Source organism: Carcharodon carcharias, chromosome 10 (genome assembly GCF_017639515.1).
Source record: "Carcharodon carcharias isolate sCarCar2 chromosome 10, sCarCar2.pri, whole genome shotgun sequence".
Lineage (NCBI taxonomy): Eukaryota > Metazoa > Chordata > Chondrichthyes > Lamniformes > Lamnidae > Carcharodon > Carcharodon carcharias.
The window spans coordinates 135,489,866-135,778,223 of NC_054476.1; the positions used below are offsets into that span (position 1 = coordinate 135,489,866).

Consider the following 288,358-nt stretch of genomic DNA (forward strand, 5'->3'; position numbering starts at 1 on the left):
ACCCCACCGCTCTGTCCATTGATCACCTAACATGCCCTGATTGGGGTGCACTGCCTTTTCCCATCAATCGGAAAATGAACAATCTTCATTACCCAATTGGGTGATTCACGACTCAGTTAAATAGTCTTTGTTCCCCAGTCCCAATATTTTTGTAACTAAACAACAGAATTGCTCAAAGACTTTTTTTAAAAAAAGAAAGACAACATTTAATCCCCCTGTGATTTTTCTCCTGGGTTACTCATAACAGTGTCTTGGAGATTAATCTAGAATTTCTGGATTCTCCAGGACAACTCTGAGGGATTGGCAACCCAGTGCAGGTACAAATGGTCCCATCTCACCAAGACGAATGGAAATAGGACCAATTTGTGGATCTAGGCTAAATCAGGGGCAATTTTGATCTTATTGTTTAAATCTCCCCTTTGTTAGGTGACTATGTGGAGGTGGAAAAGGCAGACGTTCTTCAGGGGTGCTTGGGTGTGAATTGAAGTTCCACCCCTCTCACCCCGCCCGCCCCCCACCCACCCCAGGTAAACCAATATTCTCTGATAATTTCAGGGCTTTCAGTGGATGGATGTAGCATCAAAATGTCACAAAAGGTCTGATCTAGCAGGCCCCTACACTACACAGGCCCCTGAAATCTTTAGTGGGGGTCAGCTGTAAAGCTCCACATAAGGCACAATCCCAATTCAACTAATGGGATTGCACCCCGTGAATTCTCTGGGCTACACAAAAGGACCCAGTTTCTATTCTCATTCTATCCAGCTTTCCCTGAAGTGAAGTGCACATGTAGATAGATATTGGATGAGGGCAGAATTAAATCTGTCATTGTCAAAAAACAAACTCTTGGTTCATTGGTTATTTGGGCAGTACGGAAGGTAGTATACCATCAACTTTCATGGGGACAGGATGGGAAAGAAGGATAAAGACAGACCATTATTTATAGAGTCTAGCCTCGTTTACATGACCTTTTAAAGCACTGTTTGCTTTTCCCCTTTGACTTTTCATGTCCACTTGCTCCACCTAGCAGTCTGGTTTAGAGCTAATGAAGCTTCAAGTTACACATCTTCCCAGGATCACACCTGAGAAAATGGGATTAGCACCTACCTATGCTTTGGATCAGTTAATCCAGTTTATATTTTGCCCTGCATTTCCTGTGCACAGAAATGGATCACATTCCAATTGTGCTACTGGTGGAACATTTCTTCCATGTCTTTTTGCTGCTTTGTTTTAGTTCATTACACTGTTAAGAGCTATTGCTGAATTATCAGCATCAGCAAAGCAAACTGCAGGGCTGGGGTTTTCCACTCCATCCGCCTGTTGACTTCTATCCTGTAAAACGAATGAGCAAGAAATCAAGCTGGTGAGCAGCATAGAATTGGAAAATCCCAACCCAGGGCTTGGCCATGATCCCACCCTGTCCTTATCCTGGTCTATCCCACCAGGAGAGGGAAGGAAGACAGGAATGCTTTATGTAGCACCTTACACTACCTCAGGACATCACAAAGCACTTTACAGCCAATGATGTAGTGCAGTCACTCTTGTAATGTAGAAAATCTGGCAGCCAATTTGCACACAAGTGGCTCCCAGAGAGATAATAACTAGATAATCCATTTTTATGATTTCAGTTGAGGGATTAATGTTGGATAACTCTCTTGCTCTTCTTTCAAATAGGGAACCTCTTATATCCACCTGAGGCTAGATGGGACAACGATTTAATCCGAAAGACAGCACCTCTGCCAGTGTGGCACCACCTCAGTATTGCATGGGAGTGACAGCCTAGATTTTGTGCTCACTTTCCTGGAGTGGGGCTTGAGCCACAGCCTCTGGTTCAGGGGAGAGAGCATTACTACTTAGCCACTGCTGACACTTTGCAGCAACAACTTTCTGCTCTGCACGTGACATGTTTTAAATTGCTAACACTGTAGTGAGAAGGCAACAGGTCACTTCTGAGAAGATGCTGGTCAATAGTGTGCTGATGGACTGTGAGCTCACTGACTCAGGTCTAGAGAAGAAGCAGATTTAGAGGTGATCAATGGTTAATTTAATGCTGTATTTTAGCACAGAATCAGTATTTACAAAAGAAAGATTGTGAAATACTCTACAGCATTGACAGTAACAGGTCAGCATATTTATATGAATACAGCAGGTAGTCAGCGTGCCAGGAGTGTCAATCAATGAGGGAAGATATTTAAAAAAATATGCACAAGAAGACAGAATAAGTGTGTCAGTTCAAAGCAGACAGCCAGTAAGAACGTCTACCCTATGGAATCTCAGACCAGGCCTTATCGAATGGGATGTCTTTTTTTATATACTCATTCATGGGATGTGGGCAGTGATGGCTAGGGAAGCATTTATTGCCCATCCCTAATTGCCCTTGTTCATAGGGCATTTAAGAGTCAACCACCTTCCTGTGGGTCTGGAGTCACATGTAGGTCAGACCAGGTAAGGCAACAGGACATTAGTGGCCAGATAGGTTTTTACAACAATCAGCAATGGTTTCATCATCAGACTTTTAATTCCAGATTTTTATTGAATTCAAATTTGCCGTGGTTGGATTTGAACCCGTGTCCCCAGAGCATTACCCTGGGTCTCTGGAATACTAGTTCAGTAACAATGCCACTATGCCACCATGTGTGTAGTTTGCTCTTTGTCCAATCAACTGAAGTCTGGAGACAACCCGTGAGAATCACAGTGAAGGTGAATTGCAGGCCTTTATCATGAAGTGAAGTTTCTGCATCATTATTCATATAAAATGTCCTCTTCCTATCCTGTGCAAGAAATTACATCATTTTTTAAACTTTAATTTTAATACATTTTAATTTTTAAAAAATGATTACAGATTCCACTTTGTGGCTGTTGCAAGAATCGCACACTATGAGATCACTTCAAGTTTGGAGCTTAAGCCACTGTTAGCCCCTTAGCAGTAGAATGGGGAGTATACATCTCCAGTGCCCGACCTGATATCTAACAATTGACCCAGCATTGGGTCAGTTTCCCAAGCATTGGGATTTAAGTCTGTTTCCTTTCAATTCCAATGTGGGAAGCACATTCAATACTCAGCCACACAGGCTAACATAATTAATTAAATGTATTTACACTTCAATTATACAGAAGCGACAGTATTAGGCAGGGACTGCAAATTTCAGGATAATATTGCTATGTCCATGTAGCCTCAAGGGATCATGCTGCACCTGAATAGAATATATTGTAGATTATATGGTTATTGTTCTTTAATCACAATCATATTGGCTGGCATCATTAATGTAGCTGAATCCCCAACTAAAGGAGAGCTGGTCTGTTCAGCATTCCAGGTCACCCACTCCCAAGGAGAGAAAGGCTGAGTGCTCAAAAGTAGCTGGAGAGCACTGCATGTCAACAGCACCCTTTAGTGCACATGGGCTCAAGGTTGTTTTGATTGCCTTATAATGTGCCAGGAGAAGACCGCCCAACAATTCCCTCTGGCAAGACTATGGACACAGTATGCAGGCTATAAAATGTAACCTTACACTGGTGATATATATAAATGCAACTTGTTTGTTGTTGCTGCATGAAGGCAACCATGCATTTACTGTTTAATCTACTACAACACCGTACCTTTTACAGTTGCATGTCGCATCCAGACCTCAAGGTCTTTAAAGCTGTGGCCTGAAAACAATAATTTTAATAAAACCTAACTGCACGGTGCATTGCTGTCACACCTGGATACATGAGGGTCACCACTATATAGGTTCTTGAGATTTCCAACATCTGAATGCTACCTCTCACAGGCCATTTGCTCATAACAAGGAGGGAGGCTGACTCTTCTGCAGCCACAACAGAAAGAATGGGCACTAGATAAGGACAATTGGCAGCCATGGAACTGTTCCCAGTCTTCAAAAGGTGAGGGGAGGTAATGGCCTCATCTTCATCAAACTTTTCTTTATGCAATCATTGTAATAGAAACATTTAAACACAGCTCCACATTTACAGAAGGTCCAGCCAGGCTTTATTAGTTGCTGCCAAGATCACCAGCAGGGTGTTGAGAAGAAGCAGCTTGGTTGCTCAGTGTTCCATAGGAAGTGATGTCAAACTCTGTGCTTATTTTGGTAGGCTGAAGGCAAAAAGAAAACACACAAGATTAGGGTTTGAATCGGCTAGAAGACGGGGTCGGATACGGTTAGGAGACGGGGTCGGATACGGTTAGGAGACGAGGTCGGATACGTTTAGGAGACGGGGTCGGTAACGGTTAGGAGACGGGGTCGGATACGGTTAGGAGACGGGGTCGGATACGGTTAGGAGACGGGGTCGGATACGGTTAGGAGACGGGGTCGGATACGGTTAGGAGACGGGGTTGGTAACGGTTAGGAGACGGGGTCGGATACGGTTAGGAGACGGGGTCGGTAACGGTTAGGAGACGGGGTCAGATACGGTTAGGAGACTGGGTCGGTAACGGTTAGGAGACGGGATCGGATACGGTTAGGAGACGGGGTCGGTAACGGTTAGGAGACGGGGTCGGTAACGGTTAGGAGACGGGGTCGGATACGGTTAGGAGACTGGGTTGGTAACGGTTAGGAGACGGGGTCGGATACGGTTAGGAGACGGGGTCGGATACGGTTAGGAGACGGGGTCGGATACGGTTAGGAGATGGAGGTGAGAGAAGGGGATTGACAGTAGATCATGGAGAAGGGACATACTGGGTCCACACATGGAGAATTACTACTCTGCTGCAGTGAAGAACCTCCTTCCCCACAGGGAAAGATGGAAGGTGCTGGGCAGCGGCAACCCAAGGCCACACAAGTGATAGCGAGGGAAGGTGGGTGCCCAGACCATGCTATTATCAGGAGCAAGCAATAATTCCCTCAACTGTGGTTACACTATTAGGGAATCATCAGTCCCTCAGGCATATCTTTGTTTCAGAGGAGTTGTTACCTGCCCTAAGAGCATTGTAGTATCAGTAGCCCAGTGCCCTCTAGTCATTTCTCCTTATTATAAATACAAGCCTACAAAACAAAGTGATCATTACAGCCCATGTCCAGATTAGATGAATAGGAGATAAAACTGGAGGGAATAAAATGGCAGTTGTTTTGGCACTATAGAAACAGAGGTAGATCTTACAAATCTGCATGGTTGGTACTGAGCGTCACTATAGAGCAGGAATGGAGGCTCTAAACTCTGCAACACCTGCTTTAGAGTCCCTGTCCCACAGCATCTTCTGTAGAACAAACATGCCTTTTAAAAGACAGCAACAGCGTTTAAATGAATTTCAGAAAACACTTCCTGCCCATGAAACTGCTCAGTGAAGAGAACAATACTTAAGGGGCGATCCTATCTCTCACATAATGCCCCAGCTCCCAATTTTTTGCTTAAATCTAGATGCCCCAGCTAATGGCAAAGGCCCACAGTATGGGGTGAAAAGGGGGACTGATGACAGTAAGTTGAATGGTATTTATTAGTGATTTTCCCAACTTGTGTTTCAATATAAAATAACAATAGAAAATGCGTCTGTGGAGAGAGACACAGAGTTAAAGTTTCAAGTCTGTATGACTCTTCCTCAGACCAGACAAGAGGTCGTAATATATGGGTTTTATGTGAGAACAGGTCACAGACTGGCCCTTGGGGTAGGCGTGGGGGGGGGGGGAGGGGAGAACAGGTTACAGACTAGCCCCGTGGGTGGGCTGGAGGGGGGGAGAACAGGTTACAGAATGGCCCTGGGGGTGGGCGCGGGGGGGGGAGAACAGGTTACAGACTGGCCCTGGGAGTGGGTGGGGGGGGGGAGAGAACAGATTACAGACTGGCCCTGGGGGTGGGTGGGTGGGGGGGGAAAGAGTGAGAACAGGTTACAGACTGGCCCTGGGGGTGGGCGGGGGAAGAACAGGTTACAGACTGGCCTTGGGGGGGGGGGGGGAGGGGAGAACAGGTTACAGACTGGCCCTGGGGGTGTGTGTGTGTGTGTGTGTGGGGGGGGGGGGGGGGGGGGGGGAGAGAAAAACAGGTTACAGACTGGCCTTGGGGGGGGGGGGGGGAGGGGAGAACAGGTTACAGACTGGCCCTGGGGGTGTGTGTGTGTGTGTGTGTGTGTGGGGGGGGGGGGGGAGAGAAAAACAGGTTACAGACTGGCCCTTGGAAGTACTTGTAAAAAGGAGTAATGACAGAGAAATGAGGAGCACTATAGTTTCTGGTTGTGGGAAAGGAAGAGTGTGACCAAGAGAGTAAGAAAAAGAGAGGGACAGAGAGAAGACAATATAATATGTCTTGTGGGCCAATCTTGCAAGCTGCTGGCTCAGAGTCGGAATGAGAGCACACTTTTGACTTTCCATACACCAAGCACTGCCCACCCACCTGCCGAGATGATTTCAGTATAGTTGCACTGCGCTTCCCGGAATGCGGACCCACTCCTTCTGTCCTGTGCTGGAGCAGGATGCGAATGTTGGGAACGTAACTCCACGAGCGTCCTAGAGCTGGCTTCACACCCCCACCAGTGTCCTGGACGACACAGTTTGTCACCTGACAAGTGAGAACAGTCAATGTAAGCAGTCAATGAAAACAGATTACCCAGTCATTATCTCATTGCTGTTATGGGAGCTTGCTGTGTGAAAATTGGCTGCCATATTTCCTACAACAGTAACCACACTTCATTGGCTGTGAGACACTTTGTCCAGAGATCCTGAAAGGCACTATACAAATTAAAGTCTTTTTTCTCTTTAACAGCAACCCAGCAAAAACCACTGCCTTAGGAAGGGAAGGAAGCTTAACAAATGCACAAATGAGCAGAGATGGCCAAAAATCGTAATCATAGAACACAACACAACATTAATACATTTATACAGTGTCTTTAACATGAAAAACATCCCTAGCACTTCACAGGCACAGTATAAAACAAAATATGACACCCAGTTACATATGGAGATGTTAGGGCAGATGCCCAAATGCTTGGTCAAAGAGGTAGGTTTTAAGGAGTATCTTAAAGGAGAAAAGCGAGGTAGAGAGGTGGAGGGAAGGAATTCCAGAGTTTAGGGCCTCAGCAGCTGAAGGCACTGCCCAGTGGTGGAGCGATTAAAATTGGGGTTGCTCACAATGTCAGAATTAGATGAGTGCAGATGTCTGGAAGTGTTCTGGAGCTGGAGAAGTTAACAGAGCTGAGGAGGGGCAAGGTCATGGAGGGATTTGAAAACAAGGATGAGAATTTTAAAATCAAGATGTTGCTCGACTGAGAACCAATGTAGATCAGTGAGCGCAGGGGTGATAGGGGAGCGGGATTTGGCGCAAGTTAAGACACAGGCAGGAGAGTTTGGATGGCCTCAAGTTTACAGGGCATAGAATGTGGAAAACTGGCCAGGAAAACTTTGAAATGGGCAAGTCTAGAGGCAAAAATGGCATGAATTAGGGTTTCAGCAGCAGATAAGCTGAGACAAGGGTGCAGTCAGGTGATGTTACCGAGGTGGAAATATATGGTCTTATTGATGGTGTGAATATATTGTCAGATGCTCATCTCAGGGTCAAATATGACACCAATGCTGTGAATAGACTGGTTTAGTTTCAGGCAGGGAGAGGGATGGAGTTGGTAGCTAGGCAACAGAGTTTGGAGTGGGACCAAAAACAATAGCTTCAGTCATCTCAATATTTAATTGCAGAAACTTTCTGCCCATCCAATACTGGATGTCGGATATGCAACCTGACAATGTAGCACAGAAGGAGGCCATTCAGTCCATTGTACCAGTCCCAGCTCTTTGAAAGAGCTATCCAGTTAATCTCACTCCCCTACTCTTCCCCCATAGCCCTGCCAATTTTCTTTTACAGCTATTTATTCACTTGAAAATTAGTATAGATCTGCTTCCATCATCCATTCCAGATCATCATAATTCACTGCATAAGATCAATTCTCATCTCACCTCTGGTTCTTTTGCCAATTTTTCTAAATCCTTGTCCTTTGATCACTGACCCATCTTCCTGTGAAAACTGTTTCTCCTCGTTTACTCCATCAAAGCCCTTCATGATTTTGGTCACCTCCAATAAATCCCTTCATAACGTTCTCTACTTTAAGTAGAACAATCCCATCTCCTCCAATGTCTCCAAATAAATGAAGTCCCTCAACCTTGGTACGATTCTGGTAAATCCTCTTTGCACCACAATAATCAAAGTTTTGGATAATGCTTTTTCACTGTTACATCAAAATCCCACTCAACCATTTATTTTGAAGTAAACAGGTCATAGTGTACTCACTATTACAGCGACACCCAGCTCTCTGGCCATAGTCTTCAATTCCCTCGCAAGCTGCATCATGAGAGACATGCCTAAAAAATAAAACCCAAAGACACAAGGAGCAAAGAGTTTGACCACTCTAAACTTCAGCTTCAGTGTTGGGAGTCAAAGCCAGCAGTGTAGGGCATGCAAAATGGAGTTTGGTGTTTATCTCTTCATCTGGTTACCTCTATAAAACATTTTACTCCCAAAAAGTCCGGATAAAGGAAGCTCTGTGCAAGATTCCTTAAGCACTGGTGGGTACTTGCCCACTGGGAGAGTGGCTGAATCTGAGATCTAGGGGGCATGGGGGCTCAGTCCTCAACCCAGGAAGATGAATTTCAGGCTTTTTGGATCCCACTATAAGGGGGGCTTATTAATTATAGTTGAGGTTCCTTAGATTTCTTTCCCTGAAGGACATTGGTGCAATTCAATTTATTCAAGTCATTTTCCTGGCGTCAGCCACGGATTACCATGCTTAATGAATTCAATTTTCCAAATGGCCTCAGTGAGAGTTAACTCATGAGCTCTAGGTTGCTAATCTAATTATCTGCATTGGGCTTTGCCATCTTATTGAACTTCAGGCTCTTCCTGGACTGGCACCTTTGGTTAACCCATTACCTCTGCTTGGCTTGACTATTCCCCTCCACCTGGATCTTCTCCAGCTTAGCCAACCAGGGTATGCAGGAAGTGTGTGGTCCCTGTGCTCAGCATTCCTCAGCTTGAGCAGCACAAACATCTGAGGCTTCAGTCCTCCTCAACACTTTGTAAATCCCCAACAACTCATATCTAGAGTTGCCAACACTGGTTGGATTATCACATGGCCTCAAGCCACACTCTCACCATTGGTCTCCCAACAGGTGCAACCTGGTACTGCATTGCCACACCGCAACAAGCACATAAATAGACTCATCATCCGATTGGATGATTCTTTACTGTTAATTGGATAGCCTTTCCCTTCCCCCACCCCATCTGCAATATTTTATAAACTAAGAAAAGAATAACAGCACAATTTATTTAATGTTCCCATGATTTCTCACCAGGATTGCTCACAGGACTGACCTGGAAATTAATCTTCAATTCCTGGAGGTTTGGTAACCCTTCCCACATCATGCATGGTTGACACCCCTACCACAGATCTAGCTCCTCATCCCATTGCCTGTACACTCCCAGCTGCCTGCTGTTGCTCACAGGAACTCATGTCTCACTTATTCCCTTTGTCTTGCAAATCAGAGGCCTCTCCAGCTTGGGAGAAAACAAGTAGAAGCTCATCAATTTGATCAGTTCCTGGCAGCTGAAGTTGCTGCTATAGTGTCCCTATCCTGCATCCCTGTGTTCTGCCCGCCATCTCTATAGGGAGAGATTCGTGGCCGATCTCCTCCCAGGTCAATGTTGCACTTAACATATATACCTAGGAATAGGACTAGGGACCTAGCCCCTTGAGTCTTTTCAGCAACTATTCAATTAGATCTAAGCTGATTTTTCTCTTAATTCCAGTTACCTGCCTTGGTTTCATATCTTTGATACTCCCAACTAACAAAAATCTGTCTCAGTTTGGAAATTTCAATTAACCTGGGTCAACAGCAATATGGGGGAGAGTTTTCCAGATTTCTACTGCCCTTTGTGTGAAGAAATGCTTCCTCACATCAGCCCTGCACAGCCTGGCTCTAATTTTAAGCTTATGCCACTTTGTTCTGGACTCTCACCAGAGAAAATAATTGCTCTCTCTCTCTCTACCTTATTGATTCTTTTAATCATCTTAAACACCTCAATCAGATCTTCCCTTAATCTTCTATGCTCAAGAGAATACAAGCCAAGTCCATGCAACCTATTCTTTTCACCTTTTTAGTCCTGGTACACAAGGAGCTGGGTCTCTCCATGCATTCACAAAGACAGGTGGAAGGTCAGAAGATTGGAAAGAGTATAAAGAACAGCAAAGAATGACAAAAAAATTAATGAGGGAAAAATTAGAGTGTGAGAGAAAGCTAGCTAGTAATGTTAAGACAGATAGTAAGAGATTCTATGGATATTGAAATAAGAGCTAACAATGTGAGCATTGGTCCTATAGACAGTGTGTCTGGGGAATTGATAATGGAGAGTAGGGAGATGGCGGATGAATTAAACATTCAGTCTTCACTATACAGGACACAGGTAACATCCTGGAAATAGTTGTAAATCAGGAAACGGAAGGGAGAGAGGAACTCGGGAAAATTACAATCACCAGGGAAGTGGTATTGAGCAAATTGTTGGAGCTGCGGGCTGACAAATCCCCAGGTCCGGATGGACTTCGTCCTACGGTCTTGAAAGTGGCAAGTGAGTTAGTCGATGCACTGGTTTTAATTTTCCAAAATTCCCTAGATTCAGGGAAGGTTCCATTATATTGGACAATAGCAAATGTATTCTTTATTCAAAAAGGAAGGGAGACAGAAAGCAAGAAACAATAGGCCAGTTAGCCTAACATTTGTCATAGGGAAAATGTTAGAAGCTATTATTAAATATATTATAGCAGGGCACCTAGAAAAATTCAATGCAATTGGGCAGAGTCAACATGGCTTTGTAAAAGGGAAATCATGCTTAACCAATTTATTGGAGTTCTCTGAAGGAGTCACACATGCTGTGGATAAAGAGGAACCGATGGATACTGTACTTAGATTTCCAGAAGGCAGGATGAAGGGCTACATCAAAGGTTATTGCGGAAAATAAAAGTTCATGGTTTAGGGGGTATTGGCATGGATAGAAGATTGGCTAGCTAACAGGAAGCAGAGAGTAAGCATAAATGGGTCTTCTGTTTGGCAGGATGTGACGAGTGGTGTGCCACAGGAATCAGTGCTGGGGCCTCAACTTTTTACAATTTATATAAATGACTTGGATGAAGGGACCGAAGGAATGGTTGCTAAATTTGCTGATGACACAAAGATAGGTAGGAAAGTAAATTGTGAAGAGGGCGTAAGGAAGCTACAAAGTGACATAAATAGGTTAAGTGAGTGGGCAAAGATCTAGCAAATGGAGTATAATGTGGGCAAATGTGAAATCGTTCATTTTGGCAGGAAGAATAAAAAAGAAACATATTATCTAAATGGTGAGAGATTGCAGAGCTCTGAGAGTCAGAGGGATCTGGGTGTCCTTGTGTATGAATCACAAAAGGTTAATATGCAGGTAAGGCAAGTAATTAGGAAAGCTAAAAGAGTGTTATCATTTATTGTGAGGGGAATTGATTACAAAAGTAGGAAGGTTATGCTTAAGTTGTATAGCACACAGGTGAGACCACAACTGGAGTATTGTGTACAGTACTGGTCTCCTCATTTAAAGAAGGGTAATGTGTTAGAAGCAGTTCAGAGAAGGTTTATGAGACTAACACCAGGAATGGGCAAGTGGTCTTATGAGGAAAGGCTGGGCAGGTTAGGCTAGTAACCACTGGAATTTAGAAGAGTAAGAGGCGACTTAATTGAAACCTTTAAGATCCTAAAGGGGTCTTGACAGGATGGATCTGAAGAGTATTTTTCCTCTTGTGGGAGAATTCAGAACTAGGGGTCACTATTTAAAAATAAGAGGTTTCTCATTTAAGACAGAGATGAGGAGAAATATTTTCTCTCAGAGGGTAGAGTGTCTTTGGAACTCTCTTCCTCAAAAGACGGTGAAGCAGAGTCTTTGAATAGTTTTAAGGCAGAGCTAGGTACTTCTTGATTAACAAGGGGGTGAAAGGCTATTGGGGATAGGCAGGAATGCAGGGTTGAGGTTACATTCAGATCAGCCATGATTTAATTGAATGACGGAGCAGGCTCGAGGCCGAATGGCCTACTCCTAATTCTTATGTTCGTATATCCTGCCCTCTAGTGGCGCAACCGAGACAGTCACTTCACTATAGGAGGGGAGCTGCAGAGACAGATCTGCAACCTGGTTTCCCAGCACAGTGGCCCCTCATTTAATCCAATGAAGCTGTATAGAACCAGCCCACATGAAGGGAGCCTTTCACACAATATCTCACCTTCCAGCTGGTGACCGCCCAAAATGGAGGAGAGTACAGCGGAGACAGAATCGATCACAACAGCTTTTACTGAACTGCGAGCGCCCGACACCTGTGGAAACAGTAAAACCTGTCAGCAATAAAATCATCATCACACAACGGAAAGGCATCATTGAGGTGGGAGGCATGGAATCTCAAGTGGAACCATCATATTCGGGTGAATGGGGTGGGGAACAGGCCTCGTGTAAGAGACTAGGGAAGGTGACGAATAGGTGTGTGTACTTCAGTACTCTGATATTCCTAATCTGCACCCTCCCCTCACTCCCTCTCCCTACCCCCGTCTGACACTTCCTACCTGGCGTGTGAAACTCATCCTGAGGTCCTGCAGTATGTCCAGCAATCGGTACACTTCAAACACACGCACCACCTCTATCCTCTGGAGAGCTTCACTCTGCAAAATATAGCAGGGGGGAAAGAGATAAAGAGGGAATGTGATTGAGAGAGGGTAGCAAGGAGGAAAGAGAAAACAAAGAGAGCTTTGCATTTATCTAGTACCTATCATGTCTCTGGATGAACCTCAAAGTTTTAAGCAGTCAAATTTTAAACCATCATTTTTTTTTTGAAGATAAGGGAACATAGAGGTAAACGAGAGAGTAATAGAGTGCGAGCTGAACCTACTCGTACCTGTCCTTCCACGCCGTCAACCTGGTTTTGAATCAGATGCAGGAGACGAGAGGCAGTCAGTCCCCCAGTCGAATCAATGTAGAGGACTTTCTGCTTCAGCTCACACGATATGTTCACTGCTAAACTGAGGCACACCTTTAACAAGAAGGAATAAGAGAGGTTAAACTATATAGATCCACATGAACTTTTGCTTCTAGCCCCTGGATCTTCCCGAGTACATCTTGGAAAACTGAGGTGTATTTTTGTAGTTGTTCAGGTAGCCCACTGGCTCAGCTGGAAGATCTGAGCCCAATCCATTTTAATTTTTTTCAGCCAGTTTTGTCCAAGGAGGCTTGGCCCCTCACCTGCTACCACCATCAAGGGTAATTTTACTGATTGACTTCCGTACTGTACAATAACCCTGCTTATACCCTTGATTTTGATGTCTTCTTCCGTGTAAGTTATCAATTTGGCATCTGTTTTTTCCAAATCTAATTTACATTTTCCATAATTCGGGTATTTGTAGGTGTGCTCACCTATCACTGTAGTGGAAGCTCCTCTGTCCATTCTGATACATCTACCATTCACTCTCACTGTTACATTGACTGGTTCAGTTCTTCCTACCTTTAAACTATACAACGAATAAATATCTGAATCTGTAACTTCAGGCTCTTCTACATTATGTATCTCACGGGTTTTTTCTTTTGATTGAAAGTCTGCCTGATTCTATCCTTGCAATGCCTCATGAGGTGTCCATTTTGATGACAGTAAAAACAATTGAATTTTTTAAACTTTCATTCATTACAAGTTGTCTGCTTCCACCTCTGTTACCATTATTTTATGTTTTCGCTGCTAAGTCATTTCTGTTTATTTGTCTGCAAGTGGTAGCTGCTTCCTGCTTCTCATCAGAGCTGTGCATTTTCGCGCCCTTTTTGGCTGGGGCTCCCTGCCCAATGTGGAGGATGGTGCCATTTTGCACTCCCTCTATGGCTTTCGTGTCCCTCACTGTGCTTTCCATGGTCAGTGCTATCTCTAGCGCCTTCTGAAAATCCAAATTTGTTGCAGACAGCAATCTCTTTTGAATCATACCTACATTTATACTGCACACCAAATGATCTCTAAGCATATCATTTATAGATGTACTAAACTCACAATATTCAGCTAAGTGTTTCAGACTTGTCACATAACAAGCAACTGTCTCCCCAGGGGCTCGATTTCTTGTGTTAAATTTGAACCGTTGCATCGTTACTAAGGACTTGGGAAGGTAATGACTCTTCACAAGGTTCACTAAGTCATTAAAACTTTTCCAATCCGGGGCACTGGGTGCCGTCAAACTTCGAATCAATCCGTAGGTCTCACTCCCACATGTGGATAAGAGCTCACCTCTTCTCCCCAACAATTGTTGGTAGCTTGGAAAAAGAATGGGAGGTGTTCAACATAATGAGACCAATCGTCCACGGTTGGGTCAAAAGAGTCAACTCTTCCAAAACGTGGCACGCTTCGAGGGGACTGCTGCGACGATCAGGACGGAAATTCTACTTGAAATTACCGTGTGAGGTACGGTCCGATTCCGGTTCACTTGATTTCCTTCCTCGCTTTTTCCTCGTCGCCAGTTTGTTGGATTCTGGCCACTAGCTTATTCGGATTAACGGATCCGAGTTGCACGCTTGGGATGGCTGATTTGGTACCACAGACAGAGAAGGTCAGCAGACAGTTCTTATGTAGAACACACTATTACAAAGGAACTCAGCAGCTACACTCATGTGCTTACAATTCAAACCCTGTCTCTACATTACAGACTCTAACTCTAAACTACTGACTACTAAGATAGCCCGCACTACTCTGCTATTGGATACTAAGATCATGTGATCTTCCATCATAACATTCTTCTTAAAGGTATATTACACATCAGATTACCACACCATGGAAACACACACTCACTCCCTGCCCATTGATGTAGGTACGATGAAACTCAGGAGAACTTTAGATTGCGCCAGGGGACCCTACAGAGCTCGGTGTAAGTTTCAGGACAACTTCATCCCCCTCTCCGGTGGGTTGCCCCACAGCCATTTAACGTTCAGTAGGGTGTCAACTGGGTCAGGCGACACTTCCATCCCCTTCTGGGGAGGAAGTCCCGCCTCTGAGAGCTGCTGGCCAATTAAATGGCTGGCAGCTCTTTGATCCCAGAAGCACTATTGAGAGTGGCGGCCACAGCTGGGGCTGCAGCCAGTCCCTGACAGCGATCTTCAATAAAGCTGGATGGGGAGTCAAATTAAACCCGGTGGGGGGGGATTCAATGGGCCTGGTAAGGGGGTTGGAACAGCAGGGTTGGCAGGCTGGGCAAATGGGGAGGATAGAAGTCCGTTGGGAGGGTGGGGTTGGTCTCTGATGGGCCTAGAGTCCCTGAAAGGAGGTACCCCTCCCCTTGCCCATCAGCAGCCCGAGCAGTGAGAGTTGCTGAGCTTCCCATTTGGTGTTGACCTCCAACCAACACGGCGGGGGTGGGGTGGGGAAGAGGCCCTTGAGTGGCCAATAATTGGTAATATTCATGTCATATTGCAGCAGGGGTGGGGGATAGGCACCAGGAACAGTATTTGTGGCATTATGCCCAATTCTATAAACCTTGCCTACCTTCACACCCACCCCTGTCAGAGTGTGAATTTCTGCCCCAAATCTGAGGATGAGCACATCACCGAGGCTTCGGTCAAAGGGAGAGGAAGCCATTCAACCCCTTCCTGCTTCTAGCTGGTATGGTTGTATAATATTTGTGAGGCAGAGCTAGATAGATTCTTGATTACCAAGGGGGTGAATTATCAGGGATAGGCAGGGGGTTACAATCAGTTCAGCCATGGTCTTACTGAACGGTGGAGCGGGCTTGAAGGGCCGAGTGGCCGACTCCTGCTTACTGTTCGTATGTTCCTTGAGCCTGCTCCACTTTTCAATGAGTTCACGGCTGATCTATACTTCAACTCCTTATCCCAAGATAATTTTCCCAATAAAAATCTACTGATCTTAGTCTTGAAAGCTTCAATTGTTCCAGCATCTACAGCCTTATGGGCAAAGGAAGATCTGGATTTCCACTACCCTTTGCGTGAAAAAGTGTTTCTTGGTTTCGGTCCTGAATGGCTGAACTCAGAATTAATTCTAAGATTACCTAAGATTATCTTCCCTTTTCCTCTGATTCTCCCATCAGAGGGAATAGTTTCTCTGCATCTCCCATCAGAGGGAATAGTTTCTCTTCATCTATCCTTGGTTTAAACATTTTAATCACCTCAATCAGATCATCCTTCTATAATAAAGGTAATACAAGCCAAGTCTATGGGACATGCCCTCATAATTTAATCCTCTAATCCTGGTATCATTCTAGTGAATCTCTACTACATGCACTCACAGGCCGATGTATCCTTCCTGAGGTGTGTTGCCCATATTCTTGGTAACTGAGCAACCAAGGCTCCAAGTGTAGGGGTCGGCCAAGGTTAAGTATTGTAGGAGAGGATGAGCCAACTAATGATGGGTGGTATCAGGTTTGGATTTTAAAAGTCTGTAGCTTGAAAGTGTAAACAGAGACTGAGGGAGGTGAATCATAATGCAGTTTTGAAGTTCTGGGAAAGAATGAATGCTTAATTCTTTACTCCCTCGCTGGATATTGGCGTCACTGACTCGGCCAGCATTAGTTGCCCATCCCTAATTGCCCCTGAGAAGGTGGTGTGGAGCTGCTTTCTTGAAGCGCTGCAGTCCATGTAGGAATTGTGGTATTGGCATTTATGCCAATGGTTCCTCAATGCCAGTCATGGGAAGCCTTGGCTAAATGCAAAATGTGTGTGACTCACTAAGGTCAGCAATCCAGAAGACCTGTTTCTGGCAATCAGTCCATGAACACAGTGAGGAAGGGGTGTGAGGAATGAAATTGTTAATGGATAAGTACAATTTTAACCCAGGTAATCTGTAAGGACAGTAAAATATCAGTTGCATTTAAAACATCTTTGCTGTCAATGGTTGAATGGTTCTCACCTGTGTCTTTCCAGTGCCTGGCGCTCCAACAAACTCTGTCAGCTCTCCAGTGTAAAGGCCCGAGTCCAGCAACGAGTCCAATCTGCAGACACCACAGGAATCAAAGCCACAATAGCATTTAAAAAACTGGAAGCCACGGTCAGAGGGAGTCCAAGCCCAAACTCCTCAAGGCTTCAGCAATAGAAAGTAATAGAGTAAAAACATCAAGATCAATGGGCAGAATGGTCTCCCTCAACTTAATAAAATTTATTACCTACTTCTAGATTGGCACTGGGACAGGAAACAGGAGACCAGTAGCTGTAATCCAGTTCCCTGTACCATCTGCTAAATCCAGCTCCCCTGTTCACTCTGCTAAATCCAGCTCCCCCATTCGCACTGCTAAACCCAGCTCCCCCGTTCACGCTGCTAAACCCAGCTCCCCCGTTCGCTCTGCTAAACCCAGTTCCCCCGTTTGCAATGCTAAATCCAGCCCCGTTCACACTGCTAAATAAAGCCCCCCCGTTCGCTCTGCTAAATCCAGCCCCCCCGTTCGCTCTGCTAAATCCAGCTCCCCCGTTCGCACTGCTAAATCCAGCTCCCCTGTTCACACTGCTAAATCCAGCTCCCCCGTTCACGCTGCTAAACCCAGCTCCCCCGTTCGCTCTGCTAAACCCAGCTCCCCCGTTCGCTCTGCTAAACCCAGCTCCCCCGTTCGCTCTGCTAAACCCAGCTCCCCCGTTCGCTCTGCTAAATCCAGCTCCGCCGTTCGCTCTGCTAAATCCAGCTCCCCCGTTCACACTGCTAAATCCAGCTCCCCTGTGCAGACTGCTAAACCCAGCTCCCCTGTGCAGACTGCTAAACCCAGCTCCCCCGTTCGCTCTGCTAAACCCAGCTCCCCCGTTCGCTCTGCTAAACCCAGCTCCCCCGTTCGCTCTGCTAAACCCAGCTCCCCCGTTCACACTGCTAAATCCAGCTCCCCCGTTCGCACTGCTAAACCCAGCTCCCCGTTCACACAGCTAAATCCAGCTCCCCTGTGCAGACTGCTAAACCCAGCTCCCCGTTCACGCTGCTAAACCCAGCTCCCCCGTTCGCACTGCTAAATCCAGCTCCCCCATTCGCACTGCTAAACCCAGCTCCCCTGTTCACACCGCTAAATCCAGCTGCCCCGTTCACTCTGCTAAATCCAGCTGCCCCGTTCACACAGCTAAATCCAGCTGCCCCGTTCACACTGCTAAATCCAGCTCCCCCGTTCGCACAGCTAAACCCAGCTCCCCGTTCACACTGCTAAATCCAGCTCCCCTGTTCACACTGCTAAATCCAGCTGCCCCGTTCACTCTGCTAAATCCAGCTGCCCCGTTCACACAGCTAAATCCAGCTGCCCCGTTCACACTGCTAAATCCAGCTGCCCCGTTCACACCGCTAAATCCAGCTCCCCTGTTCACACTGCTAAATCCAGCTCCCCCGTTCACACTGCTAAATCCAGCTCCCCTGTTCACACTGCTAAATCCAGCGCCCCCGTTCACTCTGCTAAATCCAGCGTCCCCGTTCACACTGCTAAATCCAGCTCCCCTGTTCACACTGCTAAATCCAGCTGCCCCGTTCACTCTGCTAAATCCAGCTGCCCCGTTCACACTGCTAAATCCAGCTCCCCCGTTCGCTCTGCTAAATCCAGCTCCCCCGTTCGCTCTGCTAAACCCAGCTGCCCCGTTCGCTCTGCTAAATCCAGCTGCCCCGTTCGCACTGCTAAATCCAGCTCCCCCGTTCGCTCTGCTAAATCCAGCTCCCCCGTTCACGCTGCTAAATCCAGCTCCCCGTTCACGCTGCTAAACCCAGCTCCCCCGTTCGCTCTGCTAAATCCAGCTGCCCCGTTCACTCTGCTAAATCCAGCTGCCCCGTTCACTCTGCTAAATCCAGCTCCCCTGTTCACACTGCTAAATCCAGCTGCCCCGTTCACTCTGCTAAACCCAGCTCCCCCGTTCGCTCTGCTAAATCCAGCTCCCCCGTTCGCTCTGCTAAATCCAGCTCCCCCGTTCGCTCTGCTAAATCCAGCTCCCCCGTTCGCTCTGCTAAATCCAGCTCCCCCGTTCGCTCTGCTAAATCCAGCTCCCCCGTTCGCTCTGCTAAATCCAGCTGCCCCGTTCACTCTGCTAAATCCAGCTCCCCCGTTCGCTCTGCTAAATCCAGCTGCCCCGTTCACTCTGCTAAATCCAGCTCCCCGTTCACGCTGCTAAACCCAGCTCCCCCGTTCACTCTGCTAAATCCAGCTGCCCCGTTCACGCTGCTAAATCCAGCTCCCCTGTGCAGACTGCTAAACCCAGCTCCCCCGTTCACGCTGCTAAACCCAGCTCCCCGTTCACGCTGCTAAACCCAGCTCCCCTGTGCAGACTGCTAAACCCAGCTCCCCCGTTCGCTCTGCTAAACCCAGCTCCCCGTTCACGCTGCTAAACCCAGCTCCCCCGTTCGCTCTGCTAAATCCAGCTCCCCGTTCGCTCTGCTAAACCCAGCTCCCCGTTCACGCTGCTAAACCCAGCTCCCCCGTTCGCTCTGCTAAATCCAGCTCCCCGTTCGCTCTGCTAAACCCAGCTCCCCGTTCACGCTGCTAAACCCAGCTCCCCCGTTCGCTCTGCTAAACCCAGCTCCCCTGTTCGCTCTGCTAAACCCAGCTCCCCCGTTCGCTCTGCTAAACCCAGCTCCCCCGTTCGCTCTGCTAAATCCAGCTCCCCGTTCACGCTGCTAAACCCAGCTCCCCTGTTCGCTCTGCTAAACCCAGCTCCCCCGTTCACTCTGCTAAATCCAGCTGCCCCGTTCACTCTGCTAAATCCAGCTCCCCTGTTCACACTGCTAAATCCAGCTGCCCCGTTCACTCTGCTAAATCCAGCTGCCCCGTTCACTCTGCTAAATCCAGCTCCCCTGTTCACACTGCTAAATCCAGCTGCCCCGTTCACTCTGCTAAACCCAGCTCCCCCGTTCGCTCTGCTAAATCCAGCTCCCCCGTTCGCTCTGCTAAATCCAGCTCCCCCGTTCGCTCTGCTAAACCCAGCTCCCCCGTTCGCTCTGCTAAATCCAGCTCCCCCGTTCGCTCTGCTAAATCCAGCTCCCCCGTTCGCTCTGCTAAACCCAGCTGCCCCGTTCGCTCTGCTAAATCCAGCTGCCCCGTTCACGCTGCTAAATCCAGCTCCCCGTTCACGCTGCTAAACCCAGCTCCCCCGTTCGCTCTGCTAAATCCAGCTGCCCCGTTCACTCTGCTAAATCCAGCTGCCCCGTTCACTCTGCTAAATCCAGCTCCCCTGTTCACACTGCTAAATCCAGCTGCCCCGTTCACTCTGCTAAACCCAGCTCCCCCGTTCGCTCTGCTAAATCCAGCTCCCCCGTTCGCTCTGCTAAATCCAGCTCCCCCGTTCGCTCTGCTAAATCCAGCTCCCCCGTTCGCTCTGCTAAACCCAGCTCCCCCGTTCGCTCTGCTAAACCCAGCTCCCCCATTCGCACTGCTAAATCCAGCTCCCCCGTTCGCACTGCTAAACCCAGCTCCCCCGTTCGCTCTGCTAAACCCAGCTCCCCCGTTCGCTCTGCTAAACCCAGCTCCCCCGTTCGCTCTGCTAAACCCAGCTCCCCCGTTCGCTCTGCTAAACCCAGCTCCCCCATTCGCACTGCTAAACCCAGCTCCCCCGTTCACGCTGCTAAATCCAGCTCCCCCGTTCACACTGCTAAACCCAGCTCCCCTGTGCAGACTGCTAAACCCAGCTCCCCCGTTCGCTCTGCTAAACCCAGCTCCCCGTTCACGCTGCTAAACCCAGCTCCCCCGTTCGCTCTGCTAAATCCAGCTCCCCGTTCGCTCTGCTAAACCCAGCTCCCCGTTCACGCTGCTAAACCCAGCTCCCCCGTTCGCTCTGCTAAACCCAGCTCCCCTGTTCGCTCTGCTAAACCCAGCTCCCCCGTTCGCTCTGCTAAATCCAGCTCCCCGTTCACGCTGCTAAACCCAGCTCCCCCGTTCGCTCTGCTAAACCCAGCTCCCCCGTTCGCTCTGCTAAATCCAGCTCCCCGTTCACGCTGCTAAACCCAGCTCCCCTGTTCGCTCTGCTAAACCCAGCTCCCCCGTTCGCTCTGCTAAACCCAGCTGCCCCGTTCACTCTGCTAAATCCAGCTGCCCCGTTCACACTGCTAAATCCAGCTCCCCGTTCACGCTGCTAAACCCAGCTCCCCCGTTCGCTCTGCTAAATCCAGCTCCCCCGTTCGCTCTGCTAAATCCAGCTCCCCTGTGCAGACTGCTAAACCCAGCTCCCCCGTTCACGCTGCTAAACCCAGCTCCCCCGTTCGCTCTGCTAAATCCAGCTCCCCGTTCACGCTGCTAAACCCAGCTCCCCCGTTCGCTCTGCTAAATCCAGCTCCCCGTTCACGCTGCTAAACCCAGCTCCCCCGTTCACGCTGCTAAACCCAGCTCCCCCGTTCGCTCTGCTAAATCCAGCTGCCCCGTTCACTCTGCTAAATCCAGCTGCCCCGTTCACTCTGCTAAATCCAGCTCCCCCGTTCACTCTGCTAAACCCAGCTCCCCTGTTCACACAGCTAAATCCAGCTCCCCTGTTCACTCTGCTAAACCCAGCTCCCCTGTTCACACAGCTAAATCCAGCTCCCCTGTTCACTCTGCTAAACCCAGCTCCCCCGTTCGCTCTGCTAAATCCAGCTCCCCTGTTCACTCTGCTAAACCCAGCTCCCCTGTTCACACAGCTAAATCCAGCTCCCCTGTTCACTCTGCTAAACCCAGCTCCCCCGTTCGCTCTGCTAAATCCAGCTCCCCCGTTCGCACTGCTAAATCCAGCTCCCCCGTTCACGCTGCTAAATCCAGCTCCCCTGTGCAGACTGCTAAACCCAGCTCCCCCGTTCACGCTGCTAAACCCAGCTCCCCCGTTCGCTCTGCTAAATCCAGCTCCCCCGTTCGCTCTGCTAAATCCAGCTCCCCCGTTCACGCTGCTAAATCCAGCTCCCCGTTCACGCTGCTAAACCCAGCTCCCCCGTTCGCTCTGCTAAATCCAGCTGCCCCGTTCACTCTGCTAAATCCAGCTGCCCCGTTCACTCTGCTAAATCCAGCTCCCCTGTTCACACTGCTAAATCCAGCTGCCCCGTTCACTCTGCTAAACCCAGCTCCCCCGTTCGCTCTGCTAAATCCAGCTCCCCCGTTCGCTCTGCTAAATCCAGCTCCCCCGTTCGCTCTGCTAAATCCAGCTCCCCCGTTCGCTCTGCTAAATCCAGCTCCCCCGTTCGCTCTGCTAAATCCAGCTCCCCCGTTCGCTCTGCTAAATCCAGCTCCCCCGTTCGCTCTGCTAAACCCAGCTCCCCCGTTCGCACTGCTAAACCCAGCTCCCCCATTCGCACTGCTAAATCCAGTTCCCCCGTTCGCACTGCTAAATCCAGCTCCCCCATTCGCACTGCTAAACCCAGCTGCCCCGTTCACGCTGCTAAACCCAGCTCCCCCGTTCACGCTGCTAAATCCAGCTCCCCTGTGCAGACTGCTAAATCCAGCTCCCCCGTTCGCTCTGCTAAATCCAGCTCCCCCGTTCACGCTGCTAAACCCAGCTCCCCCGTTCACGCTGCTAAATCCAGCTCCCCCGTTCGCTCTGCTAAACCCAGCTCCCCCGTTCGCTCTGCTAAATCCAGCTCCCCCATTCACGCTGCTAAACCCAGCTCCCCCGTTCGCTCTGCTAAACCCAGCTCCCCCGTTCGCTCTGCTAAATCCAGCTCCCCCGTTCACACTGCTAAACCCAGCTCCCCCGTTCGCTCTGCTAAACCCAGCTCCCCCCGTTCACACTGCTAAACCCAGCTCCCCCGTTCGCTCTGCTAAATCCAGCTCCCCCGTTCGCTCTGCTAAACCCAGCTCCCCCGTTCGCTCTGCTAAATCCAGCTGCCCCGTTCACACTGCTAAACCCAGCTGCCCCGTTCACTCTGCTAAACCCAGCTCCCCCCGTTCACACTGCTAAATCCAGCTGCCCCGTTCACACTGCTAAATCCAGCTCCCCCGTTCGCTCTGCTAAACCCAGCTCCCCCCGTTCACACTGCTAAATCCAGCTGCCCCGTTCACACTGCTAAATCCAGCTCCCCTGTTCACACAGCTAAATCCAGCTCCCCCGTTCACACTGCTAAATCCAGCTGCCCCGTTCACACTGCTAAATCCAGCTCCCCCGTTCACACTGCTAAACCCAGCTCCCCCCGTTCACGCTGCTAAATAAAGCCCCCCCGTTCGCACTGCTAAATCCAGCTCCCCTGTGCAGACTGCTAAACCCAGCTCCCCCGTTCACGCTGCTAAACCCAGCTCCCCCGTTCACGCTGCTAAACCCAGCTCCCCCGTTCACGCTGCTAAACCCAGCTCCCCCGTTCGCTCTGCTAAACCCAGCTCCCCTGTGCAGACTGCTAAACCCAGCTCCCCCGTTCACGCTGCTAAACCCAGCTCCCCCGTTCGCTCTGCTAAACCCAGCTCCCCCGTTCGCTCTGCTAAACCCAGCTGCCCCGTTCACGCTGCTAAATCCAGCTGCCCCGTTCACACTGCTAAATCCAGCTCCCCCGTTCGCTCTGCTAAATCCAGCTCCCCCGTTCACGCTGCTAAACCCAGCTCCCCCGTTCGCTCTGCTAAATCCAGCTGCCCCGTTCACACTGCTAAACCCAGCTCCCCCGTTCACGCTGCTAAACCCAGCTCCCCCGTTCGCTCTGCTAAATCCAGATGCCCCGTTCACACTGCTAAATCCAGCTCCCCCGTTCGCTCTGCTAAATCCAGCTCCCCCGTTCACACTGCTAAATCCAGCTCCCCCGTTCACACTGCTAAATCCAGCTCCCCCGTTCGCTCTGCTAAATCCAGCTCCCCCGTTCACACTGCTAAATCCAGCTCCCCCATTCACACAGCTAAATCCAGCTGCCCCGTCCACACAGCTAAATCCAGCTCCCCCGTTCACTCTGCTAAATCCAGATGCCCTGTTCACTCTGCTAAATCCAGCTGCCCCGTCCACACTGCTAAATCCAGATGCCCTGTTCACTCTGCTAAATCCAGCTGCCCCATTCACAGAGATAAATCCAGCTCCCCCGTTCACACCGCTAAATCCAGCTGCCCCGTTCACACTGCTAAATCCAGCTCCCCCGTTCACACTGCTAAATCCAGCTCCCCCGTTCACACTGCTAAATCCAGCTGCCCCGTTCACACTGCTAAATCCAGCTCCCCCGTTCACACTGCTAAATCCAGCTGCCCCGTTCACACTGCTAAATCCAGCTGCCCTGTTCACACTGCTAAATCCAGCTCCCCCGTTCACACAGCTAAATCCAGCTGCCCCGTTCACACTGCTAAATCCAGCTGCCCCGTTCACACTGCTAAATCCAGCTGCCCTGTTCACACTGCTAAATCCAGCTCCCCCGTTCACGCTGCTAAACCCAGCTCCCCCCGTTCACGCTGCTAAATAAAGCCCCCCCGTTCACACTGCTAAACCCAGCTCCCCCGTTCGCTCTGCTAAATCCAGCTCCCCCGTTCACGCTGCTAAACCCAGCTCCCCTGTTCACACTGCTAAACCCAGCTCCCCTGTTCACACTGCTAAACCCAGCTCCCCCGTTCACGCTGCTAAACCCAGCTCCCCTGTTCACACAGCTAAACCCAGCTCCCCTGTTCACACTGCTAAACCCAGCTGCCCCGTTCACTCTGCTAAACCCAGCTCCCCCGTTCGCTCTGCTAAATCCAGCTGCCCCGTTCACTCTGCTAAACCCAGCTCCCCCGTTCGCTCTGCTAAATCCAGCTCCCCCGTTCGCTCTGCTAAATCCAGCTGCCCCGTTCACTCTGCTAAATCCAGCTGCCCTGTTCACTCTGCTAAATCCAGCTCCCCCGTTCGCTCTGCTAAATCCAGCTGCCCCGTTCACACTGCTAAATCCAGCTCCCCCGTTCACACTGCTAAATCCAGCTCCCCCATTCACACAGCTAAATCCAGCTGCCCCGTTCACACTGCTAAATCCAGATGCCCTGTTCACTCTGCTAAATCCAGCTCCCCGTTCACTCTGCTAAATCCAGATCTGTTCACTCTGCTAAATCCAGCTGCCCCGTCCACTCTGCTAAATCCAGATCTGTTCACACTGCTAAATCCAGCTGCCCTGTTCACACTGCTAAATCCAGCTGCCCCGTTCACACTGCTAAATCCAGCTCCCCTGTTCACTCTGCTAAATCCAGCTGCCCCGTTCACTCTGCTAAATCCAGCTGCCCCGTTCACACTGCTAAATCCAGCTGCCCCGTTCACTCTGCTAAATCCAGCTGCCCCGTTCACTCTGCTAAATCCAGCTGCCCCGTTCACACTGCTAAATCCAGCTGCCCTGTTCACACTGCTAAATCCAGCTCCCCTGTTCACACTGCTAAACCCAGCTGCCCCGTTCACACTGCTAAATCCAGCTCCCCTGTTCACACTGCTAAACCCAGCTGCCCCGTTCACACTGCTAAATCCAGCTCCCCTGTTCACACTGCTAAACCCAGCTGCCCCGTTCACACTGCTAAATCCAGCTCCCCTGTTCACTCTGCTAAATCCAGCTGCCCCGTTCACACTGCTAAATCCAGCTGCCCCGTTCACACTGCTAAATCCAGCTCCCCTGTGCACACTGCTAAATCCAGCTCCCCTGTTCACTCTGCTAAATCCAGCTCCCCCGTTCACACTGCTAAATCCAGCTCCCCTGTGCACACTGCTAAATCCAGCTCCCCTGTTCACTCTGCTAAATCCAGCTGCCCCGTTCACTCTGCTAAATCCAGCTGCCCCGTTCACTCTGCTAAATCCAGCTGCCCCGTTCACACTGCTAAATCCAGCTGCCCTGTTCACACTGCTAAATCCAGCTCCCCCGTGCACACTTCTAAATCCAGCTTCCTCGTGCACACTGCTAAATCCAGCTGCCCCGTTCACACTGCTAAATCCAGCTCCCCCGTGCACACTTCTAAATCCAGCTTCCTCGTTCGCACCGCTAAATCCAGCTGCCCCGTTCACACTGCTAAATCCAGCTCCCCTGTTCACACTGCTAAATCCAGCTCCCCTGTTCACACTGCTAAATCCAGCTCCCCTGTTCACACTGCTAAATCCAGCTCCCCGTTCACTCTGCTAAATCCAGCTCCCCCGTTCACACTGCTAAATCCAGCTCCCCCGTTCGCACTGCTAAATCCAGCTCCCCCGTTCACACTGCTAAATCCAGCTGCCCCGTTCACTCTGCTAAATCCAGCTCCCCCGTTCACACTGCTAAATCCAGCTGCCCCGTTCACTCTGCTAAATCCAGCTGCCCCGTTCACTCTGCTAAATCCAGATGCCCCGTTCACACTGCTAAATCCAGCTCCCCGTTCACTCTGCTAAATCCAGCTCCCCCGTTCACACTGCTAAATCCAGCTGCCCCGTTCACACTGCTAAATCCAGCTCCCCCGTTCGCACCGCTAAATCCAGCTGCCCCGTTCACTCTGCTAAATCCAGCTGCCCCGTTCACTCTGCTAAATCCAGCTGCCCCGTTCACAGTGCTAAATCCAGCTCCCCTGTTCACACTGCTAAATCCAGCTCCCCCGTGCACACTTCTAAATCCAGCTTCCTCGTTCGCACCGCTAAATCCAGCTGCCCCGTTCACACTGCTAAATCCAGCTCCCCTGTTCACACTGCTAAATCCAGCTCCCCTGTTCACACTGCTAAATCCAGCTGCCCCGTGCACACTGCTAAATCCAGCTCCCCTGTTCACACTGCTAAATCCAGCTCCCCTGTTCACACTGCTAAATCCAGCTCCCCTGTTCACACTGCTAAATCCAGCTCCCCTGTTCACACTGCTAAATCCAGCTCCCCCGTTCACACTGCTAAATCCAGCTCCCCTGTTCACTCTGCTAAATCCAGCTCCCCTGTTCACACTGCTAAATCCAGCTGCCCCGTTCACACTGCTAAATCCAGCTCCCCTGTTCACACTGCTAAATCCAGCTGCCCTGTTCACACTGCTAAATCCAGCTCCCCTGTTCACACTGCTAAATCCAGCTCCCCCGTTCACTCTGCTAAATCCAGCTCCCCCGTTCACACAGCTAAATCCAGCTCCCCCGTGCACACTTCTAAATCCAGCTTCCTCGTGCACACTGCTAAATCCAGCTACCCCGTTCACACTGCTAAATCCAGCTCCCCTGTTCACACTGCTAAATCCAGCTGCCCTGTTCACACTGCTAAATCCAGCTCCCCTGTTCACACTGCTAAATCCAGCTGCCCTGTTCACACTGCTAAATCCAGCTCCCCTGTTCACACTGCTAAATCCAGCTCCCCCGTTCACTCTGCTAAATCCAGCTGCCCCGTGCACACTTCTAAATCCAGCTTCCTCGTGCACACTGCTAAATCCAGCTACCCCGTTCACACTGCTAAATCCAGCTCCCCTGTTCACACTGCTAAATCCAGCTCCCCCGTTCACTCTGCTAAATCCAGCTGCCCCGTGCACACTTCTAAATCCAGCTTCCTCGTGCACACTGCTAAATCCAGCTACCCCCTTCACTCTGCTAAATCCAGCTCCTCCCGTTCACTCTGCTAAATCCAGATCTGCTGTTCACTCTGCTAAATCCAGCTCCCCTGTTCACTCTGCTAAATCCAGCTCCCCTGTTCACACAGCTAAATCCAGCTCCCCTGTTCACACAGCTAAATCCAGCTCCTCTGTTCACACAGCTAAATCCAGCTGCCCCGTTCACACTGCTAAATCCAGCTCCCCCGTGCACACTGCTAAATCCAGCTGCCCCGTCCACACTGCTAAATCCAGCTCCCCCGTTCACGCTGCTAAATCCAGATGCCCTGTTCACTCTGCTAAATCCAGCTGCCCCGTTCACACTGCTAAATCCAGCTGCCCCGTTCACACTGCTAAATCCAGCTCCCCTGTTCACACTGCTAAATCCAGCTGCCCCGTTCACGCTGCTAAATCCAGCTCCCCTGTTCACTCTGCTAAATCCAGCTCCCCTGTTCACTCTGCTAAATCCAGGTCCACTGTTCACTCTGCTAAATCCAGCTGCCCCGTTCACGCAGCTAAATCCAGCTGCCCCGTCCACAGAGATAAATCCAGCTGCCCCATCCACAGAGATAAATCCAGCTGCCCCGTTCACACAGCTAAATCCAGCTCCCCCGTGCACACTTCTAAATCCAGCTCCCCCGTGCACACTTCTAAATCCAGCTTCCTCGTTCGCACCGCTAAATCCAGCTGCCCCATTCACTCTGCTAAATCCAGCTGCCCCGTTCACTCTGCTAAATCCAGCTGCCCCGTTCACACTGCTAAATCCAGCTCCCCCGTTCACACTGCTAAATCCAGCTCCCCTGTTCACACTGCTAAATCCAGCTCCCCTGTTTCACACTGCTAAATCCAGCTCCCCTGTTTCACACAGCTAAATCCAGCTCCCCCGTTCACACTGCTAAATCCAGCTGCCCCGTTCACACTGCTAAATCCAGCTCCCCGTTCACTCTGCTAAATCCAGCTGCCCCGTTCACACTGCTAAATCCAGCTCCCCTGTTCACACTGCTAAACCCAGCTCCCCCGTTCACACTGCTAAATCCAGCTGCCCCGTGCACACTTCTAAATCCAGCTACCCCCTTCACTCTGCTAAATCCAGCTCCCCCGTTCACACTGCTAAATCCAGCTGCCCCGTGCACACTTCTAAATCCAGCTTCCTCGTTCACACTGCTAAATCCAGCTCCCCTGTTCACACTGCTAAATCCAGCTCCCCTGTTCACACTGCTAAATCCAGCTCCCCTGTTCACACTGCTAAATCCAGCTCCCCTGTTCACACTGCTAAATCCAGCTGCCCTGTTCACTCTGCTAAGTCCAGCTGCCCCGTTCACACCGCTAAATCCAGCTGCCCCGTTCACACTGCTAAATCCAGCTGCCCCGTTCACTCTGCTAAATCCAGCTGCCCTGTTCACTCTGCTAAGTCCAGCTGCCCCGTTCACTCTGCTAAACCCAGCTCCCCTGTTCACACTGCTAAATCCAGCTGCCCCGTTCACACTGCTAAATCCAGCTGCCCCGTTCACACTGCTAAATCCAGCTGCCCCGTTCACACTGCTAAATCCAGCTGCCCCGTTCACTCTGCTAAATCCAGCTCCCCTGTTCACACTGCTAAATCCAGCTGCCCCGTTCACTCTGCTAAATCCAGCTGCCCCGTTCACTCTGCTAAGTCCAGCTGCCCCGTTCACACCGCTAAATCCAGCTGCCCCGTTCACTCTGCTAAATCCAGCTCCCCTGTTCACACTGCTAAATCCAGCTGCCCTGTTCACTCTGCTAAGTCCAGCTGCCCCGTTCACACCGCTAAATCCAGCTGCCCCGTTCACTCTGCTAAATCCAGCTCCCCTGTTCACACTGCTAAATCCAGCTCCCCCGTTCACACTGCTAAATCCAGCTCCCCTGTTCACACTGCTAAATCCAGCTGCCCTGTTCACTCTGCTAAGTCCAGCTGCCCCGTTCACACCGCTAAATCCAGCTCCCCTGTTCACACTGCTAAATCCAGCTGCCCCGTTCACTCTGCTAAATCCAGCTCCCCTGTTCACACTGCTAAATCCAGCTCCCCCGTTCACACTGCTAAATCCAGCTCCCCTGTTCACACTGCTAAATCCAGCTGCCCTGTTCACTCTGCTAAGTCCAGCTGCCCCGTTCACACCGCTAAATCCAGCTCCCCTGTTCACACTGCTAAATCCAGCTCCCCTGTTCACACTGCTAAATCCAGCTCCCCTGTTCACACTGCTAAATCCAGCTCCCCTGTTCACACTGCTAAATCCAGCTCCCCTGTTCGCTCTGCTAAATCCAGCTCCCCTGTTCACACAGCTAAATCCAGCTCCCCTGTTCACACAGCTAAATCCAGCTGCCCCGTTCACACTGCTAAATCCAGCTCCCCCGTGCACACTGCTAAATCCAGCTGCCCCGTCCACACTGCTAAATCCAGCTCCCCCGTTCACGCTGCTAAATCCAGATGCCCTGTTCACTCTGCTAAATCCAGCTGCCCCGTTCACACTGCTAAATCCAGCTGCCCCGTTCACACTGCTAAATCCAGCTCCCCTGTTCACACTGCTAAATCCAGCTGCCCCGTTCACGCTGCTAAATCCAGCTCCCCTGTTCACTCTGCTAAATCCAGCTCCCCTGTTCACTCTGCTAAATCCAGGTCCACTGTTCACTCTGCTAAATCCAGCTGCCCCGTTCACGCAGCTAAATCCAGCTGCCCCGTCCACAGAGATAAATCCAGCTGCCCCATCCACAGAGATAAATCCAGCTGCCCCGTTCACACAGCTAAATCCAGCTCCCCCGTGCACACTTCTAAATCCAGCTCCCCCGTGCACACTTCTAAATCCAGCTTCCTCGTTCGCACCGCTAAATCCAGCTGCCCCATTCACTCTGCTAAATCCAGCTGCCCCGTTCACTCTGCTAAATCCAGCTGCCCCGTTCACACTGCTAAATCCAGCTCCCCCGTTCACACTGCTAAATCCAGCTTCCTCGTTCGCACCGCTAAATCCAGCTGCCCCATTCACTCTGCTAAATCCAGCTCCCCCGTTCACACTGCTAAATCCAGCTCCCCGTTCACACTGCTAAATCCAGCTCCCCCGTTCACACTGCTAAATCCAGCTCCCCTGTTCACACTGCTAAATCCAGCTCCCCTGTTTCACACTGCTAAATCCAGCTCCCCCGTTCACACTGCTAAATCCAGCTGCCCCGTTCACACTGCTAAATCCAGCTCCCCTGTTCACTCTGCTAAATCCAGCTGCCCCGTTCACACTGCTAAATCCAGCTCCCCCGTTCACTCTGCTAAATCCAGCTGCCCCGTTCACACTGCTAAACCCAGCTCCCCCGTTCACACTGCTAAACCCAGCTCCCCTGTTCACTCTGCTAAATCCAGCTGCCCCGTGCACACTTCTAAATCCAGCTACCCCCTTCACTCTGCTAAATCCAGCTCCCCCGTTCACACTGCTAAATCCAGCTGCCCCGTGCACACTTCTAAATCCAGCTTCCTCGTTCACACTGCTAAATCCAGCTCCCCTGTTCACACTGCTAAATCCAGCTCCCCTGTTCACACTGCTAAATCCAGCTCCCCTGTTCACACTGCTAAATCCAGCTCCCCTGTTCACACTGCTAAATCCAGCTGCCCTGTTCACTCTGCTAAGTCCAGCTGCCCCGTTCACACCGCTAAATCCAGCTGCCCCGTTCACACTGCTAAATCCAGCTGCCCCGTTCACTCTGCTAAATCCAGCTGCCCAGTTCACTCTGCTAAGTCCAGCTGCCCCGTTCACTCTGCTAAACCCAGCTCCCCTGTTCACACTGCTAAATCCAGCTGCCCCGTTCACACTGCTAAATCCAGCTGCCCCGTTCACACTGCTAAATCCAGCTGCCCCGTTCACTCTGCTAAATCCAGCTGCCCTGTTCACTCTGCTAAGTCCAGCTGCCCCGTTCACTCTGCTAAACCCAGCTCCCCTGTTCACACTGCTAAATCCAGCTCCCCGTTCACACTGCTAAGTCCAGCTGCCCCGTTCACACTGCTAAATCCAGCTGCCCCGTTCACACTGCTAAGTCCAGCTGCCCCGTTCACACTGCTAAATCCAGCTGCCCCGTTCACGCTGCTAAATCCAGCTGCCCTGTTCACTCTGCTAAGTCCAGCTGCCCCGTTCACACCGCTAAATCCAGCTGCCCCGTTCACTCTGCTAAATCCAGCTCCCCTGTTCACACTGCTAAATCCAGCTGCCCCGTTCACTCTGCTAAATCCAGCTCCCCTGTTCACACTGCTAAATCCAGCTCCCCCGTTCACACTGCTAAATCCAGCTCCCCTGTTCACACTGCTAAATCCAGCTGCCCTGTTCACTCTGCTAAGTCCAGCTGCCCCGTTCACACCGCTAAATCCAGCTCCCCTGTTCACACTGCTAAATCCAGCTGCCCTGTTCACTCTGCTAAATCCAGCTGCCCCGTTCACACTGCTAAATCCAGCTGCCCCGTTCACACCGCTAAATCCAGCTCCCCTGTTCACACTGCTAAATCCAGCTCCCCTGTTCACACTGCTAAATCCAGCTGCCCCGTTCACTCTGCTAAATCCAGCTCCCCTGTTCACACTGCTAAATCCAGCTCCCCCGTTCACACTGCTAAATCCAGCTCCCCTGTTCACACTGCTAAATCCAGCTCCCCTGTTCACACTGCTAAATCCAGCTCCCCTGTTCACACTGCTAAATCCAGCTGCCCCGTTCACTCTGCTAAATCCAGCTCCCCTGTTCACACTGCTAAATCCAGCTCCCCCGTTCACACTGCTAAATCCAGCTCCCCTGTTCACACTGCTAAATCCAGCTGCCCTGTTCACTCTGCTAAGTCCAGCTGCCCCGTTCACACCGCTAAATCCAGCTCCCCTGTTCACACTGCTAAATCCAGCTCCCCTGTTCACACTGCTAAATCCAGCTCCCCTGTTCACACTGCTAAATCCAGCTCCCCTGTTCACACTGCTAAATCCAGCTCCCCTGTTCGCTCTGCTAAATCCAGCTCCCCTGTTCACACTGCTAAATCCAGCTGCCCCGTTCACGCTGCTAAATCCAGCTCCCCTGTTCACTCTGCTAAATCCAGCTCCCCTGTTCACTCTGCTAAATCCAGGTCCACTGTTCACTCTGCTAAATCCAGCTGCCCCGTTCACGCAGCTAAATCCAGCTGCCCCGTCCACAGAGATAAATCCAGCTGCCCCATCCACAGAGATAAATCCAGCTGCCCCGTTCACACAGCTAAATCCAGCTCCCCCGTGCACACTTCTAAATCCAGCTCCCCCGTGCACACTTCTAAATCCAGCTTCCTCGTTCGCACCGCTAAATCCAGCTGCCCCATTCACTCTGCTAAATCCAGCTGCCCCGTTCACTCTGCTAAATCCAGCTGCCCCGTTCACACTGCTAAATCCAGCTCCCCCGTTCACACTGCTAAATCCAGCTTCCTCGTTCGCACCGCTAAATCCAGCTGCCCCGTGCACACTGCTAAATCCAGCTGCCCCGTCCACACTGCTAAATCCAGCTCCCCCGTTCACGCTGCTAAATCCAGATGCCCTGTTCACTCTGCTAAATCCAGCTCCCCCGTTCACACTGCTAAATCCAGCTCCCCCGTTCACGCTGCTAAATCCAGCTCCCCCGTTCACACTGCTAAATCCAGCTCCCCTGTTCACACTGCTAAATCCAGCTCCCCTGTTTCACACTGCTAAATCCAGCTGCCCCGTTCACACAGCTAAATCCAGCTGCCCCGTTCACGCTGCTAAATCCAGCTCCCCCGTTCACACTGCTAAATCCAGCTGCCCTGTTCACACTGCTAAATCCAGCTCCCCCGTTCACACTGCTAAATCCAGCTGCCCCGTTCACACTGCTAAATCCAGCTCCCCGTTCACTCTGCTAAATCCAGCTGCCCCGTTCACACTGCTAAACCCAGCTCCCCCGTTCACACTGCTAAATCCAGCTGCCCCGTGCACACTTCTAAATCCAGCTACCCCCTTCACTCTGCTAAATCCAGCTCCCCCGTTCACACTGCTAAATCCAGCTGCCCCGTGCACACTTCTAAATCCAGCTTCCTCGTTCACACTGCTAAATCCAGCTCCCCTGTTCACACTGCTAAATCCAGCTCCCCTGTTCACACTGCTAAATCCAGCTCCCCTGTTCACACTGCTAAATCCAGCTCCCCTGTTCACACTGCTAAATCCAGCTGCCCTGTTCACTCTGCTAAGTCCAGCTGCCCCGTTCACACCGCTAAATCCAGCTGCCCCGTTCACACTGCTAAATCCAGCTGCCCCGTTCACTCTGCTAAATCCAGCTGCCCTGTTCACTCTGCTAAGTCCAGCTGCCCCGTTCACTCTGCTAAACCCAGCTCCCCTGTTCACACTGCTAAATCCAGCTCCCCGTTCACACTGCTAAATCCAGCTGCCCCGTTCACACTGCTAAATCCAGCTGCCCCGTTCACACTGCTAAATCCAGCTGCCCCGTTCACTCTGCTAAATCCAGCTGCCCTGTTCACTCTGCTAAGTCCAGCTGCCCCGTTCACTCTGCTAAACCCAGCTCCCCTGTTCACACTGCTAAATCCAGCTCCCCGTTCACACTGCTAAGTCCAGCTGCCCCGTTCACACTGCTAAATCCAGCTGCCCCGTTCACACTGCTAAATCCAGCTGCCCTGTTCACTCTGCTAAGTCCAGCTGCCCCGTTCACACCGCTAAATCCAGCTGCCCCGTTCACTCTGCTAAATCCAGCTCCCCTGTTCACACTGCTAAATCCAGCTGCCCCGTTCACTCTGCTAAATCCAGCTCCCCCGTTCACACTGCTAAATCCAGCTCCCCTGTTCACACTGCTAAATCCAGCTGCCCTGTTCACTCTGCTAAGTCCAGCTGCCCCGTTCACACCGCTAAATCCAGCTCCCCTGTTCACACTGCTAAATCCAGCTGCCCTGTTCACTCTGCTAAATCCAGCTGCCCCGTTCACACTGCTAAATCCAGCTGCCCCGTTCACACCGCTAAATCCAGCTCCCCTGTTCACACTGCTAAATCCAGCTCCCCTGTTCACACTGCTAAATCCAGCTCCCCTGTTCACACTGCTAAATCCAGCTCCCCTGTTCACACTGCTAAATCCAGCTCCCCTGTTCGCTCTGCTAAATCCAGCTCCCCCCTTCACTCTGCTAAATCCAGCTCCCCGTTCACACTGCTAAATCCAGCTGCCCCGTTCACTCTGCTAAATCCAGCTCCCCCGTTCACTCTGCTAAATCCAGCTCCCCCGTTCACTCTGCTAAATCCAGCTCCCCTGTTCACTCTGCTAAATCCAGCTCCCCCGTTCACTCTGCTAAATCCAGCTCCCCCGTTCACTCTGCTAAATCCAGCTCCCCCCTTCACTCTGCTAAATCCAGCTCCCCGTTCACACTGCTAAATCCAGCTCCCCCGTTCACTCTGCTAAATCCAGCTCCCCCCTTCACTCTGCTAAATCCAGCTCCCCCGTTCACTCTGCTAAATCCAGCTCCCCCGTTCACTCTGCTAAATCCAGCTCCCCCGTTCACTCTGCTAAATCCAGCTCCCTGTTCACTCTGCTAAATCCAGCTGCCCCGTTCACACTGCTAAATCCAGCTCCCCCGTGCACACTTCTAAATCCAGCTTCCTCGTGCACACTGCTAAATCCAGCTGCCCCGTTCACACTGCTAAATCCAGCGTCCCCGTTCACACTGCTAAATCCAGCTGCCCCGTTCACTCTGCTAAATCCAGCTTCCTCGTGCACACTGCTAAATCCAGCTGCCCCGTTCACACTGCTAAATCCAGCGTCCCCGTTCACACTGCTAAATCCAGCTGCCCCGTTCACGCTGCTAAATCCAGCTACCCCGTTCACACTGCTAAATCCAGCTCCCCTGTTCACACTGCTAAATCCAGCTCCCCTGTTCACACTGCTAAATCCAGCTCCCCCGTTCACTCTGCTAAATCCAGCTGCCCCGTTCACACTGCTAAATCCAGCTTCCTCGTTCGCACCGCTAAATCCAGCTCCCCCGTTCACTCTGCTAAATCCAGCTGCCCCGTGCACACTTCTAAATCCAGCTTCCTCGTGCACACTGCTAAATCCAGCTACCCCGTTCACACTGCTAAATCCAGCTTCCTCGTTCGCACCGCTAAATCCAGCTGCCCCGTTCACTCTGCTAAATCCAGCTGCCCCGTTCACACTGCTAAATCCAGCTCCCCGGTTCACACAGCTAAATCCAGCTCCCCCGTTCACACTGCTAAATCCAGCTCCCCTGTTCACACTGCTAAATCCAGCTGCCTCGTGCACACTGCTAAATCCAGCTCCCCTGTTTCACACTGCTAAATCCAGCTGCCCCGTTCACACTGCTAAATCCAGCTCCCCGTTCACTCTGCTAAATCCAGCTCCCCGTTCACTCTGCTAAATCCAGCTGCCCCGTTCACACTGCTAAATCCAGCTGCCCCGTTCACACTGCTAAATCCAGCTCCCCCGTTCACGCTGCTAAATCCAGCTCCCCGTTCACTCTGCTAAATCCAGCTGCCCCGTTCACACTGCTAAATCCAGCTCCCCTGTTCACACTGCTAAATCCAGCTGCCCCGTGCACACTTCTAAATCCAGCTACCCCCTTCACTCTGCTAAATCCAGCTCCCCCGTTCACACTGCTAAATCCAGCTGCCCCGTGCACACTTCTAAATCCAGCTTCCTCGTTCGCACCGCTAAATCCAGCTGCCCCGTTCACACTGCTAAATCCAGCTCCCCTGTTCACACTGCTAAATCCAGCTCCCCTGTTCACACTGCTAAATCCAGCTCCCCTGTTCACACTGCTAAATCCAGCTCCCCTGTTCACACTGCTAAATCCAGCTGCCCCGTTCACTCTGCTAAATCCAGCTGCCCTGTTCACTCTGCTAAGTCCAGCTGCCCCGTTCACACTGCTAAATCCAGCTGCCCTGTTCACACTGCTAAATCCAGCTGCCCCGTTCACTCTGCTAAGTCCAGCTGCCCCGTTCACACAGCTAAATCCAGCTGCCCCGTTCACTCTGCTAAATCCAGCTCCCCTGTTCACACTGCTAAATCCAGCTCCCCTGTTCACACAGCTAAATCCAGCTCCCCTGTTCACACTGCTAAATCCAGCTCCCCCGTTCACACTGCTAAATCCAGCTCCCCCGTTCACACTGCTAAATCCAGCTGCCCCGTGCACACTGCTAAATCCAGCTCCCCTGTTCACACTGCTAAATCCAGCTCCCCTGTTCACACTGCTAAATCCAGCTCCCCCGTTCGCACTGCTAAATCCAGCTCCCCTGTTCACACTGCTAAATCCAGCTGCCCCGTTCACACTGCTAAATCCAGCTCCCCTGTTCACACTGCTAAATCCAGCTGCCCTGTTCACTCTGCTAAGTCCAGCTGCCCCGTTCACACAGCTAAATCCAGCTCCCCCGTTCACACAGCTAAATCCAGCCCCCCCGTTCACACTGCTAAATCCAGCTCCCCTGTTCACACAGCTAAATCCAGCTGCCCCGTTCACACTGCTAAATCCAGCTCCCCCGTTCGCTCTGCTAAATCCAGCTCCCCTGTTCACTCTGCTAAATCCAGCTGCCCCGTTCGCTCTGCTAAATCCAGCTCCCCTGTTCACTCTGCTAAATCCAGCTCCCCCGTTCACTCTGCTAAATCCAGCTCCCCTGTTCACACTGCTAAATCCAGCGCCCCCGTTCACACTGCTAAATCCAGCTCCCCCGTTCACACTGCTAAATCCAGCTGCCCCGTTCACACAGCTAAATCCAGCGCCCCCGTTCGCTCTGCTAAATCCAGCTCCCCCCTTCACTCTGCTAAATCCAGCTCCCCGTTCACACTGCTAAATCCAGCTGCCCCGTTCACACTGCTAAATCCAGCTCCCCCGTTCACTCTGCTAAATCCAGCTCCCCCGTTCACTCTGCTAAATCCAGCTCCCTGTTCACTCTGCTAAATCCAGCTGCCCCGTTCACTCTGCTAAATCCAGCTCCCTGTTCACTCTGCTAAATCCAGCTGCCCCGTTCACTCTGCTAAATCCAGCTCCCTGTTCACTCTGCTAAATCCAGCTCCCCCGTTCACTCTGCTAAATCCAGCTCCCTGTTCACTCTGCTAAATCCAGCTGCCCCGTTCACTCTGCTAAATCCAGCTGCCCCGTTCACTCTGCTAAATCCAGCTGCCCCGTTCACTCTGCTAAATCCAGCTCCCTGTTCACTCTGCTAAATCCAGCTGCCCCGTTCACTCTGCTAAATCCAGCTCCCTGTTCACTCTGCTAAATCCAGCTGCCCCGTTCACACTGCTAAATCCAGCTGCCCCGTTCACTCTGCTAAATCCAGCTCCCCCTTCACACTGCTAAATCCAGCTGCCCCGTTCACACTGCTAAATCCAGCTCCCCCGTGCACACTTCTAAATCCAGCTTCCTCGTGCACACTGCTAAATCCAGCTACCCCGTTCACACTGCTAAATCCAGCTCCCCTGTTCACACCGCTAAATCCAGCTCCCCCGTTCACACTGCTAAATCCAGCTGCCCTGTTCACTCTGCTAAATCCAGCTGCCCCGTGCACACTTCTAAATCCAGCTTCCTCGTGCACACTGCTAAATCCAGCTACCCCGTTCACACTGCTAAATCCAGCTCCCCTGTTCACACTGCTAAATCCAGCTCCCCCGTTCACTCTGCTAAATCCAGCTGCCCCGTGCACACTTCTAAATCCAGCTTCCTCGTGCACACTGCTAAATCCAGCTACCCCGTTCACTCTGCTAAATCCAGCTGCCCCGTGCACACTTCTAAATCCAGCTTCCTCGTGCACACTGCTAAATCCAGCTCCCCCCTTCACTCTGCTAAATCCAGCTCCTCCCGTTCACTCTGCTAAATCCAGATCTGCTGTTCACTCTGCTAAATCCAGCTCCCCTGTTCACTCTGCTAAATCCAGCTCCCCTGTTCACACAGCTAAATCCAGCTCCCCTGTTCACACAGCTAAATCCAGCTCCTCTGTTCACACAGCTAAATCCAGCTCCCCTGTTCACACAGCTAAATCCAGCTCCCCCGTTCACACAGCTAAATCCAGCTACCCCGTTCACACTGCTAAATCCAGCTCCCCTGTTCACACTGCTAAATCCAGCTCCCCCGTTCACTCTGCTAAATCCAGCTGCCCCGTGCACACTTCTAAATCCAGCTTCCTCGTGCACACTGCTAAATCCAGCTACCCCGTTCACACTGCTAAATCCAGCTTCCTCGTTCGCACCGCTAAATCCAGCTCCCCCGTTCACTCTGCTAAATCCAGCTGCCCCGTGCACACTTCTAAATCCAGCTTCCTCGTGCACACTGCTAAATCCAGCTACCCCGTTCACACTGCTAAATCCAGCTTCCTCGTTCGCACCGCTAAATCCAGCTGCCCCGTTCACTCTGCTAAATCCAGCTCCCCCGTTCACACAGCTAAATCCAGCTCCCCCGTTCACACAGCTAAATCCAGCTCCCCGGTTCACACAGCTAAATCCAGCTGCCCCGTTCACACTGCTAAATCCAGCTCCCCCGTTCACACTGCTAAATCCAGCTCCCCTGTTCACACTGCTAAATCCAGCTCCCCTGTTCACACTGCTAAATCCAGCTCCCCTGTTTCACACTGCTAAATCCAGCTCCCCCGTTCACACTGCTAAATCCAGCTGCCCCGGTCACTCTGCTAAATCCAGCTGCCCCGTTCACACTGCTAAATCCAGCTGCCCCGTTCACACAGCTAAATCCAGCTCCCCTGTTCACACAGCTAAATCCAGCTCCCCTGTTCACACTGCTAAATCCAGCTGCCCCGTTCACACTGCTAAATCCAGCTCCCCGTTCACTCTGCTAAATCCAGCTCCCCGTTCACGCTGCTAAATCCAGATGCCCTGTTCACTCTGCTAAATCCAGCTGCCCCGTTCACTCTGCTAAATCCAGCTGCCCCGTTCACACTGCTAAATCCAGCTCCCCTGTTCACACTGCTAAATCCAGCTGCCCCGTGCACACTTCTAAATCCAGCTACCCCCTTCACTCTGCTAAATCCAGCTCCCCCGTTCACACTGCTAAATCCAGCTGCCCCGTGCACACTTCTAAATCCAGCTTCCTCGTTCGCACCGCTAAATCCAGCTGCCCCGTTCACACAGCTAAATCCAGCTCCCCTGTTCACTCTGCTAAATCCAGCTCCCCTGTTCACTCTGCTAAATCCAGCTCCCCTGTTCACACTGCTAAATCCAGCTCCCCTGTTCACGCTGCTAAATCCAGCTCCCCTGTTCACTCTGCTAAACCCAGCTGCCCCGTTCACTCTGCTAAATCCAGCTGCCCTGTTCACTCTGCTAAGTCCAGCTGCCCCGTTCACACTGCTAAATCCAGCTGCCCTGTTCACACTGCTAAATCCAGCTGCCCCGTTCACTCTGCTAAATCCAGCTGCCCTGTTCACTCTGCTAAATCCAGCTGCCCCGTTCACTCTGCTAAATCCAGCTGCCCCGTTCACTCTGCTAAATCCAGCTCCCCCGTTCACTCTGCTAAGTCCAGCTGCCCCCTTCACTCTGCTAAATCCAGCTGCCCTGTTCACTCTGCTAAGTCCAGCTGCCCCGTTCGCACTGCTAAATCCAGCTGCCCCGTTCACTCTGCTAAGTCCAGCTGCCCCGTTCACACTGCTAAATCCAGCTCCCCTGTTCACACTGCTAAATCCAGCTGCCCCGTTCACTCTGCTAAATCCAGCTCCCCTGTTCACACAGCTAAATCCAGCTCCCCTGTTCACACAGCTAAATCCAGCTCCCCTGTTCACTCTGCTAAATCCAGCTCCCCTGTTCACACTGCTAAATCCAGCTCCCCTGTTCACACTGCTAAATCCAGCTGCCCCGTTCACACCGCTAAATCCAGCTCCCCCGTTCACACTGCTAAATCCAGCTGCCCCGTTCACACCGCTAAATCCAGCTCCCCCGTTCACACCGCTAAATCCAGCTCCCCTGTTCACACTGCTAAATCCAGCTCCCCCGTTCACACTGCTAAATCCAGCTCCCCCGTTCACACCGCTAAATCCAGCTCCCCTGTTCACACTGCTAAATCCAGCTGCCCCGTTCACACTGCTAAATCCAGCTCCCCTGTTCACACTGCTAAATCCAGCTCCCCTGTTCACACTGCTAAATCCAGCTCCCCTGTTCACACAGCTAAATCCAGCTGCCCTGTTCACACAGCTAAATCCAGCTCCCCCGTTCGCACAGCTAAATCCAGCTCCCCCGTTCACACTGCTAAATCCAGCTCCCCTGTTCACACTGCTAAATCCAGCTGCCCTGTTCACTCTGCTAAGTCCAGCTGCCCCGTTCACACAGCTAAATCCAGCTGCCCCGTTCACACAGCTAAATCCAGCTCCCCCGTTCACACTGCTAAATCCAGCTCCCCCGTTCGCTCTGCTAAATCCAGCTCCCCGTTCACTCTGCTAAGTCCAGCTGACCCGTTCACTCTGCTAAGTCCAGCTGACCCGTTCACTCTGCTAAATCCAGCTCCCCCGTTCACTCTGCTAAGTCCAGCTGACCCGTTCACTCTGCTAAATCCAGCTCCCCTGTTCACACTGCTAAATCCAGCGCCCCCGTTCGCTCTGCTAAATCCAGCTCCCCCCTTCACTCTGCTAAATCCAGCTCCCCGTTCACACTGCTAAATCCAGCTGCCCCGTTCACACTGCTAAATCCAGCTCCCCCGTTCACTCTGCTAAATCCAGCTCCCCCGTTCACTCTGCTAAATCCAGCTCCCTGTTCACTCTGCTAAATCCAGCTGCCCCGTTCACACTGCTAAATCCAGCTCCCCTGTTCACACAGCTAAATCCAGCTGCCCCGTTCACTCTGCTAAATCCAGCTCCCTGTTCACTCTGCTAAATCCAGCTGCCCCGTTCACTCTGCTAAATCCAGCTCCCTGTTCACTCTGCTAAATCCAGCTGCCCCGTTCACTCTGCTAAATCCAGCTCCCTGTTCACTCTGCTAAATCCAGCTGCCCCGTTCACTCTGCTAAATCCAGCTCCCTGTTCACTCTGCTAAATCCAGCTGCCCCGTTCACTCTGCTAAATCCAGCTGCCCCGTTCACTCTGCTAAATCCAGCTCCCCCTTCACACTGCTAAATCCAGCTGCCCCGTTCACACTGCTAAATCCAGCTCCCCCGTGCACACTTCTAAATCCAGCTTCCTCGTGCACACTGCTAAATCCAGCTACCCCGTTCACACTGCTAAATCCAGCTCCCCTGTTCACACTGCTAAATCCAGCTCCCCCGTTCACTCTGCTAAATCCAGCTGCCCCGTGCACACTTCTAAATCCAGCTTCCTCGTGCACACTGCTAAATCCAGCTACCCCGTTCACACTGCTAAATCCAGCTCCCCTGTTCACACTGCTAAATCCAGCTCCCCCGTTCACTCTGCTAAATCCAGCTGCCCCGTGCACACTTCTAAATCCAGCTTCCTCGTGCACACTGCTAAATCCAGCTACCCCCTTCACTCTGCTAAATCCAGCTCCTCCCGTTCACTCTGCTAAATCCAGATCTGCTGTTCACTCTGCTAAATCCAGCTCCCCTGTTCACTCTGCTAAATCCAGCTCCCCTGTTCACACAGCTAAATCCAGCTCCCCTGTTCACACAGCTAAATCCAGCTCCTCTGTTCACACAGCTAAATCCAGCTCCCCTGTTCACACAGCTAAATCCAGCTCCCCCGTGCACACTGCTAAATCCAGCTGCCCCGTCCACACTGCTAAATCCAGCTCCCCCGTTCACGCTGCTAAATCCAGATGCCCTGTTCACTCTGCTAAATCCAGCTGCCCCGTTCACACTGCTAAATCCAGCTGCCCCGTTCACACTGCTAAATCCAGCTCCCCTGTTCACACTGCTAAATCCAGCTGCCCCGTTCACGCTGCTAAATCCAGCTCCCCTGTTCACACAGCTAAATCCAGCTCCCCTGTTCACTCTGCTAAATCCAGCTCCCCTGTTCACTCTGCTAAATCCAGGTCCACTGTTCACTCTGCTAAATCCAGCTGCCCCGTTCACGCAGCTAAATCCAGCTGCCCCGTCCACAGAGATAAATCCAGCTGCCTCGTCCACAGAGATAAATCCAGCTGCCCCGTCCACACTGCTAAATCCAGCTGCCCCGTTCACTCTGCTAAATCCAGCTGCCCCGTTCACTCTGCTAAATCCAGATGCCCCGTTCACTCTGCTAAATCCAGCTCCCCCGTTCACACTGCTAAATCCAGCTCCCCTGTTCACACTGCTAAATCCAGCTCCCCCGTTCACACTGCTAAATCCAGCTCCCCTGTTCACACTGCTAAATCCAGATGCCCCGTTCACACTGCTAAATCCAGCTCCCCCGTTCACACTGCTAAATCCAGCGCCCCCGTTCGCACTGCTAAATCCAGCTGCCCCGTTCACACTGCTAAATCCAGCTGCCCCGTTCACACTGCTAAATCCAGCTGCCCCGTTCACACTGCTAAATCCAGCTGCCCCCTTCACACCGCAAAATCCAGCTCCCCCGTTCACACTGCTAAATCCAGCTGCCCCGTTCACACTGCTAAATCCAGCTCCCCCGTTCACACTGCTAAATCCAGCTGCCCCGTTCACACTGCTAAATCCAGCTGCCCCGTTCACTCTGCTAAATCCAGCTGCCCCGGTTCACACAGCTAAATCCAGCTGCCCCGTTCACACTGCTAAATCCAGCTCCCCCGTTCACACTGCTAAATCCAGCTCCCCTGTTCACACTGCTAAATCCAGCTGCCTCGTGCACACTGCTAAATCCAGCTCCCCTGTTTCACACTGCTAAATCCAGCTCCCCCGTTCACACTGCTAAATCCAGCTGCCCCGGTCACTCTGCTAAATCCAGCTGCCCCGTTCACACTGCTAAATCCAGCTGCCCCGTTCACACAGCTAAATCCAGCTCCCCTGTTCACACAGCTAAATCCAGCTCCCCTGTTCACACTGCTAAATCCAGCTGCCCCGTTCACACTGCTAAATCCAGCTCCCCGTTCACTCTGCTAAATCCAGCTCCCCGTTCACGCTGCTAAATCCAGATGCCCTGTTCACTCTGCTAAATCCAGCTGCCCCGTTCACTCTGCTAAATCCAGCTGCCCCGTTCACACTGCTAAATCCAGCTCCCCTGTTCACACTGCTAAATCCAGCTGCCCCGTGCACACTTCTAAATCCAGCTACCCCCTTCACTCTGCTAAATCCAGCTCCCCCGTTCACACTGCTAAATCCAGCTGCCCCGTGCACACTTCTAAATCCAGCTTCCTCGTTCGCACCGCTAAATCCAGCTGCCCCGTTCACACAGCTAAATCCAGCTCCCCTGTTCACTCTGCTAAATCCAGCTCCCCTGTTCACTCTGCTAAATCCAGCTCCCCTGTTCACACTGCTAAATCCAGCTCCCCTGTTCACGCTGCTAAATCCAGCTCCCCTGTTCACTCTGCTAAACCCAGCTGCCCCGTTCACTCTGCTAAATCCAGCTGCCCTGTTCACTCTGCTAAGTCCAGCTGCCCCGTTCACACTGCTAAATCCAGCTGCCCTGTTCACACTGCTAAATCCAGCTGCCCCGTTCACTCTGCTAAATCCAGCTGCCCTGTTCACTCTGCTAAATCCAGCTGCCCCGTTCACTCTGCTAAATCCAGCTGCCCCGTTCACTCTGCTAAATCCAGCTCCCCGTTCACTCTGCTAAGTCCAGCTGCCCCGTTCACACTGCTAAATCCAGCTGCCCCGTTCACTCTGCTAAGTCCAGCTCCCCCGTTCACACTGCTAAATCCAGCTGCCCCGTTCACTCTGCTAAGTCCAGCTGACCCGTTCACACTGCTAAATCCAGCTCCCCTGTTCACACTGCTAAATCCAGCTGCCCCGTTCACTCTGCTAAATCCAGCTCCCCTGTTCACACAGCTAAATCCAGCTCCCCTGTTCACACAGCTAAATCCAGCTCCCCTGTTCACTCTGCTAAATCCAGCTCCCCTGTTCACACTGCTAAATCCAGCTCCCCTGTTCACACTGCTAAATCCAGCTGCCCCGTTCACACCGCTAAATCCAGCTCCCCCGTTCACACTGCTAAATCCAGCTGCCCCGTTCACACCGCTAAATCCAGCTCCCCCGTTCACACTGCTAAATCCAGCTCCCCCGTTCACACTGCTAAATCCAGCTGCCCCGTTCACACCGCTAAATCCAGCTCCCCTGTTCACACTGCTAAATCCAGCTCCCCCGTTCACACTGCTAAATCCAGCTCCCCTGTTCACACTGCTAAATCCAGCTCCCCTGTTCACACTGCTAAATCCAGCTCCCCTGTTCACACAGCTAAATCCAGCTGCCCTGTTCACACAGCTAAATCCAGCTCCCCCGTTCGCACAGCTAAATCCAGCTCCCCCGTTCACACTGCTAAATCCAGCTCCCCTGTTCACACTGCTAAATCCAGCTGCCCTGTTCACTCTGCTAAGTCCAGCTGCCCCGTTCACACAGCTAAATCCAGCTGCCCCGTTCACACAGCTAAATCCAGCTCCCCCGTTCACACTGCTAAATCCAGCTCCCCCGTTCGCTCTGCTAAATCCAGCTCCCCGTTCACTCTGCTAAGTCCAGCTGACCCGTTCACTCTGCTAAGTCCAGCTGACCCGTTCACTCTGCTAAATCCAGCTCCCCCGTTCACTCTGCTAAGTCCAGCTGCCCCGTTCACTCTGCTAAATCCAGCTCCCCTGTTCACACTGCTAAATCCAGCGCCCCCGTTCGCTCTGCTAAATCCAGCTCCCCCCTTCACTCTGCTAAATCCAGCTCCCCGTTCACACTGCTAAATCCAGCTGCCCCGTTCACACTGCTAAATCCAGCTCCCCCGTTCACTCTGCTAAATCCAGCTCCCCCGTTCACTCTGCTAAATCCAGCTCCCTGTTCACTCTGCTAAATCCAGCTGCCCCGTTCACACTGCTAAATCCAGCTCCCCTGTTCACACAGCTAAATCCAGCTGCCCCGTTCACTCTGCTAAATCCAGCTCCCTGTTCACTCTGCTAAATCCAGCTGCCCCGTTCACTCTGCTAAATCCAGCTCCCTGTTCACTCTGCTAAATCCAGCTGCCCCGTTCACTCTGCTAAATCCAGCTCCCTGTTCACTCTGCTAAATCCAGCTGCCCCGTTCACTCTGCTAAATCCAGCTCCCTGTTCACTCTGCTAAATCCAGCTGCCCCGTTCACACTGCTAAATCCAGCTGCCCCGTTCACTCTGCTAAATCCAGCTCCCCCTTCACACTGCTAAATCCAGCTGCCCCGTTCACACTGCTAAATCCAGCTCCCCCGTGCACACTTCTAAATCCAGCTTCCTCGTGCACACTGCTAAATCCAGCTACCCCGTTCACACTGCTAAATCCAGCTCCCCTGTTCACACTGCTAAATCCAGCTCCCCCGTTCACTCTGCTAAATCCAGCTGCCCCGTGCACACTTCTAAATCCAGCTTCCTCGTGCACACTGCTAAATCCAGCTACCCCGTTCACACTGCTAAATCCAGCTCCCCTGTTCACACTGCTAAATCCAGCTCCCCCGTTCACTCTGCTAAATCCAGCTGCCCCGTGCACACTTCTAAATCCAGCTTCCTCGTGCACACTGCTAAATCCAGCTACCCCCTTCACTCTGCTAAATCCAGCTCCTCCCGTTCACTCTGCTAAATCCAGATCTGCTGTTCACTCTGCTAAATCCAGCTCCCCTGTTCACTCTGCTAAATCCAGCTCCCCTGTTCACACAGCTAAATCCAGCTCCCCTGTTCACACAGCTAAATCCAGCTCCTCTGTTCACACAGCTAAATCCAGCTCCCCTGTTCACACAGCTAAATCCAGCTCCCCCGTGCACACTGCTAAATCCAGCTGCCCCGTCCACACTGCTAAATCCAGCTCCCCCGTTCACGCTGCTAAATCCAGATGCCCTGTTCACTCTGCTAAATCCAGCTGCCCCGTTCACACAGCTAAATCCAGCTCCCCTGTTCACACTGCTAAATCCAGCTGCCCCGTTCACGCTGCTAAATCCAGCTCCCCTGTTCACACAGCTAAATCCAGCTCCCCTGTTCACTCTGCTAAATCCAGCTCCCCTGTTCACTCTGCTAAATCCAGGTCCACTGTTCACTCTGCTAAATCCAGCTGCCCCGTTCACGCAGCTAAATCCAGCTGCCCCGTCCACAGAGATAAATCCAGCTGCCTCGTCCACAGAGATAAATCCAGCTGCCCCGTCCACACTGCTAAATCCAGCTGCCCCGTTCACTCTGCTAAATCCAGCTGCCCCGTTCACTCTGCTAAATCCAGATGCCCCGTTCACTCTGCTAAATCCAGCTCCCCCGTTCACACTGCTAAATCCAGCTCCCCTGTTCACACTGCTAAATCCAGCTCCCCCGTTCACACTGCTAAATCCAGCTCCCCTGTTCACACTGCTAAATCCAGATGCCCCGTTCACACTGCTAAATCCAGCTCCCCCGTTCACACTGCTAAATCCAGCGCCCCCGTTCGCACTGCTAAATCCAGCTGCCCCGTTCACACTGCTAAATCCAGCTGCCCCGTTCACACTGCTAAATCCAGCTGCCCCGTTCACACTGCTAAATCCAGCTGCCCCCTTCACACCGCAAAATCCAGCTCCCCCGTTCACACTGCTAAATCCAGCTGCCCCGTTCACACTGCTAAATCCAGCTCCCCCGTTCACACTGCTAAATCCAGCTGCCCCGTTCACACTGCTAAATCCAGCTGCCCCGTTCACTCTGCTAAATCCAGCTGCCCCGTTCACACTGCTAAATCCAGCTGCCCCGTTCACTCTGCTAAATCCAGCTCCCCTGTTCACACTGCTAAATCCAGCTCCCCTGTTTCACACTGCTAAATCCAGCTGCCCCGTTCACACTGCTAAATCCAGCTCCCCCGTGCAGACTGCTAAATCCAGATGCCCCGTTCACACTGCTAAATCCAGCGTCCCCGTTCACACTGCTAAATCCAGCGCCCCCGTTCGCACTGCTAAATCCAGCTGCCCCGTCCACACTGCTAAATCCAGATGCCCCGTTCACACTGCTAAATCCAGCTCCCCCGTTCACTCTGCTAAATCCAGCTGCCCCGTTCACACTGCTAAATCCAGCTCCCCTGTTCACTCTGCTAAATCCAGCTGCCCCGTTCACTCTGCTAAATCCAGCTGCCCCGTTCACACTGCTAAATCCAGCTGCCCCGTTCACACTGCTAAATCCAGCTCCCCTGTTTCACACTGCTAAATCCAGCTGCCCCGTTCACACTGCTAAATCCAGCTCCCCTGTTCACACTGCTAAATCCAGCTCCCCTGTTCACACTGCTAAATCCAGCTACCCCGTTCACACTGCTAAATCCAGCTGCCCCGTGCACACTGCTAAATCCAGCTACCCCCTTCACTCTGCTAAATCCAGCTCCCCCGTTCACTCTGCTAAGTCCAGCTGACCCGTTCACTCTGCTAAGTCCAGCTGCCCCGTAAACACTGCTAAATCCAGCTGCCCCGTTCACACTGCTAAATTCAGCTGCCCCGTAAACACTGCTAAATCCAGCTGCCCCGTTCACACTGCAAAATCCAGCTGCCCCCTTCACACCGCAAAATCCAGCTCCCCTGTTCACTCTGCTAAATCCAGCTCCCCCATTCACACTGCTAAATCCAGCTGCCCCATTCACACTGCTAAATCCAGCTGCCCTGTGCACACTGCTAAATCCAGCTCCCCCATTCACACAGCTAAATCCAGCTGCCCCGTTCACACTGCTAAATCCAGCTCCCCCGTTCACACTGCTAAATCCAGCTGCCCCGTTCACACTGCTAAATCCAGCTGCCCCATTCACACTGCTAAATCCAGCTGCCCGTGCACACTGCTAAATCCAGCTGCCCCATTCACACTGCTAAATCCAGCTGCCCCGTGCACACTGCTAAATCCAGCTACCCCCTTCACTCTGCTAAATCCAGCTCCCCCGTTCACTCTGCTAAGTCCAGCTGACCCGTTCACTCTGCTAAGTCCAGCTGCCCCGTTCACTCTGCTAAGTCCAGCTGCCCCGTTCACACTGCTAAATCCAGCTGCCCCGTTCACACTGCTAAATCCAGCTGCCCCGTTCACACTGCTAAATCCAGCTGCCCCGTTCACTCTGCTAAATCCAGCTGCCCCGTTCACACTGCTAAATCCAGCTCCCCCGTTCACACTGCTAAATCCAGCTCCCCTGTTCACACTGCTAAATCCAGCTGCCCCGTTCACACTGCTAAATCCAGCTGCCCCGTTCACACTGCTAAATCCAGCTGCCCCATTCACACAGCTAAATCCAGCTCCCCCGTTCACACTGCTAAATCCAGCTCCCCCGTTCGCTCTGCTAAATCCAGCTCCCCCGTTCACACTGCTAAATCCAGCTGCCCCGTTCACACTGCTAAATCCAGCTGCCCCGTTCACACTGCTAAATCCAGCTGCCCCATTCACACAGCTAAATCCAGCTCCCACATTCAGCCTGCTAAGTCCAGCTGCCCCGGTCACTCTGCTAAATCCAGCTCCCCTGTTCACTCTGCTAAATCTAGCACCCCTGTTCATACTGCTAAATCCAGCTCCCCGGTTCACACCGCTAAATCCAGCTGCCCATTTCACACTGCTAAATCCAGCTGCCCCATTCACACTGCTAAATCCAGCTCCCCGGTTCACACCGCTAAATCCAGCTGCCCATTTCACACTGCTAAATCCAGCTGCCCCATTCACACTGCTAAATCCAGCTGCCCCGTTCACACTGCTAAATCCAGCTGCCCCACTCACACTGCTAAATCCAGCTGCCCCGTTCACACTGCTAAATCCAGCTGCCCCATTCACACAGCTAAATCCAGCTCCCCTGTTCACTCTGCTAAATCTAGCACCCCTGTTCATACTGCTAAATCCAGCTCCCCGGTTCACACCGCTAAATCCAGCTGCCCATTTCACACTGCTAAATCCAGCTGCCCCATTCACACTGCTAAATCCAGCTGCCCCGTTCACACTGCTAAATCCAGCTGCCCCATTCACACTGCTAAATCCAGCTGCCCCGTTCACACTGCTAAATCCAGCTGCCCCATTCACACAGCTAAATCCAGCTGCCCCGTTCACACAGCTAAATCCAGCTCCCACATTCAGCCTGCTAAGTCCAGCTGCCCCGGTCACTCTGCTAAATCCAGCTCCCCTGTTCACTCTGCTAAATCTAGCACCCCTGTTCATACTGCTAAATCCAGCTCCCCGGTTCACACCGCTAAATCCAGCTGCCCATTTCACACTGCTAAATCCAGCTGCCCCGTTCACACTGCTAAATCCAGCTGCCCCGTTCACACTGCTAAATCCAGCTGCCCTGTTCACTCTGCTAAATCCAGCTGCCCCATTCACACTGCTAAATCCAGCTCCCCGTTCACTCTGCTAAATCCAGCTGCCCCGTTCACACTGCTAAATCCAGCTGCCCCGTTCACACTGCTAAATCCAGCTCCCCGGTTCACACTGCTAAATCCAGCTCCCCCGTTCACACTGCTAAATCCAGCTCCCCTGTTTCACACTGCTAAATCCAGCTGCCCCGTTCACACTGCTAAATCCAGCTGCCCCGTTCACTCTGCTAAATCCAGCTGCCCCGTTCACACTGCTAAATCCAGCTCCCCCGTTCACACTGCTAAATCCAGCTCCCCTGTTTCACACTGCTAAATCCAGCTGCCCCGTTCACACTGCTAAATCCAGCTGCCCCGTTCACTCTGCTAAATCCAGCTGCCCCGTTCACTCTGCTAAACCCAGCTGCCCCGTTCACACTGCTAAATCCAGCTGCCCCGTTCACTCTGCTAAATCCAGCTCCCCTGTTCACTCTGCTAAGTCCAGCTCCCCCGTGCACACTGCTAAATCCAGCTCCCCCGTTCACACTGCTAAATCCAGCTGCCCCGTTCACACTGCTAAATCCAGCTGCCCCGTTCACTCTGCTAAATCCAGCTCCCCTGTTCACACTGCTAAATCCAGCTCCCCTGTTCACACTGCTAAATCCAGCTGACCCGTTCACACTGCTAAGTCCAGCTGACCCGTTCACACTGCTAAATCCAGCTCCCCTGTTTCACACTGCTAAATCCAGCTCCCCGTTCACACTGCTAAATCCAGCGTCCCCGTTCACACTGCTAAATCCAGCTCCCCCGTTCACACAGCTAAATCCAGCTCCCCTGTTCACACAGCTAAATCCAGCTCCCCCGTTCACACAGCTAAATCCAGATCTGCTGTTCTTATTTGTGCTCCAATTAGACAGGCATTTTTGGTGCCATCTGATGAGGGCTATTTTAGGAATCTGGCTCAGTGAATCCGTCTTCCAAGATTCAAACCAAGTAAACCCGAAAAGAGCTGCACAGGGCACACTGTTCCTGCTGTCCACTCCTGGTCTCTTTCCAATGTCATCTATAGATCACATTGATTGAAACAAAACAGCATAAATATACAAATCATATGAAAATGTAAACAAACCATCTAGGCTTCACATCACATAGTTGAAACAAAATTAAAAGGCAGATCCACAGAAGGAGTTGCAAATAGATAATGCATTTATATCTGCAGAGACAGATAGTGAAACCTTAAGGAGCAAGTAGGTAAGATAGTAGAATGTTATTATTTATTGCGAGGGGAATTGAATACAAAAGTAGGGAGGTTTGCTTCAGTTATACTGGGCAATAGTGAGACCACATCTAGAGTACACTGTACAATATTGCTCTTATTTAAAGAAGGATGTAAATGTGTTAGAAGCAGTTCAGGGAAGGTTTACCAGACTAACATCTGGAATGGGAGAGATGCCTTATGAGGAAAGGTTGGACAGGCTAGGTTTGCATCAGTTGGAGTTTAGAGGAGTAAGAGGCGACTTGATTGAAACATATGAGATCCTGAGGGGTCTTGACGGGGTGGATGTGCAGAGGATGGTTCTTGTTGTAGGAGAATCAAGAACTAGGGGTCACTGTTTAAAATTAATGGGTTGCCCAATTAAAACCAAGATGAGGCGAAATGTTTTTTCTCAGAGGGTTGAGAGTCTTTGGAACTGTCTTCCTGAAAAGGCGGAGGAAGCAGAGTATTTTTAAGGCACAGGTGGTTCCCCTTGGTAAGCAAGGGGATGATAGGTTATTGGGGGTAGACGGGATTCAGATTTGAAGTTACTATCAGATCAGCCATGAACTTATTAAATGGTGGAGAAGGCTCAAGGGGCTGAATGGCCTACTCCTGTTCCTTGTTCATATGTTCATGAATCAAGTCAGTGTTTACTCCAGTTACCATAATGTACCGAACCAGGTAGGAGAGGCACTCTGTTAATGGGAAATGAATATAGGGCACAAGTAGTCTGTTATTAGGGAATGAATATAGGGCACAAGTAGCCTGTTATTGGGGGATGAATATAGGGCACCAGCAGCCTGTTATTGTGGGATGAAAGAGGGCACAAGCAGCCTGTTAACGGGAATGAATACAGGACACAAGTAGCTTGTTATTAGGGAATGAATACAGGGCACAAGCAGCCTGTTATTGGGGGATGAATATAGTGCAAAGCAGCCTGTTAATGGCAATGAATACAGGACACACAGGATGGTAAAGAATAAACAGAGAACACTAAATAACTTGTTACTGGGTTTTGGTGAGCCTGCATTCTACACCAATACCTGCTGGCCTCAGATCCATTGGCCCAGTTATACTTCTACATAAGCTAAAAGGTTTTTTTTTGTCATCTAAAACCTATTAGTTGGTTTTCATCGTTTCATGATATCCTTAAAAAATCCAGGAAAGCTACAAGCGGTGCAAGAAGGCCACAGGGCACTTGCGTATTAGTAAGGTAAACCTCAGAATGTGTGTGTGTTAATTATTCTCAGTTCCTCCTGAAATGTCCTGCCTGTGTGTGAATGAGAACCAGGAAAAACAGGAAAGGGCATGGCACAGGTTCACCAGAGTGAAACTGGGTCTTAAGGGGTTAAATTATGATGACAGGTTGCATAAACTTAGCCAATATCCCCTGAATTTAGAAGGGGTTGGTGACATAACTGAGCTGTTTAACATAATTAAGAGTTTGATGGGATATTTGCAGGAGAGAGGTTGCTTCTAGTGGTGGAATCCAGAAAAGAAGCACATAATTTTAAAATTGGATTTAGGTGATGCAGGAGCAAAATTGGGATGATTTATTCCCAGAGCGAGAGATTCTTGGGACAATTGAAAATTTCACGACTGAGACTGATAGTCCTTGGTTACGCAAGGATGTCAAGGGGTATGGAGCAAAGGCAAGTAAATGGAGTTGATTGACAGAACAGGCTCGAGGAGCTGAATGGCCTGCTCCTGTTTCTAACAGACACCTTAAAGGAAAGCTGAGCTGTGTATCAGGCAGTACCTACTTCTGGTTTCCTGTTGACAAGATGGCCGTGGAACCTAGAAGTTCCTCGTAGAGATCAGCACCGTTGGAAGGGAATGGGGAATACTGGGCAAGTAGCACACGCCTCACAGCGACCAGTGTCTGAGGAAAGATACTAGCGTTAACCACCAGATATTCAGATGCTGCACTGAAACCCGGCAACCTAATAATCCAGATTCAAATTCCCAGCTTGGCAGTTTGAGAATTTGACTTCAGTTTAAGCCTGGTGTCTGTAAAAGTGACCACGGGGCTGCGAGATTGTTAAAAACCTAACTATTACAATAACAACTTATACTTATACCAGCCCACCAGCCTCCACATGCGAATGATCATCCTCCACCATTTGCACCAACTCCAGCATGATGCCACCTCCAGCATCCGCAGTATTGTGCTTTTAACTTATATTTACATGGTGCCTTTAACATAATGAAATGTCCCAAGGCGCTTCACAGGAGCATTATAAAACAGAATGTGACACTGAGCCACTGGCATCCTTTAGGGAAGGAAACCTGCTGCCCACACCCTATACGTGACTCCAATCCCACACCAATGTGGATGACTCTGAACTGGTCTTAAATCCATACAGTTGTATCAAGTCAACGAAGGGTAACTAATGGCGGGGGATAAATGCTGGCCTTGCCAGAAATACCCACTGTCAGAGAAAACATTTTTAAAAAACGGCAGCTTGAAACAGGGCTGCTCCAAACTGACTGCACCATTTGTTAACTCTGGCTGATAATTCCTTTTGATCCTCAGCAACAACAGTTTAACACAAGATCTTGAACATTAAATGGAATGTCTTTAGAGTGACTGCTGAAGAGCTGGTACCCTCATTACCTTGTAGGAAACAGAACATTTCTGTGCCAGGTCTTCAACATCTGCAGACACCAAGTGCATCACTGAAAAAGATTGAAGAGTGCATGAAATTGGATTAGACAGTACCACATCCTTAACCCCAAACTGGGAAGCCCTGGTGTGACACCTTCATTTAGCTAACCCGCCATTCTTGCCAGCTATCAGCATGAGCACTACCCACTTGTGTGGTACCAGGGGCAGTGATGCAATCCCACAGGCCCATGTCCAATACAACCGAGATTGACATTCTTAAAACTCAGCTCGAGTCCTTGGAACTAGCAGAGAGGGGAGCCTTTTTACACCAGGATTGGAAACCAAATCCCAGATGTAAACAGTGCTAACATTTATATTGTATCTTTAGTCCAAGAGACTTGCTACTTGGGGGTCAACCAGCAGATGAATATTACAACGTTAACCATTGAGAGGTAGCTTGCCAACTCTGTGGGGGAGAGGGGGGGGGGGGGTAGGCATATTCCTGGAGGTTTTCATTACATCCTGGTTTCAAGCACCCCACCTCATATCAAATAGCCTTTCCTCACAAAGAAACAAGTACTGAAAGAGAAATAAATAATGCCTCCATGATTTTTCTCCTGGGTTGCTGCCCTAGTGATATCCAGGAAATAGGGAAAAAAACTGGGAGCTATAGTCCAATCGCATGATAGTTACTGTCATCACCAATTGAATTGCAGCAAACTTAAGGCTGGCGAGATTCAGCTTGCATGGGAAGTTACTTTTGCTGGGAAAAAGTTGTGTGGTGACAGGCCTTCTGTTTAAAAGAAAGACTGCGTGCAGCATTCACCAGTGACTACACTTAAACGAGCCGGAAAGAGGCAGTATATACATGTAAGTCTTCCTTTGTGAGTATACCCATCAGGGAGAGGGGTAACATGTGGGGTCGCTCCCTCCATACCTGTTACTACATTCTGGTCTTTTAAAGCCTGGATGAGCTGGGCGGTGGCTCCGGGACATATCCCCTCCCGGAGGAACACCATGGCAGGGTGAGGGGCATGAATAGGCTTCTATATACACAGTGTTTGCGGCCAGCTCAGCCCCAAGTCCCAGCAGTCAGGCTGACATTGCCCCACTGGGACACTTGCTTCCTCCTCTCTTTCTGATGGTAACTCCTCCGCTCGCTACATTTTCCCGCCAGAAACGGACACAATCGAATTTACAGTCACAGCGTTCCAGAACCTCGTGATGTCATCGAGCTTGGTGAAAGAAAAATTGGACCAACCCGTAAATACTCGTATAATCCGGACTTTCAAAAAGATTCTCCGACCGTAAATAATCAAATAAGTTGGAAATGAATATAGGCGCTAACTGACTACAGTAATTGATTTCCCTCTCTGACTCCCTGCTTCATAAAGTCACTCTCACAACTTTTGTAAATCCTTATTTCTGCTTTTGTCAACAATTCAGTTACTGTCTTTTCTAGAACGTTGACATTTTTTAAACGCGTATTGCCTTTTGGATAAAAACAAAAAAACTGCGGATGCTGGAAATCCAAAACAAAAACAGAATTACCTGGAAAAACTCAGCAGGTCTGGCAGCATGGACTCTTGTTTCCACATTAAAAATCCGCCCCAATAATCCATTCTAGCACTATGAAGGGGGTCAATTTTTAATGCTGTCAGATCTTCCATCCTACAGATTCTAATGAGTTGCTTGTTCTGATTGTATCCTACCTGTAATCTTCATACTATGCACCCAAATATGTCCATCTCCTGCGCTATCCCATGAGTCTCTGCTGATTCCCAGTCATCATTTGGAAAATTTGTTCACATTCATCATATTCCTTAAAAAACTGATGACTCTTACCCTATCAAATACTGGCCTATTACACTTACAGTTAGACTTTCTGATTGAAGCTGCCATTCACACAAATCATTGAAAATCCTGATTAACCATCATGGGCATTCATGGCTATTCCACTGCTGGACTTACTACTTATATCCCCTACTCGTGACATCTTAGCGATTTATTTCATCATTAAATCTCCAAGGCGTTTGACATTGTTTGGAACCATGCAGTCAGAACCAAATTAACATCACCGTCATGTTGTTGTTGTGGATGATGTTGTATTCTATGACTTTTTACCCCCATCAGCTGATTCCAAAGCTCTGTTCTCCCATCTAGTCTGATCCATTTTTATATGGATCAAGTCTTTCATGCTTTACCCAAACTCATGCATGTCTTTTTTTGATGGTTACGTTTACATTAATCAATTTAATCTTGATTGTATCCCTCGGCAGTTAATAAGGTCCAGAATGTCATCATTCAGCTGGGGACCAAGTACATCATCCTTCAGAGAATCACAGAATTGTTACAGTGCAGGAGGGCATTCAGTACCTGCACCAGCTCTCCGAATGAGCAATTCATTAGTGCCATTCTCCTGTCTTCTCCCTGCAACCCTGCATATTCTCCCTGTTCAGATAACGGTCTAATTCCCTTTTGGATGCTTCGATTGAACCTGCATCCACCCTTTCTCAGGCAGTGCATTCCAGACCTTAGTCGCTCGCTCTGTGAAAAAGCTTTTTCTTATATTGCTTTTGCTTCTCTTGCCATTTGCTTTAAATCTGTGCCTTCTTGTACTCCACCTTTTCACGAGTGGGAACAATTTCTCCCTATCAACTCTGCCCTAGTTTGCCTGTTGGCATTCCTGGCCCCGCTATCTCCCCACACTCAGTTGGCACTCCCACAATTATTCACTGCTGGTGCTGCCTCCAAGAACTTGGTTTCCTCTTTTGTGCCCAAAGCTTCTTTTCTCAAAAATGGATTTAGGAGCATGTTTTCCATTTGTTCACAGGATGTGGGTGTCGCTGTCTAGGCCCAGTATTTATTGCGCATCCCTAAATGCCCTTGGGAAGGTGGTGGTGAGCTGCCTTTATGAACCACTGCAGTCCCTGTGGTGTAGGTACACCCAGAGCGCTGTTAGGAAGAGAATTCCAGGGCATTAGGATTAGCCCAATAATCTTGGAACAAGATTAGCCCCTCAAGCTTGTTCTGCCATTCATGTCTGAGCTATGACCCAACCCCAGATACCAGCGTTTGCCCTATATCTCTGAATAACATTAATTAAAAGAAATCTATCAATCTCAGATTTAAAACGAACAATCGATCTGGAATCAATCGCCATTTGTGAAAGAAAGTTTCAGATTTCTAACACACTTTGTGTGTAAATTGTTTCTTAATTGTACTCCTGGAATGTCTGGCTCTAACTTCTAGGCTATGATATCTAGTCCCAGACTCTCCAACCAGGGGAATTAGATTCCCTCAATCCACACTATTGGTTCCCCCTATTATGTTGAAAACTTTGATAAAATCAACCCTTTGCCATCTAACTTCAAGTGAACACAACCCTTAGCTTAAAAATGGGGCCTAATTGAGAAAGAAGATTGAGCATTATGGAGATCAGTAACAGAGGGTTATAGAGATATTAATATTGAGGGGTACATATATTATTAACGCGGAGGGTTATGCTGATATATGGAGGTGGTAACATTGGGTTAAAAAGGCATTAAATGTACTGAGGGTTACAGAGATGTTAATAACAGCGTTGGATTATTTTGCTCGAGACAAGGTAGGGAAGGAATTTAGAATTTTGTGCTTGGCACTCTTGGCACAAAGCTTCACACAACAAGAATGCATTGTTGGGAATTATACCAGCAGGGCCTGTGAGAAATAGGTTTGGTTAATCTCAGTGTCATTGCTAAGAGGAGCAAGATTCAGGGCTGAATTACCCATAAACCAGCACTGAGAACTGACTTGAGTTGGTCCAAGTCGAGTGGAATGCCTGAGGTGGCAGCTGTGGCGAAGGGCGGTGTGTCTTGCAAGGTGTAGAAACTCACCAAGAAGCCGCCTAAGAAGCGGAGAAAATCTCACAAGCAGAGCTATTCCACTTAAGTGTGCAGGGGGCTGACCCAGGCCCAGCCTTCCACCAGGATCTCGTCCAAGGCCACAAGTGTTATGAATTTCTTCGTTGTCAACATTTTCGAGTGCATCACCTCCATGGCTTCACACCTCATTCACTATAACAAGCGCCGCACCATCTCGGCCAGAGAGATCCAGAGCGCTGTCCGCGTCATGCTGTCAGGGGAACTGGCTAAACATGGCGTCTCCGAAGGCACCAAAGCAGTCACCAAACATGCCAGCTCCATTTTGGTGGATCGTTCTAAAGATTATAAACCAGCACTAACTGGCCACTAATTTCTGGGCCCATAGGGAACTGAACTGAAACTGGACAAAGTCTTCTCACCCAGGACGATACAGCTAGCAGAGTGAGGAGACACTTGAACCATCATCCTGGGATGCATTTGATCTCTAGTCCCAGAGGGGATCCACCTTTAACCTAATCCTTGGATAAACTGCTGCCTTAGGGCCGTAATACTGTATATGGGCACATGGGTGCCAGCAGCCTTCCGGTATCTCCTATTTAAAATGAATGAGCTTCACTTGCAAACTGAGTGTTGGCAGATGTTCAATTATGGAGGGGATCACAGCCAAGCCTGACATCTTTCAGGTAAGACATTAAACCAGAGCCCCATCTGCCCTCTGGGGTGGATGTAAAAGATCCCATGGCACTATTTTGAAGAAGAGCAGGGAGTTAACCCCAGTGTCCTGGTCAATAGTTATCCTGCAGTCAGCATTGCAAAAATAGATTATCTGGCCATTATCACAGGGCTATTTGTGGGACCTTGCTTTGCACAAATTGGCTCCTGCGTTTCCTGCAACACAACAGAGACTACAGTTCAAAAGTACTTGATTTGGGACATCCTGTGGTCATGAAAGGTGCTGCATAAGTAAATGTCAGCCTTTCTTTCTTCAACGATACTGTCACTTAATGTCAGTTTGCTTATACTTTCCAGCAGGGGTCACTGGTTAGTGATTAGGACTAAGAACTTGCCTGATTTCTTCTCCCTAGTCTGGGGGACATAGAGGTCAATTAAATACCATGTTTCAGAATAATTGTTTACGATGAAAGGTTTTGCTTTGGAAGGCATGTGTTACTCTTTGTGATTAAAATGTCATACTTCCACATTGCTGCTGTCAAAAACCACACAATTTAACTCTTTCCTCAACATGACCAGCCTTTTCCTTGCAGGGTGCTTTCTGTGGCAGATTGAGAGCAGCAACGCTTTAACCAGATTCAAGCTTCCGCCTTTGTGTGACATTCATTTCCTGTCCCAGCTGCTTCCCCAATGAATAATCCATAAACCCGGCTGGCATAGAAACAACAGGCAGCTGGAGAAGGCAGCGCCCTCCCCCCTATCACTTTTCCTTTTGTTCATTTATTCAGCAGAGCTGGGAGTCAATCACAGCTTTCAGTGCATTGCGAGCCCTCTCGTTTGAAGCACACTGGATTATTCGGAGCCCAGGCTCTTGTGCTGTTTGTCCAGGGTTAAGGACATTTCAGCTCCAGGAGCGGTGGAAGCTCATTAGGCCAATGGTGGCTTGTGCCTGCTTTGTGTAAACGCTGGTTTTATTTTTGCAGAAACCTTCTTTGGACAGCTCCCGGATTCTGAACCCTGAATGATTGGCAAACGTGCTGTGCTTCGTTCCTCCAATCCTCACTGGAGTGAAGAGGACGCAAGAGTGTCTGTGCAGTTCCATGTGACTGGGTGCTGTCAGCTTTTCTCAGTTTCGCTGCATCCTACCCAAGCAGCCAAAGGGAGAGGCAGGAGAGCTGCAGTAGGACTTCAGCCCAGGGGCGGGTGTCAGTGAAAGCCCCAACAATCCCTGTAAAACAAGGAGCTGGATGAGAGGAAAGAGACAGTAAGGATGCTGCTGGAACTACAATAGTGATTTTAAAAAAAAAAAGGCTCTCTCAAAACTAAAGCTGCTCATTGGAGATTGGGTGGGTTTCTGTTGTCTCTTGCTGTTCAGACGGTCGGGTTGGTTAAGGCTGTGATGCATTGTTTTTTCCCTTTTCAGATTAACAATTCAGTCCTGTAAGGATGGGAGGAAGGGTAAACCGGAGAGATGTGTGAGGTGGCCAGTGCTAATCCCCAGCCCTCCTAAAGAAAGAGTATTGTCTACTGGAGAGAGACCCAGGCGTTAGGGAAATGAGCCTGCTGAAACCAAGTGGGCTGAAAGCCCCAGGCCGGGTCAACAAGCATTCCAGTCCAATGGGTCGAGGCTCTGCAGCGATAGCCGGGCCTAAAGAAGGTAAGAGAACAGACTGTGAGCATGATCTTTGCGGGTCTGTTATCCTGTTAGAAATCGATGGTATCAGCAACATGATTTTCAGATTAATACAATGATTGTGTTTTCTTTGATCAGATGAAGAGCTACATGAGACATTTTCACACACATTCTTTGTTTTGCTGCTTTTCCTTTTACACCTGTCTAAATGGATGACATCAGATTTTGCATCTGCAAATGCACAATTCACGTGGAGCACTATTGTGTGAGGCAATATTAAACAGTGATGGAATTGTATCTGTCACTGGAGCCTTCCAAGCTGCATATTAAGATTCATTTACCTGCCCTAACATAGCCTTATGTGGCTCAGTGTCAAATTTTGTTTGATAATATTCCTGTGAAGAGGCTTGAGATGTTTTACTATGTCAAAGGTTCTATATAAATGCAAGTTAACATGAACTAAACAGTCTAGTAGTCCTCAACCTAAACATTCAGGGACAATCTGTCAATATCCAAATAGAATTTGTTTTTTAAAGTTTCTTTGAGAATGTGACAGAAAACTGTCCTTGCCCTGAAAATTGACCTTTCTTCCTGTTCCCAGAATTGGCTGGATCGCACTGGGTGACAGACACACTTTTCCTTTCGGGAGGTTCAGCCACTTTGACAGGTCTCCTTCTCCACTCCTTTTCCTAGGTTCCCCCGCCCCTCCCCAACACATGTACACTCCCAAAATTAGGATCCTGCATCAGGACTAATTGTGATGCAGCAAATTAGCAGAATGATACGGATTATTAATCTTTGGGTAAGGCAGGGAAATGCATTTATTTCTTGCGAGACTCACTTGGGCTGTTCAATGTGTCACACCTTCCCAAATTTGTGCTCATCTTTCGTGAAGCTCCGTTTTTGAATCCCTCCAATCTGGTTTCACAATACCAAATCAGCTTTGCTCAAAGAAATTAGTAACATTTTATGTGACTGTGACCAAGGTAACCTATCTCTCCTAATCCTTCTCAGCCTGTTAGCAGTCTTTGACCACACCATTTTCCTCTAACACCTCTCCACGGTCATCCAGATGGGTGAACAGCAGTTGTTTGGTCCCAGTATTATCTCTCTATTTATGAATGATAATGACCTACAATAGCTCCTTTTCCCACTGCTTCACCATAACCTCTGGAATCTCCCAAGGATCTATCCTTGGCTCCCCTCCCCTTTTTCATCTGTATACCGCTCCTTGGTGACACCATCCAAAAACACAGCATCAGCTTACATGTTTTTTTTAATTCATTCTTGGGATGTGGGCATCACTGGCTATGCCAGCATTTATTGCCCATCCTAATTGCCCTTGAACCGCATTCCAGGATTTTGACCCAGTGACAGTAAAGGAATGGTGATATATTTCCAAGTCAGGATGGTGAGTGGCTTGGAGGGCGTGCTGTCGACACCCAGCTCTGTCTCGCCATTATCCTCTCAACTCCTCCGCTGTTGCTAAGTACTATATGAGCAGAAACTTTCTCCAGCTAAATATTGGGAGGATCAAAGCCATTGTTTTTGGTCCCTGCTCTAAACTCTTCCCTAGCTATCGACTCCATCCCTTCCCCTGGCAATTGTCCAAGGCTGAACTAGACTGTTCACTAGACTGATTCCTGGGATGAAGGGGTTGTCTTATGAGAAAAGATTGAGTAGGTTTGGCCGAGGCGCATTGGAATCTAGAAGATTGAGAGGTGATCTCATTGAAACATATAAAATTCTGAGGGGGCTTGACAAGGCAAGGTAGATGCTGAGAGGATGTTTGCCCTTATGGAAGAATCTAGAATTAGGGGGCACAGTTTTAAAATAAGGGGTCTCCCATTTAAGAAGGAGATGAGGAAGAATTCTTCTGTCAGAGAATTGTTAATCTTTGGAATTCTCTTCCACAGAAAGCAGGGGAGATTGGGTCATTTAATATATTCAAGGCTGAGTTAGAGAGATTTTTGATTGACGAGCGTTATGGAAGCAGGCAGGAAAGTGGAGTTAAGGCCATGATCAGATAAGCCACAATCAATTGAATGGTGGAACAGGCTCAATGGACCAAAGGGTCTACTCCTTAGCCAGCCCTACAGATGGTCCCTTAGGTGCCTTAGGTGGTGCCATTATAGAGATCAGAAGCATGGTTGAGGTGGGAAATGAAAAATGCCCACTGGTATAGTATGAAGTAGTTGTGCCAATCTGGGGCAAAACTGAAGGGCTTTAATCTATGGAGCCCAATCCTATATCTGCCTCTCCCTCCACTTCCTGTTGAAACCTTTAGAATCAGCTGTATAATGTTCTTATAGATTTCAAGGCTGTCCTAAGTAGCTGTCCTTCTTTGTCCTCTTACATTTAACACAGTCAATTATTTCATCTTCCTCGACAGCAACTCCTGGGTGCTGCGCCTTTATGGCACTGCCCTCTTCTGGCTTCATTCCTCTTTGCCCTAATGTGGTCAGTTTACCTCCTTTACTAGTTCTGTCCTCCCAATCTCCAAAGCCCCCTTCAAAGTACCCAAGACGTCATACCTATATGTTACCAGTTAACATCATCAATATTCATAGGATTCATTTCCTTGTGTACACTGCAGCCATACAGCTCTACCTTTGGTCTGAACCCTTATTTGATTATGGTCTGACTGAGATCAAGTTCTGGATGATTTAGATCCTTTTGTTGATCACCAAGACTAAAGGCATCTTTTTCAGCTTTTTCAAAAAATATCACGATTGAAGCCACACCTTCTTCCCCAGATGCTCGGTCATGCTGAACCTGCAGATGTGCGTGCTATGCTGAGCTTTGAAGCCCAAATCCTATTTTGTTCATTTATTCATCTGTGGGATGTTGGTGTCGCTGACAACGTCATTATTTATTGCCCATCCCTAATTGCTCTTGAGAAGGTGGTGGTGGTGAGCTGCCTTCTTGAACCGCTGCAGTCCATGTGGTGGAGGTACACCCACTGCTGTTAGGAAGGAAATTCCAGGATTTTGACCCAGTGACAGTGATGGAATGGCAATATATTCCCAAGTCAGAATAAAGAGTGACTTGGAGGGGAACTTCCAGGTGATGGTGTTCCCATTTGTCTGCTGCCCTTGTCCTTCTAGGTGGTAGTGGTTGTGGGTTTGGAAGGTGCTGTTGAAGGGGCTTTTGCAAGTTTTTGCAGTGCATCTTGGATCTGGCACATACATAGTCATGGTACACTGGTGGTGGAGGGAATGAATGTTTGTGGATGTGGTGTCAATCAAACTGGCTGCTTTGTCCTGGATGGTCTCGAGCTTCTTGAGTGTTGTTGGAGCTGCACTCCAACAAGTGGAGAGTATTCCATCACACTCCTGACCTGTGCCTTTATAGATGATAATCAGGCTCTGGGGAGCCAGGATGTTGAGTTGCTCTCCGTAGGATTCCCAGCCTCTGACCTGCTCTTGTAGCCACAATATTTATATGGCTGGTCCAGTTCAGTTTCTGGTCAATAGTAACCCCCAAGATGTTGATAGTGAGGGATTCAAGGGTGGTTTTTGAATGTCAAGGGGAGATGGCTGTTGCCTGGCACTCATGTAGTACAAATTTTGCTCACCACATATCCGCCCAAGTCTGGATCACCAGGTTGTTTAATCTCTACTCCTGAAATATCAACTGTCCATTCTCAGACCCACATTCATCAACTGAAAAATTGTTTTCTTCAATGCTCTCCTGACCAGCCTTCCAAAGTCACCCTATAAACACACCTACTCCTCAATCTGCAGCCTATATCTATTCCATACTAACCCCTGCTAACTGCTTGCCATTTACTCTTAACAACTGTTGTGGAATATACACTCCAATGTTTCTCTTCACCAGCAAGGCTCTCCATTGCTCTTCCCATTTCTATGTCCTTCTCCAATCATACAAGTCAGCTCTCAATCTCTGCTCATCTCACATCACCTTCTACACCCTTATCTTGATCCTCCACCTTCAAAAAACCTCATAATTTGTATTTGGGTGTCAACCATGGGCTCAATGGTAGCACCATAGCTTGTGAGTTGAAAGGTTGTGGGTTCAAGTCTCATTACAGAGACCTGAGCACAAAATCCAGTACTAAGGAAATGCTGTACTGTCAGAGGTGCTTACTTTCAAATGAGGTTAAACCGACACCCTGTCCATTCTCTCAAATCAATGCAAAAGATGCTAATGGCACTCTTCGAAGAGTGGCACAGGATACCCTGGCCAATATTTATGCCACAACCAACATCACTGAAACAGTTTATCTGGTAATTAAGACATTGCTGTTTGCGGGAACTTGCTGTGTGGAAATTGGCTGCCACATTTCCTACAAGAGCAAGCTCACTTCAAAAAGTACTGAATTGGCTATGAAGTGCTTTGGGATGGCATGATCATGAAAATGTAATTGGCTATGAAGTGCTTTGGGATGGCATGATCATGAAAATGTAATATAAATGTACATCTTTCCTTCTTTCAAGTTTAATGTGTGACTAAAGCTAATAATCATCTGATACCAATCGAAAACTGTTTTCACTAAAATTTGCAATAGCAGCCTGATGGAGCGAAAGTCCTTAAAAGTGCTTTTTGTATTAAGGGGATAATGTGTGTGAAACAAATTAAGCAACTACCTCAATCGATAACATTTTACTCGTCAGGAGGGAGTGTGTCTTTAGTGTTCTCCTGAAATGTCCCTGTCCCTGCTCGGGAATGTCAACATAGTCCAGGGTTGTTTTGTGTGTACATGATGGTGCTCTCAACCAGTCTGAGTAAACCAGAGGCTCCCTTGTATATAGATTGAAGTGTGTTTGACCTGCTTCATTTAGTACACACCTAAATCTGCTGTGTGGTGCATGTCTCCCATTACAAGCAAGGTGGGATATTGTGCCACTATGTAATATTTTGATTCCTTTGTGCATGGATTGATGTTGTGAGGTTGGTTGCAGAGATGTACAGGCTACAGCATTCGCGATGTTGCCTAACAACAAGACACTGACTCAGTAAAGTTTCATTTGAGAGAGATGACATGAATTGTAGAGCCTTTTGCTGTTCCTTATGGGGCCTTGCATACCAAATTTCCCTTTGCTTTACCAGCTATTCTCCCTTCCCTTCCATAGGTAGTGATGCGTGCTGAGCTATTGAGGATATTGTTACTTTGTTATTCATCAGCTAACAGAATCTGACGATATACTGACAGGATTTGATGAAGTAAGGTGGGAGAGGCTTGTGTGGAGTATAAATGTCAGCATTGACCAGTTGGGCCAAATGGCCTCTTTCTGTGTTGTAAATCCTATGTGCCAATAAGCCATTTAACCATGGGGTCTATCACAACTTGGGCCTTCCATCTTTACCCAATGTCTGTGAGTGTAAGCTTTCCAGCAAACAAAGCTGGATAGCCATTGGAAGAGGCACCTGGCTGGAATTCCCCTTCCTAACACAGGACCATTGGGTCCATTCATACCCTTCCTCTACTCTGGTCAAGATTTAACCTTGAGCAGCTATATTCTACACAACAAGTTGCATTTATCCAGTGATGCACTGGGGGAGTATTCATGGCGTTCTCAAATAGGTTCCATTGAAGAAGCTGTGGGCATGAGGTAAATTTTACTTGGTAGTTGAGGGTTTCTGGTGACTAGAAGGAATTGGATGGCTCCTGTTTGTGGAAAGTTATGCAGGATGCATTGTGCATGACCATTTGTGCTTGATAGAAAATAATGTGGGGCAACTACCCTTTGTACCTAGTTTCCAAATGCGCACTTCTATAACGCAAACCTCTGCACTGCAGGTGCTAATGCAGGAATGCTACCCCTGGTGTCTGTATCCATTTGTACCCAGATATGGGGTAGAATTTAACGTAGCAATAGGGATCTCCCCCATGAGCCGGAGAGCTGGTGAGAGCACTATGTCACCTTTTGTCGGGAAGGACTGTCACATTGAGTGCCAATTAGGCACTTAACTGGGCAGTGGCAGGTCTTCCCTAGGATCAAGGACCCTGAAGGCAGAAGCCCCGCCCGCTGAGAGCTGCTGGCCAATTGCCTGTTCCTTGCTTGGCACAGCCACCCTGCGGGCTCTGAGTACCTTTGTACAAGGATTCCCCCCCACCCCCACCCTGGAGGCTAGCAAGCAAACCTGATAGGGTTTGTTTTCCAGGCATCCCACAGAGTGAACTCCCCTACCTGCTGCTTGGTGAATACCAGCAAACAGCAGGGTAGGAAGGCCATCCATAAGCCATTTGGCTATAGACTTAATCGGAGTAGAGACAGGAAGGCAGCAGGATCCTCACTCACCACCGTCCCACCTGATTAAATGCCCCTGCCACCAAACTTGCCATGGGGAGGGCATTAACTTCTGCCCACAGACAGGATTCAGATGAGTGATTGAAACAATATAGTCATTATTGTAGACCGTGTCGCTGTTTCAGAGTAGAGGAGGGCATGGTGATGGGCATTGCTGCGCTCCACTTAGCCCTGTGTTATCAGTAATGTGCACGGCAGTATTTGAAGGCCAGCAACAGAGCTTAAAATGGAGAGTACAACTTTTGGTAGGAGGGACATGGATTCCGATTAGGTTTGTATCATATGACAGTTACACACAGACTACACAAACTGTATATGTGATTTTGAAGTGTCAGATAAAACTGTTTTCCAGCTTGCTTTGATGTGTCTATATTTGGGAAGATTTTGATTTTCTGGAACAGCATGTGGCAAAATTGTCCAAGACACAATCTTGCCACTTTGAAAAGCAAATGGTTGCATTCGCCCAGCAACTCCTGATCCTTAATGAGTTTTTAAATTTATTTTTTCACAAGATATGGATGTTGCTGGCTGGGCAGCACATATTACCCATCCCTAGGTACACCCACAGTGCTGTTAGGAAGGAAGTTCCAGGATTTTGACCCAGCGACAGTGAAGGAGCGGCAATATATTTCCAAGTCAGGATGGTGAGTGACTTGGGGGGGGAGCTTCCAGGTGGTGATGTTCCCATGTGTCTGCTGCCCTTGTCCTTCTAGATGGTAGTGCTTGTGGGTTTGGAAGGTGCTGAGTAAGGACCTTGCTGAGTTCCTGCAGTGCATCTTGTAGATGTTACGCACTGCTGCCGCTGTGTGTTGGTGGAGGAAGTGAATGTTGAAGGTGGTGGAGGGGGTGCCACTCAAGCGGGCTGCTTTGCCCTGCATTATGTCGAGCTTCTTGAGTGTTGTTGGAGCTACATTCACCCAGACAAGTGGGGAGTTTTCCATCTCCTGACTCGTGTCTTGTGGATAGTGAACTGGCTTTGGGGAGTCAGAAGGTGAGTCATTTGCTGCAGATTTCCCAGCCTCTGACCTGCTCTTGTAGCCGCAATATTTATATGGCTGGTCCAATTCAGTTTCTGACCAATGGTGACCCTGTGGATGTTGGTAGTAGAGGATTCAGTAATGGGAATGCCATTGAATGTCAGGGGAGATGATTAGATTCTCTCTTGTTGGGGATGGTCAATGTCTGGCACTTGCGTGAAACGAATGTTTCTTGCCACTTATCAGCCCAAGCCTGGATATTGTTCACGTCTTGCTGCATTTGGACATGGATCCTTCATCACATCCTTCAGTATCTGAGGAGTCGAGAATGGTGCTGAACATTGTGTTATCATCAGTGAACATCCCCACTTCTGACCTTATGATGGAAGGAGGGTTATTGATGAAGCAACTGAAGATGGTTGGGCCAAAGACACTACCCAGGATGTCCTGCAACTGAGATGACTGACCTCCAACTACCACAGCCATCTTCCTTTGTGCTAGCTATGACTGCAACCAGTGGAGAGTTTTCGCCCTGATTTACATTGACTCCAATTTTGCGAGGGCTCCTTGCTTCCACATTTGGTCAAATGCTGTCTTGACATCAAGGGCAGCCACTCTTGCCTCAGCTCCTTGAGCTTAGCTCTTCTGCCCATGTTTGGACCAAGGCTGTAATGAAGTCAGGTGCTGAGTGGCCCTGGTAGAACCCAAACTGAGCATCAGTGAGCAGGTTACTGCTGAGTAAGGGCTGCTTGATCGCACTGTCGACGACACTTTCCATCACTTTGCTGATCTTTACCCAGCCATCAACTATTGGCTGTTTTATACAAGCATTATCCACAAATGGACATTCCATATTAAACAAAGGGCAGGATTGTCCGACCACGCCCACTGGTAGGATCTTCAGGTCCTTCCGAAGTCAATGGACTTCTTTGGCTGGCTTGTCCGCTCTGCCTCAGCACGACCCACTGCGCTGGGTCCAGAATATCCCAATCAAAGGCAGTCCAGAAATTATTGCACATGCTCCCAATTTTCCTTCTTTAGAACGGCTGTGGTGAGAAGAGTCAGGGAGTTATTATAATCACCTAATGTGCTTTTCCTTTCCATCTCGGTCTTCCGTCACATTTCCAAGTGAGACACTCAACATCACACTTTGAAGAAAAATATAAAGAGCCATAACAACTTATTTATTTAGCATCTTTGATGTAGTAAAAAACTGCCCAAGGTGCAACACAGGCATTACAAAGCAAAATTTAACACTGAGCTACTGAAGACAACATTAGAACATTGGCTTTTTGACCTGTCTCCTCAACTCAACCCATCAAGCTTCATAATACAGAAAAAAAACACCCCTCTCATTTATGAAACCTATTCAAAGATTTTTAAATCTCAAGTGGTCAGAATAAAAACAAATAAACTTCTATTCAATAATACATTAAAGACAGCTAAACTTTTAATAGCCTCTTAAAACTGTCAATCAAAATGTGAACTCAGTCCCCTTGCTGAGCTAAGTGGTTTTGGACACCTGGAAACTCAGCCAATCATTCGTAATGGGTTCAGCTGTAATAATGTTACCAATGAAGTTTCTTGAATCTGCAGGAATAGATGGTGGTGTTTTCTTTCTAAGCTATGCCAGGTAGTCTGTCAATGAATGTGCTCTGACAGGGTGTGTTTTTTTTTCATGTGTTTTTTCATGCTTGGTTTTAAAGTGCTGGGAATTTAAATAACTTCATATCATGACACTTAAACAAACTTTATCCAACCTTTAAGAGCATGTCCTCTGTAAGTATGTGATTCTCAGAAACTGTGGGTTAAGGCATTTGGAGTCAGAGGTTTAATTTTTTTTCATCGCCACGTGGCTCCTAAGGTCTACCCATAATGGGTACTGGGTGAGTGAATTCGGTGGGTACGAGATGGCGTGGAGGTAACATAGGATGCAGCATGGACATGGGTGAGGGGTGAAGGCTAGAGGGCCTAACAGCTTTTTATAAAACTGGGCCAAAGTCTCAGACAACGAAGGCAGACCTTCTAATCAGCCCTGCTCAGCACTCACCTGCCTTCATGGCTGCTTCTGAACAGCCTCAGGAGGTGACAGGCCTGATTCTACGACATCCCCACCTTCCCAGTGCAAAAATTGCATGTGACAGGGCTCTTAATATTGAGGCGGGTCTGCAGAGTGTTGGAAAATTTCCCGAATTGAGCTACCTATTTCACTAGCGAAAATCTAGCCCCTTGTCTTCCAACTATGCATGAGCAAGCCTACCCTGGCATTGTTCATAGACCTGAAGCACGGTGTCCTTGCCCAATCCCTATCACCCCTGTGCTCGCTGACTGACACTGGCCCCTGGTTAACCAATGTCTCAATTTTAAAATTCCTTTTGAAATTACCAGGGCCTCGCTCTGCCCCATCTTCGTAATCTCCTGTAGCCTTATAATCCTCCAAGATATCTGCACTCCTCCAATTCTGCATTCTTAAGCCTTCCTGATTTTTAATTGCTCCATCATTGGTGGCTATGCCTTCAACTGCCTGGGTCCTAAGATCTGGAATTCTCTCCTTAAACCTCTCTACTTCCCTTTCTTCCTTTTAAGATGGTTCTTAAAACCTACCTCTACGACCAAGCTTTTAGCCCTCTGCTCTAATTTGGAACAGCAAAAATGAGGTCTGTTTAAGCTCCGCACTGTTTTCAAACAGCCCAACAGATTTGTGTTTCGCGCTTGTGTGATTCATGCCCGATACCCTTTCTGTATCAGCCAGAAATGAGAGGGACTTCTGCATCTAGGTCCCACCTGCCATTTTTTAAATGTCTCCCCAGTCATCCCAACTATGCAAAATTCTGGACCAAGAATGCTGAAGTCTTCCCAGTTCATTTATTTGCTTCACAATGTCAGGGCCAGGACGATTACATTGAATTTTGTAGAATTTTACAGCACAGAAATGGCCATTTGACCCAACTGGTCTATGCCGATTGTTTATGCTCCACATTAGCTTCCTCCCATCTTACTTCATCTTGCTGTATCTATAGTTCCTTCAATTCCTTTCTCTCTCGTGTACTTAGCTAACTTCCCTTTAGATTCATTTGCACTAATCGTCTCAATCATTTAATGTGGCAGTGAGTTTCACATTCTCAGTTGAATATTGAAGGGTGATCTAATTAAGTTGTTTAAAATGTTAAAAGCATTCAATTGGATAAATGCAGACAAACTATTTCCTCTGGGGAAAATTAGATGGCTGTAATCTTAAATTCTAGCTAGGCCATTCAGCAGAGATAGGAAGCACTTTTTTTTACACAAATGGCCTGCACCTGTTAGTATTTTCCTAAAAACATAGAATGAGATTGGCTTTTTGACTTGTCTCCTCAACTCAAGCTTCATGCAAAAAAGTTATTAAAACGTTATTATTGGCACCTTGACTCCAAAAGTAATTCAAAACTCCGGAACACCAAGCTACCCTTAGCCTACATTGTTCATTTGGTCAGTGTGAAGTCCAAGAAATCTTGACTGGTGCCTCCTTTGGTATGGCATTCCCAGGATCCCCAAACTCGAGAACAATTATGTTCCATGCTGCATCAAATTGTTTCTTTGTTTTTCAAACTCTTGTGATAAATTGAGAGTTATCCAGCTCCTATTAAAGCTTTTGAACATATCACAAAGAGGATTGAGCTGAGGGTCTGTTGTATAGATTCAGCACTCCTCCTCGGCGAGGAAAGATCCTCTCATTTCAAGTCTTGTTTATCAGTTGCTAACTCTCCAACATCAGCCCTCCTGGATCACTTGAATGATCCCACCACCGTTAACCATTTTACTCAGCATATAAACTTGACCATGTCCCCTTCTGCCAGCAAGAACAAATTGGCTCTGCAGACCACATAGTACAACTTCCTGTCTCAGAACCTCCAGGTTGTTCCTCTTTAAACCCTTCCCAATGCATCAAGTCCTGCTGAATCCCCAGTAATGTCATTAGTGCTCATTTTTTGAAAGAGACACACTGCAGCTCCACATTAGAGGTGATCTATAAATCAGTCAAGTTGAACAATTTTTTTTTAACATTTTGATATTTAAAAGGTGTTTATGTAATGAAATTTAAAAGGTGTTTATGCAGTGAAACTTAAGAGCAATGTCTCCCTGGGGAAAAAAAAATTCGACAAAATGGTGTTTGTTAGAAGAGCCATACGTGACAAATTAGTCACACCATTGTTTACAGAAAATATATTATGAAGATGGTGGTCCTTTTGAAAATGTCTATGCGCAAGCCTCCCTGTGTAGTCGAGTACCTCATGATAAGACACTTTTTGAAATGGAGTCAGTATGATGAGGCTCCTTTTTTAAAGGGGGTAAAGATGGTAAAACTCCCTCTTTATTTTTCCATAATTGAATTGTCTGACCTTTTATTTGTGCTACTTTGGCATGAAACCTTTTCCAACACTTCAGCCAGAAGTGCCGAGTAGATGATTCATCTCATCTTCTTTTTGAGGACCACAGCATGACAGATGCCAGTCTTCAGTCAATTTGATTCACTCCACCTGATAGTGGGAGATAGCTAAAAGCAGTGTTACGGCAAAGGCTATGGCCCCTGACAACATCGTGCCTGCAATATTGAACATTCATGTTCCAGTACAGCTACAGCATAGGCATCTATCTGACAATATGGAAAATTGCCCAAGGATGTCCTGTCTACAAAAAGCAGGGCAAATCTAATCTGGCCAATTACTGCTCCATCAGTCTACTCTCAATTATCAGTAAAGTGGTGAAAGGTGTCATAGGCAGTACTATCAAGCAGCACTTACTCAGCAATAACCTGCTTACCTATGCTCAGTTTGGGTTTTGCCTGGGCCACTTGACTCCTGACCTTATTACAGCGTTGATCCAAACATGGATAGAAGAGCTGAATTCCAGAGGTGAGGTAACCTGACTTGGAAATATATCACCGTTCCTTCACTGTCGCCGGGTCGAAACCTTGGAGCTCCCTCCCTAACAGCACTGTGGGTGTACGTCCAACCCATGGACTGCAGCGGTTCAAAAAGGCAGCTCACCACCACCTTCTCGGAGGCAATTAGGGATGGGCAATAAATTTTTTAAAAAGAATGATTGCCTTTGACATAAAAGCAGCATTTGACCGAGTGTGGCATCAAGGAGCCCAAGCAAAATTGAAGTTAATGGGATCAGGGGGAAAACTCTTCACTGGTTGGAGTCATACCTAGCACAAAGGAAGATGGTTGTGATTGTTGGGAGGTCAGTCATCTCAGCTCCAGGACATCACTGCAGGAGTTCCTCAGGGCAGTATCCTAGGCCCAACCATCTTCTGCTGCTTCATCAATTACCTTCCTTCCATCGTAAGGTGAGAAGTAGGGATGTCGTGGATGATTGCACAATGTTCACCATTTGTGACTCCTCAGATATTGAAGCAATCTGTGTCCATATGCAGCAAGGTCTGGACAATATTCTGGCTTCGACTAATAATTGGTAAGTATTGTTCTTGCCACACAAGTGCCAAGAAATGACTATCTCCAACAAGAGCAAATCTAACCATCTTCCTTCACATCCAATGGTATTACCATCACTGAATCCCCACTATCAACATCCTGGGGGTTACCATTGACCAGAACCTGAACTGAACCAGCCATATAAATACTTTGGCTACAAGAACAGGTCAGAGGCTGGGAATTCTGCAACAAGTAACTCACCTCCTGACTCCCCAAAGCCTGTCCACCACCTACAAGGCACAAGTCAGGAGTGTGACGGAATACTCTCCACTTGCCTGGATGAGTGCAATCCCAACAACACTCAAGAAGCTCCACACCATCCAGGACAAAGCAGACTGCTTGAATGGCACCCAATCCACCACCTTAGACATCCACTTCCTTCACCACCAATGCAGAGTAGCAGCAGTGTGTTCACAAGATGCACTGCGGCAACCCACGAAGGGTCCTTTGACAGCACCCCTCAAACTAATTACCTCCAGAACTTAGAAGGACAAGGGCAGCAGACGCATGGGAACACTGCCACCTGCAAGTTCCCTTCACACACCATCCTAGCTTGGAACTATATCACTGTTCCTTCACTGTCGCGGAGTCAAAATCCTGGTACTCCCTCCCTAACAGCTCTGGGTGTAGCTAGAGCTACAAGGCTCACCACCATCTTCTCAAAGGCAACTAGGGATGGGTGACAAATGCTGGCCTGGCTAGCGACGCCCACATCCTTTTAAAGAATATAAAAAGGGTTGTGGCATCTTCAATTATCTTGAATCCACAACTCCTCATTTGATTGTATCATTTCATCAACATTAGCAAAAGCCAGAAATATTGCCCCTGCAAGCAACTCTTTCAAAGGTCAGATCCCAGCAATGCTAGTTACTCTTCCCCTTAGCAGACTGGGCTCTAGACACTTTTGGGCCTTTAAGACCCATGCATATTGATGAGATTGCTCTTCCACCTTATCTACAGCAGCTGTTAATTCTGGTTTAAGACTGGATGTGCAGCTGTTCTGAATTGTAATGGAGAACCAGTAAGTTTGCGACTAAACCAATCCAGACCAACAAAAAATACAGTAGCTGTGCCCTCTGAGTTCAAAATAGTGTCAGAAATAGTTGGTATGATATCACAGTTCAGGTATCCGGTGGAGGCAGTTTTTTTCTTTGCCCAGTTTAATTTTATCACCAATCATAAAGTAAATGGATTAAAGCCTCCATTCAAAAGACAGAGAAAGGGCTTTGCTCGGAGTGCACTCTTTTGTACGAGACTGTCACTAGCAGTCATTTCTGCTGCACTTCTTTCTGAATTCATTTTCCAGGCTGTAGCATCACATGTTTCTAGGTCTTGGAATGAATCACCGAACAGACGCTCCACACCCTTGCCATGCAACAGTAAATCAACTGAAAACAAATCCATCTTATTCTCATGTTTAAACCTCGATTATTGTATGTTTTGTTTAACTCCACATCAGTTAGCAGACAACAAACAATACTTCTAAAATGCATCAATGGAGCTTTACTTATCCAGCACCAGAGACGAACCTTTTTCAAAAAAAAATATGGAATAGCAGAGTAATAAAAAAAAATCTTAATTACTGTATACACTTGAGTGACAGTCGATCTTGTGTAAAAGTTGACCCCTGACTTTTGGCCAAAAAATCCTTAACTTTTTTATGTATCTTGTATAGAAGTCGACCCTAGTGTTTGAGGGATAATTGAATCCCATTGGGTGGGATTTTCTGGCCCCGCCCACCGCCTAAATTGTCCAGTCCCCCCAGAAAGCTACCACATCCCCTGCAGTGGGTCCCCGATACTGCGGGAATGGAAAATCCCAGCCAATGTTTTTTTTTTTCATTTTTTTGTTTGATGTACCACAATACACCAAAATAGCGTAAACACTAATTTACTACCGGTAATTATAATTTCCTGATGTTATAGTCATTCTACCAACACTATTAGATTACCTACACTTTAATGACAATATTCTCCTAGTACCACACACCATATAATGTCTTGGGGGCAGCGTTGGTGGGAACAGTCTCTAATCTGTGATCAGCTGACGTACCACTGTAAACAGTTAGGTGGTGAGACAACAGGAAGGATGGCACTACAATTAATGAAAATTAAAGTGTGAGAGTGTGAGGTGAATCTTTATTTGTAGATTTAAAGTGGAATATGGCAGTTGTGTGTGAATTTTGCCCTCATCATACCCAAGAAGAAATCTAGGCCATGGCTATCGTTGCTCAGCCTACAGAAAGTATGGCATAATTTTACCAATAATTGGTAAATATTTTTTGTGTTTATGTTAACAGTTGTCCCTCCAACACGCATGGATTTGAACCCCTCAAATATTACTCCTATATAAGTCGATCCCCTACTTTTTGCCGAAAATTTGGCCTGAAGAAACTTGCCTTTTACACAAGTATATACAGTATTGTAACTGTCAGAGGGCTTTATAATGGAAGAATATTGACATAATTTACTTAAATGTCTGCTAACTCTCAGGTTTGCAGTTTGACAATGGTAAGTAAAGCCATTCTTGGGATGTCAATGCTGGGCAATGGCATCCTAGCAACAAGCAGACTCTGGATGAATTTAGCCTGGCCCTTCTACTCTATCTCAAGTGCTTTAATACTTGCAGAAAAATAGCAGATGTGAGAATTTACTATAGGTGCATCCAAGTGATTGTGAAGTTTTCCATTTGAGAACCTTTATCCTCACAACTGTCATACAACAATTTGTGTTTGGATAGCACATTTAATGCAGTAAAACATCCCAAGATGCTTTACAGGTGTATTTTCAAACTAAAGCTCTAGTTTAGTGACACAAAATGAGATATCAGTGGAGATGATCAAAAAGTGGGGATGTTTTAAGGAGTGCCTTTGAGAAAGAGAAAGAGGCAGAGAGATGGAAGGTGGGAATTAGAGTATAGGGCTGAATGCACAGATGCCAATTAAAATCAGGGATGAGCGAGAGGCCAGAATTAGCAGAGCTGGGGCATGTTTAGCAATGGTTTTCATGCCATCTTTATACACATTGATTTAAAAAGTGTGTGCGAATCTCGATTAGAATCTGTTTTATTTTACTGCTTATTTTTTGCATTTATCAATATAAAGAATTTACATGCTAGAACACAGAGGACTTTCCACTATTACATCCAAAGACTGATTTTCTGAGTATGTGACCAGAATCTTGTGGAGGCGACTGGGGTCTCGGCCGTTGGCTGGAGAACCAACAAGAACCTAATGTCGCCTCTTTACAGGAAGGCCAGCTGCATTTTGTTAACCCGGGCAATTGTCAGGCCAGCAGTGGGCCTTCCCCTGCGATCGAGGACCTCTGGGAGGAGCAGGTCGGGGATGTGGTAGAAGTCACGCCCACTGAAAGCTGCTAGCCAATCAGAGGCAGTGCCACCGAGGAGGTGGTGGCTGCTGCTAGTATGACACCCACCTGAGGCCTAGGATCGTTGCTGGATCCCAGGTCCCAGGTGATTATGGTGGGTGGGGAGATCATGGGGTGTGGGTTGTGAGGTCAGCAGCAAGGGTAGAGGGGTGGCTTTCAGTGGCTGCCCCTCTTCCTTATACTGGGTCCTTCGATCAGGCACTTAATGCCTTTGAATGAGGGGATCCCCTGGGAGCCTGCAAGCAACCGTGCATGGGTTTGCTTCTCAATGTCCCTGCGTGCTAAGCTCCCCCCCACCCACCACTGGGTCAATACCAGCAGCAGTGGGATGAAGCCCTTAAGTAGGCATCAGTTGGCCACTGAAAGGCCTCAGTTGGCGGTGGGATGGGAAGGCTGTCCAAAGGCCTTCTGCCATGGGCTTAATTGGAGTGGATGCGGGAAGGTGGCAGAGTCCACACCCGTCAGATTAATGCTCCTCCTGCCACCAAACCCCCAGGAAAGAGGGCACAAGATCCTGCACTGTTTCCAGTCAAAGCCTTGGTTAGCCATATGTAGCACGAATTAGGTTTCCAGTTGGCGTCAGGCACTGCCGTTTCAGACACAGCATGGGTCAAATAAAGGGTAACGACCCTGAATCTTGCTCGGATAAAGCACCCTGCTCATAACTTTGTTAGATTATCCTTTACTTCATTGGTGCAATTACTACAACACTTCTCCCCACTCGCCAACTTTGTGATCTTTCAGTAAATCACTGACCATCCTGTTGTTTCTGAGTGAGGCTGTTAATCTAATACCAGTTTGTCATTAATTATAGGCAATTTCCTTCGATGGGCCCACATCCTTTAAACTTATTTCATCTATGACACCTATATGCATTTGAGACAATCCTTGCATCTGTCTGACCTGGGATCAAACCCGGCACACACAGTATTGCTGACCAATAAGTGGGCTGGAATGTTTTGGAATGTTGTTTGCTTCTTGGCAGGGTGACAAAAGAACATGAGCTGGCTGAGGATTTCACTTTCTCAGCTCTTTGCACACGCACTGTGAACATCATTGGATTACATAGAGTTTCTAGCACAGAAACAGGCCATTCCCATTCAGTCTAACTGCTCCATACCAGTGTTTGTGCTCCACATGAGCCTCCTCCCACTATATGTCAGTTGGCATTCAGATCTGCAGCATTGGACATGGTATTGCGGGTAACAGTTTATACCCAATTTGCACAGTGTCAGCCAGGGTGGGCTGGAACATTTACTGTCGGGCCTCCATTTTCATAATTGCCGTCGAGAAACTGTGTTAGCATTAATGAAATCAATTCATCAAGGTCTGCAAGTTCCAAACAACCTTGAACCTGTGTGCTGTTCTCAGGAATGTTCCAAACCCATGAACACAGAGGTGTGGGAGAAGGGAATCAGTGACCATAACTTCTCGTACTGCAGCCTCCTGTTCTTAAACATGCCAAGGGGAGACCTGCCACCTTTTCACAGTAAGATTAGGATAAACCTATGTTACCAACAACCAAGTGTTGTCCTTATATCGAAATGGGTCAGGGCTGAGATGGATATGGAGGGGGAGGTGGAAGTTGCACCCATTAGAACCCTGCTCTGAAGCACAGAATGTGGTTTGTCTGTGTTGTTTGTTTGCTCCCTGCAACCCCCCACTGCTCCCACCCCCCACCCTTCAACCGCCACCTCGAGGTAAAGTAGCTTGTCACATAACGATCAATGGATGATACCTGATACTCCATTAAATCTGTGCTACATTCATTGCAGGCTTCAGGGGAAGAGAAAACTGGGGAATAAAAGACCTCCTGTTAGCGTCCTTTTGGTCTTTCATAACAGTTCACCCCCATCTTTCCTGTTGGTACAAAGATCAGCTTGAGAGGGTGGGGCAGCTATCAGGAGAAAGTTGTCTGGGTTGTTGGTGTGTTAAAAGGGCTTCACTCATCCAGTTGGTGGAACTGCAAAGCAGGAAGTTCCAATGCAGGAACAGCACTCAGCAGCTGTGTATTCTGCCAGTTGTGTTTTTTTTCCTCTCTCTCTCTCTAAGAGCGTTTAATACGATAACAATGGTTGAGCACATCAAGCACAACAAAGCCAGACAGCGTTCACTTCCAGTTATACAGCCTCACTTCGAGTTGACCTGGGGGAAGAAAATACAGTGAGGAAGAAAGAAAAAATACTGAAATGGAATAGAGAAAGAGGAGACTGCATGGAAGAAGTGAAGGAGGGGCAGAACAAAGCAACAACGTAAAGGAGGGGAGAAAGTGAGAAGGGAAAGGAGGAAAATGAAGGAGAAAGAATGAGAAGAGGTGGGATGTAAAAAGAAAAGGAAGGAGGGTAGAATAAAAAGAGACAGAATACTAAACAAACGGAGAGAGAGGAGGAAAGAGAAAAGGAAAGTTCAGAATGTGAGTTCTCAGTTGCAGAGTTTCTATGGCAGAATTTTTCACTCCTATTTGCTTTATGTTAGCTTTCTATGAATAATGAAAACGTGAGCTGATTTAGGATTGCATGTCAGTGTGACTTTTTTGGAGAATGATTACATCTTCATTTTTAACCTTGAGTGGTTTTCCAGCTCTCTGTCTCTCCACCCCAATGTTTGCTGTCTTAAGTGAAGGATACGCAGGGATTCAAATAAGGAGTAATGACGTTGGCACATCGTACTGCAGTTACTACTCTTGGAAACCGCTTCCTTTTAATACTGCATAGGTCAAAACAAATATAAACCACAGCTCCACAGAGCACAGTGATCATACCAAACCAAAATTAGCAGGCTACAGAATGGTAATGTTAGCCATAGGTTTTCATATCTTGTGCAATAGAGAAAATAGTGTAGACAGATTCAGGGATGTGCTCCAATATTTAAAGCTCTTCCAGCAGCAGAAGTTTTGCATCTCAGTCATTGAACAAAGGATTTGTGTAGAAATTCAGGCCTTCGCCTTGTCATCAATGTTTGTCTCCTAGACTGATGCCATCATTTTAATGAGTGGCCAGGAGTGGCCAGTGCTCCAAACCACGCGCATGGGGCAGAACTTTTCCTGTGTCGGTTGGGATCGGCGGGAGTGGTCAGAAACCTGACCGCCGCCCGCAATCGGGTGTGTACCGCCATTTTACAGTGGCGGCGTCATACGTGAGCGGTAGCACTATCTGTGCGGCCGAGGGGGGGAGGAAGAAGAGTCGGAGCTGGCACTCTTTCGCTCATGTGCACGGAGCTGCCTCGGAGATTGAAGCGCTTTTGAAAATGATAAATAAAATCAATAAAAATGTAATGAAACATGTCCCCTCATGAGATAGCACGTGTTTTAGTTTCACAGAAACTTTTTATTTCGTTCACAAAAGCTGTAGGAAACTTCATCCCACTCATGGATGAAGTTTTCTAAGAAATGTAAAGGCCGCTTGGCCTTTTCGCTTGCCCACAAACCATAAAGTTGGACGGGCAGAGTTAACTAGACATTAATTAATTCGTTAATGACCTTAATAGGCCTATCAATTATCGATGGGAGCGCAGCCGACTCTAGTGCACCTGCCGCCAAACGAAACATGGAGAGACAGACACGCAATGACGTCATCACGCTATGTGCCGACGTCATCACGCTATGTGCCGACGTCATCACGCTATGTTCCGGGCCTGACCCCCGCACATCGACTGAAAAATCCTGGCCATGGTGGGTCATTCTGACTTTGTGCAATAAGATGGGCCATAGCAAATTGACTTCAACAGAAATAACATCAGAAGAGATGTAAACTCGGCTGCTGACCTCCTGCAGTGTTTTCCACTGTCACACCAAGTCAAAGCCAACTCTACGGAATTTGTAGCAGAGATTTATTGTTGATGGTTTGGGGCCTAGAGAATGTTTTTTGAAATGATTCAACAACGTTCCATGTGCCTCCAGCTCACTCTAAACCCATCCACATGGAGGCTATTTTATATTTCACTGACAAGATCAAGTATTCTCTCTTTGGTTCATTCCCAGATATCAATGAAACCAGACCAAGCTGATTTTCTACTAAAAATAATTTGAACAGTTCAAGGGTATCGGTCTGAAGATCCGACTCCATGCAATCACTGAGCAGCCTGCATTCCCAGCAGCTTTGCTAGCAGCCACTCTGTCTTTGTCAATAGGAGCTACTGATAAATGAGGACTAGCTGATGATGCAGGGCTTTTTAAAGTGAGATGGAAGTAGGATGGTGTTCATATGGGAATTGTGTCTTGGCTCAAACTTTGTCCTGAGTTGATTATCTCATTGTGTTCTATGTCAGGTATTTATGGGGCAATTTTAACCCTCCTTACCTGGTGGAATGGACAATTAAAATCGCTCCGGGCACTTAATCACTGATATCTCACTCTTTTCACAACATCATTGATTTTAACCAGCTTTTCTAAGCAGGCAGGAAGGACCCCTGCCAAAAACCCACAAGGTCCTTTTCGAATATGTAGATTGGGCTCTGATGGTGTCACCCGGGCCTGATTGCTACTTTAACCGTAGGCCTGAGTGAAGAATCCATCAGCCCAGTGGGAAGAAGAGCTGGGAGGCAGAAGAGGCCTCCTTCAGGTCCCACATGGATGGCCAATCATGAGTCCCTCCTGAGAACTCCTTCATGATTCATTTTGTGTTATCAGATGTTGCCTCCTGCCTGCCTGCCAGCATAGCTGTAACTAGCTGGTGGTATACAGATGAAGTCCAGCTGTGAAGTCCATCCTTGTTTTCACACTTTCAAGGCGGTTGACCTGCTACCTACCTTGAGCCTTGCCTTGCCCCATCTGATTTGTGGCTTGAGTTAAAATCTCAGCTTTAGTGTTTGGTGCAACAGCCTGATAGTAAATGTCACTGTAATTCCTCAAATAATTGGAAGAAAGCCCAGAGAATGGGGTGCAGTTCAAAGGTCCAGTCAATCTCTTCAAATGTTTTTATTTGATTCGGTGCACTGTAATTGAATGTACAAAAAAGCACAGTATGATTCCCCCAGAGGGTAGCTGCAATGCCCCAGTGAGCCACTTGAGTCAGGAAGGTTTGACCTCCAGTCCTTGTGGATTTAGCTGGCTTCAGCCACAGTGGAGACACCCGAGTTGGCCAAACCCCAAGGTAAAAGAAAGGAGACAGGTAGTCAGGGTTCCTCTAGCTTGATTACATACGTGACTTAGCCAGAAAGTGCATGGTTGAATACTGAGTGAGAACGCAGCTGTGTTCAGTAATTTTTTTAAAATCCCTTCATGGGATGTGGGCATTCCTGACTAGGATGTTTATGGTGGGAAATTCAGTGATATAATGCTGTTGAATGTCAAGGAGAGATGGTGAGATGATCATTGCCTAGCACTTGTGCAGCACAAATGTTATTTGCCACTAATCAGCCCAAGCCTGAATGTTATCTTGTTACATCCAGGCATGGACTGCTTCAGTATCTGAGGAGTTACAAATGGTATTGAACACTGTAACTCATCAGTGAATATTCCCATTCCTGACCTCATCATGGAGGGAAGGTCATTGACGAAGCAGCTGAAGATGATTGGGCCTAAGACACTGCTCTGAGGAACTCCTGCAGTGATGTCCTGTGGTTGAAGTGATTAGCCTTCTACAACCACAACCATTTTTTGTGCTAGGTATGACTCCATCCAGTGTATCTTGACTTGGTAAGATAGCCTGCTAGCATTTCCTACCTAATCTAGATTCGTGCAGGAGGAATGGGCCCTTGGTTGAGGCACTTATATCATAGCATGGATCTTTATGTTCAGAAGAGGAGAGAAAATGGATTTTTTTTTTTGAAAGGGCAGAGTTCACACATCTTTTGAGTGGCTCAGAGATTGAGTATCTTATCGACTCTCTTCGATCAATAGCTCAGTGCAAAGGAAGGTACCTGAGTTTTAAAAGTGGGGTTTATTTGATTAATACCACAATTTAGAGATTGCCTCACTGACTTTGATACTTCTGATATCGAGCTGTCAGGGTGATTGTTATATTGCAATTTCACAGCTGGAGCTTGTTGGGAATCAATAAGGAATGTACTAAAGAACCTGCGGAACTTGCAGTTTACCACTGTTCCATTTCTCATCTTTAATCAGACCTTCTTGGCTTCTGTGTTCTTAAGTATTCTTGTATGTGACCCACAGATCCCTAGATCCTCAGAGTATTTTTACTTGCCAAGAAATAGCTTTGTAAAATTCGTAGGCTGCTCACAGATCAAGCAATAAATTCTTTTTTTAGATGATTTCAGCTACTGGTTTATTCTCGGACCTTCAAAAGAGCTTCCTTGCCTTCAGAATAACACTTCACTGAATATTATTTGAGGCTTTAGCTGCAAATGTTTATTAAATAATTATAAAAAGAGTAGCAGTGACACAGTATACATGCGTGTATCATGTCTTTAGGTTGCCTGAACACAAAATTATATAATATTTTAAATATTAAATTTAAATTACATGGACTGTATTACTGTAAGGATTTAATGCAGGAGCCAGTTTTTGTCTTTGGAGCTCCTGTCATACAACCCAGCTCTAGGATTAGAAATTCGAGAGCTTTGGGATGGGAACACTGAGGATCAAAATGCGGCCCATGGGTGCCATCACTGAGAAACAATGGGGGAGAATTTCCACTTCCGCATTCTTGGCACATGCTGGAAGTCCATCTCAGGATATTACACATTCTCAATCTGATTTACAGCCTGATCCCTTCCCGAAAAGAAATCCTTCCCTAATAGTACAGCTGGCTCACAGGAATGTAGAACCCAGAGTGACATTGTGTTGGTTTCCAGCGGAAAGATGAGCTAATCATGTGCATTATATAAGATATATCTGATCAAACATGACCATATTTTGAGGGGTCGGTCCTCCACTGGAGCCCCTGTCGATTGTCTGATACTACCTTGGTGGAATATCTGCAGACAGCCAGGAGAAAGAGTGTAAATGTGCTTTTCTGCCATGCTGCCAGCATTTCCATAGATCTTAAACTGAAGTTAATGCAGACACTCAGGAGACTGCTCAGATATTTCTGACTATCCCAGTTTTGCCCAGATTGCCTAAGGATTAAATAGTTGAAATTCCCCTCTCATCAGTAATCCAACTGAGATGTTAACTCTTTACGAATGATGTGCAACTGCTTTTATTAAAATAGTGACAAGGGTACTTTTGCACATTGATGTAAAGCAACAGTAATTTTTAGCCTTTGCAGCATCCCTGTCACTTGACTCTAAACCTGGTCTCCATTCATTCATTGTTTAATACCTATCCATTCGTGAAAGATAAAAGATTAGAGATTGGCTCACTATATATTGGTTTATATCTTTCCTCTCAATTAGTCCTTGATTTTTTTTTGAATCATGTCTACTTTATGCCAGTTTTGTTCCCGCCTCTCTTGAAAATGTTCACTTGGGGGACACTTTTTTTAAAATTTATTTGTTCCCGGGATGTGGGCATCACTGGCTAGGCTAGCATTTGTTGCCCACCCCTAATTGTCCTTGAGCCACCTCCTTTAACTGCTGTAGTCCATGTGGTATACATACACAAACAGTGCTGTTAGGGAGGGAGTTCCAGGATTTTGACCCAGCAACAGTGAAGGAATGGCGATATATTTCCAAGTCAAGATGGTGAGTGACTTGGAGGGGAACTTGCAGGTGGTGGTGTTCCCATCTATCTGCTGCCCTTGTCCTTAGAGGTGGAAGGGACCGCAGGTTTGGAACGTGCTGTCTGAGGAGCCTTGGTGAGTTGCTGCCATGCATCTTGTAGATGGTACACACATTGCTGCTACTGTGCGTCGGTTGTGGAGAGAATGAATGTTGAAGATAGTGGCTGGGATGCCATTCAAACGGACTGCTTTGTCCTGGATTGTGTTGAGCTTCTTGAGTGTTGTTGGGGTTGCACTCATCCAGGCAAGTGGAGTGTATTCCGTCACACTCCTGACTTGTGCCTTGTAGATGGTGAACAGGCTTTAGAGAGTCAGGAGGCAAGTTACTCGCCGCAGGATTCCCAATCTTTGACCTGTTCTTGTAGCCATAGGGGAGAATCTTTGGCTTGGCGAGTGGAGGTGGGGCTCGCTCGCCAAGGCATAAAATGACGCAGGGTGACGTTGGGCGTGCGTCCCCACATCAGCGCACGTCATTTAGATTTTCAATTCAACGGGTGCGCAGCCGAGTCGGCTGCATGCCTACCGAACTGTCAAAGACCTAATTAAGGCCATTTAACTAACAAATTAAAATAATTAATGGAGCTACCCATCCAGGCGGGATGGTCTGTGCCTCAGGGAGATTTCTGTGCTCTTTCGTGCGCGCGCGAGAAAGAGCGCACTCCCGACTTGGAATTCTCTCCCCCCCCCCCCCCCCCCCCCCCCGCCCGCACAGGGAGCGCTCAGCGCTTCTGGGCGCGCGTCACGCTGAGTGGGCCTTAATTGGCCCGCCCACGTAAAATGGCGGCGCAGACTTGATCGGGTCCATGCCTGCCCCTGCACAAACCCCCCCGATGGATGGATAATTCCACTCATACTGTTTATATGGCTAGTCCAGTTCAGTTTCGCGCCAATGGTACCCCCCAAGATATTGATAGTGGGTGATTCGGGGATGGTAATGCTTTTTAATATCTATGGGAGATGGTTGGATTTTGTCTTGTTGGAGATGGTCGTTGTCTGGCATTTGTGTGACACAAACGTTACTTGCCTCTTATGAGCCCGGATATTGCCTGGATATTGTCCAGGTCTTGCTGCTATTGGACATGGAATGCTTCAGTATCCGAATGGTGCAATCATCAACAAACATCCCTACTTCTGACCTGATGATGGAAGGAAGGTCATTGATGAAGCAGCTGAAGATAGTTGGGCTGAGGACATTAACCTGAGGAGCTCTTGCAGCGATGTCCTGGGACTGAGATGATTGACCTCCAATAACCACAGTCATTTTTTTTTGTGCTAGGTATGGCTACAACCAGTGGAGAGTTTTCCCCCCATTGACTCCAGTTTGGATAGGGTTCCTTTGAAGCCACAAATGGTCAAATGCTGCCTTGATGTCAAGAGTGGTTACTCTCACCTCACCTCACCTCAGTTCAGCTCTTTTGTCCATGTTTGAACCAAGGCTGTAATGAGGTCAGGAGCTGAGTGGCCCTGGCGAAACCCAAACTGAGCGTCAGTGAACAGGTTATTGCTGAGCAAGTGCCACTTGATAGCACCGTCGACAACCCCTTCGTCACTTTGTCGTTGATGAAGAGTGGACTGATGGGGCAGTAATTGGCCGGGTTGGATTTGTGATGCTTTTTGTTGACAGGGCATACCCGGGCAATTTTCCACATTTGACAGGTAGATGTTGTAGCTGTACTGGAACAGCTTGGCTGGGGGTGCAGCAAGTTCTGGAGCACAAGTCTTCAGTACTATTGCCAGAATGTTGTCAAGGTCCAAAGCCTTTAGTATCCACTCCTGTTGCTTGATATCACATGGAGTGAATCGAATTGGCTGAAGGCTGACGTTTGTGATGCTGGGGACCTTAGGAGGAGGCCGGGATGGATCATCCACTGGGACGTCTGGCTGAAGATTGTTGCAAATGCTTCAGTCTTGTCTTTTGTACTGATGTGCTGGGCTCCCCCATAATTGAGGATGGGGATATTTGTGGAGGCTCCTCCTCCAGTGAGTTGTTTAATTGTCCACCACAATTCACAACTGGATGTGGCAGGACTGCAGAGCTTAGATCTGATCCGTTAGTTGTGGGATCGCTGAGCTCTGTCTATCATTTGCTGCTTCCACTTTTTGACACGCAAGTAGCCCTGTGTTATAGCTTCACCAGGTTGACACCTCATTTTTAGGTACGCCTGATGCTACTCCTGGCACGCTCTCCTGCACTCTTCATTGAACTAGGGTTGATCCCCGGCTTCTTGGTAATGGCAAAGTGGAGGATATGCCGGGCCATGAGGTTACAGATTGTGTGCTTGTATACAATTCTGCTGCTGCTGTTGGCCCACAGTGCCTCACTTTTGAGTTGTTAGACCAGTTCAAAATCTATCCCTTGGAGCATGGTGATAGTGCCACACAACATGGAGGATTTCCTCAATGTGAAGACAGGATTTGGTCTCCACAATTTCTGTGTGGTGGTCACTCCTACCGATACTGTCATGGACAGATGCATCTGTGACAGATAGATTGGTGAGGATGACTTTAAGTAGATTTTTCCTTGTTGGTTCCTTCACCACCTGCTGCAGACCCAGCCTAGCAGCTATGTCATCTAGGACTCGGCTAGCTCAGTCAGTAGTTGTGCTACCGAGTCACTCTTGGTGATGGACATTGAAGTCTCCCACCAAGAGCACTTCCTGCACCCTTGCCACCCTCCGTGTTTCCTCCAAGTGGTGTTCAACATGGAGAAGCTCTGATTCATCAGCTGGGGTGGGAGAAAGGGGTTAAGCGGTACATGGTAATTAGCAGGAGGTTTCATTGCCCATGTTTGACCTGATGCTATGAAACTTCTTGGGTCTGGAGTTGATGTTGAGGACTTCCAGGGCAACTCCCTCCCAGCTGTATACCTCTGTGCTGCCATCTCTGCTCAGTCTGTCCTGCCGATTGAACAAGATATACCCAGGGATGGTGATGATGGTGTCTGGGACACATACTCACAAAATCATACCTTTACAGACAATGTCAGGCTGCTGCTTGTGGGACAGTTCTCCCAATTTTGACATATGCTGCCACATGTTAGTAAGGGGAACTTTGCAGTGCTGACAGAGCTGGATGTGCTGTTGTTGTTTCCAGTATCTAGGTCAATGGTGGGTGGTCTGCTCTGTTTAATTCCATTTTGACTTTTCTGTCGTGGTTTAATACAACTGAGTGCCTTGCTAGGCCAGTTCAGAGGGCATTTAAGGGTCAACCACATTGATGTGGGTCTGGGGCCATGTGTAGGCCAGACCAGGTAAGGACGACAGATTTCCTCCCCCAAAGGATATTAATGAAATACATGTGTTTTTACAGCCATCAACAATGGTTTCATGGTCACCATTAGAGACTAGCTTTTAATTCCAGATTTATTAATTGAATTTAAATTCCACCAGCTGCCTGTGTTCCCAGAGCATTAGCCTGGGTCTCTGGATTACTAGTGCAGTGACATTACCACTAAACTATCATCTCCCCCTGTTCCATAGACACCAACAGGCCCTCCCTCCATACGTCAACCAGTACAAAGTCTTGGCATGAGCCTAGGTGGTGAGTATTGACTGTAGCAAGCAAATGAATGGCTGAACCTAATTTGGTTTTGAATTCCCAGAAGGAGCCACCCATTGGTGATCGCGGTGTGGGGATGGGAGAGGTGTGGCTCAAAGCCAGGGGCGAGGGCAGATGCTGGCACTGAGGCAAATTGCGGCATACCAACTGTCTCCTAGGCTACCAACTAACTCATCATAGACCAAGGATCAAAGCTGGGATTTTCCTGGCTGGTGTGGATCCATGCACAACAGACGATGGCTCTATTAATTATTCTTATTGTTCCCAACATCCTATCATCCTGACATTGATAAACATCGCAGAGGGACCTACCAGTGGCTTTACCCTAAATCTGTCTCAGGAAGCCAATATTAAATCTGAAAAAATACCAATAAAATCTGTTTCAATGTCAATACTGTTAGCGAATTAAATGGAGCCAGACATAAATCCCTCATCATTCCTGTACACCATTTGGCCTCCTTCATAGTAGATGGATCCAGACATTCCTGATGATTTGAAATGAAACCTTTTGCTGTTAATCTTGTTTTATAAAATATCACACTCGGTAGGTTTAGAGGTCAGTGGGTTGGATCTAAGTGTAGTTTATCTGCCCAGAGAAGAGCAATGGAGCTTCCAGCCTTTTTGAATATGACCTGAACCCCCTCACACTCAGCATCTTCCCTGAGGGTTTACTCCATCCATTATCAGTAAAAAAAACCAATCATGATCAATACTACGAAGAGGGAGGCAATTTATTATTTTCAATTTATTATTCATCGTGGTTTGAAAGGTTTGAAATTTGGTGTTTTTCAAACTGCGGGATATTAGTGCTGACAATACATTTAAGAAGCTAAGAATAAAAGAAATAGGAGTTGGCCATTTGGCCCTTTGAGACTGGCTGATCTTCCATCTGAGCTCCACCTTCCCACCATATCCATATAAACTTTACCCTAATCAGTGTCAGCACTTGGGAAGTCAGAGCGAAGCATGATGGGATTTTCAGCATGCTTTATATAGCTAGTTATCCAAATCCTTTCCCACAGGGCTCACTGTCCTTCAAGCTTGAGATGCCAGGATCGAACACTCAGTGCCCTGGGGTCTCAGGACAGCTCCTCAGAGTGGCGTTCATGGTCATGTTCCCTGTTGTATGTCCAAGTTCAGGGAAAGGGAGGGATGATGGGACTGGGACAGAGCGAATTAGAACTTAAAACTGACACAACTGGTGGAGAAGGGAGGACTGGATTAGGTTAAAGATTGTACGGTGCCTCGATCTGTTATCTCTAGACTTGACTATTCCAACTCACTACTGGCTGACTGTCTGTAGTCTTGGGCTCATCCAGAACTCTGCTGCCTGTACCCTAACTCCTGTTCATTCATGCGCTCACTGACCCGCGTGGGTTCCCAATTAAGTCACACCTTGGTTTTAAATAAAAGCAAAATGCTGTGGAAACTAGAAACCCGAAATAAAAATGTTAAATACAGAAAAAACTCAGCAGGTCTGGCAGCATCTGTGAAGAGAGAAACAGATTTGACGTTTCGAGTCCTGTTCGTTCTGAAGAAGAGTCATACGGACTCAAAACGTTATCTCTGTTTCTCTCTCAGTAGATACTGCCAGACCTTCGAAGTTTGTCCAGCACTTCCTTGTTTTTATTTTGTATTATGTATTATATATTTATATGTCCTGATTTTTAAAACTCTCATCCTTATTTTCATATCCTTTCATGGCCTCACCCTCCCTATCTTTTTGTAAATTTCTCCAATTCTGCAACCTTCCAAGATCTCTGTGCTCTTCTTATTCTGAACTCTTGAGCATCCCCCATTTTAATCGCTCCATTATTGATGGCCTTCAGCTGCTATAACCTGAAACTCTGGAATTCACTTCCTAAATCTCCCCATCTCTCTACCTCCCTCCCCTCCTTAAAACCCTTCTTTCTGACCAAGCTTTTGACCAGCTGTTCTAATGTCTCCTTACATGGTTTGGTGTCAAAATTCCCCCCCTTTTTTTTTTGGTCAAATGCACCCCATTCCGGTTTGGCAAAATCCCTGTGTTCGGCATGCCCACACAACACATCTCAACCTTGAACTCAGGAGTGTGATCGTTACTTCAGGGACCGGTACAAAAGGTGCAGCACACCCACAAGAATGCAAGAAACTGAAGAATTAGGAAAGGTGGGCTCTTCAGCCCTTGGATGCTGCTCTGCTGTTTGATAAGATATGGCTGCTCTGATTGTGGCCTCAACTCCACATTCCTGCTTTCCACCCACCCCTTCTCAGGGGATGGATTTTGACTGGGAATAGTGGGGCAAGGGTCAATGCCCCACTGATGACAAATTGAGGCCATGGCTCTTTTACCTCCGGAGTCTTGTATCTCACTGGCCAGCTGCCTGCCCGAAGTGGACAGAGAGGACAACTGGCCAGTTATTGGCAGTGGACTGTTTGTCAGCTCGGAGGCAGGCAGGTGAGCTGCAGGGGTGGTCTTTTGCAGGGTCCTATGGATTGGGGGTTGTGAGGAAAGCTGGAGCAGGAAATGCCCAAACTATATTTTTGTGGATCGAAGCAGGCCAGATTAGGGGGTCAAAGATAACTGGATCCAGGGCAAGCTGAGGCAATTCAACCCCCAGTTTGCAGTCATGGAGTCTGCCATCTTTTATTTAAAACTTCAATTTAAGTATATTTATTGAAGTTCCAAGCCTTGAAGCTACCTTTTTTCTATTGGTGCATTTCAATACTTTCCCATTTTTTCTGGATTAAACTACCTGGCCAAGCAGGTACACATTCTGGAGTTAAACATGGGCTAGTGGTCAGAAAGATCTAAATGGGATTGGTTAAATTGACAGGTGTTTTTTTTTCTCTTAAATAATAAGATTATATCAGTACAAAGGTCCCAGATGAGATGAGCTCTACAACCTCAGCAGTAAAGCTTTTGGCAAATATCACTCGGACCCATTAATTCATTCACAGATCCGTCAGTCAAAGGGAGTTTCCCCGTGACAGGAATCTCTCTGGTATGGAGACAAAATGCATTTCTGTCGCTGGATGTTTCAGAGGGACTGAGTTCAGAAGTTGGGCCCAGAGAATTTAATCAGTTGGGTGTTTGTGAGGGACTGAACTCTGTGCCTGGATATAAGCAGTCACTGTTCTGCTGAGTCCAGGTTTTTGTCTGAATCCGTACTGTTGCTGAATGGAGATTGTGTGCTGAATTCTACAATCTCCTTTCTCTGTCACCATGGTAACCTGGCAGGGGCACTGACAGTAAAAGCGCTTTCAGCTGTGGTTTTATTCTTCTCCTTCCAATCAGTCTACTTTCATACTTCTGCAGTGAGAACATTGCAACTCAGGCTGCAACAGAAGGGATTACATCGACCAGTAAAACAGCTTCATTTGGCTGGGATGTTCTGTCCATCGATCGTGTTGTTACTAATGATTTGAGGCCTATTTTTAGCAACTCATTGTTCTTGTGTAGCATAGTCTATTGTTGAACTGCAGCAAGAGTAATAGCTTATAGACAAAGCTTTAGATTCCAAAACAACTTGCATTTAATAAATAGGAAAGTGGACTCTGAACCCAACCTGACCCTAATTAAACCTTGTGTATTCTTCCTATATATAGTGTGCATTCCTTCTTTGGGTGTCATCCTTGTGTCACGTTTCCTTGGTAGTATCAAATCATAGAGCAGTAACAACACAGAAGGAGGCCATTCGGCCTGTTGCATCTGTACCAGCTCCCTGTATGAGCGACTCAGCGAGTCCCATTCCCCTGCTTTTCCTTTGTAGCCCAACATGTTTTTTTCTGTTCAGATAGTTATCCAATTCCCATTTGAATGCTTCAATCCAGCCTGCCACCATCACACTGTCAGGCAGTGCATTCCAGATCCTAACACTGGCTGCAGGAAAAAAGTTTTTCCTCATGTTTCCTCTTTTTCTTTGCCAATCACCTCTTACATCCGTGTTCCCTGGCTCTCAACCCTTCCAACGACAGGAACAATCTTTCCCTATCTACCCTGCCTAGACCCCTTATGCTATGAAGTTACCTAGCGCTAGGTGACACTTCATAAGCTGCAGATGCATTGATACGCTTGTCGTGTTCTTATGAAGGCATCAGTCACTTATAAGGGATTGGGTAAACATGTTGTGAGTTCATTTAGATACGTGGGAACATTTATACAAAGGTAGAAAGCTTGAAGACGTCAGCAGCAGAGCGCTGTGTGTGTGTGCTTTGCTCAAATGCAAAAGTGAAACTAAGACTGGATTGTATGACACACTTCCCTTTGAGTGATGTCACACATATATCCCTTACAGGCATATTGCAACAACACTGTGGGAAATTTACTTTGTTTTAACTCTCTATGGAAAAAGGCATGGGAGCTTGTGGGGGCAAAAGAAATTGGGGATGTGTGAGACACCAGAATTGGAGGAGTACAGAGATCTCTGAGTGCTGGAGGAGGTTACAAATATAGGGAATGGAGAGCTCATGGATAAATTTGAGAAGAAGGATGAGAATTATAAAAACAAGGTATTGCCAGACCCAGGGGCCAATGTGGTTCAGCAAGCACAGGGGTGATGTATTAATGGAACAGGATCTGAATTAGGATACAGGCAGCAGAGTTATGGATGACCGGAGGTTTATGGAAGGTGGAAGGTTCTTGACTGGCTAGGTCAGCATTGGAATAGTCAAATCACCCATTGCAAGTTTTGCATCTACCATAAGGCCTCTGTGTTCTGTAATATACTCACCAATAGCCAACACGTCCATCTTCTGAGTGCCATTTATTTTTGACATTGCTGAGGTAATTTTTCTAAATATATTTATTCACGGGATCTGGGCTTCACTGGCTGGGCCAGCATTTATTGTCCATTCCTAATTGCCCCCAAGTTGGTGGTGAGCTGCCTTCTTGAACCGCTGCGGTCCATGTGGTGTAGGTACATCCACAGTGCTGTTAGGGAGGGATTTCCAAGAATTTGACCCGGTGACAGTGAAGGAAAAGCGATATATTTCCAAATCAGGATGGTGAGTGGCTTGGAGGGAACTTCCAGGTGGTGCTATTCCCATCTGTCTGCTACCTTTGTGCACTAGTGGTAGTGGTCATGGGTTTGGAAGGTGCTGTTGAAGGACCCCTGGTGAATTCCTGCAGTGCATCTTGTAGGTGGTACACACTGCTGCCAAAGTGTGTCAGTGGTGGAGTGAGTGTTGTTTGTGGATGTGGTGCCAATCAAGTGGGCTGCTTTGTGCTGGACGGTGTCAAGTTTCTTGACTGTTGTTGAGGTTGCACTCATCCAGGCAAGTAGGGAGTATTCCATTACACTCCTGACTTTTGCCTTGTAGATGGTGGACAAGCTTTGGGGAGTCAGGAGGTGTTACTTGTTGCAGAATTTCTAGCCTGTGACCTGGTCTTGTAGCCACAGTATTTATATGGCTAGTCTAGTTCAGTTTCTGGTCAATGGTAACCCCCAGGATATTGATAGTGAGGGATTCACTATCCTGCTGCCAGGGTATACAGAGCGCAAAGCACCTACCTCAATATGTCTGAGGTGCAGTGCTGAAGGAGGCTCTGACTGTCAAGGGAGATAGTCAACACCTATATGTCAGATGATTGGTCCAGAGATCTCAGCTAATTGTGTGGGTGAACACCCCATACCCGTCTTTCTAAAGGTCACAGCTGCCCTCAGCTCCTATGCCTCCGGGCTCTTTCTAGGGCTCGGTGGGTGATCTTTGCTGTGTCTCCCAATCGGCTGTCCACACTTGTGTCAAGCAGGTTACCGACGCTCTGCTCAGGCATGCACTGACCTTCATCCACTTCCACTGCGACTAGGCAAGTCAGGCACAGCAAGCAGAGGCTTCGCGGCCATTGCTGGCTTCCCCCGTGTCCAGGGTACAATAGACTGCACACGTGTGGACATCAAGACGCTAGCAGGTGAGCCCGTTCCTTCGTCAACAGGAAGGGCTTCCACTCCATGAACGTGCAGAAAGTGTGTGATCACAGGATGCTGATTCTACAAGTCTGTGCAAGATACCCAGGCAGCTCCCATGATGCCTACATCCTCAGACACTCCCAGGTGCCAGGGCTCTTCAGTGCTCCAGCCCGGCTGGATGGATGGCTGCTGGGTGACAAGGGCTATCCCCTCAGAAGGTGGCTCATGCCGCCTCTCCGCCGTCCAAGAACAGAAGCTGAGCAGTGGTACAATAGGAGCCACACCTCCACAAGGGCTGTGGTGGAGAGAGCCATTGGTCTTCTCAAAATGCACTTCAGATGCCTGGACTGTTCCTGGGGTGCACTCCAATACCCCCCAGATCGAGTGTCGCTGATAGTGATTGCATGCTGTGTGTGCTCTGCACAATATAGCTCTGCAAAGGGGGGATGCCAGCTCCACAGCTGGCTTCTCCCCAGTTGTCTCAGCCTCACTGGGTGCTTCAGTCACTGGCAGAGGGACGGAGGGGCTGTTGCCCTCATCTGGAGCACCCCGAGAGGCACCAGCAGTGATGACAGGCAGCTGCTGCGCCGATGTGAGGTCCGTTCGGCCCTCCCTGCTCACCGCAGATGGATGGGCATCGAGGTGGGATATCTGGTGCCCAAACCACCACCCACACGGGCACTGACTAGACGAGGTCAATGCTGCTGTGAGGGCTTGCAGGTCCGAGCGGAACCCCTGGAACCCCTGATCCTGTCCCTGGAGCTGTCTCTCCATGAGAGTTGCCAATCTGTCCATGGAGGAAGCTTGGCACTCATCCGTGAGGCTCAATGCTTTGGCTATGGTCCACATAGAGTCATCCACCACTGACACCAAGCCAAGCACAGCCTCGTACCTCCATCAGATGTTCCTGAACACCCGGCCGCACGTCAGCACTTGGCTGAATCGCCCATGACTCCAGAGGCTTATCATCTGCCATGAACTGAGCATGTGCCTGGGCCCCTTCAGTCCTCTGACTGCAGGCACCATCAGCACACTCTGTCTCAGCCAGCTTTTCCAGCGACTGTGAAGTGCCCTGACCACAGTGCCCCGGTACACTAGCCAAAGATATGATGCCCACCGAGGTGCCAGTATCTGCGCTGGTGTCTGCCTGGCAGCGATAGTGTGACACTTCTAATGGTGCAACTTCATGCCCCTCAGGTGTCAGAGGGGCCCCTGCGGCTCCGGGTCCCAGCCCTGCACCGCTGAAAGGAAGAGTAAGGAAACTCGATCAGTCAGCGTGCGGGCAGTGTCAATGTACATGCCTGTCCCCCAGATCATCATGCGCTCATCATTCCACACGCACTGGACAAGCCATGTTGGTTACGTCACTCACTCAACAATCAGCACTGCCATGGATGTTGGGAGACCACTGGTGATGTGAGTGTTGGTCATACATACTGCCCGTGGAACTCCAGCCTCTCCGGCTCCAGTGGACCTGGGCACATGCCGCTTCTCCAGGTCGATGGCCTCCCGCTCATAGCGGCTGAGCATCAGTATCTGGGCTGGCCCACCACCAATCCTCAGCCGCTCAGTGCTGTTATGAGAATTCTTCTCCTGCAAATGAAAAAATTGCATTAATAAGTGATACCTATACCACCAATCTCCTCGCAGCCGGCCCACCCCAATCCCAGTTGGCCACTGCAGGTCTGAGTGCATCCTTCCCGTGCTGGTGGCTGGCACTCACACTAATATGCCTGGTGTGTCCTTTCCCATGCTGCTGCCCCCCCCGCCCCGCCCACATGCTGCCTTCATCACGGTTGGGAACACACAGTTGTACCAGCCATTGCAAGGAGGCACAATGACATGGATTGCAGAGGGCAGCGCATCCATATGTGCCACAGCACCTTGAAGATCCCCTCCTGCCATGTCAATACCCTGACTTCGACATGTCCTGAAGTTCGAGCACTGCGCCTGGGTGCAGATCTTCCAGGTTGCCCCCACCACACCCATGTGGGTCTCAGTCCACCACATGCTGCGGGTGCAGAACCCATCTCATCTCAACCCCCTCATGCTGATGAACGCCCAGCTAAGGACACATGCCGTCGATGATTCATTGCATTCTGGCCAGTCAGACATGGGTGGTGCGCTGGCGGGGAGAAGATTACATGATGGGTGAAGTGAACGATGCCAACACCCTTCCCGTGCGCAACGCTTGCGGCACTTCGTCCATGAGCACCGCACCATGTCATGGGAGCTCACGACCTCCGCAACCTTCTCCCATGTTTGCTTGGTCAAGTGGGGTGGCCTCCTCCTCCTGTCCTCTGGGACAAATACATCCCACCTCCTCGAGGAGAGCGGCAAGGCACTCATCAGAAAACCTGCGCGCACACTGGCCACCCGCCCTACCCTCCTGCATGTCTCTTTCTGATTTGCCTTGTCTCCAGCCTCTGGCCATGTACAGCAGCCTTGGTGTGGCTGCAGCTTGTCCTTTAATCAGGCCACCGGGTCACCACTGAACCTGGAGGCAATTGCCAATCCGTCTGCGCCCGCCCATTCCCGCCGTCCCCAGGAGTCGTCAAACACGCTGGGCGGGCCTTAATTGGCCCACCTGCACAAAATGGCAGCGTGGACCCGATTGCTGCCAGCGATCAGGACTGTGCCCACTCCCACACTCGCTGTGTGATATGGGGAAAACTATCCCCATTGTTTCAGGCTGATGACCATTTGTTAGAACCGTAAAAGGTTAAAGATGTAATAGGTTTGCAGCCAGTACAGGGAAAGGGGAGCTGAAAAGAACAAAAAGGAAGGTCTGTGATAGAGTGGAAGATAGGACTGTCTTGATAAAAAGGATGATGGTGCAAGGCAAAAAGGAATGGCAAAGGGACAAGTAAAGAAACAAAAGATGTGTCTAGATGAGGTGTGAATGCCAATAGCAGAATCATCAGCAACAGGTGAAGTGCTTCTCTTCACACACCATTACCTCTGGTGTTTCTCAAGAATCTATCCTTGACTCTCTTCCATTTCTCATCAACAGCACGTGCTGCACTTAGACAACATAATCCGAAGACGTGGGGTTGGATTTTACAGACTCCACATCGTGCACCTTTTCAGCAGGAGGCATGTGAAATACGACGAGTGGGTAGCCCACTGCCTTCCCACCATCCCTGACCCAGTGTCCAAAATAAGGAGGCGGGTAAGGTGCCCTCTAGCCTACCTGTCCTTAGGGCTTTTGAGGCCCTTAAGTGGGCAATGGAAGGCGGGCGAGAGTGGGAAGGCGGTTTCTTCTCTAAAGTTGTTGAAAGGGCAGGAATGAAGATGGAGCATATATCCTTGTTATGGGGGTGCTCTTTGTGCATCGGGGCAGGTCCACCCCCTCCTCCCATCAAGATCGTACTCTCGCTTGTGCCTCCCTGCCTAGGTTCCAAAACCCGCCCCCATCCCCAACCCCCTTCCCTAGGGTGACAGTCCCTCCCTGCCCAAAAAGCCTGGGACTCACCTGGGTCTGGTGTCCATGAAACTTCATGGGAATGCTTGAAGTTCTGGCAGTGCCCACTACTGAGTTCTGGTATGCTGGGACTGCAAGAGCTGCCAGCCGATCTGATTGGCTGCCAGCTCGAAGATAGGACTTTCTTCCAGTGAGGAGGGGAAGTCCTACTCTCAGCTTGTTAAGGTCATCCCTAGGGTAATATCGCTGTGGAGCGGCCTTTTTTAAAGTTGGTCGGTTTGTGAACAATTTTTCTAATGGGGGGCATGAGCGATATGACCCCCACCCCTGTAAAATTCAGCCCATCATTTCAGGCTTGATGTGTGTGCTAATGACACAGAGTTTTACCTCAACACCTTTTTATTACTCTTTCATGGATGTGGGTGTCACTGGCACAGCCAGCATTTGTTGCTCATCCCTAATTGCCCTCGAACTGAGTAGCTTGCTAGGCCATTTCAAAGGGCAGTTAAGAGGCAACCATATTGCTGTGGGTCTGGGGTCACATGTAGAACAGACCAGGTAAGGTCGGCAGATTTCCTTCCCAAAGTGCACTCGTGAACCAAATGGGTTTTTACAACAATCAATGATAATTTCCTGAGACTAGCTTTATATTCCAGATTTATTAATTGAAATTAAATTCCACCAGCTGCTGTGGTGGGATTAGATCCCATGTCCCCAGATCATTAGCCTGGGCTTCTAGATTACTAGTCCAATGTGACTATCACTATGCCACTATCTTCCCATAATTTCCCTCGATGCCTCCCTCTGTCTCTGTTAAAAGCAAAATACTGCGGACACTGGAAATCTGAAACAAAAACAAAAATAGCTGGAAAAACTCAGCAGATCTGACGGCATCTGCAGAGAGGAACACAGTTAACGCATCGAGTCCGTATGACTCTTCATCAGAACTAAAGAAAAATAGAAATGAGGTGAAATATAAGCTGGTAGAGGAGGGTGGGACAGGTAGAGCTGGATAGAGAGCCAGTGATAGGTGGAGGCAAAGACGAGATTGCCAAAGATGTCATAGACAAAAGGACAAAGGGGTGTTGATGTTGGTGATATTAGCTGAGGAATGTGCTAATGGTGACATTGGTGGGGTGACTGTGTTTTCCGACCTTCAGCTTTGGATGCAGTTAAAACTTCCTCCAACCAAAAACTCAATTCCTGGACTATTGATTCCGCCCCCTTGCCTGACTGTGTTATCAGCCTGAACCAAACTTATTGAAACTTCAACCTCCCATTTGACCCTGGGAGGTAAGCACCCAACCACATTTCCTCTCCATCATGAAAGCTTTTCCAATGGGCAGCAAATGGGGTGGGGGTGTTGAGGGTTGAAGATCAATTTGAAGAAGGCCTGATGAGGGAGAATCTTACCCAGCATGCACTCTGGAAGAGAGCCACACCCACTGTGGCACATATTGCAAGTTTGGGCTTGCATTCCCACAATTTTAAAATAATTCATTTTAAATTTCCATACGCATCCTGGGCAGGCAAGGTTTCCTACTGGGAATTTGTAATCGTAAAATGACACCGAGTATCTGTAAACCTAACACTTGCCCCGTGATTCATGTCAGTAGTAGAAGCAGAATGGAAGATGCTAGAGTACATATTAATAAGATCACTGGGTGAACTACACCTAGGATCGAGCCTCTTTGTAAAATAAATGTCTATAGTTTTGTCATGAGAAAAACCATTTGAAATAAGCACTCTTTAGACCCTTTAGTCTTGTTTTGAATTAATATAAGGGGGAAGCACAGAGCCTTAAATGGCAGCACTTTGTTACCATGCTGACTACACGCAACACTACAGCTCAATGGCTTCTGGTCTTATGCATTGTTTTATCATTGAATGAAAGGGACTCAGGCTTTTGGTCACTGGGCTAAAATTGAAGCTTTGATATGTATTAGCGCTCACTGTGTAATGTGCAGCTGTTTAAGGTTTTCCTGTTTAATTGCATGTGGCTGGGAGCTGCTATTAGATGCAGATTAGTAGATTGTACAGTCAACTGCTCTCCTTTTAAAAAACTGGGCTGATGATGAATTGATGTTAGGTTGTTCAATAGGGCTGCTGCTCGATTCACTGCTCCTAATGGGAACACAACACTATTGCTGCAGTACTACACATTACTGTCATATCACAACGCTCTCCTAACAATGGCCTTTCCTAATTGATAGTTTGATCCAATGACATTGAAAGAGAATGGGAAGGATTATCTGTGATGAAATCTTTATGAACACAGCAGGAAATGTCACTCATATAATCATGCCACTATTTTGGCAAATTAGAATAAAAATCATTTGGAGGAAGGTCAATAGTGTGGAACAGCGCCAGGGAGAGGAGAGAAAGAACAAAGTCAAAATAAAAAGATGCAATTGTGAGATGACACCAAGCTTTTGTTTAAAGACAGGAGCAGGGCAAAGACTAATGGAGATAAGAGGTGATGATGCAGTTAGTTGGAACACTTGCCCATTCATTTAAAGAATTAAGTTGCATCTAATATGGTGGGAGTCTTATCTCTCTTCCAGCAAGTAGGCTGATAATTCAAGAGGTGTTGTTGGTGCAGGGCGTGGTGCGTTCTGCCGTTGCGGGGCGCGGTGCGTTCTGCCGGTGTGGGGCGCCGTGCCGTGCGTTCTGCCGGTGTGGGGCGCCGTGCCGTGCGTTCTGCCGGTGCGGGGCGCCATGCCGTGCGTTCTGCCGGTGCGGGGTGTGGTGCCGTGCGTTCTGCTGGTGCAGGGCGCCGTGCTGTGCGTTCTGCTGGTGCAGGGCGCCATGCCGTGCGTTCTGCTGGTGCGGGGTGCCATGTTGTGCCATCTGTTGGAGGGAGTGGCTTTAGAGTAGATTTTCATCTAGGCCCAAGCTCAGAGGCCCAAGCACAGACCAAAGGATTGCCAGGAATCGGTCTGCTGATCTTATCGGCATTTTTGGAGTGAACAGGTTGTGCCCACAAGCAGCTCACTAAGTGAGAAAAGCCACTTTTGGGTGGTCTTATCTCCTGGATAGCGGCTCCCTGGTATTAGAATCAGATCTCTCAAGACTGAAGTTTTCTTTTACAGAATGGAAGGACCTGGCATGATCTGATCATATGGATGCTAACCTGGGATTTTTTTTTTAAAAGGCCATAAGTTCAGCTTGGAACTGTCAACAAGCAGGCCTCTTCCAAGAATCACCTGACCTATATGGTACTTGAGAAGGAGTTGTCTGTTTGTGCTGAACTGCAAAGCACTTTAATTAATGAAAAGCTGGGAGACAAAAAAACAATCACATGGCAGAGGGCAAAGTTGTGAACCTGCTTGTTTGGAAGGCAGTCTTGTTGGAGAATAAGCTGAGGAAAGAAGGCTGCCTTGACTGGCTCCTCCTCCCTACCTTGCCTAAAACTGTGTGTGGCTATCAACCTGTAGCCAGAGAAGCCTCATCTGAGTGTAACTAGCCTGCACTTGGACCTGCAAAGCTGAGACAGTGGTGAGAATGTCCAGGCATACGCCGGGAGTAGCGGCCCGTCTTCACACGAGAGAACTCCAGGTCGACAATGTTGAGACCTTGCAGACTTCATCCTTTATTTTATAACGCCCAGCCTCCAAAGCCCATCGCTGCAGACTCTATCTGTTTGTCCTTAGTTTGTCTGTGTCTGTGTGTGCGCTGGGGGAATTATTTAGGAAGAGGTAGATAGTTTGACTTCCTGATTACAACTGTGTGTTAACCAGTACTTGCAACTTATTAAAAGAAGTTTTGTTTTAAAATAAATTATTCATCCAGACTTTTTGAAAGAAGCTTGGCCAGAGTCTCTTTTCTTCATTGGTAACTCATTTTGTCTAGCAGGTCTTCAGCATGTGTTATGTTGCCAATTAACAAATGCAAGGGGCCTAACCTTTATGTAGTTGACTGGGCCGTCTAAAAAATGGATCTGACGAATTTAGCAGTGGACCCAAGACCTGTGCAGTTGGGGTGCAGGGTGTCTTGCTGCTAAATTGGTCTGCTGTGCACATATTTTACATCTAAAATGGGTACAGTGCACATCTTTTACCCAAAGACCTACTGTACGGTGAACCAACCACTGGGTCACAACCTCTTGGGTATTCATTGGCTCCGCTACAAGGATACCTGCAAAATATGAAGATGGTGGACACTGAAAACTGGAAGACAGTCCCCGACAGCAGTGAACTCTAGATGCTGACTGTTTGGAGGGGCATTGGACAAGGTGAACAGAAACAAAAGTCTCAGCTGGCTGCGAAGGGAGCCAGAGAAAACAGAGGCCGGTGAATTGTGCACCTTTTCAGCCCACTGCCTTCCTTTACGGCAAATGAGGCAGAAACTACCAGGCTAGAGTGAGGCTCCTGAGCCACACCAGGTGATGCTTAACACAGAGTTGACCACAAGGGCATAAACCATTGTTGTACAAGGTGGAAGGCTGCAAATTCACAAACCTGTTTATGTCCTAAAGTCACTTGGAGCCCTCTTTATGGTCAACCGTACTTTCTATTTTGTGTGGGCTGCATGTCTTGATTATGGGTCCCACACGCTCCAGTCATTGAGAATCACAAAACATGAATCTGCACTGTTCACGTTCTCAGGATTTTTTAAAAATTCAGTTATAGGCCAGCATTTATTGCCCATCCCTAATTTTTTTTTATTCATTCACGGGATGTAGGCCTTGAAAAGGTGGTGGTGAGCTGCCTTCTTGAACCGCTGCAGTCCATGTGGTGTAGGTACACCCACAGTGCTGTTAGGGAGGGAGTTCTAGGATTTTGACCCAGTGACAGTGAAGGAACAGCGATATATTTCCCAGTCAAGATGGTGAGTGGCTTAGAGGAGAACTTCCAGGTGGTGGTGTTCCCATGTGTCTGCTGTCCTTGTCCTTCTGGATGGGAGTGGTCGTGTGTTTGGAAGGTGCTGCCTAAGGAGCCTTGGTGAGCTTCTGCAGTGCATCTTGTGCACGTTGTTGCCACTGTGTGTCGGTGGTGGAGGGAGTGAATGCCTGTGGAAGAGGCTGCTTTGTCCTGGATGGTGTCAAGCTTGAGTGTTGTAGGAGGCAAGTGGGGAGTATTCCCACTCCTGACTTATGCCTTGTAGATGGTGGACAGGCTTTGGGGAGGTGAGTTACTCGTCATAGGATTCCTTGCTCTTGTAGCCACAGTATTTATTGGCTAGTTCAGTTCAGTTTCTGGTCAGTGGTAACCTCCAGGATGTTGATAGTGGGGCATTCAGCGATGGTAATGCCATCGAATGTCAGGGGCGATTGTTAGATTCTCTCTTGTTGGAGATGGTCATTGCCCAGCACTTGTGTGGCTTGAATGTTACTTGCCACTTGTCACCCCAAGCCTGGATATTGTCCAGGTCTTGCTGTATTTGGACATGGACTGCTTTGGTATCTGAGGAGTCGTGGATGGTGCTGATTGTGTAATCATCAGCGAACATCCCCACTTCTGACCTTGTGATGGAAGGAAGGTTATTGATGAAGCAGCTGAAAATGACTGGGCCTAGGACACTACTCTGAGGAACTCCTGCAACAATGTCCTGGAATTGAGATGATTGACCTCCAGCAACCCCTGCCATCTTCCTTTGTGCTAGGTATGACTCTAAACAGTGGAGGATTTTCCCTCAATTCCCATTGACTCCTGTTTTGCTAGGGCTCCTTGATTTCACATTCGGTCAAATGCTGCCTTGATGTCAAGGGCTGTCACTCTTGCCTCACCTCTGGAGTTCAGCTCTTTTGTCCATGTTTGAACCAAGTCTCTAATGAGGTCAGAAGCTGGTTGGCCCTGGCGGAACCCAAACTAGGTGTCAGTGAACAGGTTATTGCTAAACAAGTACCACTTGATTGCACTGTTGTTGACCCCCTTCCATTTCTTTACCGATAATCGAGAGTAGGGGTTGTAATTGACCGGGTTGGATTTGTCCTGCTTTTTGTGTACAGTACATACCTGGGCAATTTTCCACATAGCTAGGTGGATGCCAGTGTTGTAGCTGTACTGAAACAGCTTGGCTAGGGGCGCAGGAAGTTCTGGAGCACAAGTCTTCAGTGCCATTGCTGGAATATTGTCAGGATCCATAGCTTTTGCAGTATCCACTGCTTTCAGCCGTTTCTTGATATCACGTAGAGTGAATCAAGTTGGCTGAAGACTGACATCTGTGATGCTGGGGACCTCCAGAGGAGGCCAAGATGGATCATCTGCTCAGCACTTCTGGCTAAAGGTTGTTGCAAATGCTTCAGCCTTATATTTTGCACTGATGTGCTGGGCTTCCCCATCACTAAGGATAGGGATATTTGTGGAGCCTCCTCCTCCGGTGAGTTGTTTAATTGTCCACCACCATTCATGACTGGATGTGGCAGGACTGCAGAGCTTAGATCTGATCCGTTGGTTGTGGGATCACTTAGTCCTGTCTATCACTTGCTGCTTATGCTCCTTGGCACACAAGTAGTCCTGTGTCGTAGCTTCACCTGGTTGGCACCTCATTTTTAGGCATGCCTGCTGCTGCTCCTGGCATGCCCTCCTGCACTCTTCATTGAACCAGGGTTGATCTCCTGGCTTGGTGGTGATGGTAGAGTGGGGGATATGCTGGGCCATGAGGTTATAGATTGTGGTTGAATAAAATTCTGCTGCTGCTGATGGCCCACAGTGCCTCATGGATGTCTTGAGTTGCTAGATCTGTTTGAAATCTATCTCGTTTAGCACGGTGGTAGTGCCACACAACACTATGGAGGATATCCTCATTATGAAGACAGGACTTCATCTCCACAATGACTGTGCGGTGGTCACTCTTATTGATACTCTCATGGACAGATGCATCTGTGGCAGGCAGGTTGATGAGGATGAGGTCAAGTATGTTTTTTCCCTCTTGTTGGTTCCCTCAGTATTTGCTGCAGACCCAGTCTAGCAGCTATGTCCTTTAGGACTCTGCCAGCTCAGCCTGTAGTGGTGCTACCGAGATACTGTTGGTGATGAACATTAAGGTCCACACCCAGAGTACATCCCTCAGTGTTACCCCCAAGTAGTGTTCAACGTGGAGGAGCACTGATTCATCAGCTGAGGAGGACGGTACATGGTAATCAGCAGGAGGTTTCCTTGCCCATGTTTGACCTGATGCTATGAGACTTCAGGGGGTCTGGAGTCCATGTTGAGGACTCCCAGGGCAATTCTCTCTCAACTGTGTAACACCGTGCCATCAACTCTGCTGGGTCTGTCATGCCAGTGGGACAGGACATAAGGGATGGTGATGGTGGTGTCTGGGACATGATCTACAAGGTATGATTCTGTGAGTATGACTAGTCATACTGTTGCTTGACTAGTCTGTGAGGCAGCTCTCCCAATTTTGGCACAGCCCCCAGATGTTAGTAAGGAGGACTTTACAGGGTCGACAGGTTGAGTTGTTGACTTTCAACTTCTGACTCTGTAGAGATCCTGCATGTTAAGAATTTTCCAAGGTGTGTTTTCTGAGGATTGTTTGCTGGCAGCTCCTTTGCACCAGCCTGTCAGAGATCCCTTTGTCCTCTGTTAGGAGCTGTTGAAAACCTGGAACTTGAGGATTTGCATTTTCCCCAATTAGGATGGTTGGAATTCTCGCTGCCCTACTCCTCCCTAACTCTCAGCTGCCTGCCCACATGAATCAGAGAGAGACCAGCCCTCACTATGAAGGTTGCCAAGGTGATGGACATGCTGGATGGTGGCGGAGCTGGATGATGTCATGAGAGATTTTTGACACATAAACATCCTGGGGGGTTACCATTGATCCGAAACTGAACTGGACTAGCCATATAAATACTGTGGCTACAAGAGCAGGTCAGAGGCCAGGAACCCTGCAGTGAGTAACTCCCCTCCTGACTCCTCAAAGCCTGTCCATCATCTACAAGGCACAAGTCAGGAGTGTGATGCAAAACTCCCCATTTGCCTGGATCAGTGCAACTCCAGCAACACTCAAGAAGCTCGACACCATTCAGGACAAAGCAGCCTGCTTGATGGGCACTCCATCCACAAACATTCACTCCCTCCACCACCGATGCACAGTGGCAGCAGTGTGTACCAGCTACAAGATGCCCTGCAGGAACACACCAGGACTCCTACGACAGCACCTTCCAAACCCACAAGCGTCATCATCTAGAAGGACAAGGGCAGCAGACACATGGGAACACCACCACCTGGAAGCTCCCCTTCAAGCCACTCACCATCCTGACTTGGGAATATATCGCCGTTCCTTCACTGTCACTGCGTCAAAATCCTGGAACTCCCTCCCTAACAGCACTGTGGGTGTACCCACACCACATGGACTGCAGCGGTTCAAGAAGGCAGCTCACCACCACCTTCTCAAGGGTAATTAGGAATGGGCAATAAATGCTGGCTCAGCCAGTGATGCCCACACCCTGTGAAATAATAAAAAAAACCTCTGGCAGATCTCCTATAAGAGCCTACACAGCCATGGAGAGACCCCTGCTTTTCGAAATCTTCACTTCCTGTTAAAACATCTACTCAACCAAAAAACATCGGGCACACAACAAAATAGAGATCAAGTTAAATTCTAGTGTTATTTTTATTTTCCCTGCAACTAGTTTTTGTGTTTGTGATGGTGTGGGTGAGTTGAGTGAGTGAGACATTAACCTTCAGGGCAAGTGTGTGTGAGAGAAATAAAGCAACTTTCTTAATTTTCCATACACAATTTCCTCAATCACTCTTAAGAGTAAGAAATTCTGCATAAAAATATATTTGATCATCGGTAATAAAAGGGAACACCTTAAAGTTGTCCATGACAAATAGTTATTTTTACTTTGAGGGACACTACCTCATGAGCGTAGGGTAAGACAAGGAGGCAGGGCCTCCATGAACTACCACGGCTGGTACAGGGGCTGAACCTGCTCTTTTGGCATCATCCTGCATCACATTCTAGCCTTCCAGCCAACTGAGCTAACTGAAAGAGTCACATCGCTGAATTGGCACTTATAAAGCTGCTTTTGAGAGGAGGAAAGCAGTTACAGAATGTGAATGCTCAGAAGCAGTGAAACCAGCAGTTTTAGAGCTGCCTCACCCCTTGGACTGTGTCCGTCCTGTTAAATTGCTGCAGCTTAACTTTACTGTTCATTCCCTGCGAATGATTACTGGTGATGAAACACAATGTATTGGCTTTGCATTTATTTGCCTCCCTTTCTCAATGCTTTTGAAAGAAATCCCAGTGTGGACCAAAATGAGGAATAAAGCTGTCAAGCTGCAAGGTTAAAGATTGTCTCTGGTTACCGTCGGTGTATAATAATTTCAGCCTTTACAATGTATACAAGCAGCACTGCCTATTACTGAACCCAGTGAAGTGATTCAAATGGCTGCCTATAAATTCAGGGTTACTGTGACCAGCTGACAGATTTAATAAAGAACCTTGAATTATTTTTTAAGGACAATTATGCATAGTTAAGTTCCAAAGCTTCTTTATGACAACTTGTAGTGGCTTTGACAAGTCGATGTGTATAATCTAGGACCATGGGGCTGAGTGATGCTGCGGATTAGACACTAATTCAGCTCTGTGACCGGTTCGATTCCAGGTCAGACTGATGAGATGAAAGTCACCACTGTCTGTTCACTATAAGGAACAATGTGAAATAAGTATAGGAAGCTTCAGTTCCGTTTTGAATGGGCAAAGTCCCATACCCCTAATTTGACACAAATTATCAATCTCAGAGAGATTACCAAACTGTGATGATTAAATTAATTTAATAGCTGGCCACAATGATAAGCAGACACATGAATCTTGTCGATGATTCAGTAATAGTTCTAGGAAATGAAGGGAGGGGGAAGGGGAAATTGTTACATACCGTAGGATGGCCTCTGGCCCGTTGTTGGGTGATGCTGTTGATACTTAACCTCCGCCATATCTGAATTAAGGAAGCTTGGTGCTAATGTTGGGTACCTCAAATGAAAGATGTTCCTAACCTCAGAAACTGTAACCTACAACTGGGTAAGCATAAAATTTGCCAAAAGAAAGTTGATTTTTCAAACAAAAATTGGAGGGGTGGCATGGAGCTAACATCCCAAGCAGGGTTGAGTGGTATAATAAAACAGAGTTCAGTGTGAAGCAGGACAAGTGAGGGTGTGCTGCACTGTTGGAGGTGCCATCTTTCAGACGAAATGTTAAACGGAGGCCCCACCTGTCTGCTGGGATGGATGCAAAATATCCCAGGGCATTTTTTTTTTTTAAGAAGAGCAGGTGAGTTATTTCTGGTGTCCTGATCACTATTTATCCCTCAATCAACATCATGAGAAAACAGATTATGTGATCATTTTCACATTGTCTTTAGTGAGAATTTGCCGTTTGCATATGTACCAGGCAGTCAGGGGTTATGGGGAGGAGCTAGGCAAGTGGAGTTAAGGTCACAATCAGATCAGACATGATCATACTGAATGGTGAAGCAGGCTCCTAATTCGTATGTTCTTATTGGCTGCGTAATTCCTACTCCACAGCATTGACTACACTTCTTTGAGACATTTGGTGGTTGTAAAAAGCACTATATAAATTCAAACCTTTCCCCTTTTCACATAGATGTGAAAACTGAGATAGATAGGTTCTTGATTGGTAAGGGGATCAAAGGTTACAGGGAGAAGGCAGGAGAATGGGGTTGAAAAACTTATCAGCCATGATTGGATGGCGGAGCAGACTCGATGGGCTGAATGGCCTAATTTCTGCTCCTATGTCTCATGGTCTTATGGTCTAAAACTTCATTCATTGGCCTTTGTGTTTTATTATAATCTTTTTATTTACCAGACAAGCTACAGGAAGTAAGTTGCCTGACTTTTTTTTTCCTCCCACACATGTTTTGTTTCTAACATTGAACAAGTTCCAGAATGACCTAAGACAGAAGAATCTGAAAAGGAAATGGCTTGGTGTTTTGGAATATTTGGTTCTGATATAAAATTACAGCCTAGTAGTGAGTAGGTTTTCTTGTGGTGCTTGAGTGCAGGATATTGAAATTAACTCTTGCTCCTAAATACACTCTGTTAGGAGATCCTAAAGAACTAGTCGCAGACAGCAGCCTAACAGCAGCGATGCAATGCTGTACCAAGTTGCCACTTCTCGAAGGTAAGTTGGCTATGGTAGCTCAGCCCACTAGGGGCTGAATTGAGCAATTGCCCAGCTCACGGAGTGAGAGAGAAGGATAAAAATCAGTAAAGCCAAATGTAAATATAATGGAGTGAAGGAGAGGGCTAAACGTCACTGAACTTTTACACACTAGGAAACTCCTAGTGAATCCTGAATCCTGAACTACACTGACTTTAGTCAGGATTGTAATTAGGGGAGTTCAGTGATGCTGGATTAAGGCAGGGAATCTGTTAGGATTTCTCATTCGTGATTGTTACCCAGTCACTCCTGATGATGAAAAGCAGGTAAAAGTCAGGTGAGAACCAGAATTGGTCTGGCTCTTGTTCCTCCTGACCTCCTATGCCTTGTTGACATCACTGTCTGGAATGAGGCTTCCACAGAACTGTGTCATAGCCAAGGGTAGGCACCTTCGAAAGAGGTGGGAAGAAAATTGGACAAAATGAGACAGAAGCTGCCTTTTTAAAAATCAAACCTAACTTCAGTGAAATCAGGGTCCATGTCTCTGTGAGTCTGCTTCTCGGTAAATTAAGCCATTGTCTCTGCAGCTTGATTTAATGTGACACTACAAGTTTAACTGTGGAAGGGGGAGAGCGACCGGGAACTGACTAATAGATGCCAATTTTATTGTCTCAGCAGTCACCATATGTTGCTATACAGAAAAAGTTAATGCAGGATATGGTGGAGTGAAATAGAATCAAGTCAGACAGGATATGTCTTTTTTTGAAGGATTTGAATCGGGCCTTCATGTTGTAGGAGTAGGAATTCCTCCACTTCTGCCAGAGAGATGGAGTACAGAGGATTGTTTAGTGGAACTGCTGCTTCTCCTTCGTGACTCATTCCTAAAAGAATAAGGGCCAGTTTTGTGATTCAGATGTTTTGTCTCCGCACAAACCCACCACCCACCGAAGTTGCTGTGGTTATTGAGTTGGGAAGATGCTGTGACTTTATGCAGCATCCTTAATGACTTAGCTTCACGTGTTGGTCGTGTCTTGTTCGTTTATTTTGCCACGACAGAAGTCTTTGAGATTATAGACACCAGATTTTTAACTACCCAATAGGGCCAACCTCTGCTGTGCTGTTCCTGTAGTTGAAGAGTTGGCACCTGGCAGGTAGTGTGGGAGGTCAGCGTTTTTAGTCAATAAATGCACTATTCAGCCTTCCACTTGCAACAGAGGAGTATCTGATCACATGGTGTGTGCTGACGTGCATGTCGGAGATTTAATGACTAGCTCAGAGTGGGTTGTAAGCCTGTCATGCATCAGAGCTTCCAGATGTGATGACATAAGCCTTGGCAGTAAAACTCAATGGATTTATTAACTTGAGGAAAATACTGAGCAATGACTGTTGGAAACGGATTTCAATTTATACGTGCATAGATGGGAAAATGATTTTGTCTAACTATTTAAAAAGTGGAGTCCGATGCAGTGAACAGTATAGCAGCGAGTGACCCAAGCTGCAGTGACAGTATTGGTGCAACATGGTCCCCCTCTAAACCCCGTCTGCTGCCCCACCTATATCACCTCTCTTAAGACTCTTCCTTGATGCTCACCTCCTTAGCTGAGATTTTGATCACCCACCAACACCGCAATCCCCCCGCCAATCGCTCCTCTTTAGGCTCAGCACTTGTTTCCTCTCATGCTTTGCGAGGCCCTGAGGGATGTTTTTCTATGTTAAGCTTTCATGGAAGGGGTTTAGAAAAGCACCAGATCCCAGACATTTCCTCACTGCTCATGAATGAAGAGGGTGCCTGAGCACAAGAGCTGTGTGGAGACAGTCTTAATTGCTGTGTGCGGTGTAACTAGTATCATTCCCTACCCCACCCCACCCCCTCAGAATAGCCAGTCTTCATCCATCTGTCCTTTCCAACCATCACCCCGTTGCCACTAATTTTTTTCTTCTAAGGTTTCAAATGTATCATCAGTTCCCAGCTCCCACAAGCCTGACTTGCAGTGTTGAAACTGGGGGAGGTGGTGGCGTAGTGGTAGTGTCAAAAGACTAGTAATCCAAAAGGCCCAGGCTAATGTTCTGAGGACATGGGTTCAAATCCCACCATAGCAGCTGGTGGAATTTGAATTCATTTAATAAATCTGGAATATAAAGCTAGGCTCAATAATGGTTAATGGTGAGCATGGTAATTATCACTGTTGTTAAATACCCATCTAGTTCATTAGGGAAGGAAATCTGCCCTCTTTACCCTGTCTGGCTCCAGACCCACAGCAACGTAGCCTAACCCAGTTCAAGGCTGTTAGGGATGGGCAATAAATGCTGGCCTTGCCATAGCCCATGAAAGAATAAATAAAACAAATTGGCTCTAATTAAAGCAAAGACTTCCTCTGTCATCATGGTGTGCCACCTCTCATTGATTTTAGTTTTTGCCGCATTTGATATTGTTGACCAAGCTATCGTCCTCCAGCATTTCTCCTCAGTTGTCGTAAGTGATTTTGCAGCTTTGCTGCTTTCAGAAACAATGGTGCAGATTTTGTAGTTAGCACTGAAGGAAGGCTCCTACTGCTGACCTTTTTTTAAAAAAAAAGCTGCCCACAAAGATTGAGCAATCTGTATGACGTGGTTTGCCTTTCTCCCGATGGCAGTTTAAATCAGTGCCGAGGTAGAAGCGTTGTCTTGGCCAGCAGTAACACTGATGTCAGCACGTAAGCAGTCACATTGAAGTAATTGCACACAGCAAATCAAGGGGGCGAAAGCAGTTACTGTAGTATCCTTCACTTTTAATTCAAATTTTCAGTTCATGAAATTAAATGATTGGATTAAAATAGAAGCTAAAACAAAGAAATCTTTCCAAAAAATTTTTCAATCTGTGGATTTTTAACAACAGCCTATTTATATAACCACCCATGATGATAAAATATGATTATTGCTGAAAAATAGATACGTGCTGTCGAAGCTTTTCATCTTGCTCTCATCAGGACAGATGCAAGAATGCCAATTTTCAAAGGGGACTACAAGTTATATTGCACGAGAAAAGGGGTGCTGATTGGTTGGCAGGTCGGCTCTGATTGGTCAAGGCGTTGTCATGGTGAATGTACCAGGGAGCCATTGTCCCCCATGCATTTGTTTATTCAAACAAGGCGCAGTGTCTGGACATAATCCTTCTGCCTGCAGAGGGTAATGTGGTATTCTTGCATCTGCCCTGATGAGTGCCAGACTAAAAGCTTCAACAGCTTGTCTCTCTTTTCAGTAATACTCAAGTTCTGCACTGCCAAGCGACTATTTGTAGCAAAACTTCCTAAAGTGTTTCACAGAAGCATTATAAAACAAAATATGACACTGAGCTACATAAGGAGATATTAGCTTGTCAAAGAGGTAGGTTTAAGGAGTGTCTTGAAGGAGGAAAACGAGGTGGAGGGGTGTATGGAGGGAACTCCAGAGCTTTGGTGCCCAGGAAACTGAAGGCCTGGCTGCCAGTGGTAGAGTGTTTAAAATTGGCATTGCTCCAGAGGCCAGAATTAGAGAAGTGCAGCATCTCAGAGGGTTGTGGGGCTGGAAGGAAATGGAAAAGTGATGGAAGAATTGAAAACAAGAATGAGAACTTTAAAATCAAGACTTTGCTTGACCAGAGCCAACGTCAGTCAGGAAGTACAGCGGATGACGAGCGAACGGGACTTTATGCAAGTTAAGACATGGGCAGTAGTCTTTTGTATGATGTCAGGTAGAATGTGGGAGACCAGCCAAGAGTGCATGGGAAGTTTGGAGGTAATGAAGGCTTGAATGAGGGTTCCAGCAGCAGATGAGCTGAGAGGGTGGGGCATCAGTACTATAGTTACCCAGGAGTTAGAAGTGGTTTTAATCCTCATAACTTGTCCTGGGTAACTACACCCTTAAGAGAGTCGGAACCATTCGAAGCTCTGATGAGGTGGATTTTGCCAAGGATTGCTTTTTTTTCATTCATGGGGTGTGAGTGTCGCTGGCTAGGCCAATTGCTGACTCCCCAAAGCCAGTCCACCATCTATAAAGCTCAAGTCAGGAGTATGATGGAATACTCTCAACTTGTCTGGATGAGTGCAGCACCAAGAACAGTCAAGATGCTTGGCATCATCCAGGACAAAGCAGTCCACTTGATTGGCACCCCATCCACAAACATTCACTCCCTCCACCAGCAACATGCAGTAGCGGCAGTGTGTACCATCTGCAAGGTGCACTGCAGGAACTCACCAAGGCTCCTTAGGCAGCACCTTCCAAATCCACGACCGTTACCATCTAGAGGGATAAGGGCAACAGACACATGGGAACACCACCACCTGGAAGTTCCCCTCCAAGATGCTTACTATCCTGATTTGGAAATATATCACTGTTCCTACACTGTCACTGGGTCAAAATCCTGGAACTCCTTCCCTAACAGCACTGTGGTGTACCTACAGCACATGGACTGCAGTGGTTCAAGAAGGCAGCTCACCACACCTTCTCAAGAGCAATTAGAGATGGGCAATTAATGCTGGCCTAGCCAGCGATGCCCAAATCCCATGAGTGAATAAACAAAGATGCTATTGAATGTCAAGGGGTGATGGTTAGATTCTCTCTTGTTGGGGTTGGTCAATGTCTGGCACTTGTGTGGTGCAAATGTTACTTGCCACTTGTCAGCCCAAGCCTCTATATTGTCTAGGTCTTGCTGCATTTGGACATGGACTACTTCAGTATCTGAGGAGTCGTGAATGGGGCTGAACATTGTGCAATCATCAGTGAACATCCCCACTTCTGACCTTATGATGGAAGGAAGGTCATTGATGAAGCATCTGAAGATGGTTGCGCATTTGACACTATCCTGAGGAACTTCGGCAGTAGTGTCCTAGAACTGAGATGATTGACCTCGAACAACCACAGCCATTTTCCTTTGTGCTAGGTCTGACTCCAACCACCGGAGAGTTTTCCCTCTTGTTAGTTCCATCACCACCTGCCGCAGACCCAGTTTAGCAGCTAGGTCCTTTAGGACTCAGCCAGATCGGCCTGTGGTGGTTCTACCAAGCCACTCTTGGTGATGGACATTGAAGTCCCCCATCCAGAGTACATTCTGTGCCCTTGCCACCCTCAGTGCTTCCTCCAAGTGGTGTTCAACATGGAGGAACACTAATTCATCAACTGAGGGTGGGGGGGTAGTGTGGTAATAGGTGTCATACATGGTAATCAGCAGGAGGTTTCCTTGCCCATATTTGACCTGATGCCATGAGACTTCATGTGGTCCGGAATTGACGTTGAGGACTCCAAAGGCAACTCCCTCCTGACTGGACAGTACACCACTGTGCTGCCACCTCAGCTGGGCCTGTCCTGCCGGTTGGACAGGACATACCAGAGATGGTGATGGTGTCAGGGACATTGTATGTAAGGTAAGGTATGACTATGTCAGGCTGTTGCTTGACTAGTCTTCGGGACAGCTCTCCCAATTTTTTCACTAGGCCCCAGATGTTAGTGAGGTGGACTTTTCAGCTTCGACAGGGCTGAGTTTGTCGTTGTTATTTCCAGTGCCTAGGTCGGGGCTGGGTGGCCCGTCCGGTTCCATTCCTTTTAGACTTTTTAGCGGTTTGATACAACTGAGTGGCTTGCTAGGCCATTTCAGAGGGTACTTAGAGTCAACCACGTTTCTGTGTATCTGGGGTCAGATGTAGGCCAGACCAGGTGAGGACAGTAGAGTTCCTTCCCTAAAGGACATTAGTGAATTTAATGGGTTTTTAACAACAATCGACAATGGTCACCATTAAACTTTTATCAATTACTTAGATGAGAGGAGCAAAAGCATGGTAGCTAAATTTGCGGATGACACAAAGATGGTTTCCTACCTACATTGTGAGTCCAGAACTATAGGGCACAGTTTTAAAATTAGGGATTGCCCTTTTAGGAAAGAGATGAGGAGAATTTTTTCCTGAGGGTTGTGTGTCTTTGGAACACTCTGCCTCAGAAGGTCACAGAATCACTGAATTGTTACGGTGTAAAAGGACGTAGAAGCCATTCAGCCCATCGTGTCTGCACCGGCTCTCAGCATTTTGACTTAATGCCAGTCTCCTGCCTTTTCCCCATAACCCTGCACATTGTTTCTATTTAATCATCCAATGCCCTCTTGAATGCCTCAATTGACCCTGTCTCCACCACACTTCCAGGAACTGCATTCCAAACCCTAACTACTTGCTGTGTGTAAAAGTTTCTCCTCACCTCACATCTGCTTCTTTTGCAAAACACTTTAAAACTGTGCCCTCTGGTTCTGGATCCATTTATGAGTAGGAACAATTTCTCCCTATGTATTCTGTCTAGACCCCTCATGATTTTGAAAACTTCTATCAAGCCTCTTCTTAGCTTTTTCCTCTCCAAGGAAAACAGTCCCAACTTCTCCAATCTTTCCTCATAACTGAAGTGTCTCATCCCTGGAAACCTCTTCTGCACTCTCTCTCCAATGCATTCACATCCTTCCTATAGTGCGACGTCAAGAACTGTACATAGTACTCCATAGTTGATGTTGTGGACGTGGGATCATTGAATATTTTTAAGGCAGATGTAGATAGATTCTTGTTAGGCAAGGGAATCAAAGGTTGTCAGGATGGATGGGAATGTGGACTTTGAAACGCAAACAAATCAGCCATGATCTTATTGAATGGCAGAGCAGGCTCGAGGAGCAGAATGACCCACTTCTGCTCCTATTTCATATTTGAATATCACCATCTGCCATGGTGGGATTTGAACTCGGGTCCCCAGGGCATTACCCTGGGTCTCTGGATTACTAGCCCAGTGACAATACCACAATGCCGCCTTATACTACAAGAAAATGTACTCAAACTCACTCCTGAAAAGATTTTAAATTGTTCACTAGTGTGATATAAATAGGCATTTATCTCATTCATTGACCATCAGCTCCGAAGACTTGAATTCAAATTCTGTTCAGGACAGATACCAAGTATTCTATCTTTGATTAGACACTATCATCCCCCACTGCTTTGGAAGAGGATTGCCCCACCCCCAGCCCCCATTCCTGCTTCATCTATGATCCACGAGGAAAATCTCCTTTCCCTGGGCCTTCCATATAGACTACTTGAAAAGAACAGCAGAAATTGACTTTGGGGTTTACTAGTGGAAGGTAAGGGAGAGCCCTCCAACTCTCCGTGGCAAGCAGGTTCCACGGAGAGAATTTCAGGCAAATGAGGCTTCCGGGTCTATTTCAGATCAATGAGAATCACTGCATATTAGGATGTGATCTGGCTCAGATAATTCACTTGTAAAGCTCATGATTTTCAGAATATTATTACCACAATAACTGGAACAGAGAGTGGTAGTCAAGCTGATTTAGAAAAGGAAGGGTAGCTGACCCATTAACCAAATTAATGCATGCACCAACCAGAAAATATTTCACACAGGAATTGCTATGAAATCAATGTAATGTCGCTGAGTTTACCTGTTCCTTGTAAGGTGCTTTTTGTAGGAAATCCTTTGTGTATTGAGAGGATGTGTCTCTCCTATTCCAATATTGTAGAATCATAGAAATTATAGAACAGAAGGATGCCACTCTGACCAGCTCATCAGTGCTGATGGTTAGCCATACCTATTCCCTTCATATAACATTCTGCTTGCAAATCTCCAACTTTAGCCTAGTCTATGTATGCTTAAATGTTAATTGCCTTCCTTTTTCCTGTTGTGCCTCTGTCCAAATCACTTTTATATAAAAGGATAATAAAAGACCTTCTAGCACTGATTCCATGGCCAGACCATCACCCACATCTTGCCCAACTGGACAAAAAATACTAAATGTTCCCCCTTGTCTCTGCTTTCTGCTCACTGGCCACCCTCATTAATACAACTACAATTCCTCTAATGTCAAGTTCAGTAAAAAATACTTGTGATGTAGAATTTAAACAAATGCTTTATGGATATCCATGTATGAAACATCCATTGCATTCTTTTTAACCTATGTTTTGTGAATTTGTTAAATAATTGAATTCCATTAGTCGTACATGACAGTCCCTGATTACTCCATCTCTGAAGATTAGTCTTTCTACTGGTATTTCCAGTGTGATTCACCCCAAAGTAGCACAGAAGAAGATTGAGGAATTCCAAATGCAAATTGTGTCCAGATTCGGTGTCTTTTGTACTAGTTCACAGAGAACATGGTGCTCTGTGTCTGCTATGAATGAATCACCATGGCAAGTTTCCATTAATTGCACCTGTTCGTGGGCCTTCGGGAAAACTCTTAAAATTGAGCTTTTTTTTTAGCCACAAGGGTATTAATGGGCAATTTTTTAATAACTTTGAAATATTAGAAATTAGTTTACTAGAAAATGACCAATTACACCCTAAAAATCAGGACCATATCTTAGTTTCAAAGTCATTTTCAGTTATTTAAAATATGTTTCCACACACATAGATTACTAAACAAAAACAGAATTACCTGGAAAAACTCAGCAGGTCTGGCAGCATCGGCGGAGAAGAAAAGAGTTGACGTTTCGAGTCCTCATGACCCTTCGACAGAACTTGAGTTCGATTACTAAACAGCCTGATTAAAGTACTTATTTTTTTGTGATAAACCAGTTTTCAGCTATATTAATAAAATTGTAGGAGAATATCGATTTAAATCTATTGAGGAATATTTTTAATGCAAAAATGTAAACTATTTTCTAAAGATTCTGCTCAGTTGGTCATGGAAGATCTCACAATGGGCAAAATGGAGGTGAGATATGTGGTCATTATCTTACTGTTTCTAGAATCTTGCTGTGCAAAATTTTGATACCATATTTTCTACATTACAACAGTGACTATATTTCAAAGATATTTCATTGCCTGGAAAGTGCTTTGGGATGGTCTATGATTGTGAAATGAGAGTTCTTCCTTTCTTTGGATATTTATCTTCAGCTTTGGTTGCTCTAAATCTTTCTTGGGTACTCTGCTTCCATCATCTTCTATAAACATTGAAGCAAAATACATAACAAACATCTTTAACATTCCCTCATTCTCCTTCATCACGAAGCAGCCCATTCGCTAATTGGCCTCTTACTATTTCCTTTTAAGTTGACTTCTTTCTTTGCCCACTATTAGGCTTTCTAATCACCAACTTTGTTTATCTTCTATATATTTTTATATCTGTCATTGTTTTGTATTATCCTTTCTCTATTTACCAAAACTTAGTTCCAGGAAGCTTTGTCCTCTAATAGACTAAAGTCACTGCAGTCCAGATATATTTACAGGAATGTTTTCAAGATGGATCTTGCTGGTAATCTATTTCCTAACCATTGACAATCTTGGGTGAGAATAGCTTGGATTAATGCACTATTCTGTCTCCCCGCAACTCTCCTTATTAGAAAAAGTGCAACTCTCCAGTGCCTTCCTCTCCCTCCCAGACACCTATCCCCAGTGTTCCTCTAAACCTCTAAAGTGCCTCACTGTAGTAACTTGCCCTTCCTGGATACCACCTCCAACTTTCCTCTTCCTTTATCCTCTACTTTACATCACTTCATGCCCTTCTCTGACGCACAGGCATTTGTGGTCCTCGGTAGCTCATTTCTCCTACTCCTTGGCATCTTGCATCACCACAGTGCTCACCCATTGTTGCTGAGGTCAGAACTTGCATTGTGTAATATTATGGGAATGAAGTCCATTATTAGTCTGTGGTCCAGCACTCTATCAGACTGCTACATTTACTGTTTGTTGCTTTGTGCATGCTGTGATTTCCTTATGCAATTGTTGTACTGGTAAATATACCAGCTCTATTTCACAATCACATGAAATGAGTAAATAGTTATTAACATGCATCTGTTTGAATATGAAGTGGTAACTGACTTGTCCCTCAAACTGATCAGCTCTTTTTTTCTCCTGGTTTTTAGGTTCCCCGTTGCACAAACAAGCTTCAGTGCCCACGTCTGGTGACAAACTGGCATCAAAGAGCGCCGAGGTGGGAGATGACTGCATTGGGGATTTTGCCATTGGGGATCGTATCTGGGTGAATGGAGTGAAGCCTGGCATCATACAATTCCTTGGTGAAACACAGTTCGCCCCTGGCAAGTGGGCAGGAGTTGTCCTCGATGAACCTGTGGGCAAAAACGATGGATCGGTTGGGGGCGTGCGGTACTTCGAATGCGGAGCTTTACAAGGCATTTTTACCAGACCCTCAAAGTTGGCACTTCAGCCCTCGGGTGATGGTGCTGGAAGTGATGCCCATTCTGGAGACTCAGTAACGTTTCCTGTCCCAGCCTCACATTATGGCACTGCCACTCCGCCACTCTCAACTCAACGCATCAACTGTACAATTCCTTTGAGGGAAAGCATTTTAAACAGTTCCATGAAGACTGGGAATGAGTCAGGATCAAACCTGTCTGACAGCGGATCTGTGAAGAAAGGGGACAAAGACTTGAGATGTGGTGATCGAGTTCTGGTAAATTATTTTCATTCCTGATCCTAAGAGGACATTATCTGTTAGATTCAGCAGCACTAGATTGTCTAAATTGTTGATCACAGCTTTGGCAACCAGGACTGACTTCAGCTCGATTGGAATTAACAGTGCAATGTGGAGATATGGGCAAGCCAACCATCCAACCAGTGAAAATAGTTTCTCTCTGTCTACCCTATCTGTTCCCCTTATTATCTCAGAAAATTCAATCAAATCATCCCCTAAACTGCTAACTTCCAGGGAACACTAGTGCCGAATCTTATGCCCTCACTGGTGACGAACTTGGAGGCAGGAAGAGCATGAACCTAGGCCTGGTGGTGATGCACTTGAACTCTGGCACCTTCCCATCTCCCCTCCAAATTAAGTTCTGGGTGAGAAGGCCCATGGTTGACCTCCCTTCCACCAGTTGAGACACTTAAGTGACCAATTGAAGACCACTTAAGGGCCTCATTACTGTCACCATGCAGTGTACACGACAGCTGCTACCCTGTGGGCAGCTTGTCACCTCTGGGGTTTGAGGGGAGGATCCCTCAATCAAAGGCATTCGGTGTCTGATCAGGGGACTGGACATTGAGAAGCTTGGGGGGGTGGGTGGGCTCGCTGAGACCCACCCCCTGCCCAACTTCTGAACCCCCTGCAGCCCTTTCCCCATGACAGAGGCTAGAAATCCTGTGGTGACTATCTCGCCTCCTGACTCCCCTAAGCCTGTCCACAATCAACAAGGCACAAGTCAGGAGTGTGGTGGGATACTTCCCATTTGCCTGGATGAGTGCAGCTCCAACGACGTTCACGAAGCTTGACACCGTCCAGGACAAAGTAGCCCCTTGATTGGCACCCCTTCCACAAACATTCACTCCCTTCACCACTGATGCACAGTGGCAGCAGTGTGTACCATCTACAAGATGCACTGCAGGAACTCACCAAAACTCCTTCTGCAACATGGCCTTTCTGATCAGTAATTATCATGTTGTCTTGTGAGCAGATCTCTCTGGCGCTGCCAGAGTACACAGATACCATTGTTTGTGTTTCATTTACTCTTCGTACCACCAGCAGTAAATCTCCAACTTTTTTCTGATTACATTTGTTGGCTTCAGAGCTTATCTATTGTGATTTATTTAAAACCTTGTTCCCTGGCAAATCATCTGCTAATGGGGTTAATTGCATTAGTGGCCTTGTTAAGTGGCCATCAGCTTTGTTTTTCTAGAGCCCAGATTGGAGCACTTTCCATGTCAAACATATTTTATTTTTCAAAGTCTTCTCATGCCCTCAACAGCACCTTGCATTTTTGTTATATCGTGCTCCTGCTGAGCAGCAAAGCTCTTTACATTAAGGAGGAACAGCAATTGATGCCGAGCTGGAGGGAGGAAGGTAACTGAGATAATTAGGCTGCAAACTAAAGGTATGGGGGTTAGTTTCTTTTAAAAGCAGGAAGATAGATGACTAGGAAGGAAATTTCAGAGGTGGTTTGGGAAGAGATGAGAAATGATAGAACTTGTGGGAGTGATGCACAGGCCTCTTAACAGTAACTACACCGTAGGACGGAGTATGAATGAAAAATAATGGGAGCTTGTCAGAAAGGTACAGTAATAATCATGAGGGATTTTGATTTACATATAGACTCGAAAAATCAGGTGGGCAAAGGTAGCCTAGGTGAGGAATTCATGGAATGTTTTCAGGATAGTTTCTTAGAACAGCACGTTCTGGCACCAACCAGAGAGCAGGTTACTCCAGAGCTGGTATTGTGCAACGAGATAGGATTAATTAATTACCTCATAGGGAAGGTGCCCCTAGATACCAACGATCATAACATGATTAAATTTTACATTCAGTTTGAGAGAGAAAAGAGTGGGTCCAAGACTAGTATTTTAAATTTAAATAAGGGCAATTATGAAGGTATGAAAGCAGAGCTAGCGAAGGTGAAAAGGCAAATTAGGTTAAGGGATAGGTCAGTAGGGATGCAGTAACAGACAGCTAAGAGGATACTTCAGAATACACAGAACAGATACGTTCCAACGAGAAAGAAAAAAATCCAAGGGGAGGACCCACCATCTGTGGCTAACTAAGAAAGTTAAAGATAGTGTCAAATTTAAAGAAAAAGCATATAATTATGTAAAGATAGTTGGCAGGTCAGAAGATTGTACAGAATATAAAAAACAGCGAACAATGACCAAAAGATTACTAAGGAGGGAAAAATGAGAGTACGAGAGAAAGCTAACTAGAAATATAAAGACAGACAATAAGAGTTTCTATAAATATTTTAAAAAGAAAAGAGTTAACAGCGCGATTGTTGGTCCTACAAAAAGTGAGTCTGGGGAATTAATAACGGAAAATAAGGAGATGGCAGATGAATTGAACAGGTATTTTGCATCAGTCTTCACTATAGAGGATACAAGTGACATCCCAGAAATAGCTGTAAGTCAGGAATTGGAAGGGAGGGAGAACTCAAGAAAATTACAATCACCAGGGAAGTGGTATTGAGCGACTTGTTTGAGCTGCGGTCTGACAAGACTTGGGTCCTGATAGATTTCATCCTAGGGTCTTTAAAGAATGGCTAGTGAGATAGTTGATGCTTTGGTTTTAATTTTCCAAAATTCCCTGGATTCAGGGAAGATTCCATTAGCTTGGAAAATAGTGAATGTTGATCCTTTGTTCAAAAAGAGAGGGAGACAGAAAGCTGGAAGCTACAGGCCAGTTAGCTTAACATCTGTCATAGGGAAAATGTTAGAAGCTATTATTAAAGACATTATTGCAGGGGACTTAAAAAAAATTCAAGGTAATCAGGCAGAGTCAGCATGGTTTTGTGAAAGGAAAATCATGTTTAACCAATTAATTGGAGTTCCTTAAAGAAGTAACATGTCCTGTGGACAAAGGGTGGATGCACTGCACTGTACTTAGCTTTCCAGAAAACATTTGATAAGGTGCCACATCAAAGGTTATTGTGGAAAATAAAAGTTCATGGTGTTGGGGGTAAAATATTGGCATGGATAGAAGGTTGGCTGGCTAACAAGAAACAGAATAGGCATAAATGGGTCATTTTCTGGTTGGCAAGATGTAATGAATGGTGTGCCACAGGGATCAGTGCTAGGGCCTCAACTTTTTACAATTTATATAAATGACTTGGATGAAAGGACCAAAGGTATGGTTGCTAAATTCGCTGATGACACAAAGATAGGTAAGAAAGTAAATTGTGAAGAGGACATAAGGAAGCTACAAAGGGATATAGATGGGTTAAGTGAGTAGGCAAAGATCTGGCAAATGGCATCTAACGTGGGAAAATGTGAAATTGTCCATTTTGGCAGGAAGAATAAAAAATAATATCTAAATGGTGAGAGATTGCAGAGCTCTGAGATTCAGAGGGATCAGGGTGTTCTAGTGCATGAATCGCAAGAAGCTAGTATACAGGTACAATGGGTAATTAGGAAAACTAATAGAATGTTATTGTTTATTGCGAGGGGAATTGAATACAAAAGTAGGGAGGTTATGCTTCAGTTATACATGGCATTGGTGAGATCACACCTGGAGTATTGTGTACATTATTGGTCTCCTTATTTAAGGAAGGATGTAAGTGCATTGGAAGCAATTCAGAGAAGATTTACCAGACTAATACCTGGAATGGATGAGTTGTTCTATAAGGAAAGGTTGGACAGGCTAGGCTTGTATCCACTGGAGTTTAGAAGAGTGAGAGGTGACTTGACTGAAACATATAAGATCCTGAGGGGTCTTGACAGGGTGGATGTGGAGAGGATGTTTCCTCTTGTGGGACAATGTAGAAATAGATGTCAATTTTCAAAAATAAGGGCTTGCCCATCTAAGACATGGATTAGGAGAAACTTGTTCTCAGAGGGTGGTGAGTCTTTTGAACTCTCTTCCTCAATAGGCAACAGAAGCAGTCTCTGAATATTTTTAAAGCAGGGATAGATAGATTCTTGATAAGCAAGAAGGTGAAAGACTATCAGGGGTAGATGGGAATATGGGGTTGAGGTTCCAATCAGATCAACCTTGATCTTGTTGAATGGTGGAGCAGGCTCGAGAACCGAGTGACTTATTACTCCTCATAATTTGTCCCTTTGTATGTGTGTAGGACAGTAGTACAGTGCCTGACTGAGGTGACATCAATGGTGGAATAGAGGGACTGGGGGGCTGTTTGAGGAGCAAAGGTACATGCACCCAGAAGGCTGAGGGAGATTGCAAGAAGAGAGGAATCATGAAGTTGAATGTAAAAAAAATTGGAATAAAAATACTGGGATACAGGAAGCCAGTGATTTGGAAACAATGGGAGTGCAGGATTCTGAGTAGGTGAGAGTTAGCTTAGGGGTAGAATATTGTGAATTAATTAGAGAGTAAAAATCAGCATTTAATACTGGATCATTGTATTAAATACTGAAGTGTCCAACTATCAGATCAGTGAGGCTGGAGACCAGGAACTCTCCATCCTGCCTACTTATCGGGAGATTTCTGGGGCTATGGCAGCTACAGGTTCAGCTCCAGCTATATACATTGGGAAGTCCTAGGAAATCCTGGGCAGCTGAAGGTTGTTGGGGATTTGAGACAGTGGGTTTCCACCCTACTTACCTCTGACCTGTGCCTGTCTGACATTGATTCCTTGGGTGCAGGACCTGGCCAGTTTCAATTGTACACATCAGGAGCACGTTCCTCTCTTTAGCTTCTGTGTCACCATTTTAAAAAAAAAACATCCCTGAGGGTGTTGGCAATGATGACTGCATTTATTATAGGCCCCTAGTTACTGTGACACAGTGATCTCGATACTGTAGGCCTAATGATGATTCAACAATTACTTACTTCAGAGAATGTGAAGAGTCAGTCCTGAAGGATATCAGTTTTAACAATTTGTTTCTGGTCCTAGCCACACTTTTGCCAGTTGTTGAACATAATTTATCATAGTAAGACTTGAACTTGTGATCTCTGGGTTGCAAGTCTAGTATGATCATACTACTACGCCCTGTCATTATTGCATACGGCTTCCTATCTGGTGAGTTCCATTGTAACTTAGTGTTTGAAGCTTTTCCTACTGAGTCTCTCCATGTTTCTACATTGATACCTACTTGACTTTCTGAAAGAAGAAAACTCTGTATTGAATAAACAAATTATTCAACACTGCATGTTGTAGGCTGCAGCACAGATTTGGGGCCTTTTACGTAACTTATTAGAAACCATTCTCACATTGCTGTTTGTGAGAGTTTGCAGTGCACACATTGGCAGCCACATTTCCTACATTATAACAGTAACCATGGGCAGAATTTTGTGCTTGACATGCGTGGGGGTGGGCCCCGCATGTCAGTGCATAAAATGACGTGCGGTGACGTTGGGCGAGCGTCCTGACTTCATCAGGCACTATCGCGATATTTCGCTGGGAAGGCGTGCGATGAAGTTCAACGTGCGCCCACCATTAATTAACGGGCTAGTTAAGGCACTTAAATTGGCAATCGATGCCGATTTTCAGGCGCTTGTGCGATTTTCAGCTCGGCGCATGGACACAACGGGCAGGCGGATAAGAGACTTTTTAATCAAACTCATCCATGGGTGGGATAAGAGGGCTCTGTGGGGTTGTCAATCTGCTCTGTGAGTATTTATTGCAGAAATTTTTTTAAACTTGCCTGTGTGATCTGTAGCAGTTCAGAACGAATTCCAGCAGCTTTCTGTGTACTTTGAACCTTCAGCTCAGCACTCTGCAGTCAGTAATCTTTATCGGGCCTGCAACTTTCCAGAGGCCTCCATTTAACCTGGGTATGGGTTCTGACATAAAAACAAAAAAACTGCGGATGCTGGAAATCCAAAACAAAAACAGAATTACCTGGAAAAACTCAGCAGGTCTGGCAGCATCGGCGGAGAAGAAAAGAGTTGACGTTTCGAGTCCTCATGACCCTTCGACAGAACTTGAGTTCGAGTCCAGGAAAGAGCTGAAATATAAGCTGGTTTAAGGTGTGTGTGTGGGGGGCGGAGAGATAGAGAGACAGAGAGGTGGAGGGGGTTGGTGTGGTTGTAGCGACAAACAAGCAGTGACAGAAGCAGATCATCAAAAGATGTCAACAACAATAGTACAATAGAACACATAGGTGTCAAAGTTAAAGTTGGTGACATTATCTAAACGAATGTGCTAATTAAGAATGGATGGCAGGGCACCCAAGGTACAGCTCTAGTGGGTTTTTTTTTTTTATTTTATATAATGGAAATAGGTGGGAAAAGGAAAATCTTTATAATTTATTGGGAAAAAAAAGAAGGGGGAAACAGAAAGGGGGTGGGGATAGGGGAGGGGACTCACGACCTAAAGTTGTTGAATTCAATATTCAGTCCGGAAGGCTGTAAAGTCCCTAGTCGGAAGATGAGGTGTTGTTCCTCCAGTTTGCGTTGGGCTTCACTGGAACAATGCAGCAAGCCAAGGACAGACATGTGGGCAAGAGAGCAGGGTGGAGTGTTAAAATGGCAAGCGACAGGGAGGTTTGGGTCATTCTTGCGGACAGACCGCAGGTGTTCTGCAAAGCGGTCGCCCAGTTTACGTTTGGTCTCTCCAATGTAGAGGAGACCACATTGGGAGCAACGAATGCAGTAGACTAAGTTGGGGGAAATGCAAGTGAAATGCTGCTTCACTTGAAAGGAGTGTTTGGGTCCTTGGACGGTGAGGAGAGAGGAAGTGAAGGGGCAGGTGTTGCATCTTTTGCGTGGGCAAGGGGTTGTGCCATACGAGGGGGTTGAGGAGTAGGGGGTGATGGAGGAGTGGACCAGGGTGTCCCGGAGGGAGCGATCCCTACGGAATGCCGATAAGGGGGGTGAAGGGAAGATGTGTTTGGTAGTGGCATCATGCTGGAGTTGGCGGAAATGGCGGAGGATGATCCTTTGAATGCGGAGGCTGGTGGGGTGATAAGTGAGGACAAGGGGGACCCTATCATGTTTCTGGGAGGGAGGAGAAGGAGTGAGGGCGGATGCGCGGGAGATGGGCCGGACACGGTTGAGGGCCCTGTCAACGACCGTGGGTGGAAAACCTCGGTTAAGGAAGAAGGAGGACATGTCAGAGGAACTGTTTTTGAATGTAGCATCATCGGAACAGATGCGACGGAGGCGAAGGAACTGAGAGAATGGGATGGAGTCCTTACAGGAAGTGGGGTGTGAGGAGCTGTAGTCGAGATAGCTGTGGGTGTCGGTGGGTTTGTAATGGATATTGGTGGACAGTCTATCACCAGAGATTGAGACAGAGAGGTCAAGGAAGGGAAGGGAAGTGTCAGAGATGGACCACGTGAAAATGATGGAGGGGTGGAGATTGGAAGCAAAATTAATAAATTTTTCCAAGTCCTGACGAGAGCATGAAGCAGCACCAAAGTAATCATCGATGTACCGGAGAAAGAGTTGTGGAAGGGGGCCGGAGTAGGACTGCAACAAGGAATGTTCCACATACCCCATAAAGAGACAGGCATAGCTGGGGCCCATGCGGGTACCCATAGCCACACCTTTTATTTGGAGGAAGTGAGAGGAGTTGAAGGAGAAATTGTTCAGCGTGAGAACAAGTTCAGCCAGACGGAGGAGAGTAGTGGTGGATGGGGATTGTTCGGGCCTCTGTTCGAGGAAGGAGCTAAGGGCCCTCAGACCATCCAGTTCCCTGGCCCCTACCGCTTCCTCTTCACCATGGACGTCCAATCCCTCTACACCTCCATCCCCCACCAGGATGGTCTGAGGGCCCTTAGCTTCTTCCTCGAACAGAGGCCCGAACAATCCCCATCCACCACTACTCTCCTCCGTCTGGCTGAACTTGTTCTCACGCTGAACAATTTCTCCTTCAACTCCTCTCACTTCCTCCAAATAAAAGGTGTGGCTATGGGTACCCGCATGGGCCCCAGCTATGCCTGTCTCTTTATGGGGTATGTGGAACATTCCTTGTTGCAGTCCTACTCCGGCCCCCTTCCACAACTCTTTCTCCGGTACATCGATGATTACTTTGGTGCTGCTTCATGCTCTCGTCAGGACTTGGAAAAATTTATTAATTTTGCTTCCAATCTCCACCCCTCCATCATTTTCACGTGGTCCATCTCTGACACTTCCCTTCCCTTCCTTGACCTCTCTGTCTCAATCTCTGGTGATAGACTGTCCACCAATATCCATTACAAACCCACCGACACCCACAGCTATCTCGACTACAGCTCCTCACACCCCACTTCCTGTAAGGACTCCATCCCATTCTCTCAGTTCCTTCGCCTCCGTCGCATCTGTTCCGATGATGCTACATTCAAAAACAGTTCCTCTGACATGTCCTCCTTCTTCCTTAACCGAGGTTTTCCACCCACAGTCGTTGACAGGGCCCTCAACCGTGTCCGGCCCATCTCCCGCGCATCCGCCCTCACTCCTTCTCCTCCCTCCCAGAAACATGATAGGGTTCCCCTTGTCCTCACTTATCACCCCACCAGCCTCCGCATTCAAAGGATCATCCTCCGCCATTTCCGCCAACTCCAGCATGATGCCACTACCAAACACATCTTCCCTTCACCCCCCTTATCGGCATTCCGTAGGGATCGCTCCCTCCGGGACACCCTGGTCCACTCCTCCATCACCCCCTACTCCTCAACCCCCTCGTATGGCACAACCCCTTGCCCACGCAAAAGATGCAACACCTGCCCCTTCACTTCCTCTCTCCTCACCGTCCAAGGACCCAAACACTCCTTTCAAGTGAAGCAGCATTTCACTTGCATTTCCCCCAACTTAGTCTACTGCATTCGTTGCTCCCAATGTGGTCTCCTCTACATTGGAGAGACCAAACGTAAACTGGGCGACCGCTTTGCAGAACACCTGCGGTCTGTCCGCAAGAATGACCCAAACCTCCCTGTCGCTTGCCATTTTAACACTCCACCCTGCTCTCTTGCCCACATGTCTGTCCTTGGCTTGCTGCATTGTTCCAGTGAAGCCCAACGCAAACTGGAGGAACAACACCTCATCTTCCGACTAGGGACTTTACAGCCTTCCGGACTGAATATTGAATTCAACAACTTTAGGTCGTGAGTCCCCTCCCCCATCCCCACCCCCTTTCTGTTTCCCCCTTCTTTTTTTTCCCAATAAATTATAAAGATTTTCCTTTTCCCACCTATTTCCATTATATAAAATAAAAAAAAAAACCCACTAGAGCTGTACCTTGGGTGCCCTGCCATCCATTCTTAATTAGCACATTCGTTTAGATAATGTCACCAACTTTAACTTTGACACCTATGTGTTCTATTGTACTATTGTTGTTGACATCTTTTGATGATCTGCTTCTGTCACTGCTTGTTTGTCGCTACAACCACACCAACCCCCTCCACCTCTCTGTCTCTCTATCTCTCCGCCCCCCACACACACACCTTAAACCAGCTTATATTTCAGCTCTTTCCTGGACTCGAACTCAAGTTCTGTCGAAGGGTCATGAGGACTCGAAACGTCAACTCTTTTCTTCTCCGCCGATGCTGCCAGACCTGCTGAGTTTTTTCATGGGTTCTGACATGTCCACTGGAAGCAGCTCCTCTGAGGAGTAAGGGAGGGATAGAATGAGGAGGACTCCAGGAGTGCACAATCAGCCTCTAAGGGAGCCACCTTTGGGAGTACAGGCGCAGGCACAAGGGGCACAGGGCCAAGAAGTAGTCCAAGGTGGAGGGGGCCGCAGAAGATGCCACTATCCTGCTGCCAGGATATACAGGCGGCGAAGCAGCTACCTCAATATGACTGAGGTGCAGTGTGGAGGGAGGCTCCAACTGTCAAGGGAGACAGCACACTACATCTGTCAGATGATTGACCCTGAGCTCTCTCCTAACTGTGTGGGTGGACACCCCATGCCAGCGGCTCTGAAGGTCACAGTTGCCCTCAACTTCTATGCCTCTGGCTCCTTCCAGGGTTCAGTGGATGATCTTTGTGGTGTCTCCCAATCAGCTGTGCACACTTGTGTCAAAGAGGTCACAGATGCTCTGTTCAGACAGGCATTGACCTTCATCCACTTCCACTGGGACCAGGCAAGCCAGACACAGTGAGCCAGAGGCTTCGCGGCCATTGCTGGCTTCCCCCGTGTCCAGGGTGCAATAGGCTGCACACATGTGGCCATCATGATGCCAGCAGGAGAGCCTGGTGCCTTTGTCAACAAGAAGGGCTTCCACTCCATGAACGTGCAGATAGTGTGTGATCACAGGATGCTGATTCTACAAGTCTGTGCAAGGTACCCAGGCAGCACCATCGACGCCTACACCCTCAGACAGTCTCAGGTGCTGGGGCTCTAAAGTGCTCCAGCCTGGCTGGATGGATGGCTGCTGGGTGACAAGGGCTATCCCCTCAGAAGGTGGCTCATGATGCCTCTCCGCCATCCAAGAACAGAAGCTGAGCAGTGGTACAATAGGAACCACAGCACCACAAAGGTTGTGATGGAGAGAGCCATCGGTTTTCTTAAGATGCGCTTCCGCTGCCTGGACCACTCAGGGGCGCAGTCCAGTACCCCCCAGATCGTGTCTCGGTGATAGTGGTTGCATGCTGTGCTCTCCATAATCTTGTGCTGGAAAGGGGGGGACGCAGTGGATGCTGAAGATGTTGACACATTGGATGCAGCTGCACACAATGAGTCCAGCACTGATCCTGAGGTTGAGAAAGCACAGGGGAATGATGAGGGGCTAAACACTGACCCAGGACTACACCAAGGAGGCTGGGACACCCGGAGCACTTTAATCCTACGACCCTTCAGCTAGCTCCACACAAACGGATCAGGAGGACCAGCCATGCCTGGTGCTCCCATAGTCGGCCTATAAGTTGGCCCATCAGCTGCAACTAAGGGCTTTGGACATAAACCTCAATGTCCACTCAAACACTCATGACATGTATGTAAAACATACAAATGCAGAACAAAGGAACCACCCTCAGCCATGGTAACATATCTGGCTTTAATTTTCACCATCATAAGATCACACAAAATCAAACCAAAACATTCTTCAGGCATAAACAAATAATAATTCCCTAATCTAGGGCCAACACAAAAGCACCAGTGAGAAACCTGTGGTGTGCCTAAGGTGCCTTGTGCTTACGTTTACGGGTGCTACTCTTGGTGTCGCCCAATCGCTCGGAGTGGCATCTGAGACAGCCTGCTGACTCTGCTGTCCTGTTGACCTCAATGGCCTTGGCAGCTGTCCTCTGGCCTGTGCTGGCCCTGCCTAGGAGGGATCTGTCACAGCTGGCACTTCCCCGTTGTCGCAGCCTCACCCGATGAAGCGGTTACTAGGAGAGGGGCGGAGCAGCTGTTGCCCTCATCCGGAGCGACATAAGAGGAGCCCATGGATACGACAGGCAGCTGCGCCGCAGACCTGAGGTCGCCCCGGAGCTCCCTGCTCACTATCGATGGATGGGCAACGAGCTGGGAAGCTTGAAGCCCACACCAGCTCCCACATCAGCAATGACCAGCAGTGGCTAATGGTGCTGTGAGGGCTTGCAGGTCCGAGTGTAACCCCAGGAGAAGCTGCTTGTTCTCCTGGAAGCCCCTCTCCATAAAAGTCACCACTCTCTCCATGGAGGAAGCATGACACTCTGCCATGAGGCTCATTGCATCACTGATTCTCCACGTGGACTCCTCCACCACGAACACCAAGCGAAGCATAGTCTCACGCAACACTCCCAGATGCTCCCGCACACCCGGACGCATTTCCTGCAGCTGCTGCGTCGTGGACAACTCCAGAGGCGCATCATCGTGCCCTGACTCAGCATGTGCCTGGTCCCCTGCAGTCTTCTGGCTGCTGGCGCCATCGGTACTCTCTGTCTCTGCCAACTCCTCCAGCGATTGTGAAGTGCTCTCTCCACTGTGCCTGGGATACCAGCCAAAGTTGCAATGCCCACCGATGTGCTAGTATCTGCACTGGTGCCTGCCTCATTGAAATTGTGTGATGCAGGTGACAGTTGAGGGCCCTCAGGTGTGAGAGGAGGGCATCTGCAATTGCTCCTGGTGGACAGGCTCAGATGATGCTGAAATTAACAACAAGGACAGTGGAACAGTTAGCGTGCACACAGTGACACACTCCCTGGCTCATTATGCGCTCAACCTTCCAGAACCTATGGAGACAAATATTGGCAAGGGGCAGATAGTCAAGAGGAGACCCTAACATTACAGGCGGATACAGATGGTCTGGTCAGATGGGCTAAGGAATGCCAAATGGAATGTTATGTGGATAAATGTGAGGTGATGTGCTTGGGCAGGACAAACAAGGTACGGGATTACACGAGAAATGGTAGGACTGTGGAAAGTAAGGAGGATCAGAGGGACCTTTGCTGGGCATGTCGACAGGCCCGTTAAGGTCGCGGGACAGGTACATAAAGGCCTGCTCGCTGACACGTAAAATGACGCGGGATGATGTTGGGCAGAACTCCTGACCTCACCCCACCTCATTTCAATTTTCAGGTTGGCAGGGGCTCAGCTGAATCAGCTGGGCGTCTGCCAATCTGTCAAAGGCCAATTGAGGTCATTGACAAAGTAATTAAAGTAATTAGTGGACCTGCCCGTCCAACTTTAAGGTTGGTGGGCAGGCTGGGAGCACTGGCGGGCTTAAGAAAAAGCATGAAACCTCATCCACGGGCGGGATGAGGTTTCATGTAGGTTTTTAAAAATTTAATAAGAGTGTATTTAAAATTGATGGACATGTCCCAACTCATGTGACAGTGTCACATGAGGGGACATGTCAGGGAAATTTATTTTTTCTGTTTTTAAGATTTTTTATTGTGGAGCTGATCTCCCTGTGGCAGCACTTAGCCTCAGGGAGATGAGTGCGCTCTTCCGCTTGCATGTGCGAAAGAGCGCGCTCTCGGTTTAGGGAATCCCCTCTGCCCACACAGGGAGCACATAGCATTTCCTTGCGGACGTCATGCTGGGTGGGCCTTAATTGGCCTGCCCATGTAAAATGGCGACACCCCCCCCCAATTGGGGGCGCCGATCGGAGGCGCGCCCACTCCTGAACTCCCCCCACCCCGACGGGGGGAAAATTCTTCCCAAGGCATTTAAGAAGGTAAATGCCATACTTGCCTTTATTAGCCAAGGAATAGAATATAAGAACAGAGAGGTCGTGTTGCAAGTGCGGAAAACTCTGCCGAGGCCACAGCAATAGTTCTGTGTGCAGTTGTGAAATGTGCTTCACGGGAGGGATGTAATTGGAGTGGACAGAGTGCAGAGGTCGTTGACCAGGATGCTGGCTGGGCTGGAGAGTTTGACTGATGAGGAGACATAGTATAGACTGGGGATATTTCCCCTGGAGCAGGGGAGATTGAGGGGTGACATTATTGAGCTTTATAACCTTATGAGGGGCATACATAGGATCAACAGAAAGGAACTTTTCCCATGGTGGAGGGATGAGTAACCTGGTGGCATTGATTTAAGGTAAGGGGCATGATGTTGACAGGTGAGGTGATGAGGAACTTTTGCACACAGTAGTGTGGGACTCACTGCCTGAAAGGATGGTGGACGCACAAACCCTCCTAACATGTAATAATTATTTGGATGTGCAGTGGCGATGCCATGACATACAAGGCCATGGGGAAAGTGGTTGGAAATGGGATAAGGTGACTTAGGAAGGTGCTTGACGCGCGCATCTTCTAAGGGCTGAGGGACCTTTGTCCATGACCCACACCTCTATCAGTCGGTGAATGAGCAATGTTGCAACAATAACAAATCAAACAATCATCTGTGCTATGGATGGTGGGAAGACAGACCGGATGTCACTGTGGACCTCAAATACCTGGCCTTTCCACCCCAGCCTCACCGACACCTGTGGACCTGGGCACATGGCGCCTCTCAAGCTTCAGGACCTCCTGCTCGAATCAGCTTAAAATCATCAGCAGGGCCTGGCTGCCTCCAGTCTGTGAAGGCTCACATGCATTGTGAGCATTTTTCTTCTGACAAACAGAGAAGACCATTCATTGGGGCTAGTCGCACATGGACTCGGCACACGCAAGCCTCACCCCAATCACAGCGGCCCATCTCAGGCCTCCAGTGCCTCCTCTCCACGCTACTGCTGATCAGTCACAAAAAGATAGTATGCCTGCTCCCAACTCTCCCCGCCACCCCAACAACGGCCACCTTGAACACATTCTGCATCCATCACTTTAGGAAACACACGGTCTTAGCTCCCATAGCAAGGGGGCGCAACTACATACAGCGTCGAGGGCAGCAGATGGCTCTTGGCCATGAGACCTTGAGGCTCCCCTTCCACAATCTCATCACCATGAATAGGACATGTGTTGGAGTTCTGAGTATGCACCTAGCTGCGTCTCCTACAGATTGCTGCAAAACTACTCGTGTACGACTAAGAACAACACATGGTGCAGGGGAGACCTCATGTCCTCATGAGCTACTCAGGCTGATCTAAGCATGGGCACTATCTGCTTGCCCATTCACCATACGAGAAATGCCCAACATGATTCAATGCGGCCACGACAGTAAGACTTGGGGGGGGTCCCCTCAAAGGCTAAGGCTCCCTGCTGGGTTAAATGCCCAATGCCAACATGGTTCTCACCCTTCCCCAGCGCAACAGATCGTTGAAACGCTTACAGCACTGGATCCAGGTGCACTGCACCACGTCGCAGGAGCTCACCACCTCCACCACCTTCTCCCATGCACGTTTGGTCATGTAGGGGGGCCTCCCCCTCCCTTTCTGAGGGATCAACACCTCCTGCCGTGCTGCCACCTCCTCAAGGAGGGCAGCAAGGCAATCATCAGAAAAGCGAGGGGCACATTGGCCCCCAGCTGGCCTACCCTGCAGCCTGGCCTGCTCCTGTGGCAGACCCTGCAGCCTGCCCTGCTCCTCTGCTGTTCCCTCCAGGCTGCCCTGCTGAGCAGACCCCCTGCGGTTGGATCTCCAGGTGGCCATTGTGAGCAGCCTACAGGAGGCTGCCAGGCCTTCTTTTAAACAGACTGCCAGGTCGCTATTGGACCTGGTGGTCTGTGCACGTCTGCCGTAGCCCGCACACGCCCGCTATTCACGGGAGTCGTAAATGCGCTGGTGGGCCTTAATTGGCCCACCCGCGCAAAACGGCAGTGTGGCCCCAATCGCGGGCGCCAGTCTGGTCCGCTCCTGTTCCGTCTGCCCGCCCGCCAAACAGAAAATTTTGGCCTATACTTCAAAAGTACTTCGTTGCCTGTAAAGTGCCTTAGGACATCTGGTGGTCATGAAAGGCACTATATAAATGCAAGTCTTTCTTTTATCTTACCTGTAGTAGGTTTGACAGCCCAAATTAGAGATTTTTCTTCAATTTTTGCTCTTATTTTTGGCCTGTTCTACTAGCTCTCAAACATCTTCATTATTGCCCATGATTTGCATCAAGTTACTGGACTAATGAATTCCAATAAATGCACCAGGTGCTGCCTCCATATATGGCATATTTTTTTCAATTCTGGTATCTTTTCCTGGATATCGTATGAGTTTATGTGGGTACGTGACTCTGGTAGCAGCTGGGAATAATGGCTTCTCATGCCTGCTTAATCCTCTGGTTATTATTGGGCTACCCCTTTGTACCATACAGAGCAGAACTTCTTGTTCTCACATCACTGATTTATGGTCTGCAGGTCTTTGGTACACTTGTGCCTTACACTATCTCCGCTGCCTCCTCATTTCTCCCAGAAATTGAATAATGCAAGGCTGAATTGATCCACAGAATACTAATGACAGTTTTATAAGTAGCTATTTCATTAGTTAAGCTTTATTTTTCCTTTGCAGGAATGATTGGTCACTCAGCTACTTTTGGTGCACGCTAACATTTCAGAACCTTCCAGAAAGTGCACTGAGTAAAGCAATCCTGTGGGGGCACTAAAAAACTCCTAATTAATGTGATCTCTGCAGGCTCAGCAACTTTTCATGCCCTTAATGAGCTTAGACTTCCTTTACGTGCTCTTTATGAATCAGCGAACCTACACTGAACAGCTTGCATCAGCCTGTGTAATGAGGCAAGTGTTGCCCTCTGTTTCCTCAATGAACCTATGAAAGTAGAATCACAAAACAGCTCAACAGAGTTTCCAGCTGAAAACATCAACAAATTGTGCATTTTAAGATTTTCTGGTACTTTTGCATACTTCCAATGCAATCTGGGGCAGTGTCAGCAATGGCTCAGTGGCAGCACTCTCAACTGAGTCAGAAAAACGTTTGATTAAAGCCCCTCCCTAGAGACTCGAGCACACAATCTAGACAGACACTTCAGCTCAGGACTGAGAGAGTGCTGCACGGTCAGCGATACTGACTTTGGGATGGTATGTTCAAGACAAGAGCAACCTTGGTTTAAGAAGAGGAGGGGATGGATTGGGTGGAGGGGATGTGATTCTCCCTGGTTTACTGGCCAATACTTTCCTCTCAACCAACATCACAGAAAGAGATTATCTGGTCACTATCACACTCCTGTGTATGGGAGCCTGCTGTATGCTAATCGGCTGTCTACATTATACCAGTGATTGTACTTCAAAACTATTCCATTGATGGTAAAGAACTTTGGGACACTGATGTCCTGAAGGACACTAGATACATGCAAGTCTTTTTTGAAAATAGATTTTTTTTTTTAAAAGAAGCATACTCAGTACCATCCCAGAATTTTTAACAGCCTTCATTATTCACTTTGATCTAGCTGTGTTAAAACTTTATTGTATTTTTATTTGGCCCTGTGTGCTTGCTGTAAATGGCAGTTGGGGTCAGCTGACTCGATCATTCATAGGAAGGGGAATGAATAAATGGGTTAGTTCAATCATTGCCTTTGGTGTGAGGGACAGAAGGAGTTCTGTTCAGTCCATCATTAATAGAGGGAGCGGGACAGAGAGGATTTCGAGTTTACTGCCAGTGCTGTTTGATGTTGAGTGCAAAAGCACGGCTGGTGGATTTATCTTTCTGTCAATATTTGGCTGCTAAGTGGTTCCAGTCAGGATTGAATCCCTTGCAGATAGGATGAATAGTTACCTTAACTGATCTCCATGGTTTAGCCTGCAGTAAAGTGAAGGAATTGTTGTTTTACAAATTATCAATTCATGTACGAAACGAATTATGCATTATCCTTTTATTTGTAATCTAGCCTGTTGCTTTAAGATACAAATTTGCAAATGCATGTCTTCCTGTCAAACTTCCATGGTAAACTTGGCACATTATAATACCCTCTGCTTCCACCCCTGTAGACATGCTGCAGTACTGTCACTGGTGGGAAAGTGTAATTACAGTGTGAAACATTTATGTCAGCAGTTTCCATAACAAGTGTGGACATAAGATTGTTTTTAAAAATTTGTTCTTGAAACGTGGGGTACCATGGCACACCGGGTATTTACTGCCTATTGCTCTGAGGATATTGTTTCAATCAAGGACGAGGGCAGCAGACACATGGGAACACCTGGAAGTTCCCCTCCAAGCCACACGCCATCCTAATGTGGAAATATATCGCTGTTCCTTCACTGTCGCTGGATCAAAATCCTGGAACTCCCTCCCTAACAGCACTGTGGGTATACCTACACTACAAGAACTGCAGCAGTTCAAGAAGGCAGCTCACCACCACCTTCTCAAGGGCAATTAGGGATGGGCAATAAATGCTGGCCCAGCCAGCGAAGCCCACATCCCGTGAATGAATATATAAAAAAAGTCACAGAGCCAGAAATTGCTGTGAACATAACAGCAAGGTTAATGGCTCCGGTCAATACCTATAGGTTAATCGATAATCATAGTAAGGATAGAGCAGATGAGCTGCCATATGGGATTGGCCAAAAGTTTCTGTCCCAGTTGCACTGCTCCACTGTTAGCTTCACAAAAACTGTATCTGGCTCTAATCTTCCCTATTTGTTCTAGGAGCTGTATTTCCCCCTTTATTGCCCATTAAACTCACCACAGTTAAGTCTTGTCATTCAAAACACAGGTACCCTTTTAATGGCTTAATTAGAGTTAATGACTTGCAATTAACCTCTTACACCAAACTAATTATTATAGCTGTGGAGCTCTATTCCTTCACGTTTAAATTTTTTGAGAGATTTTCCACATCAACTTACGTTTTTCTTACTTTTCTTTCGGTTTTTCTTCCTTTTAAATTCAGCTTTTCTTTCCCTGTCTCTTATTTCCCATTCTGCACTTGATTCAATGCAGTTGATTCAATGCTGAATTCTCCACCTTTAATTCATCCTCATTCTCAGTCCTTCCTGTATTTATTTCTCAAATCCTGAATCTGGCTGGTTAAGGAAATAACCTGGCGTTACCCTGTTTACCTTGCTCACACTCTCTGCAACTTAATAGTAAAAATGTTTTGAGCTGAAAGTACAGAGGCAGAAACTGTTAGGTACCCTGCTCCAGTAACGTCTGACTTAAAATGAGGGACTGAGGTCACGCTTAGGCCAGAGCAGAAGAAGATGATCAGTGAACCAGTTGGGTTCTTACAACACTCATTTCCTGGTGGTCATTGTAGTCACTTCCTGTTAATCCACCAAATTAATAGATTCTTCAATTCAATTTTACAATTTGTCCATGGTGGGATTTGAATTTACAAACTCTCTGTTGCTGGTCCAGTACCATAAGCACTAAGCTAATGTATCCCTTATGATGGAAATGTAATTCAGTCCCTATTTTGAAGCAATATTTTTATATATTGCAGCCTGGCCCCAGTTATCTCTCGGCCTCTAGCCCTGCTTCACCCAAGGTCTCTGGGTGGTCTTCACAACTCATCCTTTGCAACCTGGACATTGACGTCGAAAAATAAACAATGAAAAGGCAGAGTTTGTCAAAGTGGGAACAAGTGTTTTAGTTCTTGTAGCTGATAGAGGAGCAGCTCTAACTGGCAATAACATCGACAAAGTGAAATGCTGCATTTGGCATTTGCAAAACGCTGATGGCTCAATATTCTTCATCTGACTTCTTTTGTTTTGGCTCATGGAAAATGATCCTGATTGGGTGAGGGTGGGACATGCTTCCCTTATGCAAATGGCTTGTGTCAACTCTACACTGATGCTCCTTCCGTTAAATGATGGTGGCAACATAAATACTCCAAGAGAATTTATCAACTACAACCCGGCTGTTCCTGTTCCATGTTCAGCTCCATTACCACTGACTTTGAAACTACAGCTTAAAAGAGCACAAATAAATTCTGACTCTTCCCAGAACCCATACCTTACCAGAGGCATTCTTTCTTTACTTATTCAATTCATACACATTATTGAAGTTTCCGACGCTACTACATTCTAGAACATTAGGCCACAGGCTTCTGCCAGCCACCACTACACAACTTGATAATTGGCTAATCATCAGGTCTGCCTCTACTGACCTTGGTGAAGAATTGGAAAATGTGCCCAATGATGGAAGGCGAGTCTGAAAGACAAGATTAGCTAAGATTCAACTTGGTAACTTTGTTGAGAATCCGGCCTTTGATCACCATGGCTACGTGATAGCTTCATGGTTTGAAAAGGAGTCTATTTAAATTTGGCTTTTGAATCAAAGGATGGAACTTGAGAGCTTTGCATACATCTGTTGACCTGCACTCTGCTGACGATTCACTCTCCTTGTTTAGTTAATTAGAAGTAATCCAACGTGAGCATCTGCAGCAATTACAGTTTGCTGCTGGGAGACTATGGCAGGGCTGCAGTAGTCAGTGGGAATGCAGCAGACTTTATGTTGAGAAGATGATCTGATAAATGAAAACCTAGACAAGCTCCAGAAAACAATGACCTGTTCTGAGATCCCGTCCCAACTATTACATTTTGGAGTACAAACTAGGGTTGCCAACTGTGATTAAATGTATTCCTGGAGGTTTCATCACATGATGCTTCCCCCACCGTCCTGTCATTAGTCGGTCAACATATCCATCCTTGTGAAGCACTGCCTTCCTACACCAATTGGAAAGCAGAAAGACTCATTATCCAATTGGATGATGCTTGATTGTCAGCCAAATAGCCTTTTCCCCCCCTATTTTTAATGCTTTTATATCTGGTGAGGAGAAATGTTCAAAGAAAATGACAAAAAAAATCTTTTTTAATATTGCGATGATTTTTCTTTAGAATTTTACACAGCAGTGTCCTGGGGATTGATCTTCAATTCTTGGGAGACTCCAGGCCAATCCTGGAGGGTTGGCAACCCTAGTACAAACACACATGGCCACCTTCTCAACTTTTTAAATCAACTACAAATCTGTTTTACAAAAGTCCTTGGGAGATCTAGTGAACCCATTCCCTTCCCTTCCACCCCAAGCACTCTGTAAACCTGGCTTCGCATTGCATTACAATAATGCTGACGACTGTATCAAACCAATGTAAAGCTCCCTTGTGACTGTCTCCCTCAGAGGGGGCCTCATTGCTGAGCTCTGGAGACCGGCCAGGACCAGACACCTGAGTTCTACAGCAACTGCAGCATAACTGACCAGCAGAAATCCAGCCACAGCAACAATGTAAATGCAACTTTAGATTATAAAGTGATGGAATGCAACCACCAGATTGCCGATCTCCAAGAGCTGCCAGCCATCTTGTTCCAGCAGCGCCACCGGGAGCAGTGGCCACTGCTGGGACTGCAGCCAGTCCAAAAGAAGGCGTGCAGTGATGGAGCCCGGACTTTAAGGTAAGTCCAGGGTCTCACCAGGGCTGAGCTGGCAGAACTGGACGAGGGAGATGGGGGCTGGGTGGACAGGGCAGGGGGTGGAGGGGAAAAATGGTGATGGGAAGATCTTAGGGTCGGAGGGGGTCCATAAAGGTGGCAGCAGGCTCCACCCTTGACCGACCACCAGCCCGGCCAATGAGACCTGCCGGGCCATACACTTGGCGCTGGTCTCTCCTGCCATTCTAGGAGTGGTGGAAGGAGGTTCTTAAGTAGCCCTTAACTGGTGAAATGATGATGTTGGCAGGCAGGTGGGCACTGGAAACTGTAGCTGTGGTACAGTGCCCAATTTTATACTCCCCCTCATTGCCTGCCAACTGTTCCCCTCCCCATTGCTCTGGCCTTCCACCGGATGTACAATCCAGTCCAGATTTCACGGTCATATTGGTTTATTTGCTAAGTAAGCAATGCATTGATGCTGTGATAAATGAGTCCACATTAACACATTCGTTTTTATTTACACTAGATTTATAATTTTTACAGGTGGGTGGCACTAAAACCGGAGTAGTAAAATATGTCGGAGAGACAGATTTTGCAAAGGGCGAGTGGTGTGGAGTTGAACTGGATGAACCATTGGGCAAGAATGATGGAGCTGTTGCTGGTACAAGGTAATGAACCTTCTCATTAGCCCCTCAACTCCTCGGGGAAGTTGTGCCCCTGCATCCTCCCCCCAAAAAGTTCATAGAAATATTGTGTGCAAAGAAATTAATGCATGTAAACTGACCATTGGAATATTTTTTATGTGCCCATTGAGTGTTTTATAAGTCGGCATAGGAACAGGCATCTTGATATATCCTGTATCACTTTTCTCAGTCTTGTATCCTCCGATTTTTCATTTTAGGGATTGATGTGCGATCATAGAATCATAAATTCCCAACCAACTCTTGCTATAAGTGGCTACACACTGAACTTTCACATCTAATCATGGGATAGTGTAGAGGGAGCTTTATGTTACATCTAATCGTGGTACGCTTGACCCAGTTCAGGGTAAAAGAGGAAAATTTACTTTGCATTCAACCATACCTGCCCTATGACTACCCAATTTGTGCACTTGAAGCACGTTTTGGGAATTAGCACAAACTCCCCAGTACCCTCCCCACATCACCCATTTACTGTCCATTTAAAATTAATGGATGGAACATCCTGCAGGAATGCGCTGCCTGGAAGTATGGTGGAGGCAGGTTCAATCAAGGCATTCAAGAGGGCATTAGATGATTATTTAAATAGGAACAATGCGCAGGGTTGCGTGATAAAGGCAGGAGAATAGCGCAAAGTCATAATGCTCAGTTGGAGAACCGGTGCAGACACGATGGGCCAAATGGCCTCCTTCTGCATTGTAACAATTCTGTGATTCTCTGATCCTGTGCTGAGATCCAGACCAGAATTCCCAATGTGTGCCCAGCTTAGGAAACACTGCACTGAGAGCAAATTTGAAGAAGCTCCCGTATGTGCATGTTCCTGGACAGTTTAATAATTAATGTTAATGCTCAGAATTTAATACTCTCCTGCCACAGCCTCCGAGACAGATTTGGTGGCAGACGGAGACGTTTGATTGGGTTGAAGGGTGCGGAGTGGGGATCCCAACGCCTTCCTGACTACCCACCCAACCTCCACCCCCGATCTAGCTTGGGGCGCGAAGGGTGGGGGCATCCTTCCCACCCGGAGGCCAGTTGAGGCCATGTAATGGCCTCTTCCAGCCACAGCTGGTATTCAACCCATGGCGGCGGGGATCTTACACTCTGGATACCCTATTGGGTTTGCCAGCAACCGACAGTGGGGAGGGTCTCTCATTCACAGGTACTCTGTGCTCAATGGGAGGGACCCAGCATCAGGAAGCCACCGCCTTGTTCCCACTCCCCCTCCACCGTGCTCACTGTCAACCCTCCCCATCTGCTGTCCAGGTTAGTGCCTGATTACCGGGTAATTGTGTCGGGTATTCTGGAGAGAAGCGACATGAGTCTCCCACTGGTTCTCAAACTGGTGGACAAGACCCCCCGATGTACTGAATTCTACCCAGTGCCTGTGTTTGATTTTTACTCTTTAGGTGTAACTAAAACTGGAATGCAGAGCTATTAGTCTAAAAAAAATTCCCTCATCTCTTAGGGTATATGAGCTAGTGGTTAATCTCTGCTAAATCAAATAATCAAGCGACTGATTTTATAACTCACCACTTACTAATAGGATCATAACTTTTTCATACTACGTTTTATACTGCAAGACAATCTGAAGGGGAAACTAGATAAAAACATAAGGGAGAAAAGACAGGATATCCTGATAGGTTAGGAGGAGGCTCATTTCAAGCATGATCAATGGCATAGACCTGTTGGACCAAAGGACCTGTTTCTGTGCTCTGCTTTTGATATAATTCTATTAAATTCTTCATCCCATTATATCCAAGTTGGAGTACCTGTCCCCCATTATTGAGTTCCAACACCAGGTACGTTTAGCTGAGGGTTTTATTGTGTAAAGGCCTAATTCTTTTGTTTGTATAGAAAACATTTAATTTTTGCAATAAGTCAAGATTCCTCTCATCCCATTTGCTTCAGTTCAGTTTTCAAGTTAGACTGCAGCATCCAATCCAAGTTGAGCAGAACCAAAAATTATGTTCACTCTGAGACTGACGGATTCATTTTCTGCTTAGAACTCACTCATCTCCAATGGCAACTGCAGGAGATTTTACCTAGGCTACTTTTGGCTGTGCAGCCTGCCATTCACTGGGATAACTTCACTGAGCCCTAGCCTGACAAAGCATCAAGATTTTCCATTCGTGACCCTTCATTTCAGGCTATGTCCCCTTTTTGTCTTCAGGGATTCAAATAGGGATATTTTAGAAATACATGCACCTACCAGCAATTGTATGTTTCTTCCATGGAGGCTTCATATCGTTCATAATGCAGGTGGGAAATTCTGCCCACTTGCTGCATTTAACTCTTGGTTCTGACATGTTCCTTCTGACTTTTGATTTTGTTCCTCAACAGGTACTTCCAATGCCCACCCAAGTTTGGTCTTTTTGCTCCCATTCACAAGGTGATGCGGATTGGCTTCCCCTCCACGACACCAGCCAAAACCAAGAAGAGTAAAAGGATGGCCATGGGGGTCTCAGCCTTGACGCAGAGCCCTAGCAGCTCCTCAATAAGTTCTGTCAGTTCCGTGGCATCTTCTGTAGGGGGTCGACCAAGCCGAACGGGACTGGTAAGAAACTGCTTACATCCATCATCTCCAAAGTTGGAACAAATAAGTCTCGTTTTTAGTGAACCTTAGAAGTACTTGGTATCACTCTGATGCCTGTGCCAATATTTTATTAACAATGTTAGAGCACTCATTGAATATACTAATCTGACAAACATAAAATTAGCATAAAATTAGAACTCAAGTTCTGTCGAAGGTTCATGAGGACTCGAAACGTCAACTCTTTTCTTCTCCGCCGATGCTTCCAGACCTGCTGAGTTTTTCCAGGTAATTCTGTTTTTGTTTTATAAAATTAGCATCGATGTTTCAATGGCCTGTTCACATCTAGCCTAGCCCTTTTCTATCTTCTATCACAACCTGATGTGTGTACTCAGTTGTCTCTCCTTCTCTATCATCATAACCCTTCTTTGGACAGGGGCAATAGCTGATGTCAGTAGCATCGTGCATGCTCCTATGGGCAGAGTGTGTGCTGACTTCCTGTTTCAGGCGCACAATGATGATGTCAGTGGCACCGACTTCCTGTTCCAGTGCTGTGGCAGGAGATAGAGTTATTAATAAGGATGCTTTCAATCCTCCCCTTCGCCATCTCTCTTCCCACCACACACACACAGCAGCCCCCCCCCCCCCACCGCCCACCCCCCCCCCCCCCCCCCCCCCCCCCCCCCCCCCCCCGCCCCCCCACCACCACCCCAGCCCACTACACACCAACCTGTTGTTTTCTCTCCATATTTTGGATCATCAATGATGTCCCGCTTTCCACAGTTATTCAATGCTATTACTAGCACCCCCCCACCCCCAGCTCTAGAACCAAACTGAGATTTGTTCCTCCTCCTCTCTCTCAGCTGACCGAGACATCCTCTCGCTACGCTCGGAAGATCTCTGGCACGACAGCCTTGCAGGAAGCTCTAAAGGAGAAACAGCAGCACATCGAGCAGCTGCTGGCAGAACGGGACCTGGAGCGAGCTGAGGTTGCCAAGGCAACCAGCCACATCTGTGAGGTGGAGAAAGAACTGGCTCTTCTAAAGGCCACACATGCACAGGTACAGAATCTGATAAAGGCACAAATAGGCCTGGATGCTCTCAAAACTAACAAATAATTAATTACATTGGTCTAGATGTTCATGAAGTGACATGGATTTTTGTCACTGGGGCAGAAGAACTTATGAAATAGGAGCTGGAGTAGGCCATTCGGTCCTCCAAACCTGCTCACCCACTCAACAAGATAATGGCTGATCACCTGTCTCAACTCCACCTTTCCACAGTATCCTTTATCCCTCAATTCTTGTAGTTCCTAAAATTCTATCAACTTCCATCTTGAATATATTCAACGACAGCTCTTTGGGGTAGAGAATTCTAAAGATTCACAACCCCTTGAGTGCAGAGAAAGAACGACCATGCAGTGATTTTTTTTCTTGCGAGAGATTTCCATTAATGCAATTTTTTTTGCAAAGGAACAATGCATTTTGAGTAGAGTTCATTGTTTTGTTAAATTGGGTTTTACAAAACTATTAACACTAAAGGCAATGGATTTTATTTTCTAATTGTAACTTGTCACAGTATTGGACCCCTGTTTCTCTTATCCTATCAAATTCCTTTTCTCTGCTATTTTAGTGAAGATTTTGATGCATTTATTTTAAACTGGTTGCAATCTCTTCTAACCAATACAGTTATTTTGTACAGTTTAATTTAACTAAATAATTCTTCATTATGTATTGCACAGTCCTTTAGGCACTGAAAATTAAAGTTTTCAAAGTCATGGTTGCTTAGGATTGTTTTAAGTTTTTAAAAAGATTGCAGCAGCTATAATGACACTTCAGTGATTTGTTGAAGTTCACTTTTACCTAACTGTATTTAGACAAGTGGACCTCCTGGGAAATTGCTAACTGGTCGTGTAAGGTCTACACAATTGTGATGTTCAGCTTGTAAGCTAGATTGTCCCTTTTTGAGGCACTCCCTTGGTGGAAATGGTCTAAATAGTCATACCCACTAATCAAGTCATTTTGCAAACTTAAGGGGCAGAATTTCATGTTCTGCGGGTGGGCACACGCCCAACACAAATGGGCATAAAATCGTGCGAGATGATGTCAGGTGAGCATCCTGACATCATTGTGCACTCGCGTGATATTTCGCTGTGTGTGCGTGCGCAGCAGTCAAAGTGTGCCCGCCGACAATTAAGCACATTAACAGCGTAATTGTCACCAATCTTTTGTGGCCCATCCAATCTTATGGTTGGCGGATGGACAACGCGGCCAGGCAGCTTTTACATTTTTGATCAAACCTCATCCACAGGTGGAATAAAACCTCCGTTAGGAAACAAAATAAACAGCAATATCTGGGGACAGCATTTTTATGAGGTACGGTTTCAGGTGCTTGATCGTGCTGCATAGACATTTTTTTGCAGCTTTTTTGTGCTTTATTTTATTATTTGGAGGCCTGCAGCTCCCTGAGGCAGTTGTCTGCCTTTGGGGAGCTCAGTGGAAGCGCTCACCCACGCCCATGGTGACATCAGCACCCGCCCTTTTCCTGCCACCACCCCGGCAGTGCTGAACTCTTCAGCGCACGTTTCACACTGGCTGGCCGTTAATTGGCCAGCCAGTGTGAAATCGCGGTCAGGGGCCTATTTCCTGACCACTCCCAGGCCTGTCGACGAGGGAAGAATTCAGGCCAAGAGCTCAATTGCAGAATAACTGTAACCCTGCTCACAGTTCTACAGCTTCAAAATGTGAAATGACTAACTGTTTTAACTACAAAGTGCAACTACAGTGTCTGGAGCATGATCAAGCTTGCCAATAGACACAAAACTTTTCTGTATGTAATAGATTGAATTCCCATCCCCCTGCTTTGTCAGTTAGATTGTCATTTAACAGTACATTGATTGAACAAAAGTGCCAGACATTGGTCATTAGAGTTTGGCTGTACTGTGCACACTGTGTTGAGCTCAATGTCAGAGGACGCTCCCAAAACTGAGCTGTGGGGCGCAGTTTTTAATGGGGCCCTTGGGAGGCTGGGGGAGCGGGCATGCCAGAGAATGGCAAGGGAAGGCAGGGGTTGGAATGCTCTGGAATTCTATTAGCAGTGGGGAAGGTGAAGGATGGGCTTGCCGCCCAGATGCCATTTAGGGATTAAGAGATACTTAAGGGCCTCTTCCTGCCGCCACTGGCGTTCTACAAGAGACAGGTGGGCCCTCCACTGTGTAGGGAAATGGCCCAGTAAAACTTGGCGGCCTCTTTGCAAGATCAGGGTGGGGCCCTCCTGATTGGGCATTCTGAAGCCCATTCAGTGTCACCCAACAGTAATAGCCAACTCTACAGTAACAACTCGCCTGCCCTCACCAGCCATGCCCCCCGCCCCTTCACTGGGGCCTGCCTAACTTTTTTTTATTCACTCATGGGATGTGGGCTTCGCTGGCTGGGCCAGCATTTATTGCCCATCCCTAGTTGCCCTTGAGAAGGTGATGGTGAGCTGTCTTCTTGAACCGCTGCAGTCCATGTGGCGTAGGTACATCCACAGTGCTGTTAGGGGAGTACCAGGATTTTGATCCAGCAACAGTGAAGGAATGGCAATGTATTTCCAAGTCAGGATGGTCAGTGACTTGGAGTTTGCCATTGTCGTCTCAGGTGCCTAGGTCGATGTCGGGTGGTCCATCCAGTTTCATTCCTTTTTTGAGACTTTGTAGTCTTTGGTACAACTGAGTGGCTTGCTTGATCATTTCAGAGGGCATTTCAGAGTCAACCACATTGCTGTGGGTCTGGAGTCACATGTAGGCCAGATCAGGCAAGGGTGGCAGATTTCCCTCCTTAAAGGACATTAGTGAACCAGATGGGTTTTTACAACAATCGACAATGATTTCATGGTCATCGTTAGACTTTTAATTCCAGAATTAGACTATTAATTCCATCTGCCATGGCTGCCATAGACTGGACGTGATGGCCCTGACCCCACCCACCTTCAGAGGGTGGCGGCCATGCTGCTTCCACGGACTGGGCCTCAACAGTGGTCACTGCTCCCAGTGATGCTGCTGGAACTGACGAGTTGCTGGTCTCCAATTGGCAGCTCTTGGAGGCAGGATCTCGCCCCTTAAAGAAGCAGGAGCCTCGAAGACAGCTCATTATCTTCCAAGGCTTTCCAAAATGGCTAAAGCGGTGTTGGGCCCTGGCTTTCCAGTCCGCAATTGGGTCACGAACACCCTGACAAAATCCAGCCCCATGTCCCTTGCATCAAGTGTTTATTAGTCAATAAATAGTCAAACAATAACATGGTGCAGGGTCTATTGCAATGAATCCCAGTGAATATCCAAAAGCTAAAAGCTATTCAGTTAAGAAGTGACTAGACTTTTTTTCCCTGCAGTATGCGACAGAGGCCGAGACGAATCTTCAGGTAGTGCGATCCATGTTGAACAATGCTGAGAAACAAAAACTGGAGCTGTTAAACACACTGGAAGAGGAGAAAAGGTAACAAGAGGTGTAAATATAGGAGAAGGAAAAGAGAAAGATTGTGTATCTAAGGAAGGGAAACTGGCCAGGAAGCGGGAACAAGGAAGACGGAAATTTTGAAATGAAGTGGCTTATTGCCCGTAAAGCCAGAAACCTCCTGTCCCGACAGAATGGGGACCACGCTTCCATTTAAAGATAGGCATTTATGTGAATATATGTTGAAAGCACTGAGTAGAACAAGAGATAACAGACTGAATAAAGAGAAGTTTGCTCCACATCCAAACTGTCCTGTACATGACCAGTGCTGAACCCATCAGATTGTGCATTTGTTGACGCACAATTGCAAAAGTGGAAAGATCTTCCAAGCTTTAGCACTGATGTCGTTCACCCCACGAGCACAAAAATCACTGTCAATACACCTGTCTTGCTTTGGTGTTGTTTTTACACCCTGCTGTCAGATTTCTTGTTTTACCACATCTTCCCCATTAAAGATGACGTGCGTTTATAAAGTGTATTTATACAGCATCCTTCATATAATTGATCGAACAGAGTGCTTCAGAGAGGCGAATGGATGCTGGGGAAGCAAAAAGAGTTTGTAGGGATGATGAACAGTACAAAGAGTTGGACTTGAGAAGACTTTAAAGGGTGTGAAGAGAGTTTCAGTGAGGTTGTGAGGCTTAGGAAATCGAAAGAGTCTGGCTCAGATGGGTGAAGGCTCTGTGTATTTAGTGGATTGGAGGGACAAGAAGTTAGAATTGGAAAACCAGAATGCAGGAGCTGGGTTATGGGTGCAGAGTGAGTTACAGAGGGCGAAGTTGAGCAAGAGTTTGTAGGAACTGAAAGCCCCTTAAGCATGTTCTCCCATTTGACTAGCTCATGGCTGGTCTGCACCTCAACACCATTTACCTACCTTAGCTCCATATCCCTTGGTCCCTTAATGTCCTTACCCAGCAACAGTGGAATTCCAAATGGCTTTTCTTCAGCTTCAGTTTCGTTAGATAGCAGACTTATGCATAAATGCTGGAGGCTTCATTAATGCTATTTCACACACTCCTGTTAGATCTTACCTGGCCTTCTCTTCCCACTTAGCCTTTCATTCTCCTTTATATATGTCTCTCTTTTTAATATGTAAATTCTATTGTCCCATATGTCTTTGAAACTGTATCTTCCTCAAATTATAAAACTTTAATGTTGCCAATATTATCAGTAACCTTTGGGAAAAATAAACACATTCCTTAGCCTTGCTTATCTGGCTAGTTGTAAACAGACTAAGATCCCTTTGAAATCCAAATACCCTTTCATTTATCTAAAAATCCAAACTCCCTTCACACCTAACATGCTAAGCCAGCATCCATGTTTACTCATTAGCAGGCCAAGCTCCTTTTGCTGATTTAAAGCTTGCGATCTGCTTGAATACAAAATGTAATTAAATCACACACAGACCCAACTATACTTATCCCCATAAACCTACTTCACAATAAACCAGATAAATATTATGAAAAATGTTAGTTTCATGACAGAGATAGTTTCCATAATACGGTTACATTTAGAATACTTACGGAAAAGGGTAAAGGTAGAACAGGAGCATAAGTTTTAAATGGGGAACGATAAATTTTACAATTTTACAATAAAGTTGATCTGGTGAATAAAGTTGATCTGGACTGGTTATAACTACTTGAAGGGAAATCAGTAACAGGCCAGTGGGAGGTATTCAAAAGCGAGATTCTATAGGCACAGTGTAGACATGTCCCCAGAAAGATAAAAGGCAGTACTGCCAAGTCTGGAGACCCCTGGTTATCTAGAAGCATACAGGATAAGATAAAGCAGAAAAAGAAAGCTTATGACAGTCACACAAAGCTTAATATTGTAGAAAGCCTAGAGGAGTATAGAAACTATAGGGATGAAGTTAAAAAGGTAATTAAGAAAGCAAAGAGATATGAAAAAATATTGGCAGGTAAAATCCAAAAAATCCAAAGATGTTTTACCAGTACCCTAAGAGCAAGAGAATAACCAAGGAAAAGGCAGGGCCTATCAGAGATGTACATAATAATTATACACTGATACTGAAGATATGCACAAGGTTCTCAATAAGTACTTTGTCTCTGTCTTTGCTAAGGAGAGGGATGATGCAGTATCCTAGTTAAAGAGGAAGAGTGTGAAATATCAAATACAATAAGCAGGGTGAGAGAGGAAGTACTGGAGGGACTAGCATCCTTGAAGATGGATAAATCACCAGGACCAGATGGATTGTATCCCAGGCTGTTGAAGGAAACTAGGGTGGAAATAGTGGATTAATAGTGGAAAAATGCAGCAAGTCTGACAGCATCTGTGGAGAGGGAAACAGAGTTAACATTTCGAGTCCGTATGATCCTTCAGAGCTCTGCAGTATTTTGCTTTTATCTGTGGAAATAGCAGGTGCTCTGAGGATCATTTTCCAATCCTCACCAGATACAGGTGAGACACCAGAGGATTGGAGGTCTGTGAACGTTGTACCATTATTTAAAAAAGTGCGAAGGATAGATGAAACAATTATAGGCTGGCCAGTCTGACTTCGGTGGTGAGCAAATTATTAGCAAATCATTAGAATCAATTCTGAGAGACAATTTATCCTGTCAGTTAGAAAGCAACGGATTAATCAGGGATATTTAGCATGGTTTTATTAGGGGAAGGTTATGTCTTATTAAAGGAAGTGAATTATTTGAGGAAGTAATAAGGAGGATTAATGAGGATAGTGCAGTAGATGTTGTCTACATGGATTTTCGTAAGGCATTTGACAAGGTCTCACATGGCAGACTGGTCAGAAAAGTAAAAGCCCATAGGATACAGGGAAATGTGGCGAGTTGGATCCAATATTGGCTCAGCGACAAGAAACAAAGGCTAATGGTTGATGGAAAACCTGGTTTGGTGGTGGAGGCAGAAACCGTCAGCTAATTTAAAAGGCACCTGGATATGCACCTGAAGCGCTGTAACCTGTCAGGCTACGGACCAGGTGCTGGATGGTGAGATTAGAATTGACAGCTAGTTTTTTCTTTTTCAGCCAGCGCAGACACAATGGGCTGAATGGCCTTTTTCTGTGCCATAACTTTTCTATGGTTCAGTTTTTTGCAGAGAAGAATGTTATTCGCTAACACTGACTCCAGCAAGCCAAACCAAGCTGTTGGGATTTATCACCGTATGGCGTGTATAATCTCCTTGAAAACTTAACTTTAATTTTTATTCTTTTGCTCTTATGGCTTAACAGGAAGATTGAAGATCTCCAGTTCCGAGTGGAAGAAGAATCGATTACCAAAGGAGATTTGGAGGTAAAAGTGTTGAACGCAGATAATGCAATCGGTATCTCAGTACATGAAATGCGTTGGACGCTTCATTGATAAACCCAAACAGGGATACAAACCTTGACTGGCATTCCTTTTCTGGCATTTCCTCAAACTGTGCTCCCCCATTTTTCATGGTGTTTGTGAAGATGCCTTCAGGTGAATGCGTCCTGCTCTCTCATCCAGGGAAGCCACTACACATATGGGCACCAAGACATATAGGAAGAGGGATATTTGCAAATAAGATAGAACATATTTATGACCTGAAGTTTAAGGGGTTCAGAGGTATGCCTGTTCAATACAAAATAGTTTGGAAGAAAAACTATTAAGCAAGGTATTCAACACCATGGAACCTTCAGTACCTAAGATCAGGAATTCAGAGATAATGTGACTGGATAACTGCTGAAATAATCCTAATTCTCACTCTTCATGTGGAAGAATTTTACTTGTCATGTGATAGACCTGGGGCAATATTTTCGGGTTGGCAAGCGGGGGCGGGGCCTGCTCGCCGACGTGAAAAATAACAGGTGATGATGTCGGGCGTGCGTCCCGACCTCACCACGATATTTCGTTTGGCGGGTGCGTGCCGGAGTCGGCTGCGTGCCCTCCGCAATGTCAACGGCCAATAGAAGCCATTAAGAAATCAGTTAAAGCAGTTAAGAATGCTGCCCGTCCAACCTTAAGATTGGCGGCAGGCGAAGAGCCAAGGCGGCCTTTGCATTTTTCATGGAATCTCATCCACAGGCGGAATGAGGTTTCATGATGTGTTTAAAAATTGAATAAAATTTTTTAAAAAAATTCATTGACATGTCCCAGCTCATATGACACTGTCACATAAGGGGACATGTCTTAAAGTGTTTAAATTTCTTTATTTACATGTTTAAAAGTTAAACTAATCTCCCTGAGGCACAGAGGTGCCTCAGGGAGATTTCTGCGCTCTTTTGCATGTGTGCAGGCCCCGACTCAGGAAAACCGCCCCCCCATCTGTCCACACAGGGAGCGCTCAGCGCTTCCAGGCGCGCGTCACACTGTGTGGGCCTTAATTGGCCCACCCACGTAAAATGGCAGTGCGGACCTGATCGGGGGTGCAAATGGGGTTCGCGCCTCCCTCTGCCCAATACCGCCCCATCCCACCCCCGATGGGGGACAATTCTCCCCCGAAAACAGACCTTTATATAGGTTTAAACTCTAATTTTTGTTGCTACCTTTGAGAGGGAGCAACCTTCCCAGTCTTTCACTCCTGGAGGACAGATAGTCAACTCTTCCACTTGAGGGCAGAATTATAACTCAATGTTTTGCTTTGACAGGGTGGATTGGAAAGGAGAGAGATGGCTTTATTGATGTATTTTATTTTTTGAGAATGTGATCTTGATCATTCTGCTCCCATGATGTTTACAGCTGTGAACTTGTTGACCTGATATTTTGTTTCCTGTATGTTGTGTCTATAGATGTATAAAGGTCCTCTTGGTTGGCTCCTTAACTTACTTTTTTCCATTGTCAAAGTGTATTATGGAAAACCCCTGTATGTAGCAACCCGTTGAATGTAATGGGTTCCTGCCAAACTGCACTGAGTAACGGGATAAATCCAGTTTCTACCAGAAGTAGCTATTTTAGGACCTTTTTCGAAAAAACCTGTCTGGAACAGAAATCCAGCTAATAAATTGAAGATCAGTTCTGAGGGCTGGGTAAAATACAATTCAACCCATTTCCTAGATAGCCAATGTAGAACTGTTGCTGATCATCCAGCACCAATTGGTTGAATGACTGAGTCTGGGATATTCCAGTTTAATCAAGCAGTAAAGGAAATGTTTCTCACTGTGAGCTTGATTTAGGGCCATAGAAAAGTTATGGCACAGAAAAAGGCCATTCAGCCCATCATGTCTGTGCTGGCCAGAAAAACATGAAAAAGAAACTAGCCGCTCATTCTAATCCAACTTTCCAGCACCTGGTCTGTAGCTTTGCAGATCACAGCACTTCAGATGCAGATCCAAGTACCTTTTTAAATGAGTTGAGCATTTCAGCCTCAACCACCGACTTAGACAGTGAATTCCACATGCCCACCACCCTCCTGGGTGAAAAAGTTTTTCCTCATGCCCCCTCTAATCCTTCTACCAATCACCTTAAATCCATGCCCCCTGGTAATTGATCCCTCAACCAGAGAAAACAAGTATTTTCTGTCTACCCTATATAGGCCCCTCATAATTTTGCACACTTCGATTAGGTCACCTGTTAGCCTCCTCTGTTCTAAGGAAAACAACCCTAGCCTATTCGATCTTTATTCATAGCTACAATTTTCAAGTCCTGGCAGCATTCTTTTAAATCTTCTGCGTACTCTTTCCAGAGCAATTATGACCTTCCTGTAATGTGGTGACCAGAACTGTACACAAAATTCCAGCTGTGGCCTAACCAGCATTTTTTACAGTTCCATCATTACATTCCTACTTTTGTATTCAGTTCCTCACCCAATAAAGGAAAGCATTCCATATGCTTTCTTTACCACCTTATCCATCTATCCTGCTACCTTCAGGGCATGCACTCCAAGGCCTCTCACTTCCTCTAGCCCTCTCAATATGTTCAGTTTTTTGAGTATTCCCTTGCTTTGTTTGCCCTCCCCAAGTGCATTGTTATGGGAGTAATACTCCCGTAGTCATGAAGTGAAAAGAATTGCATCCACTTATGAAAGTGAAAGTCACTGTAATGCCAGAGGACCTTAGGCTGCTCTCTCATTAGAGAGAGAGAATTGGTGGTGAGTTTAACCTGAGGGTCACCAGACCTCAGGTGAGGGTTGAGGTTGAGAAGGCAGGGCCTTCATGGATGACCTCAGCCAGTACAGGAATAGAACCCACACTGTTTTCGTCACTCATCATCACAAACCAGCCATCCAGCCAACAGAGTTAATCGATCCCCACATGTGCCTTTGAATTGCTGACAGTTCTGTATTTAAGGCACTGTATTATGCAACTTCTGGGGCATTTTAATGTCTAGGCCGAATTATTGTTTTTAGCCATTTTGAATGAAAACAGCTGACCATTTAAAATGTAAGCCAGCCAGGACTTATTGATTCTCTGCAGTTTGGGGAAAGCTCTCGTCTTATCCCAGGTCCTTATCGCCTTGCTCTCACATCCAAAAGTAATCATATGGTAACTGCACTTGAAACTTCAGGGCCTAATGCTCAGCCTTGCTTACTATTTATGCCAGTTGACAATAACCCTACAATTCTCTGTCTCAAATTTAATCACCACAATCCTGCTGTAATGCCCAGGTATAATATAGCAACGCACTTTTACTGACCCATAATGGCTGTTTTAGATCTAGCAAAGCTGAGGCAACGTCCCAGCATTGCAAAAAAAGATAAAAATCCAACTCAAAAGTTAAACCCTACCAGAAAACAAGGCAGCGAATTCCCCCATGGGGCTGGTTGTCAGTAAGTTGGATCCAGATATAATTACGGATGAAAAACTGATCCAGAATTCTAGGTGGTCAGTATTTTATCAGCTGGTATTGTGCTAGCAGTGAAAATTGGTGTATGTGTAAATTGTTTCAAAGCTGTCATTTTGGTAGCAGTGTACAGGAATTGGATGCATCCCAACTCCGATTTGAGGTACTTTAAAAGAAGAAAAGAAAGCAGGAGAGACATCTTACAAGCGTGCTTTTTCAATGTAATGATGTGGTACTGGGATACACTAATTTTCAGTACTGCTGAGTTCCCAATCTCAGCTTTGCTGCTGTGCAGAACTGTACAGTGCAAACCCAGTAAGTTTTCCCCAAGAGCAGAATAAAAAGATGATGCTTTATGTGCGGCTCTCATATGCGTGACTAACTTGGAGGCTCAAATCTTTATGTGTAGACCGCTTGATGCATGTTATGTAAGATCAGCAAATGTTATTCAGGGGAAAGCTTTATCCTTCATTTTGAATGTTTGACGTTGTAACCGTTTTGCATTTGCCTCCCTTCCATTGATTTTATTGTGCTGAGCTGTTACAGTCTGTTTGTGTCTCTTTTTTTTCTCTCTCTCTCTCTCTCTCTTTCCTTTTCATCTTCTTCCCTCGGGACTAACAGACTCAGACAAAGTTAGAGCATGCCCGTATTCGGGAGCTCGAGCACAGCCTGCTGTTTGAAAGGACCAAAGCTGGAAAACTCCAAAAGGAGTTCGAAGACACTCGGGTAAAACCAGTTCATGTGCCCTCCTGCCCACCCCTCAGTCAGTCTCATAGCTTGCCTGAGAATGGCTTAGCATCACAAAAGCTTCATTTTATTTTCAAGCATATTGGGTTGTTTTCTGTCTTGCGTTGGAAGGGGAGTGATGGGATTGGTTTTCTTTTTACTTCTGTGTTCGAAAGCCTTTTTATATTTCTGCTTGGCATTGGTCTGCAAAAACATTGCTTGGCACGTCATCTAATTTGCTAAGTCTACAGCAGGAAGCTGAGCTTTCTGATGAACATGTGGAGGCTCAGCTCCCTGATATACCCCGAGCTCTGTCTGTGGCATTGGCTGCATGTGAAGCAATAGGACAGATGGTTAATATTACTGAATATAATTACTTAAAGTGCTGGTCAGCTAGCAACCGACTTGAATCATAAGTCTTAAATCAGATTAAATAACATATACATCTTTAACAGTTGGTCTTAATGAAGAATTCATATTAACAACATGGTATTTTGGGCTCATTGTCCAGTGTCCCCTGAACTTTGTTCTCAGTGTTAAGTGCAATTATGACTAGACAATTATAGCAGAGATGGATTGCCATCCTGGCAAGGTATTTGGCCATCACTGACATTTATTACTCACCAGTTGTTGCCCTTGGGGAGGTGGTGAGCTGCTGCAGTGTGTGGTGAAGGTGCACCCAGTGTGCTGTTTGGTAGGGAGTCCCAGGATTTTGACCCAGTGGCAGTGAAGGGCTGATGACCGGTGTCCAAGACAGGATGGTGTGTGACTTGGAAGTGATTATGTTCCCATGCAGTTGCTGCCCTTATCCTTCCAGGTGGAGGTCACAGTCTTGGGAGGTGCTGTTGTAGATGTTATGCAGGAACCTAGGAGAGGGGCATTATGATGAGTGCAATGGGACGGGTGCATAAAAGTAAGCAGAGAAGATGAAGGATGCAGCCATAATGATCGAGAGCCAGTACAATTGTCTGGGCTATTGCTGTTTACCATGTGCAGGCTCTGTAAGATGCACAAGGCCCAGGAAAAGCAATAGGTATTTTAGAGCTGGCAATGTAGACTTGTGTTAGTTGGGTGCAGTAGAATTACAGGTAAAGCCAAAGCACCCACCCAATTGCATCGGTGCATATTGGAGTCTGAGGGACCATGTATTAAACTTAAACTATTTGCTAATTAACAAATGTTGGTTTAGGATTAATGCACCAGTGAGGCAACCTTACTAAGAACAGACTTTTCTAAGCCTCCACGCCCAAAAGTTTCAAACAAAACAAATCGGCAAACAAGAAATAGTGGTGTAAATTGAACTGAGTTACCTGGGTTTTGTGCTTTGGAATATCAGGGGTCATATGCCGAATTGGCAGAGCCTGGGTCTGCATGGCGATAGACAATGAGGAATGCAAGGATGTTGGAGTGAATGAAACAAAAACAGACTAGGAAAAGAAACTAGACCAACATGTAGATATTGGTTTATACAATAATGCAGTGTACTACTGGGTATAAATTTTGTGTAAAATTACTGTCATTCATAAAATATTGGAGTACTCATGACATGGTTCAAAAAGTTGGTAAGCAGCCTGCTAATCCTTCCAACAATTCCCCATTTTTCCCAAAGGAAAAAACTTTGTGTGAAGATATGAAACAAAGAAACAAACTCCCAATGAACAGTATATTAACATGGCATAATAGATATACATTATGGGGAAACAGGCCCACAGCATTTATTATAGAGAGAGCCAGTGTTCATAGATAAAGCACACTGAGGCATTCTACAAGTCAAAAGTCACGGGCCATTAATTAAAACTTGTGCAGGAAAACTGTAGATTTTCTTGCATAAATGTAGAATATAATAGTAGTATCAGTTACGAGGAAAGGCCTTTCAAAGTGGATTATATAAATGTTTCTAGACAAGGAATTGATGTCTAGAATTAGCAGATAGGTGGGTTCAGGACAATGAGGTTGGACCAGATGATTGGAGCAAATATCCTTTTGTTATTCCTCTCAGATGCACCCACCCTGTGACTCAATGAGCATCAACAAAATGAGCCCTGAGTGTCATAATTTTAATGTGAATGGACAGTAACCTATAACCCCAGAATGTCCGAGGTTGCTAATCTCCAGTGTGAAAGTTTGATAATGTTTAGAAAATGATGATATCATCTAATGGTGAAAGCAGTGATTTGCAATGGTTTGAGCTTGGGGTAACTTCCAGCACTTTCCCATAATTGAGGGTTCCATGCAGCATGACAAAGACTATGACCAGAATTTTACGGCCCCACCGCACTGTCTCCCCCCAGCGAATGCAACGATCCATTTAAGTCTTCATTCAATTCGGCAGGACCGTAATATCCCGCCAGGTGGGAGTGGCTGTAAAATCCTGGCCTGTGCTTCATATACAAAGCAAATTGACTAGATATTGTGGCACTATGATGCTGTGGGTGTGCTTTTATACCACCTGTTGTGCATATCAATTGGCAATACTCCAGCCACCAAACTAAATTTGTGAGTTCTGTGTGAGAACTGTGTTCCTACTGTATCTAAAAACAAAAGGTATGGAACAGCAACTTCACAACAAACAATATATAGAAGCTATCATGTCACACTTGGCCAGTCTACAAACCATTAATAGAAGCCAACTGAGCTGCAATACGTTGAGCACTAACTGTGTTTTCTTTGATTTTCTGACTCTAGCTTACAACGGTAGCTGAAAAGTCCAGGATTGTACAGCTGGAGGATGAGCTAAATTTGAGGAACAGCGAAATTGAGGAGCTGCAGCAGAGATTGAGGAACTCGAACAAGCCGGACACACCTGAGCATAGCCTCAGTCTACAGTCAGAGGTTCTCAAATTACGAGAGCAGTTATCGTCAGTCAACAAGGAGCACCAAAGTGAGAGCATCTCACTGAAGGAAAAATATGAGGCCAGATTGCAGGAGTATCAGGAGGAAATGGAAAAGTTAAAGGCTACTAATGAAAAATACTTGCAGGATATTAGTGACCTCCGGCAGAAGCTGCACCAAGCAACTAAGGAAAACATGGAAATGATGGACAATTGGAAGAACAAATTGGACACTCTGGTGTCTGACCACCAGAAATCTCTAGAGGAACTCAAGGTCTCATTGATTGCAGGTAGTGATGTTCAGAACAGTGAGCTGGTAGAGCTAAGAGCCACCACAGAAAGCCTGAAGATGGAGCACCAGCTTGAATGGGAGAATCTTAAAGCCAAGCATGAGATTGAGATGGCACTGCACATAAAGGAAAAAGAGGACTTCAAAGTTAAGCTGCAAGAAGCCAACTATGAACTGGAAGAATGCAACTCAAACTGGCAGAACAAATTAGAGGTTGCAACAAGTCAGCACAGGCAAGAGCTCCAGATGACCATTGATCAACTCCGAAATACTGAGCTGAGACTCAGTGAACAGGAGAAGCTCCACGCTGGGTACAAAGATCAAGCACAGGCCATCAGCTTCTTAAAGGAGCAGATATCTGCAGCTGAAAGAAAAATGATGGACTACGAGGCGCTCCAGAAGTCTGAGATCCAACACAAGCAAGAATTGAAGCACCTTCAGGAGAAGCTGCATGCACTGGAAGCTCGCCACTCTTCTGAAGTATGAGAATAAAAAAACAATAAACATAGCTCTGATCTGTCTGTGGTAGGAGAAATCACATTAGCCTTGCTGTGTCCTGACTAAAATCAACTCCAGAATATATCAAAGAAAAATTAACAATGTAATAATAACTGGGCTTAAAGCAGATTAAAATAATAGATGTCTTTGAAATTTGATCTTAATTAAATCTTAACTAGACAATGCCATGGGCTTATTTTTATGTGCTGCCTGTACATTGAGCTGAAGACCAATGTGACTGTTCAGTTAAATGGCAGGGGAGAATAATGTGTTTGCTTATGTGAAATGTAATTTAATGGTTCAGTAATTCTTAGCACAGCTGCTGCACACAGGAGTTCTTACTGCCGAAAATCATAGCCAAATGCTTGGGAGGAAATGGCCAACAAGCTACAATAGATTTAAAGAGGCAATTTCTAGAGTCTGTCCATGTCTCAGGAAGTTTATCCAGTGAGTAACAGAGCCAGGACTCAACCCTCACTCTAGGGTGAGTTGTCTGTTCAGCAGATAGTGGAAGACACACTACAGTTGCCCCTGGAGACCCTGTTTTAAGGAGGAGGAAATTGGCCAAAGCTCCCACTCCTAACCACGGTCCAGCAACCACCTTAAGGCCTGTGTGAATAATGAACACCAGTACATATATCAGGTGCTGGTGGGGGGTCAGTGTCCTAGAACTGCATCCCAACAAAGAATCAATGGCAGCGGAGAAAGTAAGCAATGAATAAGACAGCAGCCAATTTTGTCTTCAAAGTAGGAAAGGCAAAGAAAGGACTCAATTTTATGCAGAGACAGTGGGCCCCATCAGCTGGGATAGTCTTTGGGTGAGTCTGGCTCCCCCGGCCCTTTTCGCTTTATGGTTGTCAGGTGTCTACCCCAATGAGGGAGCATGCACCCCTCCAAGAGCTGCTGGTCAATCAGATGGCCAGGAGTGCTGAGCACTGCCAGGACCGCAGTTGGTCTCTGATCAGGAGCCATTTTTTATTAATTTATTCATTCATGGTATGTGGCATTGCTGGCCAAGATTTATTTCCCATCCTTAACCTGCCCATGGAAGGTAAGTGGAGTGGCCTCACTAGAGCCAGTTAGCTAGGCTCCAGTGAGGGGTTGGGGTGTGAGGTGGCTGGCAGTCAGAGGCTGGTGGGATGTTCAAGCAGAGGCAGCCCTTTCCGTTAGGTGGACGTTCTTTGGGGCACAGGGTGGCTGAACAGGAGAGACCCTCCCACCCCTCTCCCAGAGCCCTCAGACGGTTGCTGGGATATAACTGGCAGCATCACCACGTGACATGCTCTGCACCGCACCGTACCACACCCCCCCTCCCCTCCCCACTGCTGGTAAAATATGTGTCATCAGAAAGAGGTCCTTATTTGCCATAAATTGGCCCCTTAAGGGCTTCAGTTGTCCCAAAGGCAGGGGAGGCCACCTGATATCTACCCCACCGCTGGTAAAATACCAGCAGAGGTGGCTAGGTGATGAACATGGCACCCCCTGCCCTTGCTATCCCAACCAATTTTGCATTTCCCTGCTGCTTGCCGACCTGCTATAGGGTGGTGGTGCCGAGGGGGCGGTTGTAAAATTCCAGCCAAATAGACCTAGGGCCTTGAGTAAACTAGGCCAGAGTCTAGGATTCACTCCAATTTTTAACTAGCAACCACACTAATTAGGAAGAATTTGCATTGCTTTAGTCTTTTATAATCTTTTTCGGATGTCCCAAAGTGCTCTACAATCTAAGGAATATTCTGCAGTTAGTGACGCTGCAGCTAATTTGCAAATGGTAAGATGTCCCAAGCAGCAAATGAAGAATTTTCAGTCCACTTGACCAGGCAGGCATATTTCAAACTAACATCTCACCTGAAAGGTATTGAGGCTGATGCTCACTTCTTTCACTTGTCGTTAACTCAGTGGTAATGGCCTCGCCACAAGCAGAAGCCAGCTACAGTTTTATGGTGGCCTAGCCCTGGGTGCCTGAACTACCCACCCAGCTCGGGTGCTGGGAACCTTTAATATGCAGAGCAGCCCACTATTAGTAGGCTGCACCTGGGTACCCATTTGATCCAGCCCAATGTTAATGAGGCCAATGCTGATTCAGCCAAGTGTCAAGGTCAAGCATTTTTACAATGCAGTGTTCCTTTGGTACCACAGTCAAATCTCAATGTAGATTAGGTGCTAAAATCTGCGGTGGGGTTTGAACTCAATCCTGCCCATGATCTCAATGGCAGGAGTTCTGTCACTTTCCCAAGCTAATGCCAACCTACCAGAGAATGGAAAATTCAACTTAACAGCGGCAACCCAAGAGTTCTCCACTGACTCCAAATTGGATCAGGAATCTTTCTCGCAGGAGTAATATTGCTGTCCCAAATTTGTACTCAATTAAGTTGCAAAATCTTCATCTAAGGTACAGATCTTGTTAAGGGCACAATAGCACTGAGCTTCAGCAAAAGATATTGAGGCTCCTTTAAATTGACCATTTCCCAAGGGTGCAGGGCACCATCAATTGAAGCTAGGTGACTATTTGTGCCCCATTATGCCAGGTTGCATTGTGCATAGAGGATACCACCTTGTGTGTGCTATCAACTGGAACACCCTTCCCTTTAATGCATAGTATCCAAGTACTAGACATTACTTCCAAATCCTACAATAGTCAAAGATTTAAGGGAGAGGGCTAGCTGGTTGGATGGCTATTGAAATATTCTGGCTGTCTTCTTTAACCTTGTCTGAAGACCCATGGTTATCTTGATAACCATGAGTGCAGAGGAGTGTTGTAGTTTGGACCATCTGAAACCAGGGGTCTCACTGAAGCATTTCAGAATCTTAAAGCCATTCCATTGCCTGGATCACTTGGTAGGTGCTTCATAGTATAGGAGCAAGGGTATACATAGTGCAACATGCTTTATAATACTGAGGAAAGCATCAATTTGCAGAACATTTAAAAGCTATACTTCCACAAGAAAGAGCACAATATCAGCTTCTGATCCATTGATGCCCCTCCTTTTCACTCTCCACCTATTACCCCTCTGTAAACTGTAAAACTGGCCTGTTGTTTACAACCACCAACTTGAAGCCAAGCATTCACTCAGTAAAGTTTGGCATGCAAAATCTCTTCTTTTGAATAAGAACATTTATGCACTAAATCTTAACATGATTATTTGCTTTGGACTAAGATGGATTTCGAGGTTGAGCAGATTTCTTCATGTGGATGGTAAAAGAACCCCCAGACAGGTCAACTTGATCCAATTCAGTGCAGATGTAAACTTCATTCACATGGAGAAAAGTTTAACAATTTTTTGAAAAGTTGCAGCTTTCATACTAATTTTATTAAGTCTCTGGACTTTCCTTTCTTGACGTCTATTTCAGATCCCTTCAATGTACCATTGATTCTGCCACTCACTATTTTTAATGCCTCAATTTCTTGTTAGTAACCAGGCCAGGTGAGGATGAGGAGCACAACGGTGAGATTCAAAACCCTTGCAAAATAACACTGCATGTCATTATTTGCATGGCTTTGCTCCAACACTACCATCTTTGGACTGTTCTGGGTACAAGGATGACTGCCCATTCCTCTTGGCCGCTGTAGCAGTGATGCTGCCTCACGGTTTGTGGAAAGGATGTGGTCCCTCACAGAAGCTGGTGGCTGGGCTAATGCTTTACAACAAGCTGTGGCATCATTTTACTTAGAGGCAGCACTGATGTCTTTATCTCTTGTTTGCTCTTAGAAAGCTAACCTTTCTGCTAACTGTAAGGATCTACATATGCCTGTCTGTCTTCCTCAGGAACAGTATGGCACATATGCTGACTATAGAGGAAACGCAGTTGGGAATGTGTGCCAATGTCGGAGGTACTTAATGAAAAATGTATTTAATGTTGCCTTGTGCTAGCCTCCTCTGGCATGCACTCCTTCTCAAGGGTACTGCTTTGCTTCTATCTCAATGGGCTCCATCGCCCAAGCGTGTGACTGTCAAATTTTCTCAAGCTGCTGAATGAAGGAGGGTAATAACCTTTATGCACAAACAATCTGGAAACCTTTGCACAGTTCTGGCCATGGATGATGCCCCTACTTGCAAGAATTCAGAGCTCTATCATCAAGCCACTTATCATCTCGATGACTGCACAGGAATATTACCTTCAGGAATACCAATTGTTACATCCTGCACATGGGCACTAGTAATAAATTAGCGGCCTCAGGAGAATAGTTGGACTTGCAGCAAAGAGACCTTGGCAACTGAATTCCCTCCCTCAAACCAGACTACATGGCTTCCTGCAATCTAATAATCAAAGCAGCCAGACTAATTGGTCAGGGGCTCCGGCTCCACATGTTACAGTCTCCCCCCCCACCCCCCCCCCCACCCAACCCCCGGGATTGATGATGCTCCATTGTAATGGCCAGTTGGCCTCTATTGGTGAATGCTAGGGTCATGTATTCCTGCACAGCACATAGACATTCACAAGCTACTCTTCATAAAGCATCCTCTGTTCCAAGGGATTCATTATTAAGTAATACAGGAGTGACAACAGATGTAAAGAACTTCCTGCCCTCCCTGTTGACTACATTGGATGACTTGTTATACACTTCACCAGAGACCCTACAGTGTTCTTGGGAAAGCGGAGCACTCCTGCTTTGAGGAATACATAAAGTGAACAGCGTGACTAAGAGAGACGATTGCTGCTGTTTAGAAAGCTTCTTGTGCCAGTCATGGATTGTCTTTATCTGCTGAGGGAGCACATGGATACATAATGTCTGGTTGGGACCATAGAAATGCTTGATCTCTTCTATCCAGATTATGAACCTTCTGCGGCAGGATATTTTGCTTCGTATATTCTGATCAGATCAGACATTTTGTCCTCGATGACAATGCCAGGATGAAAGATTATTTTACAAAAACAGACCAGAGCAATTTATTTGGTGATCAGCCAAATGGAGGAAAGGGCGGAGACAGCGGGACACTTTCTATCTCCCTGGAGGATAACATTTATTGAAAGCACTTACTTAATGAGAAGTTGCCAGACCAGGTCCTGAGTGGCAGCGTCCAGTTCTTCAGTTCACCCAGTTTAACTACATTGTCAGGTCACTGTGGTGAGACAGAGTTCCATGAGCACCGAGATGTGCACTTGCATAAAAAGTAAATGCAATTTAAAGGACTCTTAAGAATTTCAGTGGGCTGTGTTATTTTGGGTTCAGGAGATGATTACAGTATTGCTGCTTTAACTCCTCGTGTAGAATTTCTTTCTTCCAATAAACGATTCATAATTTGGCCTTAAATTCCTGGTCTGTCAGCATGTTGTTTTTCTGACTAATAGAGAGAGTATAAATTCAGCACCGAGTCACTCACTGGGAGGAGCTTCATTTGGAGGGATGAACGAGGGTCGGAGAGTCGATGATACAATCTCTTTAGGCCCACATCTGACCTATGCTCCTTTGGAGTGCGATTCCTTTGTTGGAAGCACTAAATCTACTCTTAGGGGGTTTAAAATATTGGCATCCTATACTCTATTCAATGGAATGAAGCAGTAAAAGTTTAGGCTGTTAAAATGTCAAGTATGTGACATCCCACTCATCATGGCCGTAAGGTTACTTTGCAGGTTGTTACAGATTTAAGCCTATTTATGAAAATCACAGTCACAGAATTGTGACCGCACAGAAGGTGGCCATTTGGCCCTTTGTGTCTGCACCAGCTCTCCAACTAGCACCAGTCCCCTGCCTTCTCCCTATAACCCTGCATATTCTTCACATTCAGATAACAATCTAATTCCCTCTTGAATTCCTTAATTGAACCTACCTCCACCACACTATCAGGCAGTGCATTCCAAACCCTAACCACTCGCTACAGTGAAAAGTTTTTCCTCATATCACTTTTGCTTCTTTTGCTAATTGCTCTCAATCTGTGCCCTCTCATTCTCGATCCTTTCATGAGTGGGAAAAATTTCTCCCTATCTGCCAGACCCCTCATGATTTTGAATACCACTATCAAATCGCCTCTCAATCTTCTCTTCAAGGGCAACTGTTCCAACATCTCCAATCTATCTTTACAACTGCAGTTTCTCATCCCTGGAATCATTCTCGTGAACAACCTCCACACACTCTCTAATGCCTTTAGTGAAATTGCCTTTTGTGCTGAGCACTGATGGGCATGTTGATGACAGTCAGAACCACACAAACAAGCTTCTAATCCACAGAGGAATTTCAAGCCAAAGAGTCTCACCCTCCACTTTTGGCAGTGGCCATGAATTCCTTTGGAGAAATTATTAACAGCAATTGAGTTAAGTTTAGGGCCATTGTGCTGCCCACTACTGCTGGCTAAAATGCATTGGGGCATTGGTAGTGTTTGAGAGAGGAAGATTAAAACATGACTGGTTCTGCTCCTGAAAGGAGCCAAGGGTAGCAGTTATAATTGATGCTGTTCTCCTATGAATGCTCAATGCACTTTATGATATTGCTCTCTGCTTAGTGATATTCTGCGGTTAATGTAGCATTAAAATAAAGCAGAATAATTCCATACAAGTGTGTTGTCTTTATGAGAATGTCAATTGTAATTTCCACTCTATAGTATGGCGATTGAGCATTGACGGAAAAGCTGAAAGCTCATATCTTGGCCATCCCGCTTCAATAATATCATTGATGTGTTTACAGGCCATTGACAGTAATAACATCTTGAAAGAGAAAATGAAAATGAAGCAGTCAATAGAAGGTAATTTTTGAAGTAACTTAAGTTTTACTTGAAGAAACTTTCATAGAGCTCCAAGATCAACTCTTCATTTCTCTGATTGCTTTATCACCTTTTAGATTTGTTGGACAAACTTGGTAAACGGGAAAAGGATGTTTCTTCAATGTCATCACAGATTGAGTTATTAAAGACCCAGATTGTCGGTAAGTCAGATGAAGACAACTGCCATTTTGAATCATGCTAATGAAACAAAAATACAGGCACATTTTCTATGTTATGTAAAGGTTTATGAAAAAGAAGAGAACAACCTTGTGATGGATACTTATTGTTTTCATAAACAGAGAAATTTGTTCCTCTGTCCTTTTTATCATTACCTTCTATATATAAAGTGCTACAATGTAATTAATGAAAATGAAGAGAAAGAAAATATTATTAAGGACTTGTTAACTACTTCTTAATGTCTTGAATATGCTTGCTGAACTCGTTTGGGTAGAAGCAGCCAGTTTGTTCCTCAAGGCAGAATAAATTTGAAGTATTCTGACTAAAATCCTTTCATAGTCCCGCTCTTCCATATCTCTGTAACCTCCTTCAGCCCTACAACCTCCTGAGATCTCTGTGTCCCTCCACATCTGGCCTCTTGTGCTCCCCACATTTCTTTTGCCCACCATTGATGACCGTGCCTTCAGCTGTTTAGGCTCTATGCTCTTGAATTCACCTGGAATTCACTGCCCAATGCCCTTCACTTTTCCACCTTTCTCTCACTTCCTTTAGGATGTTGCTTGAAAAAGTATCTCTTTGACCAATGTTCAGGTCACATGTTCTAATGTCACCTTTTTTTGACTAGGTGTCAATTGTTGTCAGATTATGCTCCTGCAAAGCACCGTGGGACATTTTAATACATTAAAGACATGATATAAAATGCAAGTTGTTGTTGTTTGGGTTGAGGTACCAGAGGATTATTGTCAGCTGCATAACACGAATTACTGGTGCGTTTTGGTCATTTCCCTTAACATATCCCACTATACGTGTTTGAATTCTTCTGTCTACCAATCCTGAACAAGTTGTTGCACTAAATCAAAGGTGCAAAATATATCCTCTCCACATACTACTGTGATTTATATAGAGCTTATAGTGCTTGAGAGTGAGCTAGTGGATGTAGAAATAGGGAAAAGAGGGAAAAGAACAGAGGATGAGGAGAGCACATACTGTTTGTTTATGTCGCTCAAACCCTTGCTTATAATTAGTTTATAACACATCTGAGTTTCACACAGTAGATTTGATTGGTTGTGTAGATCACCAGATATAGAACTTCCTGTAATGTTATTCCATGAAGTTAATAACCGCATCTTTTTGCTTCCATAGCTCTAGAACACAAGTCAAAATCTTCCGAGAAAAAGGCTGATGCAACGACAAAGGAGAAAGCTAAGCTGGAAATGGAACTAGAGGCCCTGACCCGTAAATCTCATGATGCCTCAGGACAGCTGGTCCTCATTAGTCAAGAGCTGCTGAAAAAGGAACGGTGAGAGTTCTTAGTCATAAGCCGTGGAGACGCCATCGTTAAGATCCGTACATAGGGGTGGGGGAGGGAAAACAGCTAACTATTCAAAGACAATGCCAAAGAGATATGAATAAAATTGAGGCTGGAGGGGCAGACAGCTGTGAGAACCTTTACAAACATGATTGAGTAACCAGCAAAGGAAAAATACATCTGTATAAATACTTGTAGCCCCTGCCGATTACTCAGCAAGGAATTCACACCAGATTTGGAAAATTGTCTTGTATGGATTTTGTCACTGAGACAACTTGTTTTGGTAGGATATAAATAAATACTAAATCTTTGGATTTTATTGAGCAATTTGTATCAACGAAGATGTGAAATACTGAAATAGGCTGAATAATATTACTTTAGCTCAAAGCACCGTAGTAAGCTTCAGGCATCTTAAATGAAAATTTAAAATGATCATTCAAGTATTCCCCTACCCCACAGAGCACTTTGGCTTAAAAGTCTTCCCTCCCTCCCCCACCCCCCCCAAAATTGACCTGCTCCCCTGTCTTCTTTCCCTTTCAACTCCAGCTCTTGCCCCCATCATAGGGCTATGGATTGATACTTCTTTTCCCCTGATGAGCAGGGAAATTGTCCCTTGCTTACTGTCCCCACCACCTTAGAACATCAAGAAGGGCCCTGGGATATTTCCAGCCCCCCATTCAGCCACCAGTTATTCAACATCCCCACCTCCCTCTGTCCTATTCTTTTGCTCTCCTTCCCACCCAGTCAGCCCAACATCTTCCCCCATTCCTTTGCACTTCCCCTCTCTCCCTCTCCAATTCTCCATTCCTCCTCCTCATGCTGTTCTCCCCTGTCCTCACTCCCCCTTCCCACTTCCTTCTCCACCATCTCCCTCCCTTTTTCTCTCCCCCACTTTTTTCACTCCTCTCTCTACTTCCCACTTCCTCCTTCCCACCTCTTCCTACGCCTGTTCTCTCTCTCTCCCTGACCACTGCCTCCACACATTAGGCTCCATCTATTGTTACAGATAGACCTGAAACTTATAAGCAGTTTCAACTTCCCTCTGATTGATCGGAATGATTTATAGGTAGCTCCTACTACCTGACTGTATATATTTGAAGCAGAGACCTGAAAGGCAAAGGCTAGGTTAATAGTTAAACATCACAACTGTGCTGTAGGCCCAACAATACAATTTATAATGCCACAGGATGTCCAGTAGTGTTCATGCTGTTTGTAAATCTGTGACTATTTTGCATTGTGAGTAATAGGAAAGCATGTGCTACTGACAGCAGCAACATTCAGCTCTGCCCTTTCAAAACATTGCAACCTGCAAATACACCTGGTGCTCTGGTATCCAGTGTGGTTGCCTGCATTGAATAGAAAAGTCAGATTTGATCATTCTATGTTAATAGCAAGTTGAATGCAGTAGAGCTAATCTTTTTGATACATTAATCCGTTATTGGACTAGTAATCCAGAAGCTCAGGCTAATGTTCTGGGTCACGGGTTCAAATCCCACCATGGAGCTGGTGGAATTTGAATTCAACATATAAATCTGAAATATAAAGCTAGTCTCAGTAATGGTGACCATGACGACTATCATCATTTTTAAAAAATTCATTCAAGGGATGTGGGCTTCGCTGGCTGGGCCATTATTTTTATTGCCTGTCCCTAATTGACCTTGAGGGTGCTGGTGAGCTGCCTTCTTGAGCCGCTGCAGTCCATGTGGTGTAGGTACACCCACAGTGCTATTAAGAAGGGAGTTCCAGGAATTTGACCCAGTGACGGTGAAGGAACGACGATATATTTCCAAGTCAGGATGGTGAGTTACTTGGAGGGGAACCTCCAGGTGTGGTGTTTCTATCTATCTGCTGGTCTTGTTCTTCTGGTTAGTAATGGCCGTGGGTTTGAAAGGTGCTGCATAAGGAGCCTTAGTGAGTTCCTGCAGTGCATCTTGTAGACGGTACACACTGCTGCAACTGTGCGTCAGTGGTGGAGGGAGTGAATGTTTTTGGATGTGGTGCCAATCAAGCAGGCTGCTTTGTCCTGGATGGTGTCAAGCTTCTTGAGTGTTGTAGGAGCTGCACTCATCCAGGCAAGTGGGGAGTATTCCATCACACTCATGACTTGTGCCTTGTAGATGGTGAACAGGCTTTGGGGAGTCGGAAGTGAGTTACTCCTCACACGATTCCTAGCCTCTGACCTGTTCTTGTAGCTACAGTATTTATGTGGCTAGTCCAGTTCAGTTTCTGGTCAATGGTAACCCCCCCAGGATAGTGGGGGAATTCAGTGATGGTAATGCCATTGAACATCAAGGGGTAAGGGTTGGATTTTCTCTTGTCGGAGATGGTCATTGCCTGACACTTGTGTGGTGCAAATGTTACTTGCCACTTGTCAGCCCAAGTCTGGATATTGTCCAAGTCTTACTGCATTTGGACATGGACTACTTCAGTATCTGAGGAGTCATGAATGGTGCTGAACATTGTGCAATCATCAGTGAACATCCCTACTTCTGACCTTATATGGAAGGAAGATCATTGATGAAGCAGCTGAAGATGGTTGGGTCTAGGACGATACCCTGGGGAACCCCTGCAGCGATGTCCTCGAGCTGAGCTGACTGACCTCCAGCAACCACAAACATCTTGCTTTGTGCTAGGTATGACTCCAACCAGCGGAGAGTTCCCCCCCTGATTCCCATTGACTCATTTTTCTAGGGCTTATTGGTGCCACAGTCGGTCAAATACAGCCTTGATGTCAAGGGCAGTCACTCTCAACTCACTTCTGGAGTTCAGCTCTTTTGTCCATGTTTGAACCAAGGCTGTAATGGGGTCAGGAGCTGAGTGGCCCTGGTGGAACCCAAACTGGGCATCAGTGAGCAGATTGTTGCTGAGCAAGTGCCACTTGATAGCACTGATGATTACTTTACTGATGATTGAGATTACACTGATAGGGTGGTAATCGGCCGAATTGGATTTGTCCTGCATTTTTTTGGGTACAGGACATACCTGGGAAATTTTCCACATAGCGGGTAGATTTATTTATTCATTCATGGGATGTAGGCATCACTGGCCAGCATTTATTGCCCATCCCTAATTGCCCGAGGGCATTTAAGAGTAAACCATTGCCTCCCCAATGTTGTAGCTGTACTGGAACAGCTTGGCTAGGGGCGTGGCAAGTTCTGGAGCACAAGTCTTCAGCTCTATTGCCGGAATATTGTCAGGGCCCATAGCCTTTGCCGTATCCAGTGCTTTCATGCATTTCTTAATATCACATGGAGCGAATCGAATTGGCTGAAGACTGGCATCTGTGATGTTGGGGACCTCCGTAAGAGGCCGAGATGGCTCACCTACTCGGCACTTCTGGCTGAAGATTGTTGCGAATGCTTCAGCCTTATCTTTTGCACTGATGTGCTGGGCTCCTCCATCATTGAGAATGGGAATATTTGTGGAGCCCTCTCCTCCAGTGAGTTGTTTAATTGTCCACCATCATTCACAACTGGATGTGGCAGGACTGCAGAGCTTAGAAACGATCTGTTGGTTGTGGGATCACTTGGCTCTGTCTATCAGTTGCTGCTTATGCTGTTTCGCATGCAAGTAATCCTGTGTTACAGCTTCACCAGGTTGACACCTCATTTTTAGGTATCCCTGTTGCTGCTTCTGGCATACCCTCGTGCACTCTTCATTGAACCAGGGTTGATCCTCTGGCTTGATGGTAATGGTGGAGTGGGGGATATGCCTAGCCATGAGGTTACAGATTGTGTTCAAGTACAATTCTGCTGCTGCTGATGGCCCACAGTGCCTCATGGATGCCCAGTCTTGAGTTGCTAGATCCGTTCAAAATCTATTCCATTTAGCATGGTGATAGTGCCACACAACATAATGGAGGGTATCCTCAATGTGAAGGTGGGACTTCGTCTCTACAATGACTGTGCAGTGATCACATCTACCAATACTGTGATGGACAGATACATCTGTGGCAGGCAAGTTGGTGAGGAGGAGGTCAAGTATGTTTTTTCCCTCTTGTTGGTTGCCTCACCACCTGACGCAGACCCAGTTTAGCAGCTATGCCCTTTAGGACTTGGCCAGCTTGGGCAATAGTGGTGCCACCGAGCCAGTCTTGGTGATGGACATTGAAGTCTCCCACCTAGAGTACATTCTGCACCAATGCCACCCTCGGTGCTTCCTTCAAGTGATATTCAACATGGAGGAGCAGTGGTTCATCAGCTGAGGGAGGGTGGTACTTGGTAACCAACAGGAGGTTTCCTTGCCCAAGTTTGACCTGATGCCATGAGAGTTCAGGGGGTCTGGAGTCGATGTTGAGGACTCCCAGGGAAACTCCCGCCCAGCTGTATACCACTGTGCCGCCGCCACCTGCTCTGGGTTTGTCCTGCTGGTGGGACAGGACATACCCAGAGATGGTGATGTTGATGTCTGGGACATTATCTGTAAGATATGATTCCGTGAGGATGACTATGTCAGGCTGTTGCTTGACTAGTCTGTGAGACAGCTCTCCCAATTTTGGCACTAGCCCCCAGATGTTAGTAAGGGGGACTTTGCAGGGTCGACAGGGCTGAGTTTGCCGTTGTCGTTTCCGGTGCCTAGGTCGATGCTGGGTGGTCCATCCGGTTTCATTCCTTTTTTGTGACTCTGTAGCGGTTTGTTACAACTGAGTGGCTTGCTAGGCCATATCAGAGGGCATTTAAGAGTCAACCACATTGCTGCGGGTCTGGAGTCACATGTAGGCCAGACCAGGTAAGGACGACAGATTTCCCTCCCTGAAGGACATCAGTGAACCGGATTTGTTTTTATAACAATCGACAATGGTTTCATGGTCATCATGAGCCTTTTAGGGCAGAATTTTCTGGCTGACATGCGGGATGCTTGCCCGCCATTAATTGAAGGCCTCGTTAAGGTCCTTAACTTGCCAATTCTCCAGGATTTTGAGGGGCCTGTGTGAACTTCAGGTTAGTGCACGGCCCAACAGGCAGGCGGGTAGGAGATTTTTTAATAAAAGTCATACACTGGCGGGATATGTGGACTCAGAGGGGTTGTTCATGCTTTCCACAAAGTTTTAATTGCAGAAAGTGTTTTAAAGTTTCCTGTTTGATTGTTAGCAGTTCACATTGATTTCCAAGAGCTTTTTGTGTACTTTGAAACCAGTCTGCAGACAGTAATTTTCTCAGGCCTGCAGCTTTCCGGAGGCCTCCATTTAGCCTGGGGGTATCGGTTCTGACATCTCCTCTGGAGGCAGTTCCTCTGAGGAGGAAGGGAGGGATAGAATAAGGAGGAGGCCAGGAGTGGACAATCAGCCTCCAGGGGAGCCACCTTTGGGAGGCCAGGCGCAGGCACAAGGAGTGCAGGGCCAAGAGGTAGTCCAAGGCGGAAGGGGCCACAGAAGACGCCACTATCCTGCTGCCAGGGTATACAGGCGGCGAAGCAGCTACCTCAATATGACTGAGGTGCAGTGCTGAAGGAGGCTCTGCCTCTCAAGGGAGACAGTCAACTATACCTGTCAGATGATTGGGCCTGAGATCTCTGCTAACTGTGTGGGTGGATACCCCATGCCAGTGGCTCTGAAGGTCACAGTTGCCTTCCACTTCTATGCCTCTTGCTCCTTCCAGGGCTCAGTGGGTGATCTTTGCGGTGTGTCCCAATCAGCTGTCCACACTTGTGTCAAGCGGGTTACAGATGGTCTGTTCAGTCGGGTATTGACCTTCACCCACTTCCGCTGCGACCAGGTAAGTCAGGCACAGCGAGCCAGAGGCTTCACGGCCATTGCTGGCTTCCCCTGTGTCCAGGGTGCAATAGACTGCACACACGTGGCCATTAAGGCTTTGGGAGGACAGGCACAGGCACAACGGGCGCAGGGCCAAGAGGTTGTGCAAGGCGGAAGGGGCCGCAGAAGACGCCACTATCCTGCTGCCAGGGTATACAGGCAGCGAAGCAGCTACATCAATATGACTGAGGTGCAGGTGCTGGTGAGCCCGGTGCCTTCATCAACAGGAAGGGCTTCCACTCCATGGACATGCAGATAGTGTGTGATCACAGGATGCAGATTCTGCAAATTTTTGCAAGGTACCCAGGCAGCTCCCATGATGCCTGCATCCTCAGACACTCCCAGGTGCCGGGGCTCTTCAGTGCTCCGGCTCGGCTGGATGGATGTCTGCTAGCTGACAAGGGCTATCCCCTCAGAAGTTGGCTCATGAAGGCCTCTCCGCCTTCCAAGAACAGAAGCTGAGCAGCGCTACAATAGGAGCCACGGCACCACAAAGGCTGTGGTGGAGAGAACCATCGATCTTCTCAAGATGCGCTTCCGCTGCCTGCACCGCTCAGGGGGTGCACTCCAGTACCCCCCCAGATCGCGTCTCTCTGATAGTGGTAGCATGCTGGACTCTGCACAATCTTGCACTGGAAAGGGGGAATGCAGTTGACGGTGAAGACCTTGACACCCTGGATGAGGCTGCACATGATGAATCCAGCAGTGGCTTAGAGGATGAGGAAGCACAGGGCGATGATGAAGGGCAGCACGCTGACCCGCTACTACACCAAGGAGGCAGAGTCACCCTGGACAATTTAATCCAACGAACCTTCAGCTAGCTCCACACACATGGATCAGCAGGAACAGCATTGCCTGGCGCTTCCACACATGGTACTTAGGTGCTATGTTTTCCATCTTATCAGCTGCAACCAAGGGCTTAGTACAGAAACATCAATGTCCACTCAAACACTCATGAAAAAGAAAAGTGCAGCACAAAGGAAACACCCTCAGCCATGGTCAGAAAAGTGGACTTTATCATGTCCAAAATATAACAGAGACTTTTCCATTGCAAGCATAATATTTTGTTCCCTATTCTAAGGCCAACACAAAATCACCAGTGACATACCTGATGAGTGTCTAACGTGCCTTATGCTTACATTTGTGGGTGCTACGTCTTGGTGCCGCCCCATCGCTCAGAGTGGCTTGTGAGACAGCCTGCTGACTCTGCTGTCCTGTTGGCCTCGATGACCTTGGCGACCGTCCTCTGGTCCGTGGAGCCTGTGCTGGCCCCGCCTGGGAGGGAGTGGCCAGTTCCAGAACTGGCACCTCCCCAGTTGTCGCAGCCTCAACAGATGCAACGGTCACTGGCAGAGGGGCGGAGGAACTGCTGCCCTCATCGGGAGCGCCCTGAGAGGAGCTCGCAGTGATGACAGGCAGCTGCTGCACTGACGTGAGGTCACTTTGGACCTCCATGTTCACCACAGATGTGTGGGCACAAAACACCAATGCTTGGTGCCCACAACATCTCCCACATTGGGAATGACCACCCGTGGCCTGTACTGCTGAGGGCTTGCAGGTCAGAGCATAACCCAGTTAGAAGATTTTCCATCCAATCGAACCCTCTCTCCATGAGAGTCGCCAATCTCTCCAGTGGTGGAAGCCTGAAGCTCTGCCCTGAGGTTCATGCCTTCATGTGCACTCTGCCTGGACTCCTCAGTCGCAGAGACCAACTGAAGCATACCCTCTTGCAACCCTGCCAGATGCAAACGCGATTCCTGCCGCTTGTCCTGCAGCTGATGCATTGGTGACAACTCCAGAGGCACGTCAACAGTGCCGGACTCAGCACGTGCCTGGTCCCCTGCAGCCCTCCGGCTGCTGGCGCCATCGGCACTCTCTGTCCCTACCATCTCCTCCAGCGATTGTGAAGTGCCCTCTCCACTGTGACCCGGGACACTAGCTGACGGTAAATTCCCCACTGAGGTGTTTGTGGCTGCGCTGGTGCCTGGCTCGCTGAAAGGATGTGCCGCAAGTTGCACATCTTCGGCCTCAGGTGTGGAGGGGGTGCTGCGGTGCCTATGGGCACGGCCATGCGGTGGTGATACTGAAATTAACAATAAGGACAGTGCATCAGTTAGCGTTCAGACAGTTAAACCTTTCATCCCTTTCCCCCCCAGCCTCATAAGCCCCAGCTCACCCTTCAAGACCCTAAGGAGACGAACATTGGTGGGGTGGAAAAGAGTCAAGAGGAGGCCCAAACATTAGACGTGCATACAGACAGGCTGGTCAGATGGCCTCAGGAATGCCACACGGCATGTTATGTACCATTGGAGTGGGGAGAGTGCAGAGGTTCCTGAACAGGATGCATGCTGGCCTGGAGAGTTGGAGTTATGAGGAAACATTGCAAACACTTGTGACATTTACTGTGGAGCACAGGAGATTGACAGGTCACGTTATTGACCTTCATTCCGTTAGGAGGGGCATAGACCGGGTGGGCAGAAGACAACATTTCCCCTTGGCGCAGGGATGAGTAATGTTGTGGTATTTATTTAAGTTGAGAGCCATGAGGTTCCCAGCTGAGGTGCTGAGGACCTTTTGGACAGAGTAATGTGGGGCGCACTGGCTGAGAGGGTGATGGAGGTACTAACCCTCCTAAGATGCAGTAAGTCTTTGGCTGTGCAGCAGCGATGCCACGGCATGTTAGGCCATGGTGATAGTGGTCACAAATGGGATAAGGTGACTTTTGAAGGTGGTGGAGACAGGATTCCTCAAGGGGACGAGGGACCTTTGTGTATGACCCACACGTCAGAGTGTCTCAGTCTGTGAATGAGCAGTGTTGCAGCATTAATAATTGCAGCAGCCATCAGTGGTTTGGATGGTGGGTAGACAGAGTGAATGGGACTGTAGACCTTAAATACCTGGCCGCTGGATCCCAGCCTCACTGCCATCTGCCGCCCTGGCCTCCTCCCCAGCTCTATGGCCTGATCCTCAAATGTTGTGAGGCGCAGGAGCAGTGCGTGCCCACCTCCAGTCCTCTGGCACTCACGCTGATAATGATCACTTTTTGCCTGCAGAACAGAGAAGAGCATTTATTGGGGCTGATCGCTCATGTACTCTGCACGCGCACGCCGCACCCCAACCACAGTGGTCCATCCAAGGCCTCCAGCGGCTCCTGTCCACACTACTGGTGATCAGTCCCCAGAAGATAGTACGGCTGGTCCCAACCCCTTCCCCCAACGGCCACCTTGGACACATTCAGCGTCCATCACTTTGAATAACACACGGGTCTTAGCACCCATGGCAAGGAGGCGCAACTAGGTGCGGCACTGATGTCAGCAGGTGGCTCTTGGCCATCACGCCTTGAGGCTCCCCTTCCACCATCTCATCACCATCAATAAGACATGTGTTGGAGTTCTGAGTATGTGTCTAGCTGCCTCCCCTGCAGGCTGCCCCCACACTACTCAAATGCCACAAACACCAACATATGCTGCGGGGAGAACCCATCTTCTCCTCAGCCATTAAGGCTGATGTAAGCATGGTCACTTTCTGTTTGCCCACCCAGCATGTGCCAAATGCCCAATACAGTAACGACAGCAAGACATGGGGGGAGGGGCTCAAAGGCTAAGGCTACCTGCTGGGTCAAATGGCCAAGGCTGACATGGTACTCACCTTTCCAGAGTACAGCAAATCATTCAATCTCTTGTGGCACTGAGTGCCTGTGTGCCACACATCACCATGGGTGCTGATAGTGTCACCATCCTCCTCCCATGCCTGCTTGGTGACATGGGCCCTCCTCCTCCCATCCTCCGGATGCAACAAGTGCCGTCGGCTGGAAACCTCCTGGGAGGAGGACAGCAAGGCCTGCATCGGAGAATCGAGGGGCATAGTGGCCTCCCTGCTGGCCTCTCCTGCAGCCTGCCCCCCTCCTCCTGCTCATGCTCCTGTGGAACCACAGCTGCCCCTCTCTCTCTCCCCGAGTGGCCATGGTGCACTGCCTCAAGCAGGCTGCCTGGTCACTCTTTATACAGACTGCCACTTCCCCATTGGAACCAGCGGTCTGAACACGCCTTAATTGGCCCGCCCATGCAAAATAGCGGCACGGCCTATTTTGGCAGCGGCAATCGGCCGCCCGCCCATCAAGGGCAAAATTCTGGCCTTAATTCCAGATTTTTAATGACAGTTCCACCATCTGCCATGGTGGGATTTGAACCCGGATCCCTAGAACATTACCCTGGGTCTCTGGATTACTAGTCCAGTGACCAGCATTAGAGCCCTTTAGGGAAGGAAATCTTGCATCCTTACCTGATCTGGCCTACATGTGACTCCAGATCTACAGCAATGTGGTTGACTCTTAACTGCCCTCTGAAAGGCCTCGCAAGCCACTCATTTCAAGGGTAATTAGGGCTCGGCTGGCCTTGCCAATGACCATGAAAGAATAAAGGGAAAAAAAGATACGCTGCATCCTAGCACTATAGCTAATGGCATAGACCCAATGGTAACACATGCCTTAGGCACCCACCCATTGGGACAGCCTGAAGTAGTCTCTGATGTCCACACATTTGTCCCAGTTTCCCCTCTATCTTGTCTGCTCCAGTTACTTTACGCACCTTCTCGTTCCTTTTACTGCTGGAACACTCACTCTTGTTTGTGTCCATTAATAAATACAAGGTAGACTTGAAATCAAACATAAGCAATTGGGCAGGGATCTTGTTAATTGCTAAGAGCAATTAGCTCCTGACACACTATAAGCTGTTAATGCCAGCCAATGTGTTAAGATGAATTATAACCAATCCTTCCCAAGAAAAATTTTAAGAGTTGATAAAAAAAATATAACAAACACAAAATTACTAAACCTTAACAGCAAGGTCCTGCAATTATTAGGGTTTTTTTTGTAATGTTGGTTGAATTCTTATGGTTTCCTAACCAAAAAAATAAATAAGTTTATTGTTTATCTTATTTCATTTATTGTTCAAGGGACAATGTTGTAAACAATGAAACATGCATTTATATATCAGCTGTAATGATGAAATATGCCCTACCTTACAAAAATGAACATCAAGCCAAGTAAGGAGATAATGGCCCATAACTTCCGATCTCCCTGCGTTAGATTTCGGGGGGTACCTGAAAGATGCTCTGGGAATCCCTCTGGGAAGTTCCCAGGTAAGAGTTTGCATGGCAATTACCCAAAGTGCACACTTCCTCTGGACAATTGCTTTGCACTGGGAACCATCCAAAAATGCGGTTTAAATTGCAAACTTCAAATGCTTCTGCCAAGGTTATACCAGTAGTTACTATGACTAAGATTTTAGTGGGAGCTGGAGGTGGATGGGTTTTGGGATGGAGTTCCAGAGCTTTACGTGGGTGGGGGATAAACAAAATCACAGAATCAGTGTAGAAGAGGTCCTTTGGCCCATCGAATCTGCACCGACAAGTGAGAAACACCTGACCTACCTACCTAATCCCATTTACCAGCACTTGGCCCATAGCCTTGAATGTTATGACATGCCAAGTGCTCATCCAGGTACTTTTTAAAGGATGTGAGGCAATCCTCCTCCACCACCCTCCCAGGCAGTGCATTCCAGACCGTCACCACCCTCTGGGTAAAAAGGTTTTTCTACACATTCTCCCCTAAACCTCCTGCCCCTCACCTTGAACTTATGTCCCCTTGTGCAGTCACTTCAACTAAGGGGAACAGCTGCTCCCTATCCACCCTGTCCATGCCCCTCATAATCTTGTACACCTCGATCAGGTCACCCCTCAGTCTTCTCTGCTCCAATGAAAACAACCCAAGTCTATCCAACCTCACTTCATAACTTCACCAGGCAACATCCTGGTGAATCTCCTCTGCACCCCCTCCAGTGTAATCACATCCTTCCTATAATGTGGTGACCAGAACTGCACACAGTACTCCAGCTGTGGCCTCACCAAGGTTCTAATCAACTCCAACATGACCTCCCTACTTTTGTAATCTATGCCTCGATTGATAAAGGCAAGTGTCCCATATGCCTTTTTCACCACCCCACTAACATGCCCCTCTGCCTTCAGAGATCTATGGACACACGCCAAGATCCCTTTGTTCCTCAGAACTTCCTAGTGTCATGCCGTTCATTGGAATACTTCCTTGTCAAATTACTCCTTCCAAAGTGTATCACTTCATACTTTTCAGGGTTAAATTCCATCTACCACTTATCTGCCCATTTGACCGTCCTGTCTATATCTTCCTGTAGTCCAAGACACTCAACCTCACTGTTAGCCAACTGGCTAATCTTTGTGTCATCCGCAAATTTACTAATCCTACCCCTAGATAGCCATCTATGTCGTTTATATAAATGACAAATAATAGGGGACCAAGCACAGATCCCTGTGGTATGCCACTGGACACTGGCTTCCAGTCACTAAAGCATCCTTCTGTCATCACTCTCTGCCTCCTACAAGTAAGCCAATTTTGAATCCACCTTATCAAATTATCCTGTACCCCATGTGCATTTGCCTTCTTTATAAGTCTCCCATGTGGGACCTTTTCAAAGCCTTTGCTGAAATCCATATAAACTACATCAACTGCACTACCCTCATCTACACACCTGGTCACCTCCTCAAAAAATTCAATCAAATTTATTAGGCATGACCTCCCTCTGACAAAGCCATACTGACTATCCCTGATCAAACCTTGCCTCTCCAAGAGGAGATAGATACTCTCCTTCAGAACTTACTCCAATAGTTTCCCTAACACTGACGTGAGACTCACTGGCCTGTAGTTCCCTGCTTATCTCTACAACCCTTCTTAAATAGTGGAACCACATTAGCTGTTCTCCAGACCTCTGGCACCTCCCCTGCGGACTGAGAGGAATTAAAAATTTGGGTCAGAGCCCCTGCGATCTCAACCCTTGCCTCTCTCAGCACTCTGGGACACAAATCATCTGGACCTGGAGATTTGTCCACTTTTAAGCCTGCCAACACCTCCAATACCTATATAAAAACAAAAAAACTGCGGATGCTGGAAATCCAAAACAAAAACAGAATTACCTGGAAAAACTCAGCAGGTCTGGCAGCTTGTCACTCCCTATATCAATTTGCTTAAGAACCTCACAGTCTCTCTCCCTGAGTTTGATACCTTAATCCTTATTCTCTTGGGTGAAGACGGATGTGAAGTATTCATTCAACACTCCAGCGATGTCCTCTGGCTCCACCCATAGATTGCCCCCTTGGTCCCTTATGGGCCCTATTCTTTCCCTAGTTATCCTCTTTCCCCTTGATATACTTATATAATATCTTGGGATTTTCCCTACTTTTACCAGCCAGAGCTTTCACATATCCCCTCTTTGCTCTCCTAATTGCTTTCTTAAGCTCCACTCTGTACTCCACTAATGCCTCTGCTGATTTGCTTCCCTTGTACCTGCTAAAAGCCTCTCTTTTCCTTCTCATCGTAACCTGAATATCTCTGGTCATCCATGGTTCTTTGGGCTTGTTACTCCTACCTATCACCCTAGAGGGAACATGTCAGAGTCAAAGGAAATCTGAGTACTTGGAGGGTTGTAGGGCTGGTGAAGGTTACAGAGTAGAGTGGGGTAGACTGGGATAAGAATTTTAAATTTGTTGTGGTTGAAACCAGGGGATCATGTGGGACACTGTGATGAGCAAATGGGACTAGGTGCAGGTCAGGAGGATGCAAGTAGCTAAGTTTTTGATGAGCTGAAGTTAATGGGGGGGCAGAGTTCAGCCAGCAGAGCATTGGAATGAAGTCCAGGAAAGAATTTTCGGGTCGGTGAGCGGGGGCAGGGTCCGCTCACCGACACGTAAAGTGATGCGCGGTGACATTGGGCTTGCATCCTGACGTCACCGGGCATCATTTAGATTGTCAGTTCAGTGGGCTCGTAGCCGAGTCGGCTGTGCACTCACTGAACTGTCAAAGGCCTATTAAGGCCATTAAGAAAGTAATTAAAGTTGTTAAGAATGCTGCCCATCCAACATTAAGGTTGGTGGGCAGGCAAAAAGCCCAGGCGGCCTTCACATTGTTCATGAAACCTCATTCGTGTGTGTGTGTGAGAAGTTAGGTGTGCAACGGGCATTTGAAATTGAAATGAGTAAGCTGGGGGTGAGGTCTCAGATATGGTGTGAATGGAAGAGGTGTTTGATTTTCAAAGGGATATGGAAGATGGCAAGATAAATAAGGCAACGTTATTGATTTTCCCAAAAGTGCTGGCTATAATGATAACATGAAAAATTTTTATATTCTGGGAAAAGTAACTTCTAAAGACAGGTTGAAACAATGGGATTTACTAATCAAAAAGCAAGAAATATATTTAAAGAAGGATGGAAGGCTGTGTGAGGTGTGGCCGTTGAGATCTTGAAAGGTGACTGTGTAAAACAGACTTGGGGGGGAAAAAGCATCTAGCCACACTGAAGAAGTTTTGCTGTTCCAGTAACCAAAGTTGCATTAAAAGCCTTTGGAGGTCCATTGTCCAGTGGGTGCTTGCAGTAGAATTGCTGGATGACTTTATAAATTTGGACTCTATTTGGACTGTTGCCTTAAAGAGGGTGTGTAACTGGGAGTCTGGTTAAGTAGAAATTTTGGGAACTGTTATAACCGTGTAACTGTAATCTTGGGCAGAATTTTTCCCTTGTTGGACAGGCGTGCACCTGACCCGAACGAGAGCAAAATAGTGCATGATGATGTCAGGCAAGCGTCTCGACATCATCGTGCACTCTCGCAATATTTCACTCGGCAGGCATTTACAAGCTGTGGCAGTCTGCCCGCTGACAATTAAGAGGCCTATTAAGACCCTTAATTAATTAAATCTGACTTTTTGCTGTGGCCTTTGGATTTTTGAGGAAACCTGATCCACGGGCGGGATGAGGTTTCCGATGTTAATTAAAAATAAAATAAAAATTTTTAAATCTCATTTATACCATGTCCCTGCTCATGTGACAGGGTCACATGAGTGGACATGTTTACCTTATTTTTTACATCTGTATTTGTAATGTTACAAATCTTTAGCTCCCTGAGACAGCTCTGTGCCTTCAGGAGCTATCAGTGTGTGCACCCAGGCGCATGCGCAAACTTCCGCGCTTGCCCTCCTTCTATCCCCACTTCGGCAGCGTTGAGCATCGCAGCCTGTGATTCACGCTGACTGGCCGTTGATTGGCCAACCTGTGTGGAATCGCGGTCGGGACCTGATTGCGGGTGGTGGTTGGTTTCTCGGCCACTCCCTGGCGAGGTAAAAATCCTGCCCCTTGTGTGTGTTTAAGTTTGTTCTTCTTTTGTTAACAAGTGTTTTAATTTAATCTTTAAAATCTCTAAAGCTGGTGGTGGACTCATTACTTCTAATTTCAGTGCACTAGCCTTCTCATAATAAATGCAAATTGCAAAATCATTGTGATAGCGTGGCCAAGTCTTCCTTGTGGATTTGGTCAGCCTGGCGAATACCACCTACCATATCTTAACACCACCCTGACGTGGAAATATATCGCCATTCCTTCACTGTTGCTGGATCAAAATCCTGGAATTCCCTTCCTAATAGCACTGTGGGTGTACCTACACCACATGGACTGCAGTGGTTCAAGATGGCAGCTCACCACCACCCTCCCAAGGGCAATTGAGGATGGGCAACTAATTTTGGCCTAGCCAATGACATCCACGTCCCATGGAAGAACATGTAAAAAAAAAAAATCATGAGCTCCTCACTCTTTTGGAGGTGAGGGTGACAGGAGCAAGGGAGAGGGCTTTAAGAAGATGGCTGGTAGTGGAGATGGGAAGCATGGGGGAATTTATCCCTTCAGGAGGCAATGTATAAATGCAAGTTTTTTTTACCTTTATTAGTGGATGGTTTTCCAGCAGTAACTACTCAAGTCTATATTTTGTGATTGGTGTCACTTTACTGTTGTTACAACCTGCTTAAAATAAATGGTTGCCATTGGTCTCAACATAATGCAAATTGAAGAATCCTGGGTTATTTTACTATCCAACTTATAACACATTGAATATTACCTGAGATTTTGAAGTCACTGTGGTAGAAATAATTAAAGGAACTGAAGGCTGCGAAATCCCTTGGGTCTGATGGCACAAATCCTGGGATGCTGAAGGAGGAAGTTTATGTGATCATTGAGTATCAACACAAGGGAACCACTGTGCATTGGGAAGCTTTTACAGGATGGAAAGCCAGCAAATGTACCACTTACATGTGGAAATTGTAAAAAATCCACTGCAATCAAGTAAAGATTCATTGGATAGATATCAGCAAGAAATGCTTGCCCCTTGATAATTTGGAAGTTCTTCCTATCTAGTGAATGGAACTGGTTTTTCATTGGCTCATCATTTCTCGATGAATCAATTTGATCTATGAGCTTGGATAAATAAACGACATTTGGTTATTTGAACCAATCACAGTTTTTCTTTTTGCTGTATAGATGTTCTCTGGCAATTTTCTCCGTCATTCTCCCAATTGCTAGCAAAAAGCAGGGTTCCAGACAGTATTCAGCTAGTTACAGAGACCAAATGGGGAAAAATCCCAGATGCAATTTCTAGCAATGTTCTTTTCGAGTTGTGTCACTTAAGGTGTGTTGCTGTGAGCATTGTAACTTTGGGCAAACACAATACTTTTAGCTAGATTAGGAAAGGACTTTACTCAGTGATAAATGTTCAGAACAATGTAATAGGAAAGGTGATGAGAGGAAAAGGGTGTTGAAAATGTGGTTAAGTGCTCAACTGAATGAATTAGGATGAGTTTCATAGAAACATAGAAACTAGGAGCAGGAGTAGGCCATTCAGCCCCTCAAGCCTGCTCCGCCATTCATTATGATCATGATCATGGCTGATCATCCAACTCAATAGCCTGCTCCCGCTTTCTCCCCATACCCTTTGATCCCTTCCCCCCGCCCCCAAGAGCTATATCTAACTCCTTCTTGAAAGAATACAATGTTTTGGTCTCAACTACTTTCTGTGGTAATGAATTCCACAGGCTCACCATTCTCTGGGTGAAGAAGTTTCTTCTCATCTCAGTCCTAAATGGTCTACACTATATCCTCAGACTGTGACCCCTGGTTCTGGACTCCCCCACCATCGGGAACATCCTTCCCGCATCTACCCTGTCTAGTCCTGTTAGAATTTTATAGGTTTCTATGAGATCCCCCCTCATTCTTCTGAACTCCAGAGAATGTAATCCTAATCAACTCAATCTCTCCTCATATGTCAGTCCCGCCATCCCAAGAATCAGTCGGGTAAACCTTTGCTGCACTCCCTCTATAGAAAGAACATCCTTCCTCAGATAAGGAGACCAAACTGCACACAATATTCCAGATGTGGTCTTACAAGGCCCTGTACAATTGCAGCGAGACATCCCTGTTCCTGTACTCAAATCCTCTGGCTATGAAGGCCAACAAACCATTTGCCTTCTTTACCGCCTGCTGCACCTACATGCTTACCTTCAGCAACTGGTGTACAAGGACACCCAGGTCTCGTTGCACAATCCACTCTCCCGATCTATAGCCATTCAGATAATAATCTGCCTTCCTGTTTTTGCTACCAAAATGGATAACCTCACATTTATCCACATTATACTGCATCTGCCATGCATTTGCCCACTCACTCAGCTTGTCCAAAAAAAAATACCCATTTATTCCTACTCTTTGTTTCCTGTCTGCCAAACAGTTTTCTATCCATCTCAATACACTACCCCCAATCCCATGTGCTTTAATTTTACATGCCAATCTCTTATGTGGGACTTTGTCAAAAGCCTTCTGAAAGTCCAAATAAACCGCATCCACTGGCTCCCCCATCAACTCTACTAGTTATATCCTCGAAAAATTCCAGTAGATTTGTCAAGCTTGATTTCTTTTTCATAAATCCATGCTGACTCTGTCCAGTTCTGCCACTGTTTTCCACATGCTCAGCTATTAAATCTTTTATAATGGACTCGAGAATTTTCCCCACTACCGATGTCAGGCTGACTGGCCTATAATTCCCTGTTTTCTCTCTGTCTCCATTTTTAATTAGCTACCCCCCAATCTGTAGGAATTGTTCCAGAGTCTATGGAATCTCAGAAGATGACCACCATTGCATCCACTACTTCTGGGGCCACTTCCTTAAGCACCCTGGGATGTAGATTATCAGGCCCTGGAGATTTATTGGCCTTCAATCCCATCAATTTCCCCAACACCATTTCCCTACTAATACTGATTTCTTTCAGTTCTTTCCTCTCACTAAACCCTGTGTTCCCCAACATTTCTGGTATGTTATTTGTTTCCTCCTTTGCGAAGATAGAACCAAAGTATGTATTTAGTTGGTCAGCCATTTCTTTGTTCCCCATCATACATTCCCCTGTTTCTGACTGTAAGGGACCTACATTTGTCTTCACCAATCTTTTTCTCTTCACATACCTATGGAAGTTTCAGTGGGTCAAATGGATTCTTTTGATCCTTGATTATTCTTCAGTTCTTGTATTCATTATTTAAATGCTTGATCATGTCAGGCTTATTGTCAACAGCTTGGTCTGTTCTAAGCTTTTATCATTATTCCTGCCCACCTTTAGCCAGCAGAGATCACTAGTTTTGGGCAGGATTTTCCCTTTTTGGGGTAGGAAACAGAGACATCCAATTAAGGATGGTGAGTGGGCTCTCAAAGTTGGAGGGCCAGTCAGAGGCCTACCAGCTTGAAAGGAGCAGCAGGCTGCAGTAGAGGGTAAGTAAGAGAGAGGGAGAGGATGCTTCAAAAATGGAGCCGCTTTTTGAAACTTACATAGAGAATATGGATCTTCCAGCCAGGCCATCACAGTGGCAGGGCTGGAGCCCCTCTACGGGATGGCCCGCCACTGCCCCTGCATCCAGGCAGACAGGAAGGGCCTCTCGGCCTGCCTGGAGCGCCGGCTGGCCCAGCCTGCCACTGGGAGGCTGCCTCCAGGCACCTCAACTGCCCCCTCGCTACCTGTGGGGAGTTGGAGGTCAACAGGAAAATCCCAATCAGCCTCCTTTAATTGGCCTTAAGGGGCCTTAACGAGCTGTGTCAACCACCCACCACATGCAGGCAGGTAACCCTGTAGCACCCATCCCCCGCCCACCCATCCACCGCATAAATGGCCCAGGACCGGCTGGAGCCAGGGAACTGGCACATGGGCTAGTGGAGATATTTCTAGCGCCTGCCCATCTCCAACCCCAGCCCTGGACAGGACTCAAAATCAAACCATTCCTGTTTGACATAAAAACAGAAAATACTGGAAAAACACTGCACGTCTAGCAGCATCTGTGGAGAATGAAAGAGAGTTAACGTTTAGGGTCCATATAGCTCTTCTTCAGAGCAGAAGAGTCATACGGACTTGAAACGTTAACTCTGTTTCTCACTCTTCATGGATACTGCCAGACCTGCTGAGTTTTTCCAGCATTTTATGTTTTTATTTCAGATTTCCAGCGTCTGCAGTATTTTGCTTTCATTTCTGTTTGATTTTGACCTTTGATCGGACTAACAATATCATGACCAGGTAGGCACTGTCTCTTCACTGTATCAAAATATTTGCATGCTGATAATTTGTGCTCTCCCCCTCCTCCCCCCACCCCACCCCTTTAACTTGTTCACATGCCCCTCATTACTGAATTTCTCAATTATCCATGAAACTAGGAACCTAAACGAACTGCGCTCATTGCTGTTGGAGACCAATCGTCACCCCTGTGGAGGAGAAAAGGACCTCAGCCGGGAAGTTCATAAAGCTGAGTGGAGAATGAAGGAACAGAAACTACAGGAAGACATCAAAGTCCTCCGAGAGAAACTATATGTTCTGGTGAGCAAACAGCAGCTCCTTGAGCCAATAGTTATCTTCAATATGGAAATTGCAATGCGGCAGACGCATCAGTGAACCTAGCAATGGGTTTGGTTTGGTTAGACCTCAAAACTGTTATGTTTGCTGAGCCAGAGTCAGTCTTATGAGGAAAATCTGCATCCGCACTGAGTTTCTTGAAAATGAATGAAAAGAAATTGCTTTTCTTTTGAAGAGACATCCAAATTAACTTTGTATCAGCAGGTTCTGTGGCTTCCATGTATCTGGACATTAGTGAGCAATAATGATTATGGAGTGGCTATGACAGAACTGCCTGGGTTGTCTATTGGTCTTCACACCAATAGAATATTACAGGAGCATATTGAACCTTGGGCTGTGTGACAAGAATAAAATTGAAATGAAAAGGGGAACACAGGTATGGCCAGATTCAGAAGGAGAATAGTCAGTGACTGAAGGTTACTTCTTCCTTCTGATGTCTGCGGTTTGTATAAAGACTTTACAATACTGAATGGTTAAAAATGAAAAAGCAACACCACAGTCTGTTGAACACAAGCCACAATTATTGATTTTTTTTTTTTTGGTCAACTTTTGTGCACTTCAAGGGATGTCAGTGCTGGAAATGAAAAACCTTCCCATTTTGCGTTAATGGCCAGCAGCTCGTAGAAGCGGTGGGGGTCTCAACTGCTGGCTTGAGAGCTCCACACTCCTTTTTGGGAAGGCCCACCGCACCTTGTTCCACTCTGCCACTTGACAGGTCAGTGGCGGACCATCCCCTAGGATCCAGGTCCCTGAGAGCCGCCGGCCAATCCAAGGCCGGCAGCTCTGGCAGTGTCACCAGGGAGGCGATGGCTGCTGCTGGTATGACACTCGCCTGAGGCCTGGGATCGTTGCTGGATCACAGGCTACAGGTGAGTGCTGGCAGGGGGTGGGGGTGAGGTCGGCAGCAAGGGCAGGGGGTGGTTCTCAGCTAGTGCCCCCCCCCCCCTTCCCTATACTGGGTCCCTTGATCAGGCACTGAGTGCCTTTGAATGAGGGAGGAGGGAGCCAGCAAGCAACACCACATGAATTTGCATGTCGTGCTGTCTCCATGGCAAGGCCCGCACCCCCCACCCCCCCTCGCCATTAGGTGGTAGGATGAGGCCCATAAGTGATCATTACTTGCTTAGTTGGTGGTGAGACGGGAAGGCCATCCACAGATCTTTGCCCCCCGGACTTAATCAGGGTAGAGGCAGGAATGTGGTGGGGTCCTCACCCTCCCACCTGATTAAATGCCGCCCCACCACCAAATTTGCCAATTGTAGGACAGGAGATTCCGCTTCTTATATCAGCGTTGAGCAGTCCCAGGGTAGTTACTGCATAAATTAGGTGAATTATAGGGAAAGGGGCATTTTTCTGAGGCTGAGATTCATTCAGATTTTTGAAGCAAAATAAGGTGGGGTCTGGGCTGCATAATGTTGGATATTAAACATTGCCGGTTTTGCAATATCAAAGCTATAAGAAGTTATTATTGATAGTGAATTGGGAAAAAAATCCTCTTGTGTTATATTATTGTCTAGATCAGCTTCATAACAGAGAGAGACAAAGAGAAACAAAGGACAGCCCATTTTACCAAGGTATATTTAAATGATGCAGTAGGGTTTATGCGGAATCCTGAGCTAATTAAAGGATCATTGTAGGGTGCTTTAATTAACTCAAAATGTTCCATTTCATGAATCCTGCCCGATATTCACTTTATGCATCAGTAATATTCCTTAAAGAAGTTCAGAGTTTGGGCTGAAGCACTTTTTTTGTTCTGCTTTTTCTTGTCACTTCATTGGCTGGAAAGTGCTTTGGGGCATCTCAATGTTGTGAAAGGCACTATATAAATGCAAGTTTGTTCTTCCTTTAGTGACAGAAACTTTGAGTTTGTTTTAAAGTGCAGCACTTTATCCTGCCTTTTGCTGGTTTGCCTTTTCTTTTTACAAGTTTTTGTAAGTTTTTTGCAATGCAAATGCTTCCAAGAAATGATGACTGCAATCGAACATTGGACTTTACTCAAACAAAAACAGAAAACGCTGGAGGAACTCAGCAGGTCTAACAGCATCTGTGGAGAGAAAGACAGAGTTAACGTTGCGAGTCCGTATGATTCTTCTTCAGAGCTCCATCGATGCTGTTAGACCTGCTGAGTTTTTCCATCATTTTCTGTTTTTGTTTCAGATTTCCAGCATCCGCAGCATTTTGCTTTTATATTGGACTTTACTCAACCATGTGTTATTTAGAAACAATTATTTCAAATTGCTGATTTTCCATTGAAATCCCGAGACTTGTTTAAGCCGATCAGACCCAGAATTCTGTAATCATGCGTGATCTAAATTTAAGACTGGTGGAGTAAAGTCCATTTTATCCCAGTGGTGGCAGACCTCGTCTCTGCTGCTAGGATATGTAATTACCACAGGTTACAGAGTGGTTGCCCTCTCGCTGGGCAGTATGGTTAAGCTCTGTCTCCATTTGTACAGAATTAACTTCCTTTCTCTTGGTTCCTCAGAGGTAACAGGAGAAAGGTAGATACAGAGAGAAAAAAAGGAGTGAAGGAGGAAAAATTGCTGAAGGAGGAACAAAGTCAATACTTCACATGCTGGGTGATGGCCCCAACTTGCAGTAAAGCTACCAGTACACTTTACTGAAATCATTGTGATAAACTGATATTCGGTTTGATATCTATCATAATAAAGCAGATTCAAGTGAAATAGAAATTTTTACTTTAAAATCTGTCTGGCAGTGATTCATTCTTCTCTCTCTTTCTCTCTGCTTAGGGCACTGAAAAATATAAACCTGAACAAAAGCGACGCCCAGCCTCTCTGCAAGATACGGAGACAGACACCGAGATCTCCAAACTGCAGCAAAGGCTGGTGAACACAGAGGAGGCCCTGCGGAGTGCCCTGGAGCAGAACCAACAGATGGAGAGACTGATGGAAGCCATGCAGGCAAGAATCCAGATCCTCCCTAAACCTCCCCACTTTGCCATCTCACTCTCCCTCGCTCTCTCTCTCTCTCCTTTGAAGTCGCTTCTTAAAACCTACCAGTTTGACAAAATATTGTCCTAATATCTCCTTGTGTGGTTCAGTGTCAACATTTGCCTGAAGTACTTTGAGATAGAGATATTTTACTACATTAAAGGCACTATATAAATGCAAGCTGTTAATCTTGGCCACTTAACCACAGATAAGTTTGTGTTAGATGCTATTGCAATTCTGATTTAACTGGAGTCATAGCATGGTAACAACCACAGATAGAAATGTAATGGATCACTTTATAATTTCTCGCTCCCAGTAAAGATCATTGTCTATTGGAAGCGCACATTGGGAATTCAAATGTGTGGAGTCCATGGTTTTTGTCTTCAGTAATTTTAATGTCCAGAAAATTGCAGGGGTAGAGGGGTGTGGGGAGGTAGGGGTGTGTGATTGTGTGCCCAGATTCCTGATATGTGCTCCTAGCAGGTGATGCCCTATGCTGGATTTGCATTAATTTATAAAATTGCCCCAATATTAGAAGATACAAACATATGAATTAGGAGCAGGAGTAGGCCATTCGGCCCCTCAAGCCTGCTCTGCCATTCAATAAGATCATGGCTAATTTGATTGTGGCCTCAACTTCACTTTCCTTCCTACCCCCTTTACCCTTTGACTCCCTTGTAAATCAAAAATCTATCTAATTCAGCCTCAAAAATATTCAATGACCCTTCCTCTGGGGAAGGCAGTTCCACAATCTCACGATCCTCCGGGAGAAAAAAAATTCCTCCTCATCTCTGGCTTAAATGGGGGGGCGGGGGGGCCTTATTTGTGAACTGTGTTCCCTAGTTCTAGTCTCTCCCATTAGGGCCAGGATTTTCCCCTCAGCGATTTGGGGGCGGGGCCCGCTCGCCGAGGGGAAAATGACGCGGGATGATGTTGGGAGGAATCCCCGACGTCATCCCGGTCCCTTTAAATTTTTAGGAAGGCGAGCGGACAGCGAAATCAGCTTTCCGCCCGCCGAGCTGTCAATGGCCAATTAAGGCCATTGAGAGGCTAGTTAAGATAATTAAATACACTGCCCGTCCAACATTAAGGCTGGCGGGCAGGCCAGGAGCCCCAGCGGGTTCCAGATTATTCATGAAAGTTCATCCACTGGCATTGTCACACGAGGGGGACATGTTAATAATTTTAATATTTTTCCATTTTTAGACTTTACTTACCTCTCACGTATCTCCCTGAGACAGGACTTTGCCTCAGGGAGCAGCACTTTGACAGCGCTTCCTGTTGGGCAGGCCGCTGGGCGGGCCAATTAAGGCAATTAGTTAATTAGTTAATTAACTCAAAATGGCAGTGGGCCCCATTTCGGTGGCGGGAGTCGGCTGCCCACCCGCCGCCGAGCCGGTGGGGCCCACCCACCATCCGAGGGCAAAATTCTGCCCTAGGAGTCAAGTCCCCTCAGGATCTTACATGTTTCAATAAAATCACCTCTCAATCTTCTAAACTCAAATGGATACCGGCCCAGCCTGTCCAACGTTTCCGCATGGGATAACCCCCCTCGTTCCAGGATTCAGTCAAGTGAACAAATTAAAGCCTATTGCCATGTCAGTGCTTATCCGCAATACCATGATTCATCCACTTTTACTTAGCGCACTGAAATATCAGCACAAGTGCTCGTGATTGGTTATAACACTGGATTTGACCTATCCAACCATGATTGTCTGGTCATCTTTTTAACTAGTTGCATTTCTGCAGGCACCCTTCCTTTAAGAAAAACTGTTGGCTTTACACTTTTTTAAATGACACTATACTTAACATGCAGTTTTTCCATAGTGGCATAGCTGCATCAGGTGGCAGATCTTAAGCTCCTCTCCTGTCTGCAGGTAATGAATTTCCTGTTGTCTTTGTTTACTAGACTCTCGACAGTGCCGGCTCTGCAAATGGTGTTCATCAACGGGGGCAACTTGAAGCGATGACGGACAGCAGGTGCTTCAAGCAAGAGGTGAGCAAGATTTTCATATTATTAACACATTCACAAAAACACCTATACATGTTTAAAAAAAAATGACGATAATATCATTAAATCAGCAACACTAAAGCACGGAACATTGGACAACAAAGGGCCCTTCAGCCTGTCAGACGCACTCCACGTACAGCCAATGTACAACTGAATTGTATACAAAAGTTCCCAAAGCTCCTGGTATGACCTGGAGTTCCCAGGATCAGTGGGGAGGGGATAATTTAAGTATCCCATTGTATGACCTCGCATCCCCACCCTCCCCAAGGCTCTATGGCGTCACTAGTTGCTGTTTAAAAAAGCCTCCAACTCACCCGCAGTGAGTCCCACCCCAGGGAGGAGGCTGGAGATCGGGAGGTTTCAGCAATCAAGGGTATCTGAAATGGGGGATCTCATCGCTTTCTCTCCCCCACCTTGTTTTCTCCTCTTACTCTCCCACCCCCCACTTCGCTTTCTCCTCCACTCACCTGCATTTCTGTTGAATGACATGCAGTATCCTTAGATATTAGAGACCTGTTACGTATAAGGAATGCTGTGAGATGATTTTTTTATAATAGCAAAATCTGAGTCCTGTCTTAGTACTCAGTTTATCATTTGTTCATTCTGCTGGTATTTTCTGCTAGGACAACAACTGTGAAGAGGATAAAAGTTGATCACCATGGTTACAACCACTGGCAATGCAGTCCTTTCCCTGCTCTGAGGTTGCAGCTGTGGCAGATTTTAGTGAATACATCTTTACTGAAGTACAGACAAAGTCCCTCACATTGTTCCTTGCTCAGGTTTAGGTAGATAGAATTGCTCCCTTCACAACACCCTGGGTGGAAATAGCCTCCTGCTGTGAGTACTTTTCTCCTTCCTCCTCCATCTTCTAAGAGCTTCTCCTGCTCTGCATGATCTCTGTTCATTCTCCCAGTCATGCTCTATTTCAGGGGGAAAGCTCACTAGTGCACCCATGTTTGGAAGCAACTGTCTTGAGGTCAATAAAACATCCTTGAGCACCTGCCACACCACTCCCTGTAGTTATGCAATTTGGAACAACTATAGAAAGCATCAAACACTAGAATCATAGCAACAGGCAGAAGAAATCAATCAGCAACAACCCTGTAAGTGGTTGATGACTTCTTCAAATAGCCCTAGAGTGGGAGAGGTTGTCCTTCCTGCTGCTGAACACATGTTCAGTCGTGTGAGGTTAAGAAAAGGATTTTGCTGGAGTGTTGAGCTCCAAAATGGCAACACTGGCATCAAGTCAGCATTGCACACTAATTGACGTCATGACCTTTCTGTGCTGCATACCACCAGCAGTCATTCACTGCATCCATCCTAATGCTCTCGCTAAAATGTCATCCAGTGCAACCTGCTCCGAAAGGTGGCCACACAGGTATTTTGGACAAGAAAAGGCACCTGTAATGCCCAAACAATGGGCGTTACTGATCCAAAAGTTGTGCCAAACTGCTCCAGCTCTTTAACCCATTAAGAAGTCAGAGGCTGCATTCTCAAATAAGGTAACTTGAATTACAATATCACTCCTTGGAGAGATGCACTGCTTTCCCCACAATGACCGGTGCTGTATATGTCACCTACCACCAGATGGCACTGTTAGAGGACCCTCTGTCCAACCTTTCTGTTTTCTGCTTCAATGTAACTTAGTTATCCTGGTGAACAGACGAGAACTATCAACTCCTATATTTTATGAATAGGTTTTTCACATTAGAAACTGGATTAAGACTGCAAAATCTATTTTGTATGGGACCTTTGACAGGAGTAAGACATCTTTTATTCTATCAATGCAGATTGGGTGAGCATTTCTCCAGGATTATCCTTGGGACTTTGGGAATCCTGGACACTGCTAGGAGCAACTCGGTAGAGAAATCATAGGGACATTAAAAGAAACTGAGAATGTTTTCATTTTCTTTGAACAGTTTAGTTAATTAGCTATAAAAGTATGGAAGATGACAAAGTCTGTTCGACTGGGTAGATGTTTGAAATTGTGATGAGTCCTCCAGGATTAATTCCAGCCTGAGTTGGCAACCTGAGTGCAGGTTGCTTTTGGATCGAGTGCCCAGAGATGACAGTGCAGTTTCTGACCCTACTGTGCCACCCAGTCCCTATTTATGAAAAGTTTTAAGAAGTTAAAAGTTACCTTGCTTGTTCCAACTCAGCTTTGACCTTTCAAACTAGGGATAAGGTTGCATGTGGGGCACAAATTCCAAGACCACACACATGTTTTGGGGAGGACCAGAGTTTATTGAAAACAATTTTATCTCTTATAAACTTCACTCCGATCTCCGCCTGTTGTAAACTGAGGCGAAATAAGGTCAATGACTCTTTCTCCCAATCTTCTGTCTCCTCACAGGAATACTCGAGGTCCCGCTCACCACAGCGCCATCCTGACTCCAGTCGAGCAAAACAGTTACTGGTAACGGAAAACAGAAGAATTGAAAAGCTCTTCAAGGAAATGTGCGGCTCTCTGCTATTCATATCTCTCCTGGTAGCTGCTGTGGCAATACAGAAACTGAGAAAGTGTCAAGCCAAGAAACACTGCACTGTCACCTAAGGGAGAAGTCTCTTCTTGTGTCCCCTCATACCACTGAATTGCCAACCTGAGCCAGACTCTCTGCCAAGTGGTGGAAAAGCACATGGGCTAGGGAAAAGGAGGAAGTCCCGAGGAATGGTAATCCTAAACTGTCCCAGTGTGAATCTAATGAGTGCCTCTGCGCCACTCCCCCATCCCACCCCCAATTCATAGCTAGTGCATTTTTTTATGATCTCCGTAGAGACCGATAACCTTTAAAAAGAAATTCAAGCTTCCAGTTAATAGCACAAAATTTCACATTTATGACTTTTACTGTAACAAAAGACTAAAAGTAGTAAACACCATCTTGTAGGAAACTTATAATTTAAACCACAAAACAGAACGTTCCCTTCCTTTTTTTTTAGCACACCTGAAAACACACTTCACAGACTTGTGTCATACTGTCCTTTAAGTAGACATTGAATTCTCCCAGAATCAGTCCAAGGTGATTCTTAGCTCCCAAGGATTTACTTCTGTTCGTTTCCTTTCGGCTCAGCCTGGGAACTTTCAATCTCAGAATCATCTTTCACAGTGGGGTTTTTACCTCCAGAGATTCTTCCTCTAATGCCAGCTTGGTGAACCTTCCAACCTTGTTTCAACTCCTCATGAACTCAGCCTTTTCAGTACAAGCGCGAGTTCCTAACTGCATTCCCGCCTGGCAAGAACAGGGTTGGCTGTGTTTTGAATGGAATAGATCAAATTATAAGTCGCATTGAAGAGGCTTAGTGAAGCAGAGGGAGAACCGCACCCCCCCCCCTTCCAGGATAAGCCTAAACATTTTGAGCAAATCCTCAAGTTCCTATCCTATTCCGGTTTGATGTCTCTGTCAGCCCTCTGAAATGTGAAAAATCTACCCTTACCATTTTTCCTGCTTTAAAAATCACTGTCCAAATGGTAGCCACAGAAACGGCTGCCAAAGCCAGTCAGAACATGGCCTGCATTCGCAGTGACTTGCATTTGTTCCCGCCCTCACTGGTCCGCGATTTGGCCAGCAAACCCGATTCCATCCAATTGACAACTTGCTTCCACCAGAATAACCAGTAAATTTCCGCTTTCCATCAGGGGCACATTGGCGACCTGGAAATGAACCCGCCTGCTGATTCCCACCTCCACCATGAAAATCCAGCCCCAGGTATTCTTTCCTTTTTGAGCAGCTGGACTATTGATGGAATCCCAGAATTTCCACCCTCATTTCCTAGGTGGAGCCCATTTAATGTAAAAGGAAGCAAAATCTCCCAACTGGAATGACTTGGCAATTCTTCACATCGAAACTCCTTAAATCTACCCCAGAATCACTGGTTACAGCACAGAGAGGCCATTCATCCCATCATCCACTCCTTGTGGCAAAGCATTTCACACACATAAAAATTTATTTTAACTTGTTAATTTCTTATCGCTAATTTTATGTTGATGATTTCTCATAGATGACTTCTCAATCTGACAAATTAGTCTCCCCTATTCACTCTATCATAATTTTAAAAAACCTCTATTAAATTTCCTTTAGCCTTTTCTGCTCCTGTGGAAATAATCCCTGTACCTCAAGCCTCTCCTGATAACCAGCCCAAGGAACATCTACATTGAATGCATGCTAAACATTTAATGCTCTTTTTTATAATGGGGCACCTAAAATCTACACACGTTCCATGATCTATCCATTGCCCTGTGGTCACTTCTTTACGCTTCTGGTCGGAAACTCTGTTTATAAAATGTAGGAAGTAGAGGGCTGTACTAGTTCAGTGAAATCAGATGTTAAGGGGAGCAGGGAAGCAGAAAATAAAACTGGTTCAGGAGGCAATTAGATTTATGGAGGGAGAAGGACCGTGGGGTAGGGAGAAGCTTGTTAAGTGGAATAGAGAGGTATTGAAGAGCGATTTTCTTGATGGTCTGAATGGCCTTTTCCTGTTTCTGGAAACTCTTACGTTCTTACTTATCACAAGCTGGATTGTAGGATTGAATTCTTTAAAATGATTTGGGCCCCCTGAGCTATATTCCTTTTTATAATTATACAGACCTGCAGGAATGCATAGACATGTAACCAAATCTTATGAATTATCCGGCTCTAACTCCTGTTCATTTGACCTGTTTGTGGAATGAGCTTTTTTGATTGACAGTGACACTGAGCTAGCCATAATTTTATAACGACTACACTGTCTAAGATTCAATGTGTATGTTTTGAAGTAACATTGCACCAATATCGTCCACTTCCATTTCTGTAAGGAAACATCGAGCTTTAAAATATTTCAGCAACTTACCGTGAACAAAGCAACTGGAATTTTATGGCCCCGTTGCAGTGGGAATGGGGCTGTAAAACGTGGCGAGCCTTTCTAAATCCACTGACTCCGGCGGGGCCATAAAATCCTGCTGGCGTAAAATTCCACCCTGTATGTTGAGGACATTGAAAGATTTCAAATGAAAATAACTTGTATCCAAAATGAATAACTTAAAAGGGCTATTCTGTCTCTCTTTACAGAGAAGAGATGAGTGTTTGTGCTTCCCCAGAGTCGCTACAACTGAAAGGTTCTGGAGACCTGTCCAGCAGACAATCCACATCAACAGATCGAGCCGAGACTACCGAAAAGGTCAGTAAGTCTCTTTGGAAACACAATTTTTCCTGACTGAGAAACAATGTGGACAACATCAGGGCTGTACTGCAGGGAATTGCCAGGGCCTGGAATGAATATGGAAGACGATGGGTAATTAAACAATTAATAGTTACAGGATAGACAAGTTTCGGTTTCAGAAACACTATATTGTCAGAGAGTGAGAAGACTTGGGCAAGAATGAAGAGTTCCATTGTTTGAGGTGTGAGGAAAGAGGTAGCAGACATTGTAATGATGCTTCTAGAGTTGAACAGCGAAAGTTGGGAGGAAGGAATATATATTTAGAAATTCAGGAGATTAATGGTCATTGGGTATAGCAAGAAAATAGATAATAAAGCTTGTGACTGAGAGAGAGAAAGGGTAAAGAGCTGAGCTAAAAGAGGTCATGTAAAGAACAGTGAACTTATCATCCAGATGTCAGTATATTAAGCTTTGCTTTTGAGATTTGAATCAATCTTTTAGTTTGCTCTTTTTAAACTATAGGGAAGTCCTGTTATTCCTATTTAATTTTGTGTTAGAACTGCTATAAGTTCTGAACGATGCCACCCAGCCAGACATGTGAGAATCACCCACACTGCTGATGTTTTATTAATGATTCCCAGTCTTTAATCAATGTCATTTCAATGCCAGGTTTATTTGATACTATTTGCGTTTTTTTGGGAGTGTCGCATCCCTGCCTTTCCAAGCAAATTTGTTAGGCTATATTTTCTGACTCTGGTGCAACACCTGATCAGTGCCAACATGGTGATTGGTGAGTACTAGATGGAGTAACAACATTTACACTTAAATCTCCTCTGTCGGAAAGTCAACCTAGCTTCAGGGGTAAGTTTGGACAGGTTTAAAGCGCACACTTTAGTAAGAGGAAATTTGTGTGTAAGGAGGAAAGAGAGAAGAATAAATTTACATTTATACAGTTCTTGAGCTTAGGATGTCCCAAAGCATTTTGAATGTTGTTCAACTCTAGAGGCATCATTACAATGTCTACACCAGAACTCACTCTTTCCTCATACCTCAAACTATAGAACTCTTCACCCTTGCCCAAAGTCTTCTCTTTAAGAACATAAGGGGCAGAATTTTCCGTTTGACATGTTGGTGGGGGGGTGGGACCTGCACGCCGACGCGTAAAATGATGCGCACTGACGTCGGGTGAGTGTCCCAATATCACCTTGCGCCATTGCGATATTTCATGTGGACGGGTGCGCGATGATCTCCGTTGCGCAGCCACCATTAATTAATGGGCCACTTAAGGCCCTTGAGGCTCCAATTGATGGGGATTTTGCGGCGCCCGTGCGATCTTCGGCTTGTCACACGGGTGCAGCGGACAGGCAGTTGGCAGAAATTTGTGGAAACCTCATCCACGAGCAGGAGAAGAGGGCTCATTGGCTCATTTTCTCCAACAATACAAGTCTCTAAAACCGAAACTTGCTGATATGCAATTATTGACAGGTATCCTTCCATCTGCACGCGATGATGGGAATGCAGCCCCAGAATTTTGGTGAGGTCAGATGAGATCATCTGCTGCACTTCTTTTGATGGCTGAAGAAGTTGATTCAGGAGAGGCAAAGTGTGTCCCAAGAGCCGCACATGCAATTGTCCCTTGCCGGTGATGCAGGACGATCTCTGCTGACTCCTTGTTTGCAGGGTTGGTGTCTGCTTTGGAACTTCTGAGACCACATGTTGTCGTGATGGTGAACTGCCCATAGCATCTTGTTGTTTTACCTGTTATCTTTCCCATTCTTTTCAAACCATGGCAATTCCCTCAACTCAATGAGTTCATACAAAATTTACTCACTGTTACAATAAAAGCATGAGGACAATTGGAGGCAATTGTTACAATAAGGTGGTGGGTGGTGGGCATGGGGCTGGGGTAGACAAATGTTTGGAAAGCCATTAGAGAGCTTAAGAAATCACCTCAAATGATTGGTGGTCTTTGCCAATGTTGAAGAGGCAGTGACCAAGACGTGGCAGGGAAAGAAATCTTTACATTCAGGTATGAGTTTGCAGACAAGTGAGTGATCAGCCCAGTTTCTCAAGGCCCTGCTTGTGAACTGGGTTTCCTTCTGTGTCAGCCCACTGAATATGGCCATTGACCATTGTAGCTTGCTCACAAGGAGGAACACCAAAGTTTCAGATCATTGCTAAACATTACTGTAATCGCATGTGCCAGCCCCTCCTGGACACCCTTGCAGTAGATGGCACAACTCTGTACCTGCCTCTTTGCTGATTCAGACTCTGAGAAGACTGGCATATCTACCATGGGGGGCCTATATGGTGTGTGCCAATGTATGCAGGAAAGGATAGTTGGTGGGTGCTGCCAACGCTGACTTGTCAATCACCCAGGGATCTCTTCTTTCACGCAGTGTCATTTTAACTCTGGGAAAACATCTGGCATTACAACAACAAATTGCATTTCTATAGCACCTTTTAACCAAGGAAAACAGAGAAAAAGGAGCATTCCGAAGGAAGAGAGAGAAGGGTGAGAGGTGGGGAGTTTAGGGAGGGAATTCAGAGCTTAGGGCCTGGGCAACTGATTTAAAATTAAGTTGCACAATTAGAGAAGCACAAAGATGGAGGAGATTACAGGTATGGAGAGGGTGAGGCCATGGATGGGCTTGATACATGCTCGTGATGTCTTCTGAGTTACTGGGTTGCTTTTCATTGGAAAGAGAAGCTTCCACCAGCAGTATAGCTGCCAAGGGAAGGTCATTTCATCTCTTTCTGCAGATGCAGACACCAATGAAACAATCTTCTGTGTAGTTCTCTGTGTATCCCTCCATAGATCCTTTTTTTACCATACATCAGATGGAGCAATTCCAATTGGGAAACCCATTCATCTTGGCAATGGTGCCAGAGGAAAAAAATAGTAAATAATTTTCACTAATTAGCACACGAGAACTGAAGGAAAACAAAAAGGATTTTTATGGTGCAGCATCCTTCCTATGAGTTCCTGAATAATTTGCACTTTCAACCACAGGACAGCCATTCAAATTGTGTCCATCACATCTGTCTTCCTGCATGTCCCAACAGTGAAAAGTGCTTAACTTCCTTCCCAAAGGAGAATTCCGATGAGGCACCTGTTTGAGGTCAGCATTTCTGCTGGCTCAGACCCAGACCACTGCAAAATGCATCAGGAAGACCTGATGGAGGGGTCTTTTCCTGACTTTCTAATCCCACTTGTTCTATTTCTGGCTGCCCAATTGTTCCTTGCCCCCTGGTGCTCAGGAGGTCTGTGCATCACTGCCTGAAAAAACAGTAGTGATAACCTGTACACACTCATTCACCGTAACAACTTGCAGTTATACAAGTGGCAGGGAACACCTTCTCTGAGCGCTTTATAGAAAAGTAGACATTAAGCAACAAGGAATAGGGAGAGAGAAAGTATAGGGATTAAGGAAGTGAAAACATGATGGGGGTGGGGCGGAGGGGGCAGGGTGAAGTGATTTATGATGTGGGAGGGGTGGAGTTCAACAGGATGGGGTAGTGGCTAAGGTGGAATTGCCACCAATTGGTGCATGAAAGCCGCAGGAACAAGAACTAGGCAGGTGTCCAAGAAGCAGAAAGTGGAAGAGTGGGTGTGGAGAAGATCACAAGGCATAAGGACGAGCATCTTGCAGTTGGTCCTTAACGAGACCCTGGGAAGTTATGGGAACTTTGTGAGAATGGGGCATGCCAAGAGCATTGCCAACTCTGGCTGCACACATTCCTGAAGGCTTTATGACTTTGTCCTCACTCCCCCTGCATTGGTTACTCAATGTGTCCATTCTCCTTCCCACACCGCTTGGAAAGTGATTGAATTATTTGTTGCTCAACTGGATGATGTTGTCTGTCGGTCAGACAGCTGTTTGTCCCACCTGCACAAGTTTTGTAATTACTCTAATAAACAAAGCTACTGGAAGAAAATGAGAAAACAAAACACGCACTTTTGTTTAATTCATTGGGAGTGCCTCGAAATTAATTCTTGGAGGGTTGGGAAACTTGCATGTGGATAGGAGAGGTCACTGGCAGCAGTGTTCTGGATGGTGGAAGTTGGAGGTGAGAGAGAGAATTCAACACTGAATGAAGGTGTGGGAAAATATCTGTGATGGGGTGGGGACAGAAGCACACAATATTCCAGAGAACTGGAAGAAAACCTTGATGGCAACGGTTTGAGGAGGGGGAATGAAGCTTCGCTGGGGGTCAGCTAGCCCACCAAGGCCCTGCACCTCTGAGTAAGTCTTGAGGTGGCAGCCAGGTAGCTTGAACGTTGTCACAGAGTTGCTGCTGGGAGCCAGAGAGGATGATGCTTGGCTTAGCCAGGCTTAAGCTTACTCGCTGCACACTTTCACTTTGAATCACTCTGCCCAAATGTGGTGTATCTGATGGATTCCAATCCCCATGACCAATGTTTCGTGAAAACATTCAATGACTGTGGGCTCCATGCCTGCAGTACTGAGTCACCAGCACTAGATGGCAGGAGGGGCCCCTGTGATAACATGTGAGCAACCATCGGTTCATATGTAAAAGAACATTGGATTTAATCCCAGTTCATGGTCCGGGAGTGGGGATGGGAGTGGAGTGAAGAAAAATTCTGCTCACATTCTTTCTCCAAAGCATACAAATAATTATTAATTAATCAATACTAATCTTGAAGTTTGCCCAGTCCAGCAGTTTACCAGAAATGATATGCTGAAAAGTTAACACTATGCAATTTAACATCAGCTTTCACCCTCCTATAGGGACCAAACTGGGGCATTGCTCCCTTTCCTTCACCCTATAACAGCGACAAGTCCACACCTCACCTAGACCAACTCCCCTCTCCATAACAGGGCACAGAGTTATGGAGTGTAGATGGTGGTGCGGTGGTAATGCCACTGAATCAGTAATCCAGAGGCCCAGGCTAATGTTCTGGGGAAATGGGTTCAAATCCCATCATGGCAGCTGATGAAATTTAAATTCAATTAATTGCTAATGGCGACCAGAAAACTATCATAAATTGTTGTAAAAACCCATCTGGTTCACTAATTCCCTTTAGGGAGGGAAATCTGCCATCCTTACCCAGTTTGGCCTGCATGTGACTCCAGACCCACAGCAATGTGGCTGACTCTCTGCAATGGCCTAGTAAATCACTCAGTTCAAGGGCAATTAGGGATGGGCAACAAACTCTGGCCTTACCAGTGATGACCACATCCCATGAAGGAACGAGAGAGAAAAAAAATCTCACTGCACCCCTCTTCAGGGACGTACACTGCACGCCTCCGAATGCACAGGGACCTAGTGTCCAACATCATGACTTGTTATTGGCTGAGATTGAGCAAGAAGTGCTATGTTGCTGAAATGAAATGAATTTTCATCTGAACTTGCAAATCTAGGGATGGTACATTCCTTTCCCAATGTGTTTCTCTCTTCACCTCTTTCTCTCTCTCTCTTCCCCCCCCCCCCACCATTACCCCCACCCCCAACAAACCCCAGGTCCAGCACTGATGCAGGAGGCATTTGCGAATGGGACAAGTCAGTGGTTTGCTCATCGCTCTCCGTGCTTTTTGCAGACAACTAACAGCTGCTCCAACTGGAAGACTCTTGTTTATTTTGCTGCATTCTATCAATAATAGAGCTTGGAGTTTAAAACTCTAGTGTCATTCCAGCAGCCGTGTTAGGAGGGAGAAGGTGCGTCAGGACTTGGGCAATTTTCAACAGTTATTTTTTTGTGATCATCCACAGCTGCAAGTCAAACACGTAAAACGCTGAATGACAGCCAAGGGTTTCCTGCTGATGCTGCTCCATTGTCCTGGTTACTCACCATTTGTTTTTGATGTTTCTTGCAGTAGATGACAGTGGGCTTTAAGAAGAAACGTTTTGTTTAAATTAGGTTGCGTAAGTAGTATTTAATATCAGAGGGCAAAACTGCATAACACCCATATTCATTCAGGTCAATGCCCTGTCAGTCACCACCTTCCCTGTAATACAGGCGATTCCTATCAATTGGTGTTCCCACGTTTTCTAGCATTCGAGGGATGATCACAAAGCTGAGGTTGACTCGCACTGTTCAGGATAATAGGAGAGACAGCAAACGTCTGATCAGCTCTGAAACACTGCTTTTCACCTTGGGTTAAAATCCAGCCCAAACTGGAAGTGAAGTTTGTTTGGTGGTTTACATAAACGGCAAACAAATCCATTATTTGTTTGGGTGCTTGGACTTGAGGCACTTTGTTAGGATAGCATGCTACCCTCCACATAACTCATATATCGTTAGAAATACTTGTATTTATGTAGCGCCTTTCACAAACTCAGGGCATCTCAAAGCGCTTTATAAGTCAATTAAATACTTACTGAATTGTAGTTACTGTTGTATTGTCGGGAGCACAGCGAGCAACTTACATACAGTAAAGTCCCACAAACAGCATTGAGATGATGACCAGAGCATCTTTTTAAAGGTTTTGTTGAGAGAGTAAACATTGACTCGGACAGAGGGGAGAACACCTCCCTTGATTAATGCTGTGGGATCTTTTTTGCGCCCACCTGAGAAGGCAACTTTGATTTAACGCTTCATCTGAAATTTGGTACATCCGACAGTGCAGTGCTCCCTCTGTACTGCACTGGAGTGTTAACCTCGATTTTTCAGCTCAAGTTCTTAGATTGGGACTTGAAGCCACAATCTTCTGAGTCAAATGAAAGTGGTACTGCTCACCCACAGCTAACACAATATAGAAGTATTTATGTGGCGTCCTTCATGTATTCAGGAGGTCTCAAAGTGCTTCACCACCAATTAAATGCTTTTGAAATATAGGCACCATTTGGTTGTAGACAGACAGGGTAGTTTAACTGCACACAGCACAATCTCACAAACAGCAATGCGATAAATAGCCAGATTTATCTGTTCTGCTGTTGACTGAGGGACAAATTTTGATCTGGATGCAGGGAAAACCCCTTCAAAAAGTGGCCTGGGATCTTTCAGAAACATCTGAACAGCTAGATAGAGCTTCAGTCTAATATCTCATCAATAGACAGTCTCTCCAACAGTGCAGTGCTGCCTGGAGCGTCAGCCCGCATTATGTGCTCAAGTTGCTGAGCTAGGACTTGAACCCTCAAACTTCTTATTCAGAGTCTCAATGATCCGTGCTGAGATAATATACTTGACCTGCAAGTACTTGATGCTGTAACTGGAGGAATTTTCATTGCACGCCACTGACATCCCTTATCTCAATGAGCACAATTATCCATCTAAATATGGGAGGGGAGGTGCAGGTAGCTTGTGTTGTGAAGGATGGGGATCAGTTGGCTTCCCTGAGGTACCAGTTTCCTCTAACAGGCCTCCATTCTACTAATGATAGCTGATCCCTTCCCTTCTAACATGTGAAATTTTTATGTTATTTATTAATATCAGACACTAATGTAACCCCAGCCTCAGCAGGGAATGCTCAGCACACTAATACTTTTTTAATTAATCACAAGCTGGCCACCTATGGAACTGCTCACTGGCAGCCTAGTGCGTGGCTGCTGATGTTTAGCAACTAACCAAGGCCAGTGTTCACACACTGCTTCTGAGGAACTGGTCTAAATAGGCCCTGATGTCAAGCACGGTTTCAGTGTGAATCAGTGAAGGAAGACTGCAGATCGCCAAATGCTCATAAACTTCTCATCAGTAAAACAACACTTTTATGTTCCACATGTGACAGCTCTCTTTTAACTTTTAGATATGTAGATTTTACAAATGGGAGGAGAAGAGTTACTTGATATTTATTGATCTCTCCTTTGCTCTTTTCCATGAAATCTTGTGTCACATTCCAATACCTGGAGGCAACCTACTCCTAGGCTCTCCCAAACCAGCTGGTTTGAGGCCTGTGGGATTGGGTTCAGAAATGGCCTCAGACGTTGAAGGAGTCTCTGTGTGGAAAATAAGATCCTGAGAAATTTCGGCTCCACTAGCCCAGTCATGTATTTTTACAGTTTTTAAGTATTTGCACACAATATGGCGTTGAAGCAAACTCCACAGTTTCAGGACGAGGAATAGCATTATTAGTGCGATATTAAAATTAGACAACCAGACAAAAATACTGAAAATTCAAAGTTGCTGTGATTTGTCAGCTTCCCCTAAGACAAGAGTTGAAAAATGACCCTTGCCCCAAACCATTGTCAAAAACTAGAGAAACATATGCCCATACCACTTCACCATACTATACATTTATTTAATTTTATTTAAAAGGAATCGTATATCTATATTATTTATAAATAGAGACAAACATATTGTATTTTTTTGTTTAGGAATTATTGTCTTTTTCTGTATGAATTTGCCACTCGTCAAACATAGGTCACTTAGATAGAGAGTAAAGCTCCCTCTACTCTGCCTCCAGAATTGTGCCTTGGACCTAACCTCAAAAGTGTGCCCCTACTAGCCAAGTATGGCATTTTCTAAATCTCAGACTGGTCATTCTTTGGTAATCGAATAAGATTGCCAACTTGGTATTGAGGACCGATGAAATTTTTTTTCAGCATTTTTTTTCTCAAGTACTACTTTTTTCCTTCCTCCCCTTTTGCTACATATCTTCCCTTGACTTTCAGGGATGAGCTAGAAGGGACACCCCATACTTCATACCTTGACTTCCAGCAATGCCTGGGGTCCTGTACTCTCCCTCACACAAGATTTCATCTGGCCACATGAAGTGGTTAAATACCCCAATCATGTACCTTATCTAGAATGGCTGAAAACCTGCTCCGTCCCTTCTTTCTTACCAACAACATGACAGAGATTGGAAACTCATTGAAGGTCATGGCAGCAAGTCAACCTCTTTTGGTTTAGCAGCGTTCCACCCTCCACTCCTGGACAATGCAGGACACAATACATGGAAGCAGTTCCCTGTGTTAAACTGCTACAACTTATATAGGTAGGGATGTGAATTGAAATTCTTTGGTGCATATTTCTTTAACAAGGATTTTGAACTCAGTTCAGTTCAAAACCGAATCGAAAAAGTAATAGCTTTCTTAAAAAAAAAAATTAAGATTAGAATTATTAACTGGAATAACCAGTTTAATCTCAGATTTGAAAACTTCAATTAATCTAGACTCAATAGTCTTTTGTGGGAAAGAATTCCAGATTTCCGCTACCCTTTTGGTGAGGAAGAGCTTCCTGACATCAACCCTGAATGGGCTCGCTCTAACATTAAGGTTATGCCGCCCCCCTGCTCTGGACTTCCCTACCAGAGGACATAATTTCTTTTTATTTACTCTATCAGCTTCTTTTCAACATCTTAAACCTCCCCTGAGGTGAACGTTTCCTTCGCCAGCACCTTTGGACCCCGTGACCTCTACCACTTTGAAGGACAAGGGCAGCAGATGCATGGGAACTCCACCACCTGCAATTTCTCCTCTAAGTCACACACCATCCTGACTTGGAGATATATTGCCATTCCTTCACCATCAATGAGTCAAAATCCTGGAACCCCCTCCCTATCAGCACTATGGATATACCTACACCAGGGACTGCAGCGGTTCAAGAAGGCAGCTCACCACCACCTTCTCAAGGGCAGCTAGAGATGGACAATAAATACTGGCCCAGCCAGCAAAACCCACATCCTGTGAATGAAATAATTTTTTTTAAAAGATACTGGGGAAATCTAGGGATGTTTTCAACTAGATTAGTGCAATTTAGGGTCATATTTAACTGTCAGCCTTACCCATGAATCTAGCCAGAGCACTGACTGTAAATTTGTTCCAAATTATTGAAACTCAGATATTTAACTAAACACCAAGAACTTGAAACCTTATCCATAAGTTAAACCCTGGCCATATTTTGGCTTCTGTATATTTCCCTGAAAATTGTAACCCATGATGAATGGGTATTTCTCTGAAAATTGTAGCGCACGATGAATGGGATGTTATGTAGGTTTAATTTAATAATGCAGATGTAGATTGATATTTAAAGTGAAAAATTTATTTTGGTTGCCTTTCCAGTCAAAATGTGAATTAGTTAACTAATCTGAGTAGTCCTCGTAAATGTTACATTAGCAAGGTAACTTAACTGTGGAAAAATGGCTCACTTTTCTTTCATGCCCTGAAAATAACCTGTCCTACTCAACTACCCTCTATTAATCTAGTTTATTCTTCCCCTGCTATTCCTCCCTCATGGCACAAAACACAAGAAACTGGTTGCATTTTTCTCTCTTGTTTCCAAATGTTGCCTTTCCACTCATATATACATATATAATATAAAAATCTGTATAAAACCAGGCTGTTATATGACTATTCAGTTCTACATAATTAACTAACATAACACATACTTCCCGTGTGTAGGGTGTAAGTAAAGGCTTGATGAAAGAAGTTTTTGCGTGACATAGTGAGCTAGTAGAGGTTGATTGATTATTAGTTTTGTGGCCTGGATTATGTGGAGTAGGCCTATTGATTCTGACATTGGCTGAATAGAAAACTGAAATGGTCTCCCGAGGATCATTCATAAACAATATTGTGGCCTAGAATGGAATATCTGATTCTATTCTAATTTGGGTCATTTCTGTCACCTCGGTAACAACAAAAAAAACCCAGCAAATTGATAGTGTACAATCGGAAAATGTAGGCTACTGATTTGGTCACCTTTTGATGTAAATGTAACCAAGATGGCTCTTCAGCCACTTTTTTCTTTTTACAGAGTGTCATAGTGTATGGATATAGGAGTTTTGTAAATCTCGAATTTCTTTTTTAATGAGGGTATGAAATATTTCTCTTCTCCTTCCCTCCTCCTGCCTCAACCTCAATTTTTTTTCCTCCCAATTGGGCTTTGCTAAGCTATATCTCTCTGACAGCCATAAGAGAGAACCTTGGGCCTTGACAAAAAGGCCTGTCCCATCTAACCCTTGGAGACACAGAACAGTAACTGGCCAATGTGCCCCTACCCCTTCCTGCCCTTCCGCCACAAACATATCTTACTGTGAGGAGGTACTCCCTCTGAACCTTGGTACAATAGTGAGGCTGAGATTGGAAAGGCAGGAGATCAGGGAAAGGAATTTGAAGCATCATCCCTCCACTCTGCACTGCAATCTTAATTCTGCTCTTCCAACAGGGCAGAAGAGCAAATTGGTGCTGACATTTGTTTTTGCAACACATACAGGATGATAAGTTGAGTTCTGTACCCAGTCTATGTAGCTCATCAATCCACAGTTATTATGTCACCCCTACCCCAACCTCCATACAGTACGATCTTAAACAGCCTTTATAATGAGGTTGCTTGGTAAAACAAATGTAATTAAACTTCCAAAAGGGATTACAGTTGCACCATAATAAAGAAAATGTCTGCGTTTAGCATTTGATTCCTAGGTGAATGTGTAGATAACCAGTCCACTCTCATTGCTTCTGCCTGGAGCATTTTTCATGAATTGATGTAATGGAGCTGTTGAATGAATGGTGCTCAGAGGTGCAACACATTGTGGGAATATTCCTCATCTGTATGTGTTACAGTGCAGGCAATGCAGTTTCTTTAACACACCAGATTTCCACACTGTGCATAGGAAATATGAAATGGCCCCATTGTACTCGGGTACTTGTGATGCAGATTATAGTCAGTCCCAAACAGAATTCCCCTTGTCGTCTTAATGTGTGGATCTGGTTGTGAATATTTAAGCTTTAACACTCAGTTTTGGCTAATGCTCTACCCATTACAGTAAACTGCATGAAGATGTATATGTGTTAACCTTGTTTTCAAAATAAAATCAATCCTGTTTTCTTTGGCTGCTTTATTACATTGACATGAGTAAGTGGACATCTTGCCCCATTCACCCTCTCTTCAATGCTGGCATCTTTGATTACAATGGAATATCACAAAACAAATTTGCATGTAACAATTCCATAAACAGCTGGTCAATGGTACCAAAGGTTTTTCTTTTGGTGTGTTTCTGATGTACTTAGAAAGCCAGTACTCAAAAATATCCAAACCAAACTACTGAGTAGTTCATACAGATAGAGTCTCTGTTTACCCACTATGAAACACACACACTGCCTATAGAGATACATCCTGTTCTCCTAAATCCTGGAAGCTTAGACACAGGTTAGGCAAAAACAAAGACTTGGGAGCCTTCATATGTAATACAGCTGTTTAACTGGCTAAAGCATCTGTAGTATATCAGCAAAAGGTACTGATCAGCTTCCAGTTGCTTGTCCAGGTAGCTGTTTAGGCATTGGCTTAACTTGTACCAAGTCTCATTCACCCTTCACCCCTGTGCCCACTGACCTACTTTGGCTCCCAATCTGGCAACCCCTCAGTTTTAAAATTCTCTTCCTTGTTTTTAAATCCCTCCTTGGCTTGGCACCTGAGGAACTTCCAGCCCAACAAGACTATGCACTGGCAGTGGAGGCAGTGAATGTTGAAGGTGGTGGATGATGTACCGATCATGCGGGCTGCTTTGCCCCGGATGGTGTCCAGTGTTGTTGGAGCCGCATTCATCCAGGCAAGTGGAAAGTATTGGTTACAAAATGCTTGAGACCTCCTGAGATCATGAAAGGTGCTACACAAATGCAAGTTCTTTTTGGTTAGAGAGGGAATTTTATATAGTAGCCGAGACAGATGGGGATGCGATGCGAGAAACAGGATTTTCTAACCATTTAATAATGGTCAGGGAAAAAAATCGCATGCTGTGAATGACCAAATTTTGAATATAACTCACATTGATGGGCAATGTGAAGCTACAAACGTATGAAACATTGGCCAACAGTAATTTCTAGTCTTACATAGCCAAGTCATGTTTTCAATCCAATATAATTTGAAAATCAGCGCAAGGAAGGATTAAGACATGAATATACAATTTTGAAAGATAAACAACAAAAGATTGAAAGAATTAAAAGAGATAGTTCAGAAGGGCGTCACTGTTGAAGGAAAATGGAACATGTTTAAGATTGCAATGTTAAACACACACTGTAAGTACATCCCTTAAAGCAACACATGTAAGCTAAACAAATATTCCCCAAAGTGAAAGAATAGGACATTTAAAATGCAAGTGAGAAAAGAATATCTGAATATATTAAGATGATTGAGCAAGCAGGGTGTGAGCTTGAAAGGAGTCCAGGGAATTGCAGAGACAGTTTGAGGACACTTTAATATTATGTTAGTGTTACTAGGTCCTGGCGTGTGTGACTCCCACTCAGCCACTGTACACCCAGGTTTTTCTCTGTCTCCCAAACTAGCGAGCGCTTGGAGTCAATCACCAATAGTCTGATATTGGGACACCATTCCTGGACATTACAGATACCATGACACCAATTATTATGAAGTCATGGCTTTGCACTTGCCAACTTGTCAATACTGACTGCCTTTTCTTCCACAAGCAAACATTCAGAGAGTCAGCCAGGAAATATCCTTAAATATCACTTTGAAAGAGATTTGGACAAATGGGTCCTGGATCCAAGCTCAATTAAGGAGGCCCAGCAGAATGATAAAGTATTCCAGTAGTACCATAACAGTAAAGTAAGAGACAGGAGCTTAGAATGCAAAATGATAAGGTGATGGTGGCGAGTGGATTAAATGCAGGTGTCAATTTCAGTCTCTTTGGAAATTGACATTCAGAGAGTGTGTCAGAGACAGGACTGTAACACTAGATGCTAATTCTGTGACCCACGGGCCCAGCCAGTGAAGCACCTCACTTGGAGTGGACCACCACAACATTTACCCAAATGGTTTACAGAAAGGTCCCGTGTACAGACTTTCTAATTAAGCTGCTCTATTAGAATCCAGAATATTGTAAGGAACTGAATCCAGGAATGAAGGATAAAAGGTCGAGAGTAATACCAGCAGATGTTGCATCAGACTAGAGGGAGGTAGTGATTTACAGGGATCAGTACTTGACCTCTGCTGTTTCGCAGTCACAGGAATGACCTGCATTCTGAAAACAACTGAAGGGTTCAAATTAGGGATTTCATGAAAGAGGCAAAGCACAAAACTGAGGATCAGGCTAATTTACAGAAACAGTTGGGACATTTAGAAAATGAGCAAAGACCAAAGATATTTAAACAACAAAAACATTGAAGAATGTAGGAAAAATCTACAACATAAATAAATGAGGGAACAGCACAGACTGACTCGGGAGAGTGTCCAGTTACCAGTAGAACCAGCACAGACTGATGCGGGAGAGTGTTCAGTTACTAGTAGAACCAGCACAGGCTGACTTGGGAGAGTGTTCAGTTACCAGTAGAACCAGCACAGGCTGACTCGGGAGAGTGACCAATGACCAGTAGAACTAGCACAGACTGACAGGGGAGACTGTCCAGTTACCAGTAAAACCAGCACAGGCTGACTCAGGAGAATGTCCAGTTAGCGATAGAACTAGCAGAGGCTGACTCGGGAGTGTGTCCAGTTACCTGTAGAACTAGCAGAGGCTGAATCGGAGGAGTGTCCAGTTACCAGTAGAACCAACACAGGCTGACTCGGGAGTGTGTCCAGTTAATAGTGGAACTAGCACAGCAGAGGATGACTCGGGAGAGCGTCCATTACCAGTAGAACTAGCAGAGGCTGACTTGGGAGAGTGTCCAGTTACCAGTAGAAATAGCAGAGGCTGACTCGGAAGTTTGTCCACTTAATAATAGAACTAGCACAACACAGGCTGACTCAGGAGAGTGTCCAGTTACCAATTGAACCATCGCAGGCTGACTCAGGAAAGTGTCCAATTACCAATAGAACTAGCAGAGGCTGACTAGGGAGAGGGTCCGATTACCATTAGAACCAGCGCAGGCTGACTAGGGAGATTGTCCAATTACCAGTAGAACTAGCACAGGCTGACTCAGGAGAGTGTCCAGTTACCCGTAGAACTAGCACAGGTTGACTCGGGAGAGTGTCCAGTTATCAGTAGAATTGGCACAGGCTGACTAGGGAGACTGTCCAGTTACCAGTAGAACTAGCACGGGTTATCTCAGGATAATGTCCAGGCTGACTCTGGAGGGTGTCCAGTTACCAGTAGAACTAGCACAGGCTGACTAGAGAGAATGTCCAGTTACCAGTAGAACTAGCAGAGGCTGACTCGGGAGTGTGTCCAGTTAACATTAGAACTAGCAGAGGCTGACTCGGGAGTGTGTCCAGCTAATTGTAGAACTAGCACAGCACAGGCTGACTCGGGAGAGTGTCCAGTTACCAGTAGAACCAGCACAGGCTGACTAGGGAGAGTATCCAGTTACCAGTGGAACTAGCACAGGCTGACTTGGGAGAATGTCCAGTTACCAGCAGAACTAGCACAGGCTGACACGGAAGACTGTCCAGATACCAGTAGAACTAGCAGGGGCTGACTCGGGAGCGTGTCTGGTTAATTGTAGAACTAGCACAGCACAGGCTGACTCGGGAGAGTGTCCAGTTAGCAGTAGAACTAACAGAGGCTGACTTGGGAGTGTGTCAAGTTAATTGTAGAACTAGCACAGCACAGACTGACTCGGGAGAGTGTCCAGTTACCAGTAGAACCAGCACAGGCTGACTAGTGAGAGTGTCCAGTTAGCAGTAGAACCAGCACAAGCTGACCAGGGAGATTATTCGGTTATCAGTAGAACTAGCACAGGCTGACTCGGAAGACTGTCCAGTTACCTGTAGAACCAGCACAGGCTGACTCGGGAGAGTGTCTAGTTACCAGTTGAACCATTGCAGGCTGACTCAGGAGAGTGACCAGTTACTGTAGAACTAGCACAGGCTGACTTGGGAGAGTGTCCAGTTACCAGTAGAACTAGCACAGGCTGACTTGGGAGAGTGTCCAGTTACCAGTAGAACTAGCACAGGCTGACTAGGGAGAATGTCCAGTTACCAGTGAAGCCAGCACAGGCTGACTCAGGAGAATGTCGAGTTAGCAGTAGAACTAGCAGGGGCTGACTCGGGAGAGTGTCCAGTTACCAGTAGAACTAGCACAGGACAACTCAGGAGAGCGTCCATTACCTGTAGAACTAGCAGAGGCTGACTCGGGAGAGTGTCCAGTTACCAGTAGAAATAACAGAGGCTGACTCGGGAGTTTGTCCACTTAATAATAGAACAAGAACAACACAGGCTGACTCAGGAGAGTGTCCAGTTACCGATTGAACCATCGCAGGCTGACACAGGAAAGTGTCCAATTACCAATAGAACTAGCAGAGGTGACTACGGAGAGGGTCCGATTACCATTAGAACCAGCACAGGCTGATTCGGCAGAGTGTCCAGTTACCAGTAGAACCAGCACAGGCTGACTCGGGAGAGTGTCTTGATACCAGTGGAACGATCGCAGGCTGACTCAGGAGAGTGACCAGTTACTGTAGAACTAGCACAGGCTGACTAGGGAGATTGTCCAGTTACCAGTAGAACTAGCACAGGCTGACTCGGGAGAGTGTACAGTTACCTGTAAAAATATCACAGGCTGACTCGGGAGAGTGTCCAATTATCAGTAGAACTAGCACAGGCTGACCAGGGAGAGTGTCCAGTTACCAGTAAAAATATCACAGGCTGACTCGGGAGAATGTCCAGTTGCTAGTAGAACTAGCACGGGCTGTCTCAGGATAATGTCCAGGCTGACTCGGGAGGGTGTCCAGTTACCAGTAGAAGTAGCAAAGGCTGACTTGGAAGAGTTTCCAGTTACCTGTAGAACTGGCACAGGCTGACTAGGGAGAGTGTCCAGTTAGCAGTAGAACTAGCACAGGCTGACTAGAGAGAATGTCCAGTTACCAGTAGAACTAGCAGAGGCTCTCTTGGGAAAATGTCCAGTTACCAGTAGAACTATCACAGGCTGACTCGTGAGGGTGTCCAGTTACCAGAAGAACTAGCACAGAATGACTAGGGAGATTGTCCAGTTACCAGTAGAAGTAGCAGAGGCTGACTTGGAAGAGTTTCCAGTTACCAGTAGAACTAGCACAGGCTGACGAAAGAGAGTGTCCTGTTACCAGTAGAACGAACACAGGCTGACTCGGGAGAGTGTCCAGTTACCAGTAGAAATAACAGAGGCTGACTCGGAAGTTTGTCCACTTAATAATAGAACAAGCACAACACAGGTTGACTCAGGAGAGTGTCCAGTTACCGATTGAACCATCGCAGGCTGACACAGGAAAGTGTCCAGTTACCAATAGAACTAGCAGAGGTGAGTAGGGAGAGGGTCCGATTACCATTAGAACCAGCACAGGCTGATTCGGCAGAGTGTCCAGTTACCAGTAGAACCAGCACAGGCTGACTCGGGAGAGTGTCTTGATACCAATGGAACGATCGCAGGCTGACTCAGGAGAGTGACCGGTTACTGTAGAACTAGCACAGGCTGACGAGGGAGATTGTCCAGTTACCAGTAGAACTAGCCCAGGCTGACTCGGGAGAGTGTACAGTTACCAGTAAAAATATCACAGGCTGACTCGGGAGAGTGTCCAACTATCAGTAGAACTAGCACAGGCTGACCAGGGAGAGTGTCCAGTTACCAGTAAAAATATCACAGGCTGACTTGGGAGAATGTCCAGTTACTAGTAGAACTAGCACGGGCTGTCTCAGGATAATGTCCAGGCTGACTCGGGAGGGTGTCCAGTTACCAGTAGAAGTAGCAAAGGCTGACTTGGAAGAGTTTCCAGTTACCTGTAGAACTGGCACAGGCTGACTAGGGAGAGTGTCCAGTTAGCAGTAGAACTAGCACAGGCTGACTAGAGAGAATGTCCAGTTACCAGTAGAACTATCACAGGCTAACTCGTGAGGGTGTCCAGTTACCAGAAGAACTAGCACAGAATGACTAGGGAGATTGTCCAGTTACCAGTAGAAGTAGCAGAGGCTGACTTGGAAGAGTTTCCAGATACCAGTAGAACTAGCACAGGCTGACCCAGGAGAGTGTCCTGTTGCCAGTAGAACGAACACAGGCTGACTCGGGTGAGTGTCCAGTTACCAGTAGAACCAGCACAGGCTGACGAGGGAGAGTGTCCTGTTACCATTGGAACTAGCACAGGTTGACTAGGGAGAGTGTCCAGTTACCAGTAAAACTAGCACAGTCAGACTCGGGAGAATGTCCAGTTACTATTAGAATCAGCACAGGCTGACTTGGGAGAGTGTCCAGTTAGCAGTAGAACTAGCACAGGCTGACTAGGGAGAGTGTCCAGTTACCAGTCGAACTATCACAGGCTGACTCGTGAGGGTGTCCAGTTACCAGTAGAACTAGCAGAGGCTGACTCGGGAGTGTGTCCAGTTAATTGTAGAACTAGCACAGAACAGGATGACTCGGGAGAGTGTCCAGTTACCAGTAGAACCAGCACAGGCTGACGAGGGAGAGTGTCCTGTTACCAGTGGAACTAGCACAGGTTGACTAGGGAGAGTGTCCAGTTACCAGTAAAACTAGCACAGTCAGACTCGGGAGAATGTCCAGTTACTATTAGAATCAGCACAGGCTGACTTGGGAGAGTGTCCAGTTAGCAGTAGAACTAGCACAGGCTGACTAGGGAGAGTGTCCAGTTACCAGTCGAACTATCACAGGCTGACTCGTGAGGGTGTCCAGTTACCAGTAGAACTAGCACAGGCTGATGTGGCAGAGTGTCCAGTTAGCAGTAGAACTAGCAGAGGCTGACTCGGGAGAATGTCCAGTTACCAGTAGAACTAGCACCGGCTGTCTCAGGATAATGTCCAGTAACCAGTACAACAAGCAGAGGCTGACTCGGGAGAGTGTCCAGTTACCATTAGAACCAGCACAGGCTGACTTGGGAGAGTGTCCAGTTAGCAGTAGAACTAGTACAGGCTGACTAGGGAGAGTGTCCAGTTACCAGTCGAACTATCACAGGCTGACTCGTGAGGGTGTCCAGTTACCAGTAGAACCAGCACAGGCTGACTAGGGACAGTGTCCAGTTACCAGCAGAACTCGCACAGGCTGACACGGGAGAGTGAGCAGTTACCGGTAGAACCGGCTCATGCTGACTCGGGAGAGTGTCCAGTTAGCAGTAGAACTAGCAGAGGCTGACTCGGGAGTGTGTCCAGTTAATTGTAGAACTAGCACAGCACAGGCTGACTCGGGAGAGTGTCCAGTTACCATTAGAACTAGCAGAGGCTGACTCGAGAGTGTGTCCAGTTACCATTAGAACTAGCAGAGGCTGACTAGGGAGTGTGTCCAGTTAATTGTAGAACTAGCACAGCACAGGCTGACTAGTGAGAGTGTCCAGTTACCAGTAGAACCAGCACAGGTTGACTAGGGAGTGTATCCAGTTACCATTAGAACCAGCACAGGCTGACTTGGGAGAGTGTCCAGTTAGCAGTAGAACTAGCACAGGCTGACTCGGGAGAGTGTCCAGTTACCAGTCGAACTATCACAGGCTGACTCGTGAGGGTGTCCGGTTACCAGTAGAACTAGCACAGGCTGACGTAGCAGAGTGTCCAGTTAGCAGTAGAACTAGCAGAGGCAGACTCGGGAGAATGTCCAGTTACCATTAGAACTAGCACCGGCTGTCTCAGGATAATGTCCAGGCTGACTTGGGAGAGTGTCCAGTTACCAGTAGAAGTAGCACAGGCTGACTAGGGAGAATTTCCAGTTACCAGTAGAACTAACACAGTCTGACACAGAACAGTGTCCTGTTACCAGTAGAACCAGCACAGGTTGACTAGGGAGAGTATCCAGTTACCAGTGGAACTAGCACAGGCTGACTAGGGAGAAAGTCCTGTTACCAGCAGAACTAGCACAGGCTGACTCGAAAGACTGTCCAGTTACCAATAGAACCAGCACAGGCTGACTCGGGAGAGTGTCTAGTTACCAGTTGAACCATCGCGGGCTGACTCGGGAGAGTTTCCAGTTACCTGTAGAACTAGCACAGGCTGACTAGGGAAAGTGTCCAGTTAGCAGTAGAACTAGCACAGGCTGTCTTGGGAGAGTGTCCAGTTACCAGTAGAACCAGCACAAGCTGACTAGGGAGAGTGTCCAGTTACCAGTCGAACTATCACAGGCTGACTCTTGAGGGTGTCCAGTTACCAGTAGAACTAGCACAGGCTGACGTGGCAGAGTGTCCAGTTAGCAGTAGAACTAGCAGAGGCAGACTCGGGAGAATGTCCAGTTACCAGTAGAACTAGCACCGGCTGTCTCAGGATAATGTCCAGTAACCAGTACAACAAGCAGAGGCTGACTCGGGAGAGTGTCCAGTTACCATTAGAACCAGCACAGGCTGACTTGGGAGAGTGTCCAGTTAGCAGTAGAACTAGTACAGGCTGACTAGGGAGAGTGTCCAGTTACCAGTCGAACTATCACAGGCTGACTCGGGAGAATGTCCAGTTACCAGTAGAACTAGCACCGGCTGTCTCAGGATAATGTCCAGTAACCAGTACAACAAGCAGAGGCTGACTCGGGAGAGTGTCCAGTTACCATTAGAACCAGCACAGGCTGACTTGGGAGAGTGTCCAGTTAGCAGTAGAACTAGTACAGGCTGACTAGGGAGAGTGTCCAGTTACCAGTCGAACTATCACAGGCTGACTCGTGAGGGTGTCCAGTTACCAGTAGAACTAGCACAGGCTGACGTGGCAGAGTGTCCAGTTAGCAGTAGAACTAGCAGAGGCAGACTCGGGAGAATGTCCAGTTACCAGTAGAACTAGCACCGGCTGTCTCAGGATAATGTCCAGGCTGACTTGGAAGAGTGTCCAGTTACCAGTAGAAGTAGCAGAGGCTGACTTGGAAGAGTTTCGAGTTACCTGTAGAACTAGCACAGGCTGACTAGGGAGAATTTCCAGTTACCAGTAGAACTAACACAGGCTGACACAGAACAGTGTCCTGTTACCAGTAGAACCAGCACAGTCTGACTCGGGAGATTGTCCAGTTACCAGTAGAACCAGCACAAGCTGACTAGGGAGAGTGTCCAGTTACCAATGGAACTAGCACAGGCTGACTATGGACAGTGTCCAGTTCCCAGCAGAACTCGCACAGGCTGACACGGGAGAGTGAGCAGTTACCAGTAGAACGAGCTCATGCTGACTCGGGAGAGTGTCCAGTTAGCAGTAGAACTAGCAGAGGCTGAATCGGGAGTGTGTCCAGTTAATTGTAGAAGTAGCACAGCACAGGCTGACTCGGGAGAGTGTCCAGTTACCATTAGAACTAGCAGAGGCTGACTCGGGAGTGTGTCCAGTTACCAGTAGAACCAGCACAGGCTGACTAGGGACAGTGTCCAGTTACCAGTCGAACTATCACAGGCTGACTCGGGAGAATGTCCAGTTACCATTAGAACTAGCAGAGGCTGACTCGAGAGTGTGTCCAGTTACCATTAGAACTAGCAGAGGCTGACTAGGGAGTGTGTCCAGTTAATTGTAGAACTAGCACAGCACAGGCTGACTAGTGAGAGTGTCCAGTTACCAGTAGAACCAGCACAGGTTGACTAGGGAGTGTATCCAGTTACCATTAGAACCAGCACAGGCTGACTTGGGAGAGTGTCCAGTTAGCAGTAGAACTAGCACAGGCTGACTCGGGAGAGTGTCCAGTTACCAGTTGAACTATCACAGGCTGACTCGTGAGGGTGTCCGGTTACCAGTAGAACTAGCACAGGCTGACGTAGCAGAGTGTCCAGTTAGCAGTAGAACTAGCAGAGGCAGACTCGGGAGAATGTCCAGTTACCAGTAGAACTAGCACCGGCTGTCTCAGGATAATGTCCAGGCTGACTTGGGAGAGTGTCCAGTTACCAGTAGAAGTAGCACAGGCTGACTAGGGAGAATTTCCAGTTACCAGTAGAACTAACACAGTCTGACACAGAACAGTGTCCTGTTACCAGTAGAACCAGCACAGGTTGACTAGGGAGAGTATCCAGTTACCAGTGGAACTAGCACAGGCTGACTAGGGAGAAAGTCCTGTTACCAGCAGAACTAGCACAGGCTGACTCGAAAGACTGTCCAGTTACCAGTAGAACCAGCACAGGCTGACTCGGGAGAGTGTCTAGTTACCAGTTGAACCATCGCGGGCTGACTCGGGAGAGTTTCCAGTTACCTGTAGAACTAGCACAGGCTGACTAGGGAAAGTGTCCAGTTAGCAGTAGAACTAGCACAGGCTGTCTTGGGAGAGTGTCCAGTTACCAGTAGAACCAGCACAGGCTGACTAGGGAGATTGTCCAGTTACCAGTAGAACTAGCACAGGCTGACCCGGGAAAGTGTCCAGTTACCAGTAGAACTAGCAGAGGCTGAATCGGCAGAGTGTCCAGTTACCAGTAGAACTAGCACAGGCTGACTGGGGAGTGTGTCCAGTTAATAGTGGAACTAGCACAGCACAGGCCGACTCGGGAGAGCGTCCATTACCATTAGAACTAGCAGAGGCTGATTGGAAGAGTGTCCAGTTACCAGAAGAATCACTAGATGCTGACTCGGGAGAGTGTCCAGTTACCAGTAGAAATAGCAGAGGCGGACTCGGGAGTTTGTCCCCTTAATAATAGAACTAGCACAGCACAGGCTGACTCAGAAGAGTGTCCAGTTACCAACTGAACCATCACAGGCTGACTCAGGAAAGTGTCCAATTACTAATAGAGGCTGACGAGGGCGAGGGTCCGATTACCATTAGAACCAGCACAGGCTGATTCGGAAGACTGTCCAGTTACCAGTAGAACCAGCACAGGCTGACTCGGGAGAGTGTCTAATTACCAGTGGAACCATCGCAGGCTGACTCTGGAGAGTGACCGGTTACTGTAGAACTAGCACAGGCTGACTAGGGAGATTGTCCAGTTACCAGTAGAACTAGCACAGGCTGACTCGGGAGAGTGTCCAGTTACCAGTAAAAATATCACAGGCTGACTTGGGAGACTGTCCAGTTACCAGGAGAACTAGCACCGACTGTCTCAGGATAATGTGCAGGCTGTCTCGGGAGGGTGTCCAGTTACCAGTAGAAGTAGCAGAGGCTGACTTGGAAGAGTTTCCAGTTACCTGTAGAACTAGCACAGGCTGACTAGGGAAAGTGTCCAGTTAGCAGTAGAACTAGCACAGGCTGCCTCGGGTGAGTGTCCAGTTACCAGTAGAACTAGCACAGGCTGACAAGGGAGAATGTCCAGTTACCAGTAGAACTTGCACAGGCTGACTCGGGAGAGTGTCCAGTTACCAGTAAAACTAGCACAGTCAGACTCGGGAGAATGTCCAGTTACTATTAGAATCAGCACAGGCTGACTTGGGAGAGTGTCCAGTTAGCAGTAGAACTAGTACAGGCTGACTAGGGAGAGTGTCCAGTTACCAGTCGAACTATCACAGGCTGACTCGTGAGGGTGTCCAGTTACCAGTAGAACTAGCACAGGCTGATGTGGCAGAGTGTCCAGTTAGCAGTAGAACTAGCAGAGGCAGACTCGGGAGAATGTCCAGTTACCAGTAGAACTAGCACCGGCTGTCTCAGGATAATGTCCAGTAACCAGTACAACAAGCAGAGGCTGACTCGGGAGAGTGTCCAGTTACCATTAGAACCAGCACAGGCTGACTTGGGAGAGTGTCCAGTTAGCAGTAGAACTAGTACAGGCTGACTAGGGAGAGTGTCCAGTTACCAGTCGAACTATCACAGGCTGACTCGTGAGGGTGTCCAGTTACCAGTAGAACCAGCACAGGCTGACTAGGGACAGTGTCCAGTTACCAGCAGAACTCGCACAGGCTGACACGGGAGAGTGAGCAGTTACCGGTAGAACCGGCTCATGCTGACTCGGGAGAGTGTCCAGTTAGCAGTAGAACTAGCAGAGGCTGACTCGGGAGTGTGTCCAGTTAATTGTAGAACTAGCACAGCACAGGCTGACTCGGGAGAGTGTCCAGTTACCATTAGAACTAGCAGAGGCTGACTCGAGAGTGTGTCCAGTTACCATTAGAACTAGCAGAGGCTGACTAGGGAGTGTGTCCAGTTAATTGTAGAACTAGCACAGCACAGGCTGACTAGTGAGAGTGTCCAGTTACCAGTAGAACCAGCACAGGTTGACTAGAGAGTGTATCCAGTTACCATTAGAACCAGCACAGGCTGACTTGGGAGAGTGTCCAGTTAGCAGTAGAACTAGCACAGTCTGACTCGGGAGAGTGTCCAGTTACCAGTCGAACTATCACAGGCTGACTCGTGAGGGTGTCCGGTTACCAGTAGAACTAGCACAGGCTGACGTAGCAGAGTGTCCAGTTAGCAGTAGAACTAGCAGAGGCAGACTCGGGAGAATGTCCAGTTACCAGTAGAACTAGCACCGGCTGTCTCAGGATAATGTCCAGGCTGACTTGGGAGAGTGTCCAGTTACCAGTAGAAGTAGCACAGGCTGACTAGGGAGAATTTCCAGTTACCAGTAGAACTAACACAGTCTGACACAGAACAGTGTCCTGTTACCAGTAGAACCAGCACAGGTTGACTAGGGAGAGTATCCAGTTACCAGTGGAACTAGCACAGGCTGACTAGGGAGAAAGTCCTGTTACCAGCAGAAGTAGCACAGGCTGACTCGAAAGACTGTCCAGTTACCAATAGAACCAGCACAGGCTGACTCGGGAGAGTGTCTAGTTACCAGTTGAACCATCGCGGGCTGACTCGGGAGAGTTTCCAGTTACCTGTAGAACTAGCACAGGCTGACTAGGGAAAGTGTCCAGTTAGCAGTAGAACTAGCACAGGCTGTCTTGGGAGAGTGTCCAGTTACCAGTAGAACCAGCACAAGCTGACTAGGGAGAGTGTCCAGTAACCAGTCGAACTATCACAGGCTGACTCTTGAGGGTGTCCAGTTACCAGTAGAACTAGCACAGGCTGACGTGGCAGAGTGTCCAGTTAGCAGTAGAACTAGCAGAGGCAGACTCGGGAGAATGTCCAGTTACCAGTAGAACTAGCACCGGCTGTCTCAGGATAATGTCCAGTAACCAGTACAACAAGCAGAGGCTGACTCGGGAGAGTGTCCAGTTACCATTAGAACCAGCACAGGCTGACTTGGGAGAGTGTCCAGTTAGCAGTAGAACTAGTACAGGCTGACTAGGGAGAGTGTCCAGTTACCAGTCGAACTATCACAGGCTGACTCGTGAGGGTGTCCAGTTACCAGTAGAACTAGCACAGGCTGACGTGGCAGAGTGTCCAGTTAGCAGTAGAACTAGCAGAGGCAGACTCGGGAGAATGTCCAGTTACCAGTAGAACTAGCACCGGCTGTCTCAGGATAATGTCCAGGCTGACTTGGAAGAGTGTCCAGTTACCAGTAGAAGTAGCAGAGGCTGACTTGGAAGAGTTTCGAGTTACCTGTAGAACTAGCACAGGCTGACTAGGGAGAATTTCCAGTTACCAGTAGAACTAACACAGGCTGACACAGAACAGTGTCCTGTTACCAGTAGAACCAGCACAGTCTGACTCGGGAGATTGTCCAGTTACCAGTAGAACCAGCACAAGCTGACTAGGGAGAGTGTCCAGTTACCAATGGAACTAGCACAGGCTGACTATGGACAGTGTCCAGTTCCCAGCAGAACTCGCACAGGCTGACACGGGAGAGTGAGCAGTTACCAGTAGAACCAGCTCATGCTGACTCGGGAGAGTGTCCAGTTAGCAGTAGAACTAGCAGAGGCTGAATCGGGAGTGTGTCCAGTTAATTGTAGAAGTAGCACAGCACAGGCTGACTCGGGAGAGTGTACAGTTACCATTAGAACTAGCAGAGGCTGACTCGGGAGTGTGTCCAGTTACCATTAGAACTAGCAGAGGCTGACTCGGGAGTGTGTCCAATTAGTTGTAGAACTAGCACAGCACAGGCTGACTAGTGAGAGTGTCCAGTTACCAGTAGAACCAGCACAGGCTGACTAGGGACAGTGTCCAGTTACCAGCAGAACTCGCACAGGCTGACACGGGAGAGTGAGCAGTTACCAGTAGAACCAGCTCATGCAGACGCGGGAGAGTGTCCAGTTAGCAGTAGAACTAGCAGAGGCTGACTCGGGAGTGTGTCCTGTTAATTGTAGAACTAGCACAGCACAGGCTGACTCGGGAGAGTGTCCAGTTACCATTAGAACTAGTAGAGGCTGACTCGAGAGTGTGTCCAGTTACCATTAGAACTAGCAGAGGCTGACTAGGGAGTGTGTTCAGTTAATTGTAGAACTAGCACAGCACAGGCTGACTAGTGAGAGTGTCCAGTTACCAGTAGAACCAGCACAGGTTGACTAGGGAGTGTATCCAGTTACCATTAGAACCAGCACAGGCTGACTTGGGAGAGTGTCCAGTTAGCAGTAGAACTGGCACAGGCTGACTCGGGAGAGTGTCCAGTTACCAGTCGAACTATCACAGGCTGACTCGTGAGGGTGTCCGGTTACCAGTAGAACTAGCACAGGCTGACGTAGCAGAGTGTCCAGTTAGCAGTAGAACTAGCAGAGGCAGACTCGGGAGAATGTCCAGTTACCAGTAGAACTAGCACCGGCTGTCTCAGGATAATGTCCAGGCTGACTTGGGAGAGTGTCCAGTTACCAGTAGAAGTAGCACAGGCTGACTAGGGAGAATTTCCAGTTACCAGTAGAACTAACACAGTCTGACACAGAACAGTGTCCTGTTACCAGTAGAACCAGCACAGGTTGACTAGGGAGAGTATCCAGTTACCAGTGGAACTAGCACAGGCTGACTAGGGAGAAAGTCCTGTTACCAGCAGAACTAGCACAGGCTGACTCGAAAGACTGTCCAGTTACCAGTAGAACCAGCACAGGCTGACTTGGGAGAGTGTCTAGTTACCAGTTGAACCATCGCGGGCTGACTCGGGAGAGTTTCCAGTTACCTGTAGAACTAGCACAGGCTGACTAGGGAAAGTGTCCAGTTAGCAGTAGAACTAGCACAGGCTGTCTTGGGAGAGTGTCCAGTTACCAGTAGAACCAGCACAGGCTGACTAGGGAGATTGTCCAGTTACCAGTAGAACTAGCACAGGCTGACCCGGGAAAGTGTCCAGTTACCAGTAGAACTAGCAGAGGCTGAATCGGCAGAGTGTCCAGTTACCAGTAGAACTAGCACAGGCTGACTGGGGAGTGTGTCCAGTTAATAGTGGAACTAGCACAGCACAGGCCGACTCGGGAGAGCGTCCATTACCATTAGAACTAGCAGAGGCTGATTGGAAGAGTGTCCAGTTACCAGAAGAATCACTAGATGCTGACTCGGGAGAGTGTCCAGTTACCAGTAGAAATAGCAGAGGCGGACTCGGGAGTTTGTCCCCTTAATAATAGAACTAGCACAGCACAGGCTGACTCAGAAGAGTGTCCAGTTACCAATTGAACCATCACAGGCTGACTCAGGAAAGTGTCCAATTACTAAAAGAGGCTGACGAGGGCGAGGGTCCGATTACCATTAGAACCAGCACAGGCTGATTCGGAAGACTGTCCAGTTACCAGTAGAACCAGCACAGGCTGACTCGGGAGAGTGTCTAGTTACCAGTGGAACCATCGCAGGCTGACTCTGGAGAGTGACCGGTTACTGTAGAACTAGCACAGGCTGACTAGGGAGATTGTCCAGTTACCAGTAGAACTAGCACAGGCTGACTCGGGAGAGTGTCCAGTTACCAGTAAAAATATCACAGGCTGACTTGGGAGACTGTCCAGTTACCAGGAGAACTAGCACCGGCTGTCTCAGGATAATGTCCAGGCTGTCTCGGGAGTGTGTCCAGTTACCATTAGAACTCACATAGGCTGACACGGGAGAGTGACCAGTTACCAGTAGAACTAGCACAGGCTGACTAGGGAGAATGTCCAGTTACCAGTAGAACTAGCACAGGCTGAGTAGGGAGAGTGTCCAGTTACCAGTAGAACTTGCACAGGCTGACTCGGGTGAGTGTCCAGTTACCATTAGAACCAGCACAGGCTGACTTGGGAGAGTTTCCAGTTAGGAGTAGAACTAGCACAGGCTGACTGCGCAGAGTGTCCAGTTACTAGTAGAAATAGCACAGGCTGACTAGGGAGAATGTCCAGTTACCAGTAGAACTAGCACAGGCTGACTAGGGAGAATGTCCAGTTACCAGTTGAACTAGCAGAGGCGGACTTGGGAGAGTGTCCAGTTACCATTAGAACTATCACAGGCTGACTCGTGAGAGCATCCAGTTACCAGAAGAACTAGCACACTATGACTAGGGAGATTGTCCAGTTACCAGTCGAAGTAGCAGAGGCTGACTTGGAAGAGTTTCCAGTTACCAGTAGAATTAGCACAGGCTAACCCAGGAGAGTGTCCTGTTACCAGTAGAACCAACACAGGCTGACTCAGGTGAGTGTCTAGTTACCAGTAGAACCAACACAAGCTGACTAGGGAGATTGTTCAGTTATCAGTAGAACTAGCAGAGGCTGACTCGGGTTTGTGTCCAGTTAATTGTAGAACTACCACAGAACAGGACGACTCGGGAGAGTGTCCAGTTACCAGTAGAACCAGCACAGGCTGATGAGGGAGAGTGTCCAATCACCATTAGAACCAGCACAGGCTGACTTGGGAAAGTGTCCAGTTAGCAGTAGAACTAGCACAGGCTGACTAGGGAGATTGTCCAGTTACCGGTAGAAGTAGCACCGGCTGACTAGGGGGAATGTCCAGTTACCAGTAGAACTAGCAGAGGATGACTTAGGAGAGTGTCCAGTTACCAGTCGAACTATCACAGGCTGACTCGTGAGGGTGTCCGGTTACCAGTAGAACTAGCACCGGCTGTCTCAGGATAATGTCCAGGCTGACTTGGGAGAATGTCCAGTTACCAGTAGAACTAGCAGAGGCTGACTTGGCAGAGTGTCCAGTTACCAGTCGAACTATCAAAGGCTGACTCGTGAGGGTGTCCGGTTACCAGTAGAACTAGCACAGGCTGACTAGGGAGAGTGTCCAGTTAGCAGTAGAAGTAGCAGATGCTGACTCGGGAGAATGTCCGGTTACCAGTAGAACTAGCACGGCTGTCTCAGGATAATGTCCAGGCTGACTTGGGAGAGTGTCCAGTTACCAGTAGAAGTAGCACAGGCTGACTTGGAAGAGTTTCGAGTTACCTGTAGAACTAGCACAGGCTGACTAGGGAGAATGTCCAGTTACCAGTAGAACTAGCACAGGCTGACACAGAACAGTATCCTGTTACCAGTAGAAACAGCACAGGCTGACTCGAGAGAGTGTCCAGTTACCAGTAGAACCAGCAAAAGCTGACTAGGGAGATTGTCCAGTTACCATTAGAACTAGCAGAGGATGACAAGGTGTGTGTCCAGTTAATTGTAGAACTAGCACAGCACAGGTTGACTCGGGAGAGTGTCCAGTTACCAGTAGAACCAGCAGAGGCTGACTAGTGAGTGTGTCCAGTTACCAGTGGAACTAGCACAGGCTGACTAGGGAGAGTGTCCAGTTACCAGCAGAACTCGCACAGGCTGACTCGGGAGAGTGAGTAGTTACCAGTAGAACCAGCTCATGCTGACTCGGGAGAGTGTCCAGTTAGCAGTAGAACTAGCAGCGGCTGACTCGGGAGTGTGTCCAGTTAATTTTAGAACTAGCACAGCACAGGCTGACTCGGGAGAGTGTCCAGTTACCATTAGAACTAGCAGAGGCTGACTCGGGAGTGTGTCCAGTTAATTGTAGAACTAGCACAGCACAGGCTGACTAGTGAGAGTGTCCAGTTACCAGTAGAACTCGCACAGGTTGACTAGGGAGAGTATCCAGTTACCAGTGGAACTAACACAGGCTGACTAGGGAGAAAGTCCTGTTACCAGCAGAACTAGCACAGGCTGACTCGAAAGACTGTCCAGTTACCAGTAGATCCAGCACAGGATGACTCGGGAGAGTGTCTAGTTACCAGTTGGACCATCGCGGGCTGACTCAGCAGAGTGACCAGTTACTGTAGAACTAGCACAGGCTGTATTGGGAGAGTGTCCAGTCACCAGTAGAACCAGCACAGGCTGACTAGGGAGATTGTCCAGTTACCAGTAGAACTAGCACAGGCTGACCCGGGAAAGTGTCCAGTTACCAGTAGAACCAGCACAGGCTGACTCAGGAGAATGTCCAGTTACCAGTAGAACTAGCACAGGCTGACTCGGGAGAGTGTCAGTAAAAATATCACCAGCTGACTTGGGAGACTGTGCAGTTACCAGGAGAACTAGCACCGGCTGTCTCAGGATAATGTGCAGGCTGTCTCGGGAGGGTGTCCAGTTACCAGTAGAAGTAGCTGAGGCTAACTTGGAAGAGATTCCAGTTACCTGTAGAACTAGCACAGGCTGACTAGGGAAAGTGTCCAGTTACCCGTAGAACTCGCACAGGCTGACACGGGAGAGTGACCAGTTACCAGTAGAACTAGCACAGCCTGACTAGGGAGAATGTCCAGTTACCAGTAGAACTAGCAGAGGCTGACTTGGGAGTGTGTCCGGTAAATTGTAGAACTAGCACAGCACAGGCTGACTCGGTAGAGTGTCCAGTTACCAGTAGAACCAGCACAGGCTTACTAGGGAGAGTGCCCAGTTACCAGTTCAACTAGCACAGGCTGACTCATGACAGTGTCCTTTTACCAGTAGATCTAACACAGGCTGACTCGGGAGTGTGTCCAGTTACCATTAGAACTAGCAGAGGCTGTCTTGGGAGTGTGTCCAGTTAATTGTAGATCTAGCACAGCACAGGCTGACTCGGGAGAGTGTCCTGTTACCAGGAGAACTAGCAGAGGCTGACTCGGGAGAGTGTCCAGTTACCATTAGAACCAGCACAGGCTGACTCTGGAGAGTTTCCAGTTACCAATGGAACTAGCACAGGCTGACTAGGGACAGTGTCCAGTTACCAGCAGAACTCGCACAGGCTGACTAGGGAGAGTGCCCAGTTACCAGTTGAACTAGCACAGGCTGACTCATGACAGTGTCCTTTTACCAGTAGATCTAACACAGGCTGACTCGGGAGTGTGTCCAGTTACCAGTAGAACTAGCAGAGGCTGTCTTGGGAGTGTGTCCAGTTTATTGTAGAACTAGCACAGCACAGGCTGATTCGGGAGACTGTCCAGCTTCCAGTAGTACCAGCACAGGCTGACTAGGAAGAGTGTCCTGTTACCAGGAGAACTAGCAGAGGCTGACTCGGGAGAGTGTCCAGTTACCATTAGAACCAGCACAGGCTGACTCTGGAGAGTGTCCAGTTACCAATGGAACTAGCACAGGCTGACTAGGGACAGTGTCCAGTTACCAGCAGAACTCGCACAGGCTGACACGGGAGAGTGAGCAGTTACCAGTAGAACCAGCTCATGCTGACTCGGGAGAGTGTCCAGTTAGCAGTAGAACTAGCAGAGGCTGACTCGGGAGTGTGTCCAGTTAATTGTAGAACTAGCACAGCACAGGCTGACTCGGGAGAGTGTCCAGTTACCATTAGAACTAGGAGAGGCTGACTCGGGAGTGTGTCCAGTTACCATTAGAACTAGCAGAGGCTGACTCGGGTGTGTGTCCAGTTAGTTGTAGAACTAGCACAGCACAGGCTGACTAGCGAGAGTGTCCAGTTACCAGTAGAACCTGCACAGGCTGACTAGGGACAGTGTCCAGTTACCAGCAGAACTCGCACAGGCTGACACGGGAGAGTGAGCAGTTACCGGTAGAACCAGCTCACGCTGACGCGGGAGAGTGTCCAGTTAGCAGTAGAACTAGCAGAGGCTGACTCGGGAGTTTGTCCAGTTAATTGTAGAACTAGCACCGCACAGGCTGACTCGGGAGAGTGTCCAGTTACCATTAGAACTAGCAGACTCTGACTCGGGAGTGTGTCCAGTTACCATTACAACTAGCAGAGGCTGACTCGGGAGTGTGTCCAGTTAACTGTAGAACTAGCACAGCACAGGCTGACTAGTGAGAGTGTCCAGTTACCAGTAGAACTCGCACAGGTTGACTAGGGAGAGTATCCAGTTACCAGTGGAACTAGCACAGGCTGACTAGGGAGAAAGTCCTGTTACCAGCAGAACTAGCACAGGCTGACTCGAAAGACTGTCCAGTTACCAGTAGATCCAGCACAGGATGACTCGGGAGAGTGTCTAGTTACCAGTTGGACCATCGCGGGCTGACTCAGCAGAGTGACCAGTTACTGTAGAACTAGCACAGGCTGTATTGGGAGAGTGTCCAGTCACCAGTAGAACCAGCACAGGCTGACTAGGGAGATTGTCCAGTTACCAGTAGAACTAGCACAGGCTGACCCGGGAAAGTGTCCAGTTACCAGTAGAACCAGCACAGGCTGACTCAGGAGAATGTCCAGTTACCAGTAGAACTAGCACAGGCTGACTCGGGAGAGTGTCAGTAAAAATATCACCAGCTGACTTGGGAGACTGTGCAGTTACCAGGAGAACTAGCACCGGCTGTCTCAGGATAATGTGCAGGCTGTCTCGGGAGGGTGTCCAGTTACCAGTAGAAGTAGCTGAGGCTAACTTGGAAGAGATTCCAGTTACCTGTAGAACTAGCACAGGCTGACTAGGGAAAGTGTCCAGTTACCCGTAGAACTCGCACAGGCTGACACGGGAGAGTGACCAGTTACCAGTAGAACTAGCACAGCCTGACTAGGGAGAATGTCCAGTTACCAGTAGAACTAGCAGGGGCTGACTCGGGAGTGTGTCCAGTTAATTGTAGAACTAGCACAGAACAGGATGACTCGGGAGAGTGTCCAGTTACCAGTAGAACCAGCTCATGCAGACGCGGGAGAGTGTCCAGTTAGCAGTAGAACTAGCAGAGGCTGACTCGGGAGTGTGTCCAGTTAATTGTAGAACTAGCACCGCACAGGCTGACTCGGGAGAGTGTCTAGTTACCATTAGAACTAGCAGAGTCTGACTCGGGAGTGTGCCCAGTTACCATTAGAACAAGCAGAGGCTGACTCGGGAGTGTGTCCAGTTAATTGTAGAACTAGCACAGCACAGGCTGACTAGTGAGAGTGTCCAGTTACCAGTAGAACCAGCACAGGTTGACTAGGGAGAGTATCAAGTTACCAGTGGAACTAGCACAGGCTGACTATGGAGAAAGTCCTGTTACCAGCAGAACTAGCACAGGCTGACTCGAAAGACTGTCCAGTTACCAGTAGATCCAGCACAGGCTGACTCGGGAGAGTGTCTAGTTAACAGTTGGACCATTTCGGGCTGACTCAGCAGAGTGACCAGTAACTGTAGGACTAGCACAGGCTGTCTTGGGAGAGTGTCCAGTCACCAGTAGAACCAGCACAGGCTGACTAGGGAGATTGTCCAGTTACCAGTAGAACTAGCACAGGCTGACCCGGGAAAGTGTCCAGTTACCAGTAGAACCAGCACAGGCTGACTCAGGAGAATGTCCAGTTACCAGTAGAACTAGCACAGGCTGACTCGGGAGAGTGTCCAGTTACCAGTAAAAATATCACCGGCTGACTTGGGAGACTGTCCAGTTACCAGGAGAACTAGCACTGGCTGTCTCAGGATAATGTCCAGTTACCAGTAGAAGTAGCTGAGGCTAACTTGGAAGAGATTCCAGTTACCTGTAGAACTAGCACAGGCTGACTAGGGAAAGTGTCCAGTTAGCAGTAGAACTAGCGCAGGCTGCCTCGGGTGAGTGACCAGTTACCAGTAGAACTAGCACAGCCTGACTAGGGAGAATGTCCAGTTACCAGTAGAACTAGCACAGGCTGACTAGGGCGATTGTCCAGTTACCAGTCGATCTATCACAGGCTGACTCTTGAGGTGTCCAGTTACCAGTAGAACTAGCAGAGGCGGACTTGGGAGTGTGTCCAGTTAATTGTAGAACTAGCACAGAACAGGATGACTCGGGAGAGTGTCCAGTTAACAGTAGAACCAGCACAGGCTGACGAGGGAGAGTGTCCTGTTACCAGTGGAACTAGCACAGGCTGACTCGGGAGAGTGTCCAGTTACCATTAGAACCAGCACAGGCTGACTTGGGAGAGTGTCCAGTTAGCAGTAGAACTAGCACAGGCTGACTAGGGAGAGTGTCCAGTTACCAGTCGATCTATCACAGGCTGACTCTTGAGGGTCTCCAGTTACCAGTAGAACTAGCACAGGCTGACGTGGCAGAGTGTCCAGTTAGCAGTAGAACTAGCAGAGGCAGACTCGGGTGAATGTCCAGTCAACCAGTAGAACTAGCATCGGCTGTATCAGGATAATGTCCAGTAACCAGTAGAACAAGCAGAGGCTGACTCGGGAGAGTGTCCAGTTACCATTAGAACCAGCACAGGCTGACTTGGGAGAGTATGCAGTTAGCAGTAGAACTAGCACAGGCTGACTAGGGAGAGTGTTCAGTTACCTGTCGAACTATCACAGGCTGACTTGTGAGGTTGTCCAGTTACCAGTAGAACTAGCAAAGGCTGACGTGGCAGAGTGTCCAGTTAGCAGTAGAACTAGCAGAGGCAGACTCGGGAGAATGTCCAGTTACCAGTAGAACTAGCACCGGCTGTCTCAGGATAATGTCCAGGCTGACTTGGGAGAATGTCCAGTTACCAGTAGAAGTAGCAGAGGCTGACTTGGAAGAGTTTCGAATTACCTGTAGAACTAGCAGAGGCTGACTAGGGAGAATTTCCAGTTACCAGTAGAACTAACACAGGCTGACACAGAACAGTGTCCTGTTACCATTAGAACCAGCACAGGCTGACTCGGGAGATTGTCCAGTTACCGGTAGAACCAGCACAAGCAGACTAGGGAGAGTGTCCTGTTACCAATGGAACTAGCACAGGCTGACTAGGGACAGTGTCCAGTTCCCAGCAGAAATCGCACAGGCTGACACGGGAGAGAGAGCAGTTACCAGTAGAACTAGCAGAGGCTGAATCGGGAGTGTGTCCAGTTAATTGTAGAACTAGCACAGCACAGGCTGACTCGGGAGAATGTCCAGTTACCATTAAAACTAGCAGAGGCTGACTCGGGGGTGTGTCCAGTTACCATTAGAACTGGCAGAGGCTGACTCGGGAGTGTGTCCAGTTAGTTGTAGAACTAGCACAGCACAGGCTGACTAGTGAGAGTGTCCAGTTACCAGTAGAACCAGCACAGGCTGACTAGGGACAGTGTCCAGTTACCAGCAGAACTCGCACAGGCTGACACGGGAGAGTGAGCAGTTACCGGTAGAACCAGCTCATGCTGACTCGGGAGAGTGTCCAGTTAGCAGTAGAACTAGCAGAGGCTGACTCGGGAGTGAGTCCAGTTAATTGTTGAACTAGCACAGCACAGGCTGACACAGGAGAGTGTCCAGTTACCATTAGAACTAGCAGAGGCTGACTCGAGAGTGTGCCCAGTTACCATTAGAACTAGCAGAGGCTGACTCGGGAGTGTGTCCAGTTAATTGTAGAACTAGCACAGCACAGGCTGACTAGTGAGAGTATCCAGTTACCAGTAGAACCAGCACAGGTTGACTAGGGAGAGTATTAAGTTACCAGTGGAACTAGCACAGGCTGACTAGGGAGAAAGTCCTGTTACCTGCAGAACTAGCACAGGCTGACTCGAAAGACTGTCCAGTTACCAGTAGAACCAGCACAGGCTGACTCGCAGAGTGTCTAGTTACCAGTTGAACCATCGCGGGCTGACTCGGGAGAGTGACCAGTTACTGTAGAACTAGCACAGGCTGTCTTGGGAGAGTGTCCAGTCACCAGTAGAACCAGCACAGGCTGACTAGGGAGATTGTCCAGTTACCAGTAGAACTAGCACAGGCTGACCCGGGAAAGTGTCCAGTTACCAGTAGAACTAGCAGAGGCTGAATCGGCAGAATGTCCAGTTACCAGTAGAACTAGCACAGGCTGACTCGGGAGCGTGTCCAGTTAATAGTGGAACTAGCACAGCACAGGCCGACTCGGGAGAGCGTCCATTACCATTAGAACTAGCAGAGGCTGACTTGGGAGAGGGTCCAGTTACCAGAAGAATCACTAGATGCTGACTCGGGAGAGTGTCCAGTTACCAGTAGAAATAGCAGAGGCGGACTCAGGAGTTTGTCCCATTAATAATAGAACTAGCACAGCACAGGCTGACTCAGAAGAGTGTCCTGTTACCAATTCAGCCATCGCAGGCTGACTCAGGAAAGTGTCCAATTACCATTAGAACCAGCACAGGCTGACTCTGGAGAGTTTCCAGTTACCAATGGAACTAGCACAGGCTGACTAGGGACAGTGTCCAGTTACCAGCAGAACTCGCACAGGCTGACTAGGGAGAGTGCCCAGTTACCAGTTGAACTAGCACAGGCTGACTCATGACAGTGTCCTTTTACCAGTAGATCTAACACAGGCTGACTCGGGAGTGTGTCCAGTTACCATTAGAACTAGCAGAGGCTGTCTTGGGAGTGTGTCCAGTTCATTGTAGAACTAGCGCAGCACAGGCTGACTCGGGAGAGTGTCCAGCTTCCAGTAGTACCAGCACAGGCTGACTAGGAAGAGTGTCCTGTTACCAGGAGAACTAGCAGAGGCTGACTCGGGAGGGTGTCCAGTTACCAAAAGAACCAGCACAGGCTGACTCTGGAGAGTGTCCAGTTACCAATGGAACTAGCACAGGCTGACTAGGGACAGTGTCCAGTTACCATTAGAAGTAGCACCGGCTGACTAGGGGAAATGTCCAGTTACCAGTAGAACTAGCAGAGGCTGTCTTGGGAGTGTGTCCAGTTACCATTAGAACCAGCACAGTCTGACTCTGGAGAGTGTCCAGTTACCAATGGAACTAGCACAGGCTGACTAGGGACAGTGTCCAGTTCCCAGCAGAACTCGCACAGGCTGACACGGGAGAGTGAGCAGTTACCAGTAGAACCAGCTCATGCTGACTCTGGAGAGTGTCCAGTTAGCAGTAGAACTGGCCTAGGCTGACTAGGGAGATTGTCCAGTTACCATTAGAACTAGCAGAGGAGGACAAGGTGTGTGTCCAGTTAATTGTAGAACTAGCACAGCACAGGCTGGCTCGGGAGAGTGTCCAGTTACCAGTAGAACCAGCAGAGGCTGACTAGTGAGAGTGTCCAGTTACCAGTGGAACTAGCACAGGCTGACTAGTGAGAGTGTCCAGTTACCAGCAGAACTTGCACAGGCTGACTCGGGAGAGTGAGCAGTTACCAGTAGAACCAGCTCATGCTGACTCGGGAGAGTGTCCAGTTAGCAGTAGAACTAGCAGAGGCTGACTCGGGAGTGTGTCCAGTTAATTGTAGAACTAGCACAGCGCAGGCTGACTCGGGAGAGTGTCCAGTTACCATTAGAACTAGCAGAGTCTGACTCGGGAGAGTGTCCAGTTACCATTAGAACTAGCAGAGGCTGACTCGAGAGTGTGTCCAGTTAATTGTAGAACTAGCACAGCACAGGCTGACTAGTGAGAGTGTCCATTTACCAGTAGAACCTGCACAGGTTGACTAGGGAGAGTTTCCAGTTACCAGTGGAACTAGCACAGGCTGACTAGGGAGAAAGTCTTGTTACCAGCAGAACTAGCACAGGCTGACTCGAAAGACTGTCCAGTTACCAGTAGGACCAGCACAGGCTGACTCGGGAGAGTGTCTAGTTACCAGTTGAACCATCGCGGGCTGACTCGGGAGAGTGACCAGTTACTGTAGAACTAGCACAGGCTGTCTTGGGAGAGTGTCCAGTTACCAGTAGAACCAGCACAGGCTGCCTAGGGAGATTGTCCAGTTACCAGTAGTTCTAGCACAGGCTGACCCGGGACAGTGTCCAGTTACCAGTAGAACTAGCAGAGCCTGAATCGGCAGAGTGTCCAGTTACCAGTAGAACTAGCACAGGCTGAGTCGGGAGTGTGTCCAGTTAATAGTGGAACTAGCACAGCACAGGCCGACTCGGGAGAGCGTCCATTACCATTAGAACTAGCAGAGGCTGACTTGGGAGAGTGTCCAGTTACCAGAAGAATCACTAGATTCTGACTCGGGAGAGTGTCCAGTTACCAGTAGAAATAGCAGTCGCGGACTCGGGAGTTTGTCCCCTTAGTAATAGAACTAGCACAGCACAGGCTGACTCAGGAGAGTGTCCAGTTACCAATTGGACCATCGCAGGCTGACTCAGGAAAGTGTCCAATTACCAATAGAACTAGCAGAGGCTGACGAGGGCGAGGGTCCGATTACCATTAGAACCAGCACAGGCTGATTCGGAAGACTGTCCAGTTACCAGTAGAACCAGCACAGGCTGACTGGGGAGAGTGTCCAGTTACCAGTAGAACCAGCACAGGCTGACTCGGGAGAGTCTAGTTACCAGTGGAACCATCGCAGGCTGACTCTGGAGAGTGACCGGTTACTGTAGAACTAGCACAGGCTGACTAGGGAGATTGTCCAGTTACCAGTAGAACTAGCACAGGCTGACTCGGGAGAGTGTCCAGTTACCAGTAAAAATATCACAGGCTGACTTGGGAGACTGTCCAGTTACCAGGAGAACTAGCACCGGCTGTCTCAGGATAATGTGCAGGCTGTCTCGGGAGGGTGTCCAGTTACCAGTAGAAGTAGCAGAGGCTGACTTGGAAGAGTTTCCAGTTACCAGTAGAACTAGCACAGGCTGACTAGGGAAAGTGTCCAGTTAGCAGTAGAACTAGCACAGGCTGCCTCGGGTGAGTGTCCAGTTACCAGTAGAACTAGCACAGGCTGACAAGGGAGAATGTCCAGTTACCAGTAGAACTAACACAGGCTGACTAGGGAGAATGTCCAGTTAACAGTAGAACTTGCACAGGCTGACTCGGGAGAGTGTCCAGTTAGCAGTAGAACTAGCAGAGGCTGACTCGGGAGTGTGTCCAGTTAATTTTAGAACTAGCACAGCACAGGCTGACTCGGGAGAGTGTCCCGTTACCATTAGAACTAGCAGAGGCTGACTCGGGAGTGTGTCCAGTTAATTGTAGAACTAGCACAGCACAGGCTGACGCGGGAGAGTGTCCAGTTACCAGTAGAACCAGCACAGGATGACTAGGGAGAGTATCCAGTTACCAGTGGAACGAGCACTGGCTGATGAGGGAGAATGTCCTGTTACCAGCAGAACTAGCACAGGCTGACACGGAAGACTGGCCAGTTACCTGTAGAACTAGCAGAGGCTGACTCGGGAACGTGTCCAGTTACAATTAGAACTAGCTGAGGCTGACTTGTCGGTGTGTCCGGTTAATTGTAGAACTAGCACAGCACAGGCTGACTCGGTAGAGTGTCCAGTTCCCAGCAGAACCAGCATAGGCTGACTAGGGAGAGTGCCCAGTTACCAGTTGAACTAGCACTGGCTGACTCATGACAGTGTCCTTTTACCAATAGATCTAACACAGGCTGACTCGGGAGTGTGTCCAGTTACCATTAGAACTAACAGAGGCTGTCTTGGGAGTGTGTCCAGTTAATTGTAGAACTAGCACAGCACAGGCTGACTCGGGAGAGTGTCCAGCTTCCAGCAGTACCAGCACAGGCTGACTAGGGAGAGTGTCCTGTTACCAGGAGAACTAGCAGAGGCTGACTTGGGAGAGTGTCCAGTTACCATTAGAACCAGCACAGGCTGACTCTGGAGAGTTTCCAGTTACCAATGGAACTAGCACAGGCTGCCTAGGGACAGTGTCCAGTTACCAGCAGAACTCGCATAGGCTGACACGGGAGAGTGAGCAGTTACCAGTAGAACCAGCTCATGCTGACTCAGGAGAGTGTCCAGTTACCATTAGAACCAGCACAGGCTGACTTGGGAGAGTGTCCAGTTAGCAGTAGAACTAGCACAGGCTGACTAGGGAGAGTGTCCAGTTAGCAGTAGAACTAGCACAGGCTGACTAGGGAGAGTGTCCAGTTAGCAGTAGAACGAGCACCGGCTGTCTCAGGATAATGTACAGGCTGACTTGGGAGAGTGTCCAGTTAGCAGTAGAACCAGCAGAGGCTGACTTGGAAGAGTTTCGAGTTACCTGTAGAACTAGCACAGGCTGACTAGGGAGAATTTCCAGTTACCAGTAGAACTAACACAGGCTGACACAGAACAGTGTCCTGTTACCAGTAGAACCAGCACAGGCTGACTCGGGAGATTGTCCAGTTACCAGTAGAACCTGCACAAGCTGACTAGGGAGAGTGTCCAATTACCAATGGAACCAGCACAGGCTGACTACGGACAGTGTCCAGTTACCAGTAGAACCAGCAGAGGCTGACTAGTGAGAGTGTCCAGTTACCAGTGGAACTAGCACAGGCTGACTAGGGACAGTGTCCAGTTACCAGCAGAACTCGCACAGGCTGACACGGGAGAGTGAGCAGTTACCATTAGAACCAGCTCATGCTGACTCGGGAGAGAATCCAGTTACCAGTAGAACTAGCAGAGGCTGACTCGGGAGTGTGTCCAGTTAATTGTAGAACTAGCACAGCACAGGCTGACTCGGGAGAGTGTCCAGTTACCATTAGAACTAGCAGAGTCTGACTCGGGAGAGTGTCCAGTTACCATTAGAACTAGCAGAGGCTGACTCGAGAGTGTGTCCAGTTACCATTAGAACTAGCAGAGGCTGACTCGGGAGTGTGTCCAGTTAATTGTAGAACTAGCACAGCACAGGCTGACTAGTGAGAGTGTCCATTTACCAGTAGAACCTGCACAGGTTGACTAGGGAGAGTTTCCAGTTACCAGTGGAACTAGCACAGGCTGACTAGGGAGAAAGTCTTGTTACCAGCAGAACTAGCACAGGCTGACTCGAAAGACTGTCCAGTTACCAGTAGAACCAGCACAGGCTGACTCGGGAGAGTGTCTAGTTACCAGTTGAACCATCGCGGGCTGACTCGGGAGAGTGACCAGTTACTGTAGAACTAGCACAGGCTGTCTTGGGAGAGTGTCCAGTTACCAGTAGAACCAGCACAGGCTGCCTAGGGAGATTGTCCAGTTACCAGTAGTTCTAGCACAGGCTGACCCGGGACAGTGTCCAGTTACCAGTAGAACTAGCAGAGCCTGAATCGGCAGAGTGTCCAGTTACCAGTAGAACTAGCACAGGCTGAGTCGGGAGTGTGTCCAGTTAATAGTGGAACTAGCACAGCACAGGCCGACTCGGGAGAGCGTCCATTACCATTAGAACTAGCAGAGGCTGACTTGGGAGAGTGTCCAGTTACCAGAAGAATCACTAGATTCTGACTCGGGAGAGTGTCCAGTTACCAGTAGAAATAGCAGTCGCGGACTCGGGAGTTTGTCCCCTTAGTAATAGAACTAGCACAGCACAGGCTGACTCAGGAGAGTGTCCAGTTACCAATTGGACCATCGCAGGCTGACTCAGGAAAGTGTCCAATTACCAATAGAACTAGCAGAGGCTGACGAGGGCGAGGGTCCGATTACCATTAGAACCAGCACAGGCTGATTCGGAAGACTGTCCAGTTACCAATAGAACCAGCACAGGCTGACTGGGGAGAGTGTCCAGTTACCAGTAGAACCAGCACAGGCTGACTCGGGAGAGTCTAGTTACCAGTGGAACCATCGCAGGCTGACTTGGGAGACTGTCCAGTTACCAGGAGAACTAGCACCGGCTGTCTCAGGATAATGTGCAGGCTGTCTCGGGAGAGTGTCCAGTTACCAGTAGAAGTAGCAGAGGCTGACTTGGAAGAGTTTCCAGTTACCTGTAGAACTAGCACAGGCTGACTAGGGAAAGTGTCCAGTTAGCAGTAGAACTAGCACAGGCTGCCTCGGGTGAGTGTCCAGTTACCAGTAGAACTAGCACAGGCTGACAAGGGAGAATGTCCAGTTACCAGTAGAACTAACACAGGCTGACAAGGGAGAATGTCCAGTTAACAGTAGAACTTGCACAGGCTGACTCGGGAGAGTGTCCAGTTACCATTAGAACCAAAACAGGCTGACTTTGGAGAGTTTCCAGTTAGGAGTAGAACTAGCACAGGCTGACTGGGCAGAGTGTCCAGTTACTAGTAGAAATTGCACAGGCTGACTAGGGAGCATGTCCAGTTAACAGTCGAACTAGCAGAGGCGGACTTGGGAGAGTGTCCAGTTACCAGTAGAACTATCACAGGCTGACTCGTGAGGGCGTCCAGTTACCAGAAGAACTAGCACAGAATGACTAGGGAGATTGTCCAGTTACCAGTAGAAGTAGCACAGGCTGACCCAGGAGATTGTCCTGTTACCAGTAGAACTAACACAGGCTGACTCGGGTGAGTGTCTAGTTACCAGTAGAACCAGCACAAGCTGACTAGGGAGATTGTTCAGTTATCAGTAGAACTAGCACAGGCTGACACAGAAGACTGGCCAGTTACCAGTAGAAGTAGCACCGGCTGACTAGGGGGAATGTCCAGTTACCAGTAGAACTAGCAGAGGCTGTCTCAGGATAATGTTCAGGCTGACTTGGCAGAGTCTCCAGTTACCAGTAGAACTAGCAGAGGCTGACTTGGCAGAGTGTCCAGTTACCAGTCGAACTATCACAGGCTGACTCGTGAGGGTGTCCGGTTACCAGTAGAACTAGCACAGGCTGACTCGGGAGAATGTCCAGTTACCAGTAGAACTAGCACGGCTGTCTCAGGATAATGTCCAGGCTGACTTGGGAGATTGTCCAGTTACCAGTAGAAGTAGCAGAGGCTGACTTGGAAGAGTTTCGAGTTACCTGTAGAACTAGCACAGGCTGACTAGGGAGAATGTCCAGTTACCAGTAGAACTAGCACAGGCTGACACAGAACAGTGTCCTGTTACCAGTAGAAAGAGCACAGGCTGACTCGGGAGAGTGTCCAGTTACCAGTAGAACTAGCACAGGCTGACACAGAACAGTGTCCTGTTACCAGTAGAAGCAGCACAGGCTGACTCGGGAGAGTGTCCAGTTACCAGTAGAACCAGCACAAGCTGACTAGGGAGATTGTCCAGTTACCATTAGAACTAGCAGAGGAGGACAAGGTGTGTGTCCAGTTAATTGTAGAACTAGCACAGCACAGGCTGACTCGGGAGAGTGTCCAGTTACCAGTAGAACCAGCAGAGGCTGACTAGTGAGAGTGTCCAGTTACCAGTGGAACTAGCACAGGCTGACTAGGGAGAGTGTCCAGTTACCAGCAGAACTCGCACAGGCTGACACGGGAGAGTGAGCAGTTACCAGTAGAACCAGCTCATGCTGACTCTGGAGAGTGTCCAGTTAGCAGTAGAACTAGCAGAGGCTGACTCGGGAGTGTGTCCAGTTAATTTTAGAACTAGCACAGCACAGGCTGACTCGGGAGAGTGTCCCGTTACCATTAGAACTAGCAGAGGCTGACTCGGGAGTGTGTCCAGTTAATTGTAGAACTAGCACAGCACAGGCTGACGCGGGAGAGTGTCCAGTTACCAGTAGAACCAGCACAGGATGACTAGGGAGAGTATCCAGTTACCAGTGGAACGAGCACTGGCTGATGAGGGAGAATGTCCTGTTACCAGCAGAACTAGCACAGGCTGACACGGAAGACTGGCCAGTTACCTGTAGAACTAGCAGAGGCTGACTCGGGAACGTGTCCAGTTACAATTAGAACTAACTGAGGCTGACTTGTCGGTGTGTCCGGTTAATTGTAGAACTAGCACAGCACAGGCTGACTCGGTAGAGTGTCCAGTTCCCAGCAGAACCAGCATAGGCTGACTAGGGAGAGTGCCCAGTTACCAGTTGAACTAGCACAGGCTGACTCATGACAGTGTCCTTTTACCAATAGATCTAACACAGGCTGACTCGGGAGTGTGTCCAGTTACCATTAGAACTAACAGAGGCTGTCTTGGGAGTGTGTCCAGTTAATTGTAGAACTAGCACAGCACAGGCTGACTCGGGAGAGTGTCCAGCTTCCAGCAGTACCAGCACAGGCTGACTAGGGAGAGTGTCCTGTTAGCAGGAGAACTAGCAGAGGCTGACTTGGGAGAGTGTCCAGTTACCATTAGAACCAGCACAGGCTGACTCTGGAGAGTTTCCAGTTACCAATGGAACTAGCACAGGCTGCCTAGGGACAGTGTCCAGTTACCAGCAGAACTCGCATAGGCTGACACGGGAGAGTGAGCAGTTACCAGTAGAACCAGCTCATGCTGACTCAGGAGAGTGTCCAGTTACCATTAGAACCAGCACAGGCTGACTTGGGAGAGTGTCCAGTTAGCAGTAGAACTAGCACAGGCTGACTAGGGAGAGTGTCCAGTTAGCAGTAGAACTAGCACAGGCTGACTAGGGAGAGTGTCCAGTTAGCAGTAGAACGAGCACCGGCTGTCTCAGGATAATGTACAGGCTGACTTGGGAGAGTGTCCAGTTAGCAGTAGAACCAGCAGAGGCTGACTTGGAAGAGTTTCGAGTTACCTGTAGAACTAGCACAGGCTGACTAGGGAGAATTTCCAGTTACCAGTAGAACTAACACAGGCTGACACAGAACAGTGTCCTGTTACCAGTAGAACCAGCACAGGCTGACTCGGGAGATTGTCCAGTTACCAGTAGAACCTGCACAAGCTGACTAGGGAGAGTGTCCAATTACCAATGGAACCAGCACAGGCTGACTACGGACAGTGTCCAGTTACCAGTAGAACCAGCAGAGGCTGACTAGTGAGAGTGTCCAGTTACCAGTGGAACTAGCACAGGCTGACTAGGGACAGTGTCCAGTTACCAGCAGAACTCGCACAGGCTGACACGGGAGAGTGAGCAGTTACCATTAGAACCAGCTCATGCTGACTCGGGAGAGAATCCAGTTACCAGTAGAACTAGCAGAGGCTGACTCGGGAGTGTGTCCAGTTAATTGTAGAACTAGCACAGCACAGGCTGACTCGGGAGAGTGTCCAGTTACCATTAGAACTAGCAGAGTCTGACTCGGGAGAGTGTCCAGTTACCATTAGAACTAGCAGAGGCTGACTCGAGAGTGTGTCCAGTTACCATTAGAACTAGCAGAGGCTGACTCGGGAGTGTGTCCAGTTAATTGTAGAACTAGCACAGCACAGGCTGACTAGTGAGAGTGTCCATTTACCAGTAGAACCTGCACAGGTTGACTAGGGAGAGTTTCCAGTTACCAGTGGAACTAGCACAGGCTGACTAGGGAGAAAGTCTTGTTACCAGCAGAACTAGCACAGGCTGACTCGAAAGACTGTCCAGTTACCAGTAGAACCAGCACAGGCTGACTCGGGAGAGTGTCTAGTTACCAGTTGAACCATCGCGGGCTGACTCGGGAGAGTGACCAGTTACTGTAGAACTAGCACAGGCTGTCTTGGGAGAGTGTCCAGTTACCAGTAGAACCAGCACAGGCTGCCTAGGGAGATTGTCCAGTTACCAGTAGTTCTAGCACAGGCTGACCCGGGACAGTGTCCAGTTACCAGTAGAACTAGCAGAGCCTGAATCGGCAGAGTGTCCAGTTACCAGTAGAACTAGCACAGGCTGAGTCGGGAGTGTGTCCAGTTAATAGTGGAACTAGCACAGCACAGGCCGACTCGGGAGAGCATCCATTACCATTAGAACTAGCAGAGGCTGACTTGGGAGAGTGTCCAGTTACCAGAAGAATCACTAGATTCTGACTCGGGAGAGTGTCCAGTTACCAGTAGAAATAGCAGTCGCGGACTCGGGAGTTTGTCCCCTTAGTAATAGAACTAGCACAGCACAGGCTGACTCAGGAGAGTGTCCAGTTACCAATTGGACCATCGCAGGCTGACTCAGGAAAGTGTCCAATTACCAATAGAACTAGCAGAGGCTGACGAGGGCGAGGGTCCGATTACCATTAGAACCAGCACAGGCTGATTCGGAAGACTGTCCAGTTACCAATAGAACCAGCACAGGCTGACTGGGGAGAGTGTCCAGTTACCAGTAGAACCAGCACAGGCTGACTCGGGAGAGTCTAGTTACCAGTGGAACCATCGCAGGCTGACTTGGGAGACTGTCCAGTTACCAGGAGAACTAGCACCGGCTGTCTCAGGATAATGTGCAGGCTGTCTCGGGAGAGTGTCCAGTTACCAGTAGAAGTAGCAGAGGCTGACTTGGAAGAGTTTCCAGTTACCTGTAGAACTAGCACAGGCTGACTAGGGAAAGTGTCCAGTTAGCAGTAGAACTAGCACAGGCTGCCTCGGGTGAGTGTCCAGTTACCAGTAGAACTAGCACAGGCTGACAAGGGAGAATGTCCAGTTACCAGTAGAACTAACACAGGCTGACAAGGGAGAATGTCCAGTTAACAGTAGAACTTGCACAGGCTGACTCGGGAGAGTGTCCAGTTACCATTAGAACCAAAACAGGCTGACTTTGGAGAGTTTCCAGTTAGGAGTAGAACTAGCACAGGCTGACTGGGCAGAGTGTCCAGTTACTAGTAGAAATTGCACAGGCTGACTAGGGAGCATGTCCAGTTAACAGTCGAACTAGCAGAGGCGGACTTGGGAGAGTGTCCAGTTACCAGTAGAACTATCACAGGCTGACTCGTGAGGGCGTCCAGTTACCAGAAGAACTAGCACAGAATGACTAGGGAGATTGTCCAGTTACCAGTAGAAGTAGCACAGGCTGACCCAGGAGATTGTCCTGTTACCAGTAGAACTAACACAGGCTGACTCGGGTGAGTGTCTAGTTACCAGTAGAACCAGCACAAGCTGACTAGGGAGATTGTTCAGTTATCAGTAGAACTAGCACAGGCTGACACGGAAGACTGGCCAGTTACCAGTAGAAGTAGCACCGGCTGACTAGGGGGAATGTCCAGTTACCAGTAGAACTAGCAGAGGCTGTCTCAGGATAATGTTCAGGCTGACTTGGCAGAGTCTCCAGTTACCAGTAGAACTAGCAGAGGCTGACTTGGCAGAGTGTCCAGTTACCAGTCGAACTATCACAGGCTGACTCGTGAGGGTGTCCGGTTACCAGTAGAACTAGCACAGGCTGACTCGGGAGAATGTCCAGTTACCAGTAGAACTAGTACGGCTGTCTCAGGATAATGTCCAGGCTGACTTGGGAGATTGTCCAGTTACCAGTAGAAGTAGCAGAGGCTGACTTGGAAGAGTTTCGAGTTACCTGTAGAACTAGCACAGGCTGACTAGGGAGAATGTCCAGTTACCAGTAGAACTAGCACAGGCTGACACAGAACAGTGTCCTGTTACCAGTAGAAAGAGCACAGGCTGACTCGGGAGAGTGTCCAGTTACCAGTAGAACTAGCACAGGCTGACACAGAACAGTGTCCTGTTACCAGTAGAAGCAGCACAGGCTGACTCGGGAGAGTGTCCAGTTACCAGTAGAACCAGCACAAGCTGACTAGGGAGATTGTCCAGTTACCATTAGAACTAGCAGAGGAGGACAAGGTGTGTGTCCAGTTAATTGTAGAACTAGCACAGCACAGGCTGACTCGGGAGAGTGTCCAGTTACCAGTAGAACCAGCAGAGGCTGACTAGTGAGAGTGTCCAGTTACCAGTGGAACTAGCACAGGCTGACTAGGGAGAGTGTCCAGTTACCAGCAGAACTCGCACAGGCTGACACGGGAGAGTGAGCAGTTACCAGTAGAACCAGCTCATGCTGACTCTGGAGAGTGTCCAGTTAGCAGTAGAACTAGCAGAGGCTGACTCGGGAGTGTGTCCAGTTAATTTTAGAACTAGCACAGCACAGGCTGACTCGGGAGAGTGTCCCGTTACCATTAGAACTAGCAGAGGCTGACTCGGGAGTGTGTCCAGTTAATTGTAGAACTAGCACAGCACAGGCTGACGCGGGAGAGTGTCCAGTTACCAGTAGAACCAGCACAGGATGACTAGGGAGAGTATCCAGTTACCAGTGGAACGAGCACTGGCTGATGAGGGAGAATGTCCTGTTACCAGCAGAACTAGCACAGGCTGACACGGAAGACTGGCCAGTTACCTGTAGAACTAGCAGAGGCTGACTCGGGAACGTGTCCAGTTACAATTAGAACTAACTGAGGCTGACTTGTCGGTGTGTCCGGTTAATTGTAGAACTAGCACAGCACAGGCTGACTCGGTAGAGTGTCCAGTTCCCAGCAGAACCAGCATAGGCTGACTAGGGAGAGTGCCCAGTTACCAGTTGAACTAGCACAGGCTGACTCATGACAGTGTCCTTTTACCAATAGATCTAACACAGGCTGACTCGGGAGTGTGTCCAGTTACCATTAGAACTAACAGAGGCTGTCTTGGGAGTGTGTCCAGTTAATTGTAGAACTAGCACAGCACAGGCTGACTCGGGAGAGTGTCCAGCTTCCAGCAGTACCAGCACAGGCTGACTAGGGAGAGTGTCCTGTTACCAGGAGAACTAGCAGAGGCTGACTTGGGAGAGTGTCCAGTTACCATTAGAACCAGCACAGGCTGACTCTGGAGAGTTTCCAGTTACCAATGGAACTAGCACAGGCTGCCTAGGGACAGTGTCCAGTTACCAGCAGAACTCGCATAGGCTGACACGGGAGAGTGAGCAGTTACCAGTAGAACCAGCTCATGCTGACTCAGGAGAGTGTCCAGTTACCATTAGAACCAGCACAGGCTGACTTGGGAGAGTGTCCAGTTAGCAGTAGAACTAGCACAGGCTGACTAGGGAGAGTGTCCAGTTAGCAGTAGAACTAGCACAGGCTGACTAGGGAGAGTGTCCAGTTAGCAGTAGAACGAGCACCGGCTGTCTCAGGATAATGTACAGGCTGACTTGGGAGAGTGTCCAGTTAGCAGTAGAACCAGCAGAGGCTGACTTGGAAGAGTTTTGAGTTACCTGTAGAACTAGCACAGGCTGACTAGGGAGAATTTCCAGTTACCAGTAGAACTAACACAGGCTGACACAGAACAGTGTCCTGTTACCAGTAGAACCAGCACAGGCCGACTCGGGAGATTGTCCAGTTACCAGTAGAACCTGCACAAGCTGACTAGGGAGAGTGTCCAATTACCAATGGAACCAGCACAGGCTGACTACGGACAGTGTCCAGTTACCAGTAGAACCAGCAGAGGCTGACTAGTGAGAGTGTCCAGTTACCAGTGGAACTAGCACAGGCTGACTAGGGACAGTGTCCAGTTACCAGCAGAACTCGCACAGGCTGACACGGGAGAGTGAGCAGTTACCATTAGAACCAGCTCATGCTGACTCGGGAGAGAATCCAGTTACCAGTAGAACTAGCAGAGGCTGACTCGGGAGTGTGTCCAGTTAATTGTAGAACTAGCACAGCACAGGCTGACTCGGGAGAGTGTCCAGTTACCATTAGAACTAGCAGAGTCTGACTCGGGAGAGTGTCCAGTTACCATTAGAACTAGCAGAGGCTGACTCGAGAGTGTGTCCAGTTACCATTAGAACTAGCAGAGGCTGACTCGGGAGTGCGTCCAGTTAATTGTAGAACTAGCACAGCACAGGCTGACTAGTGAGAGTGTCCATTTACCAGTAGAACCTGCACAGGTTGACTAGGGAGAGTTTCCAGTTACCAGTGGAACTAGCACAGGCTGACTAGGGAGAAAGTCTTGTTACCAGCAGAACTAGCACAGGCTGACTCGAAAGACTGTCCAGTTACCAGTAGAACCAGCACAGGCTGACTCGGGAGAGTGTCTAGTTACCAGTTGAACCATCGCGGGCTGACTCGGGAGAGTGACCAGTTACTGTAGAACTAGCACAGGCTGTCTTGGGAGAGTGTCCAGTTACCAGTAGAACCAGCACAGGCTGCCTAGGGAGATTGTCCAGTTACCAGTAGTTCTAGCACAGGCTGACCCGGGACAGTGTCCAGTTACCAGTAGAACTAGCAGAGCCTGAATCGGCAGAGTGTCCAGTTACCAGAAGAACTAGCACAGGCTGAGTCGGGAGTGTGTCCAGTTAATAGTGGAACTAGCACAGCACAGGCCGACTCGGGAGAGCGTCCATTACCATTAGAACTAGCAGAGGCTGACTTGGGAGAGTGTCCAGTTACCAGAAGAATCACTAGATTCTGACTCGGGAGAGTGTCCAGTTACCAGTAGAAATAGCAGTCGCGGACTCGGGAGTTTGTCCCCTTAGTAATAGAACTAGCACAGCACAGGCTGACTCAGGAGAGTGTCCAGTTACCAATTGGACCATCGCAGGCTGACTCAGGAAAGTGTCCAATTACCAATAGAACTAGCAGAGGCTGACGAGGGCGAGGGTCCGATTACCATTAGAACCAGCACAGGCTGATTCGGAAGACTGTCCAGTTACCAGTAGAACCAGCACAGGCTGACTGGGGAGAGTGTCCAGTTACCAGTAGAACCAGCACAGGCTGACTCGGGAGAGTCTAGTTACCAGTGGAACCATCGCAGGCTGACTCTGGAGAGTGACCGGTTACTGTAGAACTAGCACAGGCTGACTAGGGAGATTGTCCAGTTACCAGTAGAACTAGCACAGGCTGACTCGGGAGAGTGTCCAGTTACCAGTAAAAATATCACAGGCTGACTTGGGAGACTGTCCAGTTACCAGTAGAACTAGCACCGACTGTCTCAGGATAATGTGCAGGCTGTCTCGGGAGGGTGTCCAGTTACCAGTAGAAGTAGCAGAGGCTGACTTGGAAGAGTTTCCAGTTACCTGTAGAACTAGCACAGGCTGACTAGGGAAAGTGTCCAGTTAGCAGTAGAACTAGCACAGGCTGCCTCGGGTGAGTGTCCAGTTACCAGTAGAACTAGCACAGGCTGACAAGGGAGAATGTCCAGTTACCAGTAGAACTTGCACAGGCTGACTCGGGAGAGTGTCCAGTTACCATTAGAACCAAAACAGGCTGACTTGGGAGAGTTTCCAGTTAGGAGTAGAACTAGCACAGGCTGACTGGGCAGAGTGTCCAGTTACTAGTAGAAATTGCACAGGCTGACTAGGGAGCATGTCCAGTTAACAGTCGAACTAGCAGAGGCGGACTTGGGAGAGTGTCCAGTTACCAGTAGAACTATCACAGGCTGACTCGTGAGGGCGTCCAGTTACCAGAAGAACTAGCACAGAATGACTAGGGAGATTGTCCAGTTACCAGTAGAAGTAGCACAGGCTGACCCAGGAGATTGTCCTGTTACCAGTAGAACTAACACAGGCTGACTCGGGTGAGTGTCTAGTTACCAGTAGAACCAGCACAAGCTGACTAGGGAGATTGTTCAGTTATCAGTAGAACTAGCACAGGCTGACACGGAAGACTGGCCAGTTGCCAGTAGAACTAGCAGAGGCTAACTCGGGAGTTTGTCCAGTTAATTGTAGAGGTACCACAAAACAGGACGACTCGGGAGAGTGTGCTGTTACCAGTAGAACCAGCACAGGCTGACTTGGCAGAGTCTCCAGTTAGCAGTAGAACTAGCAGAGGCTGACTCCGGAGAATGTCCAGTTACCAGTAGAACTAGCACGGCTGTCTCAGGATAATGTCCAGGCTGACTTGGGAGAGTGTCCAGTTACCAGTAGAAGTAGCACAGGCTGACTTGGAAGAGTTTCGAGTTACCTGTAGAACTAGCACAGGCTGACTAGGGAGAATGTCCAGTTACCAGTAGAACTAGCACAGGCTGACACAGGACAGTGTCCTGTTACCAGTAGAACCAGCACAGGCTGACTCGGGAGAGTGTCCAGTTACCAGTAGAACCAGCACAAGCTGACTAGGGAGATTGTCCAGTTACCATTAGAACTAGCAGAGGATGACAAGCTGTGTGTCCAGTTAATTGTAGAACTAGCCCAGCACAGGCTGACTCGGGAGAGTGTCCAGTTACCAGTAGAACCAGCAGAGGCTGACTAGTGAGAGTGTCCAGTTACCAGTGGAACTAGCACAGGCTGACTCGGGAGAGTGTCCAGTTACCAATAGAACCAGCTCATGCTGACTCGGGAGTGTGTCCAGTTAATTGTAGAACTAGCACAGCACAGGCTGACTAGTGAGAGTGTCCAGTTACCAGTGGAACGAGCACTGGCTGACGAGGGAGAATGTCCTGTTACCAGCAGAACTAGCACAGGCTGAATCGGAAGTCTGGCCAGTTACCAGTAGAACTAGCAGAGGCTGACACAGGAGCGTATCCGGTTAATTATAGAACTAGCACAGCACAGGCTGACTCGGGAGAGTGTCCAGTTAATTGTAGGACTAGTACAGCTCAGACTGACTCGGGAGAGTCTCCAGTTACCAGTAGAACCAGCACAGGCTGACTAGTGAGAGTGTCCAGTTACCTGTAGAATTGGAAAAAGGCTGACTCGGAAGACTGTCGAATTACCAGTAGAACTAGCAGAGGCTGAGTCGGGAGCGTGTCCAGTTACCATTAGAACAAGCAGAAGCTGAGTCAGGAGCGTGTCCAGTTACCATTAGAACTAGCAGAGGCTGACTTGGGAGTGTGTCCGGTTAATTGTAGAACTAGCACAGCACAGGCTGACTCACTAGAGTGTCCAGTTACCAGTAGAACCAGCACAGGCTGACTAGGGAGAGTGCCCAGTTACCAGTTGAACTAGCACAGGCTGACTCATGACAGTGTTCTTTAACCAGTAGATCTAACACAGGCTGACTCGGGAGTGTGTCCAGTTACCATTAGAACTAGCAGAGGCTGTCTTGGGAGTGTGTCCAGTTAATTGTAGAACTAGCACAGCACAGGCTGACTCAGGAGAGTGTCCAGCTTCCAGTAGTACCAGCACAGGCTGACTAGGGAGAGTGTCCTGTTACCAGGAGAACTAGCAGAGGCTGACTTGGGAGAGTGTCCAGTTACCATTAGAACCAGCACAGGCTGACTTGGGAGAGTTTCCAGTTACCATTAGAACTAGCACAGGCTGACTCAGTACAGTGTCCTGTTACCAGTAGAACCAGCACAGGCTGACACGGGAGAGTGCTCAGTTACCAGTTGAACTAGCACAGGCTGACTCATGACAGTGTCCTTTTACCAGTAGATCTAACACAGGCTGACTCGGGAGTGTGTCCAGTTACCATTAGAACTAGCAGAGGCTGTCCTGGGAGTGTGTCCAGTTAATTTTAGAACTAGCACAGCACATGCTGACTCGGGAGAGCGTCCAGCTTCCAGTAGTACCAGCACAGGCTGACTAGGAAGAGTGTCCTGTTACCAGGGGAACTAGCAGAGGCTGACTCGGGAGAGTGTCCAGTTACCATTAGAACCAGCACAGGCTGACTCCGGAGAGTTTCCAGTTACCAGTAGAACTAGCATAGGCTGACTCAGGAGAGTGTCCAGTTACCAGTAGAACTAGCACAGGCTGACTCAGCACAGTGTCCTGTTACCAGTGGAAATAACACAGGCTGCCTCGGGGGAGTGTCCAGTTACCGGTAGAACTAGCACATGCTGACGCGGGAGAGTGTCCAGTTAGCAGTAGAACTGGCACAGGCTGACTAGGAAGACTGCCCAGTTACAATTAGAGCTACGAGAGGATGACTCGGCAGTGTGTCCAGTTAATTGTAGAACTAGCACAGCACAGGCTGACTCGAGAGAGTGTCCAGTTACCAGTAGAACAAGCAGAGGCTGAGTAGTGAGAGTGTCCAGTTACCAGTGGAACGAGCACTGGCTCACTACGGAGAGTGTCCAATTACCAGAAGAACTCGCACAGGCTGACATGGGAGAGTGAGTAGTTACCAGTAGAACCAGCTCATGCTGACTCGGGAGAGTGTCCAGTTAGCTGTAGAACTAGCAGAGGCTGACTCAGGAGTGTGTCCTGTTAATTGTAGAACTAGCACAGCACAGGCTGACTCGGGTATGTGTCCAGTTACCATTAGAATTAGCAGAGGCTGACTCGGGAGTGTGTCCAGTTAATTGTAGAACTAGCACAGCACAGGCTGACTCGGGAGAGTGTCCAGTTACCAATAGAACCAGCACAAGCTGACTAGGGAGATTGTCCAGTTATCAGTAGAACTAGCACAGGCTGCCTCGGAAGACTGTCCTGTTACCAGTAGAACTAGCACAGGCTGACTTGGGAGAGTGTCCAGTTACCAGAAGAACCAGCACAGGCTGACTCAGGAGAATGTCCAGTTAGCAGTAGAACTAGCAGAGGCTGACTCGGGATAGTGTCCAGTTACCAGTAGTGCTAGCAGAGGCTGAATCGGCAGAGTGTCCAGTTACCAGTAGAACTAGCACAGGCTGACTGAGGAGTGTGTCCAGTTAATAGTGGAACTAGCACAGCACAGGCCGACTCAGGAGAGCATCCATTACCATTAGAACTAGCAGAGGCTGACTTGGGAGAGTGTCCAGTTACCAGAAGAATCACTAGATGCTGACTCAGGAGAGTGTCCAGTTACCAGTAGAAATAGCAGAGGCTGACTCGGGAGTTTGTCCACTTAATAATAGAACTAGCACAGCACAGGCTGACTCAGGAGAGTGTCCAGTTACCAATTGAACCATCGCAGGCTGACTCAGCAAAGTGTCCAATTACCAATAGATCTAGCAGAGGCTGACGAGGGAGAGGGTCCGATTACCATTAGAACCAGCACAGGCTGATTCGGAAGACTCTCCACTTACCAGTAGAACCAGCACAGGCTGACTCGGGAGAGTGTCTAGTTACCAGTGGAACCATCGCAGGCTGACTCAGCAGAGTGACCAGTTACTGTAGAACTAGCACAGGCTGACTAGGGAGATTGTCCAGTTGCCAGTAGAACTTGCACAGGCTGACTCGGGAGAGTGTCCAGTTACCAGTAAAAATATCACAGGCTGACTTGGGAGACTGTCCAGTTACCAGTAGAACTAGCACCGGCTGTCTCAGGATAATGTCCAGGCTGAATCGGGAGGGTGTCCAGTTACCAGTAGAAGTAGCAGAGGCTTACTTGGAAGAGTTTCCAGTTACCCGTAGAACTAACACAGCATGAGTAGGGAGGGTGTCCAGTTACCAGTAGAACTCGCACAGGCTGACACGGGAGAGTGACCAGTTACTGTTGAAGTAGCACAGGCTGACTCGGGAGAGTGTCCAGTTACCAGTAGAACCAGCACAGGCTGACTAGGGAGATTGTCCAGTTACCAGTAGAACTAGCACAGGCTGACCCGGGAAAGTGTCCAGTTACCAGTAGAACCAACACAGGCTGACTCAGGAGTATGTCCAGTTAGCAGTAGAACTAGCAGAGGCTGACTCAGGAGTGTGTCCAGTTACCAGTAAAACTAGCAGAGGATGACTCGGGAGTGTGTCCAGTTACCAGTAGAACTAGCACAGGCTGACATGGGAGAGTATCCAATTACCAGTAGAGCTAGCACAGGCTGACTAGGGAGAGTGTCCAGTTACCATTAGAACCAGCACAGGCTGACTTGGGAGACTGTCCAGTTACCAGTTGAACTATCACAGGCTGACTCGTGAGGGTGTCCAGTTACCAGAAGAACTAGCACAGAATGACTAGGGAGAGTGTCCAGTTACCAGTAGAAGTAGCAGAGGCTGACTTGGGAGACTTTCCAGTTACCAGTAGAGCTAACACAGGCTGGCCCAGGAGAGTGTCCAGTTGCTAGTAGAAATAGCACAGGCTGACTAGGGAGAATGTCCAGTTACCAGTAGAACTAGCATAGGCTGACTAGGGAATGTGTCCAGTTAATAGTGGAACTAGCACAGCACAGGCCGACTCGGGAGAGCGTCCATTACCATTAGATCTAGCAGAGGCTGACTTGGGAGAGTGTCCAGTTACCAGAAGAATCACTTGATGCTGACTCGGGAGAGTGTCCAGTTACCAGTAGAAATAGCAGAGGCGGACTCGGGAGTTTGTCCCCTTAATAATAGAACTAGCACAGCACAGGCTGACTCAGGAGAGTGTCCAGTTACCAATTGGACCATCGCAGGCTGAATCAGGAAAGTGTCCAATTACCAATAGAACTAGCAGAGGCTGACGAGGGCGAGGGTCCGATTACCATTAGAACCAGCACAGGCTGATTTGGAAGACTGTCCAGTTACCAGTAGAACCAGCTCAGGCTGACTCGGGAGAGTGACCGGTTACTGTAGAACTAGCACAGGCTGACTTGGGAGACTGTCCAGTTACCAGGAGAACTAGCACCGACTGTCTCAGGATAATGTGCAGGCTGTCTCGGGAGGGTGTCCAGTTACCAGTAGAAGTAGCAGAGGCTGACTTGGAAGAGTTTCCAGTTACCTGTAGAACTAGCACAGGCTGACTAGGGAAAGTGTCCAGTTAGCAGTAGAACTAGCACAGGCTGCCTCGGGTGAGTGTCCAGTTACCAGTAGAACTAGCACAGGCTGACTAGGGAGAATGTCCAGTTACCAGTCGAACTAGCACAGGCTGAGTAGGGAGACTGTCCAGTTACCAGTAGAACTTGCACAGGCTGACTCGGGAGAGTGTCCAGTTACCATTAGAACCAAAACAGGCTGACTTGGGAGAGTTTCCAGTTAGGAGTAGAACTAGCACAGGCTGACCGGGCAGAGTGTCCAGTTACTAGTAGAAATAGCACAGGCTGACTAGGGAGCATGTCCAGTTACCAGTAGAACGAGCACAGGCTGACTAGGGAGAATGTCCAGTTAACAGTTGAACTAGCAGAGGCGGACTTGGGAGAGTGTCCAGTTACCAGTAGAACTATCACAGGCTGACTTGTGAGGGTGTCCAGTTACCAGAAGAACTAGCACAGAATGACTAGGGAGATTGTCCAGTTACCAGTAGAAGTAGCAGAGGCTGACTTGGAAGAGTTTCCAGTTACCAGTAGAACTAGCACAGGCTGACCCAGGAGAATGTCCTGTTACCAGTAAAACTAACACAGGCTGACTCGGGTGAGTGTCTAGTTACCAGTAGAACCAGCACAAGCTGACTAGGGAGATTGTTCAGTTATCAGTAGAACTAGCACAGGCTGACACGGAAGACTGGCCAGTTACCAGTAGAACTAGCAGAGGCTGACTCGGGAGTGTGTCCAGTTAATTGTAGAAGTACCACAGAACAGGACGACTCGGGAGAGTGTCCAGTTACCAGTAGAACCAGCACAGGCTGATGAGGGAGAGTGTCCAGTCACCATTAGAACCAGCACAGGCTGACTTGGGAGAGTGTCCAGTTAGCAGTAGAACTAGCACAGGCTGACTAGGGAGAGTGTCCAATTACCAGTAGAACTAGCAGAGGCTGACTTGGCAGAGTGTCCAGTTACCAGTCGAACTATCACAGGCTGACTCGTGAGGGTGTCCGGTTACCAGTAGAACTAGCACAGGCTGACTAGGGAGAGTGTCCAGTTAGCAGTAGAACTAGCAGAGGCTGTCTCGGGAGAATGTCCAGTTACCAGTAGAACTAGCACAGGCTGACTAGGGAGAGTGTCCAGTTAGCAGTAGAACTAGCAGAGGCTGACTCGGGAGAATGTCCAGTTACCAGTAGAACTAGTACCGGCTGTCTCAGGATAATGTCCAGGCTGACTTGGGAGAGTGTCCAGTTACGAGTTGAAGTAGCAGAGGCTGACTTGGAAGAGTTTCGAGTTACCTGTAGAACTAGCACAGGCTGACTAGGGAGAGTATCCAGTTACCAGTGGAACGAGCACTGGCTGACGAGGGAGAACGTCCAGTTACCTGTAGAACTAGCACAGGCTGACACGGAAGACTGGCCAGTTACCAGTAGAACTAGCAGAAGCTGACTCGGGAGTGTGTCCAGTTAAGTGAAGAACTAGCACAGCACAGGCTGACTAGTGAGAGTGTCCAGTTACCAGTAGAACCAGCACAGTTTGACTAGGGAGAGTATCCAGTTACCAGTGGAATTGCACAGGCTGACTAGGGAGAAAGTCCTGTTACCAGCAGAACTAGCACAGGCTGACTCGAAAGACTGTCCAGTTACCAGTAGAACAAGCACAGGCTGACTCGGGAGAGTGTCCTGTTACCAGTTGGACCATCGCAGGCTGACTCAGGAGAGTGACCAGTTACTGTAGAACTAGCACAGGCTGTCTTGGGAGAGTGTCCAGTTACCAGTAGAACCAGCACAGGCTGACTACGGAGATTGTCCAGTTACCAGTAGAACTAGCACAGGCTGACCCGGGAAAGTGTCCAGTTACCAGTAGAACCAGCACAGGCTGACTCAGGAGAATGTCCAGTTAGCAGTAGAACCAGCAGAGGCTGACTCGGGAGTGTGTCCGGTTACCAGTAGAACTAGCACAGCCTGTCTTGGGAGTGTGTCCAGTTAATTGTAGACCAGGAACAGCACAGGCTGACTCGGGAGAGTGTCCAGCTTCCAGTAGTACCAGCACAGGCTGACTAGGGAAAGTGTCCTGTTACCAGGATAACTAGCAGAGGCTGACTCGGGAGAGTGTCCAGTTACCATTAGAACCAGCACAGGCTGACTCGGGAGAGTGCCCAGTTACCAATGGAACTAGCACAGGCTGACTAGCGACAGTGTCCAGTTAACAGCAGAACTCGCACAGGCTGACATGGGAGAGTGAGCAGTTACCAGTAGAACCAGCTCATGCTGACTCGGGAGAGTGTCCAGTTAGCAGTAGAACTAGCAGAGGCTGACTCAGGAGTGTGTCCAGTTAATTGTAGAAGTAGCACAGCACAGGCTGACTCAGGAAAGTGTCCAGTTACCATTAGAACTAGCAGAGGCTGACTTGGGAGTGTGTCCAGTTAGTTGTAGAACTAGCACAGCACAGGCTGACTAGTGAGAGTGTCCAGTTACCAGTAGAACCAGCACAGGCTGACTAGGGACAGTGTCCAGTTACCATTAGAACCAGCACAGGCTGACTAGGGAGAGTGTCCAGTTACCAGTAGAAGTAGCACCGGCTGACTAGGGGGAATGTCCAATTACCAGTAGAACTAGCAGAGGCTGACTCGGGAGAATGTCCAGTTACCAGTAGAACTAGCAGCGGCTGTCTCAGGATAATGTCCAGGCTGACTTGGGAGAGTGTCCAGTTACCAGTAGAACTATCAGAGGCTGACTTGGCAGAGTGTCCAGTTACCAGTCAAACTATCACAGTCTGACTCGTGAGGATGTCCGGTTACCAGTAGAACTAGCACAGGCTGACTAGGGAGAGTGTCCAGTTAGCAGTAGAACTAGCAGAGGCTGACTCGGGAGAATGTCCAGTTACCAGTAGAACTAGCAGCGGCTGTCTCAGGATAATGTCCAGGCTGACTTGGGAGAGTGTCCAGTTACCAGTAGAACTATCAGAGGCTGACTTGGCAGAGTGTCCAGTTACCAGTCAAACTATCACAGGCTGACTCGTGAGGGTGTCCGGTTACCAGTAGAACTAGCACAGGCTGACTAGGGAGAGTGTCCAGTTAGCAGTAGAACTAGCAGAGGCTGACTCGGGAGAATGTCCAGTTACCAGTAGAACTAGCAGCGGCTGTCTCAGGATAAGGTCCAGGCTGACTTGGGAGAGTGTCCAGTTACCAGTAGAAGTAGCACAGGCTGACTTGGAAGAGTTTCGAGTTACCTGTAGAACTAGCACAGGCTGACTAGGGAGAATGTCCAGTTACCAGTAGAACTAGCACAGGCTGACACAGGACAGTGTCCTGTTACCAGTAGAACCAGCACAGGCTGACTCGGGAGAGTGTCCAGTTACCAGTAGAACCAGCATAAGCTGACTAGGGAGATTGTCCAGTTCCCATTAGAACTAGCAAAGGATGACAAGGTGTGTGTCCAGTTAATTGTAGAACTAGCACAGCACAGGCTGACTCGGGAGAGTGTCCAGTTACCAATAGAACAAGCAGAGGGTGACTAGTGAGAGTGTCCAGTTACCAGTGGAACTAGCACAGGCTGACACGGGAGAGTGTCCAGTTACCAGTAGAACCAGCTCATGCTGACTCGGGAGAGTGTCCAGTTACCAGTAGAACTATCACAGGCTGACTCGGGAGTGTGTCCAGTTACCAGTAGAACTAGCAGAAGCTGACTCGGGAGTGTGTCTAGTTAATTGTAGAACTAGCACAGCACAGGCTGACTCGGGAGAGTGTCCAGTTACCAGTAGAACCAGCACAGGCTGACTAGGGAGAGTATCCAGTTACCAGTGGAACGAGCACTGGCTGACGAGGGAGAATGTCCTGTTACCAGCAGAACTAGCACAGGCTGAATCGGAAGACTGGCTAGTTAGCAGTAGAACTAGCAGAGGCTGACTCGGGAGCGTATTCGGTTAATTATAGAACTAGCACAACACAGGCTGACTCGGGAGAGTGTCCAGTTAATTGTAGGACTAGCACAGCACAGGCTGACTCGGGAGAGTGTCCAGTTACCAGTAGAACCAGCACAGGCTGACTAGGGAGAGTATCCAGTTACCAGTGGAACGAGCACTGGCTGACGAGGGAGAATGTCCTGTTACCAGCAGAACTAGCACAGGCTGAATCGGAAGACTGGCCAGTTACCAGTAGAACTAGCAGAGGCTGACTCGGGAGCGTATCCGGTTAATTATAGAACTAGCACAACACAGGCTGACTCGGGAGAGTGTCCAGTTAATTGTAGAACTAGCACAGCACAGGCTGACTAGTGAGAGTGTCCAGTTACCTGTAGAACCAGCACAAATTGACTTGGGAGAATGTCCAGTTATCAATAGAATTGGAAAAAGGCTGACTCGGAAGACTGTCCAATTAACAGTAGAACTAGCAGAAGCTGAGTCGGGAGCGTGTCCAGTTACCATTAGAACAAGCAGAAGCTGACTCGGGAGTGTGTCCAGTTACCATTAGAACTAGCAGAGGCTGTCTTGGGAGTGTGTCCAGTTAATTGTAGAACTAGCACAGCACAGGCTGACTCGGGAGAGTGTCCAGCTTCCAGTAGTACCAGCACAGGCTGACTAGGGAGAGTGTCCTTTTACCAGGAGAACTAGCAGAGGCTGACTCAGGAGAGTGTCCAGTTACCATTAGAACCAGCACAGGCTGACTCGGGAGAGTTTCCAGTTACCAGTAGAACTAGCACAGGCTGACTCAGTACAGTATCCTGTTACCAGTAGAACCAGCACAGGCTGACACGGGAGAGTGCCCAGTTACCAGTTGAACTAGCACAGGCTGACTCATGACAGTGTCCTTTTACCAGTAGATCTAACACAGGCTGACTCGGGAGAGTGTCCAGTTAGCTGTAGAACTAGCAGAGGCTGACTCAGGAGTGTGTCCTGTTAATTGCAGAACTAGCACAGCACAGGCTGACTCGGGAGAGTGTCCAATTACCATTAGAACTAGCAGAGGCTGACTCGGGAGTATGTCCAGTTAATTGTAGAACTAGCACAGCACAGGCTGACTCGAGAGAGTGTCCAGTTACCAATAGAACCAGCACAAGCTGACTAGGGAGATTGTCCAGTTATCAGTAGAACTAGCACAGGCTGCCTCGGAAGACTGTCCTGTTACCAGTAGAACTAGCACAGGCTGACTTGGGAGAGTGTCCAGTTACCAGAAGAACCAGCACAGGCTGACTCAGGAGAATGTCCAGTTAGCAGTAGAACTAGCAGAGGCTGAATCGGCAGAGTGTCCAGTTACCAGTAGAACTAGCACAGGCTGACTCTGGAGTGTGTCCAGTTAATAGTGGAACTAGCACAGCACAGGCCGACTCGGGAGAGCGTCCATTACCATTAGAACTAGCAGTGGCTGACTTGGGAGAGTGTCCAGTTACCAGAAGAATCACTAGATGCTGACTCAGGAGAGTGTCCAGTTACCAGTAGAAATAGCAGAGGCTGACTCGGGAGTTTGTCCACTTAATAATAGAACTAGCACAGCACAGGCTGACTCAGGAGAGTATCCAGTTACCAATTGAACCATCGCAGGCTGACTCAGCAAAGTGTCCAATTATCAATAGATCTAGCAGAGGCTGACGAGGGAGAGGGTCCGATTACCATTAGAACCAGCACAGGCTGATTCGGCAGAGTGTCCAGTTACCAGTAGAACCAGCACAGGCTGACTCGGGAGAGTGTCTAGTTACCAGTGGAACCATCGCAGGCTGACTCAGGAGAGTGACCAGTTACTGTAGAACTAGCACAGGCTGACTAGGGAGATTGTCCAGTTACCAGCAGAACTAGCACAGGCTGACTCGGGAGAGTGTCCAGTTACCAGTAAAAATATCACAGGCTGACTTGGGAGACTGTCCAGTTACCAGTAGAACTAGCACCGGCTGTCTCAGGATAATGTCCAGGCTGTCTCGGGAGGGTGTCCAGTTGCCAGTAGAAGTAGCAGAGGCTTACTTGGAAGAGTTTCCAGTTACCAGTAGAAATAACACAGCATGAGTAGGGATGGTGTCCAGTTACCAGTAGAATTAGCACAGGCTGACACGGGAGAGTGACCAGTTACCAGTAGAACTCGCACAGGCTGACACAGGAGAGTGACCAGTTACTGTTGAAGTAGCACAGGCTGACTTGGGAGAGTGTCCAGTTACCAGTAGAACCAGCACAGGCTGACTAGGGAGATTGTCCAGTTACCAGTAGAACTAGCACAGGCTGACCCGGGAAAGTGTCCAGTTACCAGTAGAGCCAGCACAGGCTGACTCAGGAGTATTTCCAGTTAGCAGTAGAACTAGCAGAGGCTGACTCAGGAGTGTGTCCAGTTACCAGTAGAACTAGCAGAGGCTGACTCGGGAGTGTGTCCAGTTACCAGTAGAACTAGCAGAGGCTGAATCGGCAGAGTGTCCAGTTACCAGTAGAACTAGCACAGGCTGACATGGGAGAGTATTCAATTACCAGTAGAGCTAGCACAGGCTGACTCGGGAGAGTGTCCAGTTACCATTAGAACCAGCACAGGCTGACTTGGGAGACTGTCCAGTTACCAGTTGAACTATCACAGGCTGACTCGTGAGGGTGTCCAGTTACCAGAAGAACTAGCACAGAATGACTAGGGAGAGTGTCCAGTTACCAGTAGAAGTAGCAGAGGCTGACTTGGGAGACTTTCCAGTTACCAGTAGAGCTAACACAGGCTGACCCAGGAGAGTGTCCAGTTACTAGTAGAAATAGCACAGGCTGACTAGGGAGAATGTCCAGTTACCAGTAGAACTAGCACAGGCTGACTAGGGAGAATGTCCAGTAACCAGTAGAACTAGCAGAGGCTGACTTGGCAGAGTGTCCAGTTACCAGTAGAACTATCACAGGCTGACTCGTGAGGGTGTCCAGTTACCAGAAGAACTAGCACAGAATGACACGGAAGTCTGTCCAGTTAATTGTAGAACTAGCACAGCCCAGACTGACTCGGGACAGTCTCCAATTTCCAGTAGAACCAGCACAGGCTGACTCGGGAGTGTGTCCAGTTACCATTAGAACTAGCACAGGCTGACTAGTGAGAGTGTCCTGTTACAAGTAGAACCAGCACAAGCTGACTAGGAAGATTGTCCAGTCATCAGTAGAACTAGCACAGGCTGACTCGGAAGACTGTCCAGTTATCAGGAGAACCAGCACAGGCTGACGCGGGAGAGTGTCTAGTTACCAGTTGAACCATCGCAGGCTGACTCAGGAGAGTGACCAGTTACTGTTGAAGTAGCACAGGCTGACTTGGGAGAGTGTCCAGTTACCAGTAGAACCAGCACAGGCTGACTCGGGAGAGTGTCCAGTTACCAGTAGAAGTAGCAGAGGCTGACTTTGAAGAGTTTCCAGTTACCTGTACAACCAGCACAGGCTGACTAGGGAGAGTGTCCAGTTCGCAATAGAACTAGCACAGGCTGCCTCGGGAGAGTGTCCAGTTACTAGTAGAAATCGCACAGGCTCACACGTGAGAGTGACCAGTAACCAGTAGAACCAGCACATGCTGACTCAGGTGAGTGTCATTTTAGCAGTATAACTAGCACAGGCTGATTAGGGAGAGTGTCAAGTTACCAGTAGAACTAGCACAGGCTGACTAGGGAGAATTTCCAATTAGCAGTAGAACTGGCAGAGGCTGACTCGGGAGAATGTCCAGTTACCAGTAGAACTAGCGCGGGCTGACTTCAGGATAATGTCCAGGCTGACTTGTTAGAGTGTGCAGTTACCAGCAGAAGTAGCAGAGTCTGAGTTGGAAGAGTTACCTGTAGAACTAGCACAGGCTGTCACGTGAGGGTGTCCAGTTACCAGTAGAACTAGCACAGGCTGACCAGCGAGAGTGTCCAGTTACCAGTAGAACTAGCACAGGCTGACCAGGGAGAATGTCCAGGTACCAGTAGGACTAGCAGAGTCTGACTCGTGAGGGTGTCCAGTTACCCGTAGAACTAGCACAGACTGCCTCAGGAGAGTGTCCAGTTAGCAGTAGAACCAGCAGAGGCTGACTCGGGAGAATGTCCAGTTACCCGTAGAACTAGCACCGGCTGTCTCAGGATAATGTCCAGGCTGTCTTGGGAGTGTCCAGTTACCAGTAGAAGTAGCAGAGGCTGACTTGGAAGAGTTTCCAGTTACCTGTAGAACTAGCACATGCTGGCTCGGGAAAGTGATCAGTTACCAGTAGAACTCGCACAGGCTGACTCGGGGGAGTGTCCAATTGCCAGTAGAACTTGCACTGGCTGACTAGGGAGAGTGTCCAGTTACCAGTGGAAGTAGCACCAGCTGACTCGGGAGAAAGTCCAGTTTACAGTAGAACTAGAACAGGCTGACTCGGGAGAATGTCCAGTTACCAGTAGAACTAGCACCGGCTGTCTCAGGATAATGTCCAGGCTGACTCGGGAGAGTGTCCAGTTACCAGTAGAAGTAGCAGATGCTGACTTGGAAGAGTTTCCAGTTACCTGTAGAACTAGCACAGGCTGACTAAGGAGAGTGTCCAGTTAGCAATAGAACTAGCACAGACTGCCTCGGGAGAGTCTCCAGTTACCAGTAGAACTCGAACAGGCTGACACGGGAGAGTGACCAGTTACCAGTAGAACCGGTACATGCTGACTCGGGAGAGTGTCCAGTTAGCAGTAGAACTAGCACAGGCTGATTAGGGAGAATGTCAAGTTACCAGTAGAACTAGCACAGGCTGACTAGGGAGAATGTCCAGTTACCCGTAGAACTAGCACAGGCTGACTAGGGAGAATGTCCAGTTACTCTTAGAACTAGCACAAGCTGACTTGGCAGAGTGCCCAGTTACCAATAGAACTATCACAGGCTGACTCGTGAGGGTGTCCTGTTAACAGTAGAACTAGCACAGGCTGACTACGGAGAGTGTCCAGTTAGCAGTAGAAGTAGCAGAGGCTGACCCGGGAGAATGTCCAGTTACCAATAGAATTAGCACCGGCTGTCTCAGGATAATGTCCAGGCTGACTTGGGAGAGTGTGCAGTTACCGGTAGAAATTGCGCGGGCTGTCTTCTGGATAATGTCCAGGATGACTTGGGAGAGTTTGCAGTTACTTGCAGAAGTAGCAGAGTCTGACTTGGAAGAGTTTCCAGTTACCTGTAGAACCAGCACAGGCTGACTAGGGAGAGTGTCCAGTTGGCATGAGAACTAGCACAGACTGCCTCGGGAGAGTGTCCAGTTAGCAGTAGATCTAGCAGAGGCTGACTCGGGAGAATGTCCAGTTACCAGTAGAACTAGCACCGGCTGTCTCAGGATAATGTCCAGGCTGTCTTGGGGTTATTCGGTTACCAGTAGAGTTAGCACAGGCTGACTCGGGAGTGTGTCCAGTTACCATTAGAACTGGCAGGGGCTGACTCGGGAGCGTGTCCAGTTAATTGTAGAACTAGCATAGCCCAAGCTGACTCGGGAGAGGGTCCAGTTACCAGTAGAACGAGCACAGGCTGACTAGGGAGTATGTCCAGTTACCAGTAGAACTAGCACAGTCTGACCAGGGAGCATGTCCAGATACCAGTCGGACTAGCAGAGTCTGACTCGGGAGAATGTCCAGTTACCAGTAGAACTGGCACAGGCTGACTCGTGAGGGTGTCCAGTTAGCAGTAGAACTAGCACAGACTGCCTCGGGAGAGTGTCCAGTTAGCAGTAGAACTAGCACCGGCTGTCTCAGGATAATGTCCAGGCTGTCTTGGGAGTGTCCAGTTACCAGTAGTAGTAGCAGAGGCTGACTTGGAAGAGTTTCCAGTTCCCTATAGAACTAGCACAGGCTGACTAGGGAGAGTGTCCACTTACCAGTAGAACTAGCACAGGCTGACTCAGGACAGTGTCCTGTTACGAGTAGAACTAACACAGGCAGACTTGGGAGAGTGTCCAGTTAGCAGTAGAACCAGCACAAGCTGACTATGGAGATTGTCCAGTTATCGGTAGAGCTATCACAGGCTGACTCGGAGTGTGTCCAGTTACCATTAGAACTAGCACAGGCTGACTAGGGAGAGTGTCCACTTACCTGTAGAACTAGCACATGCTGACTAGGGAGAGTGTCCACTTTTTACTAGCACATGCTGACTAGGCAGAATGTCCAGTTACCAGTAGAGCTGGCACAGGCTGACTCGGGAGAGTGTCCAGTTACCAGTAGAGGTAGCAGAGGCTGACTTTGAAGAGTTTCCAGTTACCTGTACAACCAGCACAGGCTGACTAGGGAGAGTGTCCAGTTCGCAATAGAACTAGCACAGGCTGCCTCGGGAGAGTGTCCAGTTACCAGTAGAAATCGCACAGGCTCACACGTGAGAGTGACCAGTAACCAGTAGAACCAGCACATGCTGACTCAGGAGAGTGTCAATTTAGCAGTATAACTAGCACAGGCTGATAAGGGATAGTGTCCAGTTACCAGTAGAACTAGCACAGGCTAACTAGTGAGAATGTCCAGTTAGCAATAGATCTAGCACAGGCTGACTAGGGAGAATGTCCAGTTAATAGTAGTACAAGCACAGGCTGACTTGGCAGAGTGTGCAGTTACCAGTAGAACTATCACAGGCTGACTCGGGAGAGTGTCCAGTTAACAGTAGAACTGGCAGAGGCTGACTCAGGAGAATGTCCAGTTACCAGTAGAAATAGCGCGGGCTGTCTTCCGGATAATGTCCAGGCTGACTTGGGAGAGTGTGCAGTTACCAGCAGAAGTAGCAGAGTGTGAGTTGGAAGAGTTACCTGTAGAACTAGCACAGGCTGTCTCGTGAGGGTGTCCAGTTACCAGTAGAGCAAGCACAGGCTGACTAGGGAGAGTGTCCACTTACCAGTAGAGCTAGCACAGGCTGTCTCAGGACAGTGTCCTGTTACAAGTCGAACTAACACAGGCAGACTTGGGAGAGTGTCCGGATAGCAGTAGATCCAGCACAAGCTAATTAGTGAGATTGTCCAGTTATCAGTAGAGCTAGCAGAGGCTGACACAGGAGAGTGAGCAGTTACCATTAGAACTGGCAGAGGCTGACTCGGGAGCTTGTCCAGTTAATTGTAGAACTAGCATAGCCCAGGCTGACTCGGGAGAGTGTCCAGTTACCTGTAGAAGTAGCACAGGCTGACCAGCGAGAGTGTCCAGTTACCACTAGAACTAGCACAGGCTGACCAGGGAGAATGTCCAGGTACCAGCAGGACTAGCAGAGTCTGACTCGAGAGAATGTCCAGTTACCAGTAGAACTAGCACAGGCTGACTCGTGAGGGTGTCCAGTTACCCGTAGAACTAGCACCGGCTGTCTCAGGATAATGTGCAGGCTGTCTTGGGAGTGTCCAGTTACCAGTAGAAGTAGCAGAGGCTGACTTGGAAGAGTTTCCAGTTACCTGTAGAACTAGCACAGGCTGACTCAGGACAGTGTCCTGTTACGAGTAGAACTAACAGAGGCAGACACGGGAGAGTGTCCAGTTACCAGTAGAACCAGCACAAGCTGACTTGGGAGAGTCTCCAATTTCCAGTAGAACCAGCACAGGCTGACTCGGGAGTGTGTCCAGTTACCATTAGAACTAGCACAGGCTGACTAGTGAGAGTGTCCAGTTACAAGTAGAACCAGCACAAGCTGACTAAGGAGATTGTCCAGTCATCAGTAGAACTAGCACAGGCTGACTCGGAAGACTGTCCAGTTATCAGGAGAACCAGCACAGGCTGAAGCAGGAGAGTGTCTAGTTACCAGTTGAACCATCGCAGGCTGACTCAGGAGAGTGACCAGTTACTGTTGAAGTAGCACAGGCTGACTTGGGAGAGTGTCCAGTTACCAGTAGAACCAGCACAGGCTGACTCGGGTGAGTGTCCAGTTACCAGTAGAAGTAGCAGAGGCTGACTTTGAAGAGTTTCCAGTTACCTGTACAACCAGCACAGGCTGACTAGGGAGAGTGTCCAGTTCGCAATAGAACTAGCACGGGCTGCCTCGGGAGAGTGTCCAGTTACTAGTAGAACTCGCACAGGCTGACACGGGAGAGTGACCAGTAACCAGTAGAACCAGCACATGCTGACTCAGGAGAGTGTCATTTTAGCAGTATAACTAGCACAGGCTGATTAGGGAGAGTGTCAAGTTACCAGTAGAACTAGCACAGGCTGACTAGGGAGAATTTCCAGTTAGCAGTAGAACTGGCAGAGGCTGACTCGGGAGAATGTCCAGTTACCAGTAGAACTAGCGCGGGCTGTCTTCAGGATAATGTCCAGGCTGACTTGTTAGAGTGTGCAGTTACCAGCAGAAGTAGCAGAGTCTGAGTTGGAAGAGTTAACTGTAGAACTAGCACAGGCTGTCTCGTGAGGGTGTCCAGTTACCAGTAGAACAAGCACAGGCTGACTAGGGAGAGTGTCCACTTACCAGTAGAAGTAGCACAGGCTGTCTCAGGACAGTGTCCTGTTACAAGTCGAACTAACACAGGCAGACTTGGGAGAGTGTCCAGATAGCAGTAGAACCAGCACAAGCTAATTAGTGAGATTGTCCAGTTATCAGTAGAGCTAGCAGAGGCTCACTCAGGAGGGTGTCCAGTTACCATTAGAACTGGCAGAGGCTGACTCGGGAGCTTGTCCAGTTAATTGTAGAACTAGCATAACCCAGGCTGACTCGGGAGAGTGTCCAGTTACCAGTAGAACTAGCACAGGCTGACCAGCGAGAGTGTCCAGTTACCAGTAGAACTAGCACAGGCTGACCAGGGAGAATGTCCAGGTACCAGGATGACTAGCAGAGTCTGACTCGAGAGAATGTCCAGTTACCAGTAGAACTAGCACAGGCTGACTCGTGAGGGTGTCCAGTTACCCGTAGAACTAGCACAGACAGCCTCGGGAGAGTGTCCAGTTAGCAGTAGAACCAGCAGAGGCTGACTCGGGAGAATGTCCAGTTACCCGTAGAACTAGCACCGGCTGTCTCAGGATAATGTCCAGGCTGTCTTGGGAGTGTCCAGTTACCAGTAGAAGTAGCAGAGGCTGACTTGGAAGAGTTTCCAGTTACCTGTAGAACTAGCACATGCTGGCTCGGGAAAGTGATCAGTTACCAGTAGAACTCGCACAGGCTGACTCGGGGGAGTGTCCAATTGCCAGTAGAACTTGCACTGGCTGACTAGGGAGAGTGTCCAGTTACCAGTGGAAGTAGCACCAGCTGACTCGGGAGAAAGTCCAGTTTACAGTAGAACTAGAACAGGCTGACTCGGGAGAATGTCCAGTTACCAGTAGAACTAGCACCGGCTGTCTCAGGATAATGTCCAGGCTGACTCGGGAGAGTGTCCAGTTACCAGTAGAAGTAGCAGATGCTGACTTGGAAGAGTTTCCAGTTACCTGTAGAACTAGCACAGGCTGACTAAGGAGAGTGTCCAGTTAGCAATAGAACTAGCACAGGCTGCCTCGGGAGAGTCTCCAGTTACCAGTAGAACTCGAACAGGCTGACACGGGAGAGTGACCAGTTACCAGTAGAACCGGTACATGCTGACTCGGGAGAGTGTCCAGTTAGCAGTAGAACTAGCACAGGCTGATTAGGGAGAATGTCAAGTTACCAGTAGAACTAGCACAGGCTGACTAGGGAGAATGTCCAGTTACCCGTAGAACTAGCACAGGCTGACTAGGGAGAATGTCCAGTTACTCTTAGAACTAGCACAAGCTGACTTGGCAGAGTGCCCAGTTACCAATAGAACTATCACAGGCTGACTCGTGAGGGTGTCCTGTTAACAGTAGAACTAGCACAGGCTGACTACGGAGAGTGTCCAGTTAGCAGTAGAAGTAGCAGAGGCTGACCCGGGAGAATGTCCAGTTACCAATAGAATTAGCACCGGCTGTCTCAGGATAATGTCCAGGCTGACTTGGGAGAGTGTGCAGTTACCGGTAGAAATTGCGCGGGCTGTCTTCTGGATAATGTCCAGGATGACTTGGGAGAGTTTGCAGTTACTTGCAGAAGTAGCAGAGTCTGACTTGGAAGAGTTTCCAGTTACCTGTAGAACCAGCACAGGCTGACTAGGGAGAGTGTCCAGTTGGCATGAGAACTAGCACAGACTGCCTCGGGAGAGTGTCCAGTTAGCAGTAGATCTAGCAGAGGCTGACTCGGGAGAATGTCCAGTTACCAGTAGAACTAGCACCGGCTGTCTCAGGATAATGTCCAGGCTGTCTTGGGGTTATTCGGTTACCAGTAGAGTTAGCACAGGCTGACTCGGGAGTGTGTCCAGTTACCATTAGAACTGGCAGAGGCTGACTCGGGAGCGTGTCCAGTTAATTGTAGAACTAGCATAGCCCAGGCTGACTCGGGAGAGGGTCCAGTTACCAGTAGAACGAGCACAGTCTGACTAGGGAGTATGTCCAGTTACCAGTAGAACTAGCACAGTCTGACCAGGGAGCATGTCCAGATACCAGTAGGACTAGCAGAGTCTGACTCGGGAGAATGTCCAGTTACCAGTAGAACTGGCACAGGCTGACTCGTGAGGGTGTCCAGTTAGCAGTAGAACTAGCACAGACTGCCTCGGGAGAGTGTCCGGTTAGCAGTAGAACTAGCACCGGCTGTCTCAGGATAATGTCCAGGCTGTCTTGGGAGTGTCCAGTTACCAGTAGTAGTAGCAGAGGCTGACTTGGAAGAGTTTCCAGTTCCCTATAGAACTAGCACAGGCTGACTAGGGAGAGTGTCCACTTACCAGTAGAACTAGCACAGGCTGACTCAGGACAGTGTCCTGTTACGAGTAGAACTAACACAGGCAGACTTGGGAGAGTGTCCAGTTAGCAGTAGAACCAGCACAAGCTGACTATGGAGATTGTCCAGTTATCGGTAGAGCTATCACAGGCTGACTCGGAGTGTGTCCAGTTACCATTAGAACTAGCAGAGGCTGACTCGGGAGAGTGTCCACTTACCTGTAGAACTAGCACATGCTGACTAGGGAGAGTGTCCACTTTTTACTAGCACATGCTGACTAGGCAGAATGTCCAGTTACCTGTAGAACTGGTACAGGCTGACTCGGGAGAGTGTCCAGTTACCAGTAGAGGTAGCAGAGGATGACTTTGAAGAGTTTCCAGTTACCTGTACAACCAGCACAGGCTGACTAGGGAGAGTGTCCAGTTCGCAATAGAACTAGCACAGGCTGCCTCGGGAGAGTGTCCAGTTACCAGTAGAAATCGCACAGGCTCACACGTGAGAGTGACCAGTAACCAGTAGAACCAGCACATGCTGACTCAGGAGAGTGTCAGTTTAGCAGTATAACTAGCACAGGCTGATAAGGGATAGTGTCCAGTTACCAGTAGAACTAGCACAGGCTAACTAGTGAGAATGTCCAGTTAGCAATAGATCTAGCACAGGCTGACTAGGGAGAATGTCCAGTTAATAGTAGTACAAGCACAGGCTGACTTGGCAGAGTGTGCAGTTACCAGTAGAACTATCACAGGCTGACTCGGGAGAGTGTCCAGTTAACAGTAGAACTGGCAGAGGCTGACTCAGGAGAATGTCCAGTTAAAAGTAGAACTAGCGCGGGCTGTCTTCCGGATAATGTCCAGGCTGACTTGGGAGAGTGTGCAGTTACCAGCAGAAGTAGCAGAGTGTGAGTTGGAAGAGTTACCTGTAGAACTAGCACAGGCTGTCTCGTGAGGGTGTCCAGTTACCAGTAGAGCAAGCACAGGCTGACTAGGGAGAGTGTCCACTTACCAGTAGAGCTAGCACAGGCTGTCTCAGGACAGTGTCCTGTTACAAGTCGAACTAACACAGGCAGACTTGGGAGAGTGTCCAGATAGCAGTAGATCCAGCACTAGCTAATTAGTGAGATTGTCCAGTTATCAGTAGAGCTAGCAGAGGCTGACACGGGAGAGTGAGCAGTTACCATTAGAACTGGCAGAGGCTGACTCGGGAGCTTGTCCAGTTAATTGTAGAACTAGCATAGCCCAGGCTGACTCGGGAGAGTGTCCAGTTACCTGTAGAAGTAGCACAGGCTGACCAGCGAGAGTGTCCAGTTACCACTAGAACTAGCACAGGCTGACCAGGGAGAATGTCCAGGTACCAGCAGGACTAGCAGAGTCTGACTCGAGAGAATGTCCAGTTACCAGTAGAACTAGCACAGGCTGACTCGTGAGGGTGTCCAGTTACCCGTAGAACTAGCACCGGCTGTCTCTGGATAATGTGCAGGCTGTCTAGGGAGTGTCCAGTTACCAGTAGAAGTAGCAGAGGCTGACTTGGAAGAGTTTCCAGTTACCTGTAGAACTAGCACAGGCTGACTCAGGACAGTGTCCTGTTACGAGTAGAACTAACAGAGGCAGACACGGGAGAGTGTCCAGTTACCAGTAGAACCAGCACAAGCTGACTTGGGAGAGTCTCCAATTTCCAGTAGAACCAGCACAGGCTGACTCGGGAGTGTGTTCAGTTACCATTAGAACTAGCACAGGCTGACTAGTGAGAGTGTCCAGTTACAAGTAGAACCAGCACAAGCTGACTAAGGAGATTGTCCAGTCATCAGTAGAACTAGCACAGGCTGACTCGGAAGACTGTCCAGTTATCAGGAGAACCAGCACAGGCTGAAGCAGGAGAGTGTCTAGTTACCAGTTGAACCATCGCAGGCTGACTCAGGAGAGTGACCAGTTACTGTTGAAGTAGCACAGGCTGACTTGGGAGAGTGTCCAGTTACCAGTAGAACCAGCACAGGCTGACTCGGGTGAGTGTCCAGTTACCAGTAGAAGTAGCAGAGGCTGACTTTGAAGAGTTTCCAGTTACCTGTACAACCAGCACAGGCTGACTAGGTAGAGTGTCCAGTTCGCAATAGAACTAGCACGGGCTGCCTCGGGAGAGTGTCCAGTTACTAGTAGAACTCGCACAGGCTGACACGGGAGAGTGACCAGTAACCAGTAGAACCAGCACATGCTGACTCAGGAGAGTGTCATTTTAGCAGTATAACTAGCACAGGCTGATTAGGGAGAGTGTCAATTTACCAGTAGAACTAGCACAGGCTGACTAGGGAGAATTTCCAGTTAGCAGTAGAACTGGCAGAGGCTGACTCGGGAGAATGTCCAGTTACCAGTAGAACTAGCGCGGGCTGTCTTCAGGATAATGTCCAGGCTGACTTGTTAGAGTGTGCAGTTACCAGCAGAAGTAGCAGAGTCTGAGTTGGAAGAGTTAACTGTAGAACTAGCACAGGCTGTCTCGTGAGGGTGTCCAGTTACCAGTAGAACAAGCACAGGCTGACTAGGGAGAGTGTCCACTTACCAGTAGAAGTAGCACAGGCTGTCTCAGGAAAGTGTCCTGTTACAAGTCGAACTAACACAGGCAGACTTGGGAGAGTGTCCAGATAGCAGTAGAACCAGCACAAGCTAATTAGTGAGATTGTCCAGTTATCAGTAGAGCTAGCAGAGGCTCACTCAGGAGGGTGTCCAGTTACCATTAGAACTGGCAGAGGCTGACTCGGGAGAGTGTCCAGTTAATTGTAGAACTAGCATAGCCCAGGCTGACTCGGGAGAGTGTCCAGTTACCTGTAGAACTAGCACAGGCTTATCAGGGAGAATGTCCAGGTACCAGTAGGACTAGCAGAGTCTAATTCGGGAGAATGTCCAGTTACCAGTAGAACTAGCACCGGCTGTCTCAGGATAATGTCCAGGCTGACTTGGGAGAGTGTCCAGTTACCAGTAGAACTAGCACAGGCTGACTAGGGAGAATGTCCAGTTAGCAGTAGAACTAGCACAGGCTGACTAGGGAGAATGTCCAGTTAGCAGTAGAACTAGCACAGGCTGACTTGGCAGAGTGTGCAGTTACCAGTAGAAATCGCCCAGGCTGGCACGGGAGAGTGTCCATTTAGCAGTAGAACTAGCACAGGCTGTCTCAGGATAATGTCCAGGCTGACTTGGGAGAGTGTGCCGTTACCAGCAGAAGTACCAGAGTCTGACTTGGAAAAATTACCTGTAGAAATAGCACAGGCTGACTCGTGAGGGTGTCCAGTTACCAGTAGAACTAGCACAGGCAGACTTGGGAGAGTGTCCAGTTAGCAGTAGAAACAGCACAAGCTGACTAGGGAGATTGTCCAGTTATCAGTAGAGCTAGCAGAGGCTGACTCGGGAGGGTGTCCAGTTACCAGTAGAACTAGCAGAGGCTGACTCGGGAGAATGTCCTGTTTCCATTAGATGAAGCAGAGGCTGACTTGGAAGAGTTTCCAATTACCTGTAGAACCAGCACAGGCTGACTCGGGACAGTGTCCAGTTAGCAATAGAACTAGCACAGGCTGACTTGGAGTGTGTTCAGTTAGCAGTAGAACTAGCACAGGCTGATTAGGGAGAGTGTCAATTTAGCAGTAGAACTAGCACAGGCTGACTAGGGAGAATGTCCAGTTAGCAGTAGAACTAGCACAGGCTTACTAGGGAGAATGTCCAGTTAATAGTGGAACTAGCACAGGCTGAATTGGCAGAGTGTCCAGTTACCAGTAGAACCAGCACATGCTGACTCAGGAGAGTGTCCATTTAGCAGTAGAACTCGCACAGGCTGATAAGGGAGAGTGTCAAGTTACCAGTAGAACTAGCACAGGCTAACTAGGGAGAATGTCCAGTTACCAGTAGAACTAGCACAGGCTTCCTCGGGAGAATGTCCAGTTACCAGTAGAAACAGCACAAGCTGACTAGTGTGATTGTCCAGTTACCAGTAGAGCTAGCACAGGCTGACTCGGGAGTGTGTCCAGTTACCATTAGAACTGGCAGAGGCTGACTCGGGAGAGTGTCCAGTTAATTGTAGAACTAGCATAGCCCAGGCTGACTCAGGAGAGTGTCCAGTTACCTGTAGAACTAGCACAGGCTGACTAGGGAGAATGTCCAGTTACCAGTAGAACTAGCACAGGCTGACCAGGGAGAGTGTCCAGGTACCAGTAGGACTAGCAGAGTCTGACTCGGGAGAATGTCCAGTTACCAGTAGAACTAGCATGGCTGTCTCAGGATAATGTCCAGGCTGACTTGGGAGTGTCCAGTTACCAGTAGAAGTAGCACAGGCTGACTTGGAAAAGTTTCCAGTTACCTGTAGAAATAGCACAGGCTGACTTGGGAGAATGTCCAGTTACCAGTAGAAGTAGCAGAGGCTGACTTTGAAGAGTTTCCAGTTACCTGTACAACCAGCACAGGCTGACTAGGGAGAGTGTCCAGTTCGCAATAGAACTAGCACAGGCTGACTCGGGAGAGTGACCAGTAAACAGTAGAACTAGCACAGGCTGACTAGGGAGAATGTCCAGTTAATAGTAGAACTAGCTCAGGCTGACTTGGCAGAGTGTGCAGTTACCAGTAGAACTATCACAGGCTGACTCGGGAGAGTGTCCAGTTAGCAGTAGAACTAGCAGAGGCTGACTCGGGAGAATGTCCAGTTACCAGTAGAACTAGCGCGGGCTGTCTTCAGGATAATGTCCAGGCTGACTGGGGAGAGTGTGCAGTTACCAGCAGAAGTAGCAGAGTCTGACTTGGAAGAGTTACCTGTAGAACTAGCACAGGCTGTCTCGTGAGTGTGTCCAGTTACCAGCAGAACTAGCACAGGCTGACTAGAGAGAGTGTCCACTTACCAATAGAACTAGCAGAGGCTGACTCAGGACAGTGTCCTGTTACAAGTAGAACTAACACAGGCAGACTTGGGAGAGTGTCCAGATAGCAGTAGATCCAGCACAAGCTGACCAGGGAGATTGTCCAGTTACCATTAGAACTGGCAGATGCTGACTCGGGAGTATGTCCAGTTACCATTAGAACTGGAAGAGCCTTACTCGGGAGCATGTCCAGTTAATTGTAGAACTAGCATAGCACAGGCTGACTGGGGAGAGTGTCCAGTTACCTGTAGAACAAGCACAGGCTGACTAGGGAGAGTGTCCAGTTACCAGTAGAACTAGCACAGGCTCACCAGGGAGAATTTCCAGGTACCAGTAGGACTAGCAGAGGCTGACTCGGGAGAATGTCCAGTTACCAGTAGAACTAGCACCGGCTGTCTCAGGATAATGTCCAGGCTGAGTTGGGAGAGTGTCCAGTTACCAGTAGAACTAGCACAGGCTGACTCGGGAGAGTGTCCAATTGCCACTAGCACTAGCACAGTCTGACTCGGGAGAGTGTCCAATTAGCAGTAGAACTAGCACGGGCTGTCTTCGGGATAATGTCCAGGCTGACTTGGGAGAGTGTGCAGTTACCAGCAGAAGTAGCAGAGTCTGACTTGGAAGAGTTACCTGTAGAAATAGCACAGGCTGAATCGTGAGGGTGTCCAGTTACCAGTAGAACTAGCACAGGCTGACTCAGGACAGTGTCTGGTTACGAGTAGAACTAACACAGGCTGACTAGGGAGAGTGTCCACTTACCAGTAGAACTAGCACAGGCTGACTCAGGACAGTGTCTGGTTACGAGTAGAACTAACACAGGCAGACTTGGGAGAGTGTCCAGTTAGCAGTAGAGCCAGCACAAGCTGACTAGGGAGATTGTCCAGTTATCAGTAGAGCTAGCAGAGGCTGACTTGGGAGGGTGTCCAGTTACCAGTAGAACTAGCAGATGCTGACTACGGAGAGTGTCTAGTTAGCAGTAGAACTTGCACCGTCTGACTCGGGAGAGTGTCCTGTTACCAGTAGAAGTAGCACAGGCTGACCAGCGAGAGTGTCCAGTTACCAATAGAACTAGCACAGGCTGACCAAGGAGAATGTCCAGGTACCAGTAGGACTAGCAGAGTCTGACTCGAGAGAATGTCCAGTTACCCGTAGAACTAGCACCGGCTGTCTCAGGATAACGTCCAGGCTGTCTTGGGAGTGTCCAGTTACCAGTAGAATTAGCAGAGGCTGACTTGGAAGAGTTTCCAGTTACCTGTAGAACTAGCACAGGCTGACTAGGGAGAGTGTCCACTTACCAGTAGATCTAGCACAGGCTGACTCAGGGCAGTGTCCTGTTACGAGTAGAACTAACACAGGCAGACACGGGAGAGTGTCCAGTTAGCAGTAGAACCAGCACAAGCTGACTAGGGAGATTGTCCAGTTATCAGTAGAGCTAGCACAGGCTGACTCGGGAGTGTGTCCATTTACCATTAGAACTGGCAGAGGCTGACTCGGGAGCGTGTCCAGTTAATTGTAGAACTAGCATAGCCCAGGCTGACTCGGGAGAGTGTCCAGTTACCTGTAGAACTAGCACAGGCTGACTAGGGAGAGTGTCCACTTACCAGTAGAACTAGCACAGGCTTATCAGGGAGAATGTCCAGGTACCAGTAGGACTAGCAGGGTCTGACTCAGGAGAATGTCCAGTTACTAGTAGAACTAGCACCGCCTGTCTCAGGATAATGTCCAGGCTGACTTCGGAGAGTGTGCAGTAACCAGTAGAACTCACACAGGCTGATTCGGGAGAGTGTCCAATTGCCAGTAGAACTAACACAGGCTGATTAGGGAGAATGTCCAGTTAGCAGTAGAACTAGCACAGGCTGACTCAGGACAGTGTCCTGTTACAAGTAGAACTAACACAGGCAGACTTGGGAGAGTGTCCAGTTAGCAGTAGAACCAGCACAAGCTGACTAGGGAGATTGTCCAGTTATCAGTAGAGCTAGCAGAGGCTGACTCGGGAGTGTGTCAGTTACCATTAGAACTGGCAGAGGCTGACTCGGGAGCTTGTCTAGTTAATTGTAGAACTAGCATAGCCCAGGCTGACTCGGGAGAGTGTCCAGTTACCAGTAGAACTAGCACAGTCTGACTAGGGAGAATGTCCAGTTACCAGTAGAACTAGCACAGGCTGACCAGGGAGAATGTCCAGGTACCAGTAGGACTAGCAGAGTCTGACTCAGGACAATGTCCAGTTAACAGTAGAACTAGCACAGGCTGACTCGTGAAGGTGTCCAGTTACCAGTAGAACTAGCATGGCTGTCTCAGGATAATGTCCAGGCTGACTTGGGAGTGTCCAGTTACCAGTAGAAGTAGCAGAGGCTGACTTGGAAAAGTTTCCAGTTACCTGTAGAAATAGCACAGGCTGACTTGGGAGAGTGTCCAGTTACCAGTAGAAGTAGCAGAGGCTGACTTTGAAGAGTTTCCAGTTACCTGTACAACCAGCACAGGCTGACTAGGGAGAGTGTCCAGTTCGCAATAGAACTAGCACAGGCTGACTAGGGAGATTGTCCAGTTACCAGTAGAACTAGCACAGGCTGACTCGGGAGAGTGTCCAGTTACCAGTAAAAATATCACAGGCTGACTTGGGAGACTGTCCAGTTACCAGTAGAACTAGCACCGGCTGTCTCAGGATAATGTCCCGGCTGAATCGGGAGGGTGTCCAGTTACCAGTAGAAGTAGCAGAGGCTTACTTGGAAGAGTTTCCAGTTACCCGTAGAACTAACACAGCATGAGTAGGGAGGGTGTCCAGTTACCAGTAGAACTCGCACAGGCTGACACGGGAGAGTGACCAGTTACTGTTGAAGTAGCACAGGCTGACTCGGGAGAGTGTCCAGTTACCAGTAGAACCAGCACAGGCTGACTAGGGAGATTGTCCAGTTACCAGTAGAACTAGCACAGGCTGACCCGGGAAAGTGTCCAGTTACCAGTAGAACCAACACAGGCTGACTCAGGAGTATGTCCAGTTAGCAGTAGAACTAGCAGAGGCTGACTCAGGAGTGTGTCCAGTTACCAGTAAAACTAGCAGAGGATGACTCGGGAGTGTGTCCAGTTACCAGTAGAACTAGCAGAGGCTGAATCGGCAGAGTGTCCAGTTACCAGTAGAACTAGCACAGGCTGACATGGGAGAGTATCCAATTACCAGTAGAGCTAGCACAGGCTGACTAGGGAGAGTGTCCAGTTACCATTAGAACCAGCACAGGCTGATTAGGGAGAGTGTCCAGTTACCAGTAGAAGTAGCAGAGGCTGACTTGGGAGACTTTCCAGTTACCAGTAGAGCTAACACAGGCTGACCCAGGAGAGTGTCCAGTTACTAGTAGAAATAGCACAGGCTGACTAGGGAGAATGTCCAGTTACCAGTAGAACTAGCATAGGCTGACTAGGGAATGTGTCCAGTTAATAGTGGAACTAGCACAGCACAGGCCGACTCGGGAGAGCGTCCATTACCATTAGACCTAGCAGAGGCTGACTTGGGAGAGTGTCCAGTTACCAGAAGAATCACTTGATGCTGACTCGGGAGAGTGTCCAGTTACCAGTAGAAATAGCAGAGGCGGACTCGGGAGTTTGTCCCCTTAATAATAGAACTAGCACAGCACAGGCTGACTCAGGAGAGTGTCCAGTTACCAATTGGACCATCGCAGGCTGAATCAGGAAAGTGTCCAATTACCAATAGAACTAGCAGAGGCTGACGAGGGCGAGGGTCCGATTACCATTAGAACCAGCACAGGCTGATTCGGAAGGCTGTCCAGTTACCAGTAGAACCAGCTCAGGCTGACTCGGGAGAGTGACCGGTTACTGTAGAACTAGCACAGGCTGACTAGGGAGATTGTCCAGTTACCAGTAGAACTAGCACAGGCTGACTCGGGAGAGTGTCCAGTTACCAGTAAAAATATCACAGGCTGACTTGGGAGACTGTCCAGTTACCAGGAGAACTAGCACCAACTGTCTCAGGATAATGTGCAGGCTGTCTCGGGAGGGTGTCCAGTTACCAGTAGAAGTAGCAGAGGCTGACTTGGAAGAGTTTCCAGTTACCTGTAGAACTAGCACAGGCTGACTAGGGAAAGTGTCCAGTTAGCAGTAGAACTAGCACAGGCTGCCTCGGGTGAGTGTCCAGTTACCAGTAGAACTAGCACAGGCTGACTAGGGAGAATGTCCAGTTACCAGTCGAACTAGCACAGGCTGAGTAGGGAGACTGTCCAGTTACCAGTAGAACTTGCACAGGCTGACTCGGGAGAGTGTCCAGTTACCATTAGAACCAAAACAGGCTGACTTGGGAGAGTTTCCAGTTAGGAGTAGAACTAGCACATGCTGACTGGGCAGAGTGTCCAGTTACTAGTAGAAATAGCACAGGCTGACTAGGGAGCATGTCCAGTTACCAGTAGAACGAGCACAGGCTGACTAGGGAGAATGTCCAGTTAACAGTTGAACTAGCAGAGGCGGACTTGGGAGAGTGTCCAGTTACCAGTAGAACTATCACAGGCTGACTTGTGAGGGTGTCCAGTTACCAGAAGAACTAGCACAGAATGACTAGGGAGATTGTCCAGTTACCAGTAGAAGTAGCAGAGGCTGACTTGGAAGAGTTTCCAGTTACCAGTAGAACTAGCACAGGCTGACCCAGGAGAGTGTCCTGTTACCAGTAAAACTAACACAGGCTGACTCGGGTGAGTGTCTAGTTACCAGTAGAACCAGCACAAGCTGACTAGGGAGATTGTTCAGTTATCAGTAGAACTAGCACAGGCTGACACGGAAGACTGGCCAGTTACCAGTAGAACTAGCAGAGGCTGACTCGGGAGTGTGTCCAGTTAATTGTAGAAGTACCACAGAACAGGACGACTCGGGAGAGTGTCCAGTTACCAGTAGAACCAGCACAGGCTGATGAGGGAGAGTGTCCAGTCACCATTAGAACCAGCACAGGCTGACTTGGGAGAGTGTCCAGTTAGCAGTAGAACTAGCACAGGCTGACTAGGGAGAGTGTCCAATTACCAGTAGAACTAGCAGAGGCTGACTTGGCAGAGTGTCCAGTTACCAGTCGAACTATCACAGGCTGACTCGTGAGGGTGTCCGGTTACCAGTAGAACTAGCACAGGCTGACTAGGGAGAGTGTCCAGTTAGCAGTAGAACTAGCAGAGGCTGACTCGGGAGAATGTCCAGTTACCAGTAGAACTAGCACGGGCTGTCTTCGGGATAATGTCCAGGCTGACTTGGGAGAGTGTGCAGTTACCAGCAGAAGTAGCAGAGTCTGACTTGGAAGAGTTACCTGTAGAAATAGCACAGGCTGAATCGTGAGGGTGTCCAGTTACCAGTAGAACTAGCACAGGCTGACTCAGGACAGTGTCTGGTTACGAGTAGAACTAACACAGGCTGACTAGGGAGAGTGTCCACTTACCAGTAGAACTAGCACAGGCTGACTCAGGACAGTGTCTGGTTACGAGTAGAACTAACACAGGCAGACTTGGGAGAGTGTCCAGTTAGCAGTAGAGCCAGCACAAGCTGACTAGGGAGATTGTCCAGTTATCAGTAGAGCTAGCAGAGGCTGACTTGGGAGGGTGTCCAGTTACCAGTAGAACTAGCAGATGCTGACTACGGAGAGTGTCTAGTTAGCAGTAGAACTTGCACCGTCTGACTCGGGAGAGTGTCCTGTTACCAGTAGAAGTAGCACAGGCTGACCAGCGAGAGTGTCCAGTTACCAATAGAACTAGCACAGGCTGACCAAGGAGAATGTCCAGGTACCAGTAGGACTAGCAGAGTCTGACTCGAGAGAATGTCCAGTTACCCGTAGAACTAGCACCGGCTGTCTCAGGATAACGTCCAGGCTGTCTTGGGAGTGTCCAGTTACCAGTAGAATTAGCAGAGGCTGACTTGGAAGAGTTTCCAGTTACCTGTAGAACTAGCACAGGCTGACTAGGGAGAGTGTCCACTTACCAGTAGATCTAGCACAGGCTGACTCAGGGCAGTGTCCTGTTACGAGTAGAACTAACACAGGCAGACACGGGAGAGTGTCCAGTTAGCAGTAGAACCAGCACAAGCTGACTAGGGAGATTGTCCAGTTATCAGTAGAGCTAGCACAGGCTGACTCGGGAGTGTGTCCATTTACCATTAGAACTGGCAGAGGCTGACTCGGGAGCGTGTCCAGTTAATTGTAGAACTAGCATAGCCCAGGCTGACTCGGGAGAGTGTCCAGTTACCTGTAGAACTAGCACAGGCTGACTAGGGAGAGTGTCCACTTACCAGTAGAACTAGCACAGGCTTATCAGGGAGAATGTCCAGGTACCAGTAGGACTAGCAGGGTCTGACTCGGGAGAATGTCCAGTTACTAGTAGAACTAGCACCGCCTGTCTCAGGATAATGTCCAGGCTGACTTCGGAGAGTGTGCAGTAACCAGTAGAACTCACACAGGCTGATTCGGGAGAGTGTCCAATTGCCAGTAGAACTAACACAGGCTGATTAGGGAGAATGTCCAGTTAGCAGTAGAACTAGCACAGGCTGACTCAGGACAGTGTCCTGTTACAAGTAGAACTAACACAGGCAGACTTGGGAGAGTGTCCAGTTAGCAGTAGAACCAGCACAAGCTGACTAGGGAGATTGTCCAGTTATCAGTAGAGCTAGCAGAGGCTGACTCGGGAGTGTGTCAGTTACCATTAGAACTGGCAGAGGCTGACTCGGGAGCTTGTCTAGTTAATTGTAGAACTAGCATAGCCCAGGCTGACTCGGGAGAGTGTCCAGTTACCAGTAGAACTAGCACAGTCTGACTAGGGAGAATGTCCAGTTACCAGTAGAACTAGCACAGGCTGACCAGGGAGAATGTCCAGGTACCAGTAGGACTAGCAGAGTCTGACTCAGGACAATGTCCAGTTAACAGTAGAACTAGCACAGGCTGACTCGTGAAGGTGTCCAGTTACCAGTAGAACTAGCATGGCTGTCTCAGGATAATGTCCAGGCTGACTTGGGAGTGTCCAGTTACCAGTAGAAGTAGCAGAGGCTGACTTGGAAAAGTTTCCAGTTAGCTGTAGAAATAGCACAGGCTGACTTGGGAGAGTGTCCAGTTACCAGTAGAAGTAGCAGAGGCTGACTTTGAAGAGTTTCCAGTTACCTGTACAACCAGCACAGGCTGACTAGGGAGAGTGTCCAGTTCGCAATAGAACTAGCACAGGCTGACTAGGGAGATTGTCCAGTTACCAGTAGAACTAGCACAGGCTGACTCGGGAGAGTGTCCAGTTACCAGTAAAAATATCACAGGCTGACTTGGGAGACTGTCCAGTTACCAGTAGAACTAGCACCGGCTGTCTCAGGATAATGTCCCGGCTGAATCGGGAGGGTGTCCAGTTACCAGTAGAAGTAGCAGAGGCTTACTTGGAAGAGTTTCCAGTTACCCGTAGAACTAACACAGCATGAGTAGGGAGGGTGTCCAGTTACCAGTAGAACTCGCACAGGCTGACACGGGAGAGTGACCAGTTACTGTTGAAGTAGCACAGGCTGACTCGGGAGAGTGTCCAGTTACCAGTAGAACCAGCACAGGCTGACTAGGGAGATTGTCCAGTTACCAGTAGAACTAGCACAGGCTGACCCGGGAAAGTGTCCAGTTACCAGTAGAACCAACACAGGCTGACTCAGGAGTATGTCCAGTTAGCAGTAGAACTAGCAGAGGCTGACTCAGGAGTGTGTCCAGTTACCAGTAAAACTAGCAGAGGATGACTCGGGAGTGTGTCCAGTTACCAGTAGAACTAGCAGAGGCTGAATCGGCAGAGTGTCCAGTTACCAGTAGAACTAGCACAGGCTGACATGGGAGAGTATCCAATTACCAGTAGAGCTAGCACAGGCTGACTAGGGAGAGTGTCCAGTTACCATTAGAACCAGCACAGGCTGATTAGGGAGAGTGTCCAGTTACCAGTAGAAGTAGCAGAGGCTGACTTGGGAGACTTTCCAGTTACCAGTAGAGCTAACACAGGCTGACCCAGGAGAGTGTCCAGTTACTAGTAGAAATAGCACAGGCTGACTAGGGAGAATGTCCAGTTACCAGTAGAACTAGCATAGGCTGACTAGGGAATGTGTCCAGTTAATAGTGGAACTAGCACAGCACAGGCCGACTCGGGAGAGCGTCCATTACCATTAGACCTAGCAGAGGCTGACTTGGGAGAGTGTCCAGTTACCAGAAGAATCACTTGATGCTGACTCGGGAGAGTGTCCAATTACCAGTAGAAATAGCAGAGGCGGACTCGGGAGTTTGTCCCCTTAATAATAGAACTAGCACAGCACAGGCTGACTCAGGAGAGTGTCCAGTTACCAATTGGACCATCGCAGGCTGAATCAGGAAAGTGTCCAATTACCAATAGAACTAGCAGAGGCTGACTAGGGAGATTGTCCAGTTACCAGTAGAACTAGCACAGGCTGACTCGGGAGAGTGTCCAGTTACCAGTAAAAATATCACAGGCTGACTTGGGAGACTGTCCAGTTACCAGGAGAACTAGCACCGACTGTCTCAGGATAATGTGCAGGCTGTCTCGGGAGGGTGTCCAGTTACCAGTAGAAGTAGCAGAGGCTGACTTGGAAGAGTTTCCAGTTACCTGTAGAACTAGCACAGGCTGACTAGGGAAAGTGTCCAGTTAGCAGTAGAACTAGCACAGGCTGCCTCGGGTGAGTGTCCAGTTACCAGTAGAACTAGCACAGGCTGACTAGGGAGAATGTCCAGTTACCAGTCGAACTAGCACAGGCTGAGTAGGGAGACTGTCCAGTTACCAGTAGAACTTGCACAGGCTGACTCGGGAGAGTGTCCAGTTACCATTAGAACCAAAACAGGCTGACTTGGGAGAGTTTCCAGTTAGGAGTAGAACTAGCACATGCTGACTGGGCAGAGTGTCCAGTTACTAGTAGAAATAGCACAGGCTGACTAGGGAGCATGTCCAGTTACCAGTAGAACGAGCACAGGCTGACTAGGGAGAATGTCCAGTTAACAGTTGAACTAGCAGAGGCGGACTTGGGAGAGTGTCCAGTTACCAGTAGAACTATCACAGGCTGACTTGTGAGGGTGTCCAGTTACCAGAAGAACTAGCACAGAATGACTAGGGAGATTGTCCAGTTACCAGTAGAAGTAGCAGAGGCTGACTTGGAAGAGTTTCCAGTTACCAGTAGAACTAGCACAGGCTGACCCAGGAGAGTGTCCTGTTACCAGTAAAACTAACACAGGCTGACTCGGGTGAGTGTCTAGTTACCAGTAGAACCAGCACAAGCTGACTAGGGAGATTGTTCAGTTATCAGTAGAACTAGCACAGGCTGACACGGAAGACTGGCCAGTTACCAGTAGAACTAGCAGAGGCTGACTCGGGAGTGTGTCCAGTTAATTGTAGAAGTACCACAGAACAGGACGACTCGGGAGAGTGTCCAGTTACCAGTAGAACCAGCACAGGCTGATGAGGGAGAGTGTCCAGTCACCATTAGAACCAGCACAGGCTGACTTGGGAGAGTGTCCAGTTAGCAGTAGAACTAGCACAGGCTGACTAGGGAGAGTGTCCAATTACCAGTAGAACTAGCAGAGGCTGACTTGGCAGAGTGTCCAGTTACCAGTCGAACTATCACAGGCTGACTCGTGAGGGTGTCCGGTTACCAGTAGAACTAGCACAGGCTGACTAGGGAGAGTGTCCAGTTAGCAGTAGAACTAGCAGAGGCTGACTCGGGAGAATGTCCAGTTACCAGTAGAACTAGCACAGGCTGACTAGGGAGAGTGTCCAGTTAGCAGTAGAACTAGCAGAGGCTGACTCGGGAGAATGTCCAGTTACCAGTAGAACTAGCACGGGCTGTCTTCGGGATAATGTCCAGGCTGACTTGGGAGAGTGTGCAGTTACCAGCAGAAGTAGCAGAGTCTGACTTGGAAGAGTTACCTGTAGAAATAGCACAGGCTGAATCGTGAGGGTGTCCAGTTACCAGTAGAACTAGCACAGGCTGACTCAGGACAGTGTCTGGTTACGAGTAGAACTAACACAGGCTGACTAGGGAGAGTGTCCACTTACCAGTAGAACTAGCACAGGCTGACTCAGGACAGTGTCTGGTTACGAGTAGAACTAACACAGGCAGACTTGGGAGAGTGTCCAGTTAGCAGTAGAGCCAGCACAAGCTGACTAGGGAGATTGTCCAGTTATCAGTAGAGCTAGCAGAGGCTGACTTGGGAGGGTGTCCAGTTACCAGTAGAACTAGCAGATGCTGACTACGGAGAGTGTCTAGTTAGCAGTAGAACTTGCACCGTCTGACTCGGGAGAGTGTCCTGTTACCAGTAGAAGTAGCACAGGCTGACCAGCGAGAGTGTCCAGTTACCAATAGAACTAGCACAGGCTGACCAAGGAGAATGTCCAGGTACCAGTAGGACTAGCAGAGTCTGACTCGAGAGAATGTCCAGTTACCCGTAGAACTAGCACCGGCTGTCTCAGGATAACGTCCAGGCTGTCTTGGGAGTGTCCAGTTACCAGTAGAATTAGCAGAGGCTGACTTGGAAGAGTTTCCAGTTACCTGTAGAACTAGCACAGGCTGACTAGGGAGAGTGTCCACTTACCAGTAGATCTAGCACAGGCTGACTCAGGGCAGTGTCCTGTTACGAGTAGAACTAACACAGGCAGACACGGGAGAGTGTCCAGTTAGCAGTAGAACCAGCACAAGCTGACTAGGGAGATTGTCCAGTTATCAGTAGAGCTAGCACAGGCTGACTCGGGAGTGTGTCCATTTACCATTAGAACTGGCAGAGGCTGACTCGGGAGCGTGTCCAGTTAATTGTAGAACTAGCATAGCCCAGGCTGACTCGGGAGAGTGTCCAGTTACCTGTAGAACTAGCACAGGCTGACTCAGGACAGTGTCTGGTTACGAGTAGAACTAACACAGGCTGACTAGGGAGAGTGTCCACTTACCAGTAGAACTAGCACAGGCTGACTCAGGACAGTGTCTGGTTACGAGTAGAACTAACACAGGCAGACTTGGGAGAGTGTCCAGTTAGCAGTAGAGCCAGCACAAGCTGACTAGGGAGATTGTCCAGTTATCAGTAGAGCTAGCAGAGGCTGACTTGGGAGGGTGTCCAGTTACCAGTAGAACTAGCAGATGCTGACTACGGAGAGTGTCTAGTTAGCAGTAGAACTTGCACCGTCTGACTCGGGAGAGTGTCCTGTTACCAGTAGAAGTAGCACAGGCTGACCAGCGAGAGTGTCCAGTTACCAATAGAACTAGCACAGGCTGACCAAGGAGAATGTCCAGGTACCAGTAGGACTAGCAGAGTCTGACTCGAGAGAATGTCCAGTTACCCGTAGAACTAGCACCGGCTGTCTCAGGATAACGTCCAGGCTGTCTTGGGAGTGTCCAGTTACCAGTAGAATTAGCAGAGGCTGACTTGGAAGAGTTTCCAGTTACCTGTAGAACTAGCACAGGCTGACTAGGGAGAGTGTCCACTTACCAGTAGATCTAGCACAGGCTGACTCAGGGCAGTGTCCTGTTACGAGTAGAACTAACACAGGCAGACACGGGAGAGTGTCCAGTTAGCAGTAGAACCAGCACAAGCTGACTAGGGAGATTGTCCAGTTATCAGTAGAGCTAGCACAGGCTGACTCGGGAGTGTGTCCATTTACCATTAGAACTGGCAGAGGCTGACTCGGGAGCGTGTCCAGTTAATTGTAGAACTAGCATAGCCCAGGCTGACTCGGGAGAGTGTCCAGTTACCTGTAGAACTAGCACAGGCTGACTAGGGAGAGTGTCCAGGTACCAGTAGAACTAGCACAGGCTTATCAGGGAGAACGTCCAGGTACCAGTAGGACTAGCAGGGTCTGACTAGGGAGAATGTCCAGTTACTAGTAGAACTAGCACCGCCTGTCTCAGGATAATGTCCAGGCTGACTTCGGAGAGTGTGCAGTAACCAGTAGAACTCACACAGGCTGATTCGGGAGAGTGTCCAATTGCCAGTAGAACTAACACAGGCTGATTAGGGAGAATGTCCAGTTAGCAGTAGAACTAGCACAGGCTGACTCAGGACAGTGTCCTGTTACAAGTAGAACTAACACAGGCAGACTTGGGAGAGTGTCCAGTTAGCAGTAGAACCAGCACAAGCTGACTAGGGAGATTGTCCAGTTATCAGTAGAGCTAGCAGAGGCTGACTCGGGAGTGTGTCAGTTACCATTAGAACTGGCAGAGGCTGACTCGGGAGCTTGTCTAGTTAATTGTAGAACTAGCATAGCCCAGGCTGACTCGGGAGAGTGTCCAGTTACCAGTAGAACTAGCACAGTCTGACTAGGGAGAATGTCCAGTTACCAGTAGAACTAGCACAGGCTGACCAGGGAGAATGTCCAGGTACCAGTAGGACTAGCAGAGTCTGACTCAGGACAATGTCCAGTTAACAGTAGAACTAGCACAGGCTGACTCGTGAAGGTGTCCAGTTACCAGTAGAACTAGCATGGCTGTCTCAGGATAATGTCCAGGCTGACTTGGGAGTGTCCAGTTACCAGTAGAAGTAGCAGAGGCTGACTTGGAAAAGTTTCCAGTTACCTGTAGAAATAGCACAGGCTGACTTGGGAGAGTGTCCAGTTACCAGTAGAAGTAGCAGAGGCTGACTTTGAAGAGTTTCCAGTTACCTGTACAACCAGCACAGGCTGACTAGGGAGAGTGTCCAGTTCGCAATAGAACTAGCACAGGCTGACTAGGGAGATTGTCCAGTTACCAGTAGAACTAGCACAGGCTGACTCGGGAGAGTGTCCAGTTACCAGTAAAAATATCACAGGCTGACTTGGGAGACTGTCCAGTTACCAGTAGAACTAGCACAGGCTGACATGGGAGAGTATCCAATTACCAGTAGAGCTAGCACAGGCTGACTAGGGAGAGTGTCCAGTTACCATTAGAACCAGCACAGGCTGATTAGGGAGAGTGTCCAGTTACCAGTAGAAGTAGCAGAGGCTGACTTGGGAGACTTTCCAGTTACCAGTAGAGCTAACACAGGCTGACCCAGGAGAGTGTCCAGTTACTAGTAGAAATAGCACAGGCTGACTAGGGAGAATGTCCAGTTACCAGTAGAACTAGCATAGGCTGACTAGGGAATGTGTCCAGTTAATAGTGGAACTAGCACAGCACAGGCCGACTCGGGAGAGCGTCCATTACCATTAGACCTAGCAGAGGCTGACTTGGGAGAGTGTCCAGTTACCAGAAGAATCACTTGATGCTGACTCGGGAGAGTGTCCAATTACCAGTAGAAATAGCAGAGGCGGACTCGGGAGTTTGTCCCCTTAATAATAGAACTAGCACAGCACAGGCTGACTCAGGAGAGTGTCCAGTTACCAATTGGACCATCGCAGGCTGAATCAGGAAAGTGTCCAATTACCAATAGAACTAGCAGAGGCTGACTAGGGAGATTGTCCAGTTACCAGTAGAACTAGCACAGGCTGACTCGGGAGAGTGTCCAGTTACCAGTAAAAATATCACAGGCTGACTTGGGAGACTGTCCAGTTACCAGGAGAACTAGCACCGACTGTCTCAGGATAATGTGCAGGCTGTCTCGGGAGGGTGTCCAGTTACCAGTAGAAGTAGCAGAGGCTGACTTGGAAGAGTTTCCAGTTACCTGTAGAACTAGCACAGGCTGACTAGGGAAAGTGTCCAGTTAGCAGTAGAACTAGCACAGGCTGCCTCGGGTGAGTGTCCAGTTACCAGTAGAACTAGCACAGGCTGACTAGGGAGAATGTCCAGTTACCAGTCGAACTAGCACAGGCTGAGTAGGGAGACTGTCCAGTTACCAGTAGAACTTGCACAGGCTGACTCGGGAGAGTGTCCAGTTACCATTAGAACCAAAACAGGCTGACTTGGGAGAGTTTCCAGTTAGGAGTAGAACTAGCACATGCTGACTGGGCAGAGTGTCCAGTTACTAGTAGAAATAGCACAGGCTGACTAGGGAGCATGTCCAGTTACCAGTAGAACGAGCACAGGCTGACTAGGGAGAATGTCCAGTTAACAGTTGAACTAGCAGAGGCGGACTTGGGAGAGTGTCCAGTTACCAGTAGAACTATCACAGGCTGACTTGTGAGGGTGTCCAGTTACCAGAAGAACTAGCACAGAATGACTGGGGAGATTGTCCAGTTACCAGTAGAAGTAGCAGAGGCTGACTTGGAAGAGTTTCCAGTTACCAGTAGAACTAGCACAGGCTGACCCAGGAGAGTGTCCTGTTACCAGTAAAACTAACACAGGCTGACTCGGGTGAGTGTCTAGTTACCAGTAGAACCAGCACAAGCTGACTAGGGAGATTGTTCAGTTATCAGTAGAACTAGCACAGGCTGACACGGAAGACTGGCCAGTTACCAGTAGAACTAGCAGAGGCTGACTCGGGAGTGTGTCCAGTTAATTGTAGAAGTACCACAGAACAGGACGACTCGGGAGAGTGTCCAGTTACCAGTAGAACCAGCACAGGCTGATGAGGGAGAGTGTCCAGTCACCATTAGAACCAGCACAGGCTGACTTGGGAGAGTGTCCAGTTAGCAGTAGAACTAGCACAGGCTGACTAGGGAGAGTGTCCAATTACCAGTAGAACTAGCAGAGGCTGACTTGGCAGAGTGTCCAGTTACCAGTCGAACTATCACAGGCTGACTCGTGAGGGTGTCCGGTTACCAGTAGAACTAGCACAGGCTGACTAGGGAGAGTGTCCAGTTAGCAGTAGAACTAGCAGAGGCTGACTCGGGAGAATGTCCAGTTACCAGTAGAACTAGCACAGGCTGACTAGGGAGAGTGTCCAGTTAGCAGTAGAACTAGCAGAGGCTGACTCGGGAGAATGTCCAGTTACCAGTAGAACTAGTACCGGCTGTCTCAGGATAATGTCCAGGCTGACTTGGGAGAGTGTCCAGTTACGAGTAGAAGTAGCAGAGGCTGACTTGGAAGAGTTTCGAGTTACCTGTAGAACTAGCACAGGCTGACTAGGGAGAGTATCCAGTTACCAGTGGAACGAGCACTGGCTGACGAGGGAGAATGTCCAGTTACCTGTAGAACTAGCACAGGCTGACACGGAAGACTGGCCAGTTACCAGTAGAACTAGCAGAAGCTGACTCGGGAGTGTGTCCAGTTAAGTGAAGAACTAGCACAGCACAGGCTGACTAGTGAGAGTGTCCAGTTACCAGTAGAACCAGCACAGTTTGACTAGGGAGAGTATCCAGTTACCAGTGGAACTAGCACAGGCTGACTAGGGAGAAAGTCCTGTTACCAGCAGAACTAGCACAGGCTGACTCGAAAGACTGTCCAGTTAGCAGTAGAACAAGCACAGGCTGACTCGGGAGAGTGTCTAGTTACCAGTTGGACCATCGCAGGCTGACTCAGGAGAGTGACCAGTTACTGTAGAACTAGCACAGGCTGTCTTGGGAGAGTGTCCAGTTACCAGTAGAACCAGCACAGGCTGACTACGGAGATTGTCCAGTTACCAGTAGAACTAGCACAGGCTGACCCGGGAAAGTGTCCAGTTACCAGTAGAACCAGCACAGGCTGACTCAGGAGAATGTCCAGTTAGCAGTAGAACCAGCAGAGGCTGACTCGGGAGTGTGTCCAGTTACCAGTAGAACTAGCAGAGGCTGAATCGGCAGAGTGTCCGGTTACCAGTAGAACTAGCACAGCCTGTCTTGGGAGTGTGTCCAGTTAATTGTAGACCAGGAACAGCACAGGCTGACTCGGGAGAGTGTCCAGCTTCCAGTAGTACCAGCACAGGCTGACTAGGGAAAGTGTCCTGTTACCAGGATAACTAGCAGAGGCTGACTCGGGAGAGTGTCCAGTTACCTTTAGAACCAGCACAGGCTGACTCGGGAGAGTGCCCAGTTACCAATGGAACTAGCACAGGCTGACTAGCGACAGTGTCCAGTTACCAGCAGAACTCGCACAGGCTGACACGGGAGAGTGAGCAGTTACCAGTAGAACCAGCTCATGCTGACTCGGGAGAGTGTCCAGTTAGCAGTAGAACTAGCAGAGGCTGACTCAGGAGTGTGTCCAGTTAATTGTAGAAGTAGCACAGCACAGGCTGACTCAGGAGAGTGTCCAGTTACCATTAGAACTAGCAGAGGCTGACTTGGGAGTGTGTCCAGTTAGTTGTAGAACTAGCACAGCACAGGCTGACTAGTGAGAGTGTCCAGTTACCAGTAGAACCAGCACAGGCTGACTAGGGACAGTGTCCAGTTACCATTAGAACCAGCACAGGCTGACTCTGGAGAGTGTCCAGTTACCAGTAGAACTAGCACAGGCTGACTAGGGACAGTGTCCAGTTCCCAGCAGAACTAGCACAGGCTGACACGGGAGAGTGAGCAGTTACCGGTAGAACCAGCTCATGCTGACTCGGGAGTGTGTCCAGTTACCAGTAGAACTAGCAGAGGCTGAATCGGCAGAGTGTCCGGTTACCAGTAGAACTAGCACAGGCTGTTTCAGGAGTGTTTCCAGTTAATAGAGGAACTAGTACAGCACAGGCCGACTCGGGAGAGCGTCCATTACCATTAGAACTAGCAGAGGCAGACTTGGGAGAGTGTCCAGTTACCAGAAGAATCACTAGATTCTGACTCGGCAGAGTGTCCAGTTACCAGTAGAAATAGCAGAGGCGGACTCGGGTGTTTGTCCCCTTAATAATAGTACTAGCACAGCACAGGCTGACTCAGGAGAGTGTCCAGTTCCCAATTGAACCATCGCAGGCTGACTCAGGAAAGTGTCCGATTATCATTAGAACCTGCACAGGCTGATTCGGAAGACTCTCCACTTACCAGTAGAACCAGCAGAGGCTGACTCGGGAGAGTGTCTAGTTACCAGTGGAAGCATCGCAGGCTGACTCAGGAGAGTGACCAGTTACTGTAGAACTAGCACAGGCTGACTAAGGAGTTTGTCCAGTTACCAGTAGAACTAGCACAGGCTGACTCGGGAGAGTGTCCAGTTACCAGTAAAAATATCACAGGCTGACTTGGGAGACTGTCCAGTTACCAGTAGAACTAGCACCGGCTGTCTCAGGATAATGTCCAGGCTGACTCGGGAGGGTGTCCAGTTACCAGTAGAAGTAGCAGAGGCTGACTTGGAAGAGATTCCAGTTACCTGTAGAACTAGCACAAGCTGACTAGGGAAAGTGTCCAGTTAGCAGCAGAACTAGCACAGGCTGCCTCGGGTGAGTGTCCAGTTACCAGTAGAACTAGCACAGGCTGACTAGGGAGAATGTCCAGTTACCAGTAGAACTAGCACAGGCTGAGTAGGGAGAGTGTCCAGTTACCAGTCGAACTAGCACAGGCTGACTCGGGAGAGTGTCCAGTTACCATTAGAACCAGCACAGGCTGACTTGGGAGAGTTTCCAGTTACCAGTAGAAGTAGCAGAGGCTGCCTTGGAAGAGTTTCCAGTTACCTGTAGAACTCGCACAGGCTGACTAGGGAAAGTGTCCTGTTAGCAGCAGAACTAGCACAGGCTGCCTCGGGAGAGTGTCCAGTTACCAGTAGAAGTAGCAGAGTTTGACTTGGAAGAGTTACCAGTTACCAGTAGAACTAGCACAGGCTGACCCATGAGAATGTCCAGTTACTAGTAGAAATAGCACAGGCTGACTAGGGAGAATATCCAGTTACCAGTAGAACTAGCACAGGCTGACTAGGGAGAATGTCCAGTTACCAGTTGAACTAGCAGAGGCAGACTTGGGAGAGTGTCCAGTTACCAGTAGAACTATCACAGGCTGACTCGTGAGGGTGTCCAGTTACCAGAAGAACTAGCACAGAATGACTAGGGAGATTGTCCAGTTACCATTAGAAGTAGCAGAGGCTGACTTGGAAGAGTTTCCAGTTACCAGTAGAACTAGCACAGGCTGACCCAGGAGAGTGTCCTGTTACCAATAGAACTAACACAGGCTGACTCGAGTGAGTGTCTAGTTACCAGTAGAACCAGCACAAGCTGACTAAGGAGACTGGCCAGTTACCAGTAGAACCAGCACAGGCTGACACGGAAGACACGGAAGTTACCAGTAGAACTAGCAGAGGCTGACTCGGGAGTGTGTCCAGTTAATTGGAGAACTAGCACAGAACAGGATGACTCGGGAGAGTGTCCAGTAACCAGTAGAACCAGCACAGGCTGACTTGGGAGAGTGTCCAGTTAGCAGTAGAACTAGCACAGGCTGACTAGGGAGAGTGTCCAGTTACCAGTAGAAGTAGCACCGGCTGACTAGGGGGAATGTCCAATTACCAGTAGAACTAGCAGAGGCTGACTCGGGAGAATGTCCAGTTACCAGTAGAACTAGCACCGGCTGTCTCAGGATAATGTCCAGGCTGACTTGGGAGAGTGTCCAGTTACCAGTAGAACTATCAGAGGCTGACTTGGCAGAGTGTCCAGTTACCAGTCAAACTATCACAGGCTGACTCGTGAAGGGTGTCCGGTTACCAGTAGAACTAGCACAGGCTGACTAGGGAGAGTGTCCAGTTAGCAGTAGAACTAGCAGAGGCTGACTCGGGAGAATGTCCAGTTACCAGTAGAACTAGCAGCGGCTGTCTCAGGATAATGTCCAGGCTGACTTGGGAGAGTGTCCAGTTACCA

The 288,358-nt window shown here is 47.8% G+C and overlaps 2 protein-coding genes across 3 annotated transcripts; one reads left to right on the forward strand and one right to left on the reverse strand.

Moving 5' to 3' along the window:
- Positions 1-2,788: 2,788 nt before the first annotated feature.
- Positions 2,789-54,676, reverse strand: rad51d (RAD51 paralog D). Of its 2 annotated transcripts, XM_041197308.1 has the most exons (10): positions 54,372-54,676; positions 53,444-53,505; positions 52,590-52,708; positions 16,856-16,937; positions 12,866-13,000; positions 12,537-12,632; positions 12,203-12,293; positions 8,200-8,270; positions 6,319-6,483; positions 2,789-4,090 (listed from the first exon to the last, which is right to left on the reverse strand). In XM_041197308.1, the coding sequence occupies exons 1-10, from the start codon at positions 54,451-54,453 to the stop codon at positions 3,989-3,991; spliced, it is 1,005 nt and encodes a 334-aa protein (XP_041053242.1). In that variant the 5' UTR covers positions 54,454-54,676; the 3' UTR covers positions 2,789-3,988. The 2 variants fall into 2 exon arrangements, with proteins under 2 accessions (XP_041053242.1, XP_041053243.1); XM_041197309.1 differs by lacking the exon at positions 8,200-8,270.
- Positions 54,677-58,869: 4,193 nt separating this feature from the next.
- clip2 (CAP-GLY domain containing linker protein 2) lies at positions 58,870-204,132 on the forward strand. Its single transcript, XM_041197310.1, has 20 exons — positions 58,870-59,233; positions 59,393-59,626; positions 117,125-117,672; positions 138,735-138,859; positions 141,230-141,443; positions 142,283-142,480; positions 145,788-145,891; positions 149,115-149,175; positions 153,247-153,351; positions 156,037-156,951; positions 160,765-160,791; positions 163,589-163,646; positions 163,742-163,825; positions 164,985-165,141; positions 184,485-184,644; positions 187,434-187,604; positions 189,544-189,630; positions 191,999-192,102; positions 194,688-194,796; positions 204,024-204,132. The coding sequence occupies exons 2-20, from the start codon at positions 59,524-59,526 to the stop codon at positions 204,051-204,053; spliced, it is 3,360 nt and encodes a 1,119-aa protein (XP_041053244.1). The 5' UTR covers positions 58,870-59,233; positions 59,393-59,523; the 3' UTR covers positions 204,054-204,132.
- Positions 204,133-288,358: the final 84,226 nt, after the last annotated feature.

Bases quoted from the DNA above. Each gene is read 5' to 3' on its own strand.
- rad51d (XM_041197308.1), bottom strand. From the start codon at position 54,453: ATGGTGTTCCTCCGGGAGGGGATATGTCCCGGAGCCACCGCCCAGCTC. The intron at 53,506-54,371 runs GTATGGAGGGAG...AATCTTTTTCAG, and splicing joins AGACCAGAATGTAGTAACAG to TGATGCACTTGGTGTCTGCA. The intron at 16,938-52,589 runs GTAGGTACTGCC...TGGTGTCTGCAG, and splicing joins TTGTCAACAGGAAACCAGAA to ATTGGACTCGTTGCTGGACT.
- clip2 (XM_041197310.1), top strand. From the start codon at position 59,524: ATGAGCCTGCTGAAACCAAGTGGGCTGAAAGCCCCAGGCCGGGTCAAC. The intron at 117,673-138,734 runs GTAAATTATTTT...TAATTTTTACAG, and splicing joins GATGTGGTGATCGAGTTCTG to GTGGGTGGCACTAAAACCGG. The intron at 145,892-149,114 runs GTAACAAGAGGT...ATGGCTTAACAG, and splicing joins ACACTGGAAGAGGAGAAAAG to GAAGATTGAAGATCTCCAGT.